Source organism: Capra hircus, chromosome 23, assembly GCF_001704415.2.
Source record: "Capra hircus breed San Clemente chromosome 23, ASM170441v1, whole genome shotgun sequence".
Lineage (NCBI taxonomy): Eukaryota > Metazoa > Chordata > Mammalia > Artiodactyla > Bovidae > Capra > Capra hircus.
In genome coordinates, this window is record NC_030830.1 from 40,398,995 (window position 1) to 40,681,775 (window position 282,781).

Genomic DNA, 282,781 nt, shown 5'->3' on the forward strand with positions numbered 1-282,781 from the left:
GCCTGGATCATTGCTGGAGTCTCCTCCTGCTGCCCTCGAGACACCTCGGCTCACTCTAGCCATTTCTTACATCCTGAGACGGAGGTATACTCACAACAATCTTGTTCTTAAAAGCTTCAGTGGCTCACCACTGCTTTTAGGATGAAGACCAAAACTGTTTCCCAGTGAGGCAGAGGCTCTTGCCCCTCCCATCCATTATTCTCTTCTTTAGCAAGACAGCTCGCTGTTTGTAGCTAGGCACTTAAATCCTGGTCAGTTAGATGCAGACAGGTGTTGTGTTGCCTTTTTACGTGGAGGTGGGGTGGAGCTTTCCTTGTCTTACCTCATTTCTGCTGACAAGAATGCAGACGTGACGGCTGACACTCAGGCAGCCATCTTGGGAGGCAGCCATCTTGGGCTATGAGGAGTAAGCCCCTGCAAAGTTCGGCAGAGCAATGAGACAGAATGGGCCTGATCACTGATGCACACGTCTGCTTGCCTTTGGGCTTTTCTTCTGGGAAACAGAAATAAACTGTGATCTAGTTTGTTGCTACTTCTGCATTTTCTCACAGTTAAACCAAATTCCACCCCAATCACATGACTCCTGCTGCCTCTGGAGTCTCTACTTGTGGTCCTTATCTGCGCTCATCCCACTGGAGCCGCAATATTACTGCTGAGTTGCTCTTACATCCCAGGCTCAGCCCTGACTCAGGGCCTTTTCATGTGCTCTGCTCTGCTTGGAGCACCTTTTTCCCGCCTTCCTACCTAGAGTATTTAATACCCAATGAAAACAGTTATTCTTAAAAAAAAATACTCCTCCTCTACACATTGCTTTCAATAATAATCATGGGTCACCATAGTAATAGTAACCAATACAATATACAGTGAAATTTTTAAATTGAATTTCATATATATAATCATTATGGTAAAAAATAAAAACAAATACTATGGTAAAAAAGAAGAAATGGGTGGAGCCAGGTCTTGGTGCCAGAATAGTGGCTTCAAGGAGAGCTCATGCCGCTGAATATTCCTCAGTTCCTCTGCCACTAGTGGCCTTGTCCCCACAGTGAGCCACAGCTGCCCGCCCCACCTCCTCAGGAGACCCTTCAAGATCAGCAGGTGCCACCGAATGAATGCGCCCAAGCCAGGCAACAGCTGAAGCACTGAATGCAGTTCACGGATTCACTGCAGAATAAATTCGAGAACTGCCCCCAAAATGTGGCCAAGACAGAACCATTCTAGAAGCTCAGACCACCATTAACCCAGATCCGATCAAACATTGCCATCTTCCCTAGCTACTACCAAATCCTCTCCATCTGCCCCAGGACCACTTCCAGAGCCAGTCAGGCCCAGTATCATTCTGTCAGCTACACCATGCTTTCCACGAGTGATTGCCTGCAAGCTGGAGAGAGAGAAACTGGTGGATCAAGGCTGTATTCGTTCATTCACATATATGCACCATCGTAAGACTCCTGAGAAAGAAGTATTAATTATTCCTAAAAATGTATATACATTTTTACCTTTAGATAACAAAAATATATTCAGATGGTAGACTACTAGAATTTTGGATTTTCCCTTTAAAATTATGACTTTGTAGAGCTTTGAGGGTTTTTGTTGAGTTGATGTTTACAATTTCCCTTATTGTTTTTCCTCTAGGATTCTTTGTATGTAAGTTAAGGATATCAGATATGTAAAAAATGTATAAATATGACTTACTAAGCAAAGGTATATCTTTAAATGTGAATGAATTTTTCTTTGTTTTTTTATTTCTAATATGCCTGGCTACTGCTGCTGCTAAGTCGCTTCAGTCGTGTCCGACTCTGTGCAACCCCAAAGACGACAGCCCACTAAGCTCCCTCATCCCTGGGATTCTCCAGGCAAGAACACTGGTGTGGGTTGCCATTTCCTTCTCCATCAAATATGCCTTATTGTGTAACAATTTTAAACATTTGATGAAGAGCATTTCTAGCAATCCAAGTAACTGGAAATTGCTATTTGTGATAATTTTAATACTGTTTAACAACTCAGGAAATGGTACTTTCTTAGAGTTTAATATCATTTTCTTTGCTGGAGAGGCAAACTTTGCAATTAGAAATATATCTTAGTTTGACTTGATTGTTTTGGTACTGAATATTTGTAAGACATTCTTCAAAAATGCAGCTGTTTTTGGCATATTTGAAGAAATAATCTAAAATATTTTGTGCAATTCACAGCCTTATGGTACTTTAACATGACAAATGTTGAAAAGTATATTTGTTAAAATGATTAACACAAAAAAAAGAAAGAAAAGAGTCAAAGATTAATACTTTAAAATTACATCACATACTTTTTTTGACAAAAGAGAAAAATGCACGCCTATATCGATGGCAGTAATGAATAACATTATACTTTCTGTTTTCCAGCCTTCTGCACATCTGTCAATGACTTTGTCAAAATTATCTTGCATATTCATGTTCGAGAAATATCTTAGGCAGATTTGTTAACTTATCTTTGATCATAACTGACCAATGAATATTTTTATTAGGAAATTTTTTTTCTCGAATGAAAAAACAGATGCACAAATAGTTAGGGAAAGCCTTAACCATAAGGATAAATTTGGCAAATTTTGAAAAAATCCATGTCACATTAAATGGGAACCATAGTCCAGTTGACATGTGTTTCTTCAGGACTGATTCTAGCAGCTTTCAAATATCTCCTCAATTGAAAAATTTTCGATAAATAAAAAGTCCAAATGATCACATAGAACTAGACTACCAATGTTTATTTCAAACCCACAGTTTAAATGAAGGACAGTACAACAGGTATTCCAGACACAACTTTCCTCTGAAGTGAACACAAACCATTCTGAGTCCACATGACCGCGGTTAGCTGGTTTCCGGTGTGCTGGGCGTGGTGCTGAGCAACTGGGAATTCTCTCAAGTAACTTCCAAATGGAATACAATGCCCCTTAAAGGATAAGTTATTAAAATGTGCTAATTTGAAACTTACATATGTATTATGAAAAGTCAACAGCAACTGAAGCAATGGTTGAGGTCTTAAACCACAAGAAGAATTTTGCGGGAGGGCGTCACTTAGAACTGCTGGTACACAGCGATAATAAAAAGCAGACGGACTTTTATTTTTTTTATTTTTTTTAATTTTAAAATCTTTAATTCTTACATGCGTTCCCAAACATGAACTCCCCTCCCACCTCCCTCCCCATAACATCTCTCTGGGTCATCTCCATGCACCAGCCCCAAGCATGCTGTATCCTGCATCAGACATAGACTGGCGATTCAATTCTTACATGACAGTATACATGTTAGAATGCCATTCTCCCAAATCATCCCACCCTCTCCCTCTGAGTCCAAAAGTCCGTTATATACATCTGTGTCTTTTTTCCTGTCTTGCATACAGGGTTGTCATTGCCATCTTTCTAAATTCCATATATATGTGTTAGTATACTGTATTGGTGTTTTTCTTTCTGGCTTACTTCACTCTGTATAATCGGCTCCAGTTTCATCCATCTCATCAGAACTGATTCAAATGAATTCTTTTTAACGGCTGAGTAATACTCCATTGTGTATATGTACCACAGCTTTCTTATCCATTCATCTGCTGATGGACATCTAGGTTGTTTCCATGTCCTGGCTATTATAAACAGTGCTGCGATGAACATTGGGGTACATGTGTCTCTTTCAATTCTGGTTTCCTCGGTGTGTATGCCCAGCAGTGGGATTGCTGGGTCATAAGGTAGTTCTATTTGCAATTTTTTAAGGAATCTCCACACTGTTCTCCATAGTGGCTGTACTAGTTTGCATTCCCACCAACAGTGTAGGAGGGTTCCCTTTTCTCCACACCCTCTCCAGCATTTATTGCTTGCAGATTTTTGGATCGCAGCCATTCTGACTGGTGTGAAGTGGTACCTCATTGTGGTTTTGATTTGCATTTCTCTAATAATGAGTAATGTTGAGCATCTTTTCATGTGTTTGTTAGCCATCCGTATGTCTTCTTTGGAGAAATGTCTATTTAGTTCTTTGGCCCATTTTTTGATTGGGTCGTTTATTTTTCTGGAATTGAGCTGCATAAGTTGCTTGTATATTTTTGAGATTAGTTGTCAGTTGCTTCATTTGCTATTATTTTCTCCCATTCAGAAGGCTGTCTTTTCACCTTGCTTATATTTTCCTTTGTTGTGCAGAAGCTTTTAATTTTAATTAGATCCCATTTGTTTATTTTTGCTTTTATTTCCAGAATTCTGGGAGGTGGATCATAGAGGATCCAAAGCAGACAGACTTTTAGTGGTTTCTGATTGTTTTAGTTTGTTACTGAGGATACCCCCTCTTGCCTACATCAGGGCGCACGCTCCTACCACCCCACCCTCAGCACACCCTCCTTGCTACCAACTCTGTGTGTGTCCCCATGCGGCTCTTACCTTGATGACGGGTGTATCTGTGTCGTGACTTCTTTGCTGTCTTTCCTCCAGTAACCTGTCTGCTCTGTGTGGTGGTCGCTGCTCTGCTCACGCTTTGCACCCCAGCTCCCAGCAGAGTACCCGGCACCTACTAGGTCCACAGTACGTATCTGTTGAATAAGTGCAGGTGAAAAACTTGGCACACAGTATGCACTCACTAAAGGAGCTGTCATCACTGTTATCTGCAGCATGTTCATAGTCTGATATGTAAGGAACATTGGAATGCCTCCACATTTAAATCGGCAAAATGCTGCCTAAATTTTGAAGCATGAATTTATATCTTTCCCAAAGATCATTCCTGAAGGTCGGCAGTCCTATCTCATTCATTTCTGGGGTCCCTTGAACCCCAGTAGAGGACCTGGCACAAAACAGGGGCCAGTAAATATTCAATAACCAGAGTTTACTGAGCATGTACCCATCAGGAGTACATGGTTCCTCCAGGGTGTGTATGAGCACATTCATTTTACAGATGAGGAAAGTGAAATCCAGAAAGACTCGATGACTTGCCCAAGATAGATCACAGAACCAGTCAGTGCAGACAGCTTTTTAGTTTTTTTTGGTCTGCCCCAGGGCATGGCATGTTACTGAGGATATCCCTCTTGGGATTTCAGTTCCCAAAGATAAGAGAGATAGAACCCAAGTCCCCTGCATTGAAATTGGGGAGTCTTAAACACTGGACCACCAGGGAAGCCCTCAGATGAGCTTTAATCCAGGTCTGCAGGGGTTCCAAAGCCCCTCAGATCTTTCCAGGACTCCAAGCTGCTCCCCCACGTTGGGTGTTGGGGAGATGACTCCAGTTCAGGGTGGGACTGGGTGAGGGTGGGGAGGCTGTCCTTGGGCCTGTTTCCTTAGGCTGGGGAACCTGGGCTTCGGGTTAGGCACGTGTCAGGCTCCTAGACTGATGCAGCGTGGTCAGCACCTGTGCACTTGCATGGGGTTGAAGCGCCCAGGTGTGGAGGGGAGGCCTGGGGTTGGGGGTGGCAGCCATGAGTTCCAGGGCAGGCAAGCTCCCACCACCAAGAGCCATTCAGCCTGCAAGGCAGGGAATGTCTCCAAGCGGTGAATGCCTGGTGAGGAGAGCATCCTCGTGGGGATGAGAACCAGTGACTCGGGCTGGCCCAGGGCTGGGCCCCGGCAAGCTGGGCACAGGAGGTGCTCTGCCAGCGGCAGCGTCTTCTATTCCACCCTCAAGTTCTCTTCCCAGCCACTCCCTCTTACAATCCAGGAGGAGCACGGTTCACTGCGGGGGGCCTTGCAGGGAGGGGGCGCTGCACACCCGACAGGGCACCTCCAGGACCCCGATGATGCTACCGCGGTCCAGCCTCCAGGTCGCGCTGGATGCAAGCGCTCCCGAGGCTCCTTGCAGAAGGATGTCCCGGCGGCCACACCGCTGCGCTGATCGCTCCCCGGGCAGCCGCCCTGTGAACGAGGCCCCCGCGCAGGCAGAGGCCTGAGCGGGAACGGGCCTGCGGCCGCGGGCGGCTGGAGAGAGGAGGACGGATCGGGGACCCGGGTGGTCTGGGTCTGGGTGTCTCGGGCGATGTCCCGGCGCCGCCACGTGGCTGTGCTTGGCCTTGCCGCGCCTGCTCCGAAAGGGGCGGCCGGCGAAGGCGCAGGGGCTTGCGCCTGGGCCAGTTTGGACCCCTGGGCTGTGAAGGTGTGACTAACCTCCCGCCCCTGTTCCTGTCTTTGGAGGGAAAACCAAGGCTTGAGGGACCCTGAGGCCTAGGGCAGCGGGAAAGGCGGGGAAGGACGTGCCGAGAGGGGCCAGTCCAGGGAGGTGGGGATGAGGGTGAGGACCTTTCCCGAAGCCCAGGAGGAGAAAACCCCTCCAGTCTCCACACCGCGGCTTTCTTTACGCCGCCTTTCCAGATGTTCACCCGTGGTCAGAAGTGCCGATAGCATCATCCCCTCTCTCCTGATTATCGAGGACAGATGACGCCAGCTGGCGGTCGGGGGGGACCTGGAACCTGAGTGCCCGTCGCAGAGAGGAGCTTCTCGGGCCAGACCTGCTCATCCTGGGGCCTCCGGCTTCCCCGCAGCTCACCCGTGAGCCGTGCAGTGTCTGTCTTTCGCCTTGAGACCCCTCCAGGCCCGGCAACCAAGTGCAGCAGACAGGGGCATGGGGAACTCTGGGCCCCTCGGGATTCCCCAGGAGGCCCCAGGACCCTCACCAGCAGTGTCCAAGGCCGCGCTGGTCCCTGTTGGAGGGAGAGGACTGTCTGGGCATGGCCCTGAGAGGGGTCACACAGCCAAGAGGTGGCAGAACTATCGCTGGAACACAGGTCTTCTGGATCTGAATACCACATCCCCAGATCCACCCTGGGTGATGGGAGGGGCGGCCATGGGGGATGTGGCTCCAATAAGAGTATGTGGAGGGCAGGGAGGGGGGAGGTGGCAAGGAGTAGGTCTCTCAGCAGGAACCCAGGAGCAGGTGACCTCCAGGGATCCAGGCCGTGCCAGCAAGGCCTCTGGGCGGGTGGGGGCGGGGCGTGGGGGTGGCGGCGGCCGAGGGACACTTCGCTGGGGAGGGGGGGAGGGGTGCATCAGGGAGAGGGAGGTCCAGGCAGGGATGCAGACAGTCACCTCCCAGCGCTGTCCCCCTCCCTGGCGTCACTGCACCCTCACAGCGCTCTCTGCTTTGCTTTAATTGCACTTAGCGCTTCCCCGGTGGCTCAGTCAGTAGAGTCTGCCTGCAGTGCAGGAGACCCAGGGTCAATTCCTGGGTCAGGAAGATCCCCTGGAAAAGGGCCTGGCAACCCGCTCCAGTATTCTTGCCTGGAGAACCCCGTGGACAGAGGAGCCCTGTGGGCTGCAGTCCAAAGCGTCGGAGCGGACGGAGAGACTAACACACACCTAACACACATACATTTAAAACTATTTGCAGCACACAGAAAAGTGCAGAAAATGATACAACAATTGCCTCTAACCCTCCAACAAGTTAATTTTGTTTGAAATATTTCATTTTTTTCAGAATATATATAATTTTTTTCACCCTTGGCCTCCCTCTTTCTCCCTTCCCTTAAGTCTTTTTTCACTACTGAACACACTTTAAAGTTTTTATCAAATAGCTATCTATCCATAAATAATAAGTGGTATTGTTTTGTGTTCTAAAATTCTACATAAATGGTATCATAACATTAAATATCATTTTGCAAATTGCTTTATCTCAACATTGTGCTTTTGAGGTCTATCAGGGCTGATCTATGCAGATCTAATCCACTCATTGAAACCGCTGCATGTCTTTTATCTGATGCCAACCACAATTTCGGAGAAGGCAGTGGCAACCCACTCCAGTACTCTTGCCTGGAAAATCCCATGGACGGGGGAGCCTGGTGGGCTGCAGTCCATGGGGTCACTAAGAGTTGGGGGCACGACTGAGTGACTTCATTTTCACTTTTCACTTTCTTGCATTGGAGAAGGAAATGGCAACCCACTCCATTGTTCTTACCTGGAGAATCGCGGGGATGGGGGAGCCTGGTGGGCTGTCGTCTATGGGGTCGCACAGAGTCAGACACGACTGGAGCGACTCAGCAGCAGCAGCAGCAGCAACCACAATTTATCTCCCCTCCTGCTAAAAATAATATTTCATGATTATGATCCATAGGCACACAGAACTTTCTTGAACATGTCTCCTTGGACATGCACAGAAGAGTTTCTCGGCAGTTGTCAGCCAGAAGTGGAAATTCTGGGTCATAATGTTTATACATCTTCAGCTAAGTACTGTCAAATCTTTCTCCAAAGTGGTAGCACCAATTCACAGTCCCACGAACAAACCACACATACAACTGAAGCTTCTTCAAGTGCTCCGCTGAGGCCTATTTCAATCTGTTGAGTGTGAAATAGTTTTCCATTCTTGTTTGAATTTGCATTTCCCTACTTGTGAGACTAAACAACTTCTCTTGGCCATGGGCGGCTGCTCTTCTTTAAAAGGTCAGTTTATCTTTTTCTTCCTGATTGTTGGTTGCACTGATTGCAAACAGTCACAGCCTTTGGCCGGCTGATCCGGGTCAGGGATTGAGGACTAGTGCTGGGATGGATTAGCGATGTCTGCCACAGGTGTCTGGGCAGCCCTAGGGCTTGCAATATTGAGGTTGCAGTAGGGAGGCCCAGTAATGAGACTGGGGCCAGTGAGGAAACTCCATCAGAGGCACAAAGTTCAGTAATGAGGCCACAGCAGGTCTAGGCAAGTCAGGTCAGCAGGTGAGGCCTGGTCCCCGAACTAGACCTCTTAAATTATTCTGAGAGATATCTGAGAAGCCCAGGGGGGTTTTGTCCCTGCTTGGATTTCTCTAGTTGAATTGTAGAATTATGTGTATCCCTAGTGAGGGACACTGCAGGAGACAGTCATTACAGGCTGTGCGTTCAGCACCCCTCTAGGCCCCTGCACATGGGCCCCTGGGACCTGTCGCACAAGAGGAAAAATGCAAACTCATGCGACTCACAGAGCTCCGAGTACTAAATTCTTCTGACAGAAGCTCTCGTCTCTTCTGCTGAAACCTATGAAATGGTGACCAGGTAGCTTGTTAGCTTTCAAGTAGGGCAAAACCTGGGACTCTTCACAGCCTTTCCCAGGGTCCTTATTAATACCATCTGTAGTGGCCCTTTGACATGTCTGGTGGCTGCTACAGTGCTAAAAATAGTTTGAAAATTGTGGCTAAAAGAAATCCATATTTTCTATGATAGGGTTTGTTTGAGTCTCCTCACATCTTCATCTTCCTCCAATTTAATTTGCTCGCTGTTTCTTCAGGCATTTCAGACTCCCCTTCTGTGATCATTTGCCTCCCTCCTGAAGTCCGTCTTCTAGTGCCGGACTGATAGTGGTATGCACCCCCAGCTTTGTTTTTATTTGCAACTTGTAAATAATTATAAACTTTTATAAATTATATAATTTTCTAAATTATAGAAAAGTGTGTAAGACACAAACAAATGGAATGAGGAACTTCCCTGGAGATGCAATAGTTAAGACTCTGACCTTTCAAGGCAGAGGGCGTGATCTCTGATCTGGGAACTAAGACCCTGCATGCCACGCTTCGTGGTCAAAAATTAAAAAGAAAAAAAAGGACAGTTATTATAAAATGGACGGTAGATGCCCAAACTGTTCCTTTCTCAATCATGCCTCAGGAACTATCCTTTTATGTTAATTACATCCTTGCTTGTTTTTAAATTCTACCCATATCTTTTTCAAACTCTTAATTTCCCCGTCAGTGCCATTTGCCAGGTAATTTGAATATAGCTTGAGCTCACTAATTTTCTCTTCTACTGTGTCTAATGTGCCTTCATCAGCCATATTTCTTGAATCATATTTTATTTATTTTTGGCTGTGTGGATGGTGGGAACTTAGTTCTCTGACCAGGGATCGAAACTGTGTCCTCTGCATTGAAAATGCAGAGTCCTAGCCACTGGGTGGCCAGGGAATTCTCTTGAATTCTATTTTTAAATCTATCTGTTCATTCTTAATAGTCTTTTGTTGAGTGATTTCTTTATGACTGCACCTTTTATTTAAGTATTTCATAAATAGGTGTTCTATATTTTGTATCTGAAACCCTCCAATCTTCTGTCCTTAGGGATTTACACCTGCAGTTCATTTTTTCTGCTGCCTCACAGACACAGGAGCTGCCTCCCATGTGCTGGTGGTCTCCGTGTGTTCACTGTTTAAAATCGGCAGGAGTCTTGAGGGCCTTGGGTGGGTCCTGGGGAAGCAGTCCTACAGGCAGCCTTTGCTTTTCCCCTTGTGCTCGTATCAGAAGCGCCACCGAGCTGCAGGAACTTCATCCCACCTTGAGTGAGGGGCCCCAAGACTGCCCTTGCCCCATTTGGACTGGCTTGAGCTTCAGTTTCCCACCTTGAGTGAGGGGCCCCAAGACTGCCCTTGCCCCATTTGGACTGGCTTGAGCTTCAGTTTCCCACCTTGAGTGAGGGGCCCCAAGACTGCCCTTGCCCCATTTGGACTGGCTTGAGCTTCAGTTTCCCACCTTGAGTGAGGGGCCCCAAGACTGCCCTTGCCCCATATGGACTGGCTTGAGCTTCAGTTTCCCAGTGCATGTGTGCGCGCTCAGTCGCTCAGTCGTGTCCGACTCTCTGTGACCCCACGGACTGTAGCCCGCCAGCCTCCTCTGTCCATGGGATTCTCCGGGCAAGAACACTGGTGTGGGTTGCCACGCCCTTCTCCAGGGGATCTTCCCAACCCAGGGATCGATCCCTCATCTCTTGTGGGACATTGGCAGGCAGGCTCTTCCCTAGCACCACCTGCGAAGCCCTCAGTTTCCCAGTAATGGAGGGGAATTTATCGGTTGCCTATTGCCCCAGCCCTGCCAGGCCCTGGCCCCTCTTCCAGGATGGGTTATCCTTGGGGACATCCCATATCTTTTATTAGATCAGCCACATCACAGGTAAATATGTTTTTCAGAGTTTGGCTGTTCTTCTCAGGCATGATGCCTTAATTCCTGAAGCAGAAGACCATTTATATTTTCTAATCATTTCCTTCCTACTTAAGCCATCGTGCTTGAGTTCAGTTGCTTGCAGTAAAGGCCAAATGTGAGGGTGGGGGTGTGTGTGGAAAGGAGGCCTGGGATTTCATTCCCTGGCTAGGCTGATCTCCCTGATGACCCCGGAAGCAGGGGAGAGAGGAGAGGAGGGCAGGCAGGGCAGGGGCAGCAGGGGGCTTAACTTGAGGGTTAATGGCAAATAGACAGGGAAACGATGTAGACAGTGACAGACTTTATTTTCTTGGGCTCCAAAATCACTGTGGATGGTGATTGCAGCCATGAAATTAAAAGACGCCTGCTCCTTGGAAGAAAAGCTATGACCAACCTAGATAGCATATTAAAAAGCAGAGACATTACTTTGCCAAAAAAAGTCTGTCTAGTCAAAGCTATGGTTTTTCCAGTAGTCATGTATGGATGTGAGAGTTGGACCATAAAGAAAGCTGAACGCCAAAGAATTGATGCTTTTGAACTGTGGTGTTGGAGAAGACTCTTAAGAGTCCCTTGGACTGCCAGGAGATCCAACCAGTCTATCCTAAAGATCAGTCCTGAATATTCGTTGGAAGGACTGATGCTAAAGCTGAAACTCGAATACTTTGGTCACCTGATGTGAACTGGCTCATTTCAAAAACCCCTGATGCTGGGGAAGATTGAAGGCAGGAGGAGAAGGGGATGACAGAGGATGAGATGGTTGGATAGCATCACCAACTCAATGGACATGAGTTTGAGCAAGCTCCAGGAGTTGATGACGGACAAGGACGCCTGGTGTGCTGCAGTCCATGGGGTTGCAAAGAGTCGGACATGACTGAGTGACTGAACTGAACTGAACTAGGGGTCCCTGGGGGAAGGGCTGGCTATTGGGCAAGGGACCCTCAGCAATAGCAAAGGTGGGGTGGACCCTGGGGAGGGCGCTGAGGGGTAGTGGGATGGGTGAAATCTCACAGTGTGCTGAACAGGCAGGGGACCCTGAGGGCCCACTGCCCACCCCGTGAGACATCATTCACAGCAGGGAGATGCTAACACCCCAGGGAGGTGATGTGGGCAGCTCCTCACCTCTGCCTCCCTCCTGCAGACTGCTTGGCAGGGACCATGACCCTACTGAGGAGGGAGTGACCACGGCGAGGTGGGTTTCAGTTGGCTCTGGGCCTGTTTGTGCCTGAACATCGCCAGAAAGCTGAGATGGCGGGAAGGAATGGCAGGAGAGGACAAAAGCTGGATTTGGGGAAGAGAAGCAGAGTGGCTTCTGATAGCGCCCCCTGAACTGAGCCGCCTTTGGGCCCAGGGACCAGTGCAGCCTCCTGGCGGGCACCCACTCGGTGCCCCAGTGGCCTGCTCGGGGGGCCCTCCCTGGGGGGCAGCACGAGGAGCCCCTGCAGTGAGTGGCCCTGCTCTTGCCACCCAGGAAGCCCCATCCCTGAGGCCGGTAGACTGAAGCCTCGCTCTCTAGGGAGCAAGCTCAGGCCAGGATCTGCTGACGGCAGAGGACCCTGGAGACCCAGGGGAGTGAAGCGCCTGGACGCTGGGCACAGGCTGAGACCCCGGCTGGGGCTGAGAGACAAGGCAGGACTCCTGGTGTCCCTGAGCCCAGGCCTGGCTGTGGGCTTGGTCAGGGGGCAGGGGTAGGTGGGCTGCCTTGGGCCCTGGTGCCCCAAGAGGACAAAGCTGGAAGGACCAGGACCATGCCTGTGCCTGGGACCAGCTGACAGCAGGCTAGAGTGAAGGGGGTCCCAGACCTGGTTTCCTCGTTTCCAGCTCTTTGGTTGGGGCGTTTCCCTTACCACTGAATTTCTATGGAAGGCCTTTAATTTAAGCCTCCAGTTTGCTGAGTGAATGATGGACCCAGGTGTGTCCACATGGTGGAAAATGCCTCCACACACAACTTTTGGGAGCCTCAGCTCCCTCGCCTGTAAAGGGGGTGATGCTGTTTACCTGGAGGGGTCATCGTGAGGGTCCGGGACTAGTGTGAAGGGCCCTGCCCAGGGCCTGGCCGCAGCAGGTGCTCGGTCAATGGCCGGTAAAGGGTATTCCGGCTCCCTTCCGCCTGCGCGGGGCCCCAGCGCGCTTAGGAAGGGGGAGCTGGTGCACAGGAGAAATGCACAAAAGGGGTGTCAGCGCGCCCTCTGCTGGCCAACATCGGCCAGCGGCCGAGCTGGAAACGAAGGCCAGAAGAGGGGCCGCGCCCCCCCCGGGGGAGAAGCTGACCCCAGTCCTCCAGGACCCCGCGTGGGGGCCGGCGGAGGACAGGGCTGCCCAGAGCGCTGTCCTGAGACACCCCACGGGGAGGAGGGGGCAGCTTCCGTCCCTGGAGTTGCCTGTGTGCATCTGCGTCGGCAGGGACACCCAGGCCCCAAAGCTGACCCTGAGGGTCTCCTGGCTGCCAACACTCACTGCACTGTGGCTGGAGGGAGGGGGCTCTGCGCAGGCCTGGTGCTCCCGGTCCCCCGTCTCAGGCCCACGGCTCCCTTCTCAGGTCGCTTCCTGCCCCGCGGGCCAGACGCTGCCCTCCCCGCGGGAGGAGCAGTTTACCCTCAGCCTCTCGCTCCATCCTTGGCAGCCAAGAGAGAGATTTTCGTTGCTGCCCAGTGGCCACTTTTCAGAGAGGTCAAGTGGCCGGGCCAAAGCCAGCTTTGTGGAGGAGTCCGGGGTCCCTGGTCCCGGTTCCAGCGTCACCTCTCACGGAGACCCGCCCCTCCGCCCATCAGCCGGCAGTCACCCTGGTCTTGAACCCTCCTGAGCCCTCCAGGTGCTCAGTTGGCTCTGCCCTCTTTGCTCTGCAAAGGTGAGGACCTAGGCTGGGAGGAAAAGAACTCCCTTCAGCGGGCACAAAGGGGCACAAAGGGCACCGAGGTGAGCAGCAGGGAGGGACCTGGCCAGGCTGCAGAAAGCGCAATCTTCTTCCTCCCCTCTGTCTATGGCTGGGGGGTTTTCTTTCTCACTCAGGCCAGGGGCAGTTTGTGATTTGCTTTAAAGAAAAATAAAAAAAGTGTTTTTTTTTTGCCATGGCACACAGCATGTGGGATCCTAGCTCCTCAACCAGGGGGTGAACCTGTACCCCCTGCACTGGAAACATGGAATTTTAACCACTGAACTGCCAGGGAAGCCCCCCAGTTTGTGATTTTCCATTCAGGCACATTTTCCATCCAGATGACAAAGAGAAATTGTCATCTCTCTTTTTTTCTTGTGCAAGATCCTGGGGGCTGGAAAACATTGGCCTCGTGAGCACCCAGTGCTGTGTGGGGCCGGGTAAGGTGAGATTCCCAAAGTGCCTGCCACAGTAGGTCTCTCTGAGATCGGGAAGGCCTTCCTTGCTGTCTGTCTGGGCAACTCCCCACTACCTCCAGCTCCCAGCTTCCCTGACTTACTGGGGTCAAGCCTGGTTCTTTTCCTCTAGATCCCCAGGGTATTCTGAGTCCACCCTGTGCAGTGGACAAGGTCTACTCAGAACCCCCTTCTCTAGGAATTCCCCCCATAATGTATATAGCAACCATATTATTGTATGGCCTCAGATCCTTGGCGGTGGCTGAAGGGATGAGGAGGAGTCATGTGATTGGGATGGGGCCAATTGTATTACCACAACCCTGGCCAGAGCCAACTGGATCAAGGAAAAGAGAATTAATCCCTTCCCTGCGGATTTTTTGAAACTGGGATCCAAGGAGTAGTGGTCAATCCTTTTCTCGCGTGTAAAGCAGCATGATTTCAAATTCAGACTCTGGAGGCCCTGGGGGTAGAACGTTTGTGCTTTTCCCCCTCATCCCAGAATGATAGCCTCCTGATTTTCTTTTGGGAAGCGCCCCCCTCCCTGTGGTCTGATAGGGTGGACAGACGAAGGGGTGGGCCCTTCACTGGTGGGCTGGACCAGTGAGATCCTCTCCTGGGGTTTGGACCTTGTAGAGAAATTCACAGGGAGGTGAGATGGTTGGGGCTCAGCCTCCACAAGTCCCTGAAGAGAGGGCTGCTGCAGCTCTGCTTCCTCTCTTGTCCTCCCTGAGACCTGGCTACTATTCCGTGTTAGTCTCTCAGTCGCACCCGACACTTTGCGACCTGGTTAGTCAGCTGTGTTTTTTCCCAGTTCCATAAGCTGGGCGTCTCAAGTAAACCCTGCCTCCCTCTGGTTTCCAGTGCCCCCACCCCCATGTGCACACTCGAAAGTTTAGAAAGCTGCAAGGTTGGGAGAATAGTGCAATGAAATTCTTATTCGCTTCACTTAGGTTCACATATTTTGCCATTTTGTTCACATACATCCTCAAACTCGTTTCTTTTTCCTTTCTTTTTGTCTGCACTGTGCAGCTTGTGGGGTCTCAGTTCTCTGACAAGGGATGGAACCTGTGGCCCCTGCAGTGGAAGTGTGGACCCCTAACCACTGGACTGCCAGGGAACTACCAAGCCCCATTTCTTGATTGGAGGAGTGTCTAGGAGTTTGGGGGAATATTTTAAAAACTAACACGCAAGCACACAAGCGACTTCCCTGGTTCTTTTCCTCTAGGTCTCCCTAGCGGTCCAGTGGTTAAGAATTTGCCTTCCAGCACTGGGGATGCAGGTTTGAATCCTGGTAAGGGGACTAAGATCCCACATGCCACAGGGCAATAATTACTGAGCGCTACAATTACTGAGCCCAAATCTCTAAAGTCCATGGGTCACAACTAGAGAGAAGTCTGCATGCCCCGACTAAGACCTGACATCAACTCGGTTCAGTTCAGTTCAGTCGCTCAGTCGTGTCCGACTCTTTGCGACCCCATGAATCGCAGCACGCCAGGCCTCCCTGTCTATCACCAGCTCCCAGGGTTCACTCAAACTCATGTCCATCAAGTTGGTGATGCCATCCAGCCATCTCATCCTCTGTCGTCCCCTGCTCCTCCTACCCCCAATCCCTCCCAGCATCAGGGTCTTTTCCAATGAGTCAACTCTTCGCATGAGGTGGCCAAAGTTTTGGAGTTTCAGCTTCAGCATCAGTCCTTCCAGTGAACAGCCAGGACTGATCTCCTTTAGGATGGACTGGTTGGATCTCCTTGCAGTCCAAGGGACTCTCGAGAGTCTTCTCCAACACCACAGTTCAAAAGCATTTCTTCTTTGGCGCTCAGCTTTCTTCACAGTCCAACTCTTACATCCATACATGACCACTGGAAAAACCATAGCCTTGACTAGATGGACCTTTGTTGGCAAAGTAATGTCTCTGCTTTTTAATATGCTATCTAGGTTGGTCATAACTTTCCTTCCAAGGAGTAAGCGTCTTTTAATTTCATGGCTGCAATCATCAGCTGCAGTGATTTTGGAGCCCCCCAAAATAAAGTCTACCACTGTTTCCCCATTTATTTCCCATGAAGTGATGGGACCAGATGCCATGATCTTAGTTTTCTGAGTGTTGAGCTTTAAGCTAACTTTTTCACTCTCCTCTAACCCCATGGAAAAGAAATGCAAAAAAGCAAAATGGCTGTCTGGGGAGGCCTTACAAATAGCTGTGAAAAGAAGAGAAGCGAAAAGCAAAGGAGAAAAGGAAAGATATAAGCATCTGAATGCAGAGTTCCAAAGAACAGCAAGGAGAGATAAGAAAGCCTTCCTCAGCAATCAATGCAAAGAAATAGAGGAAAACAACAGAATGGGAAAGACTAGAAATCTCTTCAAGAAAGTGAGAGATACCAAAGGAACATCTCAAGCAAAGATGGGCTCAATAAAGGACAGAAATGGTCTGGACCTAACAGAAGCAGAAGATATTAAGAAGAGGTGGCAAGAATACACAGAAGAGTTACCCAGAAAAGATCTTCACGATGGTGTGATCACTCACCTAGAGCCAGACATCCTGGAATGTGAAGTCAAGTGGGCCTTAGGAAGCATCACTATGAAATTCCAGTTGAGCTATTTCAAATCCTGAAAGATGATGCTGTGAAAGTGCTGCACTCAATATAGTAGCAAATTTGGAAAACTCAGCAGTGGGGGCCACAGGACTGGAAAAGGTCAGTTTTCATTCCAATCCCAAATAAATAAATTAATTAACAAACAGAAAAAGCTAACACACAACCCCATAAATTCAATGCTGACACAATGTTGTTCAGTCGCTTAGTTGTGTCCAACTCTTTGTGACCCCATGGACTGCAGCATGCCAGGCTTCCCTGTCCATCACCAACTCCTGGATCTTGTTCAAACTTATGTCCATCAGGTTGGTGATGCCAATCAACCATCTCATCCCTTTTCCTCCAACCTTCAATCTTGCCAGCATCAGGGTCTTTTCTAATGAGTCCATCCTTTGCATCCAGTGGCCACAGTACTGGAGCTTCAGCTTCAGCATCAGTCCCTCCAATGAATATTCAGGATTGATTTCCTTTAGGATTGACACAGACACAATAATATTATCTAAAACCCAGTCATCACTTAAACTTGTCCCAATGATGTCCTTGATACCTATTTAAACAAATCCAGGATTCAATCCAAGTTATACACTGCATTTAATTGTTGTGATTCTTTAGTATCCTAGAACAATCCCCCTGTATGTTGTCTTTCAGGACATTGCAATCTCTAATGCAGGCCAGTTGTCTTGCAGAATATCCTACGATTCATGTTTGCCTGGTGGTGTCTGCATGATTTGATTCAACATTTTTGGCAAGAATACTACTGAGATGGCATTGTATACTTTCTGCAGCATGTTTGGGCCACATATCATTAAATCAAAAGACATATAAACTCTCTCCCCAGAAAACATGTCATTCATTGATTTATTAAAAACTTCACTGCTCTACCAATAGAACAGGATGCTCTAGAACTAAGAACTCTAATAAAAGTCACCCAAACCTCTCATCCTATCCACAAACGTCTATTATTGCTGGTCAAGGGAAACAGACAATGTACAGTCAAAGAAAAAAGAAAGGAAGATGAGAATCAAAACACTTCAGCTGATGGAAATTCTCCTCCAGAAGAACTCTACCAGGCAGAGGAAAAGTGGAACACAACACTCCAAACTGCACTAAATATCCTTAAACTTTTGTAGATACCAAAAAAACCCCACTGTAAATCAGAAATTTTAAGATATACAGAAATGGACCTAAAAATGAGAAATGGGAAATGAGAGTTAGCAAAAATCAAGAAAGAAATAGAAGAAAAAGTCAACATCATCTCACAAGCAAAGATTAAATTGCAATGTACTCAACTGAAAATATCATGAGAGGCATTCACATCATAAAAGGAATGGAAAAAATCCAAGAGAACAAAAAAATCAATCTCAAAGTAAAAATGCATCAGAGAGAAAGAGATGGTTAAAGATAAGCAAAGAGGGACTTCCCTGGTGGTCCAGGGGCTAAGACTCTGCATTCCCAATGCAGGGGGCCCTGGGTTCAATCCCTGGTCAGAGAGCTAGATTCCACTTGTGGCAACTAAAGGTCTTGCACGCGGCAGTGAAGAGCAAATATCTCATGTGCTGCAACTTAAACCCAACACAGTCACATAAATAAATATTTTTTTAAAAGATAAGCAATGATCCAACATACCCATAATTGGAGTGCCCAAAGACCAGAAAACCAAAACAATAGAATAGAACTGAGATCACACAAAAGCGTAACTCCCCCCAGAAAAGACTTTCCAGGAAAAACAATATAAACATGAAGTACTATTAAGTACTTAGAAAAACTGTCCTGGAATGGTCAACTCTCAAAAGTTTTGGTAAACCTAGGAAAAAAAGAAGGGTGTCCTGGTCATGCTGATGGTGGGGGTGGGGGCGGGGGGCCATGGTACTGTTATTTACTCTCCCCACTGTTCTGAATGGCTTTGGGAGGATGTGTGGAGAGATTTGGATTTTGGCAGCTGCCATTATCTTGAGGCAACCTGGAACCCAGCTTGGGTCCTCTTGATGACCTGGCAGAGACCACTGGGAAGTTACATATGAATTGTCAATTCAGTTCCTGTTACTTAAAAAATTTTTTTGCTGAAGTTGGCCAGAGTCATCTTGTTGCTTGCAAGCAAAGGTTTCCAGCTGGAACATCATGTGTCCCGCCTTCTGGATGAGCTGGGTGGCAGAGAGAAGCAGATGTGGGCTGGAGAGAAAGGTGAAGGAGCTTTGGAGCCCTCATTTCAACCCGTTCAGAATTCCGTGAATTTATTGACATTTTTGCTGCAGAAAAACTGACTCTCACAGAAGGAACACAGCCATACTGTTAGCATCCAGATAAAAGGGGGAGCATACAAACCCGAGAGGCCTCTCACACTCCTTTAGGTCACTGCTCTCTCAAGGGCAGCCAATATTGACTTCTCTCACTGCAGGTTACTGTGACCTCTTCTTATACTTTGTGTGAATGGAATCACAGTCACCAAATATGTATATTTGGTCTGGTTTATTTTGCTCAGTATGACATCTGTGTGTTTCACCCATGTTGTTGTAGATTTAGGATCCATTTTGGAGGTGGAACAGACAGGACTTGCGGATTCATTTGTCCAGTGCCCTTGGACAAAGCATATCACCCCTTTGAACTCAGTTCTCTCATCTGTAAAACGGGACTGAAATGCTAACTCACAGCTGTTAGTGCTTTGCTTTCCTCACTGAGTGCCTTCAAAGGGTCTAGAATAAAGCAAAGGTCCCAGGAGCCTTCTCTCTCCTCTCGTCTGAAAGAGTGTGTGTGGCTGGGATGTCGGTGGGAAGGTCAGTTGGTGGAGCCACTGTGGAACATAGTCTCACAATTCCTCGGAAAACTAAATATAGAGTTACCATATGATCCAGCAATCCCACGCCTGCACATATATCCAGACAAAACTGTAGTTCAAAAAGATACACGCCCCCCTCTGTTTATAGCAGCACTACTCACACGAGCCGAAACATGGAAACACCCAAGATGCCCACGACAGAGGAGAATCAAGCAGATGTGGCACGTATATGCGATGGAATGCTGCTCAGCCAGAAGGGAAGGCAGTAATGCCACCCGCAGCGACACGGATGCAACTAGAGATGGCCAAACTAATGCATCAGAGAGAGACGCACAAACTTATACGCGGAATCCCAGCCATGACACAGATGAACTCGGCTACAAGACGGACACGGAATCAGGGCACAGAGACAGACTGGGGGTGTCCAAGGGGGAGGGATTTGGGGGAGGGCTGGGGCGGGGTGGGGTTGGCAGATGGAAGCTTTATATATAGAACCGGTAAACAGCAAGTCCTACTGTATAGCGCAAGGAACTGTATTCAGTATCCTGTGATAAACCACAATGGAAAAGAATATATATGAAAAGAATGTATATGTGTGTGTGTGTGTATAACTGAATCACTTCATTGTACAGCAGTAATTAACACAGCATTGTAAATCAACTATACTTCAATTAAGAAAAAAAGTCTAGCTGTGGCTGCCAGCACTGAGGCTTGGTGGGGTCCCAGTGGGCACTGCCCCCCCCCCCCACCGCTTCCCCCCACTGCACTTTCCAATTTGGAAAAAGCTCTTTCCCTGGGTTTCCTGCTTGTCTCGTCTCTCTGTCCTCAGTCCCCAGCCCCTGGGAGGACACGGCTGTACTCTCAGCAAACATGCCGGCCCAGTACTGATGCCTGTTGGGACTTTGAGTTGAGGAAGCCTCGGTTTGCACAGGCTTGTCTAGGGGGCTGGGTGCTTGTTCAGCTCCAGGAGTCTCTGTGATGAGCAGGCGGTCTCTGGACCTCTCAGGGCTGTGATGGGGGTGATAGGGCGACCCGGGACACAGCCCGCCGACCCTGGGCCTGTCAGGCCAGCCCCGCGTGATCTGACGCAGCTGCAAGTTGCGTCCTGGGGTGACCGCACCTGGCGGTCCCACAGATTCTAGTTTGACTGGTTTGAGGTGCAGACGCACATGGGGGGAGTTTTGAAAGCTCCCCAGGTGACTCTAATGCGCTATGAAGTTGGCGACCGGGGCCAGGCGCACAGTGGGAGCACAGAAATGTTGACCTGGGGAGAGAGGCCAGAGCTGGCTGGGAAGGCTAGAGGGGCGGCTTCAGCGGCCGGCGCCTCCTCGGTGCTGTCCCCCTACTCACTCTGCCTTCCTTGAGCCCGGGGAACCTAGGACAGCCCTCACCCGATGCCTCCTGGCCCGCTGCGCCTGGGGGGAGTGCCTCCCCCACCCCTCTCTGGCTTCAGCGCAGGTGAGCCCTGCAGGAATCCGTATCCAGGGAGGCGGTGGCCCAGCCAGGAGGGAGCCCCGAAATAGACCCCATCCCGCGCCGCCCCCGCCGCCTCCTCCCAGGATCTGCTCCAGTGAAAAACAGTCCTCTCGATCCGAGTGTTTCTCCAGGCGTCGGAGCGGGGAGGGCTCTGAGTCCTGGGGCAGCGAAGACCCGGGCCCGGTCCGGCTCAGACGCGCGGACCCTCTCGGGCCGGGCCGGCGCGCAGTGCTGGCGCTCGGCCACCCGGCGGCGCTGCTGGTCCGCGATGCGAGCCGCGTGGCGGCGGAGGCTCCGCGCGCGCTGGATCGGGAGGAGGCCCCTCAGGACCGTTCGCAGGCTGGGGGCGTCGGGATTCCTCATCCTGAGGAGGTCCGGGCAGGGTTGCTGGTGCTCCACGCTTCTGCCGGAGCCTGCCGGGACAGAAACCCGGCCACCAGCTCCGTTCTCTGCATTCTTTTTTTTTTTTTTGGTCTCCCATTGCCCACGTGCTTCCTGAGGACTGAATTTTGGGAGGACGGGCCCGGGGAGACCAGGACCGTCAGTCCATCTAACTAGTCATCCGCCTGTGTGTCCCTCTCGCTGTCTATCCCCAGACTCTGAACCAGCTTGTTGTTCAGTCGCTCAGTCGTGCCCGGCTCTTTGCGACCCCGTGCGCTGCAGCACGCCAGGCCTCCCTGTCTTTCACCATCTCCAGGCGTTTGCTCAAACTCATGTTCATCCAACCATCTCATCCTCTGTCGTTCCCCTTTCTTCCTGTCTTCAATCTTTCCCAGCATCAGGGTCTTTTCCAACGAGTCGGCTCTTCGCATTAGGTGGCCAAAGTATTGGAGCTTCAGCTTCAGTGTAATTCCTTCCAATGAATATTCAGAGTTGATTTCCTTTAGGGTTGACTGGTTTGATCTCCTTGCAGTCCAAGGGACTCTCAAGAATCTTCTCCAACACCACAGACTGAAGAAATAGGAGCTGGGTAGAAGGACCCCCCCCCCACACCCCCAGTCTGGGGAACTGGGTGTCCTGGAATTTTGGAACCGGAGTGACAGTTAGCTGGGGGTTTCTGGGAGAGAAGAGCAGGTAATTCAGCCACAGAGCTGAGAGGGACCTTGGAGGACGCAGGGTCTCTGACTGGAGGGAGCCAGGAGCTGCATACATGATCTCACCTGGCCATCCACTGGGACCACCCTGGTGGGTCACCCTGGTTGGGGTGGTCTCCTCCTGATCAGTGAGGAAATGGGGCTGCAGAGGTCAAGGGGTCGACCGTAGCCCCTCTGGTGGTGAGTGTTCAGTTGGGGATGAATGGAGGTGTATTAGGCTCAAGTGGAGAGGACTTGAGCCTAACACTGGACTTGAACCACAGAGCATATTAACCGGGTATACGGGCTGGGGCTGGGCTTCCCAGGTGGTGTCAGTGGGGAAGAACTCTACTGCCAATGCAGGAGACGCAAGAGACTCAGGTTTGATCCCTGGGTCAGGGAGATGCCCTGGAGGAGGACACGGCAACCCACTCCAGTGTACTTGCCTGGAGAATCCCATGGACAGAGGAGCCTGGCGGGCTATGGTCATAGGGTCCCAAAGGGCTGGACACGACTGAAGGGACCTGGCATGCACGCACGCACGCGCAGGCAGGTCAGCCCTGGTCAGCTCGCGGTCCTGAACACCCCGGCATGGCCTCCTGGGAACACAACGGGCCTCTCCTGCTCCCAGGTTCCACTCTGTGCCCTGGAGGTTTCACCTGCCCTGCTCTCCTCCCTACTTACCTCCTGCTCTTGGAGGGGTCTGTCTGCCATCAGCTGTGGCCTCTGCAGTTGTGGGCAAAGTCTTTGTCCCTGGGAAGGCATTCAGGCTCTGCCAGCAGGTTGGGGATGCGTGGTGGGGTGGAGCCAGTGCTTCAGGAGCCCCGCTCCTCCTGTGACCACCGTGCACTGGGGCCAGAGAAGCCGTGGGCCGAGCGGCTGTGGGCTCGGAGCTGGGCCGTCCAGAACGGGGCCGGGGCCAGGGGTCAGACTGAGCGCGGAAGTGATGGTGCTGTGTAACCCTGGCCCGTGGCTCCCCCAGCTGGGCCTCAGTTCCTCATCTGTACCCTCAAGGGTTGGTACAGGTCTCTGAGGTGGGGAGGGTGGGGGGAGGGGGCCCATGGCGGGTGGCCCAGGTCCTCTGGGCCGGATGGGGCCCATTCTCCACCTGGCTCTCTCCCACCTGCCTCCTGCTGGTCTCCCATGTCTCCCATGTTGTGCGGGGCCTCAGACCCCATTCCAGTGGGTTGGAGTTCTATTAATATTTCAGTTGGATGAATTAAAGATTCTCCCCTCCTCATTCTGATGTCCCGGGAGGGAATTAAAAGCACATCCAATCTAATCAAATGCCATTAAAATGCAGCCCACGGGGGTAGGAGATGGTGGGTGGGCGAGGGCTTTTCTTTCTTGGCACCGCTTTGTGCCTCTGGGGGGTCTAGGTGATGGTTGGTCTTCGTGGGTACAGGAGGTGAGGGCAAGCTGAGGTGGAGGAAGGCGAGGGGTGGTCAGCTAATTGCTGCTGCCTTAGAGGGAGCAGAGCCCCCGAGTGTATGGCTCAGCTTTCCTGGATAAGTGAGGGTGTGGGGATGGGCAGGGCAGTGGCCTGACCATGACCCCCCTCTGCCATGTGGTATTTCTGCGTGGGGGGTGCTGCGGGCAGCCAGCTGTGAGGATGAAAGCCTTGGAGACAGCAGGGGCTTGGGGATCCACACTCTTTCAGGCGCCACTAACATAGGGCCTGGGAGTCCTTTCCAGCTTTCCATCCTGCCCGCTGTCTGACTCCACCTTAGGGAGAAAATGCTGGGGCTTCCTTCCCCACTGTCCAGGCTGTCCCTAAGGAGGGCAGAGGCTGGGGGGGTGTGTGTGTGGAGTTGATGGAGGGGCCTGCGAGGGATGCCCAGCCCTGCTATCAGTCAGCCAGCTGAGCTTTCTGGCCTTTGCCCCAACCCAAGGACCTGGGGCCTGTTTGGAAGACAAGCTGAAGCTTTGATCATAGGGCTCCCTTAGACCTGAAAAGCTCTTCTCAGCCCCATCCTTTCCTTTTGTCCCAGAAGAGCCCCAAGTGGCTGCAGAATCATGGTCCATATTTGCCGGAGGAGGGAGCAGAGGCTCAAAGGAGAACAGCGTCATGGGACACATGCCCTCTAGCACAGGTGCTGGGGACAGTGTTTGAGGCGGGGCTGCTCTGCGTGTGCTTGATGGTCAAGGAGGTGCGGTGAGTGGTAGGCGGGTGGGCGGGTGGACAAGAGGGAAGGGATTGGGAGGATGTGGAGGAGGCAGGGTGGTGGGGGGGTGGGGGGGAGGTGGCGGCGGGGGGGGGGGGGGTGAGGTGGTGGGGTGGGGGAGGGGGGATGGGGGTTGGGGAGGTGGGGGGTGGTCGTGGGTGCAGCCAGGAGGAGAGGCGTCTCCCTTCCAGGTTGCCTGCCCCCACCTCCCCCTTCCCTCCCCCGCCTCCTGCCAGGCCTGCGGGGTAGCAGTTCCTCCTGCCCTGGCTCCTGGCTGCTCTCCTGACGCCCAGAGCCCTGCCATTGGCGGGAGGAGCAGGCCAGCCACGAGGCCCAGGGCGGGGCGGGAGGGGCTTTTCAACGTTAATTGTATTTTGACATCCTGGCTGTGACATTCATCCTAATGACACTGGGCTCACAGCTGACAGCCCCCCGGAGGATGTGCGGAAGGAGAGGGATGATAAGTAGTTTTAAATTGCAGCGTGGCAAAGAGGCCGGAAAATCCAGAGTCTTAAGAAAAAGGAGGCAGAGGGAGGAGGAGGAGACACTGAAAATCAAGGAGGAGGGAGCTTCCCCGGTGGTCCAGTGGCTAAGGCTCCACCTCCCTAAGCTGGGGGTTTGGTCCCTGGTCAGGAAGCTAGATCTCACAAGCTAAGAGTGAAGATCCTGCATGCCTCATCTAAGACCTGGCAATGCCAAATAAATAAAAAAAATAGATATTAAAAAATCTAGGAGGAGGCAGGGATCCTTCTGTCTGGGGCAGGGATCAATCATTCGTTTAACAAGTGAACATTTACTGGGCACCCACTGTATGCTTGGGACAGGCTCAGCCCATGGAGGGTCACGTGCCCAGTCAGGCTGTGTACCCCACTCCTCCACAACCTGGGTGCTCAGCCCTTCCAAAGCCTAATCCTCTTTCAGGGTCTAAGAGATGCTTCCTCTGGGGGCTCTGATCCCCAGGCCTCCCTTCCGGGGCACTGAAGATGCTGGGGTGGCTGCAGAGTGCCCCTTGCTCTTCCTCTTCCACGTCCCCTCTCTCTAGCAATCTGGGGCCGACTGTCCCCTCAATCCTTACCCACCTGGTTTGGCTCCTGCCAGGTCAGGTCCCAAGCGCTGGGGGTTAGTAGAATCCTGTTCAGAACCCGCTCTCTGCTCCCTCTGGTCTCTTTCCTCTCCCCATGTCAGGGGCGGGGGTGGTGGGTGGGAGGGTGTAGACAGAGCTGTGCTGCGGACCTTGGGGACTCTTTGGTCCAAATGGGATGTTGGGGGGCCGAGTGGTTTTGGAATTGAGAGAGATAACATGGCACAAATATGATGTAGTGTGCAACATCCCCAGGGGCCTGGGGGTAGGACCCCCAAAACAAATATGCTGGCCCGGGTTCCTGAGGTAAAGAGACTTCTCCCACCAAGGGAGCAAGACAGGGACAATGACTCCATTTCACATCTGGTTTTGCAGCTAAATGAGTATGCCGAAAATTTATGGACAAACTGCTTTACAGAGCCTGTGGGATTTTGGAACTGTGGAAAGGGTTAGCTTTAGCCAGCTCATTAGTCCAAGTCAAAGACCCGAGAAAGTTCCAGGCGATGTGGGAAGATTCCTGAGGTTGGAGCCATCCCAGCCTCCAAGGGGTGGCCACTCCTTGGCCTGTCTAAGAGCCTGGCCTGGGGGAATTTCCAGGTGCCCCATGCCCTTGAGACTTAGTGTCTCTGTGGGGCAGAGGGGGAGGGCTGGGCTGGCCTGGGAGGCGCAGCAGAGGTGACTTACCCCAAGAAGTGACCCAGGGCCTCACCTCTGACCCCAGCTGTCCTCAACCCCGTTGAGCCTGCAGGGTGACTCGGGATTCTCTGCAGAGCCTGGGGCTGGTAGTCAGCTCTTCATCCCGCAAATGACCTGCCGGGGCACAGAGACTGTCTAAACAACCCCCCGGCCCCCGCAGCCCAGCAGAGACACCTCCATCTCATGGCCTGGTTGAGGGGAAGGCAAAATTGAAGCCCTCAGACCCGGTGCAAAGGAGAAAGGGAAAGATAGAAGCATCTGAATGCAGAGTTCCAAAGAACAGCAAGGAGAGATAAGAAAGCCTTCCTCAGCGATCAATGCAAAGAAACAGAGGAGAACAACAGAATGGGAAAGACTAGAGACCTCTTCAAGAAAATTAGAGACACCAAGGGAACACTTCATGCAAAGATGGGCTCGAGAAAGGACAGAAATGGTCTGGACCTAACAGAAGCAGAAGATATTAAGAAGAGGTGGCAAAAATACACAGAAGAACTGTACAAAAAAGATCTTCACAACCCAGATAATCATGATGGTGTGATTACTCACCTAGAGCCAGACATCCTGGAATGTGAAGTCAAATGGGCCTTAGAAAGCATCATTACGAACAAAGCTAGTGGAGATGATGGAATTCCAGTTGAGCTATTTCAAATCCTGAAAGATGATGCTGTGAAAGTGCTGCACTCAATATGCCATCAAATTTGGAAAACTCGGCAGTGGCCACAGGACTGGAAAAGGTCAGTTTTCATTCCAATCCCAAAGAAAGCAATGCCAAAGAATGCTCAAACTACCGCACAATTGCACTCATCTCACATGCTAATAAAGTAATGCTCAAAATTCTCCAAGCCAGGCTTCAGCAATACACGAACCGTGAACTTCCAGATGTTCAAGCTGGTTTTAGAAAAGGCAGAGGAACCAGAGATCAAATTGCCAACATCCGCTGGATCATCAAAAAAGCAAGAGAGTTCCAAAAAAAAAAAAAGTCTGCTTTATTGACTATGCCAAAGCCTTTGACTGTGTGGATCACAATAAACTGTGGAAAATTCTGAGAGAGATGGGAATACCAGACCACCTGACCTGCCTCTTGAGAAACCTACATGCAGGTGAGGAAACAACAGTTAGAACTGAACATGGAACAACAGACTGGTTCCAAATAGGAAAAGGAGTAGGTCAAGGCTATATATTGTCACCCTGCTTATTTAACTTATATGCAAAGTACATCATGAGAAACGCTGGAATGGAAGAACCAGAAGCTGGAATCAAGATTGCCGGGAGAAATATCAATAACCTCAGATATGCAGATGACACCACCCTTATGGCAGAAAGTGAAGAGGAACTCAAAAGCCTCTTGGTGAAAGCGAAAGAGGAGAGTGAAAAAGTTAGCTTAAAGCTCAACATTCAGAAAACTAAGATCAAGGCATCTGGTCCCATCACTTCATGGGAAATAAATGGGGAAACAGTGGAAACAGTGGCAGACTTTATTTTCTGAGGCTCCAAAATCACTGCAGATGGTGACTGCAGCCATGAAATTAAAAGACACTTACTCCTTGGAAGGAAAGTTATGACCAACCTAGATAGCATATTAAAAAGCAGAGACATTACTTTGCCAACAAAGGTCCATCTAGTCGAGGCTATGGTTTTTCCAGTGGTCATGTATGGATGTGAGAGTTGGACTGTGAAGAAAGCTGAGCGCTGAAGAATTGATGCTTTTGAACTGTGGTGTTGGAGAAGACTCTTGGGACTGCAAGGAGATCCAACCAGTCCATCCTAAAGGAGATCAGTCCTGGGTGTTCATTGGAAGGAATGATGCTGAGACTGAAACTCCAAAACTTTGGCCACCTCATGCAAAGAGTTGACTCATTGGAAAAGACCCTGATGCTGGGAGGGATTGGGGGCAGGAGGAGAAGGGGACGACAGAGGATGAGATGGCTGGATGGCATCACTGACTCGATGGACATGGGTTTGTGTAGACTCTGGGAGTTGGTGATGGACAGGGAGGCCTGGCGTGCTGCGATTCATGGGGTCGTGAAGAGTCGGACACGACTGAGTGACTGAACTGAACTGAACTGAGACCCGGTGGGTGAGGTGTGGCTCAGCCCACTCCTCATGGCGATCATTTCTCAGGTGTTCCAGGCCTGCCAGCCTCTCCACAGGGCCCTGCACCCTCAAGCTCACTTTGATCTATTTCAACAAATTCTAAACTTCAGGATTTTCCAAGACAAGTGTCATCTTAAAAACATTTTTTTGGGGGGGACATTCTATACAGCATGTGGGATCTTAGTTGCCTGATCAGGGATCAAATGTGCACTCCCTGCATTGACAGTCAGAGTCTTAACCACCGATCACTGGGGAAGTCCCAAGATTCTTCTGAAATGGAGAGGCCCTAGGGCAGGTTGGTGAGTTTGAGTTGCCAACCCAGTGGGTGGGAAAAGGATGTCAAGGTGTTTTCCCTTGCCAGGGAGACCAGAGTGATAGCAGGAAGAACGAGTCTGCTGCAGCAGGAGGGAGTGAGGTCAGACCTTGGGAAGAACTTCCAGGTCCCACCATGCAGAACTTTATGTGATTGTTTCCTCTAGGACTACCTGCCCCTAGGGAGGCCTGTGTATGCAGGACTGGTGGATTAGAATGCCCCCCTCCCCCACTGAGGACCCCACTAGTGTCAGTCAGGTCAGCCTCCTTTAAAGCTTTCAGAAGACCCAACACCAAAACCTAGCATCTTAGAGAGACTGTAGCCCAGCGCGTCATGTCACTGATGGGGAAACCAGTGCTCAGAGAGGTTGGGCAGCTCCCCCAGGTCACACAGCCTTAGCACTGAGAACCTGGCCTCCTGCTTTTAGCCCTGTGCCTCCCTCCCAGTCAGAGCACAGCTTTGAGGAGTGGGATGACTCGCTGAAAAGCAGTTTGGAATTCAGGCCCTTGTAGCTAGCCCAGGCAGGGGCCTTGCTACGCAGTTCCTTCAGGTCACTTGTACTCACCCTTCTCCAGGCTCTGCTGTTCCCTTTTCTCCAGGAAAGGAGACCCCAAATGACATTCCTAGAGGTATGCGTGAGGGTTTCTGCATGTGTGTCTGAGTGCCTGTGTGTGTGTGTGTGTCTGGGAAGGTGTATCTGAATGTGTTACTTTGTCTGTGGCAGGGGTGTGTCTGTGTGTCTCTGTGTCTCTGTGTGTCTGTTGTTATGATAAGTCAAGTCAGCCATGAATCAGCATGAAGGAGGTTTCCCCCTGGACCAGGCTGGGGGTCCCAGGTGAGGGATGGGTGGCTGACCACACACAGTGAGGCTGGAGACCTGGAAGCCTGGGGCGGGCCAGGACGGCTGCCCAGAAGCACTAGGCCTCAGGCTGGGAAACTTCAAACTGGTCGAGTCCACAAACTCAGCCATCTGCCAGCCAACAGTGTTTCTTTTTTTAACCCCTGAAAAATATAGCCTGCCCAGACTTCTGCGACACAGCTGGTGGGGGGTTGGGGGTGGGATAATTATGACCAGAGTGCAGGCAACGCTGAGGGCCGGGGGTGGGGGCGGGGGTGGGGGTGGGGGGGTGGGGAGGGAGAGCGACTGAGTTCCTTTGATTCTCAATAAACCATGGCCCATTTATGTTCAGTTTCATTCATTCATTCATTCAACAAAAGGATATTGAGGACTATATTCTATGTTAACAATGGCAGTGGCTTCCATTTCTGGGCACCTAAATATAGGACCGGGTGCCCTGCATCTATTGGTTTACTCCTTCTTCATGACGGCCTTGCCAGTAGGGCCTGGGCACTGGCCTTTGTGGACCTTGAAAAGAATCAGAAAAAAGACTCTCCCCTTTTCAGCAGACTTAGGCTCAAGACAGGATGTGTCATGTGTCAAGCCCCAAGCAGGTTGAACCTGAACCTCCCAGCACCCCTCTCTGGGTGCATAGCATGCCTGCCGTTCTGCTGTGAGGCCAGCGTTGTGGTCCTTGTTGTGCAGGTAGGTCACTGAGGGGCCCTGGGCAGGGGATGCAGCTACGCCTGGGGCTCGGCTGGAACCCATGCAGGCTGTTCCCACGGCTATGGCCTCTCCTGGGGTGACTCGAGTTTTCCTCCAAGCCCAGAGCGGTGTACACTTGGCTGGGCGGAGCTGCTGGACAGCACAAGCTGTGGTGGCCTTAGCTCATTCATGCCTCTCTGAAATGCGTCGGGCCGAGGTGCATGTGGCCCTGGGTGCAGGCTTCAAGGGCAGGTTGCGGCGCTGCTTTCTGTGTATTTCTGGGACTGGGAATGGGGCGGGAGCTCCGTCAGTGCTGATTGCATTAAAAAAAAAAAGGCATGAATGAGTCCATGATCTCGGCCCTTCCATCAGAGACTTCAGTCTGAAGGGGTAAATGAGACATGTATTTGGGGCTATCACATGGGAGCTTTACAAAGCCAGCTCATGCTTTGCCAACATGTATTCATTCACCAGACATTCACTGAGCTTTGCCACAGGCCAGGCACAGTGCCAGGCCCTGGATGAACCGTGGTGAGCAAGATGTGGTTCTGGCCGGGTGGTGTCTGCAATTCTGGAGGAGGGGGTGCCTGAGTGGGTCTTTGGGAAGACACATGGGTATTGGATGGGGAACAGGGAGGGAGAAAGGGCAGACCCATAGGGCAGGGTCAGGCCTTGCTATTCCCAGGCCCTCCCAGACATTCCCCTGATCTAGAAGAAATCATCTGTGGAAATGAGGGGTGGGGCTGTGGGGGCACTGAGTCCCCCAGGCCTGGGCACACTGGAGCCCAGTGGCACTCTGCAGGTCAGCCAGGATGACTGATACCGGGGAGGGAGGAGGCTGGTCAGCCACTCCCCACTCTGCACTCCCCCCCACCCCCAGCTCCCTGGCACTGTACTTAGCACCCTCCCTGGGACAAGGACAGTCACACACGTCACAGCTCTAATTGAAGACGCTTCTGCAGTCTGGGACGAGATGCTCTTGCAATCCTAAGAGGCTGTAAGGCTCCCTCCCGCTCTTCCTCCCCTGCCTGTCTCTAAGGCCAGCCTTCTAGGGGGATTTTCTTGGGGGATTTTTCACAGCATCCCCCCACCTCCACCCTGGGGAGAGGAGAACTAGGGCTCCAGCTTCTCCCTGCCTGAGGGTTTCTTTCCCAGGCTCCCTCCTGCTTGCTGGCCGGGCCACCTGTTACGCTTTGCAGACCAATGCTGGACAGAGACCAGTGGGCAGTGGGCCACCGAGTGGGGTTCTCCTAGGCTGGTGGAGATCTGGGGCGGGGCCGGCCTCAGTAGGAAGGCGCCCTGAAGGCTGTGTGACCAGGGTCAAATGGAATCCCCGCCCCGTCCCATCCTGTGTCATTTGCTCAAACCAGGAGCAGTGGGGTGGGCGAATGAACATGCCACTTGGGGGCACACACCACGTGTGTGATGCAGATGCGTGAGAAGCTGGCCCAAGGTGGGGGGTCTCAGTGATGCTCGGGGAGGGTGGGAGTGGGGAGCAGGGTGACCCCGTGGCATCACTGTTTGTGCTACTTCTCCGGGAGTGCGTCAGGAGGCTCTGTTCCTTGATCCTCGACCTTTAGGGTCAGGAGGGGTCCCTGCCAGCTCCTCCGGGTCGAGGTACAGACATCCGCCCCCGGGGGGGGAGGCGGGAGAAGGGGGCTTCCAGGAGAGGGCGCCGGTGGGGCGCGGTGGGAGAGGGAGCAGAAGGCAGGGCGGGTGTGGAGGGGCGGCGGGGCGCGGGGTGAGCCCCAGCCTTGCGGCGGAGAGCTGCGGGGTCGGGGGTGGGCCCCAGGCAGCTCCCTCTTTAAAAGGCCGGCGGAAGCCGCGCGCTGGGCCCGCACCGCCGCGCAAACTTGGCGGGCCGGGCCCGCGCCTTCCCGAGCGCGGCCGCGGCCGTAGGCGCGGGGCTGAGCCGCCGCGGCTCCCTCGGCCCTCGTGCTCCCGGAGCCCGCCCCTCTCGCGTCTTCGCTGCTCTCCGGTCTCCCGCTCCCTCTCTCGCTCGCTCGCTCTCCGGCGCGCTCGCTCGCTCGCTCTCCTTTTTCTCCTGCTGCCGTGCGGCTGCCGCGGCGCCGCCGGGCGCCCGCATCTCTGCCGGCGGCGCTCGCGGCTCGGCTCCCGCTCCACTGCCTTCCCAGCGCGGAGCCCGCGGCCGGACGCCGCTCGCGGAGCCGCTCCCCCTCTCCCTCGCGCTCGGACGCCGGGCTCCGCGGCTGACGGAGCCGAGCCGCCCGCCGCTCCCTAGCTCGCCGGCTCGCTCTCGCCGGAGCAGCAGCCGCCCGCCGCGCGCTCGGAGGCAGCCCGGGCCGGGCGGCCGCCAGCTCCTCCCCGCTGCGTCCTGGACTCCGGGCGGCTCCTCGCCGGGCTCGGTCCGCAGCGTCAGAGCCGCCCGCCACGGCCCAGGCTCCGGCCACCGCGAGCCGCCAGCCTCCGGCCGCCGCCTCCCTGCGCCCCCGAGCGCTCGCCGGCGCGCGGTGAGTTGTGGCCCGCGGGTACGGGCGGAGGGGACGGCGCCCTCCGGCCTCGGGGGCGCGAGCTGCGGCGGGGACTCCGGGGCTCCGAGAGGTGGCCTCTGGCTGGCTCCCGCGCTCGGCGCTGCCCAGAGGAGGGCCGGTGGGCCGGAGCTCTCGGGGCTGGAGGACACGGGACCCGGGGTAGAGGGTCTCCCCTCGGGGCTGGGGCCGGGAGTGGGGCAGCGGCTCTTCTGCGGGTCCGGGGGAAAGTGTCCCTGTGCCTGGGGTTGTGTCGGGTTTCCCCGGCTGGGGGGTCGAGCCCGCGCTCAGGTGGGGACGGTGGCGTCAGCGCGCCCCCTCTGCGGAGAGGCAGGGCCGGCGGGGGCGCGGGCAGTTCTGTGCCCCGGTCCCCGCGGTCTCCGGGCGGGAGGGCAGCGCCAGCCGTGCGAGCTCCTTCCCGCGGGCCGGCCCCGCGTCCCGCTCCCGTGGCACCCCAGCGTCGCCTTGGTCTCCGGCCGGCCCCCGGCGCCCGCTGGCGCTCGGCGGAGGCGGGATGGGACGGCACCCCAGGGTCTGGGGTCTCCCCAGGGCCCTGGGACTTCGGGGTCAGGTGCTTCTCAGACACTCGGGACCGACCCTCTCTCGGACCCTGATGAACCTTTGCTTCTGCGCGAACGCCCGGCGGGCAGCCGGCTGAGTTGTGTGTGTGTGTGTGTGTGTGTGTGTGTGTGTGTGTGTGTGTGTGTGTGTGTGTGTGCGTGTGTGTGTGTGGGTTGGGGGGTCCCCTCCGGGGTCGGGCCGAGTGTGTATGTGTGTGTTGGGGGTTCCCCTCCGGGGTCGCGCCGAGTGTGTGTGTGTTGGGGGTTCCCCTCCGGGGTCGGGCCGAGTGTGTGTGTGTTGGGGGTCCCCTCCGGGGTCGGGCTTCCCGGTCGCCCTGGAGCTGGAGGCGTCCCCTCCCCGCGCGGGGGCGGGGCTGGAGGTGGAGGCCCGACTGCGCGAGGCGCCCCCGCACCGGGGCGGTCTGAGGCTGTTTGTGCTGAAATGGGGCGGCAGTGGCTGCGCAGGGAGTCCTGAGGCCGAACCTGGGAGCGCCCCTCCCCCGGGCCGCGAGCGACACCCCCGCCTTCAGACTTTCGGCCCTGGTTGGAGGAGGGTCCTTGTTTCTTCCCTCCTCCCCCGTCCCCCCCAACCCCCGCTCTGCTCACCCTCCTCGCCCTGGTGCGGGAGAGAGCTGCTCTGCGGGACTGCGCCCGGCTCGCCTAATGGGGTGCCCCGAGCCACGTGTCTCTTGGAGCCTTGGTGAGTCTGTCTGCTCCTCTATCAGTCTGGCAGAAAGCCCGATGTTGGTGGAGGGAGGATCGTGTGTGTGAGATCCTCATATTCCTCCCCACTCCGTTCTGGGGTGAGGGTGGAGGCTGCGGGCTGCCGGTGGGGGGGTGGTGGTGGGGCAGCTCTGTAAGAGTCTCCATACGGGGCACCCCGTCCCCACAGCCTCCCTTCGCTGGGCCAGCTCATGGTGGAAGTGAAGAATGTTCTAGTCCCCACCTCCCCTTCCCCAGGAGACTCCCTGGTCCCCACTTGCTCCCTGGCTCCACTCCGGGTCCTGGGCCTCGTGCACTGGATGGGCGCCTCTGCTCTTTGAAGGCTCAGAGCCTGAGGTGGTGGGAGAACTTCCATGAGAAGGTGAGGATTTGCAGGAGCTTTTTTAGGGCCTCTCCTGATGTTGCAGAGAAGTCCCACAGAACAGTCTGGAGGCCCCTGGGTGTGGTCACCCACCGGTCAGGGCAGGGGGCTGATTTCCTCTCCTGGGCAGGCCCTGGGGCTAGTGGCAAGGAGGCTACAGTGGGGGGTAGGGATCAGAGTCCTTGCCTCTCCCTGCGGCCCCCGGAGGACCACTTCCCGGAGGGCCTTCCCAGCACCTACAGTCCTGTCCTTGGGGTGGGTGGAACCTTTGGTGATGGTGCCTCTGAGCCTCTGCCCACACACCTGTGAATTTGGTGACCGCGGTCTTCATCTCCCCCCAACTTCTGCCATTCTAGCCCTCAATCTCCCCCTAGCTGTCGACATCTTCACCCCTGTCAGGGACAAAAACATCAAAAAGTTCTCTTCTGAGGTCTGAGTCACTTATAGGACTCCCCTCCCAGGGGCATTTGGTTTCGAGAGTCGGGGAGGAGGAAGGCAGTGCTTAACCCAGTGGAGTGTGCCACTGGTGGTGGATTTCTAGGAGAGCGGTGAATGGGATATTTGGTGGGGGGCATGCAGTACATCCCATAGAACAGGGCCTGAGCTGGCCGAGGGGGAGGAGGGCGCATGCTGGGGGTTGCGCTAGCCTGTTGGCCTCTCCTTCCACCTGCCTCCACCCCTCGCCTTCCTCTGTGTGGCTTCCTCCTCTCTGAGGCTGGGTGCCTGCAGGAGGGAGCGCCTGGCACAGTGGCAGGCAGGCGGCTGAGGTCGGTGAGGGAGCCTTGGCAAGCAAGCCTGTGAGAGAGCAGTGTTCTGGCCGGGAGGGTCAGGGGGCAGCCCCCACCTGCTTCCTGAGGGGTCCTCTGCCCAGCTTCCTGCCTGCTCGGACACACCCAAACCCGCCCCGCTGCAGGGGGACAGCTGGCACGAGATGGTGGGACCAGGACCAGCCTTTATAAAGGCTTCTGAGCTTTATAATTACAGCCCCTAGACATATCCTCTCCCCCAGATCAGCGTGGAGCCAGCAGCCCCTAATTACCACCCGCCCCAAGACATCTGCCCACCCCGGCTGTCCTCCTCTGCTCAGCCTAGTACCCCATTTTCCAGTGGGCAGGCCCCGCTGAGAGCCTGGGCAGCTGGGCCCGCCGGCCGCCGGCTGGAAGGTTATCTCACTCCTGCAGAGTGCGGCTGCCTGTGCCACCCGGAGGAGGCGTGGGGGTGCTGGCATCCGGGTACTGGCCCGGCTCGCTGGGGCTGGCGGAGCTGCTGACAGCCCAGGCTGACCTGAGGGAGGAGGCTGGGGGGGGCTTCCCCTGGTGGGCAGCGGCCCGAGCGGAGGGCACCAGCTTCCGGTGCCTCCTGCCACTGCCCCCGCCCCAACCCCCAGCCTGGTGCTGGCTCCTGGAAAGAGCAGGGAGGGCTTGTGTCTCGGTCCACTCTGCCCTAGTTAGCAGGGGACCATCAAAAATTAATTTCGGGATCTCACTGCCTTTGGCCCTTGCCGGCGTGTAGACTGCCTTGGCTCCTGGGCGCTCTGGTTCTTTCCTTGCTGTGCAGCTTCTGGCTTCCCTCCGTCCTCTGCCCAACCCCAGGCTGCAGCTCTGCCTTCCCAATGCACTTCCTTCTCCCCACCAGGCCTGGAGTCAGGCTCCGGGCTTCTGCCTCGTGCTCACCCTTCTCTTTTCCTGCCTGGCTCCTGAAAGGGAGGCTTAGGAACTTAGGGACTTGCTCAGGGAAGGATGCAGCCCGCCCCCCACCAGCCTCCAGCCCGCAGGCCTGTCCGAGTTTCTGTTGGCTCCTTGGGAAAAACCGAGCTCCACAAGGATAGTGAAAATAACCCCTTAAATTAAAGCTGATGACTCCCGTCGAAATGTTTTATTATCAGCCTCACCATTGAGCAATCTCCGGCAGCAGCGAGGCATAAATATATGTGTACACAAGTATATTAAATAAATTGGGGAATGTGGTGCATAATGACATTATCTGGACCCCATTCAATTAAGGCAGATATTATCTGTGGTAATTGGGAAATGCCAGCCTATGATGCCAGTTGGGCCATTCTGGGCCAAGCCTGGCTGATGGGCAGGCTGCGGTGTCCTCTGAGCCTCCCTCTTCTCCTGGAGAAAGCCCCAGCCACCTGGGGGCTCTGACAACACCCCCAGAGAACTCAGCTGGCTGCTCGTCTGAGGCTGGGTCACCCCCGAGGGGATCAGGAGGTTTGGGTCCTGCCCCACCCCCCACCCTCAACCCACTCAGCCACCACCGTGTCCCTCTGGGGGACAGAAACTAGCCCGTGGACCCGCGTCCTGGCTGGGCCGTGACTTCTAGTAAACACACCACATCACTACAGGGTTATTTTTAGATTTGGATATAGAAGTAAAGGCTGGGGACTTGACCTGGATTTTGAAGTTTCTGGTGGGTGATCACTGCTCAGATGTCACGTCCTCTTCTTCATGCTCGACCTCAGGGTGGCTTAGGGTGGGGAGTCTCCCCCACAACCGTGGTTCTGCTTGTGGCTATGCGAGGCAGGAGGAGTTGGACATGGACTCGCCAGCTCGTGGGCGCTAGCTTCCCAGCGCAGTGCCCCGGGGTTTGGGAGCGGGGACTGGAAGGAGGAGGAGAGAGAAGAAACAGCATTAGCGGGAAGCCCTCAATAGCAACAGCTGCAAACAAAGATACTTGCCCCTTTGGGCACTGGGCTAGAAAGCTGGGTGGTCCTGGCAAGAGGAGGTGGGGTGGGTTGAGGTGGGAAGGAGAGGTCTGAGGGTTTGCTTGGACGTGGGGTCTGCTGCAGCAGAAGACACCGAGCAAGCAGGAGCTGGTGGCTAGCCCCTCTGCCCTGGGAGAGGGGGACGGTCAAGGCTGGCCATTTTCTGGGGCTTTCCCTGGTGGTCCAGTGGTTAAGGCTCTGCATTTTTAAAGCAGGAGGTGCAGGTTTGATTCCTGGTCAGGAAACTAAGATCCCACATGCTGTGCAGCATGGCCAAAAATATTTTTTAAAAAAGGCTGGGCATTTTCTGGGCTGAACTGGTGGGCCCCAATGCCAATGAGATATGCTTGCTTAGCCTTCCAACTGATGCGAACTGCTGAGGCCTGAGCAGGTGGCTGGCGTGGAGCCTCTGGTTTCTCTTGTCCGGAGTCCCTGCCTGCTGTGCTCAAAGTGGGCCCTGCTTTCTGCATCCATACCATGGCCCACCAGGCCTTGCTTGGTTTGGTGCTTGGAGCCCCCCGACCTCCTTTCCTGCTTCTCTGCATTCCTACTGCCGTCCAGTCATCCTGACCTCCTTGCTGTTCCTTGAACAATGACTGCTAATTGTATGCTCACCGCAGGGCCTTTGCACTTGCTGTACTCTACCTGGGATGCTTTTCTCTCAGATACATGATGCATGCCCTTCCTGTTTTTAGTCTCTGCTTGAATGCCACCTCCTCTGAGAAGCCTTCCCTGACTGTCGTTTCCTTCACAAAGCCCCCGCCCCGCCATTTCCTTTCTTCTCGCCTGCCTCGTGTCTCTTCATAAGCCCTTGATCCCCATCTGTGTGTAGATGTATCTGTTGTCTCCCCTGCATCACCACCGGATGTGGGCTTCACAGGGCAGGTGTCAGTATCTGTTTTCACTCCCAGCATTTCCCCAGTGCCAAGAGCAGAGTCTAGCACACAGTAGGAGCTCAGTACACACTCGGTACACACTCGGATGGCACGTTGCATAACTGAAGGGTCAGGGATTATGTTTCACGCCTGATCATATAAGCGAGTTGCAAGAATTCAGTGCAAGGTCTGAGTTCCACTCTGTGGACCTGGAATGCTGCTGCCGACCCCCACCCCCAGCCCTGGGTCCCCACTGGTGAGGGTGGTGCTACGCTGGCTCGGGGCAGGGACCTGCCTTTAGTTGTTGATGGAGAATTGCCTGTGTTCTGAGCCTTGAGCCAGGGCCTGGGGATGCAGAAATGAAGGTGATGCTGTTCATGTGGCCCCAGACATGCTCCCAGGCTCATCAGTGCCAGATAACCACATTCTGAGAGAGGCTTTACGGCATTAACCGTGGAGGAAAAGGGCCCCCGCCCCCACTGTGGCCTCCTTCTTGCTCTTAGAACATGGCTCAGGCTGGGCGAGTGCCTGCGAGCAGGGCTGCCCTTTCTATTCATCTAGAAATAGATTACCTGGGAGAGGAGGGTGGGAAGGGCCCAGGGATCATCCGTTCACGTCCCCACACCCGGGTGGGGGACACCAGGCATGGTGCAGGCTGGGGTGCAGAGACATCAAGGTGAGGATGACATGGTCCCCCCAGATGTGGTCCAGGTGGGGAGAGGGTTGCGCTGCTGGGGTTTGAGGAAGCTAGCAGAGCATCCCCTCTCCCAGGGACTCAAACAGGTGGAGGTTTGTTGCTGCTGCTGCTGGGGTGGAACCGACTTCTGATGACCTGCTCCCAGGGTCTAGGCCTTGCCCATTTGAGAGGAGACTGTCTAGCAAACCTCACCTCTGCCCAGCCATTGCAGCTCCCCAGGGGGACAGGAGATAGGGGGGCCTCAGAAGTGGCCTGCAGTGATTTGGGCCACTCCCGTGGAGGTGGGGCGGCAGGTGGTGGAGGAAGGAGGGGGAGGCCTCAGGTTCTCTCTCATGGTTCCCTGTGAGGAGTGGAGCCCCAGCCCCTCCTTCCGTGGAAACATAAGATGTGGGCCACAAGGCATCTAAACAGCTCAGGGGGTTCAATCCCAATCTCATGTATCCATTCACAGTCCCCAAGTTCTCCAAGCACCTGGGTTGGGCCAGGCACTGCAGAGGTCAAAGTGAATCCAGCCCAGGCAGATGCTGGAGGGAACGGGGGCAAGCGGAGAGGGAGGGGCTGCCGCAGGTCCGGAGGCTCAGGAAGGTGGGGTGGGGGCGCTGGGGGCCCAGGGGAGCCTGCGGGACCCTCTTTGGGCCTGGCTCTCTACCCGCTCAACAACAGGGGCTGGTCTGCTGGCCTGCAGAGGAGCCGGAAGCCTGAGCACGTCGTCTGGGAGGAGCGGGGAGGGAAGAAGATGCTCCCCACCCCTGGGAGCTAAGTGCAGGGTCCTTCCCTGTGCCGCTGTCCTTTATTTCATGTTTGAAAGAAGTCTGTTTCTTTTGCTTCCGGAGAAGCAAAAGCAGCTCGGTGAAAACTAAATTGGAGTTTAGTAAATTGCAGCAGCTTTTCTGGTTGTTGGTTTGTGGTTTGTGGTTCTTTCTGGCCCAGGCCCTGGCTGGAGACGAAAGACTGAGGTTAGGCAGGAGAAAAGCCTGGAGTCCCGCTTGCTGAGGCCTGGAAGAGGTGGGGGTGGCCAGTTCCTCAGACGTCAGAGAGACCCTCGGGTTGTGGGGTGGCTGGGCTGGAGTGGGGTAGACTGCAACCATCTGCCGAGCACTCCACCTCCCACACTTTTCACTGAAGAGAATGTTCTGGAAAATGCCCACCGGCCAGTGAACTATTGCTTTACCCTGTGGCCCTCCTCCCTTCCTGCAGAATCTGGCTGGTGCCACAGAAGGAAGTGCCCCAGCGTCTGGGGAGTGGGGAGGAGGAGCGAGACTGAGCACCCAGAGGAGCCTCACCTGGGGGCGGGCGGGCACACCTGCCGCCATCCTGGGGATTTCACCTGGGCACCTAAGGAGGGACCCTTCCAGCTGCCCCAGAGTTGAGCTTTTCTGTCTGTTTTGGACCTGGTGGTGGGGTGGTCTGAGGGCTCCCCTCTCCCCTGCAGAGGGAAGCGCCCAGCCCTGGCGGGGAGGGCAGATCAGCCTGGCTCCCCACCCCTCCCTGCCCTCCCCCAGCTTCTGTTCTGCTGGCTCCTTTCACTCACAGGTATTTTTACTTTTCCCTGGTGCCTGTTATGCAGGATCAAAGGAAGGAGGGGAGGCTGACAGAGGTGGTGGTTTGCCCGGGTTTGGGAGGAGCTCAGAAAAGGCAGGCCTGGTGGGACCGAGGGCTGCAGAGGGCCTGCTGCAGGCGGCCGGGGACCCAGTCGGTGGAGGGCGGCCTGGGGTTTCTGACTGGCCTGGGGCCTCAATTCTCATCCCGCAAGTACTTGCCTTTCTCCTCAATGAGGCCTCCTTTCCACATATGCCTCCTTTCTCCTGCCTCTGTGTGTGTGTGTGTGTGTGTCTATTTGCTTATGTTTGGGCTCTGCTCAGCCCGGAGGTGCTTGGGCTTCAAGAAGAGTGCTGATCCCTCATGAAGGGTCTGGAAGCCTGAGCAGGCCCAGCCGGCAGGAGCTGCTGTGCACTGGGGCTTGCAGCCTGAACCGGGCTCGCTGCCTGTCCCTATGACCCAAATCCCTCTATTGAAATGAAAAAGAACCACCTCTGACTCCCAGGATGCCAGAGCTGGGCAGGGCCTGAGAGACCCTCTGGCAGGCCAGCATGGCGGGGCGGTCAGGGGTGGGGTGCTATGCCAGCTCTGTTCCTGGGCTGTCTCACCATGTGAGGCTTGGTACCTCAGCTTCATCATCTGTGCAATGGGGCTAAAAATCCCACCTGGCTCATAGGGAAGTGTTGCCTGCGACAGTGCGGGCAGAGTGCTGGTCCGGCGCCTGGCGCTCCGTGCTGTGTCGTCCTTCGCTGTTATTTCTCCGAGGGGCACTGTTGGCACTCGGACAAGGCCGTGTTTCATCGTGGACTGTCCTGCCCACGTCCCTGACCGGATGCAGGCTAGTAGGTGACTCCCTCCCTTCATGGTGATGACTGAAATGCCCCCGCAGGGCCAGGATGGCCTCCGGACTGCATCTTACTCCAGCCCATCCATTTTACAGATGTTGAAACTGAGGACTCCCTGGGGGACAAGCGTGGCCTCCAGCAGGGCAGCAGTGGAACTGCAGGGTGGTCCGGGACTCCTGCTCTTTCTTGTTGGAATTGCCTAGAACCGGCCTTGGCAGCCAGCACCCCACAGCACCCCTCACTCCCCAGAGCTACCTGGGAGAGGCCTCAGATAACTCTCACGGAGGTGTGAGTGCTCTTGAGGGGTCCACACAGGTGTAGCTGCCCCTCGCCTGTATTTTGACAGATCTTCAGCCCTCCCCAGAGCGCTGACCCCCAGCCCTAGGTCACTGGGTCCTGGCTTCCTGCCGGCCTCCCCAGGCGCTCTCGGTGTGACAGGTGCTGGATCTGAGCCCTCACCCGCCTTGAGTGGGGAGTCACCTGGTCCCTCTGGGAGACTGCTTCACCTGCAGAAGGCTGCTGAGGAGAATTACGAGCCCTCCTCTTGGCCTCTGAGGAGTTAATGGAGGGAGCAGCATTTGGATGAGGGGCAAGATGTGAGGTGAGCGTCCAGAAGGCGCTTGCTGGAGAAGCCCAGGAGCCAAGGCTGGATCCTGGGGGGCGGTCTCCCATGCTTCCCTGCCCTTTCCAGAGCCCTGGAAGCCTCCGGTGGGGATGGTGGCTCTGAACCCCCACTTGGTCTTCATGGAGGGACCAGGTCTCCAGAGAAGCCTCCCATCCCAAACACAGGCTCTTTCACACGGTTGGGGAGACCGAGGTACAGATCAGGCGAGCGGCTGCTGGTCTTCATTTGACGGATGCACAGGGAAGGGGGCCTTGAGGTTGCCCCCCACCCCGGACCCCGCCCTGACTCAGCTTTCAGCCTTTCTCCCCAGGCCTCCCAAGTCGAGGGGAGGGAAGTTGCTGGCACCGAGGGAAGGCTGGGCCCCGGGAAGGAAGCCCTGGGGAAATTAGCCCAGATTAGCAGTGAGAATGAGGAAGAGCTGGTGTTCTCTCCTCTCCCCTCGCAGATAAATATTTAATCACAACAACAATAATAATGACGGTCATCGTAATAATGTGCACTAGCTCAGGCCAGAACCTGAGCCTGCTCTTAGAGGGAGGAAGTGGCGAAGAGAAATGGAGAGGTATAAAGACCCCTGGGGTGGGCAGGGGGCCCAGCAAGAGAAAAAGAGCCTCCGCTGCGTTGACCCTCTGGCGGGATAGCGGGGCGCCTGGGGCGGAAATGGAGGGTCCACCCTCTCCAGCTCCACCAGCCCCAGCTTCTCTTGGCCTTCAGACTGAGCGGCTCTCAGCCTGACTTCTTCTGAGGCCCTGCTTTCTTTCCTCATCTCCGAGTCCTCAAGGAGCCTGTGTGTCTGGTTCCAGAACTGGGGGCTGGGCATTGGGTTTCAGGCAGTGTTCTGCTGTTCGCCCCCTGTGTAACTTGGGCCAAGTGTTCTGCTTCGGGCCTCAGTGTTCCCATCTCTGAAATGGGTTGTGTCCAGTGGGGCTGGTTTTTGCGTGCTTGCTCCTTCCTGTGGGTGCCTGTTGAGAGGAGTCCCCTCTTCTTCCTAGGTCTCCGGGGGTCCCCTGGGGGTATGTTCTCTGAGGCCTCTGGTCTGGCGGCAGTGGGCACCAGGAACCTTCAGACATGACCCAGTTTCTGCCTTAAGTTCTCTCATCTGCACCAAAGTCGAGCGGCAGTGGAGAGGAAGCCAAGTTCAGGAGGTCTGTGGTGTCTTTGACCACAACCTCCAGCATCTCCTGCTCCCAGGCTCCTGATGAAAGATGTGAATAGCTAATGTCTTCTCCGGCTTCTCTGATTCTCTCTCTCTTTCTCAGGTTGGTAAGAGGAGAGCTCTGGAGCTGTTTTCTCCCTGATGCCAAGATCTGCCCAGCTAGGAGCACTCTCCACCTTTCACGGTCATCCACTGAGAAGAGGCCTGCAGGACGTGGGGACCAAGACCAGAGCTTTGCTGCACCCCAGCTACTCCCTGCTGTCCGAGTGCAGCCTGTCCCACAACTGAGCATCGCCGGGGGCCGAGGTACACCAGCACGGCTCTGCCCGTTGGCCGCCCTCAGCCACCCTGCTGCTGAAGCTGCCCTGGAGAGACCAGTGGGGGCTGCTGTGCCCATGCTCGTCCAGGCCGTGGGGCCTGGGGCCCGCCAAGGCTAGGAGCGAGGCCTGCCATTCATGGGTCTCTAGGGATTTCCGAGATGCCTGGGAAGAGGGGCTGGGGCTGGTGGTGGGCCCAGCTGCCCCTTTGCCTGCTCCTCAGCCTTTCCGGGCCCTGGGTGCCCTCCTCCCTGGGGAAGCCCAAAGGCCACCCTCACATGAATTCCATCCGCATAGACGGGGACATCACTCTGGGAGGCCTGTTCCCAGTGCACGGCCGGGGCTCGGAGGGCAAGGCCTGTGGAGAACTCAAGAAGGAGAAGGGCATCCACCGGCTGGAGGCCATGCTGTTTGCTCTGGACCGCATCAACAATGACCCAGACCTGCTGCCCAACATCACGCTGGGCGCCCGCATTCTGGACACCTGCTCCAGGGACACCCATGCCCTGGAGCAGTCGCTGACCTTTGTGCAGGCGCTCATCGAGAAGGACGGCACGGAGGTCCGCTGTGGCAGTGGTGGCCCGCCCATCATCACCAAACCTGAGCGCGTGGTGGGCGTCATTGGTGCTTCCGGGAGTTCCGTCTCCATCATGGTGGCCAACATCCTTCGCCTCTTCAAGGTTAGTGCCTGCCCAGCTCCTTTCTCCTCTTCTCCTCCTGAATCCCAGGGAGAGAGTGTGTTGCTCCCCAATACCCACATTGGTGTGTGAGAATCTGGGGCTGACTTGCCTGTGGTCTGAGAGAAGGTCCCAGCTCAGTGGAGCTGACCGTGGTGCTGAAACAGCACCTGCTGCAGGCAGCCTTTTGATCAACTCTGCTCCTCTGCGGGGAATTCTGAACCAGGAGGGAAAGGAAGTGCTGCTGAACAACAGGAGGGAGGAGGAGACAGGCGGACAGAGATATAAAAAAAGCCTCAGACAGATGGATGGACAGAAATATAGGTAGGTAGAAAGGTACACAGGTTAAAAGATAGACATAGACTGGAAGTGTGAATGTTGGAGATTGCCAGGGAGAAAAAGCAAGACTTTTGTTTTGACATTGTTTTCCAATAATTGCAATTCCCAAGAAAGATCTGTTTTTTTTCCTCTGGGTAGTTGAGAAAGCCCCGTGTGGCCCTCCCGCTCCACCTCAGGATTATAGTTAGAAAATGTGTCCTGGTTTTTTGCAGGAGGCATTAGCTCTCAGCCCACAGTGACTGGAGCTGCCGACGAGAAAGGCCTGGAGGAACGGGTGGTCCCATCTCTGGTGCCCTGGGTCCCCAGCGGAGCTTCCCCGGCTCATTCCTTTCCTTCTGCCCCTCTTCCTTGCACACCTTTCTCCCTTCCGGAGTCCCTCCCTGCCCCCTCTCTGCCGCCCCCCTTCCTCTCTTCCAGGGGCAGGAGCTGCTGATTTGCAATTCAATTGGAGCCAAGTGCTTCGCTAAGCTGCTAAAACAACTGAAAGCTACCGGGTAGAGAGAAAAACATTACAAGCATTTTACCAATAATTATATGCCCGCTCCTCTCTGGGAGCCTCCTCATTTGCTGTGTGTGTGTGTGTGTGTGTGAGAGAGAGAGAGAGAGACAGAGAGAGACAGAGAGAGACAGAGACAGAGACAGAGAGAGAGGGAAAGAGAGGGAAAGAGAACAGGATGAGGGGGGAGGAAGGGAGGCGCAAAGGGAGCCTCTATGTCCCTCCTTCACCCTCATGTTAGATTCTTGGCCTCTGGAGTTGGCTCCTTGTCTCCTCAAAGTCCCCAGAGTTAGGGAGTGGACAGAGAGCCTTCTTGGCCTCATGCAGGGTGGGAAGTGCTGAGGCCGGAGCCCTCTCTCCTGGGCCTTTTCTGGAACCCATTTGCCCAGTCCCATGATGCAGTAGTACTTGGGGGCATTTCTGGGGAGGCTGGGGTAGAAGTGGGGTCAGTGGTGTGTGTCCCATGTTGGCTATCCTGTCTAGCGGAGAAGGGTTGGAACTTTGCCACAGGCTGGTCTGGGCCATGGGTGCTGTGCAGCCCTTGACTTGAGGCCTTCTTCCTGGAGTGCTGGTTTTGCTTAATGATCTGGATGAAAACACTATTTTAATTTTAAAAACAAATGCATCATGAAGGATGCAAAATCACGATGCAGAAGGAGTCTTGAAGGAAACTTTTGCCTTGGCAGTGGACAGTTTGAACAACCCCTGGGGAGCAGTGTTGCCTTTGGTCATTCTTTGGTGGGGTGGGGACTGGGAACCTGGTCCAGCCCCTCTGCCCGATTTTGTAGTGAGGAGGACAGACCCAGAGGGGAGAGGGAGCAGGGCTCAGTGGTCCCAGCCCTGGGCCTACTGAGGTTTGGGCCAGCTGAGTCATCGTTTCAGCCTGCCTGCCCGGGGGCTGGGAGGGGCGGTGACCTGGGCCAGCAGGTGTCATGGAGCAGAGGCCTGCCTATCTGAGTGGGCACAGCCCCCCAGCCTATGAGAAGGCCAGGCCACAGGTGGGGCTGCTGCGGTGACTCTGGGTGTTTTAGAATGTGTTTTATAAGGACTTCCCTGGTGGTTCAGTGGCTAAGACTCTGACCTCCCTATGCAGGAGGCCCCAGTTCCATCCCTGGCCAGGGAACTAGATCCCATATGCTACAACTAAGAGTTTGCAAGTTAAAACTAAAGATTCTGCATGCTGCAAAGACGATGGAAGGTTCCATGTGCCACAACCCAAACCTGGCACAACCAAATGAAATAAAACAGATACAAATAAATGTTAAAAAGCGTTTTGTAAAAATGTTAAAACAACTCGATCAGGCCCTTAGAGCTAGGACATCGGTGAGGGTCCCTCCCCACTGTCTCCCAGAGGAGAGCCAGTACCCACTTTATAGGGAGGTGGGAGAGATCAAAGGAGCTGAGGGGCGTCACTGGAGAAAGAGTCTAAGAAGGGCTGCCGTCAGCATCAGGCCTTGAAGCAGGTTCTGGGAGGTCCCTGCAGGAGTGGGCTGCGACTTCTGAGCTGATCCCCCCTAGGATGGAAAGGTCTCTGGTGAGGACGCCTGGGGCCAAAGGGCCTCACCTGCTGGGGGACCCTGGGTATTCCTTTTCCCCAGACCATCCGGTCACACGTGAGTGTGGCCATGGCCTCTGTTTTGTCTGCACCTCCTGAGATCACAGGGAGTGGGAGTCAGGAGACCCCCAGGCTCAGAGACTGAGACAGGACTGGGAGGGAGAGGCTTGGGGGAATGAAGGGGGGAACAGAGGGGCTCTTGGGAAAGGAAAGTGGGGGAATGGTGGGGGGGGATGGGGAGAGAGCCAGAAAGAGACAGCTGGCTGTGGTCCCAAGTCCCTGGGTCCCTTTTAACAGCGTTAATGTTCCAGGCTGGCGACAAGAGGGCTCCTCAATAATTAAACTGATAGAAATGAGAGGCTGGGCGAGAAACTGAAAAGCCGTTTACAGAGGCAAAAAGATTGAACTTTGGGGAGGGAGGTCAGGAGCAGAGCCTCGAGCAGGAGAGGGTGAGGGGGGCCTCTTGGGCCTGGGGAAGCTGCCGGGCCAGGGGTCTCTTTCAGAGGGCACCGCCGTGCCCAGCCCACTCCACCAAGGCCATTAGTGGGGCCTGCTGGGAACTCCCCCAGAGGCTGTGCTTACAGCTCTCTCCTTCCTCCACAAGGTAGATTTCTGGTGCACAGCTCAGAGAGGGTGATTTCTGGCTGGGAGAATGCTCATAGGGTTCCATCAGGGCCAGGGTATGAACAAAACTCACACCTGCCAGAGCTTGAAGGGGCAGCTTGCATCCCACAGCAGTGGACACTGAGCCCTGATTGAATGACAGGCCAGGGCTGGGGGCCGGGTCCCAGACTGCCTCTGCAGAGCCACAGGGCTGGACGTGGGCCTCGAACCTAGGCCTTCATTCGGGATCAGAAGCTCTGACTTTGGGGAGCTGTAGGTCTGACAGCTTGTATCCTTTACCCTTCTATTCCCAACCCCACTTTCATCTTCATTTTGGCTCCATTCTCCTAGGACAGGAAATATTGATGGAGGTAAGGAGTACATTTTGGAGGAGAGCCTAACCCAGAGAAAGTGGCTTGTGTGGCATGTTGTGGGGACAGGTTCTGAAAGCAGTCAGGTCTGGGTTTGAACCTCTGTGCCACCAGAGTCACCTCACCATGTCCACCACATCCAATCTCTGTATCAGTCATTTACACCATAGTATGAATGAGCCAATCCGATCTCTTCCTGAAAGCAATATTTCTGGGAGGAGAAAGAACATAGAAAGTGCCCTGGAAGAAAGCAGTTTTCAAATCCTTGACCCTATAAGAGCTCAGAAGGATCCAGAAATAATTGCATTGAGTTCCTCATTTTTGAAATGGAGGAAAAAACAACTGAGGCTTGAAGATGGGAATATGAGCTAGCATGGTGATTAAGAAATTGGACCCTGGAGGGACTTCCCCAGTGGTCCAGTGGCTAAGACTCTGCACCCCTCACGTGGGAGCCCAGGTTTGACCCCTGGCTGTGGCACTAGATCCCCAGTGCTGCAGCTAAGACCCAGCATAGCCGAATAAGTAAATAAATTAAAAAAAAAGAATTTGGACACTGGGGCCAGACAACTTTTGCCATCTTGGCAAATCGTTTAGCCTATTTGTGCTTCAGTTTCCTCCTTTGTGAAATGAGGGTGATAGTGGTCTCCTCAGCCAGGTGTAGGAGTTAAGGGTTGATGTCCAGAAAAGACTTGCCTGGTTGGTGCCTGGCACACAGTCAGCCCACAGGAAATGTCACTGCACAGCTTGCAGCCGGACTTTAAGTCAGCATGAGGAACTCCGTCGACGTGGAAGAGGCTGGACTGGGTGGGCAGGGACAGACGGTGACCTTTGAGGCTGATCCTGAAGGGGCCCCACCATCTGCCAGGCCCCGTGCAGTGTGGAGCCTGAGCGGCCAGCATAACTCGCCCATAATGAGGGTTTTCTGCTGTTGCCACAGCGGGGCCTGAGCACTAGGGAAGGGAGGGCAGGAAGGGGCCGGCAGGAGAGAGGGTGGAGGGGATGCCTGCCAGCAGGCGGGGGCAGGTGCCCCGCTTCCTAGGAGAGGCCAGGCCAGGATCATGGATGCAAGACGTTGGTCCTCTGTGTGCCATGCCAGCCTGAACCGCGAGGGCTTGTCCTTCCTGGGGATGGAAGCTCTGTGAGGGTTTGGGGTGCTTGGGCGTCCCAGGTGGTGCAGTGGTAAAGAATCCGCTCGCTGACGCAGAAGACGTGGGTTCAACCCCTGAGTTGGGAAGATCCCTTGGAGGAGGAAATGGCAACCCACTCCAGTATTCTTGCCTGGAAAATCCCATGGACCGAGGAGCCTGGTGGGCTACGTGCATGGGGTCACGAGAGGGTCAGACACGACTGAGACACAATAGGACAGTGTGTTAGAGAAAGCTGCCTGCCGGGTGCTTGGCTGACCCGGCCAGCCAAGGGGAGACATGGCTCAGCTGATACCGATGTTGCGTTGCACAAGCAGGAGTAACTTTGGAGAGGGTCCACCCCGTCTCCCGCGGCCTGCCTGTCTGCTGTGAAGACAGCTTCATCTTTCTAGGGCCCAGGCAGAAACCTTGATGGCGTTTTGACCTCCCTCTGTTTGCTGTCACACAGCCTGTGGGCTCTCCTTTTGAACGTGTCCTGGGGACTCCCCGCCACGGATGCTCTCTCACCTGGGCCCTGCTGAAACCTCTCTCTTCTCTCCCTGCTTCCAAACAGGTCTTTCCACAGCCAAACCTTTGCTCAGTGGCCAGAATGATCTTCCTCAAGGTCAAATCCAACAAGCTCACCCCCACTGAAACTTTTCCTTGGCTTTGTGTTGCTCTTTGATTAAAATGCAAGCCTCCACACTGCTGGCCAGTCTGAGAGACCCTGAGATACCTGGTGCCCTGACCGCATCTTTCAGCCTCTCCTGGGTGCACTCTGCACCCGTCCCACTGCTTTATGTTGCTTGAAAACACTGGCTGTTTTCCCATCACAGGGCCTTTGCACCTGCTTTCCCCTCTACAGCGGGACATTGTAATGGCCTCCTCCTACTCTGATGCTGATCCTTCTTATTCAACCTAAAGTTTAAATGGACTGTCTTCAGAGGAACACCCTCCACCCCCCAGTTATTCTGTCTTATTTTCACATCTTCCCCTTCACGACCCTCACCACAGTTTGTAGTCACGTCCGTGTTTCTTTGTTTCCCTGTTTCTCTTGGCTTCTCCTCTGGCCTGCTGCCTGTTTCTGTACGACCCATGAGCTGAGAACGGTTTCCGTGTTTCAGATGGTTGGAAAGAAAATAAAAGCAACAAGTCATGACACAGGAAAATTATGTGAAATTCAAATTTCAGTGTCCTTTAAGTTTTATGGACGCACAGCCATCCTGTTCATGTACACACTGTCTAGGACTGCTCTTGAGCTACGCCCTCGGAACTGAGTAGATGAGACAGACGCCGTCAACGGAGCCCTGCTGGCCTGTAAGCAGCACCTACAGGACCCCAGTGGAGGCCAGGCCCATGGGGGCCCTCGGGGAATCTCAGCTGGGTGGACTCATGGAGAGTAGGGCACATCCAGGTCTCCCCAGACTCTGCAATGACAGCAGGGTGGCCTGGTCTGCAGAGCCTGCGTGAGCCTCTGGCTGTGGGGGTGAGTGTGGCTGCGCTCGCCTTGCTGTGGGCTCCAGTCACTGCCCACCGTTGCCTCCCAGAGCCCAGCACTGTGGTGAGCCCTGGGCCACCTAGATGTGTCTGTTGTTGTTTAGGTACTAAGTCATGTTAGACTCTTCGCGACCCTATGGACTGTAGCGCACCAGGCTCCTCTGTCCATGGGATTCTCCAAGCAAGAATACTGGAATGGGTTGCCATTTCCTTCTCCAGGGGATCTTTTTGACCTAGGAATCGAACCCGCGTCTCCTGCGCTGCAGGCAGATTCTTTAACCTGAGCAGCCGGGGACACTGCACAGGACACCTGGTTGGGTTTCGTTGTTATTGTTCAGTCACTAGATCACGTCCAGCTCTGCAACTCCATGGACTGCAGCGCGCCAGGCCTCCCTGTCCTTCACCGTCTCCCGGAGCCTGCTCAAACTCATGTCCATTGAGTTGGTGATGCCATCCAACCATCCCATCCTCTGTCGTCCCCTTCTCCTCCTGCCTTCAGTCTTTTCCAGCATCAGGGGCTTCTCCACCCTCCAAATACCTCCAGCTCCTCTATGGAATGCCTTTCGCTTAAGGTTTTGTTCCCTGTTAAAACGTACCTCCATGTCCTGCTGTTGGCTGTTATTAGAGATTTGTCCCAAGAAATCTCGCTTCGCAAATGTGTGAGGAGTGAATGAGAGGTTCTCCTGAAGAGGTTGTTGGGATACAGTAATCCCAGCATTCACACAGCACACTTCCTGCGTCAGGGTCTGCCCCAGTCCTCACAGCACCTACCCAGGATAGGCGTGTGGTGTTTATCCTTGTTTTACAGATGCAGGAGTGAGGCACAGAGAAGCTAAGCGGCTTCCCCGAGGTCGCCGGCTAGTCAGTGGGGTGCTCGGGGAGGAGCCCCGGCGGCTGCATCTTTGTGCCGCTTGTTACCACGTCTACCTTGCTACTACTCTGCTCTCCTTCCTCTTGGCCATCACGTAGGCTTGGTGAGACCTGGCCCCATGCTCCCTGTGCAGCCCTTGCTGAGCCTCAGTTTCTGCATCTGTAAAGGAGTGTGCAGGTCCTCATCTGGCAGCAGGGATAATGTAGGCAAAGCCTTTAGCAGGTGCTTAGGCCGTGCTGGTGTTACCAGAGCAGGCTGGATGACACTGAGGGGTGAAGGCAGAGGAGGCGTGGGAAGTGACCTGAGGGTCACTTGCTGAGGGTGACGTCAGGGGCTGTTCCCCTGGGGGGAGGACCAGCCCTCCTTCTGTTACAGACTCTCCTTCCCCCAAATCCTAGGTGTCCCTTTGTGGTGGGATTCTTGGGAGGGGGCCTCAAGAGCCAGGGTCAGACCCAGGCCTGAACCGAGCGGGGGAGCTAGGTGAGGAGAGGGAAAACACAGCCCCGATGGGGGAGGGCGGGGAGGCGGCGCTGATGCCCGGGCTCCAGTTCTCTCTGCGCTCCCACTCCCTGTGGGTGGGGCGCTGCGGTATAGGGTGCATTGCCCCGGTAGCTCTCAAGCCTGGCGGCTCATCATAGTCACCTGGGAGCACTGGACTCCTGGGCCTCCAGCTGCTGAGGAGCCCTGGGGCCCGGTCTGCAGCTGCAAACCTGTAGGGAGGCTTGGCAGGCCGCTGGACAGACCTCTGAGCCCGCCTCTGTGTCTGGTGTTCTGTGCCGTCTGGCTTCTCCAGGGAGCGCTCCTGCTCACCCTGCAGCCCTCTAGAGCCCACTTCCTCCCCGGTGCACCCTCAGGTTGCAAGACCTGTCTGAATATGGGAAATTTGGGGGTAGAAGCGGGACGGCTTCAGCCCTGACCGCTGGACTGGCAAACAGGCTCATTATGAGGGATAGGAAGGAGTGAGCGGAGGCTTTTCAGGGCGTCCGGGTCGACTTGCTGGAGATGTGCTGGAGGAGGCGAGTGACGCTGTGGAGGGGCTGAACCTGGGGAAACTCAAGCTTGACTACTGGTTTCTGGCTCCCTGTCCCTGATCTGGACCTTGGTTGACCCATGTGGGAGAATCCATTCACTGCGGACTTCCCTCGTGGTCCGGTGTCTAAGACTCCTTGCTCCCAAGGCAGGGGGCCCGGGTTTGATCCCTGGGCAGGGAGCTAGATCCCATCTATATGCCACAACTAAAGATTCCTCATGCCGCAGCTGAAAAAAAAAAAAAAAGATCCTGCCTGCTACAACGAAGAGTGAAGATCCTGAGTGCTGCAGCTAGGACCTGGCGTGGCTAAATAAATAAATAATAATATGTATGTAAAAATCCATTCACTCCCTCATCCGCTCATTGATGCACTCACTGAATCTGTACTGAGCGTCTCCTCCGGGCCTCGCTCCGCTGGCACAGTGGTCTCCATCTGGCTGCACGTTGGCATCAGCTGGGGGGTGTAAAATACCCGGGGTATCCAAGCCTCATTGCACGAATTCAGGTTTAAATGCTATGAGATGAGGCCTGGGCTGATACTCAGGTGCAACCCAGGTGGAGAACCGCCACGCTTAGCAACTTTATCCACCAGGAAACAAAGCAGATAGGGGCCTGGCCCTTGAGGGTTTCCGTGGTTGAAGGGAAGGCAGGCAGTGAACAGGTGAAACGCGTCGATGTGTGATTGTCAGAGGGGAGCAGTTCCCTGCAGGACAAAGCCAGGAAGTGGCTGGAGAGCCGTGGTGGGCGGAGTGCCCATTGAGAAAGGGTGGCTGGAGGTGAACTTTTTTTTTTTCTTTAAACTTTTTACTTTGTATTGGGGTATAGCTGATTAACAATGTTGTGATAGTTTCAGATGAACAGCAAAGGGATTCAGCCATTCTCCCCAAACCCTCCCTCCCATCCAAGCTGCCACATATCATTAAGCAGAGTTCCATGTGCGATACAGTAGGCCCTTGTTGGTTATCCGTTTTAAATATAGCAGTGTGGACATGAGGAGGTGGACTTTTTGAAGAGGGAACATTTGTGCATAAACTTGAGTGAAGAGGGTTGTCCTATGGCTATCTGGAGAGAGAGTGGTACAGAGAACAGCAAGTGCAAGGGCCCTGGGGCAAGACTGCTTTGTTGACTCAGGAGCTCAAGCAGGAGGACCCGGTGAGCTGGGGGGCAGGGAGGGGAGGACCAAGGGGGCTCTAAAACCCATGTCCGGTTCCTTCTGTCTACGAAGGGTATTGTGGGAGGGGGGCACCAGGACTTTGGTGGCCTTGGTGAGTCACTGGTTCTCTCAGGAGTCCAGTTCCCTCACCTGTAAGACAGGAAGGTGCTTCCTGACCAGTCCCTGTGAAGCCGAAGAGGCGATGGGGAGCAGAGGTAAGGACAGAGCCCTCCCTGTGGGAGGCATGTGCTTCCCCTCGGCTCTCCCTTGCTGCCATTCGCTGCCAAGTGCCTGGTACCTCTTCCAACTCCTCCCCCTGCATTTCCCCGCTCTCCTCACCCACCCCTTGCTGGCTTGAGGACAGAGCTGGAGACTAGAGGGAGGCAGGTGGGGACCCTCAGGGGAAGTAGCAGTCAGTGGTTAAAGCCTGTGCCCTGGGCCAGGTGGCCGGGTTCACACTCCCGCCCTGCCATTCATTATGTGAGAGGCGCCTCTTTGTGCCTCAGTTTCCTCGTCTATAAGGTGGAGCCCCGTGTTGCCTCCACCTCATAGGGCCTCGTGAGGGTTACGTGAGGAGTACACAGAAAGTGCCCAGGGCGGGACCTGGCATGGAGACTCTGGATACTAGCTGAGTCCCTGGTCATGAGGGCCAGCCCACAGCAATGGCCTTAGAGGCAGCCACACAGTGGGCCCCTCAGATCCTGGCCCCCGGATCACTCAGCCTCTCTGGACCTCACCATCCATCTGTAAACTGGGCAGAGTCAGTACCTTTCAGGGTGCAGGTGTTGAGTGATAAGAACGGGCAGCTGAAAGCATGGTGGGCACGCAGTAGGGCCAATAGTTTTGTTCTCTTCTGCTGTCAGCATCCAAGGGGCCTCTGGGGGATGTGTGGGCTGAGCAGGTTCAGGGCTCTGTGGGGTGGAGGGGCAGGTCACTAGCTTTTGTCTGAGAAATGACTGGTGAGCGTACCCAGCTCTCCCTGTGAGACGGCCCTGGGGGCCTCCCGACTCTCACACTGTTAGGTGAGGGGGATGGTAGGGTGTCGTCAGCTCCCTCGGGGGAGGGCTGAGGGTCCCCTTACCAGAAGCCTTCCACACCTCAGGGGCCTGCGTCCTGGGCCTGGCTCTGCTGCTGACTCACTGTGTGACCTTAGGTGGTTGGCTGCCCTCTCTGTGAGCCAAGGGCCTGTGATTAAGTGGGCTCCGACCTGGTCCTTTACCTGGAGCCTTCCATGCAGGAGCACTCAGCTCACTCTCCAGGGTCCAGGCTGCCACCCTGGGCCTTCCTGGATCCTGGGCCAGGCTTTCCAAAGCCTACTTCCGTGACTATACCTTGACCAGGCCCTCCTCCTCGAATGCCCTTCTTGAGGTCTGATGGGCAAAGTCGGACTCCTCCAAGTCCTGACTCAACATCCAAAGGCTTTCCTGGCCCCCAAGGGCTGAAATCCTGGGGTACACTGGGGGTTTCCCTGAAGTTCACCAGCATGGCGAGGGCAGGATTAGGGTGGTTCTCTCCTGGTCATCCCCTCATCCCCAGTGCCTGGCCTGAAGACAGACAGACAAATCAGGGAGCCTGCCAGCCTTGGGACCAGGTGTTGGGGAACTGGCCCTGCCCGGGGCAGGGGCGGGGCTCTTGGGGCTGAGGGGTTGAATCCACCACACAGCCCCCTGCCCATCCTGGAGTGAGCTGTGTGCTTTTCAGTTCCCCCCCAATTTATTAAACTAGCATTTTTATGACTGAGAAAATGAAAAGAAGGCACATTCTACTTTATATTCCCATTGACCTTTACGCTTGCCCCTGGCTCGGAGGCGCTGGGCTGGGTGGGATGAGGAGATGCAGGCATGGCCTTCGGTTGCTGGGGGAGGGAGCAGGGACGCCCTTGGTCTGAGCCCTCTTTCTGCCCCTGTGTGTGGCTCTCTGCCTCACTGTGTCTGTTCTGTTTTCGTCCATGTCCTCCTCCTCTCCCTCCAGGTCCCTTCTGGACTCTCTCCGGCTCTCTCATCAGGTGACCTGGGGTGGCCTCCTTCTGGGCATGTGGTTCAGGCAGGAGCTGGAAGCGGCTGCCAAGCCCACCTGCTCCTGGCCACGCGCCCCTCAGCCTTGCGCCCACCCTGGACGCCCACCCACCTCATGCCCGACACACGCAGGCTCCCCTCCCCTGACGCAGGGCGCCCCCGACAGAGCTCCAGAAAGTTCCTTGGAAGTAGGCCTGGCCACGGTCAGGGCTCCACTTTGCCGGCCTGCGGGTGACTAGGGCTGCCTCTGCGTCCTTCCCAGGGGAGACCAGGCCAGGCATACGCGTGTGGGCCTGCTTCTGAAGGGGAATATCCCGGTTTGGCCACAGACTGCTCGGTGACCTTTGGCAGGGCACATAACCTCTCCGAGCCTAGTTTCCCGTCTCTGCGATGAGCTGGAAGGCTGTAGAGCGGCCAGCAGGAGAAGGCAATGGCAACCCACTCCAGTACTCTTGCCTGGAAAATCCCACGGACAGAGGAGCCTGGTAGGCTGCGCCGGTCAGAGTCGGACACAACTGAGCGACTTCACTTTCACTTTTCACTTTCATGCCTTGGAGAAGGAAATGGCAACCCACTCCAGTGTTCTTGCCTGGAGAATCCCAGGGATGGGGGAGCCTGGTGGGCTGCCGTCTATGGGGTCGCACAGAGTCGGACACGACTGAAGCGACTCAGCAGCAGCAGCAGCAGCAGAGCGGCCAGCACCGGGCCTTGTACCCAGAGGTGCTGGAGGGACCGGAGCCATGGTGGGGGGCGCCCTGTGCACATGCGTGAGGTGAGGCTGGTGGCTCTCCCTGCCCCTCCCCCTCCTTCCCTTCCCTCTTCCCCTCCTCCCCTCTCCCCCTCCCTGCTTCCTTCTTTCCCCTCCCACCTCCCTCCTCCCTGGGCCTCGCCTTCTCCCTGCAGTGCCAAGAAGGGCCCCAGGGTGCTCTGCTCAGCGCCGTCCCAGCGCCAGGGCAGTGATGGGGCCGCAGGGCCAGGACCCAGGGAGATGTAAGCCATCACAGCTGAGCTGTCTGGAGGGCCGGAGCCCTGTGAACCCCACCCCTGCCCGGGGCAGAGCGGGGAGGCCCCGTCGGCCCTCCATGCCCCCTGTCAGGGCTGCGCAGTCAAGAGAGGCGGCCTCGTCCTCGGTCCCCCTGGCCTGTGCCAGGACTGCTGGGCAGTAGGGGTGCCTGCGGTACCCCCCCAAACCCCTGGGCTGAGCAGCGTCCCCCCACGGGGGTCAGGTCCTGGAAGCTGCCAGAGTATCCAGGGTGGCCCCCCCTCAGAGGGGCAGGAAGACGGCGATGCTTAACCCTTAGGAGTGAATTCAAGGTGGGAGATTTGAGGTTTAGGCCTGGGTGGTGGGGCTCTGAGGGATGTGGCTTTCGGGGTTAGCTCAGTTCAGAGAGGAGACCAGCGGAAAGTGGGGTGCAGGGAAGTGGGGTGCCCCCAGCTCGCACAAAGAGCCCCATTTATTTCATTAAAGATGAATGGCACCCTTCATGTGGGTCTGACAAGAAGGGATTTCCCTCTCTCACCAGGCATCATATATTTTAATAATGTACTCTTTCAAGCATACGGGAAATTATAGAGAATAAGATAATGAACTGCCCCTGGCTTGGTCAAATATTGATATTTTACTCTAATTGTGTCAAAACTTTTCCTTTTAAGAAAGAAAACATTGCAAATATAATCCGAGGTCCCCGCTTACGCCTCCTCCCACTCCTCTTCCTTCCCCTCAGAGGTAGCCCCCGCCCTCTCCCGGCTGAGCTGCTTGTCATTCCTTTGGTTCCTGCACGCTTGAAAAAATAAATATATATATGTCTGCGTGCTTGGTCGCTCAGCCGTGTCCGGCTCTTTGCGACCCGTGGACTGTGGCCCACCAGGCTCCTTTGTCCATGGGGATTCTGCAGGCAAGAACACTGGAGTGGGTGGCCTTTCCCTTCCCCAGGGGATCTCCCCAACCCAGGGATTGAACCCAGGTCTTCCACATTGTGGGCGGATTCCTTACCATCTGAGCCACCAGGGCAGCCTAAGAATGCTGGAGTGGGTAGCCTAACCCTTCTCCAGCGGATCTTCCCACCCCAGGAACTGACCGTGGTCTCCTGCATTGCAGGCGGATTCTTGCCCAGTTGAGCTACCAGGGAAGCCCGCATATATGTATGTATCTCTCCATAAACGGTGCTTGGCTCTGTTTTGCATGTGGTAGGATGATGGATACAGGATCATACTGTGTGTGTTCTAGGGGCGAGTAATGTCACACTGCTCCACAGTTTGCCTGTTTTTAAAAATGTTTATTTCTTTGGCCGTGTTGGGTCTCAGTTGAATCACGCAGGCTCTTTTGTTGAGGCACACGGACTCTCTAGTTGTGGTTCAAGGGCTCTAGGGCACGCAGGCCCAGTTGCCCCATGACATGTAGGATCTTAGTTCTCTGACCAGGGATCGAACCTGCGTCCCCTGCGTTGGAAGACAGATTCTTAACCACCAGGCCACCAGGGAGGTCCCTCTGAGGTTTGCTTTGTTCTTCGCCGCATAGCTCTCTGCTCTGACAGTGCCCGCTGTCTGTTCCGTGTGGCCACCTAGGCAAGTTCCTGATGGCCTCTCTGTGTGACTCTCTTTGCCAGTGTCTCCTTGTGCTCTCGGAGTTTCTCGTGGGTCTCACCCAGGAGCGGAATTACAGACTCATGGGCAATATGCCGCTTTTACTCTTCCCAAGGCTGCCACATTGCCCCCCCACATTCTGTGCCAGGACACTGGTTTCCAAGCCTGCCTCACCTCTGGGATCCCCAGGGCCTTGTTAACACAGGTGTTGCCGGGGTGCCTGGGCCTGAGCCAGCCCTGTAAGGAGACACTCAGGCGGTGGAGTCTTATTTTATCAGTCCTTGGCGGCTTCCTGGACCTGCATTTAGAGCTGCCCCTCCTGGGTCTGCCGTGTTCTCACTGTGCGACTTTGGGCCAGGTGCTGGGTCTCTCTGAGCTGGGGTACCCTCGTGTATAAAACGGGGATGGCGGTGATGGTGAGGAATCAGTCAGGCTGGCCCTTCCCCCTAGGGTGTAGCTTGTGGTGTGTCCAGGGTGGCTGCAGCCCGGCTGGGCTCTGGCTTCTCCAGAGAAGTGTCCCCTCTGACGCCCCCTGTGACGTCATGCTTGGATTCCTTGTTTTGCCCAACAAACATCCGGGCCCCCTGCTTTCTGCAGACTGTGCCATGCTCTACAAACACGAAGTCTGGGCAGAGAACCCTGAGCTTGGGCATTAAATGGGCAGTGATTCAATGACAGACATGAGTGCTCTAATGGGGGCAGGCTAGGTGCCCTGAAGGTGGGTGAGAGGGGCCCCTTGACCTGCCGGGGGGGATCAGGGAAGGCTTCCTATAGGAGGACAACGAGCTGAGACGCACCAGCCAGGAGACAGTTAGCTAGGTTGGGGGCGTGCTGGTGGTCAGGGGAGGGCATTCCAGGCAGAGGGATCTGTGTCCAGAGACCTGGTGGTGAGAGTGAGAGGTGGGCGGGGGAGCCCGGCGTGCCTGCGGGGGGTGGCTGTGCTGCCCACCTGGGTGTGGGGCTGGGGCAGACCAGGCACCTGCCTTCCCTGCAGGGGCTGCTCTTGACTGCGGGGGCTGGGGGCGGGGGGAAGGCCCTTGGTCGCAGCTGGAAGGGGTTTATGGGAAGCCTGAAGTGTGAGGAAATGTTAAGTGCCTTCTGAGTACTTTGATTATTTTAAATTGCTTAAGTGGTTTCTAAGATGGTCCTAAGTACCCTAGTGACACAGACCCAAAATCAATTAGGAGAGCACACCACACTCACAGGGGGAGAGAGCCCATCCCCCACCTCCCCTCCCCCCTCCCCCTGGGCCTGGACCCAGACCCCCTCCTCTCTCCTCCCAGCACCAGACCGCGGGTCCCCCGCCCCCTGTGCTGGGCTCCCCTGATTTTGAGTCCTGGCCTCTTTCCCCAGCATCTCAGGTGGGGTGAGAGAGGAGAGAGGGATGGATGGGGGGAGAGGGGATGCTGGCGCGGCGGGCGGGGGGGGGCGGTTCCTGAGAGTCTCCTGTAATGATGCTTCTCTCTCCTGAATGAGCCTCTATTTGGCTGCAGGGCACCTGGAGCACCCTCGGGGTGGCCTCCTGGTCAGCGAGGGCATCACTGTGTGAGCACGGCCAGTCTCCCCTGGGGGCCCAAGGTGGACCCCAGCGCGCGGCCAGTCTCCCCTGGGGGCCCAAGGTGGACCCCAGCCCCGGCCTCCCCTGGGGCCCCACCCCTCCGTGTGTGCCTTCCAGAGAGCTCTCAGCCTGGCCGTGGCTGCCGTGTCAGCCTGTTCCAGGCACCATTCACCACCATGTGGGGTGTGTGTGCACATGCGTGTTCCCCACCTCCATTTTCACGCACTCGCAGCCCCCACTGGGTGAGCTCATGGCGTGTGGCTCCCAGGACTGCCTGCCTCCTTCCCGTCTCCTCAGGCCTGACCCTTGCTAGTACTTTTATAAAACAGCCTCGACGGGGGACTTCATGATCAGCCGCTTCACACATCTCTGTAGGGGATTCCTACTAACGATTGCTGGGCCAGAGGGCAAGTGTGTGTGTAACTTCTTGCGCTCTTGTCAGCGAGGGGTGAAGGCTGGACTCAGTGGTGCCCAGTGGCCAGGAGCGTGGCCCCAGAGGCGGCCCTGTGCCTGGTTCTGACTTGGCATCCATGCAGCCTCGGGCAGCAGGTTGTGGGAGGCAGGGCCGAGCTGGGCCCTGGCCCCCAGCTCAGGAGCTGCCTAGAGGAGCCAGTGGGCTTGCGTCACGTGGGCTTGTGTGGCTGGGGTGGGTGGGGCGTGAGGTTTCTGAGCCTCCTCCTCGGCCATGTCTGTGCACGTCCAGTGGACCCTCTTTACCAGGAGATGTGGTGGGGAAGGCTGGGGGCTGGGTGGTGGGAAGCAGGAGGTGGGAGGGCCCTACTTAGTTGGGGCGGTTATCCTGGGAGTGACAGGTGCGCAGGTGCTCTCTGGGGGGGCGGGTGGAAAGGTGGATGTGGCAGGTGGAGCGTAGGAGGCAGAACCAGGTGTCCATGGGATACTGTGGGCGCAGGACTCAGGGGTGGGGAGAGGTGCCCAGCTGACTGCAGGCCTGAGGCTGGGGGACTGTGGCTTTGCTTGATTCCTGCTCAGGATGAAAACCCCCAGAGCCCAGGAAATTCAGCTCTGGGGTTGCAGTCCAGTGTGGTGGCTGAGGGAGGGGGTGGGCAGGGGGCCAGGCCAGCAGGGAGGGGAGAGGACCTCACTGGCACCATTTGCTGTGGGCACGAGGGCTGCATGGGGAAGGAGGCAGGAGCCCTGGCCTCCCAGGGCGGCACTGCTTTGGCAGCCTGCCTTGCCCACCTTGACTCCAGCGCCTGCCCCTGCCAGTCTACTTCTCCTGGGTCCCTCCCCAACTCCCCCACCAGGTACAATCTGCTAGCCTCTGCTTCGGATGTTCCCTCAGCCCCTGAAGAATGCGCTGTCCATCTTTTCTTTACATTAAAAAAAAAATCGGGTATAACTTATACACAGCAAAGTACAAACTTCAAGACACTACTTGATGAGCTTCTATAAATGTATTAATGCATACCTGTATGGCATCAAGAAACAGAAAGATCCAGAACATTTTCAGTTCTCTAGAACATTCCTCTGAGCCCCTCCCAGTCCATATCCCTCTCTCCCCAAGGCTGATCGATAGCCTGATTGCTAACAGCATGGATTGGTCTTGCTTGGTTTTGGGCTTCACGGAGCCAGAATCACACAGTCAGTCTTTTGCCTGTGGCCTCTTCTTACACTCACATTATCTGTGAGATTCCCCCACATAGTTGGACGTTTTGGTGATTTTCTCTTCTTCATTACTCGGTACTAGTCCACTGTGTTAGGACTGCTGCAAACAATAGTTCGCTGTACAGTAGTTCAGCATTCATTTACCCATTCTGCTCCTGCTGGGTGTCTGGGCTGAAGCCAGTGTTTGGCTATTAGGAAAAAAACTCTCCTGAACATTTGTGTATATGTCTTTTAGTGGCCGCAAGTGTTTATTTATATCATATTTATAAATGTTGGTATATATGATTGCTGACTCTTTGGCTTCATGAATGATTAGATTTAGGAGGAACTGCCAAACATTTCCCCAAAGAAATGATACCTTCTGGCTACATTTTATTTTGCTTTGGAAATTCCACCTTTGCTTCGAAGGCCCGTCTCAAATGCCAGCGCTCCTGACATCCTGATGGATAACAGCACTGGTCACTTGGGTGTCAGCTCCAGAGACGCAGTTGTGTCCCTCTTCTCCTCTGTTCTATCTGTAGGGCCTGGAGCCTCATGGGTGCTTCGTAAAACAAATAGATGAATTTACATCCCTGGCCCTGTGTCTGGAGTTTCATGTAGGTTATCTGATGTAAGTCGCTGGCTGGGAAGTTGGTAGTCCTGGCCCTCTTCTACAGGTGAGGAAACAGGCTTGTCCGGAAAGCAGGGGAAACCCACAGCACTGTCTCTCCCCGAAGCCTCTGCTCATTCCACAGCTCTTGGCGGCATGTGTTTGGAATTTCTTGCTCTTTTTCAGCTCGCCCACTTTGATTTCACTCGGCCTCATATTCTAGTCCGGGGGTTGTTGAATTAAATCTCGTGGGTGACCTAGTTAGCTTGTGACCCAGCCAGCTCCTGAAGGATCTGTCAGCTTTTCCTTCATCCTGAGTCTGTGCCCTAGAATTGGGGCTTTCCAGGTTGGGATGGGGTGGGAAGGCCGAAGAAACCCACCCGTATGAAATTAAAGCCCTTTTCTGGCATGGCCAAGGTTTGTACCTTGTCAAAACCCCTTTCCATTGGGTGTGACAATCTCAGAGACCACAGGCTAGTCACCATCACTCGCATTTTCCAAGTGAAAACACTGGAGCCCAGGGCAGGTGATGTGGCCTGCCTAGAGCTGTCACGGAGCCTGGGGTGAGGGCCTTGGCCTTGAACTCCGGCCTTCTGGGCACGTGCTGTAGTGTTGTAGGGGTGGACTGAGAGCTGATGGAGAATGGGAGTTAGGCTGAGAATCCAGCGAGGGTTGTCGCAGGGCCGCTTTGGGGAGCTGGAAAGGCTCTTTCAGGTCATTGATTTACTAAGTGCTCTCTTAGAGCCCCGAAAGCTCTGCTGGGTGTTTCAGGGGCAGATCCCCAGAGCAGCCTGGAGGCCACTGTCCGTGGTCCTGAAATTGCACTTGGCTGTTGGGGAGCACAGGAGGGCGGTCGAGCTGGCCTTAGGGGCGCTGTGGTGTCCCAGGAGGTGTTATCCTGCCAGTTTTGGTGGGAGCTGGGCATGTGGCGGGGCAGACTGTGCGGGCGCCTTGATATTTTAATTGAAGCCTGGAGACACAGTTGCTCTCTCTGCTGTGCTAACAATGTACAGAATAAATAATTCAGTGGTGGCTGTGTTGTGCCTGCTGTTCCCACCCATGGGGGTGGCCACACATGTGCCCAACATGCAAGCTGCCGGGTGAGCCAGGAGCTGCTATTATGGGCTGGTGGCTGGGCCAGAGGTGGCATGTTGCCATTCCAACAGGGCCCTGGTCACCTCTCAACCCCTGAGAATCGGTTTCCTCCCAGGCAACTCCTGAGGAGAGGTGAGTGGAACGCGGGGCCAGCCGCTCCCATGTGCTGCAGTTAAGTGGCACTTAAAGGTCCGTTTGTCCTCAGAGCAGCCTGAAATGGCAGCAACCTGGAGGAAAAGCCCCTCTTAATGGGCATTCTCCCTGGGCTGTGTTTGAACGGGTTCCATTGGATTCAGCAAATATTTATGGAGCTCTAAGTTTATGCAAGATACCGGAGCAGGTGGTGGGGATGGGAAAGAGTGCCAGTGAATAAATCTGGGTCCTTCCTTCCTGGATGGGGCGGTAGGACATGCATCTGATTTGTCACAGCTCAAGTTGGAGGTGTGGGAGAGCTGTGGTGGAGGCGCAGGTGAGGGTGTGACGGGGCTCAGAGGAGGGAGAGGTCAGTTCTGACAGGGCATGCATAGGCAGCTGCCTGGAGGAGGTGTCCTGCAGGCAGAGAGGGAGCCATCATGGTGCTCCAGTGGAAAGGACAGGTATGACTGGAACTTCGGGTGCGTCTGGTATGGAGGCAGCAGGGCTTGTGACCTGGGAGAGGGTCACTGGAGAGGGAGTTGGGAAGGGTTAGGAGCCAAGGCCAAGAGTGTGGATTTGATCCAGTAGGATGGTGCCTTGGTCCGGTTTGGGGTTAAAACATTCCTTTGGATGTGGAGTGGAGGGTTGGTTGCAAGTTAAGACCTGAGGTGGAGAGAGTGGTTAGGAGACCAGTGGAACATTTCGGATTGGAGGTTATGGCGGCCGTAAATGTGATGTTGTTTGCTCACTCATTCCTTCCGTCCTTGGCCAATCCGTGAGTCGTATGTTAGACTAGGCTAGGAATAGAGCAGGGAGCCATCACATGCCCCCCTTGCCCACATGGAGCTGACCTTCCAGCAGGGGAGAAAGACAGTGAACACACCATAACTCATGTGGCGACAGGCGCCGTGGAGGAAAACTGCAGAGGGCCAGAGGTTTCGAGAGTGACGGAGGAGGTGAAGGGCTAGTCTACGGTGGTCGGGGAAGGGGCCTGTGACTATAGACCGAGGCAAGTGAGGAAAGGAGCCAGGTGCCTGGCTGGTGTAGGGGTGAAGGGCACGGCCGGGGTCAGGGCCCCAAAGCTGGAGCAGCCCTGGGCCATCTGAGGAATGAGGAGACTGCTCGGAGAGGAGGAGAGTGCTGCTGAGCTGGGTCCGCAGGAGGTCTGGGTCCCGGGACAGAGAGTGACTGTCCACTCCAGGGGCATGAGCGGCCTTTGGAGGGTCTTGAGCAGAAAGTGACGAGATCCGATTTATGGTCTCAGAGGCTGCCGTGTGTGGACTGAACATGTCGCCGTGTCCGAGGCAGGCATGGAGGAGTCTGTGTGTAACGGCCCTCCCTCCCTTGCTCCCCTCCTGCCAGGGACAATCAGCCCCTGGCCCCCCTCCCCAGAAGGCCCCCGAGGGGGCTTCCCGGAGGCCTGGCAATTCTGCAGAGCCCTGTTCTTCCTGCCCCCTGCCCCACACCCAGGGTCCCCAAACCTGAGCCGCCACAGCTGGGACCCCCAGCCTGCCTGGATGGGCCTGGTCCAGGGCCCTCTCTGAGCCCCGGGCACCATGCGTTGAGCATCATGGCAAATGTCTCCCTTACAGAGCTGGTGTGAGGTTTAAGTGGGAGAATGTCCGTGGAAGCTGTGGAGGGAAGGCCATGATAATTACAGATTTCAGAGCTGGGGGGCAGGGCAAATGAGACTGGTCCAGGGGGGGCCCAAGAGTAGTTATTTAGGAAGCTGTGACTCCAGCCCTGGCTGCAACATACATGGGTTCAAAGCCTGCAGGGAAGAGGTGTTTAGGGAAGCGGATGCTGGACAGACTGCTGAGGAGGTGGACGGTGCGGGGCGCACTCTGGTCCTGAGGGTGAGGCAGCGACAACCGATGCCTGTGCCCTAAGCTGGGGATTGAGTCCTGTCCTCGCAGGAGGGACCGTCTCAGTTTCCCCTGTACCCTGAGTGCCCTCCAGCCCCTTCCCACCAAGAGGTGGGAGCCAGGAGGGTGCTTCCTCCTGCAGCCTGCTGTGGGCATCAGGAGGGGCGGAGTGGTCCCTGCAGCAGTCAGGCCTGAGCTGACTGGTGACTGGGGGCTCCGCAGTTTCTCTGTGGGGTGGAAGATGGGGAGCATGAGCAATGCCCCCCTCCTCCCAAATGAAGACACTCTGATGCACACAGCAGGCTCTGTTCCTCCCTGGGACGGTGGTTGAGTTAACTGTCGCTTGTGTTTTTCGCCCCTGGAGGAGGGCATGGCAACCCACTCCAGTATCTTTGCCTGGAGAATGCCCAGGGACAGAGGAGCCTGGCGGGCTACAGTCCATGGGGTCGCAAAGAGTTGGACACAACTGAGCGACTGAATACCCAGCATGTGTTTTTGGTAGAGAGCTGGCAGTGAGGCCCAGACTAGGGGCGCATTCATCGAGGGGCAGCTTCTGGGGAAAGCCATCCGATTGCCGTGGGGAGCTGCGGGCCTGCTGAGGTCCTCCAGGCACCGCTGATAGAGCTGTGAGCAGGGAGACACTGCCTCCCTGGGGCAGGGGCGCGGGGGACTGAAAGAAAGGGCCCGTTTAATTTAATTCTGTGTTTTATTGCTTGTTGGATAAATAACCTTCATTAAGATGGAAGGTGGGGGATGGACCGGGAAGTTTGATTAATTTCGAGCTGGTTTCTCATTTGTTAATTTTCTCCCAGTTCAGCAGGATTATTAAAACAAATTATAGACACTGCTCTCTCCTCCCTGGGCTGGAGGGGAGCTTGGTTCACAGGGGGGACCCTGCCCCCCCTTTCTACTACAGTTATTTGGGTACAATTTGGGATGAGGGACAAGGCCTTCTCCATCTCAAGGTCTCTGGGCAAGGCCCTCGTTTCCTGTTGGGGGTCTTCACATCCCCCAGCCTCATGGAAGAGCTGGATACGGAGGGAATGGCAGGGGGTGCTGGTTAGCCAGGGCACCCCCCCCCCTCCAGCAGGGCCTCCTGGGGTGAGGGGCAGACTTGCCAAATCCAGCCGCCACCCCCACCCACGGTATTCAGGGTAGGAGGGCAGATGGGGGAGCATGGCGGTTAGACATACAGCCTCTGGGCGCCCCCTGCGGTGCCCAGTCCCTTGGTCCCCCTCCACCCCCCACTCACCCTGTCAAGGCCCATTAGCCCTCGCCCACCTTGAGCTCTGGCCCTGCCAGACTGGATCTCCCGTTGGCTGGACCGGCCCACAGAGAAACTGCCCCTTGCTGGGTGGTGACAGGTGACAGTGGTCAGCTCTTTCCTGCTCACTGTGGGCAGTTGTGAGTCCCAGCTGCCTGGTGGGTGGCTGGGCAGGTGGTGATGTATCGGGGGATGCTATGCACATTCCTTTGTGCTCCCCAAAATGTGCAGTGAGCGCTGCCCCTGCCAGTGCTGATTATACTGGAGCGTGCGTGTGTGTGACGTGAGCGGGCCCTTCGGTCTGGGTGGACTGACGGAGCCTCCCCGGCCTGGCAGGCCTGCAGGCGTGCTCGCGTCTGTGTGTGGTCCCTCCTTCCCCGCCCTGCTCCCATCGGCTGCTACTCTGCAGCGTGAGGCTGAATTATTTGGAGTGTTCACCTTGCCCCCGCCGCCCTGGGGGTGACCGTGGGGAGACCTGTCTCCACCTGCCTTCTTGGGGCCTGGGGACCACAAGAGTCCCCTGGAGAGTGGCTGCTCCCAGTTGTCTCCTGACCCTCCACTCCCTAAGTGCACCCTGGAGGACCACCCAGCAGTCTCATCTCCAGGCCTGAGCTGGAGGAAGGTGTGGGTGCAGGAGAGCTGCCAGGCAGGGCAGATGGCCCTCCAGCCGGGGCCAGGGCAGGGGGCCAACCTGACCTCTGACTCCTGAGCTGAGGAGCGGGCGAGATGCCTCTGTCCCTGTGACTCACAGGTGGTTGGGCTGCCAGTCCTGTGAGGCGCAGCTCATTTCAGACGCCTCCTCCAAGAGAGAGGAGTTATATTAAGATGGTGAGAAGGGCCGAGGGTCAGGGGACACGAGAGGGTGGGGCTGCTTCAGGTGAGCTATTCTGTGACAGCCTGTCTGAGAAGGTGATGTTTGATCAGAGACGTGAATGAGTGAAGGGGTGTGCCCTGTGTGTGAGGGGGATGGGAGCCAGCAGGACAGCAGGCACAGCAGGTGCAAAGGCCCTGAGGCCAGGCCACACTGGGGCTCAGGGACTGTTCGGGGAGGTCTGTGTGGCCGGAGAGAAGCGAGTCAGGGGAGGGGGTTGGTAAGAGCTGACGTTGGCAAGGCTGCAGGTGTGGGGGAGGTGCGTGGGGGAAGGCTGCGGGGGTGGGGAAGGAGCATGGGGGAAGGCCACGGGGGTGGGGGAGGAGCCTGGGGGAAGGCCGCAGGTGCGGGGGAGGAGCGTGGGGGAGGGCCGCAGGGGTGGGGGAAGGCCGCAGGGGTGGGGGAGGAGCGTGGGGGACTCTGTGAATTAGGTGCCTGCGGCCGCTGGCCCCTAGGAAAGGCCTGGATGCACTGGAGGTAAGATCCCTTGTCCGGCTCTGCTCCCGGCAGGACCTTCGGGGGCCTGGCTTCCTGGGCAGTAATTTGGGGACTTCCCTGGTGGCCCAGTGGCTAACACTCTGCACCCCCAGGGTTCGATCCTTGTTCAGGGAACTAGATTCTGTGTGTGGTAGTTGCTCAATCTTGTCTGACTCTTTGTGGCACCATGAACTGTAGCCCCACAGGCTCCTCTATCCATGGAATTCTCCAGGTAAGAATTTTTGAGTGGGTTGCCATTTCTTGCTCCAGGGGATCTTCCCAACCCAGGGATTGAACCCAGGTCTCCTGCCCTGCAGGCGGATTCTTTACCATCTGAGCCCCCAGGGAAGCCCCAGATTCTGCATGCCACAACTAAGAGTTCACGTGCCGCAGTGACGGTCAAAGCTCCCACGCACCCCAACCAAGGCCAGCGCAGCCAAATAAATAGATGAGTGAATTGATATTAGCAAAAAGTAGGCAGACCTTTGCCGCCTCTCTGGCTTTCACGGAGATTCTGGGACAGGGGCCCAGGTTGTGGACATGGTGGGAGGGACCAAGATCCACTCTGGGCTTCCCTCGGAGAGAAATGTCGGCTCAGATCACCAGTTGGTGGAGACTAGACACATGGGCTGGGACAGGGGGAGCCTGTGGGCATGTCCTGCCTGTCTCCTCATGGTCTGGACAGGCCCCAGACGTGCTGGTGGCTCTTGCTGTGGGCTCAGAGGGAGGCTGGGCAGCAGGGTGGAAGGATTCCCGCCTCTGGCACCGGTGGACCTGGGTTTTCATCAGTAGCTGAGGAATTGAGGCCAACGACTTCTTTCCCATCTGCAGGTCATTGCCTCTAAAATGCAGAGTAATGTCCACCTGGAAGGGGTGTTGTCAGGAGTAAAGGAATGAGCTTGAAAGGCACGGTCGCAGGTCAGAAGCCAGAGCAGACCTGGGATGAGCACGGTGGGCTGTTCTCCTGAGAGGCGCCCTCGGGATGGAGGAGAGGTTGGGAGGGAAGTGCTGGGGCCAGTGCCTCTGTGAGCTGGTCCCTTGCTGGTGGCCTGGGGCCTGCCCCCCGGGGCTGCTGGGGCATAGCCGAGAGCAGGTCCTCAGTTCTGGGCAGGGCCCTGCCGTCCCCACCCTGTCCCAGTACTGGGCACTCTGGGAGCAGGAGGACTGTGATTGCTGGGTGGAATCAGACGTTTGTAGGTTTCTGCAGTAGATGGAGGGTCTGGGGAGAGATCCCCCCACCAAATCACACCTGTTATCCTTGGGCCCTTCCAGGATGAGGCTGGATTTCTGGACGGAGCATCACAAAGGCAGCACCGCAGAGCTGAGGGTGTCAGAGGTGAACCGGTCCCTCCTTGTCTCCCCGGCGAGGTGTCAGAGCGCGGTGGCTGGGGGAGCCTGGCAGTGAGGGTTCAGAGGCAGGTCTTTGGGCAAGTGATTCAACTACTCTGGGCCTCAGTTCCCTCACCTGTACAGCAGGCTGAATGCTAGTACCCCGGTGACAGGTGTCTGGTGAGGAACATGAGAGCTGAGAGCAGAGCCTGGCACACAGGAGGCACTCACTCAGTGTTAGGTATTATTGTGATTGTTATTTCACGGTTATTAGGTGAGGAAACCGGGGCACAGGATGGAAGAGGGGCTGGTTTGAGAATACATGGTGACTTAGTGACAGGTAGAACTCAGGCTTTTTCATCGGGCAGCTTCCAGAGCTGCAGAGGGTGCTGGCAATAGGGCTGAGAGCGGGGTGGCCTCCCCTCTGCCCTGGGCTGAGTCCCTGGCCCCTCCCCACCCTGCTGTGCCACTGGGGCAGCTGCCGAACCCCCAGAACCCCCAGAGCACGGGCACCTTGAAGGAACGGGCTTGGCCCAGAGGACAAGCAGGCAGCTGGCCCTGGACAACTTGGGTGCCTGGGTCCCAGCTCCGGACTCTTCCTCTGGTCTTGGCTGGACTCAGAGTTTAGGGGAGGGCTCACTGAGAGTTTGTCACAGGAGAGAAACGCTTGGAGCTGGAGGGCTTTCGGGGGAAGTTTTTTTTTTGGGGGGGGAGTTTTATACGTCTCTCCGTCTCCATGCACCCCGGTAGGCCAGGCCACCCTTACCTCTTAACTGGACGAGGGCAGGAACCGTCCCTCTGCGCTTGGTGGTTCCATCTTAGCCTTGGATCTGCTTTGGGGCAGCTGTGTCTCGTGCTGTGTTCCCGCATCCTCTGTGTGTTTGCCTTTCCTTGAACCAGCCTTGGGCTCCTGGCCGCAGGGCCTTTGCACCTGCCTCATCTTCCATCTGGGCTGTCTTTCCTTCTTCATCTGGGTATTGCCTACCTGTTCTTCAGGTGTCAGCTCACGCCTCCTCAGGAGGGGTGCCCTAAGCGGATTCAGGGCCTTATTCCAGGTTCTCACGGGACCCAGACCTCTTGCCAGCACATCTCAGATGCTGGATGTGTTGCTATGTGTACCAGTTAGAGACCATGTCTCCCGCAGGACTCTGTTCCATGAGGACAGGGGCTGGTCTGCGTTTGCTCACTGTGGTCTCCCCGGTGTCTGCCGTGGCATGGGGCAGAGTGAGTGCTCGAGAGGCCTGTATCACCTCCGTCCTTGCCGGGGCCCAGGAGAGGTGGAGTGGAGCTGGAGAGGGGACTTCCACAGCAAACGTCCCCCTAGAGGGGCCCCTGGGGTGGCATGGCCTCCTTCCTGAGGGTGCTGGTGAGAGATGGGTCAGCGCCTGGTGCCCCCAGAGCCTGAGGACAGCGGGGCGGTGGGGAGCGGTGGGCGGCAGAAATGGGGGAGGTCCTTGGAGGTAGGTGGTGCCCTGCAGGCTGGGTTCTCAGCAGCTGGCTCTGCCCCAGGGCCGGTGGGAGGCAGCGCTGGGTCTGGGCTGCGGACAGACAGCAGGGAGCAGGGAGAGGTGATCCTCTGTGAGTGGCTGCCGCTAGCCTGCCTGTGGTCTTGGCTGAATGGCCGCACTTGGCCGCCCCTTCCCCGCTCTGCCTGTCACTCAGGCCCCCTTGCTCCAGTGGGACCTCCTCCCTGCCAGCCTGGCAGTGGCCGGGCTATGACATAAATTACCTGGAGTGATGGCGCTGTGTGACTTTTATCGGCTCATGTGTTCAATAATGTTCACATGTCCCATTATATCATATTATATTAATATAGAGCCCTCTATTCCACGCAGAGCAGCACATTAACCTGACTTGGTAGGACACTGGGCAGATGCCATGGTTGATCACACCCCCTCGGCCACGCCCCCATCACTGCCCACCAGATGGGTCCTTCCAGATGCTCCAGAGGCACCCTGTTCACAAGGTTGTCCCGGCCCTGCCCCCGACTCCCGCAGCTTGGGGGGTGGCTCAGCGGGTGCTGTGGACCAGGCTTCTGGATGTCACCCCCACATTATGGAGGCCCCGGCCTCTGCCCTTACCTTGCAAGCCCAGGGGGTTATTAAACCTCCGTGGAACAGATGTGGAAGCTGAGACTCAGAGATGGGAGGTGCTGGCATCTAGAGATGTGATGAGGAAAGGCCCAGAGCGAGGACTCTTGGCTGCTTCTCAGGGGGGTGGATGGTGTGGGCAGAGGGCAGGAGGTTGGCAACAAAAGCGGAGTGCATGCCAGGGGCGGGAGAACCCACATGCTAGAGTCAGACTCGCGTTCAGACCGCGCTTTGCCGCTTGCTGTGTGATTTTCTTCCATTTCTGGCTGCTCTGGGTCTTCATTGCAGCATGTGACTTCCTTGCTGCAGCACATGGGCTTTCTCTCGTTGCAGAGCACGGGCTTAGTCGCCCCCTGGCACGTGGGATCTTAGTTCCCTGACCAGGGATTGGACTCCATGTCCTCTGCATCAGAAGGCAGATTCTTAGCCACTGGACCCCAGGGAAGTCCTCTTGCTGTGTGATTTTGTTTCCATATTTTCTTGGGCCCCAGTGGTCTCATCTGGAAAATGGAGGTAATAATAGCCTGTGCTTTGTGGGGTTGTGGTATGCACATTAAATGAGAGAGTCCCCGTGGGGTGCTTGGAACGGGTGGAATGGGTGCTCCTGAGACGGCAGCCCCCAGGCCCATTCGGATTCCAGTCACACCTATGCAGCCTCTGCCCGCCGCCGCCCCTCCCGGCTTGCAGGACGCCCGGTCCTGGCCCAACTGTCCAGGTGTCGGGTACCTGCTGAGCCTCACCCTCAGTTTGGCCCCCTGGGGTACAGCAGCACCTTGGGCTGGTCCCGAGCCCCCGGCCCTTGGACATGTGGGCATGGCCTGGTGCCCAGTGCTGCCCAGCTCCCTGGCTCACAGGCAGCCTCATGGCACAGAGAGATCCCTGCGTGGCCGTCAGGTAGGCTGGGGTGGGATGTGACCCTGGGCACAGGCCTCAGCTCTGAGCCGCGGCCTCTCATGCCAGTCAGGGTGAATGTCTCCTCTCTCCGAGCGCAGGGAGAGCCAACAGGAATGTCTGTGTCAGTAGCTGCTGTGCGTCTGACTCAGATGCGTAACAACGGCTCCCGGCAGCTTGGATATTTGTGTCTCTTTCCAGGCTTTCATATCTGTTCACTCATGTGAGCCCCACAATGAGGGTGACAGAGGCCAAGTTCTCACCATTGTGCCCACTTGACAGATGAGGAGACTGAGGCTCACAGGGGCGGTGACTGGCCTGTGGTCATGCAGTGAGGCAGTGGGTAGAGGGTGAGGCGGCTTGCTTCTCGCCTCTGGAAACCTGGGCCTTGGACTGTTCGAGGCGAAGACAGTGTGGGTGCTGTGACCCCACAGGGCTCCCCGCTCAGTCCCCACCCCTCCTGCCCGGCCTCTGGGCTCCTCCGTCCCTCTGCCTCCCCCCACATGTGGCTCTTGACAAGGTTACGGAGTCAGCATGTAAGACCTGCAGAAGTGAGTGTAATTTATTGATCTACATTTCGCTTATGAAATAGGACAAGTGCTGATTTGAGGATCTTGTTTGCTCTCGCCCTTGTGCTGCCCGCTCTCCCGCCCGCCCCCTGGGCGCTCTTATCTGCGGTAATTCCTCCGAGCCTGCATCAGAACCCGCTTCTTTGTCAGACCTGCGAGGCTCTCCATTCCACACCCTCTATTCTTCTCCAGCCCCCATGCCTTATGAAGGGGGGGGCCCCTTTCCTGGGCTCCTAAGAAAACATATAATGTTTAAAAGGGTGAGACAAGGGACTGAATAAAGCGCTTTCTGGGGAAATATTTGTTCAAAGGCCTGTTGCCTGCATCTGTCTGGTTCTCTCCTGGAAAACATAATTCAGAGCAGGCCTGGAAATTAATCCAAGTGTCTGCTTGCTTTCCTGATAAGAGGCTGGGTGGGTCCTGGGGAGGGGAGACAGGTGGGTGGGGGATGGCCCCCCGCATGATTGCCTTCTCAGATATCAGTGTGAAATTAGGGGGACAGGGCACAGCAGGCCCCAGGAGAGGCCGGAGCTGAGCCCTGGGGTGGGAGGAGGGAGCCCTCAGCATCTGTGAGCAGGGTGCTGCCGTGGAGCGGCCCCTTTCTGCAGAGCAGTGCCCTGCAGTTGCCCAGATGAGGCACCAGACCACGTGAGAGTCAGAACTTGGCTGTATCTCTGTGACCTTGACAAGGCCCCGAGGCTCTGAGCCTCGGTTTCCTCACTCATCTGGGGTGCTCAGGGGTCTGCTGGGCTTGTCCTCAGCTTGGGGTGGAAGGAGTGAAGTGTTCCCTGCATTCACTGGGCCCGATGCTGTGCCAGGAGTCCGAGGACACAGTAGGGAATAAAGAGAGGCCCCTGGGTTCATGGAGCTGACTTTTTAGGGGGAGGTGGATAATAACTGAAATAAGGGACTTCCCTGGTGGCCCAGTGGCTAAGACTCCGTGCTCCCAATGCAGGGGACCTAGGGTCAATCCCTGGTCAGGGAACTAGCTCCCACATGCCACAATGAAGATCAAAGATCCCCCATGCTGCAACTAAGACCCGCGTGGCCAAATACATAAATAAAACACTTAAAAATAAATGAAGTAAGCAAGTAAGTATAGAGCGTGTTAGAGAGTGATCATCGTCTTGGGGGAATCCAAGCCAGGCTTCCCTAGTGGCTCAGATGGTAAAGAATCCGCCCGCAATGCAGGAGACCTGGGTTCACATCCCTGGCTTGGGAAGATCCCCTGGAGAAGGAAATGACAACCCACTCCAGTTTTCTTGCCTGGAGAAGTCCTTGGACAGCGGAGCCTGGCAGGGTAGCTGTAGTCCATGGGGTCACAAAGAATCAAACGTGACTTTCACTTTCTCAAGCAGGGGAGGTGGAGATAGGGTGCAGGAGAGGGGAAAGCCAGATTGGTGTTAAATAGGGGGTGTCTGAGAAGGTGAGGTCTGAATAGTCTTGAAGGGAAGGATGTGAGCGAGTGGGCCACATGCCTATCTGGGGGGATTGCGGTCAGGCGGTGGGAACGGCCAGTGCAAAGGCTCTGAAGCAGAGTGTGCCTGGCGTGTTCAAGGGAACAGCAAGGAGGCCGGTGTGGCTGTGGCTGTGTGAGCTGAGGCCGAGGTGGGAGGCCAGGATGGGGGCTGGAGATGAAGTCAGAGGTAATGTGTTGAAAATGCTTTGTTCAAATGCCAAGTGTTGTTGATCATTTTGACTGCTGGCCCTAGGCTGAGCTGTAAAGGGCATTTTATTAGCACCCGGCAGGGGCTCCCCGAAGAAGGCTGCTGTGTGAATTTCTCAGGAAGAAGGGAGGGCTGTGATGTCTTCTGTCTTCCAGCACCTTAAACATTTCAGTCCTTCCGGCTGCAAGATGATACGAGCTCTTTCCAAGCTATTTCGCTATTATGGCGCCTGCAGGAAAAAGAGACCCGTCGTGACTGTGGTGCCGTGCTGCAGGGGTGGGAGGTGGCTGAGGGGTCTGGTGAGGGGCCCTGACCTGGCCAGTGGGGTCCTGGTGACAGTGGAGGGACCTACACATGCTGACTGTGTCTGGGGTCTCAGGGAGGGGGGAGTCAGAGGCCATGAACCCACTCTTTGGCAGCCATGGGTGGGGTTGGTGATCCTAATTAAAAGCTTGGATCCAAAAGGCTTGATGAGGGAATTTCTAATTAAATAAATTTCATCTCATCTGGGAAACAGAGGTTTGCATATGATAAGCATGAAATTAATAATTACGTTTAGAAATTAGCTGTTGCGCGAAGCCAAGCCATTTACACAACCCTCGGGGGCTGGCCCTGACCCCTGCCCAATCCTTTGTAATGGAGACGGATGGACCGCTTCAGCCCGTGGCATGCAGCGTCGGTCAGGAGTGGAGGTGGTGGCTGAGCAGAGGGGAAGCGAGGCTGGCTCTCCCCTCTGTGGCCGCCGGCTGTGCGGGGAGCCCTCCGAGTCCCTGGAGGCTGTCAGTGTCTCTTTCAGATCCTGTGTGTGAGCAGATGTGTGTGTAGGCTCACTTGTGCCGCGGGGAGGCTGAGGTTTCACCTGAGAGTAAAATGAGCCCTGGAGCTCGTCCCTCTGGCTTTAAATCATGGCTGTGTGTCCTGGGCAAGTTCCTGGACCTTTCCGTACCCAAGTTTAGGGGAACTGAGGAGAAGAGCGCCTCCTTCATACGGTTGTCGTAAGGTTAAAGGTGTTAGTCCTATAAAACCACTGGGCACGGTTCTTGGCACACAGTAAACACTCAATCAATGCTCATCCTCAGGAAGATGATTATTACGTGTGTGCGTGTGTGTGTGTGAATTTAATTCAGCTCAGCCCAAGCCAGCCTGTGATGGGTGTGAACCTGACATATCCAGGCTTTTGAGGTGGAGAGACATAGAGGTCCCCCTTGCTCTCGGGGAGCGAGAGCTTGCGCCCCTGTGTCCATCAGCATCAGGAGGAGACGCTGCAAGAGCAAACAGCTCCCGCTCTCTGCGGCTTTAAACACATAAACTGAATATACTTGCCGTGTTGTGTGTCCACGTGGCTTGGCTGGGTGCTCTGCCCACCTCCTCAGGGACAGGCTGGCTGGGAACGCTACCAGTCATGGTGGCAGAGGGCACACATACACTGTAGGGTCTCACACTGGTGATGAGACGCCCTGACCCTGAATTGATGGCACTTCCTGCTCGCAGCTCAGGGGCCAGAACATGTCAGGTGGGGCATGAGGGCCGCGTCGTTGGGTTTGCCAGGCACCGGGGAGTGAGGGAGTGGACGTGTCTCTAAGGACCCTCACCCACGTTAGCCACGTGTGGGCTCACTGAGCATCGTCTCTCCCACTGGAATGTCAGCTCCGTGAAGGCAGGGGTTGGGCTCTGTGGGTTCGCCCCAGTGTCAAACATTTTGCAGACCACTTAGTAGGTGCTCAGGGAAGCACTGAGTCAGTTCCATCGCTCAGTCGTGTCCGACTCTTTGCGACCCCATGGACTGCAGCATACCAGGTCTCCCTGTCCATCACCAACTCCCTGATTTTACTCAAACTCATGTCCATTGAGTCAGTGATGCCATCCAACCATCTCATCCTCTGTCGTCCCCTTCTCCTCCTGCCTTCAGTCTCTCCCAGCATCAGGGTCTTTTCCACAGCCTTGTCTAACTGAATGAAACTACGACCCGTGCCGAGTAGGGCCACCCAAGATGGGCAGGTCATGGTGGAGAGTTCTGACTAATCGTGGTCCCCTGGAGAAGGGAATGGCATACCACCTCAGTATTCTTGCCTTGAGAGCCCCACGAACAGTATGAAAAAGCACTGAGTAAGTGAATTCACAGTGGAGTCAATAGAGTCCCTGGGGCTGGGCTGGGGTCCTCTGTGGGAGGGGAGGCTGGTGGTCACGGAGGAGCCCAGGCGAGGGACCACGTGGTGCTGTGGGCAGATCTTACTGTCTTTTTGGTTTTTGGCCGTGCCGTGTGGCCTAGTTCTCTGACCAGGGATTGAACCCTCGTCCCCTGCATTGGAAGCCTGGAATCTTGACCACTGGACTGGCAGGGAAGTCCCAGATTTTACTGTCTTTTAGCATAGCACTTGCTGCCTTGGAGACTGATGTCTGCTGCTGAGTCCAGGAGGGGAAAGGCTGCCAGCATGAGGGGCCTGTGTGATCCCAGCAGTGGTCTGTGTCCAGCCCTGGGGCGGGGGCAGAGAAGGGGCAGAAGGCCGAGTCCAGGAGCACCGGGGTGGTGAGCAGGTTGATGGATCACCTTGGGGCACAGGGCGGCGGGCCCCCAGTGACCCGACGCTCGGGGGTCCGGAGCCAGTGGCCGGGCTGTGTCCGCAGGGGAGTGAGATCTGGTTAATGAGGGCGCCCTGAAGTGAGTGCCCAGGCTGGCCTGGCCTGGATTCCCTCAGGGTCTGTGGAGCAGTGGCTGGTGGCCCCCAGCTGGCCCAGTGGCTGGGGGTGGGGGTGGCGGAAGGTGGTCTTTTACGGGGAAGGCCTGGGACAAGGCCCAGTGCAGGGGGCAGACCGTCCTTCCATCGGGGCCCACCCCAGCCCAGACGCCAGCCCAGCCTCCCCCCAGAGGTTCCCCCACTTCCCAGGCTCTGGAAGCCTGCTTTCTCTGCTCCTGAACCCTGGGGCCCCTCTCGGAGATGCCGGTCAGGACTGAAGGCAGGTGCTCGTCGGTGTGCCCCATGCACCCCTCTGCCGTACCCCGTTCCTCCCCCAACCGCCCTCCTCAGGCTCCTTGAACGCCCCCTGCTTCCCCTCTCTGTGTGCTCCGTTTCTCCTCCCCAATCTGTCTGCACCTTTTGCCCACCCTGCCAGCCTCCATGCTCTCCTCGAGGTTCACAGTCCCACTTTCCCCCCAGTGAATCCCTGTGGCCTCCGACCCAGCTGGCAGCTTCATCCTGGAGGCATCTCACTCTGGGGAGCTCCCTTCTGGCTACTCCGGCGGCTGGTGCTCTGAAGGTGGGTTATGTAAATCCATGTCGCCTGCGCCTGGCCAAGAGGAGATGGTGGCTGATCCGCAAGGGTGAGGGGGGTGCCTGCTGTGTGCCCAGCTCTCAGTGAGATGCCCTCTGCCCCCCCAGGCTCCGGGAAGTGGGGGAGGCAGACAAGGGCATCTCTGCTCCTCCCGGTGCCGGCTCTGCAGCAAAGGCCTCGGGGAGGGCGTGCGGCTCAGCTGGCGAGGGAGGTCGGAGTGGAAGCCGGGCCCTGAGCCTTTGGAAGCTGGCCTTCCCTCTCGCTGGCTCTCTGAACCACACTTTCCTGCCTGAGCAGCTTTCATGTACCCAGAAGCCTGGCTGCCTTTTTATCTGTGAAGGAAACAGCTGATGCTGAGAGCTGGGCAGTGGAGGCATCATGCAGCCAAGATCAGAAGGGCAAGGAGCAGGCGGCCACCCCGGGCTCTGACCGGCCTCACGCAGGGTCTCCCACATCCCAAGTGAGAGGCGCTGTGGCCAGGCAGGTGGGGGTCTCGAGGTCGACCTGGGTTCTGGCCTGGACTGTGCTGGCTGCCAGAGGGGACTGCAGCCCCCAGCGGTGGCTGCCCAGCCTGGCTTGTGGGTGGAATGGAAAGAGGAGAGTCAGCTGGGAGGGTGGGCAGGGCCCCAGGCCAGGAGCTGGGTATGGGGACTTCCTTGGTGGTCCAGTAGCTAAGACCTCAGAGGAGTCTTAGCGGTTGATGAGAGAGGCCTGGGTTCAGTCCTTGAGGAACTCGATGCCGCACGCCACATGGAGATCCCATGCGCAGCATGGAGATCCCACACGCCATGACGAACGCCCAGCGCAATCAAAAAAAAAAGAGCAGCTGGGTCTGCATCTTGTTTCTGACTCCTGATGGCTCTGCTGCTCATTGGGCACTGTTTCCTCTCTGAGCCTCAGTTTCCTCACCTGAAAAATGGGCACAATGGTCCGAGTCTTGCTTCCCTGTCTAATAATATCTAGCATTTGCCAAGGGCCCCACGCGCCAGGCAGTTTCCAGCCCTGTGTGTGTTCTCTCTAGCGCCATCCTCTCTGTTGTTATTTGGGCCACTTTTTAGGGGTGGGGAGGCTGCTTGCTTGTCTAAGGTGGCACAGCTGGGTGGCAAAGCCCTGGGCAGGTTGGCTCCAGAGAGAGAGGTCTGAGGCCAGGGTTAGGGAGGTGGCGGGGGCAGGGGCGCTGATGCACATGCACTCGGGAAGAGGGCTGGGGCTCCTGGCAGGTGGCCCTAGGTTCCCTGGTGACGGCCCCAGACATCCCACTGCGCGACTTGGGCTTTCCCAGGCCAGGGTGGGGCACTGACTGCTCTGAACAAAACGCTGGCCTTGACAGGGCCCTGGCCTTCAGAGGCCATGGGGTCTGGGTCCCTGATGGGCTCTGAGATGCTGGGCAGCCTGTTCTCCTCCTCGTCCTCCTCGGGATGGGAGGGGGCTATGGCGGGGACCTGCCACTCTCAGAGGGTCCTCAGGCTGTGCTGGTGTGGGAGCCAGTGGCCACGTCTGAGCTGTTGGCACCTGGGCACCACTCACATTCCAGCTGGAGTTGCCATGCCTGGGTGGGTGTGTGGGGCTGCTGGCTGGGCCTGTGGCGAGTTCCAAAGAGACTCAGGTTCCAGCACACAGACACGCGTGCCTGTACCTGGCCCCTCACACATGCACACAAATGCAGGCATGTCCCCTCTGCCTGAAAAGCCCCCTTCACTTACGTGGTCCCTTGTTCACCACCTTGGGGTCCTGACTCAGTGTCGCCTTCCAGAGGCGCCCCCCGGGCCTTCTCCCTCACACCCCTTGCGCGCCCTGCTTTCCTCTTCCTCCTGGCCCCCTGGCCCCGTCTGCCTGCTCTGCCTCATCTGACCCCGTCCACACGGGGGGCCCCATGGGGCAGTGTTTATCACCCGCCCCTGCTCTCTGAGCTGGGCCCCGCAGGCTGTTGGTGTTCAGCGACTCAGCAGGAGGGCTAAACCAGTGAGTGTGCGGCGTGCTCAGGGCATATGCTCCAGCGCAGGCTCACACGCGCACACGTCACACACACACACGCACGTGCTTGACATCCATCTTTATTGTTGCCCAAGCCTGGAAGCAGCTCCTGTCTCCCCACGTGGCAGAGCCTCCTCCTCACTCCCAGAAGCCAGAGAGGGGTGGTGAGGGGGCGCCTATTCAAGTGCTGCCCCTGCACCCCTTCAGCCCTGCTGTACTTCCATACAGGTGAGACTTGGCTGGGTGCCAGCTGCAGACACACTGTGTGCCACTCCTGGTTGTCCCACCTGCCTCCTCCCCTTGCAGGGTGACCCCCAGATGCAGTGAGTGTTGGGTTTGAGGGTGCGATGAGCCCAGTTCCCTTGGCATCTCCCCAGTGACCTTGCCCAGCACAATGGGGGGAGCCTCAGAATACTTGCTGAATTGTCGGTCAGGCATCCTAACACCCGGGAGGTTGTGCCCGGTGCCCCAGAGTAGCCCGAGTGCCCACAGGGCTCGGTGCTGTGGGAGGTCTGAGCGTGCTGTCTGGCTGATGAGGGCTCCTGGGGGGCTGCCTGGAGGAGGTGACACAAGCTGGGCCTTGACGCGCTAGGAAGATTTGGATGTGGGGAGATGAGGTCATGGGGTTTGTGGGCAGAGGAAGACAGGCAGAGAGGAGGGAGAAACAGGTGGACAAGTGGCCCCAGGGTAGGACGGCCGTAGTTGTCAGCTGCTGCTGAAATGTGGCTTCTTGCTGACTCTTGCCCCAGGAGGGTGAGACAGGAGGGTGTGGTGTCCCCAGTGCCTAGGACAGTGCTCAACACACAGTAGGTGCGCAGGGTGTTAGGTGAGAGGAGGAGGGGGCCAGGGAGAGGGAAGCCTGGTGGTGTGGTGGGCGTGGCCGTTGTGAGGGAGAGGAATGCGCTCAGCGGGGCTGCAGGGCAGGGCGCCCAGGTGGTGCTGGAGGGAACGGAACCGACTCGGGGTGCAGGAGGCTTGAGAAGCTGTGATCCCTGCATCAGGAAGATCCCCTGGAGAAGGGCGTGGAAATCCACTCCAGCATGCCTGCCTGGGGAATCCCATGGATAGAGGAGCCTGGTGGGCTACAGTCCACGGGGTCGCAAAGAGTTGGATGCAACTGAAGCGACTTTTGCACGCATTGGCTACAGGGCGATGAGAGCTGAGGAGACGCCAGAAGCCCACTGGGCCAAGTTGTCACAGGCCCCTGCCCATGGGGTGCTTCTTGCCTTTGCCACCCAACTCCAGGCTGGGGTGGGGGCGAGAGGAGAGGGCTTGGAGGGCTAGCCAGTCCCAGGAGGTCTCCCCACTGAGCACAGCCGTAACTGTGACTGAGAGAGAGTGAGAGAGAGATAGGGGTGGGGGGAGGCCCCGGGGACAGTCCGGGGGTGAGAAACAGTCCGAGAGGGTGCTGTCCCGAAGAAGGTGTTCAGTGCTGCCCTCATCAGCACTGACCCTTGAGTGCTGACTGCCCGCCAGGTGCTGCCTGAGTTTCTCCCACGAATTCCCACGTGTCCCTCACAACCTCAGGAGAAAGGGATTGGAATTATTTCCATTTTGCAGCTGAGGAACCTGAGGCCCAGAGAGGTGACGTTACCTGCACCCAGGTTTCCCACACCTGGGATTTGAACCTGAGCACTTTAGCTCCCAAATTGCTGCTTGAACCCATCCTCCTGGGAACTTCAGGAGGGTCTGCAGCCGAGGGAGGGAGTCTGCAGGGGCGGCAGGAGGAGCTGGCAGAGGGGATCACGTGTAAGAGGATGCTTATCCCCTGGCCCCTGGTTTGGATGCTGTCTCTACCCCATCTTCTCAGTGCTGGCTCCCTATTCCAGGCTCTCAGGAGACTCACGGGCAGATCAGGGGCCCTGAGCCCTCCTGCAGGCTGGCACACACACCCTGCGGGGACCCCACCCTTGGTCCTCCGCCCTTTATGGGAGGCGGTGTGTGTGCAGGGACAGGGCTGGGGCTGCCTGGGGGAGGCTCCGAGTCCTGGCACCTGGATAGCCGCCTGCCTGCCTGCCCGCTGTGCTGGCCCAGGCCGAGTGCCCAGCCCAGGGGAGAGGGGAAGGGGTTGGAAGCGGGGCTGAGCCTCCTGCGAGCCTCTCTGGCCCTCCTCTGGGCAGGCGCTATGACTCCAGCCCAGCCCGGCCCCGTGTTGGGAGAAAACATCAAAAGCAGGAGACAAGCTGCTTCTAATTAGGAGACAAGTGCGTTTCTGGGTGTGCGATCAGGGCTGGCAGAGGTGAGCTGGTGAACAAAGCTCCGTCCTCTCTCGGGGACCTGCTGTGCTAGCCCCGCGTCTCTGCTGTCAGCGCCAGATTCAGGGCGCATCTCTCCAGAGCGATGACCCTGGGGGTGACGTTTATTTTGTTCTGTTTTATTGTCCAAAAATTTTAAATGTGGCAATTTCAGACGCACACAAAAGTACAGCGAACAGGGCAATGCACCCCTGTCACACCCGCGTCGCCGGGCAGCTCCCGGCGCCAGCTCCCGGCCAGCGCCATTTTTCCTTCCACGCGTTCCTGCCTCGGTTCTTTTGAAGGAAATCCCAGGCTTCATCACATCACGTCATCCCTAAGTGTTTTAGTACATGCCCCTGAAACAGTGGGTCCCAACTGGGGACAGTTCTGCCCCCAGGGGACATTTGGCAAAGTCGCGAGACATTTCTGGTTGTTACTGGGGGAGGGCGAGCTACTGGCATCCGTGGGTAGGGGACAGGGGTGCTGCTCGACACCCTACGGTGCATGGGGCAGCCCCCCAACAAAGCATCGCGGCCCACTTCCCCCCACGAGCATTAATAGTGCTGAGGCCGGGAAACCGCGCTAAGAGCTAGGGACTCTTAAAAACCAACCAAACAACCACAGCCCTAACGCCATCGTCAGACCTTAAAAATGACGATACTTTCTGAATTAATCATCAAGTGTCCAGCCAGAGTCCGCCTTGTAGGGGCTGCTGCGTTCATGCTAAGTGTTCTCTAGGGACGCGAGGACTGGGCCAGTTTTCAGACTGCTGACTCAGGCAGGCAGCGGGACCCGTGTGCTCTGGACCGTTCCAGTGGGGTTTGCTTTCTAAACACGTGCTGAATTTGCATGGTTCCACACGGAAAATTGGAGTAGGAGATGGCAACCCATTTCAATACTCTTGCCTGGAAAATCCTGTGGACAGAGGAGCCTGGTGGGCTGCGGTGCACAGGGGTCACAAAGAGTTGGATACAACTGAGCGACCGACCAACAACACGGGAAAAAGGCAGAGCATGTAGGGTGGCGTGTCTCCTCCAACCCCGCCCCCGGCCCCTGTGCTCTCCAGGGAGGCAGCGTTGCCCTGCGGAGTTTCCGGGCAGTCTGAGGATGTTCTGCCGTGGAAGCTGGACCCCCACTGTCCCTGGGGATGGGCGCCCCTAGGCAGAGGCCAGGTGGGCAAACCCATGTGCAGGGGGCTCCCCGAGTCCTCCTGTTCTGGAATCTTTTCCCATCCCCAGTTGCCATGCGGACTACAGTTCTGGCGGTGAGGTTTTTCCAGCCAGGAATGAGTCTTAATGATTCCCTCGGGGATCAGTCTTGGACGTGACATCCGCCCAGCTCGGTATGCCCACGCTTTCACCCTGTCACTGTGGCCGGTTGAGAGCAGGGCAGAAGGGACACAGGAAGGGCGCACGCTGGTGTGGACCAAGCCGGGGGTGGACAGCAGGGCCACTGGCAGGCCCTGGGAGCTGGGGGCAGGCGAGGACCCTGCGAGGAGGGCACAGGGCAGTGAGCAGAGGTGGAGGGGGGCTCGGGAGAGTGCACGCAGCCCCTTCCAGTCCCTGTGGATGCTGGATGTCCGCCTCGGAGGAAGGGCGGCTTCGGGCCTCCGGGTCCCGCCTTTGCCTGTGGGGCCAGGTGGGAAGCCTGGGGGCAGGAAGGCGCCCTGTGACTGGGGGGAGCTGGGCGAGGACCATGAGGTCCGGAGTCTTCGGGAGTGGCTGTGGCCCCGGGCAGGCCCCGCCCCCAGGGGCTCTGGGTCCCAGGCTGTGGAGGGAGGCCCCACTCCCTCTGGCCTTCTGGGCTCTGTGCCCTCTGAGCTGGGCGGGAGGAAGGGGCCAGGGCCCAGAGAGAGCTGTGAGGATGTGGAAGGCTCCTGGGGGGCAGGGGCTGGACCGAAGGAGCCCTCGGGTCCCTCATCCCCGCTGCATCCCGGGCCAATGCTCACCTAGCTGGGACTGCTCCCCAGCCGGGATCTCCAGCTCTTTGTCAGCTGAGGCCCCCAGAGGCGCCCGTGGGATGTGTGTGTGTGTGTGCTGTCCACGATGGCTCTGGGCTGTGTATGTGTGGGTGATGGAGGGCCCGCCAGCCCCAGGACTTGGTTGAGGCAAATCGGGAGACTTTCTGGAGGAGGAGGGCTTGATGCTTGTTAGCCACTCCCTTCTCACCTGGTGCCATCCTCACTCCTGCTGGGAGTTGGGGAGTATCTGGGGGGATGCAGGATCGGAGCTGAGCGGGAGGGCGGGGGCAGGCATCGGGACCCTGAGCAGAGCTGGGGCAGGGCTGACCAACAGCTGGCTCAGTTCTCAGCCTCGGTTTCCTCCTCTGTTGAGGGGGACTGGGACCTGCTCATCCCACGTCAAGAGGCCTCCCCTGGGTTGAGAGGAGGCCGTGCCTGCGGGAAGGGCCAGGACGGTGCCCAGGTGGGAGGCCGGTTGGGGTGTAGGGGCTGACACTGGCTGGGCAGGGTGGGGTGCCAGCCGCCCCCATCAGTGGCCCCTCTCGCCCCCCAGATCCCCCAGATCAGCTACGCCTCCACAGCTCCCGACCTGAGTGACAACAGCCGCTATGACTTCTTCTCCCGCGTGGTCCCCTCGGACACGTACCAGGCCCAGGCCATGGTGGACATCGTGCGCGCCCTCAAGTGGAACTACGTGTCCACGCTGGCCTCGGAGGGCAGCTACGGCGAGAGCGGCGTGGAGGCCTTCATGCAGAAGTCCCGAGAGGACGGTGAGTCTGCCGCGGGCTCCCGCTCAGGGCCGGGGCGGGGCTGTCCCCGCAGGGGCCGCTCCCGGGACCTGCCGTGGGCTCGCCTCCTGCCCCAGGGCCCCCTTCATGGGCCTGAGCCTGTGGCCTCGTGGGCGGGCAGCTGGGTGGCTCCTGGAGGTGGGGGGTGGGCACGAATGGCTCCTCTGGACACGGCCAGGCAGATGGAGGAACCGTCCATATTCCGGGCACGGGAACCTGTTCTTGGGCAGAGAGGAGGGGAAGGAGATGGGCATGGAGGGGGCCTTGTTCACGGGAGTCTCAGGGACTCAGGAGCCAGGGCCATCCTGGGAGCAAGTGTTTGTTGGCAGGACTGAGAATTCAGACTCCTTACAACTGAGCCATCTGCTCGGGTGAGGGGCAGGGGCTGCGGGTGGGGCCGTGTGGCCTCAGTGGGTGGCATCTGGGGGGAGGATGGGACAGTGGCTTGTGTCCTCGGATCCTCCTCACTTTCCGCCTGCCCCCCTTCCCCCACAGAGCTCCCTGCGCTCCCAAATTGCTGTCCTCAAAGTGATAAAGGTTTTAGTTATCAGCGAGTAACGAGAGGCTAAGACAGGGTCAGCTCCGGCAGGCCCACACTTGGGCCTCTGAGCCGGCCTTTCCGATGGCCCTCCCGGGGAGGGCAGTCGTGTGGGACAGCGGTGGGAGGTGCGTCCAGGGCAGCAGATGGGCCCCTGGGTTGGGAGCTCCCGCTGGGTTGGCTGACTCAGGGCAATGGGCTAGAGGGACGGCTCCCCTAGTGCGTGGGGCATGGAGGAAAGCAGGAGGGGTCCCCTCCCCTTCTGGTAGACACCCTCCCCGCAGAGGGAGCCCCTCCGCCACCTCTGCCAAGGCCTGTCACTAAATAGCTCGCTGTGGAGCCCTCGACCTTGGGGATGGCGTCTATATATTTATACCTGGATAACCCGAGGACTCTAATTGCTTCTCCTAAGGACCGCAGAGTGTCCAGAGGCGGGCGTTGGTAACACCCTGCGGGTATAATCCTGCTATAAATCTCAGATAAGCCCCTTTAATTGTACAGCTGAAGCCCGCGGGTAGTTGTAACCTGGCGGAGGGCGGCAGGGTGGTGGAAGTGGGGCAGGGCTGATGGATGTCTGTGGCTCCGGGCCCCCCGCCCCCCTGCCCTCTGCTCCAGCAGCTGGGCCCCCGTGGAAGGAAGCCAGGGTGGACAGAGCCCACTCCCACCTGCCGACAGGCTGGGCAGCATCAGAGCCCAGTCCCCAGCCCCTCCCTCTGAGGGCCCACCAGTCCTTGGTTCCTTTGCTCAGACTTGGGCTCCTCTCCGCACTATCTCCATCCATCCTCCCCGGCAGGCTCCTCTCCTCCTTGACGGCTTAAATCCTTTCCCAAACAAGCCCACGGGCTGTTTCAGCTGCAGCCTTGGTCAGATTTGGAGACAGAGGTGCTGGTCGGGGGCGGGACAGAGGTCCAGAATCTTGGTGTCCAGAGGGACCAGGAAGACAGCCGCAGACTCACATGGCCCTCTCCATGCCCCTGCATGTGCTGAGCCCCCATTTATATCCAGTGTCCTGAGTCATCCGCCCTCGCTGGTGAAGTAGGCACCCCCATTGCACAGGGGAGGAAGCTGAGGCACAGAGAGACAGACACCACATAATAGCTGGCGACAGGTCACAGAGCAAGTTAGAGGTGGAGGAAGGATGTGAACCCAGGACAGCGGCTCAGGACTTACCGGTTTTAACTGTGTCGTATTTTTGTCACTCTGCCTTCTGCCCACTTCCCAGCCGCATAAACTGAGACCCGTGTGGACCAGCCCTGTGCAGGGGATGGGGGTGTGACAGTCACACACACACACACGCACACACACACACATCTTCGGCCTGGAGGGACACATGCTGTTGTAGGTGCGGCTTGCGATTAGGGTGAGGTCTGGGCATTGGGTTTTGGCTGAAGCTAAGGCTATTGTCTGAAGTTTCTGTGAGCATCTAATCAAGCATTGAGTATTTTCTAGAAAATAGAAAGTCTGCTTAAGATTTTGTAAAGGACTTGTAGAAAAATAAGAGCTCAGGGCCACAGCTGCGCCTTCACAGTGCCCCCTGCCCCCTGCACTCCATCCCGTCACCAAAGGTCTGGCTTCCCACCAGGCTGGACCTCCTGTGTCCACAGACCCCCGCAGCCCCAGTGGGTCTCCCTGCCCTGCCTGCCAAATGAAATTTGATTTGGAGAGCTGTCTTTAGAGAGTGAAAAGAAAAGGGGAGAGAAAGCCGCGCTTCAGCAGCCTAAATTGAAATCAGAATTGAGCGGCCAGCAGAAAGGGGCCGCTGTACCTTGTGGCCTAATCCCTGTGAGAGATTAGAGATATCTCTGTCCGTATATTGTATTGATTTGTCCTCTGAAGTATGAATCATCTTTGAATTGCTCAGAGGTGCGCCAGAGAGTGGGGTGGTGGCGCGGGCTGAGGGTGCTGGTCCGGTGACAGCTGGGCCAGCAATCTCTGGGCGCCGACCGTGTGCTGGGCTCTGTTCCTGCAGGGAGCATACTTATGCCCATTTCATAGGTGAGGAAACTGAGGCCAGAGACGGTAGGTGGCTTTGCCAAGACCACATAACCAGAATGTGGAGGAGCTGGGTTTGGAGCCAGCTCTGCCCTCTGGGTGGGGTGCTCCTGATGGGGCCTTTGGCAGAAGCCTTGGAGAAAGCCCTGATGCCATACTTCCTGGTCTCCATCAAAGTGCCCTCCTGCCCCCGCCACTGTGTCGCGTGGACTCTGCCCTGAGTCAGCCAGGGCCCTAGACTGAAGCCTGCCCTTTGGCAGGCACGCTCATTGCACGAATCCTGGTGACAACCTCGCGGGCCTGGTGTTTTGTCCTCTTTCACAGGTGAGGACGCCAAGGCTCAGAGGGGTGAGGTGCTTGCCTAGGCTCATACAGCGAGGGGCTGGAGCAATTGGGAGCCAGGCTATCAGAGCTGGTGCTCCCACCCCAGGCTATCTGCCTCCCCAACACGGCGGTAGCAGCGTGTGGATAGGAGAGCAGCCGTAACAGGCAGACCTGGGCTCCGACTAGGCCACTCACTGGCCACAGGATCCTCGGAAAGGCGCTCAGCAGCTCTTGGTTTTGATTTCCTCATCTGCAAAATGGGATAAAACTGATTGTTATCAGAATTAAATGTGCTCCTGGCCCATGGAGGTGGGCACTCGGGAGCTCACATCAGAGAGTTATCATTCCGGGGGAGGCCTGGGAGTGTTGGAAGGCCTGAGGGGCTGTGCTGGGCCCTGTGCGGGGCTGCAGGCCATGTCCAGGGACAGGACGAGGGACAAGACCTCGGGAGCCCAGGCCAGCCTGGTTCTTAAAGGAGAGCTGGTCTGGTGGCGAAAGGACCGCGGAGCGAGCCCCAGAGGCAGCCAGGGCAGGACGTGTGTGTGTGTGTGTGTGTGGGGCGGGGGGGGGCACTCCCCCTCTGTGTGCGGGGCGCTGCCTTCTGGCTGCAGGGCTCCCCCCTCTCTGCCATGTGGAGGCTGCCCAAGGGTGAGTTGAGTGGCAACAACCAGTCCTGGGATAAGGTATGCAGAGACCGTGTGAATCACCCTGGAGGGGGATGCAGGCTAGAGAGGATGGTGTGGGGCCCCGCCCTCAATGCCTCCCACCTCTGTCTCTGGTGCTCCTAGGGGCAGGGCTCTGGAGTGTGAACCTCTGTGCCCCCACAGCTTTTCTGTATCTGCAGGGGCCTGTGTGAGCCTGTTTACTTGTACTGGTGCTCCATTTCACAGATGAGGACAACTGAGGCTCAGGAAAGTCAAGGAGCCTGTCTAAGGTCACAGGGAAGTTGAGTGTCAGAGCCCAGGGCTTCTGTGTGGGTGACAGGTGAAGGGGTCGTTAGTAGGTAACATGTACAAAGCACCCCTGTGAACCAGACCCTGTTTTATGGGCTTCATAACTCATTTATCTTTCAGAACAACTCCATTATATGGAGGGCCATGCTGAGGCTCAGAGAGGTTAAGTAACTCTACTGAGGCTACGCAGCTGGCTGGTAGCAGGAGGGGAATGAATCCAGCTTGGCCTCCCCGTCTCTGGTGCGTGGGACTGAGAGGACACAGGTCAGCTCTCGGCAGGGGCCTCTCTGTGGGGTCCCCTGGGGGGTCTGGTACTCCGGCGAGTGATTCCAGCTCCCTGGGCACATCTAGGCCTGTGCTCCTACGGTGGGAAGGAGATGGCCTTCCTGAGTGTGGCAGGAGGAGGCGTGGGGGCCTTAGGAGGATGCCTTGTCCCTCGCACGGTGGAAAATTCTAAAGCCTCAGCTCCCTGCCGTGTCCCCGCGTCCCCCATTGGTATTCCAGAGACGCGGGTGCGTCAAGCTGTTGCTGCTCTGACCTCCAGCTCCAGCTCCCTGGGTGGAGCGTCGGACCTGCATTTAGATGGCCCCTGTCCGTGCGGCTGGCTGGCAGGGCTGGCAGCTGGAGTCCCAAGGCTGGGGCACCTCTTCCCTCTGGCTCTGCGGCATCTCTAGACTCAGCTTTTCGGGCTGTAAACGTAGGCTCTGAGGGGCTAAGGGAAGAGCTCGGCTACCTGGAAAGAGCTGTGCTGCCTGGGGGTGGGGGACCTGGTGCTGCTTATTTTTCTGGGAGAGCAGAGAGGAGGTTTGCCCCAGGCACCCCCAGGACCCAGAACCCCCAAAGGGGAGGCCACTGGACGTGCCTGCTCCCCTTTCTGCTGCCCACCACGCCACCCCCCACCCCAGAGCTTGTCTCCTGCCGCTCTGCTTCCAGTCTCTCCTGCAGCCACAGCAGCCTCCTCGCGGCCGCTCTGACACTCCAGGCACAAGCTGACCTCAGGGCCTTTGCACTGGCTGCTCCCTCGGCCTGGAAAGCTCTGTCCCTGGCAGTCTAGGTGGCCTCCTCCTCAGGGCATTTGGCTGCCTTCTCAGCTGTGTGCGCTTCAGAGGCGCCTCTCTGTGTCCCAGCGTGTCCCCAGCTCAAAACTCTCTATTCCCTCTTTCCTGCCCTGCTTTTGTTTTGTGCTTAAAGACTCATTTTTTGTCTTCCTTCTTTCTTTCTTTATTTGCCTGTGTTGGGTCTTAGTCCCGGCCCACAGGATCTTCACTGTGTCATGGGAGATCTTTAGTTGCGAAGCATGAACTCTGGTTTTGGCTCACGGGCTTAGTTGCCCTGCAGCATGTGGGATCCTGGTTCCCTGACCAGGGATTGAACCCACGTCCCCTGCGTTGCAAGCCAGACTCTCCACCACTGGACCACCAGCGAAGTCCTCTGTTTTTCTTTATAGCACTTAACAAGTACACTTTTGCTTGTTTATGGTCCGTGACAGCAGAGCTTGTTTTTTGCCTGTTTTGTTCTCTGGTGCCTCCCCAGCCTCTAGCACAGTCCCTGGCACAGCATTCAGTCAGTAAATGTTGGTGGGATGGGTGATTGATCACGAAATTTAGCCAACTACTCCCTTCATAAGCCCTTCTTCCTATCCAGGCCTGAAAGGTTGCTCTCACAGTCCACAGAAAGGCAGATTGAGGCTGACAGAACACGGGCTTCTGGGGTTAGGCTGCCCTGGGGATCCTCTCCTCCCCTCTGTGCTCCAGCTACCTCCAACCCTATCTTGACCCACCGAGGACAGAAATCCTTCCCACTGCAGCGCCTGCCTTGGGATGCTTCATCGTGGCGTGCTGCCTGCCCCAGAGGACAGGAATAGGAAGACTCAGCCTTCCAGACCCTGCTCGAGTCTCCCCGCTGGCCTGGACTTCACGGATCTATTTCACATCCGCTGGGTACTCAGCCCCCGTGTGAGGAGAGGAGCAAGGCTGTGGGCCCTGCCGGCTCCCAGCGGGCGTGGGAAGAGCAGTGCCCAGTCAGACCTGGCACCCTGCCCTCCTGCAGGAGGGGCCGGGGAGACTCTGGTTGAATAAGTGAATGAAGGGATGTGATGATGCGTGTGTGGTGAAGAGATAAATTCCAGGGCCGCAGGGGGCCCCGCCCAGCAGGGTCTGCAGGAGGGGCACGCTTGGATAAGTGGGGAGGAAGGAGGGGGCGTGCCAGGTTGGGGAACAGCATGAGCAGGGGCCTGGAGGAGGAGGGACAGGCAGATGGGACCCCAGTGAGGGGCCTGGCCTGGTCCTAGTGGCTGTGGAATGGGGGCCCACGCTAGGCGGAGCTGAGCGGTTTCTTTCAGGCCAACCTTGCCTTTAACAATTTTTTTGGCCCTTGGAATTGGTGTGTCCACTTGCCATGTCCAAATTCCTTAGGGCCCTGGGGAGTCTTCTCTGCCCATCGCAGCGGCTCTGAGCCAAGGCTCCCTGCAGACTTGTTGACCCACGCAGGCCTGTGATCTTCCCCTGGGGTTGGCCTCCTGGGAACCCCAGTCACCCCTGCCCCAGTGCCTGCTGAATTTCCCCTCTTCCTCTCCTACTTGGCTGGGCCCCTTGAGGCCGGGGAAGGGTAGGACCCCTCCCTCCTTGCCCCTTGCCCTCCCTCACACACGGCGGGGCCTCCGCAGATGTGTGTAGGATGAAGAGATGAGCAGCCCTGTGCTCTCAGGCGGGTCACTGCCCTTCTGCGCCTCCGTCTCTCATCTGTAACAGGAGCGGCGTGTCAGCTCACCTGCAGGGTTGGCTCTGACAGCCGACAGGCTGGGTGCCCCTAGTCCGAGGCCTCTGTCTCCAGGCACCCTTCTTGTAAGTGAAGCCTCATCATGGGGGCGCTTCGGGCTTGGTCTTTTGGTTCAGGGATGATTGGGGCCAATTGCACGGAGACAGAGCCTGGAGCATGTGACCTTTTCACACTCAGTCAGGTGAAACGTGGTTGAGATTAGTCGAGGTTGTGGGGAGCTGGAGGCAGGGAGGGGTCCTGCCACTGGCTTTTTGGGTTGGTGTATATGATGGCTGGTAGCATCTTCCTGGGGGTAGAACTCACCTCGCCGCCCAGGGACCTGCAGCTGGGGCCCAGCATCCCCTGCCCGCTGATCATGCATTTTCCAAGGATGTGGGAGGGGGGCGGGCCCTTCTTTGGAGCCAGTTCCCACCATTCTAGCTTATCAACCAGGTTGCCCCAAACCTGAGACCAATTGTGTCTTCTGCCCGTCACCATACTGTGGGTGGAAATTAAGTGGACTTGGCTTGGGCACCCTGCTCTGAGCCACGCGGCCTCCCATGGGCCAGCTGTGTCTCCTGGCCTCCTGGGAGATTGGCAAGGTGCTGGCGCCAACGTGACTGCTCTGTGATGGCCACGCCCGTCTCTGTCCTGCTATGAGGATGAACCCTGAGCTGCCTGGCCCGCCGTGGGGACTTCACCTGTCCACTTTAATTTCTCTGCCCTCTGGCCTTTGGTGCGAGGCTGGCACCTCTTTGTGATTTTGTGAGTCGTGTGGGTTGGGTGTCACCAAAGCACCTCTCCTCTCTCTGTGACTCATCTCTGATGTGTTTACCCTGACGTTATCATGACGGGGACATGCTCCCTTCCGAGTTCGCCTCTAACCTTGATGTGATTGGCAGGAGGAAGGAGATGGTAGACACCAAGCCCTTTTCGCTCTGACTTTGCACCCCTTCCCTCTTGGACAGTTCAGTTCAGTCGCTCAGTCGTGTCCGACTCTTTGTGACCCCATGGACTGCAGCATGCCAGGCCTCCCTGTCCCTTGACAGGAAGCAACTTTTTCTTTCACTGGCCTTTTCTGTGGAACGTTTGAAGATTTTTTCTGGGTCTAACGTTTCCCTTTGCTAGTTGCAGCCCCTTCGTGGCTTTGGCCTTCTTCATGCCGTCTTCCCCAGATGGTGCGGTAGGGTGGGGGGCCACCTTGAACAGTCACTTAGGGGCTCTGGGCCTCAGTTTCCACCTCATTCAATGGGAAAGTTAACAGCACTTCCCTTCTGGCCCTCCGGTGGGGCTCACTGAGTCACTCAGGGGCTCTGGGCCTCAGTGTCCACCTCATTCAATGGGAAAGTTAACAGCACTTCCCTTCTGGCTCTCCGGCGGGGTGCACTGAGCACGGAGGGGATTATTCAGCAGAGCAGGATACGGAGCATCCGGGTCCAGTCCTGGCCCTGCCTTTGGGTGGCTGTGTGTGACTCTGAGCCTCAGCTCCATCCCCGTGTGCAGGTGGTGCGGCAGAGGAGACCCCCGTGATTTGGGTCTCCGTGTGCCTCATCCACCTCTCGCTTTTCTGTCCTCACCACGCAGGGGTCCGGGTATCACCGGCTTGGCCTCTGGCTTCCGCTCTGCTTGTGTCCTTGGGCCCAGACCTGAGCCTACAGCGTAGCCACACATGCAGCACCTGTTTCCTCAGCTCGTTTGGCCTCTTTGGTTGTGTTACCTCTGAGCCTTTTGACGAATGAACCTCTCAGCCTGGTCTGAACCCCACTGTCTTTGAGTTCATTTCCTGCCCTTGTTTCTTCCTCCTCCCTTTCTCTGAGCCTCCGCACTGGGAGCACACTGGGTTCCGTCCTCCCGGGCTCCCATGTTTAGGGACCCTTTCTGACTTTTCCCCTTTGTTAACGAGCAGGCAGCAGAGGCGTTGACTCTTCCCTACCCCCACCCAGTTTGGGCCTTGACTTCCAGAAAACCCTCTTGACCTCCTTGCTGACTACTGAAGTTGAGCCTGTTTTCCTATCTGAGGTCCCAGTACTCCCAGCCCCCTACTCTCGGCTTCTCAGGGGTGTCATCAAAGCAAGCCCCAGCCCCCATTTCCCTGCAGCCCCGGGACACTGTGAGCTCGTGGCTTCCTTCCCTTCTGTCCCGAGGCTCCTTCTTCAGGAGCTGCTGAGTGTCCCAAGAGGGCTCTGGTTTCAGGGTCACCCCCTACTCCTGTGTGGCCTTAGACTAGTCACTGCCCCTCCCTGAGCTTTCCAGTTCTTCGTGAGACCAGGCAAGGGCTGTGCACCGTCTTCAGTGGGCGCGTGCACATCGTGGACACACGGAGGGATGTCTGCAGCCGTTTCTTCCCCTTGTTACCCTGTGTCGTCTGCCTAGCCCTCTTCCCAGAGCCTCTGAGCTGCAGGCTCTGCCTCCTGCGCTGGCCGCTTAGCCAGCACAGCCCAGCTGTGTGAGGCCTGAAGGACCTCCTTGTGTTTTAATGTGCAGTTTTCCAGGGAGCATTTCATTAACCACACCCACTGCAGCTGCCGGGCCCTGGCCCCAGCCCCTACACAGGTGCCCTGAAACTTGTCCCCCTTTTACTGAGGAAGTGGCCGTGGTCCAGGCTGCCTGTGGGCTGGCCTTCACAGCGTGTCAGAGGCAGAGCTTTGCATTCAGGTCTATGTGACTCCAGAGCCCGAGGGAAGGAAGGAGGGAGGGGCCTCCTTTCGATGATGTATGGGATGTCTCATCCAGCTTCTCCCGGGAAGCGCTGCGGGGTCAGTCAGATGGACGGACCTCGGAGGACGACCCCGCCCCCTCAACACACACAGGCCAGAGGTTCTCGCAGGACCAGGGAAGTGGGGCAGGCAGCTTCTGTGACGTGGAATGTGAGTGTGACGGGAGTTACTGAGTCACGTGTGGCTGTGGATGAGCCTGCGAGGGGCTCTGTCTAAAAGTGGGCGTCACAGGGCATGGAGGTCGGGAGGAACGCATCGTCTTTTTAGTGATGGCTTCCCTCGGGCTCCTGGGGTTTTTGAGGACTCAGAAGAAGAGAGTCCAGGCCTCCAGATCATAGAGCCTGCTCTGTGGGGATGTGGCTGGCGAGGAGGGCAGTGGGGGCACTTCTTCAGCCCTTTCACCCCTCACTTCTATGCAGTCATTTATTCATTTGCTGGAAAGATATTTATTGAGACCCTACTGTGTGCTAGGCATTTAGCCAGGACATGGGGGAGACAGCAGTGGACCAAAGAAATGAAGATCCCTGATCTTGTGAGCTCACGTTTGGGGAGAGGGATAGAAGCAACTTACTGTAAACCAGCGAAGGCTTCACCATATAATAGACTTTCAGGTAAAGGATTCACAGCAATGCAAATTGTTTATTTCTAGCAATCCTGATGGGCATTGCTAGAAAGAAGAAAAAAGCCAGATAAGTAGACAGAGGGGCAGGAAGGGGAGAGTGTCATACGGGTGGTCAAGGAAGGCTTTTCTGCAGAGGTGAACTTTGGGCAGAGCCCTAAATACAGTGAGGGAGTGAGCCATGCAGAGATGTGTGGGAAGAATGCCCCAGGGAGGGCTACTGACAGGCGCAAAGGCCCTGAGAGCCTTCCTGGTGCCTGGGGGATAGCCAAGCGGCAAGAGCACAGTGAGTGAGGGGCGGAGAAGTGGAAGAGGAGGGGAAGGTCGTGGGGGGCCTCCTGGCCTCTCTGAGGACTTTGGCTTTTGATTTGAGTGAGATGGGAGCCGTGGGAGGGTTGTGAACAGAGGAGAGATGTGGATGGCCTTGAGGCAAGGCCAGTGAGGAGGATACTGCTGTCCTCCAGGTGAGACGTGATGACCAAGAAGTGAGTGGCGTTGCTGAGAAGGGACAGGTCTGGGGATGTTGTGAAGCTCTAGCCCGCACGTCTTGCTCCCAGGTTGTGTGTGGGCAGAGGGAGGAGAATGGCCCAGGTGCCCCTGGATTCAGCACCACGGACAGCGCCAGCACCGCCCCCGGGGAAGCCCTGGTTGGCTCGGGTCCCCAAGAATGGCCAATCCCTGGATGCTGCTCGGAGCCTCATCTGTAAAGTGCTGGTCCCTTCCCCTCAGTTTTGTTATAAATTTATAACAAAATAAATTATAAATTTATAAATTCCTCTTTTAGCCAAATATGTTTATTTCTGGGCATTGCTGTGAATCCTTTCTGTGATGAGGCTGGTCTGAATGCAGCTATATAGCTGGGATGAGGTCTGGAAGCAATTGTTTTCGAAAATCTTTGCATCTGGCCAAATTGTTCTTGTACGGGGGTGGGAGGTGCAGAAAGGTAACTGTGGGAAGGGGAAGGGGAGCTTCCTTGAAGAGCGAATGGTAAGAGGAGAGCCTTGAAGAACCGTGGGCCTGTCCCAGAGGAGCAAGAGGGTGCTCTGGGTAGGGGAGCTGAGTGACTAAACTTGGTTTTTCATGATGCCTTCCTTCTGAGAGTGAGGAGGGGGGCTGCATTCCTTACAATAAGGGAGGTGGGCCGCCTCACGGCAGACAATGCTAACCCTCAGGCCTACCGTGGACTTGCCGTGTGTCTGAAGAAGCCACCATTCTTTGGCTCTCAGTCTCTCCATCTGTAAAATGGGGGCAATTGCATTCTTTACTGTGCTGGTTATTGTCTGACAAAAATGGGTGGATTAGCCATCAGAAAGGCCAAGAAAGGGCTGGAGGGGTGAGGAGCTGCCTCTGCGGCCTCAGACCCCACCGGTGAGCACTTGGCCTTTTCCTTGTTGGCCGCTTCCCCGCCCCTTGTGACCATCCTCCTCGTTCTCCCTGACTCGCATGGTGTGTTACATCTGTGCCCCATTTTGCTGTAGACAGAGTGATCATATGGATATTCTATGCAAATTCTCATTTTTAATGAGCCAGAAGGAAAGCTAACGACCATCTTGCAGACGTCTTGGGGCTCAAGGGAGGCCTTGGGACAGGGGAAGAAGCAGGACAAAGTGACAAGCGAGAGGAGAGAGGAGGGAGGGAAGGGAAGGGGCTAGAGCAAGTGGGCGGATGCAGTAGGGGCTGTGGGTGGGGTGAAGGGAGGGGAACAGGCTCTGTTTCCCATCTCTCAAAACTACTCTGCCTGCCCTATTTTAAGACGGGGAAACAGGCTCGGAGAGAGGTGCCAACTCGCCAGACACCCCAGAAACTGGGAGAGAGAGACACAAAGGCAGGGGAGAGGGAGCGGACGGGTTGGAGAAAGGGAAGGTGGTGGCATCCGGGACGAGGCTCTGGCTTATGGGGCTTGGTTTCCTCATCTGTATAATGTCAGTGCCTAAGTCGTGGGCTGATTGGGAGGGGCTGATGAGAGAACAGGTGCAGACACGCATGACTGAGGAGCGCTGCCAGCATGCGCGGGCCGTGGAGTCGCGTGTGTGTGTGTGGGGGGGGGCAGGGGATGGGTGGGGAGATGGAAAGGAGGGCAGAGGGGCAGGAGCTGGAGATGGGGTGCGAGGCCTTCTGCACAGTTGGCCAGCTCCTAGTTAGTCCGTTTGCCCATTTGTACATTCATCCACTCATTCTTCAGCAGCTGTGGTCTAATTCATAGACGGAAGTAAGCTTCCCAAGGGCAGGATTCTCATCTGTCCTACTCATGGCTGTCCCCACAGCATCCAGGGCAGCACCTGGCCCTGGGAGGACCTTAGTAGGTCATTGCCGGATCAGTGGATGCTCTGTGCTCAGCAGTGGGCCCAGCAGTGGCCGCTCCCTGGAGGCATCTAGTCCAAAACTTTCCCTTCCCTGTGGTACATGCAGTACCTGAGTTATTGGGATGGTTACGGGCACCCAGCAGAGAAGAAGCCTGGGGACACCTATGAAGACTTCCTGGAGGAGGAGACCTGAGCTGAATCTTCATGAGCTGACAGGAGCTGACTTGAAGGAGTCTTGGAAGGGGAACTGGGCATAAAGCAAAGGGGACAGTCTGGTGTTGGGAACTGCAGGTCCTGTTGGAGGCGGGGAGTGTGGAAGATGAGGCCGCAGGGCTTTGGGACCCGAGGGAGGTGAGGTGAGAACCAGTGAAGGTGGGAGGAAAGGGCATGCTGGGGTGGGATGGGCTTTGGTGGGGCAGTGGGTGATTGGGCTGGGTAGGCGGAGGTTGTCATGCTGGCGTGGGGCTCTGGTCTGGTCAGGTTGTGTCCACAGGAGTCAGGGATGGAGCATGGGGGATTAGAGCCTGAGAGGTCAGCTGGCTGAGAGGTGAGGCTGGACCTGTCCCCGGGGCATGGAGCCAGCCTGGAGAGGGGCCAGGATGGCATCTCTGTGACTGCCTTGAGCAGGTCACGAGCCTCTCTGGGCTTTGGTTTAGATTTTATAAAGGACCTCTCAACTGTAGGCAGTCCCACCCGGGCCAGAGTGCCTGGGGTGCATTTAAATGTCAGTGTAAATATCACAGTGACTCAAGTCCCCTCTCATACTTAGTGCCCAGAGTCCCAGGATGTCCTTTTGTATTGCAACACGGGACCATCTCTTACTCTGAAAAACGTCTAGCCCCAAAGGCCTATAGCGAAAAATCAGTAGACTGTCGGGTCCTCTGCCCCAGCTCTGGTGTTCCACAGAGAGGGCAAGATCAGCCGAGCACCCATCCCCACGTCCCCTCCCCAGGTGCCCTCCTGAGACCCCCTTAGGGCTGCTCTCGGGATCCAGGCTTGGAGTCCCCTTTCCATCCCTCCCTGGTCCCTGTCTCTCCACTCCCATATCTGGCCAAGCAGGCTCTCAGGCTACGGGGCTCCAAGCTGTCCCCCAACATCATCAGGAGAGCCTGGGACAGGTTTTGGGGGGTGGGGTGAGCATTTCTCCAGCTCAGGGCCACATCTGGGCCTCTGGCCCTGGCCTTTGTCCATCAGCTCTTGCTAACCCGAGTCATAGGCAGCCCAGAGCCTAAGGAGAGCCTCCGATGGTCCACAGGGCCGGCTGGGGTCTGCTCTGTCCTCGCCACACCCCTCCACCACGGCCAGTCTCGGGGGCACACTCACACCCACTGTCTGTCCTTCTTCCCAGTCGAGGGGTCAGCAGCCCCGTTTTTTGGCTGAGGAAGCTGGAGCCTCACCCCGGGTACGTCCAGAGCTGAGGCTGGGCTCAGCCCCCCATTCCTTCCATGTCCTGCTGTTCTGCCATCAGAAGGGTCGGCTTGAAGAGCCCGAGTCAGGCTCCTGTTGGGGAGGGGGCAAGGGCTGGTGTGGGAAGGTCCGGGAGGACTTCATTACCCAGTGCCTGCTTGGGGCACCTTGGGAGGGCCCGCCGCCGGCGGGGAGACATGCTTGGCCTGCCTGGGTAATTACATCTCAACATTTCATTTTGCTTGTCAGTTTCTACTTCCCGGGGATGTGGGCTCCTAAATATTTCATCCCAGTCTGCAGCCTCCTGTTCCTCTCCCGCCAAACCGCAGGCCCGGCTCCCGGGCTGGACCTGGCCAGAGGTCATCTTCTACATGCCCCTGCCTCTCAACAGGTGTCCCCACCACCAGCCCAGAGCCGGCTCCTCTTCCCAAGGGGTCTGGGGTAAAGAGGCCAGGCAGACAACATTTTGAGAAACTAGAGTCGGTTCAAACAACACTGAACACCTGCTGTGCTGGAAACCAGGGAGTGAGGAAAGAGAAAAACACCGACTGCCCTTGAACGGGTTTATGGGCTGATGGAGAAAATGATCAAGTGTTACACGAGCAAACGTTTGTTGAGTAGCTGTGTGCCGGGCACTGTTGCATATATTAATCCAGTTGTTCTTCATGCCTTACTAGGAGGAGACGAAGCTGAGAGAGGTGAGTAACTTGTCCAGAGTCACAGCTAAGAAGTAGCAGAGCAGGATCTGAACTCGGGCAGCCTGGCTCCAGCCCTCATGCCTTTAAGTGCAGGGGTTCCTAAACCAGCAGCCTAGGCAGAGGGTGGTAGGTTCCAGGGGAGAGGGGTGTGGTGAGAGCCTGGGTGGGCGGCGGCACATCCCCACCGTGGGAGCATCTCGGGTGTTTCGTGGGGGAGAGGTAGAGAAGCAGAGCCCCGAGGCGGGGCTGGGCAGGCAGGAAAGCAGAGAGGGGCTTTTCCTGCAGGGGAACCAGCCAAGGCTCCAGGGTAGGGACGTTCGAGTTGCCTTGGAGAAAGTGGTCTCGCTGTGGAGTGTGGAGTTGTGAGGCCAGGGAAGGGGCTGAAAAGCTGCTCTGTGACCTCACCCTCCAGGTATGTCGCTGGAGCTGAGGGTCTTGTTCTGAAAGGGGTTTTTTAGCAGATGACTCTTAACTAGTGCTCAGCAGTGCTGGGTCTGACTGCTGACCAGCCCAACTTGCCGTGTGAAGCTTGGGCAGACGCCTTTCCCTCTCTGAACCAACTCTGAGAAGTCGGTGGGATCCCCTCAGCTGAGGAATACTGGGGAATTCCTCAGTATTAGGAACTCAGAATAGCTGGGGATTTCCCTGGTGGTCCAGTGGCTACGACTCCATGCTCCCAAGGTGGGGGGCCCCGGGTTTGATCTCTGGTCGGGGAACTAGATCCTGTGTGCAGCAACTGAGACTTATCACCGCCAAATACAGAAATATTAAAAAATGGATTATTATTGTATATCAAACAAGAAGAATGCCCAGGATGGCTACTGAGAGTAGAGGAAGGTGGGCCCTAGAGGGCTGGGGTGGCCTGGAGCGGGTCGGCCGGAACCAGACACCTGCCCGTGCCTTCCACCGCAGCCCCCTCCCTCCATCTCCTGCCTCCAAACACCTTTGCTTCCTTCTCTCTCTCTCTTTTTTCTCCCAGCTTTTCTCGCTTCAAAGGTGTTTTGCCTAAATGGGTTTGTGTTAAGATATTAGGTCGATCACTCAGCAAATTTCCCTCTGCTCAGAGCGGCGCACCATGAATAATGCAACTCTGAGCAGCCCTCGCTGCCCAGCAGCCTCCCAGGGAGGGGGCGGCAGCGCTCAGCTCGAGGGGCTGAGCCCCACAGTGGCCCTGGCTGGTCCCCCCTGCAGCCTGCCTCTTCTGGTCCCCAAAATACGCCCCCAGGGGCCGGGCTGTCCATGGGTGATCCCTTTAATCCTCACAACACCCCTGATGTGTCTGGAGGGTGGTGAGCATGCCGTCCCATTTTACAGATTCAGAGGTTCAGAGAGGTTCGAAGAGGCTGGGCGGTTTGGCTCTCATCATCACGTAGGGGCCAGACGTGGGACGAGGGCCTGTCTGTGCCTGGCCTCAGCCCTGTCTGTGTCCAGCCTCGGCCCCCGTGTCACAGCAGGCTGGCTCTCTGATGGCGGTGTCCCTGCATCCGCAGGTCCAGCCCAGGTCTCCCCGGGGGCAGGTGGGCGTGAGTGGACGGCCTGGTTGCAGAGGGAAGATGCAGGTTTCTCCCAGAGCCAGGCACTGAGGTGGCCGGGTGGGTAGTTGCTGGGTGACAGAGGTGCTGTTCCCCTCCCCCAGGGGCCACCCTAGCCCCTGCCAGCACCCCCAGCCAGGCCCCCATGTTCCAGTAGCAAAGGTGAGGTGTTGATGCTGCTAAGGGTTGGCTGGTGGCCCCAAGGAGGTGTGGGCAGCTGACCTGTGTGTCTGGGTCTGCGGCTGTGTGTAGGGTGTGACTTGCAGGGGTTGGGTGTGGTGAGTGGCTGTGTGAGGCGGTGTGGTTACTGTGTGAGCTTGTGTTGCTGTGATCTTGTGTGGGTGGCAGTGATGTGTGGTTTGTGACTTTGTGAGGGTGTGTGTTACCACGTGTATGGGCGGGGTGGGGAGATGAACTGAGAGTGTTTGGGAAAGGAGGGATGTGTGTCCTGCCTTGGACAGTCCCTGGGCCTCTAGGCTCGGGCCGCGGGTTCTGCCCAGCAGGTTCTGTCCCTGGAGACGGTGCTCAGTGTCGCCTGTCTCTCTGGCCCCCAGAGCATCCTCACAGCCCTGGGTCCTGAAGTGACGTCCCGACGCGGCCCGTGCCCCTCTGCCTTTGCAGCCCCACGCCCACTAGGACTCGCTCACTCCCCAGAGGCTTTGGCTCCCGGAGGCTGACCCAGGCTTTCACAGATACCATTTGACCCTCACTCTGGCCCCACCAGGTGGAGTTTTTTTTTTTTCTTTTTAAGTCCTGCCCTATTTTACTGATGGTAAGCCTGATGCTCAGAGATGCTAAGTAACTTCTCCAAAGTCACACAGCCAAGGTCCTCCCTGGCGGTCCAGTGGCTAAGAATCTGCCCTCCAGTGCAGGGGACACAGGTTCGATTCCTGATTGGGAAACCAAGATCCCACATGCCTTGGGGTGACTGTGCCCACACACCGCAACTACTGAGCCTGTGCACCGCAATAAAGACCCAGCACAGCTGAAAAACGAGCAAACCCCCGAAAGAACAGTCGCACAGCCAGGAAGCAGCGGAGTGGACATTTCCCTTTGGTCTCACAATGGCGGCGAAGAGGAAGCTGAGAGCAGGTGTGAGAGCCACACTTTGTACAGACCTTTGGTGGGGTGCATCAGGGGGACTCTGCAGGTGGGAAAGCGGGGTGACTGTGTCCCCTGCATTGCCCCTTGGTACCTGGGCCTTCCTGGCTCCAGCCAGACCTCTCCTAGTGAGCCCACTGCGTCCTTTCGGGCTGGAGTCGCCCTGCCCGTGCCGGCCCTCGCTGCTGGCCCAGCTCTTTGGTCCTGGGCCTTTGGAGCCCTGCCAGTTTGCACAGCTGTCTGACACTTTCCCACTTGTTCTCCTGCACGTGCATTTCTCGAGCACGCATCACAAGGAATTTGCACCTAGCTGGGAAGGCAGGACTGAGGGAGAGGCCCCAGTGTGCATGACGCCCATGTGGGCTTGGAACTTGCCCGTGCGTGCTACAGGGCAGGCCCTGTGCCTGGATGGCCTTTGCAGCCCAGAGCCCGGCACAGAGTGGCTGCCGAGTGCTGGTAGACCCGTAGACATCCGGGCGCTCCGCGTGGCCAGGTGGTGCTCAGAGGGGAGGTCACCGTGGGCTGCAGGGGTCAGGGAGGTTCCTAGAGGAAGTGGGCAGGTTTGAGCAGGTGGCCACTTCAGATTCCTGCAGCGCCTCCACCCCGATGCCGGTGCCAGCAGCTCCTGCCCTGCTGGCCCTCCCATCCCTGCAGTCGGGTGCTCGGTGGCCCATTCATCTGGCAAGTGTGGGTCATGGCCTGTCGCGAGCAAGCGCAGCGTGTGTGCTGGGCACCATGAGGGCCGGAGCAGAGACAGACTGGGAGGAGATAAGATAAGCAAGGGAGGCAGACTGAGGGGGCGGCCTCTGCAGAGGAAGGCCTGATGTGGTCAGACAGCGGGTTTTGTGGGGACCAGACCTGAGGGGGAGATGTGAGCATTGCATGCCACTTGTACACATGCACACACACGCACTCATGCGCGCGCGCACACACACACACACACTGTGTGAGAGGAAGGAGGCTGGAGTGGACACTGGATGGTGGGGAGAAGGGCTGGGAGTGGGAGCAGAAAGGGGTGTGGCCATGAGCCAGGCTCACCCCGACCCCCCACCCCAGAGAGCCCTTGAGCCCTTGCTGGAGCCAGAGCCGCCCCTCGCTGCCCACCCCCAGCCCCAGCCCCCCTGGACAGCTGCAGGTTAGGGGGCTTCTCCAGGGCCTGGACGTCTCCCTGACCTCAGATGCCCTTTCAGCCACAGCTCTGCTTCCTGGAATCTGCTGCACGCCTCCGTTTCCTTAGACCAGGGCTTCGTTCCTGGTTGAAAGCAAAAGTAACACCATGTTGGTCACTGATGCCTCTGAATAGCTCCCTCTCCTGAGAGCAGGTGTGGGGAGAGGGCCTGACTTTGGAGAGGGCGGGGGAGAAGAGAGAAGGGGGGTAGGGGGTAAGAACTCCGTGTGTGTGTCTGTGTGTGTGTGTGACTGTGTGACCCCATAATGCCCAGGGCCTCCCCCAGCCTCCCTCCTGCCTTTCCCCTTTCCTCCCTTTCTGCCAGGAACCCAGGGAAGCTGAGGAGGGCCCCCTCCTTGAACAACCCCCGTTTTCTCTGTGTTGTAATTTGCTGCCTTCACACTTTGCCTTGATGTAGATTTTTTCCACTTGATTTCCTAGCGTTGGTCTCTCATTGTTTTTCTCCATTTTTAAATTTGAAAGGCCAGAAAAAGAAAAGGAGAGACAGACAGAGGAGAGGAGCCCAGTGTCCCTGGGCTCCTGTGCTGTTGGGCTGCAGGGAAGCTTCTCAACTCCCTGGAGGGGGTTTTTGCCCAGCCTAGTCTGGAGCCCAGAGCCTGGGGTGCTGTTTGGGATGAGGGAGCAGCCTGGCTTGTGGAATGGCACCCCCAGGCTCTGGGTGCCAGAGCAGGAGGGCACAGGTGCTGAGTGCCCCGGGATCTGTGGGCACGGTACATGTCTCGGTCACCTCGCTGCCCACTGCCTATGGGCTGGCTGTTTAGCTGCTTCCTGGCAGGGGCGGGCCTCCTGGTGAGTGAGATAAGGAAGGAAGAGGGGGCGGTGAGAGGATTCCCAAGCCTGGAGGATGTGACGGACTGTGCTGCAGAGGCACGGGGGAGCCCAAGTCCTCAGCTGCCCCGTACCTGGGTGAGCCTGGGCAGAAGCAGGCCACTCTGCAGGGAGGCCCCTTCTTTCTGCCTTCTCTGGGCCGAAAGAGAAGGGAGTCCACAAGTTGGCAGGCCCTGAAGGCAGGGGGTCTGGGGGCTGCTTGGAGCAGGTGGGAAGGACTTATTCAGGTAGGTGGAGTAGAGAGAGTCCCATCCCGTGGGGGGCAGGGAGGTGCCCAGAAAAGAAGGGAGCTGAGCCGGGTGAGTCAGACAGAGATCAGACTGTGTAACCCACGTCCACTGGGGCATTAGGAGTGCAGTGGGAGGCAGACACTAACACACATGTATCAGCTGGACCCAAAGAATACCACAAATAGAAAGGGCACAGAGACCATAAAATACAACAGGAAACCCGCATCAAGTCTCACTAGTGGAACTTCCATGTCTCGTTCAAGTCAGGGCAGGCGTGTGGAGCCTGGCAGAGGTGCAGGTTCCAGCGCCAGGGGAGGGCTGGCCAGGAGAGAGCCTGTCCTCAGGGGGAGGCGGGATTTCAGAACCAGGAGGCCGGCCATGGGAGGGCGGCCCCATGCGCCCGCCGCCCAGCGTCTCATGGAGGCCTCCGGCCCGGGAGTGGCCAGGTGGCCCGTGTCGTGCATGAACGGAGAGGCTCGGGGCGGTGCGTGTCGGGACTAGGATGCCTTCTCTGTCACTGTGTCTGCACGTTTGGTCTGGCCTGGGTCCCAAGGGGCACATTTACCGAGCATTGACATGTTGCCATATTCGCCTCTGATTATTTCCAAGAAATAAAACAGGGCTGATGCCTGGGAGCCCTCCTATGGAGCCCTCAGTCTTGTCCCATCCCTGCCTCCCTTGAGGTGCCCACAGCCTGCAGCGCCTGGGGTCCCTTCTTATCTTAGTCACTCGGCAAGCGTTTATGGAGAACTCGTGTGTGCCAGGCACTGGGGAGATCGCAGTGCGCGCAACGGAAAATCTCCTGCCTTCGTGGAGCTTTTGCTCATATCTGTGTGTGTCCGTATACAAGACATTGTACTATATGTGGCCTTTAATTTCCACATGAAAGGGACAGAGAGTGGTGCACCTTGCTTTATCACTTAACTTTGCATTTTCAGGGTTTTGTCATGAGGGCTGTTTTATGTATCTTCAGTTCAGTTCAGTTCAGTCGCTCAGTCGTGTCCGACTCTTATGATATTCCATTCTTCCTTTGAAAAGTATTCAGGTAGTTTCCATGTTTCCATTTCAGCACGTTTCAAACAGTGCTGCTGTGACCATCTTTGGGCATATCTCCTTGTGCCCGTGTGTGAGTTTCTCTGGGAAGAATGTGGAATGGACATGCTGCCTGGTAGGGTTCTAGACTCCCTGGTTCAGGCTGCCTTCAGTCTCCTTGCTCCCTGAGTGCTTGGCCCGGGAGCTCTCCAAGGTCCTGACTGCTCCCTTGCACTCAGAAGCTCCTGGCACGAGCTTGTGGCTTCCTGCCCCTGGCACTGCGCAGAGGCATTTGCTTGGCGGGGGATGGTGGAGCTTGCAGCTGGCACAGGGCAACCAGTGCCTGCCATGGGGCTGGGGCTGTGTGTGGGGTGAGGGGCTTGTCAAGGGTGACCCAGAAGGGCCTAAGTGGGCCATGGGGAGCACCAGCCTCCTCCATACCCCTCTTTTTATGATCCTGTTCCTGGAGCCTGGGAGAGGTGAAGTGTTACAGCCTCTGTGCAGAGACAGGACTTGGGCACGTTCCTTGCTGCTTGGGTTTAATTTTATTGCATTTGCTTTCAGTACGGACTCATGGGTTCTTATTTTATCCAAGGAGAGAGACCATGGGACGAAGGAATGGGGGTGCAAAAAATTGCCCCCACCGTGGTAGAAGGGTTTTGAAGAGGACTTCCCAGGGGTGTGCTAGCCATGGTCCCCACAGTGATGGGGCTTCAGAAGCAAGGGCTGGACACAGAAGGACTGATGTGGTTGGTGTAGGACTTGGGGTCTTCCCAGAAGTGGGGACGGGCTGCAGGGGATGGGGTTAACTGAGACCCAGCGACTGGAGCCTTTCCTTCCTCTGCCCAAGGGAGGCTCTTGACACAGACCTGGATTACAGACCCACCAGCTGGCTGTGTGACCTCCACTAGGCTACTTAGCACCTCTGAGCCTCAGTTTCTGCATCTGTAAGATGGGGCCATTAGCACCTGCCTCAGACACTCAATGAGTGCCAGGCATGCAGTGGGTGCTCAGTAAATGTGGGTCCCTCTTGGGCCACCGCAGTCCTCTCTGACTGTGGCAGGGGACAGGAGTGCTGGGGAGCCAGATACTGTGCCACTTACTCCTGGAAGCTTGTGTCACCCTGGGAGAGCCTTGGTCCTGTGCTGCGGTCCCCTGAGCAGCCAAACTGACAATCAGGCAGTGCCACCAAGGGGCCCAGAGGGTGCTTGGTTCCTCCTTGTGGGGCCAGTGACACCACTGGGTACTTACCCCAGGGCAGGCCCTGCACCCAGACATGTGCATGGGCCCTAGGTGCCCCCTGGCCTGGGTGTGGCCGGTCATGGCACACTGGACTGGGTGAAAGAGTGAGCCAGCTGGCCACACCGAAACCCTGGTCTGTGCCTGACTGTGTGACCAGGGAGCCACTCAGCCGCTCTGTGCCTCAGCGTCCTCAGCTCTAAACTGGAACTGTGTCGGCCTTCCCTCTCAGCCCAGTGGCCAAGACTCTGCGTTTCCAATACAGGGGGTACAGATTTGCTCCCTAATGGGGAAAATAAGATCTCATAGACCACATGGTGTGGCCAAAAATAAATAAATAAGCTGGAGTTTTGCTGATGATATTGACTTCAGATGGGTGAATCTATGCAAAATGTGCAGCGTAATATTCAAAGGCACTAGACACTATCAGCATTCACTGTTACTGAGCTCTGTTTGAAACCTCCCAGACTCCCCTCAAGTCCCCCCACTCTTGCAGTTGTAAGAACATTGCTTCCTGCTTAGACCCTCTCTCATCTTGAGTACCTTGTGACTTGCTGACTGGGCTGTGGTCACCTGAATCTTCTTTCGAAGAAGAAGCGAAACAAAGCCTGCAACATGTACCACGGGGTGGAACCTCTTAGGGGAGCATCACCCAGAAATACGACTGAACCTGAGAGTCTCTGCCTCTTTGAGAACAATTAACTCCCATTCTCTGCCTCCCTCCCCTCTGCCCTCTGGCACCCCTCCCTCCTGGAGCCAGGTGGCTCGTCCTAACCCCCTGTCCAGCCTCCTCCTCTTGTCCATCTGTCTCCCCAGATGGGGGAAGAAGTGTAGCGATTGGCCCACTTTCTAACTGGAAAGGAACCATATGGAGGGTTTAGCTGGAAGCTGAGTGTCTACCCAGCCACTGTTAGGGCAGGGCCAGCGCTGGGGGCAGGAGACTGGCTCCCGTCGGTTCTCTTTGTGAGCTGGGACTAGGGGGTCCCGGTCCTGCCCCCAGACCCCCTCCCTCCCTCCCCCAAGAGCCCCTCTAGCCATGCTCCTCTTCTGTGCTCGGCGCCTCTGTGGGCATCCTAGGAGGACCTGAGGTTCTTGTTCTACCTGGAAGGGGCAGAAAGTAAAGGAGGTGGGCGCTGGTCAGGGTGGGGCACAGAGGCCGTGGCTGCCTCACCTGCTCCACAGAACTGGGGTCCTATTTCCTGGCGACGTGAGAGTGAGCCTGCGTCATGTGGCTCCGGGCCTTGCGGGTGTCTGGCACAGAGCAGCCCCCTTCTCGATCGAGCACCTTGTTTCCTCAGCATGCCCCCTCCTCGCCCCTAGCTGCTCGGGCCTCCTGCCACTAAAACTCAGCCACTCAGCTCAGGGCCACCACCCTTGGGCAGCCTTCCCTGGTTGCCACCTACCCCCCTGAGTCGAGGGCCCTCCCTGGGCGGAGCTGGGTGCTGGCCCCTCTTCCTCTGGGTAAAACAGGTGGCTGGTGTCTCCCTACCCTGGGGACCCTTGCAGCCCATCCTCCTCACAGAGGTGCGTGGAGTCTGCTCAGAAGGCTCAGGTGACCCCGGCCTGGACTGAGGATGTACGGAGGCTCGGGGGTGCCCAAGTGTGGCAGCCAGGTGCCCGGCCAAGGTGGGTAGTTGCGCTGTGACCCAATAGGATCCCGTGTGAGATGGAGCTGGGCTGAGGCCCTTGAGTGGGACCCGGAGGAAGGCAATGGTCTCAGATAAAGGATCCACCTTCATCAAGAATACTCCTTCAGCCTTTTCCATCAACAGGGCCCTGACGCTGCCACCAGAGGCGCTGGACGTCTTATTCCCTGGGGGCCCCGCTCTGTATCCCAGTGGGGCAAGGGACTGTGTGGCTTTGGGCAAATCACTTCTCTTTTCCAAGCCTCAGTTTCCTCATCTGTCAAACACGGTTGATACCAGAAACGGGTCCACAAGTGCTTTTGAAGCAGGAGATGAGGGGAGGCCGAGGTAACACAAATGATGCCGGCCCCCCGCCAGCACTGGAGAGACACAGCTGAGGCCGGGGACTGCCCGGGTGAGGTGGAGAGTGCTCGCAGGGTTTCTGTGAGCCACGCGGCCTGGCTGTGAATCCCGGGGTGTGTTGACTGCTTCCTGGTGGAGCCTGCAGGCTGAGGGGCTTCTTGTGGGGGAATGAGCTTGAGAGGTAGGCAGGCCTTGGGTCCCCTTCCCCAGGATCCAGCCAGGTAGGTGGTGGCCAGAGAGAAAAGAATGACAGGAGGCCCCTAAAGACCTTCTGATCCCAGTCAGAGCTCCTCCAGCCCCTCCACCAAAGCAGTCCCTTAAGAATGGCCTTCCTGGGCTCTTCTAAGCTCCCTGCTGGGAATTTGGTTCTAAATAAGATGGAGGGAGGCTGGGTGTCATCGCACCCTGTTGGGTCAGGGAGGAAGCTGGAGAGCCTGCATACTGAGTGGCCTGTGAGTGCCCAGAGGGGAACTTAGGAACGCCCGCATATGGGCAGTAGCTGGGTTTACAGCATCACTGCCTGGGATGTGCAGGCGCAAGGCAGCAACCCTGCACGCTGCCCTTTCGAAGGAGCCTGATGGTGAACATGGGGCCCGGCGTCAAGAGCCCTGGTCGGTGTGTGTGGATGTGGGTACCAGAGGCACTAATGGCCCAAGGCGGGCAATTTGTTCTCATTCTCAGATTTGCGCCTCCAAAAAGTCTTATGAAGTCGTTACATCAAAAAAGAACCAATGTTTACTAAGCACTTACTGTGTGGCAGATGTTGCTATAAATGCATGAACTCCCTTAGCTTTATAACAACCTTATGAAATAGGTGGTATTATTATCTTTACAGATGATGCATTTGAGACAACAGAGAAGTTCAGTAACTAACCTGAGATCACACAGCAGTAAGCAGCAGAACTGAGATTTGAACCCAGGCAGTCTAGCTTTAAGCCCAACACTATACTGCTTCTTGCTAGCAACCTATTTATAAAGGGAGGCACGGAGAGCTTAAATGGCATGCCCATGGTCACTCAGCTTGGTGGAGCCAAAATTTGCACTGTGGCGGTTCTGACTGCACAGCCCATGCCGGATCGGGACCTGGGAGACAGTCAGGCCAGGGGACCATGAGGAGCCCCCAGGAGTGTGGGTCGCAGGGGAAGACCCTGTCTGCCCCAGGCCGACTGCTGCCCTTCCTGCAGGGGGCGTGTGCATCGCCCAGTCCGTCAAGATACCTCGGGAGCCCAAGCCTGGGGAATTCGACAAGATCATCCGGCGGCTCCTGGAGACGTCAAACGCCAGGGCGGTCATCATCTTCGCCAACGAGGATGACATCAGGTGAGGACAGGCAGCAGTGGGGCGGGGCTGGGGAGCCAGGGAGCCCTGCTGGAGACCTTCCTGGGCAAGCCTGACGCACCCTGGGGTCCAGAGAGGTGGGGTGAGCCAACGGGGCGGTGGGGGGAGACCCCTCTGGCTGGGGCGCAGGCTATGGCTCACGGACGCCCCTTCCTTCCCCCCTGCCCATTTCCTGCATCCATTCTACCAACTCAGGATGGTTAGCGGGTCCTTTTACAGAGGGGCTAAGGCCATGGGCTTGGGGTGAGAGCCCCTGGGTGGGAATCCTGCTCTCCCTCCAACTAGCTATGTGACCTCAGGCAAGTTTCTCAACCTCTCTGGGCTTCTTTTCTGCTTAAAAAAAAATGGAGCTAATGAAGCCTGCTTGATAGAGCTGCTGGAGCACTGGAGGCAGGACTGTGCACAAAGGGAGGAGCAGAGGCTGGCAGGAGGTAGGGGTGGCTGTCTCCCAGCCCCTCCGTCCTCCCTTCGGCGAGCTCAGGGGAGTGGGGAGAGGCCTGCGCTGCGGTTCTAGTCCTGATCTGGGCACACACTCATGGGGGCAGTATCCCCCCCTCCCTGGGCCTCAGTGTCCGCATTTGCAGAGCCGGGGCAGGTGGACTCCAGGTGCCAGAACCATGCGGTACAGACACCCTGGAGCAGTCCACCTCCCTGCACGCCTGCCCCCGCGTCGTGAGTCACAGGTCAGAGTCTCAGGTGCCCTTAAAAGATGACCCCTGAGCACCCTTCCTAATGCACTTCCCTTCTTCCTGCTCTTTGTCTCCCTTCCACCTCTTTAAGACTGGATGTCACGGCCAAGAAGGGCCGGCCTCCTTGATTCCCTAGACTGAGGGGGAGACACAGCTCCTGCTGAGAATCTGGTCAGGGAGTCATGCCCCGTGTTTGCAGAGGAGATCTGGTCTTCCCAGACCACCTCCCTCAGACAGGTGGCCCACCTGCCCACCTGCCCAGCTCAGCTGGCCTGGTCTACCCTGCGTCCATGCGGCCCTCTCCCCGTTGCTAACCAGCATCCACTCTGGGTCCACTCTTCTTTCCAACACTCTTTCCCACTTGGAAAGACCTCGTCCTGGACTCCTGAGTTGCAGCAAAACAGATTCTCTCCCAGGAGCTACTGCTGGGTGCCAGTGGGGATGGAGGGAAATGTTCTGGAAGGCCATTAAGCCTCCAAAGCCACAAGCACCAGCTCTAATGGGTGTTTCTCAGGCAGCAAAGGCCCAGGGTGTGGGAGTCCTCAGGGTCCACCTGGCACCCCTGAGCTGCTCCCGGTCCCCGCAAAGCTTTCAGGGACCCTAAACTCTGGCCCTGGGTGTCCCTGTTGCCACAGGTCAGCTGGTACCTGGAGCAGGAGGAGATCCTTCAGAGCTCTTTGCCTCCCTTCAGTCAGTCCCCGCCCCCGCCCCCACTCCCATGTCAAAGCCCAGCACTACTCGGGGCCCCCACCCCATCCAGGGACACACCCAACTTGCGGCCTCCTGAGCGACTCTGATGGACCCACATGTGGGGATGGGAGACGAGGGTGCCAGGCCAAGGGTCCCAGATAAGGGTCACCTGGGGGGGGAGGGGAAGGACCTTAGACTGACCCCCTGGGCAGCTGGGCAGGGTATGTGGGAAGAGGGGCGCCTTGCTGGAAATCCACATGCGTTTTCAGAAGCAAACAGAGGTAAAAATAAACCCGGGTGACTTTGCAGAGATGGAGCCTTGGGAGCTCTGGTCATCTCTGGCTGGCCAGATGCAGGCGGTATTAATAGGGCTGGGTGTGGGTTCTGAGAGCAGCCTCGCCTACAATTAGGGGGCTCTGTGGGGGCTGCAGGAGCCTTGGGGGCCTAGGAGAGTCAGGAGACGGTGAAGAGGGCAGGTGTGGGCCCTGGGGTGAGGAAACACGTTTCTGCCTGGCAGCCCGAGGCTTCCTGCCCCAGCTGGCTGCCTCCTGCACAGGTCCGGCAGTCGCCCCAAGCCCCACCGTCTGTCCTGGCCTTGTCTGTGGGACAGGCTGGCCAGTTTCTAGTATCCTGGCCTCTCACTTGCTGTGTGATCTTGGGCAAGCTGCTTGCCTCCTCTCGCTCGCATCTGTCCCCATGGGATGAGATACATGGGGGGGACTTCTGCCCAGTCCTTCCTGTTTTCCTCCTGGAAGATGTCTCTGAGGGGTCACTTAGTTCAAGCATCCATTAGCACGGACTGAGCGCCGTGTGGGCTGGACCCTGCGCGGGGCCGCAGGGCCCCTGACTTGACTAGAACCACTGTCACTGTGGCCTGGGTGGCGGTGGGGGCCCCTGGCTGCCCGCACCCTTCCCTCCATCTGTGAGGGCAGTGGGGAGCATCTTTGAAGCACCTGGACTTTTGGCACAGGAGGTGGGGTGCAGAGGGGGACAGGTGTTGGGGTGTGTGTGTGACAGTGGATATGAATGTGACAAAGGGCCGGGGGTGTGCGCCTGGGAGCCTCAAAGGACAGAGCTTGGGCAGATGTGTTTCTGGGGACCCGAGTCAGGCACGGGGCAGGTCCAACCAGAGGGAAACAGGCATGGTCTTGGCGGGGACAGAGGTAGCCCCCGGGGTAGGAATGGGTCTGGGAGACCACACTGGGCCAGAAGGCAGCTGTGGGCCCAGGACAAAGGCAGGTATAGGGGTGCAGTGTGGGTGAAGGGCAGCCGTGGGCCTGTAGGCAGGGGTGGGTCAGGGCAGCAGGGAGCTGGGGGCCGGGGAGTCCAGGCGTGGGTGCCGGGGTGGCTGTGGGCCCGGGCTCCTGTGGGTCAGGACGGGGGCTCCAGGCACAGGCTGCGAGGGGACAGGAACGAGCCTGGGGGAAGGGCAGGTGTGGCCAGGGCGGGGAGTCTGTGGGCAGACACGGCTGGGCTGGGCTGGTGCGTGTCCCCACAGGCGTGTGCTGGAGGCGGCACGGAAGGCCAACCAGACAGGCCACTTCTTCTGGATGGGCTCAGACAGCTGGGGCTCCAAGATCGCCCCTGTGCTGCACCTGGAGGAGGTGGCTGAGGGCGCCGTCACCATCCTCCCCAAGAGGATGTCCGTGCGAGGTAGGCCCGGCAGCCGCAACGGCGCGCCCACCACCCACCCCCGCTCCGTGCGCCCCGCTGTCAGCGTCACCCTGACGGGTCCTTCTTATCGTCCCCCCCGACACTGTCCCTCTCCAGCTCCTCGTCTTCCTGCACCCTGTCTCTCTTCTTCCTTGGCTCCCAGCTTCTTTGTGCTCAGATTCTGGACTGGGAGGCCTTCCTGGCCACAGTCGTCCTAGCGGGGTTAGAAGCCATGCTCAGGGTCCTTCTTTCTCCTGTTTCAGATATTCGTGGGTGTCGGGGGTGGTGGCAAGTACAGGAGGCTCATTTGTCAAGACTTCTCCTTCACCCCCATATACTCTCATCCCTTCTCCCATCTGGGACAGAAGAAGTGAGACCCCTGCGCCACTGGGAGCATGTCCTCTGCTAGAAGGGCCCTGGGAATTGCCAGCAGGCTCCCAGGATGGGGCAGGGGCCTCCCTGCAGAGTCCTGCTGGGCCCTGGGTGGGCTGGGGGTGGGGGTGGGCCTGACAGCCCTTACTCCTGGGACAGAACTCAGTCGCCCTGGGCAGGAACAGATTGCTCTGGCTGGAGCCTCACTGTGAGTGAGGCACGAAGTTCCTATTAAAGGCCCAGTTTGGCAGGGACCTCACTGTCCTCCCCGTGGTGGCGGCAGGCTCCCAGGGGCTCTTCCCCTGCTCTCGCTGAGGTCAACAGACATCAGGATTGATGGAGCTGGGAAGTCTGCAGACATCTACCTCCACCAAACTTTCCAAGAGACCGAGGTCTGAGTAGGGGAGGGACATGGCTATGTCCTCTATTCACCCCGAGGCAGAAGGAACACAGAGGTGCCAGAAGTTTCCATATCGCCCCTCTCAGCTTCAAGCCATAATAAACACACAAAAAAACAAAAACTATGGTTCTTGGTACCCACAAATGCCAGGCCCCACACAGACATTTCATTTAGTCTTTCTAGCAACCCCACATTTAGTAAGTGAGTATGTTAAGGCTCAGAGAGGTTAAGACATTTGGTGGCAGTAAGTCACACATGCTTGCTATTAAGTGGCAGAACTAGAATCTGAACCCAGGACTTGCCATACAAAGCCCTTTTCTCTCTGGGGCACCAGGGAAACCAGGAAAGCAGTGGCTCTCAGCAGGGGGAGATTTTGATCCCCAGGGACATTTGGCACTGTTTGGAGACACTTTTAGTTGTCATGATCAGGGAGAGGTGCTTCTAGTGGGTGGAGGCCAGGGATACTGCTCAACAGTCTGCAATGCCCAGGACAGCCTCGCCCCGCACCGGACCCCCACCACCAGCAGAGTGAACTGGCCCAGTGTCAACAGTGTAAAGGTTCAGAAAGTCAGCGTTCGACCAGTCCAGCACCTCCCTGACAGCTCCAACAGACAGCCACTGAGCCTCCACTGGGCCTTGCCACAGCAAGAACTCGTTGCTGGGTGAACTTTTACGCTTTCAGGTCTGTTCCCAGCAGCTTGGTCAGCTGTGAATATGACACGGAATGATCATGGGGCAGAAGGCAGGGGGAGGAGAGAAGGCCTTATTGACCCACCAGCCTGCCAGCCTGGGTCCGGGTTTTCTGGGCTTAGAGCAGAGTTGATAAGTCCTCTGGAGCATTCGGAGAAGGAGGCTGCCTCAGTGAGCCATGGGGAAGTTCTGGACTGGAAGGAGAACGATTCAGGCCCCTGTCTTGCTGTGTGACCTGGGCCAGTCCCTACACTCTCTGGTTCCCTCTCCTCTTCAGAACCAGAGAGCTCACGTACTCCCAGGGCTGGGGGCCGCCCCGCCCCCCGCCCCCCGCCCCCACCAGCCTCTCTGCTCCCATCTCAGGACCTCCATCCAGGTGGTTCCTTCTCCAGGAAGCCCCATATCAGCATTTTGGTAGTTAAGAACCAGCGCAAACACCCTCATCCTGTACTTCTTCCATAAAGGCAGCCGTTGTTTGATGACACAGGCTCCCCCTGGAACTTAACCCAGCTCTTTTCACCAGGAAGGAAATGAAACGTCTCACGTTTCCCCCTGGATCAGAGGATGCGCTCTTCCTCCCCTCCTCACCCGCCCGCACCTCGTCTAAGCGGCGGGAAGGGCGAAGGGCTGGGGGCGGGTGGAAAGAGGGGCGCCGGGTCCTGACATCCTGGTTCCCCGCCAGGCTTCGACCGCTACTTCTCCAGCCGCACGCTGGACAACAACCGGCGCAACATATGGTTTGCCGAGTTCTGGGAGGACAACTTCCACTGCAAGCTCAGCCGCCATGCGCTCAAGAAGGGTAGCCACGTCAAGAAGTGCACCAGTGAGCACGCGCGGGGGCGGGGCCAGGGGCGGGGCCGGGAGGTGCGGGGTTAGGAGGGCGGGGCCAGGGGTGGGGCAAGGAGGGGCGGGGTTGGGAGGAGCCTGGAGGGCGGGGCCTGGGGCGGGGCCAGGACTGATTCCAGGTCCAGTGGGTGGGCTCTCTCAGGCCACCAGCCATCGGTGACGCTGCTTATAAGGGAAGGGGCTCCTGGATCTGGGCAGAACCGCCCTCTGGCTGACCATCCGGACGTCCCTGTGGCGAGCCCACAGAACTGACTGACCCCAGCTACCCCGTGCACCCTGCCACTCACTGGTCTGAGCGTCTCTAACTCCTTGAGGGTCCCGCAGTCACTCTACAGACATCAGTTTGACTCCCAGGGCTTGGCCCTTTTCTAAGCATCGTGGATGTAGCAGGGAATGAAAGCCAAAAAGCTCTTGGCGTTTTTATTCTAATGGGGAGACAGACAATGAACAAGATAAAAAAAAGTAAACTATAGACTATTTCAGAAGGGAAATGTGCAGTAGAAACAAAGTAGGTAAGAGTCTGGCTTCCCCGCAAGGCACTGTTTCAGCAGAGCCCTGAACGGGCAGGGAATGAGCCGCGGGAGGACCGGACGGCAGGCCTCTCACAGATTGGAAACAGAGGCTCAGAGAAGGTAAGCAAAGGGACCTGAGTTCCCGCAGATGGAAGGCAGTAGAGCAAGATGTGGACCCAGAACTGAGCTCTCAATCCTCGGCCCCCTACTGTGGCTGCCTTGGCGTGTCCATGTTAAATACGGTTGGATGTGGGTCCTTGTGAGTCCTTGGTCTGCGTCACTCTGCAGCAGGACCTGGTGTCAGGGACCTTGGGAGGGCTCTGGGTACCCCTCAACCTGAGCCAACTGTGCCCTCTCGGGGCCTTGGCTTTCTCATCTGAAGGCCAGCCCAGAGGGTGTCTGGGGATGCAGGTGAGAAGGCTGATGGGAGGCACTTTGTAAGATGGTGGCTCTCAAGCCCGGCTGTGCATCAGCATCACCTGGAGCTTTTAAAACTCTCCCAGGTCAGAATGGCCATCACCAAAGGTCTACAGGCAGTAAATGCTGGAGAGGGTATGGAGAAAAGCGAACCCTCTTGCACTGTTGGTGGGAATATAAATTGATACAGCCACTATGGAGAACAGTATGGAGATTCCTTAAAAAAAAACAAAAAGGAATAAAACTACTATATGACCCAGCAATCCCCCTACTGGGCATATACCCTGAGAAAACCACAATTCAAAAAGACGCAGATAACCCAGTGTTCACTGCGGCGCTATTTACAATAGTCAGAACATAGAAGCAACCTAGATGTCCATCAACAGATGAATGGATAAAGAAGTTATGGTACATACACACAGTGGAATATTACTCAGCCATAAAAAAGAACAAATTTGAGTCAGTTCTAGTGAGGTGGATGAATCTAGAGCATGTTATACAGAGTAAAGTAAGTCAGAAAAACAAATATCATGCATTAACACATATATATGGGATATAAAAGAATGGTACTGATGAACCTATTTGTAGGGCAGAATAGAGATGCAGACAAGGAGAAAGGACTTGTGGGCACAGCAGGGGAAGGAGAGGGTGGGGCAAATTGAGAGAGAAGCCTGGAAACATGCACATTATCGTCTGTGAAACAGACAGCTAGTGGCGAGTTGTGTATGACACAGGGAGCTCAGCCCAGTGCTCCGGGACAACCTAGAGGGGTGGGTGCAGGGCTGGGGGGAGGTTCAAGAGGCAGGGGGTATTTGTATACTTACGGCGGAGAAGGCAATGGCACCCCACTCCAGTACTCTTGCCTGGAAAATCCCATGGGCGGAGGAGCCTGGTAGGCTGCAGTCCGTGAGGTCGCTACGAGTCAGACACGACTGAGTGACTTCACTTTCACTTTTCACTTTCCTGCACTGGAGAAGGAAATGGCAACCCACTCCAGTGTTCTTGCCTGGAGAACCCCAGGGGCGGGGGAGCCTGGTGGGCTGCCGTCTATGGGGTCGCACAGAGTTGGACATGACTGAAGCGACTTAGCAGCAGCAGCAGCAGCATGGCTGATTCACGTTGTATGGCAGAAACCAACACCAACATTGTAAAGCAATTATCTGCCAATTAAAAAACAACAACAACAACAACAGGCCTCTAACAGGGCCTCACCCCCAGACCCACAAAGCAGAACTTTGGGAGTGGATTGTTTTTCAAGCTCTCCCAGTGTGTATTTAGGGCTGGGATTATAGGGAAGAGCAGCTTTATTCACATCCAGTCACTTGGGGTTCTTTTCAAATGCTGATGCTTGGTTCCTAGCCCCAGACATTCTGATGGAATTGGTCCTGTGTGCCACCAGGGCATTAGGATTTTTTAAAAGGTGCCCCAGGTGGTTTCCTATGCAGCCAAGTATGGGAACCACTGGCTTGGAAGGAGAGGTGGCTATACGAAGGGGAATGTGGTGCACCCCAGGTGAGGGGAACGCTTGAGCAAAGCAGGAGAGCCTGGAGTGAACTCGGGGTGGCCAGGAAGGACTGAAGGACCGTGTGTTCCAGCTGACCTGGACCCTTCCTGCTGCCTCAGAAGCCCCAGCAGGGGCTGGTGAGGGTCCTTGTGTGGCCCCAGGCCAGGCACAGTGAACTCACCCATGTCTGGGTGATGTGAGGGGTGGGGGAGCTCTGGGGGAATGTTTGTGGAAGCTGAGAGCATCCTGGATGAGGGGAGGTAGCCCTGTCTTCCCGTGGCCCCGCCCAGGTTGGAGCTGAGCTGGTCCCTTGGAAGAACATCTTAGGCCAGGAGGGCCGGGGCGACACCCGCGGACTATGGGCTTGGGACTCGGCACCTGTCAGTGTGCCAGGCACTGGGTCTGACTCTGCTTCCTTCTGGCTCTGTGACCTGGGACAAGTAACCTGTCTGAGTCCCGGAGAGGGCAGGGAAGCCACCACTCCTCTCAACAGGTTGTTGGGAGGATAGGTGATGTGTTTGAAGGGTATGAAGAAGCTGGCTGAAAAATAATGCATATGGTAAGTGCTCATAAAATGGTGATTGCTGGGGACTTCCCTGGTGGTCCAGTGGTTAGGACTCTGCATTACCAATGCAGGGGGCGAGGATTTGGTCCCTGGTGTGGGAACTAAGACCCTCTATGCCTCAGGTGGAGCCAAAAAAATAAATAAAATAGCCTACTTCAAAACTCTCTTAAAAAAAAAAAATTGGTGGTAGTTGTTGATAGAGAGGAAAGGGGAAAGGTGGGATTCAGATGCAACTGGGTAATTTAACAGTTCAAGTCTGTCGTAAGGATTCTGGTAGCTGTAGGGTCCCCAGTGACGGAGGACAGCATCATAACTGTTGTGCCCATTTTACAGAAGAGGACACTGAGGTGACTGGTGAACACTGCAGAGCTAGAGAATGGGCAGGACTGGGTTGGTACCCAGGCGGTTTGGCTCTCCCGCCTGCCTCCCCTGCCGCCTTCCCTTCCATGGCCTGAGCCGCTCTTCTCGCTGGCCCTCAGCCAGCCCTGTGTTCTCCACCTGCCTCACTTTCTCCCAAGCCTAGCTTCCCACTCAGCTCTGCCAGGATGCTAGCTGTCCACGCTGGTAGCGTTGGGTGGGTCCCCTCTGGTCCCCTCGATGCTAGCAGTTTGGATAGTTGGCCTCTGCCTGTCTCAGTCCCATGGGCCCTGCTGCCCTGCCCACGATCTCACTGGGAGCTCCTGTGCTCCGCCAAGCCCACGCCTTCCCGGCCCAGGACGAGAACAGGCCTGGTGACCTTCCGAGAGGGCGGGAAGGACTGTCTCATGCTGGGGTCTTACACTTGGGAAGACCTGATTCATCCTTCAGAATCTGAAGGTGTTAAATTGAATTCCCCTCCAGACTAGGATTTGACGGCCAGTTGTTCTTTGGGAGGGGATCCCAGGAAACTTTGGTTGCGGAGGTAAGGCAGCCATCAAGGGTGTGATACCAAGCAGGTCACCCCCGCCAACAGCTGGAGCTTTACTCCCCTGGGGTCTCTGGGGACAGAATGAAGTGTGCCTGCCAGTCATCCCACTGGAGGTGTGAGGGAGTCGGGGTGTGTGTACGCCAACTCTCGTCAATCGTTTTTTTTAAAGTTGATCAATTTTAAATTGTTTTTTGGCTGCACCATGTGACTTGTGGGCTCTTAGTTCCCCAACCAGGGATTGAACCTGGGCCCTGGCAGTGAAAGTGCCAAGTCCTAACCACTGGACCTGCCAGGGTATTCCCTCCTGCAATCATTTAAAAAAATTGATTATTTAATATTTTTTTGGCTCCACTGTGTGGCTTGTGGGATCTTAATACTCCAACCAGGGATTGAACCTGGGCCCCAGCAAAGACAGTGCTGAGTCCTAACCTGGCAGGGGAGCCCCTCCTGTCAGTCATCGCTGGCTCTCCCTGGAGGATGTTAATTCTTCAATGCCTCGTCCAAATGGCAAAGAGGGCTTTTGTGGCCAGAGAGCCTCAGAAGAACAGCAGATACTGGCAGTTGGAGATTGGGCTGTGTGTGTATTAGACGCTTAGTCGTGTCCGACTCTTTGCGACCCCGTGGACTGTACCCCGCCAGGCTCCTCTAGTCCGTGGGGATTCTCCAGGCAAGAATACTGGAGTGGGTTGCTGTTTTCTTCTCCAGGAGATTGGGCTGGTGTGTCTCAAAATGGCAAGGGGCCGTGGGCACCCGTTCTTTCTCAAATGCACAGCTGTGAGAGTCCCCCTTAGGGGGGTGTGAATCCTGGTGCTGCCGCTTTCCTAGCCGTGTGACCTTGGGCAGGTCATCTCTTAAAGCCTCAGTTTCCTCATCTGTAAAATGGGAATCGTACTACCCACTCCCATCCCTCGATCCCCATCCTGAGCGCAGCTGCCTTGCTCACAGTTTCCTGGGGAAGGCGGGGGAAGTGGTCTGCGGGAAGCGCAGGAAGGTGGCCTGCGGCCTGCCCCCTACCTGAGCGAGACAGGGGTCACTGAGCGGGCGTCTCTGCAGCTGTCAAGGCCTGTGGGAGGGCAGCGCCTGCCTCCCTCCTCTTCTCCTGGCCCCTCCCTGGGAGCCTGAAGAACAGGGTTTGGGGATTAAAGCTGTAAACAAGGCAGATGTGGCATCTGTCTTCTTGACAGCTCTGCCAGCCAGGTGACGGCTGAGCGGAGGAAGGTCCGGTTTATGAGGAGACAGGAGAATTTACTGCCTGCTGCTCCTAGGGGCTGGGAGCTGTGAGAGGGAGGGGGGCCGTGTGGCCACTGGGGATGTGTGGGGAGATGCCAATCACCCAGCCTGTGTTAGCAGCAGCAACAATAGCAACAGCTGATATTTATATAGCATGTATTACATGTCAATTTCCGCTGTGATATTTTGCATTTACTCTTCACAGCAACCCATTTTACAGATGAGGAAAGTGAAAGTGTAGCCGCTCAGTCGTGTCTGCCTCTGTGACCCCATGGACTATAGCCCGCCAGGGTTCTCTTCCATGGAATTCTCTAGGCAAGAATGCTGGAGTAGATTGCCATTCCCTTCTCCAGGGGATCTTTCCAACCCAGCTGTCAAACCTGGGCCTCCCACATCGCAGACAGATTCTTCACCATTTTAGCCACAGTGGAAGCAAAGGAAACCTGAGGTGCAGAGAGGCTAAAGATTTTCCCAAGATCATTCAGGAGTAAATAGCAGAGCTGGGATTTGAACCCTGGCCATCTGGCTCCAGGGATGTCCTGCCTCAGGCCAGCTGATGTCCCATCCCCAGGGCCCTCCTGGCTATTCCAGCCTGGCTTTGACAGGTTTTTTCACCTCTACACTCCTAAGGGAACTGGGGAGAGGAAGGAAGACCCACATATGGGATTACCTACTATGCGCCAGGCTGTGCCACGCATTAGGGGAGCTCACATTTGCTCAAGCCATCAGCCGTGTGGTGGCCAGAGGGGTCCTGAGCCCTTCCCCTCTGTGCTGTTGCTCACTTGTTCAACTGGCGTTTTCTCAGGCTGGCTGTGTCCCCAGCCCTGTGCTGGGCTCTGGGAGGGAACGGACCTGCCCCATGGAGCTCCCCTTGCAGGTGGGAGACTGTATGGCCTTGCGGATAATGTACACGATAGTGTGGTCCCAGTAGTCAGAGCCGAGGGCCTTCGGAGGGCTTAATCCTGAGACAGGAGAAGACAGATCCAGGAGGAGGCCTGATCTCAGAGAGACTGAGAGTGCTGGGAGGCCAGGGATGTGGCATTTTTAAATCAGGAGGTCCGAAGTCCTCACTGAGAAGGTAACCGGGAAAGAACCTGCCAGGCAGAAAGTACCGCATGTGCAAAGGCCTTGAGGTAGGCTCAGGCCTGGCAGATTGAGGGAGCAGTGAGGAGGCCCACGTGGCTAACGCAGAGGGCAACAGGTAGCAGCCAAGGTCCGAGGGTAGGGTGGGGTGACGCTGTGTGTGTGCGGGGCCTGGTTGGCCATTAGTAAGGTTTTAGTCATTATTAACACAGAATGAGACAAAGCCACGGCAGGGTTTGGAAAAGGATTAGCGTGATAAGACTTATGTAATAATGGGCTCATTCTGGCTGCCTTCTGGAGCAGAGCCAGAGATGAGTTCGGGGCTGTAGGCTGGGGTGGGAGGTGGAGGGAACCTGGAGCAGGTGGTGGCGTGGGGATGGTGAGGAGTCTGATTCTTTATCAGTTTTGCAGTGTGGCTGCAGAGTTTGCTAAAGGATTTGCGGTGAGAGAAAGATGACAGAAAATCAAGGAGGACGCTGAGGTTCTTGGCTGTACTTTGAGTTGCGGGGGGAGCGTGGAGAGTCAGGCTGAGTCATGGGGAGATTCCTTGGAGAGGTGGGTGCAAAACCCAGGCTGAAGTTGGTCAGGAGGAAAACGGAGAAATTGATGACGAGTAAGTGAGTAAGGACCGCTCTTCTGGGAAGTTTTGTTGTAAACAGAGAGAGAGAGAGATGCTAGCTGGGGAAAAAGTGGGGTCAGGAGAGGGTTTTGTTTGTTTAAATGGGAGAAATTAGAGCATATTTGTATGTTTCCAGCAAAGATCCAGCAGAGGAAAATCTAGAAGCTGCTAGCGAGAGAGGGAGCATGGCTGTGTGATGAGGGAGAAGGGACATCCACGCAAGGGGCTGGCTGTGACTGCGGCCCCCTAGCTCTGGGGTGGGCTGGGGGTGGATGTTGGGGTCTCAGAACCAGTAAGGGGCAGAGAAGGGCCTTCCCTGGGAGCTGGCCTGTCCAGGTGCCAAGTGTGGACTCTGCTACACATGTCACTCTATTCTAAGGGTCCCTGGAGCTACCCTCATTTCAGACAAGCCAACTAAAGCCCAGAGATACTATGCAACTCAGCCCATAAGAGGCTGTATTGGGGTGGGGAGGGGGACAGTGTTTCAAGCTGCTCCCATCTGGCTGGACATCCACGTCCTGTTTCTTGAACTTGGGTCTTCTTTGTTTTGTTTGTTTGCTTTTAAAAAGTCATTTCTTTGGTGGTGCTGGGTCTTAGATGTGGTAGGTGAGGTCCTTTAGTTGCAGCACGTGGGATCCAGTTCCCTGACCCGGAATCGAACCTGGGTCCCCTTCACTGGGAGCTCGAAGTCTTAACCACTGGACCACTGGGGAAGACCCTGGGGATACATTCTTTGCTGTTTGCTTTTTAAAAATCATTTATTTGGTGACGCCAGGTCTTAGCTGCGGCGCATGGGGTCCTTTGGTTGCAGCATGTGGGTCTAGTTCCCTGACCTGGGATCGAACCTCCCTCCACTGGGAGCTCGGAGTCTTAGTCACTGGACCACCAGGGAAGACCCTGGGGATACATTCTTGAGGTCAGACTCTCAGGGACCCAGGAGTTCCTTGACGATTCCTGAACTTTGCATTTTCATTCAGTGGCCATCCAGAAGTGGTCTTTACTGATTGTGAAGACAGCTTCTCTGCTCCTGTGATAATTTGCAGTTGGAAGCCAGTGTCACCGCCAGGATTTCAGCTTCTGATGTGTTTTTACCCTGGGATCTTCCTGGAACAGAGCCATCTTCCCTCAGAAGGGGACTGGGGCTGGCTCAAGGTTGGGGAGCCCTGGGCTGCACCACCCATGAGAGCCCAAAGGGGAGCACCTGGGAGGGAGTCAGGAGCTCCCCCCTGCCTTTACCTCCCTGCCCCGAAAGTGCTGATCGTTAAGGGCCCGTGAGGCACTAGGGCTAGCTCAGGGTTCCCTGGGATGAGGGCTGACACAGAGCTGAGGCCAAGTTTGGGAGAACAGACTTGGGGTAGAGCGAACCACGCTGAGTTGTTTAGAGGTCGCCTAACCAGAAAGTCCCTTTGACAGCAAGGAGATCAAACCAGTCAATCTTAAGGGAGATCAGCCTTGAATATTCATTGGAAGGACTGATGCTAGAACTGAAATTCCAGTATTTTGGTCATCTGATCCCAATAGACAGCTCATTGGTAAAACCCCTGATGCTGGGAAAGATTGAGGACAGAAGGAGAGGAGGTTGTTGGGATGAGATGGCTGGACAGCATCACTGATGCACTGTACATGAACTTGGGCCTGGGAGACGGTGAGGGACAGGGAGGCCTTGCGTGCTGCAGTCCATGGGGTTGCAAAGAGTTGGACACGATTGGGCAACTGAACCACAGCAACAACCAGGAAAGCAGGTGGCTTGATGGAGGTTGAAAATTCAAGGGGAGCGGCTGGCAGACACGGTGGGGTGGGTGGGGCTGAAGAACAAGGGTGCTACCGCAGACGAGGACGGTGAGCCTGCTATGTGACTTGGGGGTGCCGAGCAGGCCCAGGCGATAGAACAGGACATGGGGGTAGGGCTTGGGGACCCTAAGGAAAACCTGCGTGTTCCTGGGAGGTAGAGTCAGGAAAGAGGGGGAGTGGCCAGAAAGGACGGGTGTCAGCTTCCTCCCCTACCCCTGTATCAGTGGACAAGCTGACCTGGGCCCTCTCCGCGGGGTGGGCACCCTAGGCTCGTCTCGTGAGGGGGCGGGGAGAATCAGCATATGCCAGGCTGCATGCAGAGAGGCAGCCGGGCTGGGTGGAGGCCTCGGGCAGTGGGGAGTTATCCCTTGGGGGAGTGTTAGTTAGGAGAGGAAAAGGGAAGCTTAGAGAACAATACATACATGATATGAGGTTGTGTGTCTTATTGATAGATCTGTGCCTCCTTGAATCCTATCAGTGGCCCCACAAAGTAAGCATGATTACCCTGGATTCTCATCTAGGGGTGTGAGTGTTGCTTAACCCAGTCATAGGGCTGGTCCAGGGCAGAGCCATGCACCAGCTCTCCCTGGGGGATCCTGGGACCCTCCTATCCTGCTCCCTGGAAGTTTACCTGATGGATAAAAACCGGTGTGGATGTTGGCCTGTCTGTACGTAGATGCCAGTGTACAGATCTGTAGATATGTGCGGTATGTCCACATACCTATGTCAGTTACCCATGTGGACTTGAATCTGGGGGTGTGGACCCTGAGGTGTCCCCCTGGCGGCCCCCTAGCACCACTTTGCCAGTGGGATGAGCGCCCCAGGAGCAGCCCTTGGCCTTGCCAGTGGGATGAGCACCCCAGGAGCAGCCCTTGGCCTTGCCAGTGGGATGAGCACCCCAGGAGCAGCCCTTGGCCTTGCCAGTGGGATGAGCACCCCAGGAGCAGCCCTTGGCCTTGCCAGTGGGATGAACGCCCCGGGAGCAGCCCTTGGCCTTCAGCTGACAGGGGTGGGGCTGTGTGTTCCCTCAGATGGGCCGCCCTGAGGCCTAGGCCCCGCCGTTCTCTGGAGCCTCCGTGGGCAAGCCTCACACCTGGCATTGGTGCCCTCCCTTCATGCCCTCATCTCACTTCCTTACCCCTGACTTGTGCTTTCAGCATCACCTCCAGATAAAATGCTTGTGCTCACATCCTTGTCAGGACCTGTTTGTGGGGCTTCTCTGCTGGCAGTGAAGCTGAATAACCACATACCTGCGGAGGTGCTATGCTAATCATGTAGCTGTGTCTATAGAGCATGTGTTTATGTGGCCGGTTCTGTTTCCGTACGTTTGGATGTGGATGTGTGTATAGAGATGTGTATAAATGCAGGCACGTTTGTGTTGTGACTCTACACGTGCAGATGTGAAAATGTGTGAGTGTATATGTGGTTGATTTGCCATACCTTTCTGTGAGGAAGTGTGTGTGTGTGTGTGTGTGTGTGTGTGTGTACACGTGAGCCTAGACCTCAGGAGGAATGTGGCTGGGTGGGGTGAGTTTTGAGGAGGTGAGGGGGGAGACCGGGAGGAGCTATGGTTATTTCAACCTTGAAAACTCATTTCAATTACAATTTACAACCTGCAGACAAAGGCTGCAGTCGCCGTAGTAACCGCAGCTGCGGGGGTTTTAACGCGGGGGAAAATCCTTTCGCTGACGGTTCTGGGGCTGGCTGTCACCCGTGGCCGAGCCAAACGCCTCTCTGGCTCACTGTGCCTCGGGACACAATTAGGACATCTTCAAACTGTCGCTGCTGCTATTGCTGCCGTGTGTCCGGAATTGATCTCCAGGAGCTCTCGGAAATCTGTCTTGCTTCCTCCCAGAGCTGCGATTCCCCCACCTTGGCCTGGGGGTCCCTCCCTCCCCACTGGCAAGAGGGGGTTCTCTGACCCCGGCTTCCCTCCACAGCCCCCTGCCTCCTCTAGCCCTGCAGACAGGGTTGCTTGGCTCCTGCTTAGGTCTGGTCAGACGCCCCAGAGAAGGGGAAGGAGGCCAATCAGGATGGATGGAGGGAGAAGAAGGAGGGGACAGTTCAGGGTGGCAGACACTCTTTGGAAGCCAGAGAGATCTAGGTTCCAGTCCCAGTCACTCACCGGCCAGGCCAGTCCCCAGGTGTGTAGGAACACCTGCTGGTGGTCAGGATTCTCACAAGCCTCGGTATTGCCCTCGACTACCTGCAAACCTCCTCCTCTGTGAGGACGGCCGGTCTGGCCTGCCTCTCAGAGGTTCAGGGCAAAGGAAGCATCAGGCACACTACAGGGTTATTTGCTGGAGTCAAGGGTGTACAGAGAGCCTCACTGGTTACGGGTGCAGCTTCCAACATTCAGGACAGCGCATCTTGACCTGGTTTAACTTGTGTTTGTGACCCCTGCCCCCTCCCCCAAAGGGAGCACACTTAGGGTCTGTCATTGTTGCTTCTTGTGGGGTTTCGGGGAGGAGCCTTGTGTGTGTGAGACGGAGTGTGTGTAGGGGGCAGACTCAAGGCCTGCCACTCCCGCACAAATAAAGACCCTTTGCAGGGCGTCTCACTGCCCTGTTATCTCCTTTGTCATTGGGGGCAGACTTGAGACAAAAGTCAGCCATGTGAAAGTGTGTTGGGGAATCTCCAGAAATTGATGGCTGGCCTTGTGGTAACTCTGGGGCTGGGGGGGGTGGATCCCGAGGGGCTGTGCTCCAGGGCCGCTGACAGCCCACAGGACCCCGGAGCCAGGCAGAGGTGGGCCCCCCTGGGGAGGGGCTCCTGTGAGGTCATCTGCACTCCATGTGTGACCCCAGTGAGATCATGTGGTCCCGGACCTGCATGGCCCAGGGATGCATGCTTCAGCTGGACCGCTAAGGGGACCCCTGGGAAGCTGGAAGTGGAGAGGCAGAGGGCAGCCCTGCCAGAGGGCAGCTCCACCAGGGTGCCTTACCCAGCGTGTCCTTGGCCTGGGGAGAGCCCTGCCCCCTCTCTGCGGCGGCCGCAGCCGCCCCCTCCATCCTGGTTAATAATTCAGTCTCTCATCCGTATGAAATGAGGGCTTGATGGGAGCTCTGGGGGCGTGGAACGGCGGGATGCAGACAGAGGACGGGACCCAGGGGCCGGGGGTGAGGGAAGGGCCCACAGCTGGGGCCTTCCGCACAACCCTATCCCAGCCTCTTCTGTCACCCTCTGGGAGCAAGATTGTCCCTTGAGCTTCTCTCCTGGCTACTGGAACCTGTGATCAGAAGCCTTGAACAAGAGGGCAGGCTGCTGAGGCTGGAGAACCTGCCTCTCCCATCCATTCACCTGTTGCTCCATGGCCGAGAGACAGCTTTGTCTGTTGGCACAGCTCTGCCTTCCCCGGAGCTCCGAGGCGGGCGGGGCTTAGACCCCTCTGTGCCCACGTGTTTAACGCGCTTCTGCAGCGCTTGGCAAGCACCTGGCCTCTGTATGACCTGTTGCGAACGTAGACCTGTTTATCCTCATGGGGGCCCTATCCCGACCCTATGAGCTAAGCACCATCAGCACCCTCATCTTGCAGTCTAGGAAACTGAAGCCCACCAGGTGAGGTGGCAGGTCCAAGGCCATAGCTAGACGATGTGTTCAAGCTGGGGTTCCTGCCCAGACAGTCTGGTGCAAATGTAGTGCAGCGGGTAGCCAAGGGCTCAGCCTTGAAGACCACCCTGTCTCCAGCCCACGCTGCAGAAGCTGTGGTATGTCTGGAGCCAGCAGTTCCCCCAGAGCCAGCCGGGAATCTTCCCCTGAACTGTCCGGTCTGGGTGCTGGGGGCCTCCGGTCTGTGACCCCGAGGTTAGGGCACTGGAGTCGGGCTCTGACCTTGGCCACAGTCTCTTGGTGGCCAACATAGGAACAGGAGACGTGCCACCAGCTCCACGGCAGCCCTGGGCAGCAGGGCTCAGTGAGCATGAATTAGCTAAAAGTAGAGGAACCTAGGGTGACCTGTGGATCCCTGAGGCCTCAACCTGGCTCCCACATGACACCCGTTGAAGTCCCAGGCCCGTGCCCCTTGGGGTGCCACTCACCCTGCTGGCTGCTGGGGAATTACCTCTGTAAGATGTGGTCCTGGCCCTCTAGCAGGGAGGCATGGGTGTGTGTCTGTGTGTGTTTAAGGGTTAATTTCATCGTCCTGGCGGTGAGGGAGGAGGCTGCCAGGCAGGCTGTGTGTGGGGCTGTGGGCTTGGGAGGGGAAGCTGGGGTCCCTAGCAGCCTGCCCATGCTCCCCCTTCCTCTCCTCTGCTGTCCCCCATCCTCAACTCAGAGCTCCTGCCCCTCCACCACTTTCCTGCCCTCCCCACTGTGATCTGCCTCTTACAGTCACTCAGGCGTACAGGCTGGGGGCCGGAGCACCTGGTCAAATCCACTCTGTGTGGTCCTGGGAACCGGGGAGCTTTTCTGTGCCGCAGTGTTTTCATCTCTGTAGAAATGAATGGGGATCATTACCTCATAGCATTGCTGTGATTATCTGATGACTTCCATACATAAAGAGCTTAAAACAGCGCCTGACGCAGAGTAGATGCTCCTTAGAAGGTAGCAGCCCGTATTCTCCATCCTCATTACGGCCCAGGCCTGGGGCTCCTCCTCCTCCAGAAAGTCTTGCTGGCCTGCTCTAGCCCCGCGGCCTCTGTAGCCCAGCTTAGAAGCCCTCTCTTCTGAGCACTTAAGCACCATAATAATGTGGCTTGGTCAGCTCCTCTGTGCCACGGGTTTTCTGTAACTCATCTCGTATACAGCACTTCTGTGGGGCAAGATGATGACCTTTTTACTGACAAGATATCGAGGCCTCAGGTAGCCAGAGAGTTTGTACAGGAGCTGGAGCAGAGTGCTTGGGTGTGTCCAGCACCCAGGGTGTGAGGACGGGAGGCCTGGTGCCCTAGGGAGCCACTGCTGTTTGCAGTGAGAAGGTGGTGCAGTGGGTTCCCCATTTTGCAAAGCTCACTCACCCTGGCTAAGGGGGGGGTGTCACTGACAGGGGGGAGGGGGAGGGGTGTCACTGACAAGGGGGAGGGGTGGGGGGGGTCACTGACAGTGGGGAGGGGTGGGTGGCAATGATGGTGATTTCTGACGTCTGGGGCATCTGGAAGCCACTGAGGGCATCAGGTGTCCTGAAGCCTGAGGGACCTGCGGCCAGCCCCTCACCCTCTCTGGACCTCAATTTCCCACCCCCCATACCCCGTGGTGGGGCAGCAGCCCCTGGCTGGTGGCCGCCCATGGCTGAGCTGCTGTAGCGCATCACTGCCCTCATCCACAGACGCAGTTTCTGCCCTGGTGACTTCCCAGCTCACATAGGGTCCAGCCATACAGTCATGAGGACAGTGGGCCCTCAGGACCATCCCCCAGGTACCCCCAGGAGACCATCCCCTGGGATGATGAAGCTAGCCCTGGGCCTAGGGCCAGAGACCCGGCTGTATCCTGGGGGGGGCCACCGTGGTTCCCGCCGTGCATCTGTGAGCGCTCATGGGCCTCGTGGGCACTCCTGCCCTGAACATTTTCGTTGCAGACCGGGAGCGCATCGGGCAGGACTCGGCGTATGAGCAGGAGGGGAAGGTGCAGTTTGTGATCGACGCTGTGTACGCCATGGGCCATGCGCTGCACGCCATGCACCGGGACCTGTGTCCAGGCCGCGTGGGGCTCTGCCCGCGCATGGACCCTGTGGACGGCACCCAGCTGCTCAAGTACATCCGCAATGTCAATTTCTCAGGTGGGGGCACCACTCAACCCTGGGGAAGGGGTCCCGGGGCCCCATGGGGTGGGAGTGGGGGAACCTCTTCGGATGCTTCCAGGGAGTAAAACCCCCCTGAGATGTTCCATGCAGAGGTGTTGCTGCCCAGGGCTCACGCTCCTCCCTGACTCTGGGCAAAGGCTCAGCAAAGAAACGGAGTGTGTGACCCCCATGGCCCCCCAGGCATTGCGGGGAACCCTGTGACTTTCAATGAGAACGGAGATGCACCTGGGCGCTATGACATCTACCAGTACCAGCTGCGTAACGGCTCTGCCGAGTACAAGGTCATCGGCTCCTGGACAGACCACCTGCACCTCCGGGTAAGTGCCCAGAGGGAGGGCAGGGTGTGTGGCAGGGGAGAGGGCACCTGGCCCCTGGAGGGGAGCCCTGATGCCTGGGTTTGGTGCTGCCGAGTTGGGGCTTCCTTCCGTCAGAGGGCCCTGAGGCCCCAAACTCCAGAACAGAAGAGCAGGGCACCTGGGCTCCCACCCTCCCTGCCCCTGTCCTTCCCCGTTGCCTGGGCCCTCCTGCCTGCTCCCCTCACAGGGCAAACCCTGCAGACAGATGAATTCACACTGGGGTGCAGGGGCTCAGAGTCTTGGGGTTGGGGGTGGGGATGGGGAGAAAGGTGAGGAGGGAGAGGGCTGTGTCTGAACAGAGGAGGATGAAAAGAGCACAGTCATGCAGTGGGGTTCTGCTGGAGGGTAGCTGTTTGAGAATGACTCCATCAAACCACACGAGAAGGCCATCATCTTTCTCGATGGCATGAAAGGGCTTCTCCTGGGTCCCCAGCCACGCTGTTCCGGGTCATGGCTGTCCCAGGGACTCGGGATCTCCCTCCTGCCCTCGATGTCCCCGGCTATGAATAATGCCATGTTTTGGGGATAAAAGGGACCTGTGATTGGTTCCCCAAGGTGGTGCCTGTGGACTGACTGGTCCCCTCTCTGGGTGGAGGGTGAGCCGCATGCGGGGTGGGCGCAGCGTGACGTCCAGGTGGACCGGACAGGCTCGGGAGGCCCAGATCTGGGAGAGTCATGTCACGTCCCTGCCTTCCGTTCCTGTAAGCATCTCTTTTGGCTGCAAGTCCTGGAGCTCTTCAGGGCACCCTCTGCCCATGATCTCATTTATCCCCAACGATCTTCCAAATCAGAAGGAATATCTGTGGAAACCCAGCCCTAGGGAGGTTCCAAAGGCCACACAGCGTGTTGGGGATAGAGCCCGTTCCTACAGTGATGCTCCTTGGGCTGCTGAGCGGAGACAGACGGACAGAACAGAGCGAGTGGGAGCAGTGTGGGCAGGGTGGGACCCCAGCCCAGACGGAGGCCTGTCTCGTTCAGATCCAACGTAGCAGGGAGGGGCAGGACCCCCATTCACTGACAGTGGCAGGCAGCTCGTCCTACGGAGCGCCCGCTGTGACGGCCCTTGTTCTTATCAAGTTACCTTACTGTAGAGATGCCAGCCCCGCGGGGCGGGCACTGTTTTCACCCCATTCTGCAGGCAAGGCAAGTGAAGGCAGGCCTGAGGGGTGGGAGTGACTCCTGGGTCCCCTCCCCAGGAATCCAAGCCCCTCCATCAGCCTGGAGCTGGTGGGAGGGAGGCGGTGATGCAGGACCAGTCCTCAACTGCCACGTCTTCCCCGTCCCTCCCGCGGGCTCTCGCTCGGGTGGCCAGACCTCACTGCTTCTTGGAGACTCCACCAGGATTCACTGGCCCCACCTTGGGCCAGCCCTGGGCTGGGGGCTGCAGACAGCAGGGAAGTAACTCAAAGGCCCTGTCCTCCTGGGGCTGATGCTCTGGAGAAGCAGACAGAAGTTCCAAGTGGAAGCCGCCGTAAGTCACAGAGGGCTCTGGTGGCCTTGCATCTGCTGTCTTTGGATCAGGCGGGACAACAAAGGCTCAGAGAGGCTGAGGTGTTTGCTCAAGGGCACACAGCCAGCTAGCGACAGAACTGTGATCCCAGCATTTGACTTCACTCACTGCTCTTTCCACTGGAGCCACAGTTTTCCGGAACACCCCCCATCCCCCTGGATCCCTGGGTCCCCCCTGCTGCATCACAGGTCTGGTGCCCAGAGATTGTCCTGCCCCCTTGTTCCTGCAGGATGGTAGTTGGCCCTGGTCACTGCTGTGCTCATTGGCTTTTAGGGGATGGTCATGCCCAGAGCCACAAGGTGAATTTCCTCGAGATTTTTGTCCCCATCTACCATGAAGCCATCTTTGGATTCTCCACCCTGCCTGCTCCAACCCACCTCACTCACCCTTTTTCTCAGCTCTAAAATCCTCCCTTCAGCCCCAAACCAACTGGAGTGAGCTCTCCCGGAGTGAGCTCCCAGAGCAAAGGGCCTGCTGTTCTCCAAGCGTGAAAGTGATAGTCGTTCAGTCGTGTCTGACTCTGTGACCCTCTGGACTGTAGCCCACCGGGCTCCTCTGTCCATGGGGATTCTCTAGGCAAGAACACTGGAGTGGGTTGCCGTGCCCTCCTCCAGGGGGTCTTCCCAACCCAGGGATTGAACCCAGGTCTCCTGCATTGCAGACACTTTACCTTCTGAGCCACAGGGAAAGTCCCAAAGCCATTCTCTAAGCATGACCCTTCCTAAGAGCTGATGCTTGGGATATGGCCCCCAAGTGTGGCCACGCTCCCTCTGCCCAGAGCCTGGAGCTCTTGGGGGCTCTCGCTTACTTTCCAGAACTTTGTGACCCGCTCAGTAGGGCATGCCAGCTTCTGTGGCTCCTTTGCCCGCAGCAGTTGTGTCTTCAGAGGCATGTAACAGAATGCACTCATTCAAAGTAAGGGGCAAAGAAACACCCCTGCGCACACGATGCAGGTTCTCTGATTGAACCTTTGTTCATTGTTCTCTGCCGAACCTGACTGCCTGTGCCACCCGGAGGCCCTGGGGGCTGAGCCACAGGGCAGTGCGTCTCCCCTTTGTGTGCGCACACCAGTCACCTGTGGGGTTTGGTTAAAACTCAGATTCTGGGACTTCCCTGGCGGTCCGGTGGTTAAGATTTCACTTTCCAATGCAGCGGATGAGGGTGCAGTCCCTGGTCAGGGAGCTAAAATCCTTCATGTCTCATGGCCAAAGAAATCCAGGACATGAAAGAACAGAAGCAATTGTAACAAATTCAATAAAGACTTTACAAATGGCCCACATTAAAAATATATATTAAAAGAAAAAAAAAAAAAACTTGGATTCTGAGTCAGTAGGTCTGGGGTGGCCAAACATTTACATTTCCAACCCGCTCCTGGGTGACGCTGATGCCGCCAGTCGCGGACCACCGTGAGTAGCGAGGCCTCACAGGGCTGGACGTCTGGGCTGCTGGCTGTCCACTCTCTGTCCTGTGACTCTAGGCTGTCACTGCTGGTCTCTGTACGACCCTTGGGGGTTTTGTGTTGGAGCAGGATCCCCTGCAGGTCATCTAGGTCTAAATCGTGCCCGGGAGCTTATTTAAATGCAGCTGTTGGATTCGGTTGATCCTGGCAGGGCCAGCTGGGCAGCTGGATTTTAGCCATCTGACTGAGCGATTCAGACACGAGGTTCCAGAGTGCCAGCTAGGGGGGCGGTCCAGGGCCCTGGGCAGCGTGTCCTGAGGCCGGCTCCCCTGCGCTGTCGTTGACAGATAGAGCGGATGCTCTGGCCGGGGAGCGGCCAGCAGCTGCCCCGCTCGGTCTGCAGCCTGCCCTGCCAGCCGGGCGAGCGGAAGAAGACGGTGAAGGGCATGCCGTGCTGCTGGCACTGCGAGCCCTGCACGGGGTACCAGTACCAGGTGGACCGCTACACCTGCAAGACCTGTCCCTACGACATGCGGCCCACGGAGAACCGCACGGGCTGCCGGCCCATCCCCATCATCAAGCTCGAGTGGGGCTCGCCCTGGGCCGTGCTGCCCCTCTTCCTGGCCGTGGCAGGCATCGCAGCCACGCTGTTCGTGGTGGTCACCTTCGTGCGCTACAACGACACGCCCATCGTCAAGGCCTCGGGCCGCGAGCTGAGCTACGTGCTGCTGGCCGGCATCTTCCTGTGCTACGCCACCACCTTCCTCATGATCGCCGAGCCCGACCTGGGCACCTGCTCTCTGCGCCGGGTCTTCCTGGGGCTCGGCATGAGCATCAGCTACGCGGCCCTGCTCACCAAGACCAACCGCATCTACCGCATCTTTGAGCAGGGCAAGCGGTCGGTCAGCGCCCCGCGCTTCATCAGCCCCGCCTCGCAGCTGGCCATCACCTTCAGCCTCATCTCCCTGCAGCTGCTGGGCATCTGCGTGTGGTTCGTGGTGGACCCGTCCCACTCGGTGGTGGACTTCCAGGACCAGCGGACACTGGACCCCCGCTTTGCCCGGGGGGTGCTCAAGTGCGACATCTCAGACCTGTCGCTCATCTGCCTGCTGGGCTACAGCATGCTGCTGATGGTCACGTGCACCGTGTACGCCATCAAGACGCGAGGCGTGCCCGAGACCTTCAACGAGGCCAAGCCCATCGGCTTCACCATGTACACCACCTGCATCGTCTGGCTCGCCTTCATCCCCATCTTCTTCGGCACCTCGCAGTCAGCCGACAAGGTGAGTCACGGGGGTAGGCGGGGGGGCAGGCGGGAGGCGAGCAGGGGGCAGCCTCCCAGGGCTGGCCAGCCCCTCTGGATGTGCCTGCCTTCTCCGGCTCAGGTTTCTCTCCAGCGTTTGCGTCTCTCTTGCCTCCCTCCCTTCTCTTCTCCTGTCCTCTTCCTTTCCTCTCTGCGCCCCCCACCCCATCTCCTCTCTGTCCTTCCTGCTCCTTCCCACCCTCTCTCCACCCTCCACCTTCCCCGAGTCTTCATCCTTGCCTCTCCCACCCCGTCCTTTCCTCCTCCCCGTCTCATTCCTGTCTCCCTCTCTCCTGTTTGCTCCTCTGGAATGCAGTGCACTCTTTCATTCTTCATCTTTCTTTTTTCTGGCCGTGCCATGTGACTTAACAGGATTTTAGCTCCCTGACCAGGGATTGAACCCAGGCCTTTGGCAGTGAGAGTGTGCAGTTCTGACCGTTGGACGCTCAGGGAGTTCACACTCTTTTTTAGGCTCTCCTTTGTGTCTTTCCCTGCTCAGCCCAGCTTCCTTTCTGTCCACTCCTATCTTCCTCCCCCTCTCTCCGCCCTCCTTGCTGCCCTTGAGGAGCCCCAGGGGTCCCCGGGGGCGCTGGCTCCCTCCCTTTCCAGCCCCAAAGCTGCCCCAACGTCCAGGATCGGATCGGGAGCTCTGGCAGCGTCAGCTCAGGGCCCTTGCTCCGCCTGCTGGAGCTGCCGAAGGGCCGCCATCTGCTGGCTCCGCCAGGCTTTTGGGTCAGACACACACACCCCAAGGGCCCTGTGGACTCTGCCCACGTCACAGCCCCAGTGCTGCCTGGGTTCTGGGGTTTTATCTTGGAGGACTGGGAGTCCCTGAAGTCAGAGGCCAGAGATGGGGCTGATCAGGGGGACTGAGGACCCTACCTCCGGGTCTGACTGTGGGATCCTGGGCAAGCCAACTGGCCTCCACCTCGGCATCTTCACTGTAGAGTGGGGCATGACCCCCCATCTGCAGTCCTCACAGGTGTTGTAATAATCAGGCGGCACGAGGGGTGTAGAAGACACTTGCCCACTGTAAGGACGCTGGGGCTGGGAAGTCGGGGGTAGGGTGGGGATAAGGTTCAGGGTGTGGGGGGTAGACGGCACAGCTGGCCTAAGAAACAGAGGCCCAAGGATGCTGGCTTTTCCTGGGAGTGAGAAGGGAGCCGCTGTGGGCTCTGAGCGGGAGGGCCGCGGTGGGGTGTAGGACCCCTCTGGGGTGAGCCCTGCGGAGGGTGAGCGGGGAGCAGGGCAGCAGGGCAGAGGCGGTGTGATGGTGTCTGCAGGAGGTGAGGAGTCGGGGGCTCCGGCCAGGTCCGGGGGTGCGGGGGCTGGGATTCTGGTGGAGTGCATGTGAGTGAGAAACAGAGGGGGTCCTCGGTTGACACCCCCGCCCCCAGTTGTTGGTGTGAGCAGTGGGAAGGGAGGAGCCTCCACACGTGGGGGCAGGGTTGGGGAGGCAGCGGAGGAGCCTATGGTGCAGAGATGGGGAACTCCTGCGGACAGGCTGAGTTTAGGAGGCTGCTGAGACGGCCCGGCGCAGCGGACTGGACCGCAGTTGACTCAGTGGTTGACTGTGTGAGTCTGGGGTTCAGGGACGAGGGCCAGGTTCGACCTGCACCCGGGGGAGTCACCATCCTGAGGACGGGGTTTAAAGGGCGAGCCTGTGTTTGAGCTCCGAGGGATACTGGGCCCCAGTGAGGCTGCGGTCAGAGCCCCACGGGGCTGCTTGTCACGTGCCAGGCACTTGGCCTGGTGGTCGGCAGGTGCCACATGACTGGCCAGAGTACATTCACCATCCGTGTTTACAGATGAGGCAGAGGGAGCTGGAGCGACCTGTCTAAGGTCACCAGCCAGATGACGGTACTCTAGCTCAGTAGCCTCTCCCCTCCACTCCTGCAGCTCCGGGGCAGCTCAAGCCTGGCCCTCCTCGGGATGTGCTCTCCTCTTTTCCAGCAGCTCCTCGAGGGCAGGAGCCTCTGCCCTGTGTCCCTTGGGCCTGGCGCAGGGACGCCTGTGGCCCTTATTCTAACGGTGGCCCTGGGGGTTCTGAGGGGCTGGGGGTTCTGAGACGCAGACCCTGAGGCTGGCAGTGAGCACCCTGAGGCCCGAGAGCAGGCCTGGCTCCTGGCCACCTGCACACTTGAGCCAAAGCCTCTGCCACTGGGGAGCAGCTTGCATTGCAGGTCGGGTCTGGATCTCCCCTCCTGGGGGCCTGCAGGAGGCCCCCCACCGTGGGCAGGTGCAGGCAGAGGCCCCCAGGCTTCACAGCGCCCAGTGAGCCCATGGAGCCAGCAGGGGAGGCCGCCCACACCCCAGGAAGCTGGCAGCTTGAGAAATTACTCTCAACAATCCCAGGAGGCCCCTTCCCTCACCTCCCTGGGGAGTAAGGCATGCAGCTGGGAGGCTGCCGGCAGGGTGGTCTGCGCCCTGACTCTGCCTTCCTGTAACTCCCCGGCTGGCACCCGGCGCATGGCTCCCCGCGTGTTCCTATCTTCCTGGCCCCAGCCCCTCCACCACCCAGCCCTCTCTCAGCACCCCAGGCCACCCTACCTGCCTCTGATTTCTCCCTTTGTAGGAGGCGCCCCTCAGTACTGATTGTGAAGAGGAGCCTCTGAAATGATCTCCTCTGAGGCCCAGAGAGGGACAGGGACCTGCCCCGGGTCACAGAGCAGGCTGGCCCACACCCATGTGTGGCTGTGACACCCAGGTCTGCCCCTGATGGCATCGACGTGGGATTCGCCCCTCCTTCTCTGGGCTTCTGCGTGAGGCGAGAGTGGGAACATGAGTGCTGAAGTCCCTCCAGCTCAGAACACCAGGCTTCTTAGAGGCTCAGGCAGCCTGGGTTTGGATCTGTGCTGTGTCACACCTGAGTTACAAATGGTCCCAGTGAAAGCTGCAGGCCCGGCTGCCGGCTGCCGGCTGCCGGGTGCGCGCGCGTGTGTGTATGTTTGTGTGTGTGCACGCACACATGTGTAGATGGGGTGGAGTGGAGTGAGGCTACTGTGGGGAGTTGTGTTACGGGCATACGGGTATAGAAGTGTGTGTGTGCAGTGTGTGTGTGTGTATGCACTTCTGTACCCGTGACATAGCTCCCCACGGTAGCCCCACCCCACTGCTCACCCTGCCTTTTTGTGCACACTGAGCAGTGGATGGCAGTGTGTGCATGTGTGTGTGTGTGTGTACGTTCACAGGTTGAGTGGGGATGGGCAGGTGTATGTACTGAGGGTTCGTGGCTGTATGAGTGTGTCTGAGTGTGCAGGTAAAGTGTGCGTGGTCAACAGTATGTGTGCAGGTGTGTGTTTAGGTGTGTGTACAGACTACGAGAGTGCATTGTATGTGTGCACAGGTGTGTACCCAGGTACATGAAGGGGTGTGTGTGTATGAGAGCCCAGGTGTATCTGAGTCAGGAATGTGAGTTCAGGTGTGCGAATGAATACGGCGTCGTTTGGGGACATGGGTGTGGATCTGTGAGCATGTGTATGTATCTAGTAGTGTGCACACTCACAGATGCTTGGCCGCACCCATCCCCCAGGCTACTGGTGTCACTGGTGAGCAGGCGGCCGGATTTCCAGGGCTCACCTCCACAGCCACGTGCCATCACCCTGAGCAGACTGGGGTGTGGTCTCTCCACCCAGTGGGATTACTGCTCCAGCAGGTCGAGGTGGGCCTCAGAGGCCAGCCAGGTTGTGGGGAAGTTCATTTGTCTGGTTCATAGATTCTGACGATCTCAGGACCCACCAGGGTCCAAAGTGGGAGGAACTCCTCAGAGCCTCCCACCAGGCTGAGGGCAAAACCGGGAAATTTGCCGTCCACCTCCACAGCAGCTCCTGTCCACGCCCTTTGCCCCAGGTGACCCCAGGTGATCTCTGTCCTCCCCCATCAAACCCGGCTCTGACAGCCTCGTTCACTCGGGGAGGGGGACCTGGGAGGCTGGTGCAGGGTTCCTTGCAGAGGATTGAGAGAAGCAAGGGCCTGACCAAAGTCGAAGAGGGGAGCAGGAAGGGGGGCAGCTCGGGCTGGGGGATGGGCGGAGGGGAGGGCAGGTGCCAGCGCGTCCTGGAAGCCTGCCTTGGAGACTTGCACCGGTGCCGGGCCCTAGCCCTGCCAGCTAGAGGGTCAGAGGACCGCTGTTTCTCTGATAGGGTTAACACGCTACCGCCTCCTGGTGACCATGTGTACCTTCACCTGGGGGCTCCCGACCGGTGCTGGAGCCAGTGGTGGGGTGCCAGCCCCACTTTTGTGCACAGGGCCGGCCACCCCTAGCCTGGGGATGGCTAGAGGAGCCCCCAGGAGAGGGACTCCAACAGATCGGGGGCAGTTTTGTTCAGGTTTGGTCTTTTTCTGCCCCTCCTTGTATTTTGTGTGCTGAAAGGCTCCTAGGCTGAAAACACTGAGGCTTGTTTGCAGGGCTGGCTCCGTAGTTCTCAGGGCCTGGTGCCAAGTGAGAATGAACACCCCTTATTCAAAAATTACTCAGAACTCAAGGCGTTAAACCGAGTGCGCGTGCCCATGGAGCAAGCTCCGCCTGTGTTGGTGGAGGGGGCCGGCCCTCAGTCGGTCAGGGCGGAGTGGAGTCTGGAACCCAGTCCCTGGACCCCGACACAGGACTGTATCAACTGCAGGCCTCACTCCGCCCAGAGAAGGGTCCTTGAGCCCCGTCCCACCAACCTCATTTTGGTCCAACAGTACCTCCCCCCATCACCAAGGTGGGGGCAAATGACCTAAGATGAATCTATTCTGGAAGTACACCCAAGAATCCCCAGTGTGAAAGAAGAGACACCCCTGCCCTCAGGGACCCCCAAATCTAATGGCAGAGGCATGCCTTGTCCCTAGGGAACCCCAGTCAATGGTGGAGACCAAGATAGCATGCCTGTCCTTGCTGAATTCAGACCTCCACTGTCTTCTCCAAGGGTCTGTTATGATACTCTGGAGCCTGGACCCTCCACCCCTTCCACCCTGGGGCCCCAATGGGGTGGGTGAGGTGGCTGGCACCCTCCACTGGGTTGCCATGACCTTTCCCGTCCGCATGCTGGGGGGTAGTGCTGTGCCTCTGGGTGAGAGTGTGGGTTATGTATGAGGACAGAGGTGTGTGTGCTCACTGGGGAACAGGCTCTTATTTTCCTGGGTCTGTGACATTTTCTGAATGGAGGCCTCTCCACACTCCTAGCCTCCTCCTCCACACCCCCTTTCAGTGCCCTTAAGTTTCATGTGACCTCATAGTCTGTGCTTGGGTATCCTTGTGGTTTGGGTGAGGTAGGTGCTATCATCCCATTGTGCTGATGAGAAAATTGAGGGCTGGAGAGGGGATGAGACTTCCCCAGTGTCACACAGCTCTCTCCTCTCAGACCCTCCAGCTTCTCCAGCCCCCTTCCAAAGGCAAGAACCCCCAGGGAAGGGTGGCTGAGATGAAGGCCTTCAGATTCAGGTCATGAGGTATTTATGGAGAGGGGCAGGGGATGGGGAGAATATGAGAACAGGAGGACCTGGCCCCTCCCTTCAGGAGACTTTCCAAGGAGGCCAGAGCCCCTGTGACCTCAGGACTCAAGTCTAGACCCGGGTCCCCCACTGCTGGGCTGGGTGCAAGGAGTGAAGCCTGTCTTGGGGGGTTGGCTAGGATCTGAGAGTCAGGGAGAGCTTCCTGGAGGAGGTGGTACATTAACCAGGCCCCAGGGGAGGGATCCCAGGCTCAGAAATGGCAGATCTAGGAGGCAGAGAGCATTTTCTGCTTTCCCATACCCAGACCCCGGGGCCACAGCCTGGGCTTCCCCTGGCCCCTCCCTGGCTGAGGATGCCGGAGAGGCAGCTGAGACCTGGAGGCCCAGGAGGGAAGGAGGAAGTGGGGAGGGGATCCCAGGCTGGGGCAGTGGGAATTGTCGGGCCCTGCCTGGAAGGCCCCACTATTGAAGAATGGATTACCCGACACCCAGATTAATGGGCTTTCATTTTGCTAAACATCTGTCACTGTTAGTGCTGGCGAGTGAGCGTGAAATGAGCTTTGACTGGGCTGCCATCAGTGGATCACGACGGGTGCCATGGCTCCTGTGCCAGCTGCCTGCTCTGTACAGAGTGGCAAGGGGGTGCAGTCACTGAATGGGGGTCCTGGCCACAGCGCGGTGCCATGGCCACTGGGAGCTACTACAAGGTACCTTCCGATGTTCACCTCACTCCCAGCCCTGTGCAGGGGGCTCCTTCAGGGGAGGGTCAGCTGTCCCCCGAGAGCCCTGCCCCTGGGCCTCTCCCAAATAGCATATAACAGTGGTGAACCCTTGTGTGCACCGACCCCATACCAGATATTTTACATGCCTTTGCCATTTATTAAGTCATTTCAAACTCACACACCCCTGTGAGGTAAGGACTAGAACTCTCATGCCCGAGGAAACAGGCCCAAAGGATGTGGCTTGTCCAAGATCACGTAGTGACTGGTGGAGCCAGGCTGAATCTAGGCTCAATACCATGGCTCCCTTCCGCCCGAAACCAGCAAGACACAGGGCGGGGTCCCCAGCGATGTCTGTCTGAGGGGTGGGCTTCGGACAGGGCCCCCGCGAGCCCGGGGCAGAGCTCGCTCTGACGCCGCCCCCGGCCCGCCCCCCAGCTGTACATCCAGACGACGACGCTGACGGTCTCGGTGAGTCTGAGCGCCTCGGTGTCCCTGGGGATGCTCTACATGCCCAAGGTCTACATCATCCTCTTCCACCCGGAGCAGAACGTGCCCAAGCGCAAGCGCAGTCTCAAAGCCGTTGTCACCGCCGCCACCATGTCCAACAAGTTCACGCAGAAAGGCAGCTTCCGGCCCAACGGCGAGGCCAAGTCTGAGCTCTGCGAGAACCTGGAAGCCCCCGGTGAGTGCCCAGCCCCGCCCCTCTCCCTCTGGACCAGCCCAGGCCCCGCCCCTCCCCCGCTGGACCAGGCCAGGCCCCGCCCCTCTCCCGCTGGACCAGGCCAGGCCCCGCCCTCTTCCTGGAGCCGATCCCGCTTCCCGCTCCCAACCAAGTCTGTTCCAATGGGGTCACAGGGAGAGCCCTGAGGCCAACGTGCGGGGTTCCCATCCAGAGGAGAGGCTTGAGGCACCAGCTTAGCCCACTCTGCCCCGCCCCGTCCTGGGAAGGGGACTCTTGCCTGTCCCTTCCAGGGAACTATGCCCACCTAGGAAGAGTGCGTAGGGGGCCTGGTTAGGCAGGGTGACCTGAGACGCTGGGATTTCTCCACCTTGGCCTCCACATCTGGGCCTGTGCCCTTTCAGTCTCCCTGGGGAGGGGGCACTGTCTGAAAGCAGTTGAAATCCCTCAGCTTGGCTTTGTCCAGCTGCCCCAAGGCAGGGTCCTGAGAGAGAGGGACTCAGGACACCAGTCCTGGGATGGGTAAGTGGGGCCTGGGGTGGGGAGCAGGGCCTGCAGAGTGGTTGGTAGGGGGATGTCCAAGGAGAGAGAGGTAGGGCCTGGGAGGGACAGGTTGGGTGACCATTTCTTGAACCCCGACTGTGGGCCACACCTGCCAGGAACCAGTTTTCATCTTCACAGCAACCTTGAAAGCAGTGGTTTTTAATTATTTGAGGCTACAGATGAGGAAGGGCTTCCCTGGGGGCTCAGATGGTAAAGAATTCGCCTACAATGCAGGAGACCCAGGTTTGATCCCTGAGTGGGGAAGATCCCCCGGAGAAGGAAATGGCAACCCACTCCAGTATTCTGGCCTGGGAAATCCCATGGAGAGAGGAGCCTGGAGGGCTACAGCCCATGAGATCACAAAAGAGCCAGACTCAACTGAACGATTAAACAAAAGATGAGAAAAAGAAGGCTCAGATAGGCGAGGGACTCCCTGGGGCCACATGGCAGCAGGTGATGTCTCACTGCCTCTAAGTAGAGACCGAAGGCCTCTGATCTGTGGGCTACAACTGTACGGGCCTCACTTCCGACTGCTCCCTGGTAGACAGGGTGAAGGGGAACTTGTGTTTCCACCGCAGACCTGGACTCCCTCCCTGGAACCCCTGTAAATGTCTGAATGGTTAAAATAGCAGTCCCTCCTGCCTCCCCACTTTCTGGGAGTCTTGGGGGCCTTCTGTTGGTGGCAGCAGAGATAAAGAGCCGCTTTCCCAGGAGAGTTTCAGATCTGGTGGCCCCTCAGGTCAACGCTCTGCTTCCTCCCTCTAGTCCTGGGGGAAAGGCCACAAGTGGACTCTGTTGGGAACAGCAGAAGGGAGATTGGCGAGCACAGGCTCCAGAGAAGGGCCCCTTTGTCACCCACCAAGAGATCAGGAGAAACAGAAGACCTCCCTAGCAGGTATTTGGGCTAGGATAGCCCCTCCTACAGCCTCCCTGCCTTGGGGCTCTGGCTGAAGCATCTTCCGTTATCAGTCATTCCCACCTGTAGAAAAAGTTAGCCATAGAAAGGAGGAAAGTCCCTCCCCACATCCAAACAGGACTTTTCACTTCCCAGAGATCTCTCCCATCTGAGTGGTCTTCACAGCAGTCCTGTGAGGCCTGGATTGGGCTGGGTCCCCAGCTGAGGCCCAGGGAGGGTGAGTGATTCTCCTGAGGTCACAGAGCAAGGTCATGACTAGCTGGCCACACTGTGTCTTTCTCTTGACTCTGACTCCGTCCGTTCTCCCTGTGTCTCTGTGCAGAGCTGAGTACCTGGCTTCCAGCACGCCCCTCCACCACTGATAACTCTTGGCCACACCCTCCACCAAATGACATTTTATTCTCTACGGTCGTTCTCCAGGGCACCAACTTGCCTGTGCCTACACACAGCCTGGGGCTCCCTTCAGATGCCACGTGGACCCTCCGCCTGTGATGGGAAGGGGCGGTGTCCTCATGGGCCTTCCTGCCTCTGGTCTTTCGTGTCCACTCAGATGTGCAGAAACCCCCGGGGCAGCCCCTAACTAGGTCCTTCTGTCCTGAGCAGGGACCCCTCGCTGCTTCCCACCCCACACTCCTGGCTTCCTTTTCTTCCTTCCCAGGGAGACTCACCCTTCTTGGGGCCCATCCCCGCAGGCCCCGCTTTGCTCCAGGGCTCATGAGAGCAAGTGGGTCTCAGCCCGCTCAGACCCCGGAGTCTAGCAGGAGAGAGCACCCTGACCCCGGAGGGTGGCGTGCATGTGCTGTGACGGGCCAGAGGGAACCCCAGGGGTGGGACTGATGGCACCTCGTTGACACTGTCGCCTCTGCTTCTGCTCAGACTGGCATCTGGGGACTGGGGACAAGGAGGGGTCCCCGTGCGGGCCTGGCAAGGGAGACTCAGCTTTCCCAGCCTCCTGCTTCCCTAGAGGGCAGGGTGAGAGCTGGTCCTCCCCACTGCCCACCGCACTGAGGACTGGAGGCCGGCTCCCTCGCCCCCACCTTCTCAGCTCGGGGACAACGGCAGCCATGGAGGCGCTGGGCAGGAGCCGGGTGATTAATTCTGGGAACAGCCAGATCGTGGGGGTGTGAGCCAGAGGAGTGGGGAGGTGTCATTCCGTGGAGCAGGGACATTTTTCACTCTGTCACTGGCAGGCCACGTATCTTTAAACAAACAACAGAATAAATAATTCAGGGGCCCGATTGCAAGCAGATTAGGGGAGAAAACATGGGGACGACAAATGGGGGCTGACAGCTCGTGCCGCCACTGCCCAGCTAATTGTTAGCTGAGGCAGCGGCACTGAAAGCCAGCAGCCAGGCATCATCAGTGAGGGATGGGCTGGGGCCCTTGGGCCACACCTCCGCCCCCTCCACCCTGCTGCTGGCCCTGGAGTGTCGCTGGCCCCATCCTGTCCTCATCGATATCTTAGTCTGGCCCCTTCACCTACCATTTTTCAGGGTTTAGGGAGTATTTCTATCTACTCGGTTTCTGAGAGCAGGTAAGGGCTTATGATCACCCCATTTTACAGATAAGGGAGTTGAGGTTCTGAGAGGTTCAATTTGTTAGAAAGTCCAAATGGCAGGGGCTGAGATCCCCTACACCGGTGAGGGCAGGGCTGGACCTCAAGTGTTCTGACTCATGGCCAGAGCTCTTCCTTTTGAGCCTCAGCTCCTGGGGGCCGTGGGCGGAATCATTGCTCCCATTGTCTAGACAGTCGGACTGAGGCTCCGTTGAAGGACTCTGGGGCTGCTGGCTTATAGTGGAGGGCTGAAGGTGCTTCCAGGTCCTGAAACCCACGGATTGGGTTTTCTAGAGGAGGCAGCTGTGGTCTTGGAGGGAGAGGAGGGGCCCAGCTGTCCCACCCCTCCCCACCACTTTCTCTGTCCCTGCCGCTCTCCCGCGCCCCCACCGCCCCCAGTTCAGGCTCCCAGGCCTCTGCAGTCAGCGGCGATCTTGCTGCTGAGGTTTTCCTTCCCCTCTGAGCCAGGAGCTGCCGATGGGTTTACAGGTTTGGAGATTCAGTTTTATCAGTTCACCCAAGGGGTGATGGAGCCCTGGGGAATTGATGCTCAGTAGCCTGGCCCGCGGACATGAGACTCACAGTCAGTGGCAGGCTCTTTTTCTGAGGTTGGGGGAGAGAGTGGGTGGGGAGGTGGGAGCAGCCGAAGGGAAGGAAGTCTCAGCAAAAAGGGCTGCTCTCCTCCTGCTGTAGGCCGGGAGACCTTGCAGGGCCGGGGAGGAACTGCCTGAGGTCACAGCCGTGCTCCTTGTCCACGCTTGGTCCTCCAGCCTCCCGGAGGGACGTAGGCTGTTTTAGAAATGACGGTGGGTGTCCTTTACACACTGTGCAGTGATGTGCTGGGTTCTCAATGCTGTCCTGGGTGTCGTGGACACCATTGCCTTCCAGTAGCACCTGTCCAGGTAGCACCTAAAACCTGAAATTCCATGCCCCTGCCCAGTGATGGTTAATCTGCTTGGATATTTCCGCTGACAGGGACTAGTTCAGCTCACCCGCCTCACAAAGCCACTCTCAGGTTGGGCCAGGAGAGAGTTCTTCCTTTAGCCTCCCCACTGGTCCCCTGGTGTCCTCCCTGCTCACCCCATCCTGGCAACCTTGCTTCTTTCCACATCCGGGGGACCCTCTGAGAGAGCGTCGCTGCAGTCCCGCCTGTATGAGTGAGCTTCCAGTCACACTGCTATGACAGAGAGGCCCCAGGACAGAGTGGCTCCAATCAGATTCGTTTCTCTCTGGTCTCTGAGTGCATGGCGGGTGGCAGCAGGGACCTGGGCTCCTTCTGCTTGTCTTTCCGCCGGGTCCTAGAGGGCTGTCCTCATCCTCATGCCTGGAGCCAGTCGACCTAGATGTCCCTTCTGGGCACAGAACGGAAAAGAGAGGAAGTAGGGAGGAAACGATCTATTTTTTTTTTCCCCAAAGAATGAGCTTGATCATTTTATGGTAACAAATAATTCTGCCAAATCTCAGTGATTTAAAACAATAAAGGTCCATTTCCCACTCCTTGCGCATGGGAACAGTCTATTTTCATCAAATGGTATGGACAGCCCTTGACACTTGTCATTAGCAGGAATGTGGTCACATGAGGCCACTCTGGGCTGCAAGGGAGTCTGGGAAATATGGTCCTTTATTTGGCAGTGAAAACTGGTAGATAGACGGCTGGGGGAGGTCAGGGTGCCGCCCACCATCCTGCCATCTTCCACGTCACCTTCTCCAGGCAGACGCCTCTGGCTGTGCCTGGTAGATGCTCCCCTCTGTTCTGAGCTGTTAGGGTCCTGACAGAGTCAAGGCAGTTTTATGACCGAGGGTGCCGCGATGTGCCCCGTCCAGTCTGCTCTCTCAGTAGAGAGAGCACAGGTCAGCCTCCCCAACTCCCCCCGAGCTGTCTGCAGGTCCTGGAGGGAGACCCTGAACCTTGGCAGGACAGGGAAAACCCCAGGAGTCAGGCTGGGCTCCTCACCCATCTGGCCTCAGCTCCTCAGTATTCCAAGACGGTGATGCTTACCTGGCCTCTTTCTGAGGCTGCTGTGAGGTGTGAACTCCAGCAGTGGAGGCACTCAGGACCCTGGGGGTGGGGTTGGGGGCTGACCGTGGCTGGGGGGAGACACCCTGAGAGGCAGCCCTGGCCCCCGTGGTGGGTGAGTGGAAGCCGGAGTGACGCATGCAGATAAGAGGGTCTCAGGGCTGGGGTGAGACAGACCTCCGGCGGGGGAGGGAGATGAGGCTGCGGGGCTCCAAGGACTTCCATCTCCCACCATCTCCCCGGGCATGGAAGTAGGGCCGAGTCAGGCACACACCCCAGTGCCCAGCCCCCTGAGGCCCCTCTGTGCTTCCCTTATCTCCCCTGTCCGCATTTCTGCTCATTCCCCCAAGGCGGTGTGTCTGTATATTCTTTACATGTGCGTTTCTAAAGTGTGTGTTACGTGTCTGAAAAACTCTCCCCTGGACACACTCGAAGACTGTATCATATCAGAAATAAACACGATCCTCTTAAAGCCTGGTGGGATCAGGAGGACGCAGGGACTGGGCATGGGGGGGCGACACTCACAGAGGGATGGCGTCAGCAGGGAGAGCTCTAAGGAGGGTCCGCCTAGGGGGACAAGGTGAAGACAGATGGGCCCGCCAGGCCGGCAGCCCAGGTGTGGGGGTGGGCGGGCGGGATGGGTCTGGGGGAAGTGCTCAGTGGGCGGGGTGGGTGCTGATGCTCCGGGCAGGGCCATGCCTGTGGAAGGGGTGTTGGATGAAGACAGCCCCTGACTCCTCGCTCCCCGGTCTCTCTCCTTCCAGCGCTGGCCACCAAACAGACCTACGTCACCTACACCAACCATGCCATCTAGCTCGGCCCCTGGAGCCGCCCAGGAGGAGGAGGAGGACGGAGACCCTTGTGGATGGTGCGTCGGGCCAGGGCCAGGGCCACGCCCAGGGGCCCAGCCGATGTCCTCCCCGCCTGTGGGCACCCGCAGACGTGGCTTGGTGCTGCTGACAGTGGGACCCCCGGAGGTCACTGCTGGGTGGCCTGGACAAGTCAGGCAGGGGCCAGGAGGAGGCTGGGGGGCGGGGAAGCCTCAGGCCACCTCGATTGCCTGCGTCCTGCACCACGGCCCCTCTGCAAACCACCGAGGCTCAGGTTGGGAGGCCTCTGCGGCACTGGCTTTTCCCCTCGTCTCTGCCTGTCCTATTGGCGACTCTCTCAGTCTCCATCTCTCGGTCACCTTTTCTTGCCATGTGTCTCTGTCTGTGTGCTCTCTGCTTTTTCTGTATCTCCTCTCTGCCTTTTCTCTGCCTTTCCAGCTCTCTCCCGTCTTTTCTCCTGTGCTCCGCCCATCTTTCCCCCGTGCGTTTTTGTTTCTGGTCCGCAGCCCCCTCCTCGCCATCTCATCGTTTCCCTCTCCCTGCCATCTCTTGCTGATTTGCCAAATCCTACATGTTGCTAAAGAGAAAAAAAGGAGAAAAAAAAATCAAAACACGAAAAAGCCGAAACAAAAGCAAATCTCAAGTGTGTTGCCAAGTGCTGCGTCCTCCTGGTGGCCTCTGTGTGCGTGCCTGTGGCCCGCAGCCTGCCCGCCTGCCCCCCGCCCGTCTGCCGTGTGTCCTGCCCGCCTGCCCGCCTGCCCCTCCAGCCGATGACACGGAGTTCAGTGCCTGGGTGTCTGGTGATGGTTATTGACGACAATGTGTAGCGCATGATTGTTTTTATACCAAGAACATTTCTAATAAAAATAAACACATGGTTTTGCACCCCGGCTCCACATCCACTAAGGGGCCTGCGGTTGGACCCCCGGCTCAGCCCGAAGCTGGAGGGCCTGCGGTTACGGGGAAGGGGGAACTGGGTGACAGGGACACAGGGCTGGAGGGCAGTGGAGGCTGCTTCTTGGGTTGGCCTCAGGTAGGGTCTTGGAGAGTCCCGGGGTAGGGAGGGGCCAACCATAACCTTAACCCCTCCTTCCCTCCCAGCCAGGAAATGCTCCTCTTGAGACGCTGGGTCCAGGGTTCCCAGCACCCAGAGCCCTCCCCTCCTGCCCATCCTGTCTCCTGGCCACAGGTGCTGGGATGATGTGTGGCTGTCCTGGAGATGAGTGTGTGGCGCGTGGCCAGGTAGGCCAGGTGCGTGGCGCAGGTGTATATGGGCGTCTCCCCCCAGCCCTATGCGTCTGTCTTGTCTGTGTGTGTGTGTGTGTGTGTGTGTGTGTGCACTCTTGTACCTCCACAGGCAAGCTTATTTGTCTTGTGGGAGTGTCTGTCTGCTTAGGCTCCAGGGGGTGTGAGTCCGCATCACACCCATGTCACAAGGATGCTGTCCCCGGCAAGTGGGAGCGTGTGTTCACAGCAGCTGGCGCCCGTGGCAGGTTGGGAGGTGGGGAGCGAGCTGCTCGGGGGCTGGGCCCTGCCAGGGGTAAATTACAGAGCCAGCCACACAGCGAGGCCCCAGGCGGCAGCTGCCGGAGCCGCCCCTTCCTGCCCGCCCCCCACCCCGTCCTGCTTCCTCTGATACCTGAAGGGGTGCTGGAGGGGCCCGGGTGGGGGTTGTCAGGGCCCAGGTGTGGAGCAGGTGTGGGCATGTGTGAGAGGTGAGGTGGGGCTTTCAATCACGTGTCAGGCCCCTCTATCCACCTGGGGGGCTACTCCTGGGGGCCAGGCTCGGGAGTCTGTTCTCCTGCAGGTCTGGTGAGACTGTGTATGTGTGTGCAGCACCTACTATGTGCTCAATAAATATGTGTGTAAGGGAGGGAGTGGGGAAGGAGGTCTCACACCCATCATCTTGCTTTCGCAGGGTGGTCCCTGAGGCTGCCACCCAGAATAGAGTCTACTCAGTGCCCAGTGTAGTGTAGGCAGGGGTGGAGTGAGGGAGCTGGATGTGGGGGGGTAGGCAGCTCTCTGACTGCACCCCCTGCCTGGGCACCTTGTTCCCTCCGTGGTCCGGGGCCCTCTACGGTGATTGCCAGGCTGGGTCTGGACAGAGGGCCTGGCCTGGAACCCAAGGGTGTGACACTCAGCCCGGGACTTCCCCAGGTGCCCCCCATATCTGTGGAGCCCCCTTCTAGGTTCCAGGGAGAGTCATGTTCCTTCCAAGGTGGTGCTGCCCCCTCTGTCCCCCTAGTACTCAGGAGAGGGCAGTTCAAGTCCTCCTAGAGGGAGGAGGAGACTGACGGTCAGAGCCACGCGGGGCTCTGCATGGGCCTTAGGCCGGCCTGCCTGGGGCCCTGGAAATGCTGACGACCCAAGGAAACAGGACAATGGGGGTGAGTGGGTAAGTGGGGAAGCCTTGGGTGGGGTGTGCGTTCCCAGCAGGGGTCTGATGTACAGAGGAGAGGTGAGTAGGCTCTGTGGTGCAGAGATGAGGAGGAAGGACCCGCTCCCAGCAGGACTTTTGGAAGGCAGGCCTGCTGCAGCTCTGTGGGATGGTGGGCACGATGGAGGCCTAGGCCTGTGAGGCTGGGGCTGGGGTCCCCCAGGTGCTTCAGATGAGGCGGGCCCTGACACACACAGTGGGGAGAACTTCCAGGGCCTGCTGGCTGCTCATCTTTGCTCTCCATCCCATATTATTAATTCCAGGCTCAAGGGACACCCATGAAATGTGGACAGATATTTGTATCTTCAGAATTTTCTATTTCAATAAGATGGGGGGGATTTGCAGTGTCCTTGACCTCCTGGAGACCTTTTCTCTGCTCTGTGCTCAGCCCTCCCCTAGGGCCTCAGCCTCTGAGAGGCCCCGGGGTGAGGTCAGAGGCAGCCCCTGCCCAGGGCAAGATAACAGGATTACCTAGTGGAGGTTCCACCCCCACCAGAACTTTAGACCATGGAGATGGTGGATGGTCATTTGGAAGGACTCAATCTGAGGTCCCGTGGGTGGGGCTGGCACAGGTCTGTTTTACAAGCTCCCCAGGGGATCAGGGACAGCTCAGTGGGCCAGGTAAATCAGTGTTCTGGCAGAAGAATCTTAAATCAACATCAGCATCCCTGAGAACTTGTTAGAAAATCAAATTATGGGGGACTTCCCTGCTGGGCCAGTGGCTAAGACTCTGTGCTCCCAAGGCAGGGGGCATGGGCTTGATCCCTGGTCGGGGAACTAAGACCCTGCCTGCTGCATGGCATGGCCGGCCATGGGCAAAGAAAAGGAGGAAATCGAATTGTGGGTTTCTTCCCACCCCAGGCTGGCTGGACCAGAAGCCCTGGGAGTAGGGTCCTTAAGTCCATTTACAGGCCCTGTAGTTCAGTCCAGTGCAAGACCAAGCTACCTAACACTAGCTGTGTGTTAAAAGGCTAACATGTGGGATTGAAATATGTTTATGTGGGGCAGATGGAGGGTGGACTTCAGACCTAGGGTTTCTGGGGTCTCAGGGAGTTCCTGCGCTGCTGGACTTTCAGTCCTAAAACCAAGAAAGTCTGGGAAAAACTAGACAAATCTGGTAAGAACACTTTCCTTATTCATTCAACAGATATTAAAGACCTACTATGTACTGTGTGGGCTGCCCTGGTGGCTCAGCAGTAAAGAATCTGCCTGCGATGGGAGAGACCAGGGTTCGATCCCTGGGTTGGGAAGATTCCCTGGAGGAGAGCATGGCAACCTATTCCAGTACTCTTGCTTGGAGAATCCCATGAACAGAGGATCCTGGTAGGCTACAGTCCATAGGCAGTAATAAAGAGTCGGGCATGACTGAAGTAACTGGGCATACACGCACTTATGCAGTAGTGAGCAAGCCAGGGCTGGTACCAGCACCTTGGGGTTTCTGTAGCCAGGGTGGGGGCAATGCCGCTAAAAAGCTTTTTGAGGCTCAAAACGAAGACTAAGCTGCTAACTGTCCAGAACAGGAGTCCACTGGGCTCCCAGGCTAGCTGGGCACATGGGCCACCTCTGTGGAATTCCCAGGACCCTGGGAGCTAAGCTTCAGGAGCAGTATCCAAGTTTGGATCCCTTCCAGCTCAGATGGGCTGGTTCTGGGTTCCAGTGTGCTGGGGTCTGTTTCTCCCATCCTGCCTTCTTGGTCCCTGGAAGCAGAGGTAGGGGGCCCAGAGAGTTGTCTCTTAGCCCCACTCCAGGAGCACCGCCCCACTTCAGCCTCCAGGCCCAGGGAAGGGTCCTTGGAAGCCCACAGGAAGATGCTTATCTTCTAGGGGGCTATGGGACCCCTCCCCAGTCAGAGATCAGACTATGGGCCCTTTTTTTAATTTAAAAAAAACAAACAGATTTTTTCTTTTTTTTGATGTGGACCATTTGGGGGCTTCCTGGGTGGCTCAGCAGTAAAGAATCCACCTGCAGGATCCACAGGAGATGTGGGTTCAATCCCTGGGTTAGGAAGATCCCCTGAAGGAGGACATGGGAACCCACTCCAGTATTCTTGCCTGGAGAATCTCATGGACAGAGGAGCCTGGAGGACCACAGTCCATGGGGTCGTAAAGAGTCGGACACGACTGAAGTGACTTAGCAGGCATGGACCAATAAAGACCAAAAAGTCTTTGGTCTTTGACCAACCTAGACAGCATATTAAAAAGCAGACATGTCTTTGCGGACAAAGGTCCATCTAGTCAAAGCTATGGTTTTTCCAGTAGTCATGTATGGATGTGAGAGTTACACTATAAAGAAAGCTGAGCACCAAAGAATTGATGCTTTTGAACTGTGGTGTTGGAGAAGACTCTTGAGAGTCCCTTGGACTTCAGGGAGATCCAATCAGTCCATCCTAAAGGAAATCAGTCCTGAATATTTATTGGAAGGACTGATGCTGAAGCTGAAATTCCAATACTTTGGCCACCTGATGCGAAGAGCTGACTCATTTGAAAAGACCCCGATGCTGGGAAAGATTGAAGGCAGGAGAAGGGGACAACAGAGGATAATATGGTTGGATGGCATCACCAACTCAATGGACATGAGTTTGAGCAAGCTCTGGAAGCTGGTGATGGACAGGGAAGCCTGGCTTGCTGCAGTCCATGGGGTTGCAGAGTCAGACATGACTGAGTGACTGAACTGAACTGAATTTGTTACAATATTGTTTGTGTTTTTCGGGGCCATGAGGCGTGTGAGATCTTAGTTCCCTGACCAGGGATCAAACCTGCACCCCCTGCATCAGAAAGCAAAATCTTAACCACTGACCACCAGGGAAGTCCTGTAGGCCCTTTTCTTTTTTGGGTGCCCTTCCCCCAGCCTGGAGTTTCCATCCAGCCACTGAGCATTGAGGGGAGACTGAGGGGCATGAGAGCCCCACCCCTGTCCCCTGTGCCTGCCCTGCCCTGCCCTGATGCCCCACAGGCCTTGGCCCTGGCACTCTGAGCTTCCCAGGGCTTGGACTTCTCTGCAGAAACCCCAGGGCTGAATGGTGCACGGTGCCAAAATCTCACTTCAGTTGGCAAAAGCAGCAATTAGCATCTAATGAGGCTTCTTGCTTTATTTTTAGGTAACCTCCAGGGCCCTGCCTATGTAATTCAGCCCGCCATTGCTTGGCAGATAATTAAAGCATGTCACCATAATTTGCCTTTTTTTTTTTTATAAAGCCCATAATTATGTTTTTATTGTGAGTGAGGGGGGAAAAGAGGAGGGAAAGAAAACAAAGAGATGAGGTTGGGGCAGGAAACGGGACTTGGCTCCCTCGGCCAGGACCCTCTGCTCCATCAGCTGGACTAGGAGCCCTATCCTCAGGACAGGTACCCCAGGGGCCCCCCTAACTTCATGGTCTGCCCTGACCACTCTGCCCAAGACTCCCCGCTTGTTGGCTGCCCCGCACCTCCGCTTCTGGAGTCCTCCTCTTTGAGGTTAGGTTTGGGGAAGGGGTGCTTCTGTTCTTCCAGTCCTTTCCTTATAAAACCAGTCCCAGTATTCCAGAAAAACCAGAGGTTTCCAGTGGGCAGAAAGGGCATGGAGCTGAAACCAGAGTGACCCTGAGTTGATAATTTTGGGGGGGCTGCTCTGGGTCTTCATTGCTGCACACGTGGGCTCTTTCTGTGATCAGTCGTGTCTGACTCTTTGCGACCCCATGGACTGTAGCCCACCAGGCTCCTCTGTCCATGGAATTTTCCAGGCAAGAATACTGGAGTGGGCTGCCATTTCCTACTCCAGGGGATCTTCCCAACCCAGGGATTGAACCTACGTCTCTTGTGTCTCCTGCATTGGCAGGCAGATTCTTTACCACAGCGCCACCTGGGAAGCCCCTTAATTCCCTAACCAGGTATCAAACCTGTGTGTCCCTTGCGTTGGAAAGCAGATTCTTAACCACTGGACCACCAGAGAAATCCCGAGTTGGTGATTCCTGAGCTGTGCTCAGGCATCTGAGAGTTCATGATACTATTCTCCTGCTACATATGTTTGAAAATGTCCTTAATAAATCAACAAAACTCCTTCCCCAGAAAGGGGTCTGCCAGCCAAGCTGGGCACCTGGTTCTCTCTCAGGAACTTGTGACTTGGTGTTCTCTCTAGCTTTGAGCTCTTTATCTCCCATTTACTGCAGTTTAGTCATTATTTTGGTGCCCGTGAGTGGTGGTGGGGTGATCCTTTCTAGGACTCTGGGAAATCAGACTCTGGAGCCTGCAGGCCGTGCTGGCAACAGGCTGCTCAGGTTGTTTCAGGGAGGCCCCTGCCCTCAAACGTCTTCCAGCCTGTCATCTGTGCTATCCCAAAGTCTACCACTAAAGCCTCAGACTCCTGGGTCAAAGCAGGTTCTCCCAAAACACGGCAATGTTTGGTCATCATATAGGAGTCATGTTTCAAGACATCAGCTGCTCTGAAGGTGTGGAATGGGGACAGGTAGGTTTTGAAAGGACTTTCCAGATTACCCTCAGTCAAGTAGCAAGCATTCCCCCCGCTGCTGTATCTCGGACATCATCCTAACATGCCTGTGGCCCGTTCCTTGTCTTCATCCTCCCGCCAGAAGGTCAGCCCCACCGGGGCAGGGATTTTTTGTTAGCTTGGTCACAAATCAAAATGCCAGTTTAAGCTGAATCTAGAACAGTCCCCAGCACACAGCATACAATGAGTATTGTTGAATGACTGGACTGGAGGGAGGGGGTTGGACTGGAGACCCAGAGGGACCTGGATAGCTGAATCGCCACCTCCACAGCCTCACCCCCACCTCCAGCGCTCAGTTCCAGCACCGAGTCTCTGCCCAAAGTCCAGTGGCCCCTTTCTTCATTGCGGCTTCTCGAGGTCTTCCCTGGAGGCCCGAGGGGAGCATGGATGTAGCATTCTGGTCATTGGATAGGGGACAGCCCCCATCTGCCCCATTACCTGCCCCCCCCCCCACCCCAGGATGATGGACAGCTTGGATTTGGAAGCAGGAGACCTGGGTTCTAAGCACAGGCTTGGCTACTAACACGGTGTGTACCATTGGGCAAGTTGCTTTCCCTCTCTGGGCCTGTTTCTTCATTCATTAACAGAAGTACTGAGCTCTGAGCCCCCAGAGCCTGGGTAGGCAGCCAGCATTCCAGCGGTACAGAAAGGGGAGGCAACTGCAAAGGAGAGTCTTTGGGGGCTGGTTGCTATGGCAACTGTGCACACACTAAGGGTGGGGGAGGGGCTTGAGTATGCAAATCAGGCCCTTGGTTGGCATCCCCAGCCCCGTGGGCCTGTGTGTGATTGGAGGAAGAGGTTTTATTGGTGGTGTGGGGCAGTGGAAGGGGATGGGGGTGGCTGGGGAGCCGGAGGCCAGTCCTGGGTGGGCCTGCCAGCCCTGCCCTCTGTCACGGGGTGGGAGATGGACTCACTGGTGAAGTAGGTATAGAACTGATGTCTAAGTGGGGCAGGACCCCAACAACCATCCTCTCTGCCCCCTCACGCATACAGTAGCCGAGGAGGAAACTGAGGCCTGGAGAGTCAAGAGGTTTGTCAAGATTTGAAAGATCCCAGAAAGACCCTCCCCACCACCATCGTGGTGAAGCTAGGAAGTTAGGGGAGGGGTGGTTTTCCGAGAGCCCTGTAAACCATCTCCCCGGTAAACACTGTTCCTTCTGAGCTTGTACTTGGGAACGTCGGGGCGGTGGAGGGGGGCTCTGAGCTTGGAGGGCAGGGGCAGTCTGCGCACACCATCCAGGGAGGTGGACAGCTGTGCCCAGCCCTGGCAGGGGCAGGGCTGAACACAGGCCTACTGAAGCGTCTGGAGCTAGAACCCCGGCCTCGGCTTCTGTGACGCGGGCGCCCAAGGCACTCATTTCTCCCAACTTTGGTGTCTGCACCTGGGAATGGAGAGAACGTCCCCTGAAGGTGGTTTCAGGACGACAGAAGCATCGGGAAAGCGCGGGCGGTCAGGAGGGCACACGGGCCCACCGTGGAGCCTTCACTGCCTCACCCTCCAGTACGACGCGCCTTCCTCTCCTCCTCTGCCCCCCGCCCACCCTCCTCTGGGGCTTCTTTCCTTCCACCCACTCCTCAAATGCTAGGGCCTCCTCTGGGGCTCCAGGCCGGGGTCCATTTGCTCTGTTCTTCTTCTTCCTCCTCAGCGCTTTCCCAACACGCCGTGTCCTCCCCGACACACCCCAGCCACCCTTGCAGTTGGGTTGAGGCCACGTGACCTGTTCTGGTCCATGAACTGTGGGCAGCAACTGTGCCTGTCGCTTCTGGAAGCTCACAGGTCTACCTCCTCCGTAGCCTTCCTTCTCTTGCTGTGGCAACTTCAGAAGTTGCGGGTTGAGATGGTGGCAGGTAAGATGGAGCTCACCTAGGTCTCTGAATCACTGGTTGGGGGAGAGCCTCTGCCGTCCCATGGTGAACTTTGTATGCACAGAAGATAAATATCCTTTTTTGCTAGGATGTTGGGCTATCAAGAGTGGTTTCTTTCCTTTTTTTCTTTTGGCCATGCCACATGTGAGATCTTAGTTCCCGGACTGGGGATTGAATCTGTGCCCCTGCATTGGAAGCATGGGTCTTAATCACTAGACTCCCAGAGAAGTCCCAAGATTATTCTTCAAGTTGTAGCTTTTCCTATCCTGCCTAATAGGTCATCAAACAAATGCCAACTTTCTCTCTCTTTTAGCTTCCAAACCTTCTGAGCACCCCACTGGCTGCAGCTCTGCAGGGCTCTCTCTTTGTGAGTGGTCCACAGTGGAACTCACAGTCTTCTCCTAAACGTGGTCTGCTTCCTTGCTCCTCATTTTGGTGAGCAGCAGCCGGCACCTTCCCCTAGACTTCCGCTTCCCACCTTTCCCCTGGGGCTGAGTTTCACCACCCTCTCTGCCCTCTCCTCACGCCCACCGCCGCCTCTGGACCTCACTTGCTCACCACCTGTCACCCCGGGGTGGCGAGCACAGTCTCCCAGCTCCTCTCCCAGCTTTCAGCCTTTATCTTGGTTCTTTAAAGATGTTGCTCCCTGTCTTCTGGTTCCTGCTGTTTTCAAGGAGAAATGTGCCATCACCCTTATCTTTGTCCCTTTGTGTGTAATGTCACTTTCCTCTTGCTGCTGTTACTTTTTCTCTTTATCCCTGGTTTTAAGCTGTTTCATTATGACGTGCCCCGATGTGGTTTTCTTTGCATTTCTTGCGCTTGCATTTTGTTGCGATTCTTGGATCTGCAGGTTAATAGTCTTTGTTTGTTCTTCTGAAAGATTTCGGTCATTATTTCTTCAGACCTGTTTCTGTCCTCCTTGGGAGGCTTCTATTACATGTATGTGAGACCTTGTTCCAATAACTCAGGGATGCTCTGTTCTTTTTTTTTCCGAATCTTTTTTCTCTTTGTGTTTCCTTTTGTATAGTTTCTATTTTTGTAACTTAAGATTATTTATTTAAGTAAAATTGACTTACAATATTTTTTAGTTTCAGGCATAGAACATAGTGAGTTGATATTTTTATACATTACAAAATGATCACCATGATATGTCTAGTTACCATCTGTCACCATACAAAGTTATGATTATTATTAACTATACTCTGTGTGGTGTATATTATATCCCTGCTGCTGCTGCTGCTGCGTCGCTTCAGTCGAGTCCAACTCTGTGCGACCCCATAGACGGCCACCCCTGTGGCTTATTCTGTAACTGGAAGTCTGTGCCTCTTAATCTTCCTGTTTCACTCATCTTTACCTATTTCACTCATCCCCGATCCCTCTCCAGTCTGGTATTCCCCAGTTTGTTCTCTGTGTCTGTGAGTGGGGCCCTACGATGTGCACTCGTTTGCTTTATATTTTTAGACTCCACATACACGTGAAATCACACAGTATTTGTCTTTCTGTCTGACTTATCTTATTTAGTTTAATGCACTCTAGGTCCATCCACATTGTCTCAGATGGCAAGAGTTCATTCCTTTTAATGGCTAAGTAATATTCCATTATTTTTGTACATATATATATATACACCCCACATCTTCTTTATCCATTCATCCCTTGATGGGCACTTCAGTTGCTTCTAAATCTTGGCTTTAGTACACAATATTGCAGTGATATATGGGTGCATATATATTTTCATATTAATGTTTTTGTTTTCTTTGGAAAAATACCCAGAAGTGGAATTACTAGATTGCATGGTAGCTCTACTTTTAATTTTTTGAGGAACCTCCACACTGTTTTCCATAGTGGCTGCACCAACTGGCATACACACCAAAAGTGTACAAGGGTTCCCTTTTCACTCTCTGCTTTTACAAGGTTTTTTTTTTTTTTTTTTTTTTTTTTTTTTTGCTGTTTTAATGATAATGTGTCTTGTAGACTTCTGAAGGCTAATCTTGTTGGGACTCTGTGATTCCTAGACCTGGATGTCTGTTTCCGTCTCCAGGCTAGGGAAGTTTTCAGCTATTATTTCTTCAAATAAATTCTTTGCCCCTTTCTTACTCTTTTCTCCTTCTAGGACCCCTACAATTCAAATATTAGTATACTTCACGTTGTTCCAGAGGTCTCCTAAGCTATCCTCATTGAAAAAAGTGTTAGTGAATCAGTTGTTTCCGACTCTTTGTGACCCCATGGGCTGTAGCCCACCAGGTTCCTGTGACCATGGGATTTCCCAGGCAAGAATACTGAAGTGGTTTGCCGTTCCCTTCTCTGGAAGATCTTCCCAACTCAGGGATCAAACCTGGGCCTCCTGCATTGCAGGCAGACTCTTTACCGTCTGAGCCATTCCTTCAAATGTATTTTTTATCTGTATTGTATACTTCACCTCTGCTTGGTTCTACTCTATGTTTTTTAACTCTTTGTTAAGTTTCTCATTGTATTCGTGCGTTCTTCTGCTGGGTTCTTTGAGCATCTTTATTTTATTTTTGTTTATTGCTGTGCTGTGTGGCATGTGGGATCTTAGTTCCCTGACCGGGGACCGAACCTGTGTCCCCTGCAGTGGGAGTGCCGAGTCCCAACCCCTGCACCACCTGGGAAGCCCCTTTTGAGCATCTTTGTGATAATTACCTTGAACTCTTTTTATCAGGTGAATTGCTTATCTCCACTTTGCTTAGTTCTTCCAGGATTTTGTCTTGAGTCTCCACTGGAACATATTCCTCTGTTTCCTCATTTTGCCTAGTGTTCTGTGTTTATGTATTGGGTAGGTCGGTTACACTTCCTAATCTTGGAAAAGTGGCTTTATGCAGGAAATGTCCAGGGAGGCCCAGCAGCACACCTCCCCTCTGGTCACCAGACCTATATGCTCAAGTGGTGCCCCCTGTGTGGACCTTCTCTTGTGGCAGAGCTGGTTATTGTGGGTGCACAAGTGGGCGGGGCCGATCCCTGGCCTGGTTGACTGCTGCCTGCTGGTGGGTGGGGCCAGGTCCTGGAGCTGGGGCCAGCCCATTAATGGGGTGGGGTGGGCAGGTCCCAGTGTGGCTGTCTCTTTGGTTCAGGGGGCCCTGGAACTAGCGATGGCCAGCTGGTTGGTAGGTAAGCTCCTGGCGCTAATAGACTAGATGAAAGACTCCAAAATGGTGCTTGCCAGCACCAGTGTCCTTGAGGTAGAACAAGCCCCCCCAAATGACTTGTGGAGTTATAAGAACTATTTGAATATCCTTGTCTACTAATTCTGTCATTGTGTCATTTTGTGTTGGTTTCAACTTGATTGATTTATTTTCTTATTATGCATCGCATTTTCCTCTGTCTTTGTATACCTGGTAATTTCTCATTGGATGCCAGATATTGTGAATTTTACTTCCTAGGGTGCTGGTAATTTTTGTATACATAGAAATATTCTTGAGGTTTGTCCAGAATGTGGTTAAGTTACTTGGAAACGGTTCAATCTTTTTGTCTTGCTTTTAGGCTTTGTTAAACGAGACCAGAGCAGCATTTAGTCAGAGACCCCAAGCAGAGATCATCCAGGACCTGGCAGCCTGCAGCCAGAGGTCCACTGGGAAGCTTTACGCAGGATGGGGCCCCAGCCAATGACCTCTGGATGTTTGTGTGTCCAGGGCTCGGGCCACAGACCCCCTTACTTCTCCGGCTGTACCCTCTCCCTAGAGCCTTCTGTGGTTTTGGCTCCCAGTCGTGCGTCTCCAGCTTTCTGCTCTTGCACCTGAACTTGACTTGTGTGGCCCCCTCCCCAGTCCCCAGTTTTGCCAGGAGAGGGAAGGGAAGTTTTCCGTGACCCTCTTAGGACCCTGACTGGGCCTGACAATTAAGCTGACAGATTCCCAGGAGAAAAGTATACACATTTAATTCACATAAGTTTTACATGATGACACAGGAGCCTTCATAAGGAACACAAAACTGAAGAGACAGTTAGACCTGAGTGTTTTTGCGCTAGGTTTGATGACGAGTAGCCAGTTGCACAGAAATGTGACAGGTTAGAGTGAAAGGTAAGTGTAATTAACTAGGGGAACTCGGCAAGGCCCGTTTCTTAGATTCCATCTTGTCATCATTTTGTCTTTGGAGATGAGGAAGCTCCTTTCCTCCGGGTGACCGTCCTGCTTCTGCTATTTTTAAACATGCTCAGCTTAAAATATTTACTATCCAAGGTGCCATATTTTGGGGTAGCACATTCTCAAACCCATCACCAGGCAGCTCCACCTTAGCATGTGCAGATCCAGACGTTTGACCACCCCCTAACCTGCCCCTCTCTCCTCTCAATAAGAGGCCCCACCAGCCTCAAGGTCAGAAACCATGGGATCAACTTTGATCCCTAATTGCCACCCTGCATCCAATGTGCCAGCCAGTCCTTGATGACTTGCCTGTAGGAGTTTCAAAATCCAACTGCTTCTTCCCACCTGGTGCAAACCACCATTATCCTTATGAACCTGCACAGCTCAGATAGGTCTCAAACCCAGCCAAAAACCAGACTTGAACTCATGGGCTGGGAGACGAACCTACAGTCTTTCAATTGAGATTGTACACCTGGTCTCAGGAGGTTAATGGTTAACTTAATGACGCTCAGGTTCTTTGTGTCTCAGCGCAGAAGGAATTCAGCGAGATGCAAAGAGATAGGTAAGCGGATTTATTTAGAGAGATACACCTCCCATAGGCAGAAAGCGTGAGAGCGGCTCTGGGAGAAAGACGCTCCAGAGACAGAATGTGGGCTATCTTAGAAGTCAGGAGGCCCTGAAACATGGTGTGGTTAGTTTTTATGGGCTGGGTAATTTCACAGGCTAATGAGTGGGAGGATTATTCCAACTATTTCAAGGAAGGGGTGGGAACTTCCAGGAACTGGGCCACTGCCTGCTTTTTGGCCTTTTATGGTCCGCCTTGGAACTGTCCTGGTGCTTGTGGGTGTGTCATTTAGCTAATCGTATTATAATCAGTGTATAATGAGCCTCAAGGTCTACTGGAAGGCGAATCTTCTGCCATCTTGGACCTCGTTGGTTCTAACCAGTTTATGTCATATCCGTGATGGCTGTGTCTTTCTTAAAGAGTTGTGCCCTGGCCCCTTCCCTCCTATTTCACTTAACCTGGGTTATTTAGAACCCGCCTCCTGTCCCTACTCCCTCATACAGGTCTGATGCTTCAGCCAGCGGGACCTTGTGAACATGTAAATTACAGTCTTTCAGGTCCCTGCTTTAAACCCTCCAGGGTTCCCGTCAGATCTCTAGCCAAGGCCTGTGAGACTCAGTGGGGCAGCCCTCTGATGTTTGTCCAGTCCCCTTTCCTTCCTTTCTTTCCCTTTCTCTTCCCAATCCTCCCTCCCCTCCCCCATTTCTGGCTCACTTACTTTCAATGAACAAAGTGGCCTTCCCAGAGAGGCATTTCCTGACCGCTCCTCAAACAGAAACCCCCATTCGCAACCCTGCATCACTCCAGCCACTGACTCACCTCATTCTCCTTCACAGATCTTACACCCCCTCCCCTTCCCATCCCAGAGTATATTGATTGTGTCTCTCCCAGGAGAACAAAAGTGCTGAGTGGGCAGGGACTTTATTTTCTACTAAATTTCAAAGCTTGAGACAGTGCGTATGGAGTTATCCTGCAAATATTTATTGAAACAAATGAATGGAGTGAATGACCTTGGAATTCCAGGGGCCGCTTGGGTCACAAAGACCTTGCCTTGCTCTTTCCAGGGTGAGGCCAGCTGGGGGTGGCAGCAGTTTGGGCTTCTGAAGGTGGAGAGCTAAGGCTTTGGAACACGCTGCCTTGGCTTCTCCTCCATCCCAGGCTGGGCCCTGTAGTTACAAACAAGCAAAAATCTGCCCTATTTGTTCTTGGAGGAACCTGTAAAGTCACTGCAAATTGGAGCACAGATGCCGCAGTTTGCAAGGTGAAGTGTGCTATTTAGTTATGGAGATCAGGAGCTCCTCTAGCCTGCCTGTGCCCTTGAAGCATTAGAGAAATGTTTTTCCTAAATGTGCATTTAGACCAAAGCTGTGGCTGTCCCAACATGCTGTCACTTTGAAGCTGAATAACCCAGAAGACAGGAAATATGCATACACTTGGTATGATTGCCTTGCCAGACCCGGAAGCAGGGTCTCATCCATTCATTCAACTAGTCAATACTGAGCACCTCCTGTAGGCCCAGCTCTGGATTCCAGAGTGGACAAGCCTGATGCAGACTCCAAGGGATGGGATGCATGTTCTTGCTGCAGGAATGGCTTGAGTCTTGGGTTGAAGGGAGGAGATGACATTCTTTCTGAGGTTGTGGGTGAGGGTGATGAGAGACCTGGAGATTTGAGCAGGGGGGAAGTCGTGGAGCAGTAACCATACCCTCTCAGGGCTCTTTCAGTTGTCTCCCAAACCTTTAGTAACATTCTTGGGGTTTCCAGGTGGGCACTGGCGCAGGGAGAAGGGGTGAAACAGAGAGGGTAAGAGGTGAGCGGGAGCCGCAAACAGTAGAGAGGTGGACGCAGGCGGGAGTGGGTATCCTGAGGCATCTCCCACCACAGAATACCCAGAGGTGCTCTATAAGAGACAATGATTTTTTAAGACACAACTATTTTTTAAATGCATGTCTGTTTTCAGAATGAATGAATGCAAGGAAAATCTTTAGGCTGTCATACAAAAAAGGGGTGCTGGAAGCCTGAGCGTTAGGGAGCCCTGAAGCTTTGGGGAGACCTCGGGTCCTTTGCACATACATTTCCATGACCGAGATCAGAGTTTCTCAGTAGCAGCACTGTTGACATTTTGGGCCAGATTATTTTGGGCTGAGGAGGGGCTGTCCTGTGCATTGTAGGGTATTTGGCAGCAACCTTGGCCTTTACTCACTAGATGCCAAAGCAACTCCCTTCCCCAGTTGCGACAACCAGAAATGTCTCCTGGAGGACACAGCTGTCCAGGCCCAGAAATAAAGGCCTAGAGGCTTGGGTGTTGAAGGCTTCATGAGGAAGAAAGAGAGAGGTTGTGAGCACTCATGGTAGGGAGTCATAACTGAGACCTTTATAAAAACAAAACGAAACATAAAACAAGGCTCTCAAAGCTACACCTCTTGTGAAAGGATAGAGAAAAAAATTCACCAGTGGCAAAGAGAAATGATAAGAACATTTGTCTATTTCAGCTTGTGTTCTAGGTAGAAAGAAAAGGCTTTAGGTTTATAACCACAGGCCTGCCCACACAGCGGTTTAGGGGAAACATTTGTACCTTCAAGGAAACTCCCAGTAGTGAAATTAACTCCAAGTGTGTTGGTAGCCCCTGAGGCACCTGGCTAAAGCAAAGGAAAAAGCAAATTCTCTTGAGAAGGACACACTCTCCCTCAACTCCTGCTGTGCAGGTTTTGTATGAGTAGAACCCAGCCAAGCTTGAATCTGCAATACAAAATTACAAAGTACATGAGGGAAAAAACTGCTCATGAGTGAGTCAGTAAAACAACAAATGGCCAAATTAGACCTTCAAGATTTAAGATACTGGAATGGTCAGATCCAGAATATTAAAAAAAAAAAAAAGAATTGTTTAAACTAGAGAAACAAAAATGTGGCCAGGAAAAACAGGCAAATATGAAAGTGAACACATAGAGTCAGAAATGAAAATGATAATGTTGCAACGTAAAACCTAATGGACAGGTTAAATAGCAGATTAAATACAATTGAAGAGATAGTTAGTGAACTGGAAAATAGATTTAAAGAAATCATTAGCCATAACACAGCACAGAGAGAAAAATATGAACAAGAGGAAAAAAAGACATGGGATATAGAATAAGGAATTTAGCAAATGCCTTTTAGGAATTCCAGAGGAGATAATTGAGGGGATTGAGTGAGGTAACAATAATGTTGATTAGGAATTTTCCAGAAATTGTAAAAAAGACAAATCCTGGGAAGGAAGCATGAAGAATTCAAGCAGAGTAACTAAAGAGAAACCCAGACACTGAAGCAGAACTGTAGAAATCCAGAGACCTTAAAAGAAACTGGAGAGAAAAAAAAATCATATTACAAATGACTCCAGGATAAAACTGTGAGACACGAACACTTGTCCTTGGGAACCCCAGATATCACCTAGGGAAAGGGTACCTCAGGAGAAATCCTGACTACTGCATGAGCAGGTTTGAGCCTCAGACTGTTACTGGCAAATTATTAAAAGAAATATGATCTTAGTGTTCTCTCAAGCCGAGTGGTGGTTTCACAGCCCAGTGTGTTGTGTAGGGGTGCAGTGGACGCACCCAGTACCCTCTGGACAGCCCACAGACGGTGAGAGGTTACTTTTTCCTGTAGTGGGCAGAGAGCCATCTTTGGAACACTTTCTGGACACCGTCTGGGGGGTGGGCAGTGAACATGAGGCAGTGTGAGAATTAGGGGGCCTCGAGTGGGCTCCGGGGGCAACAGAGATGGCCAGGGAACTATCTCTGGACCTCCCACCCTGTGTGCGGCCACTGCCTTCATCTGGAGGATGTGAGGGGCCACTTTTCCAGTTCACAAAGGCTTCCTGGAGGAGGTGATGGGCTGCAAAAGGAAGCTGAGAATGGTAGTTTGGGGAAGGAGAGGCGGGTCTGCCCGTGTGCAGAGGGGAGGGAGACAGAGGCGGGGAAGGCTGAGGGGACTCCTGGGAACTGCCTCTATTTCTGGCTAAGAGCACCATCTCCCACCCACTTCACACACCTCATACACACACATCCCCTTTTCCATTCTTGCTATGAATTTCTCACCAAATAAGCTTCATTAATCGTCTAATAACCAGATTAATTAAGGACGCTAAAAGTAAACATCAAGAAGGTAATTTGCTCCTGATTACTGCTGTAATTGCGGGAGGATGGGTTCATTTGCATATGCAAAGAAGCCTCCACACACGGCAAGGACAGGAAAGAAGTAATGGGGTGTCTGACCCGCACCCCTCCGTCCCTCCCTTTCACTTCCTGCCCCTGCCAGCCCCCTCCGCACCTCTCTTGAACGCTGGTGGAGAGGCCGGCTGTGTTCCCCACCCGCAGCCGGCAATCCCTGCTCCCCAAGGCCCTCGACCCAGGCCTGCTCCTGCAGCTCCTTTCCCTCTCCGAGATGTGGGTCTCACAAACAGGGATGGGGAATTCTAGCCCGCCTGAGCCCTTCCTGAGAGATACTGGCAACACACCTGCCCCTCATCGATTTTCTTAACTGTGAAATGGGTTAGCAATCTACTCTCCGTAGCCCTTAGGAGGACTCAAGTAAGGAAGAGCTAGCGAAGGAGCCTTTCATACATTCTAAAGCGCTGGGCCAAAGTTTGCTGGGCCTTTTTTTTCGCCTGAGCCTGGGATCTGCTGAAGGTGAATTTTCAAAGGCCCCTCAGAATTCTGCCTCATCCAGGAAGCCTTCCGGGATTGTGCCGTTCACGAACTAGCTTCTCTCCGGGGCCCGCAATTTGTTCTTTTCTATGGAAGAGCTGCCCCTTGTCTCCCGCTAGAACCCCTTACCTTGGGGGTTGGGGAGGGGTAACAGCCGCAGGGTACCTCCTCCCTTCCCCCTTGCCAAGACTTAAGCTCCCGCTTGAGGGGTGGGTATCTCGTTCTGGGGCGACCCCTGCACCCCAGGACCTCAGACGCCAAATTGTTTTCTGATGGCGGCCTCCGTCTCTCCTGAACTCAATTTGCGTTTTCAAAGCAGCTAATAGACGCATTAAAAAATCCATTTTCACTCGGGATTGAATCTGACTGAAGCGAGATCAATGCGCAGAGGCCGCTCTCCTCCCCCACTGTCTCCCCTCTTTCCCACCCTGCTCGCGTTGCCATGGCGACCGCGGAAGGCACCGCGCCCAACCCGACTCTGGCTGGCGGATCTGCGGGGCGCTGCGTGGCGGGGGGGCCCTCTGCTCCCCAACACCCTGCCAGCGCCTCCCCCACGCCCCATCCCGGCAGTCGCAGTCAGCTTGGCTACTTGGGTCTGAATCCTGTCGCCACCATTCAGTACTGTGTGGTCTTGGACAGGTTAGTTAACATCTGTGCCTCGGTTATCTCATCTAAAGTGGGGCTAGTAATTGTGCTGACCTCAGAGCGCGGTCCTGGGGATTAAATGATTCAAGCGTACGGGGGTGGCATGCAAGGAGCGGCACACAGGGCGTCCTCAAGAAGTGCCGGCTCTTCTGCCTCAAGCCTTCTGCCGCAGTCTTTATGGAGGGGGAGGCCTCCCAGGCCTGTCTCTCCTGTTCGCTCTGAGAGCAACCGCAGCCCAGGAGCTCCTGGTCCCTCCAGATCTCGCCAGAAGCAGGGGCACGACAAACCTCGCTCGTGTTTTCCTTCTGTGCTCCAGCCTTTGTGAAACAGGACACCGGTGTGGGCAGGGAGGTCACCTCTCATCACCATTCCCTGACCACTCTCTGGCCCCAACTGCCATCCTCTGGCCCCGGCGCCCCCTGGTTTTGCCCTCAAGCCCTCCGGCTGCCTCTGAAGCCTCTTGCCTTTGCTCTGGTCTCCAGAGAGATCCTTAGTGTACACAGGGTGGGGTGGGGAATAATTGGCCTGGCCTGGATTTTGGATGGAGCAGACTCTGGAGCTGGAGGGACCGGGGGCCCAGGCTACACCCCTCCTGGTAGCTCTTCATTAGCGTGCACCTTTGGTTCCGTGTGGCTCGGCCCAGCAACGTAACAGTGCAGTGTCCCTCTGCGGAAAAAATGGGCTTTGAAGTCGCAGGAAGCTGTTCAGTTCTCAGGGTTTCCCCAAGCTGGCCAGAGCTCCCAGGCCATCTCTCAACAGGAAGGTCAGCCTCTTACACACACACACACACACACACACACACACACACACACACACACACACAGCATAAGACCAGCCCCTGTCACCAAAAGCGGGGAGTCCCCTCCCGCCATTATCTTTCTCAGCCTCCTCCCCACCTCTGGTGCCCCACATGGGGCCAGGGTGGTTGGAGGCACAGAGAAAATCCTGTTTCCACTGAATAGCACTGGTGTCTTTGTCCTGAATCAATTGACCGTATATGGGTGGGTCTATTTTTGGGCTTTGTCTGTTCTCTTCTGTTGGTCTGTTTACCCTTAAACCATTATCACAGTGTCTTAATTGCTGTAGCTGTATGCTGCTGCTGCTGCTAAGTCGCTTCAGTCATGTCCAACTCTGTGTGACCGCATAGACGGCAGCCCACCAGGCTCCCCCATCCCTGGGATTCTCCAGGCAAGAACGCTGGAGTGGGTTGCCATTTCCTTCTCTAATGCATGAAAGTGAAAAGTGAAAGTGAAGTCGCTCAGTCATGTCCAACTCTTAGCGACCCCATGGACTGTAGCCTACCAGGCTCCTCCATCCATGGGATTTTCCAGGCAAGAGTACTGGAGTGGGGTGCCATCGCCTTCTCCGTAGCTGTATAGAAAATTTTAAAATCAGGTAGGTTAAGTCATCCATCTTTGTTCTTCATAATCTGCATGCATGCTCACACTCAGTCCTGTCCAACTCTTGGCGACCGAATGAACTGTAACCCTCCAGGCTCCTTTGTCCATGAAGTTTTTCAGGCAAGAATACTGGAGTAGGTTGCCATTTCCTTCTCTAGGGAATCTTCCCCATCCAGGGATCGAACCCACGTCTCTTGGGTCTCCTGCATTGGCAGGTGGATTCTTTTACCACTGTGCCACCTGGGAATCCATCTTGACTGTTTTGGGTTTTTTGCATTTTCATACACATTTTAGAATAGCCTCGTCAATTTCCACAAAAAACTTGCTGGAACTTTGACTGGGATTGTGCTGAATCTACAGATCATTTTGCGGAGAATTGACACTATCAATATTGAGTCATCTAGTCCAGGAACACGGTGTAGCTCTCCATTTATGAATGTCTTCCTTAATTTCTCTCGGCATCCTGCTTTCTGTTTTAAACCCCACTGCATTCTGGCACCTGGTGGAAATTAACTTCCATCCCTGTGACTGCTGTTGCTTGAAGGGAGTTTGTTGTCTTGTTGCAGCTCTTCAGAGAGAAACCCAGGGACAGACGAGGTCCTGGGAGAGGGAGAGGGGCGAGTAGAGAGATCTAAGGAGGGAAGGGGGCACCTGGGACCCCAGCCTCAGTCCTGACCCCTGAACACCCCTCTGCTCTGTGGGAAGTCTCCAAGCTCAGCAATGTCCCAAGCACTTCATTTCAGTTTTCCTATCTGTGAAATGGGAGTGTTGTCTCAGTGTGAGACAGCAGACGTGAGGAGTGAAGATTATGTATTGCAGGGCACTTATTAGGTGCTTGAGAAATCATATTGGTGTTTGTTTCTGTCCTCAAAGGAAGACCTATGCCACCAATGTGGACACAGAACTGGAAAGGACCAGGCTCATGACCACTTCCCTCCAGTAGTGCTTTTTTTTCCCTTTTAAGGACAAGCTGAGAGTGTGCCTTAGTAATCAAAGAGATGGAAAAAGAGAGATGATATGTGTGCAGAAAGTTTGACTAGTGTAGGAGGCCTGGTTCAAGTAGCTTGCAGACTTTTTGTTTATTTGGCTGTTAGCTGTGGTATGTGGGATCTCTGATCCTTTAGTGGGGGCTTAGGGCTTCTATTGAACCCAGGGCCCCTGTGTTGGGAGTGTGGCTTCTTAGTCACTGGATCACCAGGGAAGTCCTGATACTAACAGACTGTTTATTCTTTCAATTCACTTGCATTCTTTCCTTCCATCCATCCATCCATCCATCCAGTTTCTGGTATGCATGAAGGAGTCCTTGGGCCTAGAAAAGAAAACAACGGTCTCAAAGGCCCTTGCTGAGTCATCAAACTTCAGGGAAAACAAAGTTCAGTTAGTTCAGTCGCTCAGTTGCTCAGTCATGTCCGACTCTTTGTGACCCCATGAATCGCAGCACGCCAGGCCTCCCTGTCCATCACCAACTCCCAGAGTTCACTCAAACTAATGTCCATCAAGTTGGTGATGCCATCCAGCCATCTCATCCTCTGTCATCCCAGTCTCCTCCTGCCCCCAATCCCTCCCAGCGTCAGAGTCTTTTCCAATGAGTCAGCTCTTCGCATGAGGTGGCCAAAGGATTGGAGTTTCACCTTTAGCATCAGACCTTCCAATGAACACCCAGGACTGATCTCCTTTAGTATGGACTGGTTGGATCTCCTTGCAGTCCAAGGGACTCTCAAGAGTCTTCTCCAACACCACAGTTCTAAAGCATCAATTCTTCGGCGCTCAGCTTTCTTCACAGTCCAACTCTCACATCCATACGTGACCACTGGAAAAACCATAGCCTTGACTAGATGGACCTTTGTTGGCAAAGTAATATCTCTGTTTTTTAATATGCTATCTAGGTTGGTTATAACTTTCCTTCCAAAGAGTAAGCGTCTTTTAATTTCATGGCTGCAGTCACCATCTGCAGTGATTTTGGAGCCCAGAAAAATAAAGTCTGACACTATTTCCACTGTTTCCCCATCTATTTCCCATGAAGGGATGGGACCAGATGCCATGATCTTAGTTTTCTGAATGTTGAGCATTAGGCCAACTTTTTCAGTCTCCACTTTCACTTTCATCAGGAGGGTTTTTAGTTCCTCTTCACTTTCTGCCGTAAGGGTGGTGTCATCTGCATATCTGAGGTTATTGTTATTTCTCCTGGCAATCTTGATTCCAGCTTGTGCTTCTTCCAGCCCAGCATTTCTCATGATGTACTCGAAAGAGGAACTCCCCAGATCATTAGGTGCCCAATATGCTACTGGAGATCTGTGGAGAAATAACTCCAGAAAGAATGAAGGGATGGAACCAAAGCGAAAACAATACCCAGCTGTGGATGTGACTGGTGATAGAAGCAAGATCAAATGCTGTAAAGAGCAATATTGCATAGGAACCTGGAATGTCAGGTCCATGAATCAAGGCAAATTGGAAGTGGTCAAACAAGAGATGGCAAGGGTGAACATCGACATTCTAGGAATCAGTGAACTAAAATGGACTGGAATGGGTGAATTTAACTCAGATGACCATTATATCTACTACTGTGGGCAGGAATCCCTCAGAAGAAATGGAGTAGCCATGATGGTCAACAAAAGAGTCTGAAATGCAGTACTTGGATGCAATCTCAAAAACAACAGAATGATCTCTGTTTGTCTCCAAGGCAAACCATTCAATATCACAGTTATCCAAGTCTATGCCCCAACCAGTAACGCTGAAGAACCTGAAGTTGAACGGTTTTATGAAGACCTACAAGACCTTTTAGAACTAACACCCAAAAAAGATGTCCTTTTCATTATAGGGGACTGGAATGCAAAAGTAGGAAGTCAAGAAACACCTGGAGTGACAGGCAAATTTGGCCTTGGAATGCGGAAGGAAGCAAGGCAAAGACTATTAGAGTTTTGCCAAGAAAACACACTGGTCATAGCAAGCACCCTCTTCCAACAACACAAGAGAAGACTCTACACATGGACATCACCAGTTGGTCAACACCGAAATCAGATTGATTATATTCTTTGTAGCCAAAGATAATCTCTATACAGTCAACAAAAACAAGACCAGGAGCTGACTGTGGCTCAGATCATGAACTCCTTATTACCAAATTCAGACTTAAATTGAAGAAAGTAGGGAAAACCACTAGACCATTCAGGTATGACCTAAATCAAATCCCTTATGATTATACAGTGGAAGTGAGAAATAGATTAAAGGGCCTAGATCTGATAAATAGAGTGCCTGATGAACTATGGAATGAGGTTTGTGACATTGTACAGGAGACAGGGACCAAGACCATCCCCATGGAAAAGAAATGCAAAAAAGCAAAATGGCTGTCTGGGGAGGCCTTACAAATAGCTGTGAAAAGAAGAGAAGCAAAAAGCAAAGGAGAAAAGGAAAGATATAAGCATCTGAATGCAGAGTTCCAAAGAATAGCAAAAAGAGATAAGAAAGCCTTCTTCAGCAGTCAATGCAAAGAAATAGAGGAAAACAACAGAATGGGAAAGACTAGAGATCTCTTCAAGAAAATTAGAGATACCAAGGGAACACTTCATGCAAAGAAGGGCTTGATAAAGGACAGAAATGGTATGGACCTAACAGAAGCAGAAGATATTAAGAAGAGGTGGCAAAAATACACGGAAGAACTGTACAAAAAAGATCTTCATGACCCAGATAATCATGATGATGTGATCACTAATCTAGAGTCAGACATCATGGAATGTGAAGTCAAGTGGGCCTTAGAAAGCATCACTACCAACAAAGCTAGTGGAGGTGATGGAATTCCAGGGGAGCTGTTTCAAATCCTGAAAGATGATGCTGTGAAAGTGCTGCACTCAATATGCCAGCAAATTTGGAAAACTCAGCAATGGCCACAGGACTGGAAAAGGTCAGTTTTCATTCCAATTCCAAAGAAAGGCAATGCAAAAGAATGCTCAAACTACGGCACAGTTGCACTCATCTCACATGCTAGTGGAGAAGGCAATGGCACCCCACTCCAGTACTCTTGCCTGGAAAATCCCATGGGCGGAGGAGCCTGGTAGGCTGCAGTCCATGGGGTCGCTAAGAGTCGGATATGACTGAGCGACTTCACTTTCACTTTTCACTTTCATGCATTAGAGAAGGAAATGGCAACCCACTCCAGTGTTCTTGCCTGGAGAATCCCAGGGACGGGGAGTCTGGTGGACTACCGTCTATGGGGTCACACAGAGTCGGACACGACTGAAGCGACTTAGCAGCAGCAGCAGCACATGCTAGAAAAGTCATGCTCAACATTCTCCAAGCCAGGCTTCAGCAATACGTGAACCGTGAACTCCCTGATGTTCAAGCTGGTTTTAGAAAAGGCAGAGGAACCAGAGATCAAATTGCCAACATCTGCTGGATCATCGAAAAAGCAAGAGAGTTCCAGAAAAACATCTATTTCTGCTTTATTGACTATGCCAAAGTCTTTGACTGTGTGGATCACAATCAACTGTGGAAAATTGTGAAAGAGATGGGAATACCAGACCACCTCACCTGCCTCTTGAGAAATCTGTATGCAGGTCAGGAAGCAACAGTTAGAACTGGACATGGAACAACAGACTGGTTCCAAATAGGAAAAGGAGTGAGTCAAGGCTGTATATTGTCACCCTGCTTATTTAACTTCTATGCAGAGTACATCATGAGAAACGCTGGACTGGAAGAAACACAAGCTGGAATCAAGACTGCTGGGAGAACTATCAATAACCTCAGATATGCAGATGACACCACCCTTATGGCAGAAAGTGAAGAGGAACTCAAAAGCCTCTTGATGAAAGTGAAGGAGGAGAGCGAAAAAGTTGGCTTAAAGCTCAACATTCAGAAAACTAAGATCATGGCATCTGGTCCCATCACTTCATGGGAAATAGATGGGGAAACGGTGGAAACAGTGTCAGACTTTATTTTTCTGGGCTCCAAAATCACTGCAGATGGTGACTGCAGCCATGAAATTAAAAGACGCTTACTCCTTGGAAGAAAAGTTATGACCAACCTAGATAGTATATTCAAATGCAGAGCCATTACTTTGCCGACTAAGGTCTGTCTAGTCAAGGCTATGGTTTTTCCTGTGGTCACGTATGGATGTGAGAGTTGGACTGTGAAGAAAGCTGAGCACTGAAGAATTGATGCTTTTGAACTGTGGTGTTGGAGAAGACTCTTGAGAGTCCCTTGGACTGCAAGGAGATCCAACCAGTCCATTCTGAAGGAGATCAACCCTGGGATTTCTTTGGAAGGAATGATGCTAAAGCTGAAGCTCCAGTACTTTGGCCACCTCATGCGAAGAGCTGACTCATTGGAAAAGATTCTGATGCTGGGAGGAATTGGGGGCAGGAGGAGAAGGGGACGACAGAGGATGAGATGGCTGGATGCCATCACGGACTCGATGGACGTGAGTCTGAGTGAACTCCGGGAGATGGTGATGGACAGGGAGGCCTGGCGTGCTACGATTCATGGGGTCGCAAAGAGTCGGACACGACTGAGCGATTGAACTGAACTGACTCTGCATATACAGCCTTGACGTTCTCCTTTTCCTATTTGGAATCAGCCTGTTGTTCCATGTCCAGTTCTAACTGTTGCTTCCTGACCTGCATATAGGTTTCTCAAGAGGCAGGTCAGGTGGTCTGGTATTCCCATCTCTTTCAGAATTTTCCACAGCTGATTGTGATCCACACAGTCAAAGACTTTGGCATAGTCAATAAAGCAGAAATAGATGTTTTTCTGGAACTCTCTTGCTTTTTCGATGATCCAGCAGATGTTGGCAATTTGATCTCTGGTTCCTCTGCCTTTTCTAAAACCAGCTTGAACATCAGGGAGTTCACGGTTCACGTATTGCTGAAGCCTGACTTGGAGAATTTTGAGCATTACTTTACTAGTGTGTGAGATGAGTGCAATTGTGTGGTAGTTTGGGCATTCTTTGGCATTGCCTTTCTTTGGGAGTGGAATGAAAACTGACCTTTTCCAGTCCTGTGGCCACTGCTGAGTTTTCCTAATTTGCTGGCATATTGAGAGCAGCACTTTCACAGCATCATCTTTCAGGATTTGAAACAGCTCCACTGGAATTCCATCACCTCCACTAGCTTTGTTGGTAGTGATGCTTTCTAAGGCCCACTTGACTTCACACCCCAGGATGTCTGGCTCTAGGTGAGTGAGCACACCATCGTGATTATCTTGGTCGTGAAGCTCTTTTTTGTACAGTTCTTCCGTGTATTCTTGCCACCTCTTCTTAATATCTTCTGCTTCTGTTAGGTCCATACCATTTCTGTCCTTTATGGAGCCCATCTTTGCATGAAGTGTTCCCTTGGTATCTCTAATTTTCTTGAGAAGATCTCTAGTCTTTCCCATTGTGTTGTTTTCCCATTCAGTTTTGTTGGGGAAAGCAAAACTGAACTTTAAGTCCTGCCCTGATGCTCCCAGCTGGTTGCATCACCCTCTGGGACTTATCACCCTCTGCCCAGAAACCTCCCACCCCCTACATCTGCCCTCGATTTATCACCCCCTGCCCAAAACCTCCCCCTCATCAACCCCCCCCTTCAACTACAAATGCCATCTCAACTAAAGATTACCTGAAACATCCCACCTGACTAACATTTCCCTTATCACTTCCACAAACTTCCCTTTAAATATGAAGCCTCCCTGATCCCTCTTGGCGCTCAGCCTGGTCGTAGGCCGACTGTCGCCCCTCCTTGCCTGAATAAAGGTAACCTACCTCCGTTGAGGTCGTCTCTCCTTTTCTGCCTGGGCCCCGAACTACACTTTGTATTGTTGGTGCCGAGGCAGGGACGGGGTGAGGCCTTCGCCTCTGTCTCTCTCGCTCTCCCTCCCTCTCATCGTTCCCCTTTCCCGGACTCTGGGAGCGTGAACATCCGCGGAGCTCACTTTTCTGTTAGTGCCTTCCTGAGCGATGCAAGCCTTGTCCTCAGGCTTCATTGGTGCTTTGCGTACCCCCAGGCCACAGCTCTACCCGTTCTCTCTCTCTCTGACGACCTCCGGAACAGGGAACTCTTGCCATTCAACCGCTCTACATACAACCCTGCACTCAAGCCGGCCCCTAGATTAAGGTAAGATCCGGACGGTGTTAGAGGCGCCCTAGAACCCAGTCCGCTCCGGGCCCCGGGGACCCCCAGCCCAGGGCCACTCTGTAGGCGATGGTGGGGGATGCTCCACCTCGACACAGAGCCCTCTTCTCATAACTCCTGTTGCGACTACGGGTGACGACTCGAACTCCCAATAGGAGTTTGCCTTTCAATTATGGGGTCTGGCCAATCTGTCCCAAAAGATTCCCCCCTGGCCTGTGTTCTCAAAAATTTCAAACCGCTCTTACTTACTGAACTCAAAGCTAACCGCTTAAAACAACTTTGTATACAGATCTGGCCTCAATACCAATTGGACAGACAAAACTGCTGGCCTGAATTTGGCACATTTGACTTTAACATTCTTCAAAATCTCACCAACTTCCTTGAACAGAATGGCAAGTGGTCGGAGGTCCCATATGCCCAAGCCTTTTGGGCCCTTCGAAGCAGGCCCTCCCTATGCAAGGCCTGCTCCACCCACGAGGTCCTTCTCTGTACCTTGCCTCCCAAGCAAAAGGGCTCTTCTTCTTTGACTAACCACCGATGGCAACCTTCCGCACCCCCAGAGTTTGACCCCGCGGACGAGCCCCCTCCCTACCCGCCACCCCGCCAACCCTCTCCTTCCCCCTCATTCAACTCACCTACTGACCCCGAAACCTCTAACTTGCCCTTGACCCTGCCACCTCATCTCCCCAACTCCCCTTCCCCCATTCTCTCTCCCCCCCTCCCCCGCGACGCAATCACATCCCCAACACATTTCCCCTAAGAGAGATGGTGGGGCCAGAGGGCCCCACCTGAGTCCATGTACCTTTTTCATTGTCAGCCATGAGCCAGGCAGAAGAAAAGTTAGGATCATTTTCTGAAAATCCTACCAGATACAGAAGAGAATTCCTGATACTCTCCCAGGCCTCTAACCTCACATCTGTATTATATCGTAAATGCCACTCTCACCCCAGATGAAAAGGACCATATCTGGCAAGCAGCGAAAGCCCATGCCGATCCCTTAGATAACCAAGACCGGGATAGCCCAGTTGCGGATGAGGCGGTGCCTCAGTTAGATCCCCATTGGACGTACCAGCCCGGTGACCCAGGTATCAGGAGACTCAGTCATATGATTACCTGCATTCTAGAAGGAATGCAGAAAAATGCTCATATCCGTGTCAATTATGATAAAGTCAGGGAAATCACCCAAGGGGCAGACGGAAATCCAGCCTTATTCTTGGCACGCCTCACAGAGGCAGACCAGAAGTATACCAACCTAGACATCACCACCCCTGCTGGGTTACTCTAGTTCCACGTTCAGTTCATCAGCCAGCGCACCTCTGACATTAGACGCAAGCTTCGACAACTAGAGAAGGGCCCTGAGACCCCCCAAAGAGACCTTCTAGAAGTAGCCTTCAAGGTGTTCAATAATAGAGAAGAGGAGGCTAAGAGAGAAACAGACCGTGAGAGAAAAGCTAAATATGCCTTTTTGGCGGCAGCAATTAAGGGACGAGATCAGCCCGGCCCAAGCCATCCCAGACCAGGGCTTAGGAACCCCCCTGGACCCCGCTTCCGATGCAACCAGTAGGGACGCTGGGCAAAGGCATGCCCGAAACGACGGCCCCCCACCAAAGCGTGCCCGACCTGTGGTCAGTGGGGACACTGGAAGATGGACTGTCCCCAGGGACGCCCTGGCACCCCTGGGGAGGTCCCCACCTCCCAGGCCTGGAGAGTGGACTGTCCCCAGGGACGCCCTGGCACCCCTGGAGAGATCTCCACTTCTCCCCAGAACCCCAGCCCAACCCTACGAGAGTTGCTCCAATGACGGGGCCCAGGTTGGAGCCCACTAGCCTGGGTCCTGGACACGAGCTCGGAACTTAGGGTAGATGGGGTAGTGGCTGGGAAAAAGACCTCCTTTATAGTTGATGCTGGAGCCACTTTCTCTCTCTTAACTTCCTATTCTGGCCCAACTCAAGACTCAGAGCTCACAATCAAGGGGGTCTCTGGAGTTGCCCTAAGGCCAAAAATCAGCCCTCCAGTACTCTGTCAATTTGGAAAATCGACCCTCATACACTCATTCCTCATAATGCCTCAGTGCCCGATGGCACTCCTAGGGAGAGTTGTTATCCAGATTGGGGGTCTTTATTACCATACCCCCCTCAATACAGTCTCTGTATTCTGCATGCAGACAGCACCTGGACCGCCCTATCCCTCACCCCTGACCTTCCCTTGGATCTACCCACCTGAGACCCCCGAGTCTGGGACACTGGTCACCCATCCATAGCCAAACATCACCCCCCAGTCCACATTACCCTAAAAGACCCCTCGACTATAGTCACCCAACAGCAGTACTCTCTCCCCGGAGGCCCACAAGGGACTTAAGCCTATCATAGACCATCTTCCTCAAGCCTCCATCTTAATTCCTACCCATTCACCACACAACCCCCCTAATCTGGCAGTAAGGAAGGGACCAAACTCTTGGAGACTGGTTCAGGATCTGCCAAAAATCGATGAGGCTGTCACGCCAACATTCCCAGCAGTCCCTAACCCTTACACCCTTCTGTCACCATACCCCCGACTGCAACCCGCTTCATGGTATTAGATCTCAAAGACGCCTTTTTCACCATCCCCCTCCACCTCCTCTCCCAACCCCTTTTCGCCTTCACCTGGCAAGACCCCGAGACTCACGTTTCCCAACAGCTAACATGGACAGTTTTCCCCCAGGGGTTCAGAGACAGCCCCCACTTTTGGGGGCAGGCTTTACAAAAGGACCTACAGACACTCGACCTAGCCCCGAGTCATCTCCTCCAATATGTAGATGACCTCCTCCTTTGTAGCCCAACCGAAAGCTCTGCCTCCAACATACTGCCAAACTCCTTGGGGCCCTGGGATCCTGGGGTTATTGGGTGTCCCGATCCAAGGCCCAAGTAGTACAGACAAACGTCACCTACTGGGGCTCTCCATATTCCACCAACAGAGAACTATTCCCCCAGATAGAATCCAGGCCTTAATTAACTGTCCACTTCCAAAAGCAAAAAGGGAGCTCCTGTCTATCCTCGGCCTCCTCAACTTTTTCTGTATCTGGATCCCTAACTTCGCCCTCATTGCAAAGCCGTTCTGTGAGGCAACTAAAGGATGTCTGGATGAGCCCCTCTTTAACCCCTCCTCGCTGGCCAATCCTATTCGCCAGCTCACCCAGAACCTCCTCTGAGTGCCAACTCTCCACCTGCCAGACCACACCAGACTATTCTTTCTCTTTGCCCATTCCAACCAAGGACAGGCCCTGGGACTTCTGTGCCAGCGGGCCGGAGACACCTGGGCTCCCATAGCCTATCTGTCAAAGCAGCTGGACATGGTGACCAAGAGGTGGCCTCCCTGCATCCAGGCCATGGCTGCTATTGCAGCCCTCGTACCCGAAGCAAATAAACTCTCCAGACATGCCCCTTTAACAGTCTGTTCTCCACACGCCGTCCGAGACCTACTACCACATCGGGCTTTCCTCTCCCGTCCCTCTTCCAGGGTACAGGTCCTACCTGCCTTTCTCCTCGACCCTCGGCTCTCATTCTCCCCCTGCTCTCCCCTTAACCCCGCCAGCTTATTACCCATGCCCTCTACAAGAGACCCCCTCCTGCACAGCTGCAGCCTAACGGTAGATCTTACCCAAAACCCCTTCCAACATTTGACAGATCAGCCCGTCCTAGACCCAGACACCCCACACTGGTTTATTGATGGCAGTTCTCAAAAATCTCCACCCTTTGCGGCAGGATGTGCCATCATCCAGGGGGACCTTCATCACAATCATGGGACCCAGAGAACTGAGGCTTCGCCTCTGCCACCTCACACCACCTCTCAACAGGCAGAACTGATAGCTCTCACCAGAGCTTTGACTCTGGCTAAAACTCTAAGGGTTAACATCCACGCAGACTCCAAACATGCCTATAACATACTTCACTCAAACATCCTAATATGGAGAGAAAGAGGTTTCCTAACCCAAAAGGGATCCCCCATCATTAATTCAGACCTGATCCACAAATGTCTAGAGGCAGCACTCTTACCAAACAAAGCTGCCATCCTCCACTGTAGGGGACATCAAGAGGGAAGTCTCATATCAGCCTGCAACATGGTGCAGACCAGAAGGCAAAGGAGACAGCCCTGTCCCACCCCTCCCTCCAGCCCCCTGTCATCTTAGCCCTGACTCCCCCCGACCCTCCCACCACCAGAGAAATCCTCTCTTATCTGCACTCACACCTTCATCCCTTGTCCAAGACACCCCAACAGTTCCTCCGTAACCACTTCCCCATATCCACTGCTGACCAACAATATTTAGATAATCTTACCCGCTGTCAGACATGTCAACGTACTAATCCCAGCTCCAACCTTAAACCTACGTCCTTTCCAACCCATCAAATGAGAGGCAGCCTCCCAGCACAGGACTGGCAGATAGATTTTACTCATATGCCCCCGAATGGGAGAGTCAGACACCTCCTGGTCCTTGTGGACACCTTTTCACAGCAGTAGAAGCATTTCCCACTACAAACAAAAGAGGCCACACCGTGGCCCAAGTCCTCTTCACAGAAATTGTCCCCAGGTTTGGCCTGCCTTCATCCCTACAGTCTGATAATGGCCTGGAATTTACATCCAAGATCACCCAACAACTTGTCCCAATTCTTACTGATACCCTGGAAATTTCACATTCCATGTAGTCCCCAGTCCTCAGGAAAGGTAGAAAGGATAAATAGAATAATCAAAGAAACTCCTACCAAACTACCCCTCAAACTACTACATCTGGATTGGACTAAACTTTTGCCGATTGTTATCCTCAAAGTGTGGGCTTTGCCCAGAAAGCCCCTGTGGGGTGATGTATGGAAGGCCCATGCTCCCTCCTGAACCACCTCCCATACCAAGCTTCCTACACTCTCATCTGCTGGTGGAATTCCGCAATGCCCTCTGGAAATATGCCAACCACAACTTGCCCACCCCACCCCCCAAGCCCCCTTGCACCCTTCACAAATTGGGGACATGGTCTACCTGTCTGATAATCCCCAGGGTGACCTAACCCCAAAGTGGCAGGGACCATTCAAAATCATCCTCCTTACTCCGACCGCAGCTAAACCCAAGCAGGTCACCTCCTGAATACACCTCTCTCGCCTAAAATGGGTCACCTCTGATCCTGTGCTGCCCTCCTTAACTGACCCCTCTCAGGTCTCCCCTTCAGGGCCCACCTCCTTAAAATTCACCTGGTGGCAACCTCTGGTGACCAACCAAGAAGACAATGGATGACCTGGACTCTCTTCAGCCGGCAGCTGTTCCCGACCCGACTACCACCAGACCTCTGGACCAGTGCCCTGACAGGAACCTCCTTCGAAGACCTGACCACCCGGTGTCTCAACTGTGGCTTCAGGGAACCTTCTACAACCTGACTCCAGACGAAATTGATTTCTTTACTCTCATTCTCTACATCATTCTACATCCTTATAAACATGCTTCCTTTTCAGATTCAAGCTACCACAAAACTCGGGGCCTTCCTCCCCTCGCCCCGCCTGGCCTCTCCCCGTCTAACCATAACTGCTCTCTTAATCTTAGTCCTTGCCATGGGCCTAGTAACTGTCTCCCCTCAGGACTGGCCACCTGTCCTTCGTCTCTTCCTCGGTATCGCCTACGTGGTTAGCTGTGTTCTGCTCCTAGGGTGCTATATCCTCCACACTGCCTAACTGACAGCCCCAAGACTCAGACACTTATTCCTATGTTCAATCCTCAGGTCACAATACAGCTCCAAGACCATGCACCATGAACCTCGCCGGGGGAAGTCCAACCCCCTACTCACTGTTGAAGTACAGAAGAGAGGCGGTTTCATGAGCACCGCCCATAAGCCAAATGGAAGAAACATATGTTTCTCTCCCGTTACCCACTGGCGGTACTCAGATGAGGGCAGGTACTAGATCAATATCGGGAAAAGAAACAAGAACAAGTCATAAAGAACGTGATTTCCCGGTTACAGGTGACCCCTGAGCCTTATAAACGCCTAGACCTCCTTTCCCAATTACAGCCTGTCCTAAAACCTCCCTCTGGCAACCAACATCTTACCCGCCTTTCTCAACTCTCCCTTCCAGCTTTTCCAGTGCACACAGCCCACATCCCAGTGCTGGACATGCCCGCCACTGTCTCCCTCACCGCACACAGCAATGCCCTTGCCCTCAGCCTGGCTGTCACAGGGCAGCTATACCTCCCCTCCCCAGCAGAAAACTACACAACTCATTGGGCCAGTCTCTGACAGTGTCCTTCTCTCAGCCTCTTCAAACCTAACCTGTATCAGCTACTCTAGCCCCAACTACACTGGTCTGACGAACTCTGCTCCCTCCTTCTGCTCCACTTGGGTTCTCTGGAACAGCACAAACCATGGCACCAATCCGGGAATCTTCATTCTCTGCGGGACCTACGCATATTCGTGTCTCCGCCTGGACCCCCCTGGACCTTGCATCTTGGTCCTCCTGACCCCAGGTCTAACATTCCTCAAAGAAGAAGAGGCAGAACAAATAGTCTACTCCCAGGGGCACCTTTCCCACAGGAAAAGACGAGCTGTCGTAGCCCGCCTCCTGATCGGGACTGGCATAGCAGCAGCCCTAGGCACCGGGATAGGGGGCATCTCGACCATGCCCATTTCTACTGCAAGCTGTCCCAAGAGCTTAATGAGGATACGGAGCAGGTAGTGGAGTCCTTCGTTTCTGTCCAAAGACAAATTAACTCATTAGCTTCTGTGGCCCTACAAAATAGGCGCGCCCTGGACCTTCTCACCGCGGAAAAGGGAGGCACCTGCCTTTTCCTAGGAGAGGACTGCTGCTACTTTGTTCATGAAACGGGCATCGTCCAGGGCAGAGTCAAAGAACTCAGAGACAGACTTGAACTCCGCAGAAAAGAGTTACAGAACCTTTACACTCCCCGAAAGCCGATCCAGCTGGCCTTCCCTTGGCTGCTCCCTCTCTTGGGACCACTGGTACTTGTCATTTTATTCCTCTCATGTGGACCCTGTCTCTTCAATCTCTTTCAAAGGTTTCTCCAAGAACGGATTTGGGCCATCTCTTGGGACCAGGTCAAGACCATTCTTCTCGAGAGCCTCACCCCGACCCCAAGAAAAGGAGACCCTGGGCCCTAGGACAATCTTCTGTTCCAGACCCAGAACCGTCGCCCCTATGCAGCAGGAAGTAGCCAGAGAGATACGGCACCCTTTTCCCCATTTTTTATGACTTCAGGGTCTGGAATGAAGGTGTCTTTGGGCCTAGAAAAGAAAACAATGGTCTCAAAGGCCCTTGCTGCATCATCTAACTTCAGGGAAAACAAAACTGAACTCTAAGTCCTGCCCTGATGCTCTGGGTTGGTTGCATCTACCTGGGACTTATCACCCTCTGCCCAGAAACCTCCCATCCCCTGTTCAACTACAAATGCCATCTCAACTAAAGATTCCCCAAAACGTCCCGCCTGACTAACATTTCGCTTATCGCTTCCACAAACCTCCCTCTAAATGTGAAGCCTCCCCGATCCCTTGCGCTCTCAGCCTGGTCATTAGTTAGGCTGACCATTGCCCCTCCTTGCCTGAATAAAAGTAACCTACCTGTGATGAGGTGGTCTCTCCTCCTTTTCTGCCTCGGCCCAAACTATACCTTACTCATGTCCTTCTACCTTGAACTTCCTTGGCTGTTGAGGGTCAGATGCCTACAGGCTGAGCCCTGGGCTCTGCCCATTCAACTCAGCTTGTCTGCCGAGGCTGGGAGGGGGCCTGGTGCTCCCAAACCAGGGTGTGCTGGCCGCTGCCAGGCTGGTCTCCACTCCCACCTGTGCAGGCCTCTGGGTTTGGCCTTAAGTGCTAAAAGGAACTAATTAAACCATTGGCAACTCTTCCTTTGTTTCTTAATCACTGGCTTTGTGCTGACAGAAGCAGTTTATTCCAGCTTATTCTTAAAGGGGGCAAACCCTTTTCCTACTGAACATTTTAAATAAAATTACATGGAAGAGAGTGATTTTAAAATACACTTCACTAAGCACTTCCCTTTTTACTTAAAAAACACTTTGATAGCACTTGTTATGGGCTAAGAATTTTACAGATATGATCTCATTTAGACCTCACACTCACCCTGTTGTTATCACCATTTTTTAGTGAGAGGTGCCCAAGGGCAATCAACCTGCTGGCAGGCAGCTAGTGGGGGTCAGAGCCAGGATTCAAGCCCAGCGCACCTGGCTCCACAGCCTTGGGGTTCAACCCTAGCACCAGTGGCCTCCTTGGAAACATTGCCCTTGGGCAGCTGGCCTCAGGGTGGAGCCCTTGGGGGCTTGCCACCCTGTGACTCTCTGCTGCTGCTATGTCACTTCAGTCATTTCCGACTCTGTGTGACCACATAGATGGCAGCCCACCAGGCTCCCCTGTCCCTGGGATTCTCCAGGCAAGAACACCGGAGTGGGTTGCCATTTCCTTCTCCAATGCATGAAAGTGAAAAGTGAAAGTGAAGTCGCTCAGTCGTATCCGACTCTTACTGGACCTTTAGTCACAAGCTCCAAGCCCTCTGCAGGAACAAGCCTTGCCCCAGTCTGGTTTCTGGCCCACCAGATCCAAGCTGAGGAGCCCATAACAGGCAGTTAGGTATTATGGCATTTGGCTTTAAGTAAAAAAATTCAGGGGACTTGGCAGGCAAAGAAGACAATGCTCTTGATTCCTGGCACAAAGCAGTTTATGTGCCTACCTAATAACTAGGGCTGGCAGAGGGTCCAGGGCCGTGGGGTGGGGGGCACTCAGTCGGAGGAGGCCCCAGGGCAGCCTGCTTGATTCACTTCCTTTGAACCTAGTTCAGCATTGTCCTTCTCCTGAGCTGCTAGAGAGGGTAAGAAAGAGTGAGAGAACCAGGTGGACTCAGGATGGACACCGGGTGCTAACTAGACTCCCACCTCACGGCCTTTGCACTTGCTGTCCCTTCTGCCTGGACCACCCTTGCCCCAGATACCCATATGGCTCCCCCTTTCACTCCCTTCTAGTCTCTGCTAAATGTCATCTCCTCAGAGAGGAACTGCCCTAGCCACAGCATTTAAAATAAGACACACGCCCCGGGCCTCTAGCCTCTGGTGGTGCTTTTTCTTCATAAATGCTATGAAAATATTATATGCTTCGGTTGCTTATTTGTTAATTGTCTGTCTCTTTCCCTCTAGACTATAAGCTCTGTGAGGGCAGGGACTTTCAGCCCCTCTTCATCACTGTATCCTCGGTGAACACGTCTGATGTAGTGCGCGCTCAGTGAACGCTTGTGGCTGATTGCTGAGTGCCGGGAGGCGGCTGCGCTGCCCCGTGTCTCTGTGCCCACATACCCTCGACTGTGTGAGGGGAGGTGGTGGCTGTTCTCCTATCTGACGGGGATGTGTGTGTAGTTGTCAGGATAGGCTGGGTTACGCTGCAGTAACAGACAAGCCCAGAACCTCGGTGCTGAGCTCTGATTTTCCTGGGTCTTGCCACTGTCTCAGCTTTCATGATGTTTCAGGGGTCTTTCACCTCTCATTATAATAAGGAAATGCTGAGAGAGGCTAATGGGGTAGCGACATGCCATTGGTCTTTTCAGTGAGTCCCATCAGATCTAATCTCCTCCCTCCACAAAGTGCACCATCTTCTTAGAAACTTCTTGCCACCTCTGGGCTTTATGGATCCCAGCTGGTTCCTTCCCAGTAACTCTCTCTGTAGGTTGTGAGTTCTTGAATTTGCCCCTGATGGTCCCATCCTCCCAAATCTGACTTCTAGAAACTGAATCCAACCATTTGTTCTACTTGAGTCTTTACACCTGGGCTTCTGACAGCTGTGTTCTCTTTTAGAGGAAGCACAGACATTTTCACCAACAGGTGCAAATGCATGTTGATGCTGAATACTTATCAGTGAACTTAGGGCCTGATTTCACTTTTACTTTTCACTTTCATGCATTGGAGAAGGAAATGGCAACCCACTCCAGCGTTCTTGCCTGGAGAATCCTAGGGACGGTGGAGCCTGGTGGGCTGCCGTCTACAGGGTCGCACAGAGTCAGACACGACTGAAGCGACTTAGCAGCAGCTGCAGCAGCAGCAGGGCCTGATTGGAAAGATAGGCAAAAAACAGCAGGAAGGCCACTTCCCCTCCCCCACCCCCCAACACACACACACACACACACACACACACACACACACACACACACACAAGAGCTGCAGCACACAGAGATAGGTTGGGGTGGAGCAGAGTGGGAGTACAGAGAAGACGCTTCTCACTCTGGGGCAGGGGTTCAGGTAGGGCTTCCTGGAGGAGGTGGTCCCTGGGCTGAAGCTCAAAGGTTGCAGCCTGCTGAAGGGCAGGAAGCTGGGGAAGGAGGGAGAGGCAGAGAGACTGGGGCTTGGAGCTGTGGCCCTGGCGACCCGAGGATTGAGCGAGGCTTCTCTGCAAAGCTGCTGGGGGAAAATCAATACCTAGTCGGGTTCCCCAGACTCTGCGTCTGAGCACCATGTTCAGAAACTCCGGAACAAAGCAGGCTTCTCAAACCTCACTGAGGGAGCAGGAGGCTGCCATGACCCCCGAGGAGGGGAATTAGCAATTCCTTTCAAAATTAAAAATGGCTTTCCCTCCAATCTCGCATGCCACAGTTCCCTGCAGGCTGGGTGGCTCTGCCCTCTTCAGCCTCAGATGGGGTGGACGCCCTCCCCAGTAACTACCCTCCTTGCCTACCTGCTGCCTGGTGTCCAGGTCCCGGCCCCCCTCCCTCTGTGGCCTCCTGCCCATCTGCTGCTTCCCCCGCACCCTGTGGCCACCCTGCAACCCCCATTTCCTGACAGCGCCTCTCTCTCCCACCCCCAGCCTTGACCCGGACCATCCATTCCCCACCTGCCAGAGCCCTGCTCCCCATTCAGGCCCCCCCAAGACACTTCCCCCCTGCAGCCTCTGTCAGAGCCTCGCCTCTGAAAGGTCACCAGGAGAGCAAGGAAGCGCACGGGCTAAGAACCTAGAAGAGGGAACTGCCCTGGTGCTCCAGTGGCTAAGACGCCACACTCCCAGTGCAGGGCGCCCGGGTTCGATCCCTGATCAGAGAACTGTTAACAGATTCCACATGCAGCAACTAACTAAATAAAGAACCTGAAAGAAAGGTCTGGACCAAGAGGACCAAGGGACTGAGGAGAGCACAGGGGGTACCTCCCAGCCCCATCTATCCTCATGTTTGGGGGAGCAGGGGAAGGGTTGAAGGAGAGGGGCTGGAGTTACTGGGAAGGAACCGGCTGGGCTCCATAAGGCCCGGAGGTGGCAGGAAGGTTCTAAGAAGATGGCACGCTATGTGGAGGGAGGAGGTTAGATCTGATGGGACTCACTGAGCAGGTGGGGTGTGGATCAGAGCAGCGGGGGAGCTAGGGGGATGTTGAGGTGATGAGGGGAGGTCCGTAGAGCGGACTTCTTTTGATTGCCGGGGCCAGCTCCAGGAGGCAGTGACTCTCAGGGGTGGGGATTTTGATCAAGGGATTTCTCCCCATCAGGGAGCAGGCAGCACAGAGGGCAGGTTAGCACTGTGTATGCGGCTTATTCACACTCAGATTGCTGCCGGGCTCCCCAGGTGGCTCAGTGGTAAAGAACCCGCCCGCCAGTGCAGGAGAGCTAGGAGACCTGGGTTCGATCCCTGGGTGGGGAAGGTCCCCTGGAGGAGGGCATGGCAACCCACTCCAGCATTCTTGCCTGGAGAATCCCATGGACAGAGGAGCCTGGTGGGCTACGGTCCATAGGGTCACACAGAGTCCGACACGGCTGAGTGACAGCACACAGGCGTAGACCACCGTCAGTGGCTACACAGAAGCTGCTAGGAGGATTGGGTGGCTAGAGGATGGGATGGAGGCCGAGGAGACTTTTTCTGGGCCATGTTGCACAGCTTGGGTTGCAGGATCTTAATTCCCCAACCAGGGATTGAACCCATGCCGCCTGCAGTGAAAGCACGGAATCCTAACCACTGGACCCCCAGAGAATTCCCCCAAGGAGCCATCTTAACAAACACTTTATTATAAAGCTTTTCAAGCGTACGGAAAGGGTGAAAGAATTCGACGGAGAATGCCCATCTATCCACCACCTAAATTCTGCCATTAACATCTCCCTGGGTTGACTTTATCTCGCATCTTTCTGCTTACCCAACCATCTTGTTTTTAGCTGCATTTCTGAGTTGCAAACTTCAGTATATTTCACCCTTAACACTGGTGCTTGAGCGTCGTTAACAAGAGCTCAGTATTTGTTTATAGTTCTTTTTTGTGTTTGTTAGCAATGTTTAGAGATAATATTTACATAAAGTGAAATTCATAAATCTTACGTAGATCATTTCTTGAGCTCTGAAAACTGTATGCACCTGTGTAATCCAGTCTCTATCAAGATAAAAAACATTACATCACCCTAGAAAGTTCCCTTGTGTCTGCCCCAGAGAATCTCTTCCAGAGACTCTTCACTGTACATCTTGTGTATGACTGATGCTCATTGTTCTCTGTTTTTCCTTGGGGCACGTGGCTGCCCAGGAGAAGGCTATGTTCCCCAATCTTCCTTGTAAATTGGTGGTTATGTGATGAAGTTCTGGTCTATGGAGTGTGAACAGAAACATCACGAGGCAGCTTCTAAAAGCCTTCCTTAGGGGACTTTCCTGGTAGTCCAGTGGCAAAGACTCTGTGCCCCCAACGCAGGGGGCTGGGGTTTGATCCCTGGTCAGGGAACTAGATTCCACATGCTGCAGCTAAGACCCAGCACAGCTAAATAAATAAATAGTCTTTTAAAAAGTAAATCAGATTACAAGACTAAGCAGAAAATATTAAACAGAGGTTGTGCTGTGACCTGTCCCTCTCACCCCGGCAGAGGGGTGATGAAGCTGCGGCTGGCTCTATTAGTTGCTACCGAGAATGGATGCCGCAGCAGAGGCCCAAATTAAAAGGGGCTTAAAAAGATAGAAGTGTATTTCTCTGTGTGTGAAATCCGAACCAAGCCAACACCGTGCGTTTGTGGCCAGCTCCCCCTCGCCGCGTATTCCACGTCACGCAGGATGGCACAGGGCTTTGCACCTGAGGTGGCCACAGGGTGCTGGAGCCTTCTAGGAGGCATAGGTCCCCCTCTGGTCCACATCCTGGGACGCCCTCTGGGCAGGGGCCTCTCCCGCCCGAGGCAGACCCTTCTGCATGCGGGCACCTCCAGCACCCCACCTCTCAGGACCAGCTCCCCTGCTTGGGCTTGTGGGCTGGCTCCAGGCTGCCTCCTCCAACCCGACAACTCTCTCAGGCCCCCAGGGCCCTTGTCCTAGGGCTGCGGGGATGTGGGGGGAGTCTCCTTATCTGGTCCCCCAGCAGGCTGTCGACTGGGCTCCTGCCCCTTGTTGCCATTCGGTGATGCTGACACTTAGAACCTTAATCTTCTCAGGCCAGCCGCACTCGGAGCTGTCAGATGCCGTGGACGCGGCCCCTGCAGACGTCCCTGCGGACCCCAGCTGTCACCGTTCCCCTGCCCCTCACCCCCGACCTAGCTGCAGCAGCCTGAGCCTCGGCTAATGGCTCTCGTGCTGGGGCCAGGAGAGGGGCTGTTTGTCTGGCAAAACCACCCCTTAAATCACTCTTGGGGGACTTTCCTGGCGGTCCAGTGGCTAAGGCTTCATGCTTCCAGGGCAGGGGGCCTGGGTTCGGCCCCTGGTCGGGGAACTAGATCCCATATGCCACAACTAGGAGTTCACACGCCACAGCTAAGGACCCTGCAGGCCACAAGGAAGACCGAATATCCTGCGTGCTGCGTCTACGACCCTGTGCGGCCAAATAAATACATATTTCAAAGCATTGCTCTTGGAGCTGGGGACTGTCAGACTGGCAACAAGATTTTTAGTAATAGTATTATCAGAGTCATTGGGATATTGTCATTATCATTATTATTAGAGCTGTGCTGTGTGTGGTCAATCACTCAGTTGTGTCCGACTCTTTGTGACCCCCTGACTGCACCCCGCCAGGCTCCTCTGTCCATGGGATTCTCCAGGCAAGAGTACTGGAGCGGGTTGCCATGCCCTCCTCCAGGGGATCTTCCTGACCCTGGGATTATACCCACGGCTCCTGAGTTGGCAGGTGGGTTCTTTACCACTAGCCCCACCTGGGAAGCCCCATCGTTAGAGCGACTGCCTCTAAAATACCTGCGAGATGAAGATGCCTCTCCGAGGGCAGGGGCTATTTGCTCCTCTTTTACAGATGAAGAAACTGAGGCTCAGAGGTGTTAACAGATGCTCCCAAGGGTTGGAATCCAGGTCCAAAGCTGCTCTGCAGCTGAGTCTTACCGAAGTCAGGAAACAGGCCTGGAGTCCAGGCCAGCTTGGGCACGCCCCGCTTGTGTGACCGGGCACGCTCTGGGCCTTGTCAGCCTGGGTTTCCGCAAGTGTAACATGGGAGTGAGGATGGCTGGGACGCAGCGACATGAGGGAGCCCTCTCTGCCGCTGTGACCCTCCTGTCCGTCTGCTGTTCAGGGCAGGGCCTCCCCAGGGCCTGCGTGCTAACAGACATACACACTTTAGAGGGACCCAAGCAGGGAAGGGGGGCGTCATGGGGGCTCCTTAGGGTGGGGTGGGGAGGAGGGTCAGGGGGTGAGAACAGGGAAGATGTGGCTGTGGGAGATGGACGGGACAGAGCTCTGAAGAAGCTGGAGTGGCAAGAAATTGGGGCAGAGAAGGGGGCAGTTTCTGAGCAGGGCGGAGGGCCCCGGCAGCCTTGAGGGGGTGGCCCTGGGTGGCATGCCACACTGCCGCAGGGGCCACAACCCCGGCATTTGGCTCCTGTGTGAGCCTCTGTTTAGCAGGGGTTCTCGGTCCTGGTTGGCAGCCCATGCCCTCACTTGCCTTCTCCACCATGCCAGGCTCCTCTTGCCCCTCCGCCCTGATGGCACGCAGGGTGGGGTGGGGGTGGGCAGTGGGCGATGGGACCCAGGACTGTGAATTACAGATGAACCTGTCCCCCCAACCCCCCGACACCACGCAGCCTTCGGGGTGGGGGCGGGGGCAATTCGGAGAGCAAACTCTAGGCTGTTTACCCAGCGGAGCAGCTCCGGGAGCTTATTTACTTTTCTGCAATTCCAGGAGGGGGACAAAATGAGCAGGGGGCCTCGAGGGGCCTCAGCAAACAGCGGAGAGGCGCATGTGTGTTAACCGATTCTGTCAGCTGGCTCAGCGCCTCCCGGAAGCTGTTGGCATGCAGGGCAGGTCTGGGGAGCCTGGGAGGCACCAGAGGGAAACGCAGAGGAAAGGAGGCTGGGCCACTGTCCCCCAGCCCACTGTCTGCAGGAGACTGCGGTCCAGAGAAGGGCGGTCACTCCTCTGAGGTCACACAGCACAACCAGAGCTGTACCTGTCTATGTGGCTCAGGTCCCAGGATGGGGAGGAGAGGTGTGGGGATGAGGCATTTCTGGGTGAGGGGCCAGGACTGCTTAGCCTCTGGGCACCCCGGGCCAGGCTGGGCACTGCGGCCGGAGCCCTGGGCCCTCCTCCTGCTGCTGTGCTAGGACCTGGTGTCCAGGACCCTGGCAGCCGTGGGCTCAAGCCCCGGACAGGCCCCTAAATTCTCCCATCTCTGTTTCTCTGACTGCTGCAGAAGGATGACAGGATTTGTGCACCGTCTTGAGGGGAGCCTGCGAGGTTCCCGTGGCCGGATGGGGTTTTGTAGAATTCCAAGAGCCAACAGAAACGCAGAGTATAATCATTTCCCAGCCTGTTTTGGGGGTGGACATGATTCTCTTCTGAACAGAGAGATCGAGCTGTGCCTCAGTCCCCTCACCTCTGAAATGGGTATGACGCGAAAAGTACTCACCCCAAAGGCTGCTGTGAGGGTGATAAGTCAGCCCTGGGAAGGTTCCCAGAGAGTGCTCAGCACTGCTGACTATGACTGCACCATCTCTGTGCTGAGGAACCAGGGACAAGGTGATACAGCTTCTACCTTCAGGGGCTCAGACCTCAAGGTGTGATCCCAAGACCCTTTCGGGGGGCTGAGAGGTCCAAACTGTTTTCGTAGTAGTATGAAGACATGTTCACCGTTTTCACTGCGTTGATATTTGCAACTGATGGTACAAAAGCTATAGTGCCTAAAAACGTTGGTGCCTCCACACAGACCTGGGTGGTGGTATCAGAGCACGCCAGCATCAGGGTGTCCTTCCCCAGTAAGCACGGCCGGAAGGAAGAAGCTAAAGCCAGTTTCACTGAGTGTCCTTGATGAGCAAATAAAAATCATTAGCTTTATTAAACCGGTGTCCCTGAGTATACACCTTTTCGACATTCTGTGTGAAGATGGGAAGCACATAGGAAGCGTTGCTGCCGTGCCCTGAAGTACAGCAGCCCCCAGTGGATGCCTGAAACCACGGAGAGCCCTGAACCCTGTATGCGCATAGAATGTCTCTTTCCTTCTGTTTTAAAAAAGGTATTTATTTATTTGGCTGTGTCTGGTCTTAGTTGTGGTGTACAAGCTTAGCGGCCCTGTGGCATGTGGAATCTTCCCCATATCAGGGATCGAACCCTCATCCCCTGCATTGCGAGGCAGATTCTTTACCACTTGGCCACCAGGGAAGTCCCTTGTTCTCCATTTTTTTAAGTTATGAAAGAATGATGACACTTTAGAGGAGACTTGGCAAATACAGGACAAAGTCACATACAGTTCCACTGTATATTACAGTGAGTTTTTTAAATAGATAAATTAAAAAATTTAGCTGGAGTCTCAATATCAAACGCTTGCTAATTAATAGGATGGGGACTTCTCTGGTGGTCCAGTGGCTAAGACTGTGTGCTCCCAATACACAGGGCCTGGGTTTGATCCAGGGGAACCAGGAGCCCACATGTCTCAACCTGAGTTTGCACGCTGCAGCTAAGATGCAGCACAGCCAAATAAATGAAATTATATATTTTTAAAAATTAATAGAATGAATAGGCAGAAAAGTAGAAGGCTCTAGTAGACCTGAAAAGCACTATGCAGCAATTCAACATAATTAAGATTTATACAATTTTCACACAGCAGCAAGATACAAATTCTATTCAAATTCCCATAGACTCTAAACTGGGAGACTCTAGAACATATCCAGGGACATAAAACAAGGTGCAAAAATTTCATGGTCTAAAGATATTGAAATCATTCAAAGTTTGTCCTCTTACTGTGGAATTCGTTAGAAATTTAAAGATATTTGAAAATAATCCACATATTTTCAATGTGACATTTGCCAAGAGAGATCTTTGACTTGGCCCCTGAAAACCTCAATAGAGTTTTAAAGACTGAAAAAACATAGTACATTTTTTCCTGAACATACATACATATGATGAAGTTTATAAATTAGGTGCAGTAAGAGGTGAGCAATAATAATAACACACAGCAATTACAACAATGTGCGGTCGTGCAAGTTACGTGCAGCGGCCTCTCTGTCTCTTTCAGAGTGTCTCAGGGTTCCGTCTCAACAGCACTGTGGCTGTAACTCATACAGTTGGAGGTGTGACAGCAAGCCCAGCTCGAGGTTCTTTTTCCTTCATCACAACTTCACAGATAGAAGATTCGTTCTCACTGTGGATCTTAGCAACCTCAGCATGTGATTTTTTTCTTTCCTGATCCAGTTGAGAGCTTTCACCTTCTCGCTTTTCAAAAAATACTATTTTTATTTATTTGGCTGCACCGGATCTTGTGGCAAGTAGGATCTTTAGTTCCCCAACCAGGGATTGAACCCAGGCCCCCTGCGTTGGGAACCTGGAATTAGCCACTGGACCACCAGGGAAGCCCCTTGCCTTTTCGCTTTAAGGAAGCACTTCTTTTTGATGTACCGAGTTGTCAGCATCACTGCCCTTGTGCTTTGGGGTCATTATTAAGTAAAATAAGCGTGACTTGAACATAAGTTCAAGGTGACTGATACCTTGACAGTCAATCTGATAACTGAGAGGGCTACTAGGTGACTAACGGCACGGTATGCTGGACAAAGGGATGATTTATGACCCAGCTGGAGGGAGTGGGATGGTGAGAGATTTCACCACACTGCTCAAAATGGTGAGCGATTTAAACTTACGAATTGTTATGTCTGTAATTTTCCATTTAATACTCTTTGGACCACTGTTGACTGTGGATAACTGAAATCCAGAAAAGCGAAACTGCGGATAAGGCAGGACTATTGTATGGTAATTGTCTCAGAGAATAGCGCTTACCTGATTGAGCAGTAAGCTGATTCAGCCATCTTTTTCAAGGAGCACCAATTTTAAGAAAAAGAAAAATCTTGCTGTCGACAAACAGTAGTTTTTTAGTCTCTGGCGTTCGACACACATGTACTTGAAAATGAATGAAGGGAAGCTGTCACTTCAAGGAAAACAACTGACAGTATTTTTTTGCCAGTGATAAAGTTCAGACTTTCAAGCAAAAATTTTGGATTTTGGACAAATTTTATCTCCTACTATGAGTTTCCCAATGCTTCAAGACTTTTTAAATTTTCATATGCATTTCAAGCGACAAATCTATGATGTTACAAAATCATCTGTGGGCCACAGATTCATTCAAAGTGCAAGGTAGACCAATGGATTCAAATACAAGAGAATTAGCCGACAGAGAAGTTTCAGATTCCAGAATTTACCACATGTCAAGGTTTGGTGTAGTATCAGAGAAGAATGCCCGCAACAATGGGAAAGGCTACTAGAATTCTTGCCTTTTCCACTCCACGTCTAGAGGAGGCCAGATTTTCTTTATCTACTTCAACCAAAACAACATATTGCAGCAGGCTGAACGCGGAAGACGATATGAGGGGACCCAGCTGTCATCTATTAAGCCAGACATTTAAGAAGATCTGCAAAAGTGTAAAGCACGGCCGCTCTTATTTTGTCTTTCGCAAAAATGTATTTCTTTGATTAGCGTGTGCTGAGTTTATGGGGGGAAACCCATGTATTGGAATGAGTGTTAGAATTATAATTTGGCACAGAATAAACAGTGGGTGGGCAACTCGCTCTGATGAGCACAGACAACTTCTCTTGGAGAACTCATCTTCTCCTGCAGGCTCCTCCATGCCAATGCCTCCTACACTGGTCTGAACCACCAGCGTCTGTCCTGATCGGTCATTCCAACTGCCTGGTCTGGTTTCACCTTTGGACCACAGGTCCCAAGCCCAACCAATCAAGACAAGCTTCTCTTTCTTAAAAAAATATTTATTTTTCTTTATTTATTTGGCTGTGCTGAGTCACAGCATGTGGGATCTTTAGTTGCAACACGTGAACACTGTTACAGCACATGGGATCTAGTTCCCCAACCAGGGATTGAACCAGAGCCCCCTGTGTTGGGAGCACGGAGCCTTAGCCACTGGACCACCAGGGAAGTCTTGACACGCTTCTGTTTGTAGTTCAACAATCCCGCGGTTCCCTCGGTCCTGCAGACTGGAAATAGCGGGCCCTATCTCTGTCCACCACACCCAATGCCATCGATGTCCTCCCAGGGCAGCCAGCTCTGGCCCTGACTCTTCTGCTGCCCCATCTGAGCTCCTGTAGCCTCCCTCCACTCTGCCCAGGACCAGATTGGTCTAGGATACCCGCCTATCTTCTTGTGGTGCTTCCTGATGCTCTGGGCTCCTGTGACCCGGCACAGCCCACTCTTTTGGCCTCTCATCCATTCTGTATCCTGACCTTCCACATCATCACATCGCCCAGGAACACAGGCGCACATCTGTTCATGCACCTGCGCACACACATATATACGCATGCGCCCCCAGTTACCCTACTCTGCTCTCGCACGGGCAGACTACTCTCCATCCCCATTCCGGGAACACCTCCTGTACCTTCCTTGCCTTTGTGTCTTTACCCATGTTGTGCCCACCACCAGCATGCCCTTCCTGCTCAAGTCTTAGTTCATTTCCAAATGTTAAAAAGAAACAATAGGTTTCAAATGGAATCACTTATGCTAAGTTCCATTAAGACAACAATAAAACCAACTTGATTGTGGTTACAGCCTCTCCCAGGAGTAGAATTTTAAGCCAATTTGTCTGGAATTTCCTGATCAACACTAGTGAGGTAATCTGTTTGATAAGCCCCATCCCCCTACCCCCCCTGCTCCAACCTCTGCCTTCCCCATGTTGCCTTTGCTCAGGGCACCGAGTGTATCCCACCAGCTCCACACCTCCCCTTCGCTCATCCTCAGTACTTGCTGCTCTGCGGGAGCTGAGTTTTCAAGCCCTGCTTGTTCCACCCGATCCTCTTACAGGGGAGGCCGAGACCCAGAGATCTCAGCCAAGGTCTGCTGCCTCACTCATGGAGGCCTGGCCTGGGACCCCTGACCCTCAGTGGAGACCTGCCAGCTCCCTGCTCTCCTTTCCCTCCCACCTCTGGATGGCTGGGGCTCTCTGCCTCGGGAATGTGGCCCCCTTCCCCTCTTCCCAGCCGACTCAGGACAGAATCTAGTAAATAACATGCTGCCCATCGATCGGAGGTCGCTCGGGCCAGGGCCGATCGATGGCCACAGACAGCTGGGCAGGCGGGTAATGAAGTGCCCGCTCCTCGGTGGGGGCGAGGCTGGCCCTGGGCTTTAATCCCCTCGCCTCCTTGACAAGGCTCCAGCCCTGTGACAGGAGGGAAGACAGATGAGGCTCTGAGACTGGTGTGGGGGTGTGGGGCCCTGGGATGGGTGGGGGTGGGGCACATGAACTTGGTGAAGCTCCCAGCGAGCTTGGGCCCTCTTCCCTCCTCTTCAGCGGCCCCCTGCCCAGGCACACTTCCCTTGGGGAAGTCAAAGAAGAATGCCTACTCCCCAGCCCCACCCCTGCCTACCCTGCAAGGCATATTCCACACCATGGACCTGACCTGTGGGTGTGAGGCTGTCTGCATCTCTAAAATGAAGGCGGGGGATTTCCTTGGTAGTCCAGTGGTAAAGAATCCACCTTGCAATGCAGGGGATGCAAGTTCAATCCCTGATTGGGGAACTCAGATCCCATGCGCCACGAGGCAACTAAGCCTGGATAGCACAACTAGACAGCCCATGTGCTGCAACTGCTGAGCCCGAGGACCACATCAGTCTGTGTGAAGCAGTGAGAGAGCCTGCGGGCTGCAACTAAGACCTGTCACGACCAAATAAAGAAATGTTTAAAAAAATAAAACGAGTGTGCGTTGAAGGCTGGGAAGGACACGGGAGACAGCACATGCCCGCTCAGTGTCAACTTACTCAGTCTTCCCAGCAGTCAGTCTTGATAAATATTATGCCCATTCTACAGATAAGGAAGCAGGCTCAGAGAGGAAGAGATGTTTAATAATTAGAGCTGCTCCATCATGGACCAGACTGGACCAGGCAGCCTCATCATGGGGAGAGCTCTCCATCACTTCAGGCACTCAAGCAGAGACTGGAGGACTAGCTGTTGGGCCCCTGCAGAGGAATGACTGCAGGTGGACTTTGGGCCCCATACCCCTGGGGTCCTTCCCAGCTCTGAGCCCGTCTGACTCGTTGGGAATCAAGGAATGCGCTGGATTCTGGGGGGCAGCCCCAAGAAGAGGGATCGCTAAGTGAGATGTGGTCGTAAAGGCAGTGCCTTCCACACCACATCTGCAGACCCCTGGGGTACTCTGGAGGCACTGAAGACTCCACAAATGTTAGACTCAAATCCATTTTCAATACCATTTTTATGATAAGACAGTAATTCAAAACAAATATAGGCTGGCAATTATGTTACCCAACTTTTAACCCATGCAAAATCACCAGAAAAGTTGCTTCGAGTGGACCTGGGACCTTAAGATGCTCCTGCGTCTGTATTTACCTGAAAAGCATTGCAAGGAGGGGTAATCAAGAAACCAAACCCTCTTTAACCTGCAACTACTTACCTGTACGAATGAGTAATAATGCACCACAGAAAGAAAATGTGGAAACAGGTTGGAGGCTGAGGATAGAAACCATCACTGATAATCCCTTATTTTTATCTTATGTTCAACCAAAGAGCCTTATTCTCATCTCATCTAATCTTACTGTAATTGTTCCCTGCCACTACAATCAGAATATGGCATCCACGTGAGCATATCAAATGCATCTGTATTAACAAAATAAGACTTTTATGTGTTTTGCACATGATGACTGGACTTAGATTTCCTTTGAGAAAAGAACTGTGCTTTGAAAATAGCAGGGTGTCACCATAGCAAAGTGACCAGTGCCACCCTCGCCAAGCAAGGTGGGATGAGGGTTTATAGCCCCTGATTCTCCTGACACACGGGCCACAGCCTCGGTGAGCCTGGCCCTTTGGCACTCTCAGTGGACACCTGACTCTAAGCCCCAAGCCCATGGCCAGTGGCTGGGGAGGAGCCTGACCCGTCCACCGGGGAGGCAGGGAGGCATGGGGACAGGGTGCTGCTTGATATACGACCTTTCCTGGGAGGGAGGGCCAGGACAGAGGCAGTGGTGGAGGTGGAGAAAGCTCCGTCACCCACAGAGAAAGCTGCGTGCAGCTCCCTGCCATAGTGGGCAGGTGTGAGCAGTAAAGATGCGCTGAGCGGAAGCCACAGGAGGGTTTTTGAATGGTCATGAGAGTTTGAGTTGGTGAAGGCAGAACAGACCAGCAACTTAAGAGATGACGTGAGTGAAGGCGAAGCTGTCGGGCTGAGCGGGCAGCATCAGGGTAGGGTGTCTAGGCCGACGCACTGGCTGGGAGGAAGCCTGCAGGGTTGGGGTCAGGACAGAGAAGCAGGAAGCCAGCAGGTTCCAGGGAGCCACTGCTTTGCCAGGTGATGGGGACGTTGGGTGGGGGGAGCTCAGGCCAGGGTGGCGTGGGAGCTGTGGGGCGCCAGGGCCCAGAGGGACTGACAGCCATGTGTTTCCTATGCCCGCCTCACCTCCTCCAACACAGCCATCGTTTCATCCGGGCTCACTCCGCCCACCTCGACACTTCTAATCTCGTTTAGCATGGCAATTAAATTTTAAAGGCCCATCAGCACAGTCCCTTGCAGGCCAGGTTCTTCCCAGATAGAATTATTTAATAGACTGGATGGGAACTCTGCAGGCTCCGGCAGGGACTGCAGACCCACCGAGGCAGAAAATTAATACACATGGCTGCCGCCCCCGCCGCCCTCTGGTGGTTGGGTCTGGCTTGCCTCTGCTCACTCTCCCCTGCCATGGAGGGGCCAGCAGGGAAGTTATCCTGGGCAGGGGACTGCAGGGTTTGTGGGAGGAGGGATGGGAAAGCCTCAGGAACTTGGCAGATCATCTCTGGGTACTGGAGCCGTTCTGGAAGCCCCATCTGCCACTTATTAGCTGAGCAGCGTGGGACAGGTTACTTAACCCTCCTGGCCTCTGTCCACTCATCTGTGTAATAGGGTCATGGCAGAGCTCATGGAGTGATGTATGTAAAACATCCGGCATGATAACCAGCCTAAAGCTTCTTCCCTTTCCCTCAAATAATCACTGTTGCTCTGCTGAGGTCTAGTCATCTGGCTAGGTGTAGGGAGTGAATGTGAAGCAATGACCACACTAGTAACCAGGTGGCTCTTCACTTAAGGTAAGGGCTCACAGGTCTGTGGACAGACTGGAATTTGGTCCAGTGGCATCAGGAAATGAGGCCCCCGTATCCAACACCATGCATGGGGATGTCACTCATTGTGTATCCTTGGACAGGTCACTTAAGCCTCTTTGGGCCTCAATTTCCTCACCTGTAAAATGGGCACAAGCACCAACTTCGTGGAGTATTGTTGTAGGACTTGGTGAGCTGACAAGGCTGAGCACCTGGCACAGCAGCAGGTACCCTGGTGATTCTGTTTGTCCCACCTACAAGGTGCCAGGTGGCCCCATATGGGGAACCCCCAGGGGTGAAGGGGGACTGGGAGACTGGGAGGCACATTGCTGAGGAAATGTGGAGTGTGCTTCTGGAGGACAAGGGCCTGAGCTGAATCCCAAGCTTGCGTCTAGGGACAGTGGCTCACCCTCTGGTTGCCTCCCCATTTTATTCTACATCCAACTTCCCTCCTTGGTGGGTGGTGGGTGAGGCGTGAAGATGAGGAGGGTGGGAGGGAGCCGACTTGTATGTGGGGGAGTCCTGATCCAGGGTCCTCATATTCATCTAACAATTATGGATTGAGCACCTCCTGTGGTTCAGACACTGCTCTGCATGCTGCGGACACAGCAGCGTTCGCACGCAGGTCCTCAAGGAACTGAGGTTGAATAAAGACTTTGATGAGGATCAGCACCATGGACAGCAACTGGGGGGGGGTGGCAGTGGATGACGTTAAATGTGCAGGAGGGGTTGCTGCTTTTCATGTGGGGCCCTTCCAGACGGCATCTCTGGGAAGATGCCGAGCCCTGAAGGAGGTGAGGGAGCCTTGTGGAGATCTAGGGGAAGGGCATCCAGCAGCGGGGACAGCCAGAGCCAAGGCCTGAGGTTGGTCTGTCTGAGCAGGAAAAAGGCTGAGAAAGCGGAAGTGCAGTGCTCAGGGAGATGGGGGTGGAGACGACAGAAGTCTGGGAGGGGCACTCACTGGGGAGGACAGGGCAGCAGGGGAGGGGTCTGAGTAGGAGAGGCGCAGGCTCTGGCACGGTTCTGCCAGGTTTCTGTAGCTTCTGAGGGCAGTGGAGAGGGCAGGCCAAGAGGCCAGGGACCAGTGAGGAGGCCACGTGGAGTGCCCTGATGGGGACTGTGGCGGTGAGAGCGGGGCTGGGATTCTGGGTGTACACACACACACACACACACACACACACACACACACACACACACATATTTGGATTGAGATACAGTTGATGTACAACTGGATGTGTTTTGAGAGTAGAACTGACCGGAAGCACAGACCCAGGGTTGAGTTGGGGGTGGGTTGGGAGGTGGGGCAGAGTGTCTGTGTCCCTGTTGCCTCTCGCCCCAGGCCTCCCCTCCCTTCCTTGGTGCCTTGACTCTCTGCCCCCTCCAGGAACTTTCTAGGGCCTTCTGGAACCAGCCTGTGATCTGGGAGACTCTCCTACTGGGGTCTTTCCCTTCTTCATTGCCCACCCCAGACCACCCCCCTACCCCCCCCCGCCCCGCCCCGCGCCCCCACTGCACACCCAGGTCTCTGAAGCCTTGGAGGGGCGGGAGGAAGGCTCGGGTGTCGGAGGCTGTTTAAGGCTGGGCGGGGGGCATAATGGCGGAGGTGCAGCCCCCCTGCGGGGGCCTCACAGTCTCCTGACCCCCAACCTTCAGTGGGGTGCCCCATCCTGACTGTCCACAACCTGACGCGGCCCCCGGCCGTGCGTCCCCAGCCTGGCTCCCGGCCGTGCGTCCCCAGCCTGGCTCCCGGACCAGCCCCCGACCTCAGGCTGGGAGGGAGGTGGGCCTGCGGCAGCCGCGAAATCCGGCCCATCGCCTCTGCGCTCCAGCTGCCGTTTCTGGGCTCTCCCGCGCCCTGGACAGTTATGTGGAGAGAAATCAGCCTTGTTTTCCTTCTTCCTCACACAGAAGAAATGAAAAGGTTTCCAAATTGCTTTCAAACAGAGGGCTTCTAGAGCCCACGAGGGGGCCTTTCAGAGGCCGCCCCCTCTCCCCGGCCACGTGGGCCCCCACCCGGAGGGGAGAGGGAGGTGGGGCAGCGCCCCCACGAGGTCCCAGGACCACTAGAGGCCTTCCACCCCTCCCCTGCCCCCAGCCTCCTGGGTTACATGCTCGGTATCTGCCTTCATCAGCATCTCCCCTACCCCAACCCTGCTGTGTTTGAAGATCACTGGTGAGGGGTGTGTTCTGAGGTTTACTTCACAATCTGCATTTTAAACTCACGGTCCTTGGGGTCCTTGACAAGTTCAGGGGGGAAGTGGAGAAAGGAGGAGGGGGTGAGTCAGGTAGACTGGGGAGGAGCCATCCACCAGTTTGGGGGTGCTTGGGAAGAGGTTGGAGTTGCCTCTCCACACCCTCCCTTCCTGCAACTCACAACTGCTGGCTGCAGAGAAGCAGAAGGAAGCCTCTAGGCAAGGGTACACAGATGGGCAAAGGCCCTGAGGCAGGAGGCATCTTCAAAGAACTGGGGAAGGGCTGGCGTGCGGGGGAGGGGGAGGATGCAGAGTGAAGGGTCGCTGGTGGGAGAGGAGGCTGGCAGATGGGCTGCAGACCCTGTCTATGAGGAGTCTGGTTTTTGTCCAAGACCACTGGAAAGCCAAGAAAGATTTTCAGCAGATTAATGACAGGGTCAAATTAAAACATTGAAAAGAAGATTAATGTACCATATAGAATGGACTTTGGGGGGGGGAGTGTACTGTTCTATGAGTTTTCATACATATTACACTTCTGTAACCACCACCACATTCAGGATTCTGAACAATTCCATCAGTCCCTAAAGTCCCTTGTGTTGACCCTTTGTCATCACCCATCTTCTGTTCCTAGCCCCTGCAACCACTGATCGGTTCTCCATTGCCCTTTTCAGAATATCATAGAAATGGAATCTACATATGTAACCTTTTGAGGTTGGCTTCTGCCACTTGGCAAAATGCTTTTGAGGTTACCCAAGTTGTTGAATCAAGAGTTTCTCTCTTTTCTTAAAAAAAAAAAATTATGTGTTATTTTATTTTTGGTTATGTTGGGTCTTTGCTGCTGCACAAGAGCTTTCTCCGGTTCTGTCAAGTGGGAGCCATCCTTCGTTTCAGTGCACGGGATCCAGGCGCGTGGCCCTGAGTAGTTGCAGCAGGCGGGCTCACTGGCTGTGGCACATGGTTTTCGTTGCTCTGTGATGTATGGGATCTTCCCGGACTGGGGATCAAACCCGTGTCCCCTGAATTGGTAGGCGGGTTCTTATTCACTGTACCACCAGGAAAGTCCTCAATAGTCTCTTCTTATTGCTGAGTAGTATTCAGTTGGATAGTAGTGAAGGAAATCAGCCCTGGGATTTCTTTGGAAGGAATGATGCTAAAGCTGAAACTCCAGTACTTTGGCCACCTCATGCGAAGAGTTGACTCATTGGAAAAGACTCTGATGCTGGGAGGGATTGGGGGCAGAAGGAGAAGGGGACGACAGAGGATGAGATGGCTGGCTGGCATCACCGACTCGATGGACGTGAGTCTAAGTGAACTCCGGGAGTTGGTGATGGACAGGGAGGCCTGGCGTGCTGGGATTCATGGGGTCGCAAAGAGTCGGACAGGACTGAGCAACTGAACTGAACTGAACTCAATCTCTAGTGTTTAGAGATTTACCAGTTAACTTTTTCATTATTAACTTTTAATTTATTCCCATTATGATCAGGGAACACACTTTGTATAACTTCAATTTTTAAAATGTTAAGGTCTGTTTTGTGACCCAGGATATGGTCTGTATTGGTGAATGTTCTATATGCTCTTGAAAAGAATGTGTATTCTGTTGTCAACAGGTAGAGTGTTGTACAGACGTTAATTAGATTCATTTTTTCAGGGTAGTGTTCAGTTCTATATCCTTACTTATCTACTTTTTCTATCAATTGCTGAAAGAAGAGTGTTGGAATTTCCGACTATAATTGTAGATCTTGTCTATTTCTCTGTTCACTTCTATCAGTTTTGCTTCATGCATTTCGAAGCTCTGCTGCTAGGTGTACACACTTTTAGATGTATAAAATGTCCCCCTTTATTCTTGGTAATTTTACTTACTCTGAAACCTACCTTGTCTGTTAATAAGATAGCCACTCTAGCTTTCTTTGATTACTGTTTGCAAGGTATATCTTTTCCCAACTTTTACTATTACATTGTAAAGGGGATTTCTTTGTAGGCAAAAAATTATTGTCTTGTTAGTTTTTATATTCATTCCAATAATTCTGATTTTTTAATTAGTAAGTCTATATCATTTTATGTAATTACTGATATGCTTGGATTAGAACTTCCATTTTGTGATTCAATTTCCATTTGTAACTTCTGTTATCAGTTTCACTTCTGTTTCCTCCTTTCTGCTTTTTTGGGGGTGGGTTATTTGACTATTTTTCTGTATTATGTTTTTTAATTTGTATTTTTTCAGGTATAAAGTATAGCTGAATTATGTGTTGCTTGTTTTACTTTAGGAAGTCTGAGTAGATTCTAAACTATGAAGTTTTCAATAGCGTCTTGAGACAATACAAACTGCCTCCTTGGTCTATCAGAGAATCTGTCTAGATTCTCATTTTTTAGACATCTCAGAGAAGCGCAAGCTACCACAGGAAAATATGCTGTTTTATTTTACTCTCTGCATGCTATTGAGGAACTGGATTTCCCAGCGCTGGGAGAGAGGTGCGCTCCATAAAAGCTATGTGAACTTCCTCCAGACTTTGGTATCCATTTTGCAGATCTTGACTTCAGCACATCATGAAGATTTTCCACAGGGACCTTTGCCCCGGGAATCAGGGCTTTCGTGCCTGCTCTGTCCTTGGATTTCTGAAAGTGAAAATGAAAGTCGCTCAGTCGTGTCTGACTCTCTGAGACCCCTTGGACTATACAGTCCGTGGAATTCTCCAGGCCACAATACTGGAGTGGGCTATTCCCTTCTCCAGGGGATCTTCCCAACCCAGGGATCAAACCCATGTCTCCCACATTGCAGGCAGATTCTTTACCAGCTGAGCCACAAGAGAAGCCCAAGAATACTGGAGTGGGTAGCCTCTTCCATCTCCAGTGGATCTTCCCGACCCGGGAATCAGATCGGGGGGTCTCCTGCACTGCAGGTGGAATCTTTACCAACTGAGCTATCAGGGAAGCCCTTTGGATTTCTGGGGGCTCTGTAAAAATTTCTTAATCCATTTCCATCCTTACAGAATCATATTGCATTGACCACATTTTCCCTGCCCCAATGATGATGAATCTTCTCCTCTCAGAGATATGAAGTTAAGAACTTTTTCATTTTTATAGAAGTACAGTAAAAACCAGTATATTCAGCATTCTCGCAACAGAAGCACCATTAGCCAGCATTTCTTCAATCTATCACACTCTCAGTTAATTGAATCAGAGCCAAAAGAGCCCTTAGAGAGCGTTCATTCAGTCTTGCTCCTCGCTTTATAGACGAGGAAACTGCAGTGGAGGGAAGTCAAGCGCTTTGCCCCAATCCGACAACAAGGCACGGGTGAGGCTGGACCAGATCTCCGTGTCCCCGGCACGCAGCCCTGCGTCCTGTCCGGATCCTGGGTTAATGTTTACGTGCCCCTCAGATGCGTTATGGGGTGACTCTGAAGCATCCTATCTTTACAAAATGCTGAATTCAGTCTTAGTCCTGCTTATATTGTCATATTATAATCCTTGCCAGCAGTGATGCCAAATGTGATGTATATTACCTACGATAACTTGGCTCATTGGAATGTTTGGTTAAATGTAACATTTCATTTTCTAGGCATGCCTGGTATACAGTAGGCATTTAATACAATATTAGCAGATTTAAGTTGGTGCTAGTAACTGAATTTTCTGTGCTTTTAATTGTTTTTTGAGCTGAGAAGTGTTTTCCCCTGGTGTTTTCTTTTCTTTTCTTTCATTGAAGTATAGTTGATTTATAGTGTTGTGTTAATTTCTGCTGTAGAGCAAACTGATTCAGTTACATATACATTCTTTTTAATAGTCTTTCTACTATAGTTTATCACAAGATATTGACTATAGCTCCTGTGCTACCCAGTAGGACCTTGTTGTTTATCCACTGTATACATAGTAATTTGTACCTGCTTATCCCAAACTCCTACAACATCCCTCTCTTTACTTTCAACTTTTTAACATTTATTTTTTTTTATTTATAAAAAACTGAGCTAGGGACTTCCCTGGTGGTCCAGTGGCTAAGACTCTGTGCTCCTCCGGCTTTGATCCCTAATCTAGGGATCTAGTTCCCACATGTGGCAACTACAGATTGAGCACTCTGTATGCCACAGACAAGACCTGGCACAGCCAAATTAAAAAAAAAAAACAACTGAGCTATAATTAACGTATAACATCATATTCGTTTCAGGTATACAGCATATTAATTTGAAATTTGTTATCTATTACAAAATGGTCACCTAATACACCTAGGTAACACCCATCATTTATACATAGCTCCAAACTGTTTTTTTCTTGTGATGAGAACTTTTATGATCTTCTCTCTTGGCAGCTTTCAAACATACTATGTAGTGTTATTAACTGTAGTCACCATGCTGTACATTACATGCACTTTTCAAAAAAGAGGTGAATCTGGTAATTACGGTGTACACACTTGGCTTCACTGGCAACTTAGCAAAGTGTGTTTGAATGAGATCATCAGGCCACAGTGTGGGAATTCGGGGAGATCAATTAGGATTAGGATCGCCAGTTTTTGCAAATAACAATACAAGATGATCCTCGAAAGCACTTTGAAACGTTTAAAAGATTTCATGAAATGTTAACATTTTAACTAGAAAAGGATATTTTTTAAACATGCAGGTTGGAGAACTCCCTGGCAGTCCGATCATTAGGATTCAGTATGTTCACCACTGTGGCGCAGGTTTGACCCCTAGTTGGGGAACTGAGATCCTGAAAGCTTCTGCTGCTGCTGCTGCTGCTAAGTCACTTCAGTCGTGTCCGACTCTGTGCGACCCCATAGACGGCAGCCCACCAGGCTCCCCCGTCCCTGGGATTCTCCAGGCAAGAACACTGGAGTGGGTTGCCATTTCCTTCTCCAGTGCAGGAAAGTGAAAAGTGAAAGTGAAAGCGAAGTCGCTCAGTCTTGTCTGACTCTGTGCGACCCCATGGACTGTAGCCCACCAGGCTCCTCCATCCATGGGATTTTCCAGGCAAGAGTACTGGAGTGGGGTGCCATTGCCTTCTCCGCCTGAAAGCTACATGGTGTAGCAAATGTGCACACACACACACACACACACACACACACACACACACACAGCAATAAACAAGCACTATACCTTCCCCACCAAACAGACTGTCAAGTTACACTTGAATCTCAAATAAATGATGAATAATTGTTTAGTATATCTCATGCAGTATTTGGGATATGCTTATATTTTTAAAAAATCATTGTTTACCTGAAACTCAAATTTAATTGGACATTCTGTGTTTGATCTAGTAACCCTAGTTTGATGACAATTTCGAGTGCCCAGGACTAGCTTAGTGGTGATGAAATGGGTACAAGCAGACAATTCAGAAAAGGTTTAAGAGGCAATATCTAGAGGATTTGTGGTAGTTTGGACATGGGGGAAGGGAGAGAGGAACAAGGCTGATCCCAGGCTGGTGTGGGACCTGTGCCCTTGTTGGATGGAGACTGGTAACTGTGCTGAGATGGGGAACCCAGGAGAAGGAGTGGGTAGAGGCTGTGGTGGGATGTTTGGATGTACTGATTTCCCATGTCTTTGACACATCCAAGCGCAGGTGAAAGACAGTGGTTGGCTATCTGGTGTGCGCTTGGGGGAGAGGTCTGGGTTGGACACACACAGATGCAGATATCTGGGGGCCCTGGCAGGCCCCCAGGAAGAGAGCATGCCGTGTGAGGACTGGAGGACACAGGGTCCCTCCTGAGGAGCTCCTGCACCTGGAGGAGGACTTAGGTGGGGTGGGAGGTGGGGATCCTGAGAAGAAGCATCCAGGGAGGGAAGAGGGAAACCAGAGAGTGTGTCTCACGGTGTCGGGAGTGGTGCCAGACACACCAGCACCAGCGAGGTGGAGCCAGGATAACTCTGGAGGCCACAGCAAAGTGGGGTTGAAGGACGTTTCTACCTTCTTTCTGCTGGGAGGGACCTGAGCCTGTTTAGATGTAAATGATCCAGAAAATGATCCATAGTTTGGGCTCAGGTCAAACAACAGGTCAAACACAGCCCCGCCCATCAACAGAAAATTGAATTAAAGATTTACTGAGCATGGCCCAGCCCATCAGAACAAGACCCAGTTTCCTCCTCAGTCAGTCTGTCCTATCAGGAAGCTTCCATAAGCCCCTTATTCTTATCCATCAGAGGACAGACAGAAGGAAAACCACAATCACAGAAAACTAACCCAACTGATCACATGGACGACGGCCTTGTCTAACTCGATGGAATATTGAATCATACATTGTAGGGCCACCCAGGACAGACGGTCATGGTGGAGAGTTCTGACAAAACATGGTCCACTGGAGAAGGGAATGGCAAACCACTTCAGTATTCTTGCCTTGAGAACCCCATGAACAGTATGAAAAGGCAAAAAGATAGGACACTGAAAGATGAACTCCCAGGTTGGTAGGTGCCCAATATGCTACTGGAGATCAGTGGAGAAATAACTCCAGAAAGAATGAAGAGACGGAGCCAAAGCAAAAACAACACCCAATTATGGATGTGACTGGTGATGGAAGTAAAGTCCGATGCAGTAAAGAACAATACTGGATAGGAACCTGAAATGTTGGGTCCATGAATCAAGATAAATTGTAAGTGGTCAAACAGGAGATGGCAAGAGTGAACAACATTTTAGGAATCAGTGAACCATAAAATGGACTGAAATGGGTGAATTTAACTCAGATGACCATGATATCTCCTAATTGTGGGCAGAATCCCTTAAAAGAAATACAGTAGCCATCATAGTCAACAAAAGAGGCCGAAAGGCAGTACTTGGATGAAATCTCAAAAATGACAGAATGATCTCTGTTGTTTCCAAGGCAAATCATTCAATATCATGGTAATCCAAGTCTATGCCCCGACCAGTAATGGCGAAGAAGCTGAAGTTGAACCGGTCTATGAAGAACTACAAGACCTTCTAGAACTGGCACCCAAAAAAGTTGTCCTCTTCATTATAGGGGACTGGAATGCAAAAGTAGGAAGGCAAGAAACACCTGGAGTAACAGGCAAATCTGGCCTTGGAGTGCAAAACAAAGCAGGTCAAAGGCTAACAGAGTTTTGCCAAGTGAACTCACTGGTCATAGCAGACACCCTCTTCCAACAACACAAGAGAAGACTCTACACATGGACATCACCAGATGGTCAACACCGAAATCAGATTGTTTATATTCTTTGCAGCCAAAGATGGAGAAGCTCTATACAGTCAGCAAAAACAAGACCTGACTGGCAGACCATGAGCTCCTTATTGCCAAACTCAGACTTAAATTGAAGAAAGTAGGGAAAACCACTAGACCATTCAGGTATGACCTAAATCAAATCCCTTATGATTACAGAGTGAAAGTGACACATAGATTCAGGGAATTAGATCTGATGGACAGAGGCCTGAAGAACTATAGATGGAGGTTCATGGCACTGCACAGGAGGCAGTGATCAAGACCATCTCCAAGGAAAAGAAATGCAAAAAGGTCAAATGGCTGTCTGAGGAGGCCTTACAAACAGCTGAGAAAAGAAGAGAAGCTAAAGGCAAAGGAGAAAAGGAAAGGTATACCCATTTGAATGCAGAGTTCCAAAGAATAGCAAGGAGAAATAAGAAAGCCTGCCTCAGTGATCAATGCAAAGAAATAGAGGAGAACAATAGAATGGGAAAGACTAGAAACCTCTTCAAGAAAATTAGAGATACCAAGGGAACATTTCATGCAAAGATGGGCTTGATAAAGGACAGAAATGGTCTGGACCTAACAGAAGCAGAAGATATTAAGAAGAGGTGGCAATAATATACAGAAGAACTATACAAAAAAGATCTTAATGGCCCAGATAACCACGATGGTGTGATCACTCACCAAGAGCCAGACATCCTGGAATGCTAAGTCAAGCGGGCCTTAGGAAGCATCACTATGAACAAAGCTAGTGGAGGTGATGAAATTCCAGTTGAGCTATTTCAAATCCTAAAGATGATGCTGTGAAGGTGCTGCACTCAATATGCCAGCAAATTTAGAAAACTCAGCAGTGGCCACAGGACTGGAAAAGGTCAGTTTTCATCCACTCCCAAAGAAAGGCAATGCCAGAGAATGCTTAAACTACCACACAATTGCACTCACCTCACACGCTAGTAAAGTAATGCTCAAAATTCTCCAAGCCAGGCTTCGTCAGTACATGAACCATGAACTTCCAGATCTCCAAGCTGGATTTAGAAAAGGCAGAGGAACCAGAGATCAAATTGCCAACATCCACTGGATCATTGAAAAAGGAAAAGAGTTCCAGAAAAGCATCTACTTCTGCTTTATTGACTATGCCAGAGCCTTTGACTGTGCCGATCACAACAAACTATGGAAAATTCTTAAAGAGATGGGAATACCAGACCACCTTACTTGCCTCCTGAGAAATCTGTATGCAGGTCAAGAAGCAACAGTTAGAACTGGACATGGAACAACAGACTAGTTCCAAATTGGGAAAAGAGTATGTCAAGACTGTATATTGTCACCCTGCTTATTTAACTTATATGCAGAGTACATCATGAGAAACACTGGGCTGGATGAAGCACAAGCTGGAATCAAGATTGCTGGGAGAAATATCAATAACCTCAATGCAGATGACACCACCCTTATGGCAGAAAGTGAAGAGGAAATAAAGAGCCTCTTGATGAAGGTGAAAGAGGAGAGTGAAAAAGTTGGCTTAAAACTCAACATTCAGAAAACTAAGATCATGGCAGCCAGTCCATCACTTCATGGCAAATAGATGGGGAAACAGTGGAAACAGTGACAGACTTTATTTTTGCGGCTCCCAAATCACTGCAGATTCTGTCTGCAGCCATGAGATTAAAAGACACTTGCTCCTTGGAAGAAAATAGACAGCATATTAAAAAGTAGAGAAGTTACTTTGCCAAAAAAGGTCTGTCTAGTCAAAGCTATGGTTTTTCCAGTAGTCATGTATAGATGTAAGAGTTGGACTGTCAAGAAAGCTGAGCACTGAAGAATTGATGCCTTTGAACTGTGGTGTTGGAGAAGACTCTTGAGAGCCCCTTGGACTGTGAGGAGATCCAACCAGTCCATCCTAAAAGAAAACAGTCCTGATTATTCATCAGAAGGACTGATGCTGAAGCTGAAACTTTGGCCACCTGCTGCGAAGAACTGACTCATTTGAAAAGACCCTGATGCTGGGAAAGATTGAAGGCGGGAGGAGAAGGAGACGACAGAGGATGAGATGGTTGGACGGCACCACCGAGTTGATGGACACGAGTTTGAGTAAGCTCCAGGAGTTGGTGACGGACAGGGAAGCCTTGCATGCTGCAGTCCCTGGGGTTGCAAAGCGTCGGACACGACTGGACGACTGAACTGAACTGAACTGATCCAGAAAAGAGGGAATACATCAGGTTGCGCAGAGAGCAGAGGCTGGATTGGGGAAGATTCTCCGGGAGGTGGGGGTTGAGGGACAGGTGTGACTTGGAGGGCTGGGAGGAGGGACCCCTCCTGCATTATGTAATGACAGCGACTGGTTTAAGTTGGGTTCCCTGAAAGCAGAGCCTGAGAATTAAGAGTTGGTGCAAGTTAAACTCCACATTTAACTTGAGACAAGTTCATTTGGGAAGCACCTCAGAAAAATATGACTGAGGGAGTGGAGGGAATGAGAGAGAGAAGGAGGAAAAGCTAACATGGGGCCAGTGGCACTGAGCCAGCCGCTGCTCCAGGCAGCTGGAGGTCAGTTCTGTGCTTGGGTCTCAGCACTGTCCATCAGAAGGACGTTTATCTGCCTGCTCCCACCTTCTGTGAGGAGGCTGCCCTTGGGGGTGTTGACCCCAGTCCTTCAGTCTCCTGGGCTGCCAGCTACCTGAGTCTCACCCTTGCCGCTCCCCACCCCAGCACAGAGAGTAGGTGAGCCCCGAGCCGGGACGCTCAGTGTGGAACGGTATGTACATAGCTGGAATCCCAGGAGGACTGACGGGATGTGGCGAGGGGCATTCAGAGCGCTAGTCTGGGGGTGGGGGAGGGAGGAGGGCAGGCAGGGGTGGGGGGGTCCCTGGGTGTTCCCTTCTATTGGCTTCTCTGGCTTGGGGGTAGGAGGAAGGAGGTGCAATGCTGAGGGCTGAAGGAGGTGGTGGGGAGATCAAGGGGCAGAAGGCAGAGGTCATGGAAGGACGGACCTGTTCATTGCAGGGGTAGGAGGAGCCAGAGCGGGTGGTTTCGGGGATTCCTCGAGGCTGGGCGGGGCTTTCACTTCGGTCTGTAAGGATTTGGCCCGCTTCCTTCCTGACCTTCATCTTCTTTCATCCGCCCCTTCACCCACCCTGTCCCGGCCTCGCTGGCGTCCTCACTGTCCCTGGGACCCGTGAAGCATTCCTGCCTTTCCCCTGCCCTGTTTCTTCTATCTGGAACTTCATCCCGCCCCCACCCCCGCACGGCTCCCTCCTCACGTCCTCTAGACCTCTGCCCAGTGGTCCCCTGAGCAGAGGGGACCTCCTGATGACCCCACCTGAGATCTAAGGCAGCAGCGTCGCCGTCACTCTCTTTCCTTGCCCTGCTCCTCCATCGGACGTTATCACATGTTCTCATCAGTCCCCATGCTTGTCATCCCCTCCTGCCCATCGCACTCCCCAAGGCCAGGGTTTGTGTCTGGTTGGTCCTGGGTGCATCGCAGATGCCTGCTCAGTGCCCAGCACGTGCGCTGAATGAATGAGCCAGCAGGCCAAGGTCCAGAGAAGGAAGTGCCCTTGGTGCCCCCAGGGTCAGCACACACCACCCTGCTGCCCCAGCAGGCTTTGTGCTGGATGCCGAGGAGACCAGGAGGAGGCAGACAAGTGGGCAGTCAGAGCCACCACTCTGGGAGAGGCCCTCGGGGCTGCAGGGCACGGGGGAAGGCTTCCTGGAGGAGGTGGCACCTGAGTTCTAAAGATGACAGGGCTTAACTAGATGAAGAATGGGGGATAGGGCACTCCAGAGGCATAAACATTGTGTGCAGAGACACAGAGCATGAAACAGGCTCTTTCTGGAAATTAAAAGAAACGGTGGTGGGGAGGAGGGACCGTGAGGCACGGCTCGGCATGATCTCTAGACACAGGCAGGGGCTGGATCAGGAAGCGCTCTGTGCACTGGGCCACAGAAGCTTGGAATTTATAAGTTAAGCTGCAGGGAGCCCCTGAAGTGTTATAAGCAGGTGAGGGACATGATCAGATTTGTAATTTAGAAAGAGCTCGGTGGCAGCCACGCAGAGGGGAGTGGAGGTTAGGAGCTATTAAGTCAGTCATGCAGGCTGAGATGGGAATCTGAGACTAGGAGGTGGTCGCGGGAAGAGGCGCTTGGGAGGCTCCGTGGCGGGCTGGTTGGGGGAGGCGTCCAGGGGTCCAAGTCTGAGGGCGGCGCCTGCCGGAACCGGGGGAGGGCCGTGCGTGCCCTCGAGTCTGCGAGTCTGCGGCGGCAAGAGCAGGAGCCTCGGCTCAGGCAGCCTGGGTGAAGAGTGGTCCTGGCTGCATAGTCAGCGGACCCAGTGTTGGTTGGGCCCTTTGATTTTTCAAGTCAGGGGTCCCTTGTTGAAAAATCATTAAGAATTTCAAGAAGGCAAGGGCAGAGCGGTAAATGAAGCATGGGGCCCTGCGTGACATGTACAGGGAACACACTCGTGAAGCCAGCTGGGCAGGGGGAGCTTTGGCTCACAGAATCCAGCAGAAGACTCAAAGTCCAGGAGGTCCGGGGTTCTACCTGGCCTGGAGATGGCCGGCATTGAGAAATGGAGCCGCTTATGGGACCCAAGCCACCAGGTTTTTTTCACCAGAGAGAAAGGTATGAAACTTCACAGCAGAAATAGGGGAGGGCCTGTCTGGCTAGGGTGGCTCTTGGACGGTTTGGAGCTGAGATTGATATGCACAGAGCCTGGTCTTATGCCGCCCTGGGCACCTGAAAGGTCATTGCACTGGCAGCCCATTCGTGCTTAGATCCCCTCTGCAGCAGGCATGGGTTGGGCACTGTGCTGAAGGAGGAGGTGGATGTCTCCCCCCACCCCACCCCACCCCACCCCACCCCACCCCACCCCACCCCGCGATCCTGACCATGCAGACGGCAGCCCCTCCCCCTCCCCCAGCTGGTGTGCCAGAGGCCGGTGTGGCACCCCATCCTCCCAGAGGCTCCAGGTCCTCCCAAACTTTCACATTCACCCCAGCCCCATCCAGGCTCCTCTGTGCTGCTTTTCAGCCCTGCCCTTCTGCTGACGGAGCTCCCTCTTTACCATCCGAGTGTCAGAAAAGCCAACTCAAAGGGGCTTAGCCAATATGAGTTTTATTATTTCTAGTTATTAAACACCAATATTTCCAGGCATATGTGCAGGCATATTTTTAAGAAGATTACAAATAATAACTCACTTTAATCCTCATAACAACCCTATGAGGCAAGTAGTATTATATTGCAAATGAGGAAGCTGAAGCAGTTTGCTTAAGGTCACAAGTTTGCTTAACAAAATGTCAAGAGGCTGGGTAGATACAGAGTAGGTGCAATGGCTTAGTACATTATCCTTACTTCATTTTTGTTCATCATTCCACTCAGTTATTCTCAGAGTATCTGCCAAGTTTCCCCTCATGGTCACAAAGTGGCTGCCACATCACATACTCATACCACAGTAACTAAAACCAGGCAAAAAGGGCTCCTATCCTAGGATACGGCTCTCTGTTTTTGTCAGGGAGTAAAATCTTCTTCAGAGTCTTTCCTGAAAACTTCTTTTTATAACTTATTGGCCAAAACTGGGCCACATGCCCACCTTTAAACCAATCACTGGCTAAAGAGACGAAACGGGCTTGCTATGATTGGCTTTGGCAATCGTGGGTGGTCCTGGGGGAGGAGCTTCCTTCCTTGAGTCCCCACACAGGAAGATGGGGGCATGTCTGTTGGGCGGGTGTTTATCACAGCCCAGCTTCTCAAAGGGTTAAACCCTTTTATTTCCTACATTTCGGAAGCCATTAGGGAACTCAAACAAGTGTTTAACAGAGTCTAAAATGGTTTCTTCCAAGGCATGAATGACTATGGCGTATCTTGGGGGAGATTAAATCAGAGCAGTTAGCTGCCCCAGCAGGTTTCTCAGTGAGGAAAGAGCAGACAAATAGTTAGGAAGGGAGGCTGCGGGAGATTAGGGAGGACTCATCCTGGGAGCCCAAGGAACCTGGGGCTCTGTTCTGGGCAACCGGGAGCCATGAGTGATTCGGAGTGCGGGAGGGTGGGGTGTGGTGTCTGCAGTCTGAGCAGTGGGAATGGAGGCAAGGGGTCCATCTCCCCCTTTCAGGCCCCCTTTTCTGGTTACAGCCGTGCTCTCATCTGCCCTTCCCACCCAAAGGAGATTACCTCCCCAGCTCCACCTCCTGTTCCCACCTCCTTCCCCTGCAGACCTGGAAAGAGCTCCCCCCTGTACTTCCTTGACCCCCATCCACTCCGCACTCCCGCATGGTGTGGCTTCTGAGCCCACCTTGTCCCAGGGGTCTCAGGAAGCCCACCGAGGAGCTCATGGTGTAGGGGAGCCCTTGAGGAAATCAAGATGAAGATAAAACTCCATTTCTGCAGAATGTGGGGACGCAGCGGGCTGCCGGGAGCCTCCTAGACGGACGGGAAGGTTTGTCTCAGGGCACCTGGTGCCCAGGAACCCCTGACTCCCTCCTACCCCATCTGACCCCGCTCTCTCCAGGACTCCGCTGCCATCCCTGAGTGTGCGTCTCTCTGCCCCTGTCCCCTCCTGCTTCTCACGCCCCTGCTTGGGCTGCTTTTCCTCTGCCTGCCCCTTAAATGTCAGGGTTCCCCAGAGTTCACTCTGGTGCCCCCTTCTCCGCTCCGTCCACACCTTCCCACCCGTGTCTCTCGTGTCCTCCGTGGCCGGAATTCCCAGCTCTGGACCAGCGTGTCCCAGGCTTCCTCCTGTGCTTCGGACTCCAGTCTGCACCTGCCTCTGGGCACCTCCACCTGGAGGTCCCTCCCCAAGTCCTCACCCAACAGACCGACTTAGAATCATCACCTCCCTCCTTGTTCCTGCTCTTCCGCCAGTGGCTTGTTTCTTCAACCAGCCATGCTGGTCAGGAGATTTGGGGTCAGCTTTTGATTCCTCCCCCATCTACACCTAAACAGACTTTTTTTTTTAGAGCTAAGCCTTGCAGCATTCAGGATCTTAGTTCCCTGATCGGGGACTGAACCTGTGCCTCCTGCAGTGAAGTGTGGAGTTTTAACCACTGGACTGCGGGGGAGGTCCCTACACCGAAACAGACTGATGAGCCTAGTGAACTACTCAGGATTGTCTTTCAAATCTATTTGCAATACCACAGCCTGCAGCCACCGCCCTGCTTCAAGCCTTTAATCGTCTCTTGCTTAGACCACTCCTAAAGCCTCCCTGCTAGCCTATATTTACAGCCCTCCAGGTGTTAATCTAGTCCTCCTAGATTAATCTAGTTAACTAGTTAATCTAGTCCTCGGAAGGGCCTTCAAGAACGATGCCCGTGCCAACTGCAGAACTGGCCCGCCAGGGGAGCTGTAACCTCTGCTCCATCACGACAGCGAGGGATCCCCAGGTCACCGTTAGAACCGTGAGTTAAGCTGGGATAAGGATGGTCCTCTCTCCATTGCAGCGGTCCCTCCAGGAAATGGTTCACTGGCTGCTGGATAACTGATGCAGAGCTATTCAGTGTCTTCTCCCCCTGCTTGCCAGCGGAGGACAGGCAAGGGGGAAGATGGCACACCTCACTGTGCTCTCCAGATGGTGGCAACTGCTTTCACCTGGCAGAACCAAATTCCTATTCCAAAGCTCAGCCGTGAGTGGGTCTGGAAATGGAGTGTCAGCCTGCCAGGCCCCACAATACTTGGTGGGCACACCAGACAGGAGAGAAAGGATGCTGAGGGCCAGTCTGTAGCCCTGTTCTAATCTACCCTGCCTTTTGCACCCAAGGAAGGTTCTGAAATTCAGGTCAGGTAACGTCACTTCCTATGCTAGCCTAACCCCTCCAGAGACTCCCACTGTGCCCGGAAGGAAATCTCCTCTTTCTGTCCCGAGAGCGTGACCATAGCTCCTCGTGGATCTGGTGGTGCCCACGTTGCCTCCTTACCAAGGCCCTGCATAGCTGGGGGCTGGAATCTCGTCTCTGACTGGTCAACTGTCCCCATTCCTGGAGACTCAGCCCCACGCCCTCCACGCCCCAGATCTGCACTTCCTCTAGCCTATCCCACGGCACCAAGAGTGTACCTCAGGTGTAGCACCTTCTAAATGAGAGTAGGTGGGTTATAAGTCTCTACCACCCTCTGTGGGGTCCTCACACATGGCGACTGTGTCTGATTGGTCATCATATTCATAGATCTAGTGTGGGCACACAGTAATCACGGCTCCAAGCGTTAAGGGTTTTGTGTGTAGCAACTCATTTGATCTTCCGAACAACCCTCTGAGAGCACGTGGCAGGGACTGCACTGGCCCATCAAGATCCCCTCGCTCCTCCCTGGGCACATGATCTGACCTCATCTCCTGGCCTCCCTTGCGGCCACGTGTGTCTGTGTAACCCCTTCCCACCCATGTGCACTGAGTGGGCATCAGGGCTCTCGAGAAGGCAGCCTTTCTCTCCCCACGCTTCTGCCCAGTGGGACACCGGGCATGGGGACCCAGCCGGCAGCACCAGGGCAATGGCAGAGACCCCTGGGGCAGCTGGGCAACAAGAGGGAAAGAGCCTGGGCCTTTGGAGTCTCTGTACTGCAGGGACCAACCTGCTGGCGAATGAGAAGTACACCATTGCTGAGTCTGAGCCATTGCACTTTGGGTCCGCCAGGGCAGGTTAGCCCATCCTGACTGAGGCAGTGGAGGCGATGATTATGGCCCACGTGGCGGTCCCCATTCTAAAAGTGGGGAAACCACAGCCTGGAGCGTTGGGTAACTGAGCCAGGGTCATGCTGCTGGTATGTGGAATGGCGGGGTGAAACCAGGTTCTGATGGAGCTGGAAGCAGAGAGAGGGAGCAGTTGGGAGGCTGGTAGCCAAGCGGTTTGGGGGAGAGGCTGGGAGAACGGAGTGGTCAGAACTGGAAGTCGGACCTGAGCTCTCAGTATCACCTACAGGAAACAGCAGGAGCAAGAAACGGGGCCTGAGAAGGAGGCGCTGGGATGGTTGGCAGTGGGCAGGGCGGCTGCTGGCATGTGTGGTTTATAAAGAGAATGGTGTGGAGCCCAGGAGGACCTTGGGTGCAGCAGTTAGTGTGGCAGGGGGGTCAGTGCAGGTCTGAGTGTCACTTACAGACCCCTTGCCAAGGTGTAGGACTCCAAGGAACCTTGGCATCATCTGGCCCACCCGCTTCGGAAGAGGAGGCCAGTTGGGAGGGGTTGAGCGGCTTGCTCAAAAATCAGTGTTTTTTTTAACTGCAGAAGATGGCTTGTGTGGCACATGCTTAGCTCCAGACTCACATCTGGAGCCCAGGAGAGCCAGGGCGCCCCCGCCTGCCCCCGGCTCATCCTGGCGTCACTGTGCTATTATTTTAACTATCGCGCTCATAGAGAAATACTGCCAGCATGTTAAAGACTGCGTTAATTAATTAACCAGGCACTTCATTGAGAGTCAATGGTGTAATTGTTGTTCGTGGTGGATAAATACTAATTGAATATTAAGAACATATTTGTGCAGAAGGAGCTGCTTTCGATGAGCCGTGCCCTTTGCCAGCCAGATGTTTGGACTCATTTTGGAGGCTGAGTCATCAGCTGGGAGGCCCTGGCATTTGGGCTCTGCTGCTCTGTGTCTGGGAAGGAAGGCAGGCAGCCCGAGGAGGACTGGCTCCCAGGTAGTAAAAGGCGGGTGCAGCGGGGGACCTCCACAGACAGACTCGGAAAATAATAGTGTATTAAGCAGATGACAAATATATATCAAGCTTTTTTAAAAATTGAAGTATAATTGATTTATAATGTTAGTTTCAGGTGTACAGCAAAGTGATTCCGTTATATATATATATATTTTTTTTTAGATTCTTTTTTCCTTATAGGTTATGACGAAATATTGATTATAGTTTCCCATGCTATACAGTAGGTCCTTGCTGGTCATCTGTTTTATATATAGCAATGTGCATATGTTAGTTCCCCAATTCCTAATTTATCCCTCCCACCTATTGAGCTTTAACTGAAGCAATTCTAGGTGTGATTTTAGGCATTGGAGAATAACTCCCTCCCTTTCAAATCCTTCAAACAGATGCTTTAATCCCTGCCAGTGAGGCAGATAGGGTGGGGCCTGTGAGCTCCATTTTACAGGTGGGAAAATTGAGCTTCTGTGAGGCAAGGTGACTTCCTTGGGATCATGATGAGACAGAATCCTGGTCTCTGCCCTTCTAGCTACTCCGTATCGCCCCTGTGGCAGGTGCCTCAGGCCTCCAGACCCCTGAGGAGCCGAGGGGAGGTGACTGTCTTCCCTTGGTTCTCGGGGTCCCCAAGTCTCAAGACTGCTTGGCCCCAGCAGTCCGGGCCCTCAGCAGACTTCCAGCTCTCGTGACTGGCTCGGCCCTGACGAGGCTGCATGAGGAGTGTGGGCTCTGAAGCCAGAATTCTTGGCTCCAGAGCTCGGCTCCAAATCTTGGGCACATCTTGAACAAATTTCTTAAACTCTCTGTGTCTCAGTCTGCAAATGATAAGATGGAGATAAAATGGGCCTCTCTCCTAAGCCATGACTGGCCGTAGTGTGCGCTTCCATAGATTAAGAAGAGCTTGCCTCTCCCCTCCAAGGGCCATAGGTATATGCCAGGTATGCTGCTTGGGGAGATCACCGTCTGCCCTCTTGGCCAGATGCCCTTGTTCAGTGAACAACCTTCCCAACTGTACATGGCAACCCTGCCTACAGCGTTGTCATGAGAATAAACGAGACATCACACAGTAAGCGCCTAATGGTGTTAGAATCTTCTAGTTTTCTGACCCCCCCTCCTTGAGAACTGGGCCTGACTTTGCTGCCACCTGTGCCCTCTTGGCAGCCTTCTTTGGAAAGACAGACGAGAGGATGTTGACACATGAACCAAGAACCGGAGAGGAGACAGCTCCTGTCACCGCACTGAAGGCAGCAGAGGGTCTGCAGAGCCTGATGCGAGAGCGTCTCCCCAAAGCTCTGGCCCCGGGGCCCTTGGAGCAGCTGTGCGAGGACCCCTCCCTCCACCCCGGTTCTTGCATTAGTCCCTGGACTTGGGGATTGCCGCCCACAGCTGTGCAGAGCTCAGAGGCAGCCCAGAGACAAAGATTCTAACCCAACTGCACGCAAGTTGAACTGGGAGGTGATCCCTGGATGCGCTGGGAGGGAGGTGGGGAGGGAGACAGGGCTGCAATGTGGGGCACGGGGGCTCTGGGGACCCCTGGGAGAGACCAGAGCTCCGCACGAGGTGAGGCTGCCATAAGGCTGCTGCTGGGGGGCGGTGCTGATGCCAGTCATCACTCCTGGGCCGGGAGGGCCCCTTCCTGTGACAGAATTCCTAGTAGACCCGGGGGGCCTTGGTCCTCAGGACAGCCCTTGCTGTGCGCCAGGCACTGTTGTATTAGGTCACCCCCCTGTTGCAGGGGGACGTGAGGCTCAGAGAGGTGGGGTGACTTTCCTAACATCACAGAGTTAGTGAGCAACAGAGTTAGTCACAGGCTCGCTGTTCTGTGTGAGCTGCACTGCTGGAAACCCACCAGGCACGAAGGGGTCTACAGGGAGAAGCCCCCACCTTGTCCCACGGCCTCCCAGCGCCCCCCTCTGAGCACATCTGAGTCCATCTCCCCAGGGGTAGGGAGGTTGCCCATCACACTGACTGAGCTCCTGGGCTGTGGGAGGGAGGTTCCAGCCTTGGGCAGTGGCCCAGGGCCCTCCCGTGCCTCCTGTTCAAACCTCAGCCCTGCCGCTGCGTCTGAGGCCATTCTTATCATTCAGGATCTGTGAGAACCCTGGCAGCTCCCATTACCACCCCCCCGCCTCCCCAGGGGCTGTCCGGGCCAGACCAGGGGGATGCCCTTCATAGCATGGGAACTCCAGGCTGCCTGGAGCTGCCTGCCCTTAAGGACCATCCCTTCCTGCCCCCCTCCTAACTCTGATGGGCAGAGCAGTGCTTCTGCGAGCGCCCAGTCTGACTGGGGAGACGTAGCCCCAGGCCTGGTGGCAGCTCTGTCTCCTCTGCCTTCTTGACAGGGCAGCAGGGTCTGAAGAAGCCCATGTGGACACTCAGAGACGCCAGCAGAAGCTGGGAACGTGGGTGGGTGCCGGGGTGGGCTCAAGAGGAAGTCTTTGCGCTCTCCCTTTCTGGCGGGGACGCAGCCGAGTCCTGGAGGCCCAGGCAGAGCCTGGCTGGGAGAGTGAGGCCAGCGTGGCGAGAGCCAGGGGCCGCCAGTGTCTCTTCCCAACATCTTTCTCACTGCTGGTGCTCGGGCCCCTCCAGGAGTGGGCGGGATCTAAAGGAGGTTACCATCTCGTCAGGACGCCCAGGGTGGCCCCCAGGACTAGTAAGCGCTCGGTTGGGTGGGATAAACTGATAGATCTGGGGGTGATGTCAGGGAAAGGTGCCTTTGTAAGTGTCTTCGAGGTGCACAAGCCATCGCCTGACGGCCTGGGGTGCGGGTCCGCGAACAGCCAGGGAGATGCCTGGGGAAGGCCAGAACTGCCAAGGTGCTGGCCCCCAGATGTGTTGCGCTACACCCCCAGCACCGCTGCCTCCCCGTCTGGGACCCTGTCATCGGCCCCGCCTCACCCCAGCAAGACTCCCCTGGGAAGCTGATGACATCAGAAGTGCCCCAGGAAGCCGCCCGCCCCCAGGGCGACAGACGGGACTATTTATACGGAGGAAATGCAGCCCTGTCACCCTCTGCTCCACGTTGCCTTCTGCTTCCCCTGCTTTCCCTGCTCGCGCCTGGGCTGCTGTGCCTATATTAGGAGCTCGGCAGATGGAAGGTGGGGGGACCTTCCCCGTCGCCCCGGGCTGGGCTGTCTGCACGTGCAGCTCGGCCCTGAGCCATCAGGGACCTGGCCCACCCTCCTCGGGCTATCTGAACCTCCCTGGGACCCTAGGGGGAAAGGACTCCATGTAGACTGATTCTAGGGGGCAAACTGGACGGACCCACAGAGAGGGTAGGATAGCAGATAGATGAGAGGAGGAGACAGACTGCTGAGACAGGGGCGGAGACCAAGGAGCAGGGAGGAGGGGTAAGATCTGAAAGGAGGGTGTAGGGCAGGAGAAAGAGGGGTCTGGGGTCTGAGGGGCCCCCAGCCTCTATAGTGACTGTGTGAAAATCAGGAAAAGGCGCCCTCTGCGGGTTAATGAATTAGGAAAAGGTGTAAACCAAATATGTCTGTGCTTGGAAAAAAGATCCCCTTCCTCCCAGAGGATTGGGCCCCCGGGCCAAGTCACCCAGCTTGGGGAGTAGGGTGTGGGCCTCGCGGGAGCGCCCCCGTGATCTGCACAGCTGTACCTGGCAGCCTTCTCCTGGAGTCGGAGCTGAGGGCTGCTTTGGGGATGCCCCAATGCTCTGCTCTCAGCAGCCGCATTCTGCCCACCCAAGAGGTAATCTGTTTTACCACGTTGGCAAGTAGATGAAGAGTTCTTACGTCTCCCAACTGAGGGCTCCAGGCTCACCAGGGAGCCCAGGCTCATTAGGAAACCACAGAGCGCGAGCCAGCAGGTGTCCCACGGCAAGCTCCAGCCGGGTCTCCCATGGGGTGACAGCCCAGACCTCCAGCCCCACCTCTGCTATCAGCGGCTGCTCCCCTCTCCCAGAAGCCCTGGAGACCAGCATCTGGCTCAGCATCCCAAGCTCACCTGGGTCCACTTCTCTGCCCTCAGCTTCTTTGTACACCAGCAAGTGGGGCCTCTCACCAGCTGGGTGACTGGGGGAGGGGGCGGTCCTGCAGCTTTGATCCCCATTGTGTTCTGTGGCTTCCGCACTGGGGAGGTGTCAGACACTGAGGTGCAATTTACATTTTAATAAAGAAAGTTGTATTTCAGTTATTTGCATTTAAATAAGGGGCTGCTTCCTCCCTCCCTTCCTCCTCTGCTGGTGGTGGCACCTTTGGGAGAAGAAGGCTCCCCAGGCCTCTGGTTTCTGGCACCTCCTCCCTAGCCAGCTTGTGGGGGTGGGTGATGGGAACAGCAGGGATCCTCCCCCATGCCCTCACTCAGGCACGCTCTCTGCAGAGAGAGAGTGCATATACACGTGTGTACATACCTCATGCCGCCGGACGCATGCATGAACACCCAAGTTTACGTGCACACACATATGTGCATGCCACAAGCACATGCAGACACATACGTGCTGGCCCGTGCATGAAGACATGCATGCACCATACCCTTACTGTACACACACACACACGCGCACGCGCACAAGCTCTCACAAACACTTACCACTGAAAATGCCGAGATGTCCTCGTGCCTTGCTCTCTAACCCCAGGTACCCAACCTGGTAAGCCAGCCCTCAGAAACCTGTCCAGCAAGACCCATGAGCCCATCCCATCTGAAGAAGGTTCCTGGTCCTAACTCTGAACCCTGGAAAGCAGGAGGGGCTGAGAGGCCTGGTGGCCACCCCTGGCAGGGGAGGGTTGGCGAGTGGGGGCCTCCTGGCCCAGCTTCACCCCAGGGTCCCTAGGAGCCCCCTCCTCACCCCAGCTTTGCCGCGAGCATCTCTGGCTCTGAGGGCGCAGCTGTGCTGACAGCTCCTTCTCTCACCGGCTCAGTGTGTGCCTCCCAGGGAGGTCGCCAGCTCGCTTTTCCTGGCTGGCGCTCTGTCTCCTGCAGCAGCCACAGCCCTTGCGTCCCCTCCAACGTCCCAGTCCCCAAACTCACAGTTACTTCAGGACATGCATTCTCTTTCTTCCCATGTGAGCAGTCCTCTGGTCCCCACCTCCCGGCAGTGCTGCAGGACAGGTACAGATTTTCTCATCTCCAGGACCAGCCTTGAGTCCTGGCGTGGGCTCTGCTTCCTCATTCCGGTGGGGACAGCTGCACCTTCCTGGACTTTCGAGGTCAGACAAGTCCCAGAGTCAGATGCTCAGCGTGCGGTCGGGGTTCCATTAATGAAGGCTGGCATCACTGCAGACCCCTGTGAATGCACACAGTCCCCCTCTCTGGGCACAGTGATGGGGCCCTGGGACAACCTCAGAACTCACATGAGTCTAAACAAATGCCCCCTCATTCAGTCCAGTACAAGAGCTGTGGGAAGAAACACACAACCCCACGCAGTGGCAAAAACTTGGGCTCTATGTCACCTTGTCCCTCAAAGCCTCAAACTCCCTACCGGTAAAACGGGCATAATGACATGGCCCACTTCCCTTAAAGGACATAAAGGGGTGCAATGAGCAAAAGTGTGCTTTCACGCTAGGGAAGGATTTGATTTAGATCATACCCGACTGGTCTAGTGTTTTTCCCTACTTTCTTCAATTTAAGTCTGAATTTTGCAATAAGGAATTCATGATCTGAGCCACAGTCAGCTCCCGGTCTTGTTTTTGCTGACTGTATAGAGCTTCTCCATCTTTGGCTCCAAAGAATACAATCAATCTGATTTCAGCATTGACCATTTGGCGATGTCCATGTGTGAAGTGGTCTCTTGTGTTGTTGGAAGAGGGTGTTTGCTGTGACCAGTGCGTTCTCTTGGCAAAACTCTGTTAGTCTTTGCTCTACTTCATTTTGTACTCCAAGGCCAAACTTGCCTGTTACTCCAGGTATCTCTTGACTTCCTGCTTTTGCATTCCAGTCCCCTATAATGGAAAGGACATCTTTTTGGGGTGTTAGTTCTAGAAGGCCTTGTAGGTCATCATACAACCATTCAACTTCGGCTTCTTTGGCATTACTGGTCAGGGCATAGCCTTGGACTACTGTGATATTGAATGATTTGCCTTGGAAGCAAACAGAGATCATTCTGTCATTTTTGAGATTGCACCCAAGTACTCTTGGGACTTGTTGACTGTGAGGGCTACTCCATTTCTTCTAAGGGATTCTTGCCCACAGGAGTAGATGTAATGGTCATCTGAATTAAATTCCTCCTTTCCAGTCCATTTTCGTTCACTGCTTCCTAAAATGGCGACATTCACTCTTGCCATCTCCTTGGTCCTTCAGGGGACCAAATTTACTTCCAATTTGCCTTGATTCATGGGCCTAACATTCCAGGTTCCTATGCAATATTGCTCTTTACAGCATCGGACTTCACTTCCATCACCAGTCACATCCACAGCTGGGTGGTGTTTTGCTTTGGCTCCGTCTCTTCATTCTTTCTGGAGTTATTTCTCCACTGATCTCCAGTAGCATATTGGGCACCTACTGACTTGGGGAGTTCATCTTGCAGTGTCCTATCTTTTTTCCTTTTCATACTGTTTACGGGGTTCTCAGGCTAGAATACCGAGGTGGTCTGCCATTCCCTTCTCCAGTGGACCACGTTTGGTCAGAACTCTCACCAGGATGCGTCCATCTTGGGTGGCCCCGCACAGCATGGTTCATTGAGTTAGACAAGGCTGTGGTCCATGTGATCAGTTTGGTTAGTTTTCTGTGTTTGTGGTTTTCATTCTGTCTGCCCCCTGATGGATAAGGATTAAAGGCTTGTGGAAGTTTTTGGATGGGACTGACCGTGGGGGAATCTTGTTCTGATGGGCAGGCCCATGCTCAGTAAATCTTTAATCCAATTTTCTGTTGATGGGCAGGGCTGAGGCCAAACTATGGTTGGGTGATGGTAATGGTGAGCTCCTTCAAAAGAACTTATGGAGCTCTGCTGTGGTCAGTGCCCCCAGCCCTGCCGCAGGCCACTGTGGACCGCTGCCACCACTGCCGGAGACGCCCAGACACTCACAGGCAAGTCTGGCTCACTCTCTTTTGGGGTCACTGCTCCTTTCTCCTGGGTCCTGGTGCGCACAAGGTTTGGTTGTGCCCTCCAAGAGTCTATTTCCCCAGACCTACGGAAGTTGTGTAATCAAATCTCAAAGTTAAATTCCCTGGGGTTTGTCAGTTCCTTTGCCGGATTCCCAGGTTGGGAAATCTGTCGTGGGTCCTAGAATTTCTGTAACAGTGCGAGACCTTCTTTGGCATAATTGCTTTTCAGTTTGTGGGTCGTCTGTTCGGTGGCTCTATGGTGGGGCTAATGGCGACTTCCTCCAAGAAGACTTATGCCACCCGCCATCCTGGTGCATGCAAGGTTTTGTTTGAGCCTTCTGAGTGTCTCTGGCGGGTATGGGGTTTGATTCTAAACACGATTTCACCCCTCCTGCCATCCTGTTGGGGCTTCTCCTTTGCCCTTGGATGTGGGGTATCTTTTAGGTGGGATCCAACATTCTCCTATTATTCAGCAGCGAGTTGCAATTTTGGAGTTCTCACAGGAGAAGATGAGCGCACGTCCTCCTCCACCATCTTATGGATACACTGGACCATTCAGGTATGATCTAAATCAAATCCCTTAGGATTATGCAGTGGAAGTGACCCATAGATTCAAGGGGTTAGATCTGATAGTGCCTGAAGAACTGTGGACAGAGGTTCGTACAGGAGGCAGTGATCAAAACTATCCTGAAGAAAAAGAAATGCCAAAAGGCAAAAGGGTTGTCTGAGGAGGCCTTACAAATAGCTGAGAAAAGAAGAGAAGCTAAAGGCAAAGGAGAAAAGGAAAGATATACCCATTTGAATGCAGAGTTCCAAAGAATAGCAAGGAGAGATAAGAAAGCCTTCCTCAGTGATCAATGCAAAGAAATAGAGGAAAACAATAGAATGGGAAAGACCAGAGATCTCTTCAAGAAAATCAGAGATACCAAGGGAACTTTTCCCTCATAGCTTCCCTCATAGCTCAGTTGGTAAAGAATCTGCCTGCAATGTAGGAGACCCGGGTTTGATTCCTGGATCGGGAAGATTCCCCGGAGAAGAAAATGGCAATTCACTCCAGTATTCTTGCCTGGAAAATCCCATGGACAGAGGAGTCTGGCAGACTACAGTCCATGGGGTTGCAAGAGTCGGACACGACTTAGCGACTAAACCACCGCTAAACCAGGGAGCATTTCATGCAAAGATGGGCACAATAAAAGACAGAAATGTTCTGGACCTAACAGAAGCAGAAGATATTAAGAAAAGGTGGCAAGAATACACAGAAGAACTATACAAAAAAATCTTCATGACCCAGATAACCATGATGGTGTGATCACTCACCTAGAGCCAGACATCCTGGAATGTGAAGTCAAGTGGGCCTAGGAAGCATCACTACAAACAAAGCTAGTGGAGGTGATGGAATTCCAGTGGAGCTATTTCAAATCCTAAAAGATGCTGCTGTGAAAGTGCTGCACTCAACATGCCAGCAAATCTGGAATACTCAGCAGTGGCCACAGGACTGGAAAAGGTCTGTCTTCATTCCAATCCCAAAGAGAGGCAATGCCAGAGAATGCCCAGACTGCCAGGAGCAGGCTCCTGCTCCACCCAGGGGTACCCAGCCACCATAGGGGCCCTCACGGCCAACCCCAGGAAGCCAATGGGACCATCCCATTTACAGATGAACCACGCCGAAGCCAGATGTTCCCACCACCTTAGACCTCTGGCAGGTCCTGGCAGCGGCTGGGACTTGAGCCGAGAGGGAGGGCGTGATGGTGACGGATCACGTGGCCGTCTGGGTGGAGAGCAGAGGGCCTGGCCGGGACAAGGTCCTGAGGCAGGGGCGCAGCCTGTGAAGGGCCAGGGCAGCTGCTGTCAGGGGCAGCTCCGTCCTCTGGCTGCTTGTGAGGCTGGCTGCCTCCAGCTCCTTCTTCCTTGTTCACAGTGTGCCGTGACAAAGTCTGTCGTTTTCCGTGTGTGTGGTGATGGGCAAGAGGTCGGGACGCAGGGCATCAGGCAAGAGGCCAGCCTGGGCTCCCTGAGCGGGCAGGACGAGGGTGTTGACCCTGGGGAGGCCGGCTTCAGGCAGGTGGACGGGGAAATTCAGGCCGTGGGGCACAGGGGCCACGTTTGTCCCAGGTCCTCAGGACCCCCTTCCTAACAGTTTGTCCCAGATGCCTTCCTGGCACTGCCACCCTTACAAATGCCCTCAGCCTCACAAGTTAGGGTCTTGGTAGATTGCCCATATAGGGGCATGATTCAGACTCCTTCCCGCCCCCCCTCCCCCGACACAAGCGTGTCTGCACAGCATCCCTGCTGCAATGGACAGGATACCCTCTGTCCAGTCCCAGCCAGTGGCCCAGCCCTGCTAGCCTGTCAGGTGGGGCACTGCATCTCCTTAGAATGCCCGGGGCCCCTGAGAGGGGAGAGGTCAGTGGGATGCCTTCACCTTCCTGGCTGGGGAGCCAGATCCTTGGGCAAAAGCCCAGAACTGGGGAAGGAACGGCACTGACCAAAACATGCCATGATTTATGGAGCATTCACCATGTACCAGGCCAGGCACCAAGCACACAATTTTATCTTCACAGCTATATAAGGAGGTATGATTGACCCCATCGTACAGATGAGGAAACTGGGGCTCTGCCTGTTTCCGTGATACACCCAAGGCTCCACATTGAGCACATCATGGAACTGTGTTCACCCAGGGCAGTTTGATTCAGGTTCAGTCTCACCACTAAGCCTTATTCACTTCTGTGCTGGCTCTTTCCCTCCCCCGCTTCCCCCACCCTCCTCCACACCCTCGTCTCTTCCACCTTTATTTTGTCCTACTTCGTGTCAGGCCCTCTCTGCACAGAGCTTCCATGTAGAACAGAGGCTCCTCACTGATGTGATTCCGTGGACCTCTCTGGGGTCTGGGAAGGGCAATAGACCCCTTCTCGGAATATCATTTGTAAATCCATGCAATGAAATTTCTAAGATTCAAAGGAAACCAATTACATTAAAATGCAGTTATCAAAATATTAAGAAAAAATTGCGGTGGAGTAATACATGTGCTCCTTTATTAATGCACTAAATAATAAGATCGAGCAGTGGGTCTAATAAAACCACCATCATCTTGAAGTAAGGTTGAGCATAAATGATATTTCAAGATTTCTGCCGCAATTATAAGACAATTTGAAATGATCTGCACTTTCCACGTGTGACAGAGCCACAGGGCCCCAGATGACTACTGTGGTTCGCTGCTGACATGCACACGGGAAGAAGGTGGTCAATTTTAACTGAAGATGAGTGAAAATAAAGATGTGATTTTTTTCCCCCATCCACGTGGACAGACCCCCAGCATTCTATACGGGGGTCCTTGGGGATCTGTAGAGAGTAGGCCTCTCCCAGTAGCAGGAAACACACTGGAAATAGATAAAATAGCCAGAGGAGTGAAATGCAGGGAAGACAAATGAGGAGGAGCCTAATCACTGGGGACCACCTGCAGGAAGTGAGGGAGGGAACCTGGGGCTATCCGGGGGAAGACGGACGGCAGGAAATGGGGAGCCAGTCCTGGGTGTGGAGCGGAGCGGGTATGCCTCAGTGGGGTGAGCATGGTGACCACGGGGTTGAGAGTTTCCAGCCACGCTGCAAATTTGGGTGCATTCTCGGGAAGGCAGGGCATGGGACCACGGAAACCAGAGAGGGTGACTCTAGTTGCGTGTGGAGGACCTGATGTGGGGCAGGGGGACCCAGGAGAGGCCGACTGCACTCTTCCAGGCTCATGCTGAATGGCAGTGGGGGTGGGAAAAGTGGCTGGATTTGGGCCACACTTTCAAGGTAAACCAGTAGGATTTCTGAGTTGACGGTATGAAAGCGAAACTGAAAGTCGCTCAGTTGTGTCCAACTCTGCGACCCCATGGACTGTATAGTCCATGGAATTCTCCAGGCCAGAATACTGGAGTGGGTCACCTTTCCCTTCTCCAAGGGATCTTCCCAACCCAGGAATCAAACCCAGATCGAACCCAGGCCTCCCACATTGCAGGCAGATTCTTTACCTGCTGAGCCATGAGGGAAGCCCAAGAACAGTGGAGTGGGTAGCCTATCCCTTCTCCAGGGCATCTTCCCGACCCAGGAATCAAACCGAGGTCTCCTGCATTGCAGGCGGATTCTTTACCAACTGGATGAGAAGAGAGGTGCTCAGGACACCACCCAGCACCCTGGTGCCCCCATCAGTGGCTCTGGGCCTTGGCCCTGCTGCTCCAGACATGATGGTGGAGCTCTGGTTCTGCTACCTGTCCGCAGCCTGAGAAGGTTCCGTGAGGAAGCTGTGGCAGGGACCACCGGTGGTCAAAGTCACTTCTCGGTTTTTCAAAGCTGATGCTCTCTCCTTCCCATCAATCAATATTGCCTTTTACGTGAAACCTTTGGGGACACCTTCCTGCTGCTTCTACATGGGACTGGCTTTGCTAAATTACTTGCTTTGCCAACAGCCGGGATTTCCTCAAGAGACTCCTTACCTGCTCCGTCAACACGAATGTCCTCTGTTTGTTCTCACTCCCCAGGCAGCACAGGAACGTCCTTGGCAACCCCAACGCAACACTTCCCCTCCCCCAGGGTCATTTCCAAAGACAGCTGCAAGGCTGGGAGGCTTTGTCTCACGCTGAAAACCAAGCCACCCTTAGTGGATGTGGGGGGAAGAATTGTTGACTGCATGAATAAGGTGGTGAGAAGAGAAAGAGGACTTCTCAGCTCCCTCTGGGTCTGTTCTTTCTCATTTACCTTGAAGTCTCAGAAGGTCAGATGCACCGGTGGTCCCATCTGAGGGCAGGAGTCGGTTCCAGGTCCAGATGCTGAGGCCCGGCCACAGTTTTGGATTGTCCATGCCCCCACACAAGTCGAGCAGCGGGAGACTGGCTACATTACTCCATGTCAATATCTGTCCGTCTGTGCACACACCCTGCCTTTCAGCCTCTTTCTGTCCCTCATGGGCCATCTTTTGGGGCCATTTGATTCTCTGGTGGAACCAGGTCTGGGCCCAATTATTTTGCCTTCTAGCCTCCACCAGCAAGGCCACGTGGTGGCAGTTCATATTCCCGGCTCCCTCCAAGGGGTCGTACCCCGGGGAATTTCTCTTTGGGATGCCCAGGGGGGGTCCCAAAGATTCCTGAAGCTTCGATCTGGGGTTGTCAAACTCTGGCCTGAGGGCCACATCTGTCCTGCGGGCCACATCTGTCCTGCCACTGGTTTCTAGGTGGTCTCAGAGCTAGAAGTGGTTTTTATGGTGTTTTAAGTGACTGCAAAAGAACCAAGAGAAGAAAATTTTGTGACGTGTGAAAAATGACTTGAAATTAACATTTTATTGTCTGTAAAGAAAGTTTTATTGGCACGAGGCCTCAATCAGTGGCTTACGTACAGTCTATGCTGTTTTGCACCATGTCAGCAGTGTCGAGCAGTCATGACCCAGACAGTATGGGGCCTTGTTTTTGTTCAGTTGCTCAGTCGTGTCCAACTCTTTGCAACCCCATGGACTGCAAGCAGCACACCAGGCTTCTCTGTCCTTCACCATCTCCTGGAGCTTGCTCAAACTCATGTCCATCAAGTTGGTGATGCCATCCAACCATCTCATCTTCTGTTGTCCCCTTCTCCTCCCACCTTCAGTCTTTCCCAGCATCAGGGTCTTTTCCAATGAGTCAGTTCTTTGCATCTGGTGGGCAAAATATTGGAGCTACAGCTTCAGCTTCAGCATCAGTCCTTCCAATGAATCTTCAGGGTTGATTTCCTTTAGGATGGACTGATTTGATCTCCTTGCAGTCCAAGGGACTCTCAAGTGTCTTCTGCCACATTGGAGTTTGAAAGCATCAGTTCTTCAGTGCTCAGCCTTCTTTGTGGTCCAACTCTCACATCCATACATGACTACTGGAAAAACCATGCTTGGACTACAGGAACCTTTGTTGGCAAAGTAATGTCTCTGCTTTTTAATATGCTGTCTAGGTTTGTCATAGCTTCTCTTCCAAGGAGCAAGCATCTTTTAATTTCATGGCTGCAGTCACTGTCCGCAGTGATTTTGGAGCCCCAAAAATATAAAGAGCAAAACTCAAATGTTTACTAGTGGCCCTTTTTTGAAAACTTGCCCCTGCCCCTGGCCTGTGAGTTTGGCCCTGGAGTCCAGCCCCTGACTGGCTGAGAGGGATGAGGTTACACAAGCATGTTCCTTCGCCCCTCCCTCCAGGTGTGTCTTCCCTCCTTTAACTCTAACTTCCTGCTATGGTTGGTTGGAAGATGGCCCAGGAGCAGCTTGGGTGGCATCTGGCCGTTGTGGGCCCTGATGCCAGCATCTTTCGGAGGGGTCCACACAGTGAACCCCTATGGCCCTCAGGAAGCAAGGCCACTCCTGGCACATGTGGCAGGTTTTACCCCAGAGAAAATGAGCTTTGGGGACGGCGGTGGGGCAGAGTCACACCGGCCTCTCTTAGAGGCTCCTTGGTCTTGGCTCCAAGAGAAGACCCGTCAGGTTTGGCCACTGCCTGGTCAAGCGGGCGGAGGCAGGGGAAGAAAGGTGTGGGTTGGGGGGCCCTGCGCAGGTGGTCCCTGGGGCTTTGGGCAGCACCCCCCACCCTCCTTTCCCAGATTGTGGTCTGTCGGATCACAGGGATGGACTTGCAGCCCCATCCCCACCCAGGAGCTGGCGGAGCTGGTTCCTGCTGGGGCATCGAATCCTCCCTGCTCACCAGCCACAGTGGCTTTATTAATTGTTTATATTGGAGTCTGTTAATTGGCAATAACCAGCGTGCTGAAGTGTCTTTTAATCACCCCCCTCTCAGGGCCCTAAGGCTGTGAAGGATTGGAGGATTCAATAAAGTGAAGAAATTAGCACCCCATCCTCTTCATTAGCACAGTTAGATAAGCTGCCAACACCTGTCTCACAAATCAAGCTGGAAAGAGAAGTGGCCCCTCAGGAACTGCCGTGGCTGAGGTGAGACGCCGGCCGGACCATGCTGGGTGTGGCACACCCACCCCCACCTCCATGCATGCAGACACACAGAGGCATGCCCAGGTGTGTACAGACTCCCAGGCTCACCTCCTGTGCTGGCCTAGAGCACACCCATTTATTCACTAGGCATTTATTCAGCACCTACTATATGCCAGCTGCAGGATTGCCTGGCATGCGACAATAAACTGTCACAGCCTTTGAGGAAACTGCAGTTCAGCAGGAAGACCGCCCAGAACAGGCCTCCCTCTGGACTCTGGGACTACACACTCTATCCAGCTGCCCACTGGCCATATCTGCTTGGGGAGTGCGTCTGCACCCCGCCTGCCGCACATCCTATGAATGCATCTCTCCCCACCACCAACCATAGTCTGCTAGCCCCTCCACCACCTTCCACCCCTCCTCCTCTCCCCCACCCCACCCTCCAAGCCCCACCTTGGCAGGCCCACCGTATTCTTGCTTCCCTTTACCTCCACCTTCCCAGGGCACCCCTGCAGCACTTAACGTGTTAGAACCCTCACCCTCTCCCCCAGCCTCCAGGCTCCCCTCTCCCCACCCAACCGTGGCCCAGCTGTTGGGAGCTCCTTCGAAACACGTGTTTGTTTAGGACAGACTCTCTCTTTGGTCTCTAATTCTCAGGGAGGGTGCTGTGGTCTGGTGGGACTGCTCTGAATGCCTGGGGGTAGGTGTCACAAACAGGAGAGCCCGTGGCTCCAGCCTCCTGCAGAGGGAGATGGAAAGCTTTCCCCATCTTGGAGATGCCTTCAGGGGTGCACGTCCTGAGAGAACACGTCGTCTTGCCCACCAAAGTTCGATTCAGCTGAACCTTGTTGGGCCCCAGGAGACAGGAGGGGTGGAATGACTGACAGATACCCTTCTGTGAGGGGAAAATGTAAGGGCTGCCCGGAAGAGCACAATGGGGACAGCACCTGCCCTCCCAAGAGGCTTTTTCAGCCAAGGTGGCGATCCTTGTTACATGCAGAGATATATGCAGGAGGGTAAATGCGCCTATCCCTCACTCCATGACTTTAATTTCTGGAAAGCCCGCTCCTGGATGAAAAACCATAAAATGAAAAAATATTTTCATCAATTTTAATGAAAAAAAAGAACGGTATATTCAACCCCTTGCCAAGACAATTTCTCACAGATAGAAAGCCACTGAATGAGGAAAACAGGTTTATGTAAGGAGTAAGCAATGACTTGGAATTAAATACTGTGGCTCCTGACTAAAATGTAGTGTGGTAACGATTTCTCTGTCCCCTTTGGGAAACAAGCAGTGTTTTGGGATGGGGTTGGGAGGGGCTCATAGAGTTACAGCAGAGAAAAAACACTTCTGGGCAAAGTGAAGGCTTTCCAGAGAACACTTTCCAACAGATGGAGACGGCTTCACAGACAACAAGAAATGGCCCCCTTACCCCACACTGCCTGGCGCATGACATTGGCCCGGGACTTAGATGTGTCCCCCCAGGACCATCTCTGCTTGAGATGAAATGAGATGGCAGAGTCCAGTAAACAAGCTGAATATGACTTTATTGAAAGCTGTAATGCAGAAATATAACTTTGAAAAGTGTGTTTCGTTAGTCGGCTTTGGGGTGAAATGTTTTTTTATAACAGAAAGGCGGGGGTGTTGTCGTGAAAAGTGGTCTAACTTCCAAGGCAGGGCAAAAAGTCTTCAAGCGTGGAACCTAAACCCAGGGCCTGTGGTGCCCAGGTTCCCAGACATGTTGGTGGATATTCATGAGAAATAATAGCTGAAGTTGAAGCTCTGAGGTTTTCTGCGCTGTCCTCCACCAGGGGCTATGGTTCTCTTCCCCTCCTCGCAGATAGCAGAGGCCCCAGAGAAGGAAAAACCCCAGGGACATCAACTCTGGGAGTTTATAAGATTCAAGCCAAAATATGATTCTACAATCAAAACTGATTCCCCTCCCCTGCCCTGTGTCCGGTATGAAGCCTGCTGCTTACAGGGCTCAGCATCCATTCCCCCCAATTTTACGTTAGTGAAGACCCAGTTTCCTTTGGAGCGCCACTCCATGCCCCCAGCTCTTGGTCATGTTGCTTGGATAGGATTAGCTTCTTTCAGCCCTTGGATGTCTGCAGCCACCCAGTGAAGCTCCCCAGACATGGGCATTGGTGCGCAGATGGGCACGTGACCTGGTTCAGGCCAATCAGACACAGGCTGCTGGAGGATTCTGGGAAAGGAGCTCCTCTGCTTTCCCACAAGGGGCCAGCAGAGCTGTGCTCACTGCCGCTGGACTTGAAAGAGGAAGCGGAGAAGCACCAGGAATGCTGACAGCCTTCCCGAGGGAGCCAGGCTCCTCTGTCCATGGGATTTTCCAGGCAAGAATACTGGAGTGGGTTGCCATTTCCTTCTCCAGGAGATCTTCCCGACCCAGGGATTGAACCCTGGTCTCCTGCATTGTAGGCAGACACTTTACCATCTGAGCCACCAGGGAAGTCCACCAGGATAAGATTCAGTTCAGTTCAGTTGCTCAGTCGTGTCTAACTCTGCGACCCCATGAATCGCAGCATGCCAGGCCTCCCTGTCCATCACCAACTCCTGGAGTCTACCCAAACCCATGTCCATTGAGTCAGTGATGCCATCCAACTATCTCATCCTCTGTCGTCCCCTTCTCCTCCTGCCTTCAATCTTTACCAGCATCATGGTCTTTTCAAATGAGTTAGCTCTCTGCATCAGGTGGCCACAGTATTGGAGTTTCAGCTTCAACATCAGTCCTTCCAATGAACACCCAGGACCGATCTCCTTTAGGATGGACTGGTTGGATCTCATTGCAGTCCAAGGGACTCTCAAGAGTCTTCTCCAACACCACAGTTCAGAAGCATCAATTCTTCTGGGCTCAGCTTTCTTTATCGTCCAACCATACATAACTACTGGAAAAACCATAGCCTTGGCTAGACAGACATTTGTTGGCAAAGTAATGTCTCTGCTTTTTAATATGCTGTCGAGGTTGGTCATAACTTTCCTTCCAAGGGACCAAGCGTCTTTTAGTTTCATGGCTGCAATCACCACCCACAGTGATTTTGGAGCCCAGAAAAATAAAGTCTGCCACTATTTTCACTGTTTCCACATCTATTTGCCATGAAGTGATGGGACCGGATGCCATGATCTTAGTTTTCTGAATGTTGAGCTTTAAGCCAACTTTTTCAGTCTCTTTCACTTTCATCAAGAGGCTCTTTAGTTCTTCTTCACTTTCTGCCATAAGGGTGGTGTCATCTGCATATCTGAGGTTATTGATATTTCTCCCAGTAATCTTGATTCCAGCTTGTGCTTCCTCCAGCCCAGCATTTCTCATGATGTACTCTGCATAGAAGTTAAATAAGCAGGGTGGCAATATACAGCTTTGACGTACTCCCTTTTCCTATTTGGAACCAGTCTATTGTTCCATGTCAATTTCTAACTGTTGCTTCCTAATCTGTATACCGGTTTCTCAAGAGGCAGGTCAGGTGGTCTGGTATTCCCATCTGTTTAAGAATTTTCCACAGTTTATTGTGATCTGCACAGTCAAAGGCTTTGACATAGTTCAACTGGAATTCCATCACCTCCACTAGCTTTGTTTGTAGTATTTGCTATACCGGAGAGACTACATCTGGAACAACAGCTGTAAACCAAGCCACCATCCGCTTGAGTTTACAATGCGCCGCTGTTGCTGGCAAAGAGCTGGCCGTTTTTCCCACTAGCTGGTCTGTGTGATAGCACCGGGGGTGTGGCTGGGCCATCACAGCGCCACCTTTCTGGTGTCAGATGGGGACGCCCAGCTTTGTGGGCGCCTCGGGCTTGCAGTGTTGCTTGGGTTCCCTCTATTTGTAGGCAGGAAGAGCATAAATGGCTTCCTCTTGGCCTTTCCTTTTGTAACTGGTCCTCATCTTCTGGTCAGGAAGCTGAGGTGGGCTTTCTGTCATACACAAGGGCCTTGATTTCCTTTCAGGAACTTGAGAAGTAACTCCTGGAGGGGGCTGATGTCTCACTGACCTGGTGTGTGGTGAATTCAGGTGAGAACTGCCTTCTTCCTGAGCTGATGCAGGACCACTCTGACCTCCAGGCCATGTGGCTTGCCTGTCCCCAGGAGTCAGAGTGAGCCAGACACTCAGCTGCTCGTCCCCTCCACTTCTCCTGTGCTCAGCAACCCAGGTAAAGAGCAGCGGCTTTCTTTGGGGGAAGTTCGGTGGAAGACGCATTGTGTCTTCTGTGCTGTGGCAACAGTTCCTTGTTCAAAAGTACCGCCCACCCCTTTATTTGAGGGTCTCTGGGTCCAAACCAGCCCTGGGCTGAGATCTCTGTCCCAGTTACAGGTGATGGGGGGAGCCCACAGTGCAGAAGATTTGGGTTGTAGACTCAGGTGAGCCCTCAGTGGGCTGCTCTCTCATTTCACCCCGGGAGACCCTTCATCAATTTCCCCAAGTCCAGGGATCCAGAACCCTGTATGGAACAGCTGACTTGTTCAAGACTACGAAAGGAACACGACAGGGCTGTCTGCTGTCACGTGTCTGGTTAGTCTTTACACTGAGCTCATCACAAGAAATGCCAGGGGGGATGAGTCACAAGCTGGAATCAAGACAGGCAGGAGAAATGTCAACAATCGCAGACATGTGGGTGATGCCACTCTAATGGCAGAAAGCAGAGAGGAACTAAAGAGTCTCTAGATGAGGGTGGAGGAGGAGAGTGAAGGATCCGGCTTAAAACTAAAGATTGAAAAAATGAAGATCATGGCATCTGACCCCATCACTTTCTGGCAAACATCTAGGGGGGAGTAGGGGGAAGTAGGCAGATTTCCTCTTCTTGGGCTCTGAAATCACTGTGGATGATGACTGAGGCATGAAATCAGAAGACATTTGCTTCTTGACAGGAAAGCCACGACCAACCTAGACAGTGTGTTGAAAAGCAGAGACATTACTCTGCTGACAAAGGTCCGTAGAGTCAAGGCTGTGGTCTTCCCAGTGGTCACCAATGGTTGTGAGTGGAAGTCACTCAGTCATGTCCGACTCTTTGTGACCTCATGGACTATACATTCCATGGAATTCTCCTGGCCAGAATACTGGAGTGGGTAGCCGTTCCCTTCTGCAGGGGATCTTCTCAACCCAGGGATCGAACCCACGTCTCCCACATTGCAGGCAGATTCTTTACCAGCTGAGCCTTAAGGGAAGCCCAAGAAAACTGGGGTGGGTAGCCTATCCCTTCTCCAGTGGATCTTCCTGACCCAGAAATTAAACCAGAGTCTCCTGCACTGCAGGTGGATTTTTTATCAACTGAGCTATCAGTGGGATGGTTGTGAGAGCTGGACCGTAAAAAAGGCAGAGTGCTGAAGAATTGATGCCTTTGAACTGGTGCTGGAGAAGACTCCTGAGAGTCCCTTGGACTGCAAGGAGATCAAACCAGTCAATCTGAAGGGAAATCAACCCTGAATACTCGTTGGAAGGACTGATGCTGAAGTTGAAACTTCAGTGTTTTGGTCATCTGATGTGAACAGCTGACTCATTGGAAAAGTCCCTGATGCCGGGAAAGATTGAGGGCAGAAGGAGAAGAGGGTGTCAGAGGATGAGATGACTGGACTGCATCGTTGATGCAACGGACATGAACTTGGGCAAACTTTGGGAGATGGTGAGGGACAGGGAGGCCTGGCGTGGGGTCACAAAGAGTCGCACATGACGGTGATTCACGCTTCCCAGGCTGCACCCGTCCCAGCTGGGCATGGTGGGGATACCAGGCAACCACCCCCCTCCCCACCTCAGTCCTATCGAGGGGGACTTTGGCTCCAGAACTTCCTGGTAGCCTTCCTGAAACTTTCTCAGAACAGCGCGGCTGTCTGGGACTCTTCCCTCTGTCCTGTGGGGTCAGACTGCATAGTGATCTGATGACCCTTCCTCCTACTCTGCCTCCCCGATACTATCCTTTGCAGGCATTTTAAAATCCCATCTTGGTGTCTGCTTCCTGGAGGACTCAAGCTCCCACTTTCCGTATCTTAGGTTGCATAAGAGGTTTCTGGATGTTCCTTGTGTTTGTTTCGTATCTCTGAAATATGTTACTAATTTTTTGATTATAAAAGACAAGATCATGACTTTTTCTCACTGACAGCATCCACAAGGGAAGTAGGAAGAGGGAGTAACCTGGAGTTTGTGGCCATTGATAGATCCCTTCGGTGTTCGCGGCTGGTTTTGCCTTCCTACCCCTACTTATGCCAGGGATTTTTTGGTCCTCTTTAGCCAATTAGTGCGGATCATCATTTGGTTCAGATTCATATCTGTGATTTCGGCAAATGTCAGAACGTCTGCCAGCTGTCTGCAAAAGCGCCTTGAATGCAAGATTTCTGGTGACAGCGCCCATATCAGTCCGGCCCCCACCTATATCCCTCCCACTTGATCCAGGCACTCTCAAGATCCTCCCCACACATCTTCCTCATACCTTAGAAATAGAAATTAGTGCATTCCTGCAGTCCTTTCTGAGTATAACTCTTCTCGTTCCCTGATTCTTCATCATCTCATCTGGACCACGAGGAGTCTGGACTCTTGACTATTCAGGGAGGAAACGTGAGAGGTGGGCCAGGAGGGAATTCAAGGGTGAGGCAGTGAGCTGCTCAGGCTTAGGGTCCTGGCAATCCCCCCAGGTACCGCCATTCCCGTAGGACACTCATGCTTCCTGACCACTGACCTCCCACTCACAGAAGGGACCAAGTGAGGTTGTGAATTCTACTGACACTGTAATTCAGTAACTTCAAAATCAATCTCGAAGTTCGGTCTTCAGCAGTTTCAAACTCTGTAGCAATATGCAATAAAAGATTCTTTCATATAATGGCCCTGAATTTTATTCTGTGCCTTGAGGTGAACATTTTGGTTTGAGCCTGTCATTTTCTTGCTTTAAATTATCCAATGTTAGGAACAGCCATCCAGCTGAAGGTCCCAGCTTTCCTCATCCTTTATAAATTGGCCCACAGCAGCTGCTGGAATCTCTCATATTCAGTTGGCACTTGGTCCCAGGTGACCGGAATGTGTGGTATGATTGCCTGCCCACCATCGCATACCATTGGTAACCTCTTTTCCGTCAAATAATGTGAACCAGAGTCCTCCCGATTATGGCCCCATGGAGCTAAGAAAACCAATTTCAGGTAGCTCACATATCCCTAAGGTTTAATGTCATAAATTCCACTCGTGGTACTAATTTCTGAAATCAGGATTCTTCAGTTGCAAGTACCAAAAATTGACTCTGATGAAAGAGTGAAACGAGAACAGGGGATTTACTGAAGAAACAGTGAAGCAGGGCACTGAATAGAAGGAAAAGCTAGACCCTGAGGCTCAGGAGGGACAGGACCCCTGCAGCTCTGGGCATCCGGGCAATGTGGACACTCCTCCTGGGCACTGCTACAGGGTGCCTCAGCCCTTACCACCTTCCACCCCCTTGTGTCTCCATTAGAGATGCAGACTCTTGAGGGAGGCTCTGATCGGGCCAGATTGGGCCGTGGACCTAACTGTGTGGTGAGGGATGTGGGGGTGGTGATTGGCCATCTCCCAGAAGCAATAAGGGCCCAGGGAAACTGAGGCCACCCTCCTGAAGGGAAAGATACCAGGCAGAGGAAACCAGCGCGTGGATCCCACACACCACTCCCTTTCAGTTCTGAGCCTTTTCACTTTCCCTTCTCCCTGGAGGGCTCTACTCTCCTAAGGCCTTGGCATAGATGTCATTTCTTCTCGGGAGTTGCTGGGAGCTTCCCTGCCTGGGATAAGTGCCCCTCCTAAGTGATTCCACAGCCCTTATCTCCCTGTTTTGTAATTGTCTGTTTATTTGTTTTTCTTTCTCATGGGATTGTGATCTCAGTGATAGGAGTGTTTGCCTTGCTTACAGTTCAGTTCAGTTCAGTCAGTTCAGTCACTCAGTCGTGTCCGACTCTTTGTGACCCTATGAATCGCAGCACGCCAGGCCTCCCTGTCCATTACCAACTCCCGGAGTTCACTCAAACTCATGTCCATCGAGTCGGTGATGCCATCCAGCCATCTCATCCTCTGTCATCCCCTTCTCCTCCAGCCCCCAATCCCTCCCAGCATCAGGGTCTTTTCCAGTGAGTCAGCTCTTTGCCTGAGGTGGCCAAAGTACTGGAGTTTCAGCTTTAGCATCATTCCTTCCAATGAACAGCCAGGACTGATCTCCTTTAGGATGGACTGGTTGGATCTCCTTGCATTCCAAGGGACTCTCAAGAGTCTTCTCCAACACCACACTTCAAAAGCATCAATTCTTTGGCACTCAGCTTTCTTCACAGTCCAACTCTCACATCCATACCTGACCACTGGAAAAACCATAGCCTTGACTAGACGGACCTTTGTTGGCAAAGTAATATCTCTGCTTTTGAATATGCTATCTAGGTTGGTCATAACTTTCCTTCCAAAGAGTAAGCGTCTTTTAATTTCATGGCTGCAATCACCATCTGCAGTGATTTTGGAGCCCAAAGAAATAAAGTCTGACACTGTTTTTATTAACCCTCAAAGGCACACAATTCATGGCACACAGTAGGTCTTCAATAGCTATTTGCTACATTAGTAATGGATGAAGACCTTCCTCTCTCACTAACTTTCTATGACCTCAGGGAAGCCCCTTCCCTCTGGGCTTTCATTTCTTATTCTTAAAATGCAGAGTAGCAGCAGGTCTTGTTCAAGGATGGTTTGAGGGCAAGAGATCAAAATTCACTTAAGCAAGCTCAACAAAGAGTCATATTATGAGGGATCAAGAATGTCTGGCAGAACCCAAGGGCTTCAGCAGGAGCTGGAAAATGTCAGGAATCAGCAGGGTTTCATCTGCTGCCTCGCTGGGGCCAGGTACCTAGCTCTCTCTGGGCTCCAGGCTCTCGCTTCCATCTGTTTGTGGATGACGTAGTCTTGTTAGCCCTTGTGTCTCAGGCCCTTGTAGTTCTTGCATCATGGGGTTGGCTTCCCTGGGGGGCAGCTCTGAGATGGAGTTTATCCTGGAATATGTTCAGTTCAGAAGGTTTTCAAGATCAACTCCTGTGGAAGGAAAGGAAGGATTCAGGGGTGGAAAGAGGGAAAGGTCAGGTTGGGACAGCATCCTCCAAATGTCCTCAGCAGATCCCACAGAAAGCTCTGGACCCAGATGGTGAGAGGACTGGACTTTTAACACACCTCACCCACCCACCTCCAACTAGTCACTGGAGTGGGCTGCCTAGGAAAGAGGGTGTGAGCTCTGACAGGGCTCTCTTCCGCTGAGGCTGTCCTTGAAGGGGAGGCAGCTGGGAGATGTCTCCCGTCAGCGGCACTTCCAGCAGCTGAGAAACGCACCCTCCGCTCCTAAAGAGGGATGCGGGTGGAGCATCACAGTGTTCTCTGCCTGAGACTGAGCCCCAGGCTGGGTTCAGGTACTTGAGTGGGAATCTGATTGCCTCAGCTCTTGGTCAGGTGTCCACTCTACAGCCAATGAGCTGTGCTCAGGCAGCTGCCAAGTGACATGGCATAAATGGCCCTTCAGTTTGGGGGGGAGGGGACCCCCAAAGAGTGTATACCGTGAAGAGCCTCCAAAATGTCCTCTGCAGGTAGGACAAGAGTGCTAAGTTCCGGGGCTCTGGAGCCAAACTGTTGTGTTTGAATCTTATTAGCTAGGAGTACTTTCAGCACTGGGTAACAGAAAATGATGGTAGAGGGGCTTAAACAAAGGAGGGGTTTCTTTGGCTCATCCAAGAGCTGGGAGAAGGTAGTCCTGAGCTGGTACAGTAACTCAAGGATGGCACTGGGACGTGGCACTCTTTGATTTTCCATCCATCACATTTAGCAAGTGAGTTTCTCACGCTCACAAGGTGACTGCTGTGCCTCTGGCCATGTCTGTGTCCCCCTTAAATAACCAGAAGGAAAGGGGCCCCCAGAGAGGAGTGGGGAAAAGCGGGCGAAGGATTCTCCTTTAGCTGGGCTTTTTCTTTGAAAATAGGTGCTCCAAAGACTTTTGCCTCTTGTTCATTGACTGAAATGATGTCATGGGACTACTCCTCACAGCCAGGGAGGCTGGGAAGGTGAGCATTTCAGCTCTCCAGTCATAAAGGAAGGAAGAGAAAGGGGGCTTGATGGTAGCTTTCGGATGGTGCATCCGCTGTGTGAGCCACAACCACGTGCTGCCTGTGTGGCCTTGGGGAAGCCACTTCGCCTCTCCAGCCTCAGTGTCTCCACTGAGAAAAGGGAGCAAATTGTAGTATCTACATCATTAGATGAGTTCATGGAACCAGCACCTGATGCGTGGGGAGCTCCCAGTGGATGTTAGCCAGTGTTGTCATTGCTGTGATCACCTAGGATTCCGATGGCAGAGTCTGAGGCACAGTGGTGGAAGGGACAGTTAAGTGCCCCATCCTGTGGGGTTCTGCCTTGGAAAGCGCAGCTCACTGGACTGTGTGTGATGTGACATCTTCTGGAGTGGCGAGCGGAGTGAGGATCTGGTTTCAGTTAGAAATGTTTGGGGTCAGGGAGAGGGGCCCCACGGGTCAGGACGCAGCTGGGGTGAGAGTGTCTCCATCTCCTGTGGCCTTCAGACAGCCTTCAGATTGGGGGTTGAGACAGCTCAGTGGAGGGCAAGGCAGGCGGCATGTGACAGGCTGGCTGGGCCCCCTCTGGCTGGCACGGGTTCATTTGAATGAGTGAAATCTGGCTCCGGGGCCCCAATGCCTCATTTCTCTTCTTCAGTGTTGGGGAATCAAATCAAACTGATTGCGAGCAACTCTAATAAATTGATTCAACCTGGTGAACAAAAAAGGCAAAAGGTAAATTGATTCAACCTGGTGAACAAAAAAGCCAAAGGGTGGGCAGGGGAAGGTAAAATACATATTGCTTCCAGTCATGAGGCCAGTGGTTAATCTCGGCTTCATAAGCCTGTGCTGGCGGTGGCTTAAGTAATTAAGTGGAGTGAGTGCTGGCTAGCTGATGCCTCCTCCCCATGTTGGCTTATTCATGGGGGAACCGATGGAGGGGGGCCTGTGGAGACAAAGCGCTGCTTTCCTTCCCCTGGGGCCTGGAGTGGCGTGTGCGCCAGGCATCCGGTGGGCTCCGGGCAGGCGTGCACCCCCCAACACCTGCAGAGCTGCACACCTGACACCATGGGGCACACGTACACCAGTCAAGGAGGAAGCCCTTGAGCAGTGCACTTTCTCACATGCGGGCGCACCCCAAGCCCTACCCGAGCCAGCTTGAGAAGTTGGTCTGGCCCCTTTCCCCCCACCGCCAGCCTTGGTTTCCCCATTAGCAATATGGGCTTTGGAACAGGCCTTGGAGGGCCTCAAGGTGACTGGTGGAAAGGGAGCTCTTTGAACTGCGGAGGTCTTGCTCAGGCTTGCGTGGGCTTGCTTTCCATGCCCTACGCCCTCTGACCCCACCTCTCCCTGGCACCCAACTCGGGCCTGTCGCATCTGTTCCCAGAAAAAGGCCGGGCTGCTGGTGACCTGGCTGTAATGTCCTCTTGTCTCCTCCCAGAGGACCTGCCTCTCGAGCCTTTCTCTTCATTAGGTCCCTTTTGTAGGCTCCAGACAGAGTGGGTCAGAGCCCAGCTTCGGGGCCCCACTACCTGTTTGTGTGACCTTGGGCAAGTTACTTAACTTCTCTGTTCCTCAGTTTCCCCATATATACTGGAACATAACAGAGGTCCCTGGGTGGTTGTGAGGAGCCAGTGAGTGTGTCAAGCACACAGAACTGCACCTGACCTACAGTGAGCACGGGTAAGTGTCAGCATTCTCTGAGGCAGCAGCGGGGTGCTGGTAGAGCTGAGGGGCTCCCCTAGGTCAGGCTGGGCGTCTCATCTGGGAGGAATACTGATACCACATTAACAGCCACACCAAGGCCTGCTCCTGACTACTGAAATAAGGATCTCCGGTGTGAATAGGCCATCAGAATCGCTAAAAGTCCCCGTGCGTGCTAAGTCCCTTCAATCTTGCCCGACTCTGTGTGACCCCATGGACTGCAGCCTGCCAGGCTTCTCTCTCCATGGGACTCTTCAGGCAAAAATACTGGAGTGGGTTGCCATTTCCTCCTCCAGGCGATCTTCTTGACCCAGGAATCGAGCCCACGTTTCCTGTGTCTCCTGCATTGGCAGGCAGGTTCTTTACCACTAGCACCGCCTGGGAAGCCCCAAAGTCTCCAGGTGATTTTATGTAGTGTGTGGCAAGCCTGGGACCCACCAGGCTGGACAGTTACAGGGAGGGCAGTCCATCCGGTGACAAGCACAGTCCAAATGAATGGAGGTGGTCTCGGAGAACCAGTCAAGCATGACTGCTGGAAGGCTTCCTGGAGGAGGAGGCAGGAGAGGGGAGGGGAAGGGGGTGGGAGGGGCTCTGAGGCCCAGGGGCAATGGGGCGCCCCTCCACTGGCTGCTGCACCCTCAGGGCTCCCTGCTTGCCTCTACTCTCCCCCCTTTTGTCTCCTGGGGCCCCTGAACTCCCGCTGGCGCCCGCCTCCTTAATAAAGGCAGACTGCTGCTCCGCTTGTTCCCAGTACTCCTGATGGGGCCATTAATATTCCAGGGAAGATTAACTCCCCCTCTGCTTCCTCCCCTGCAGCCGCTGGGCTCCTCTGACTGATGAGGGCCTGGGGCTCAGACAGAGATGTTGCTGGAACTCAGGCAGGGGGCTGCCTGAGATGACGTCTGGAACTTAGGTGCTGTCCTGCCTCTGCAGCCCCTTCCAGGTTTCAGCTGAGACGTGGGGGAGAGAGGGTATGGGAGAGGCTGTGTGGAGCTGCCTGCAGTTCCGGGGCTCTGGATGGAAACTTGGGGCTCTCGTTCAGTCATTTTATTTGGCTCAGAGTATGCACGTGATGTGCCCACAGTTCCATGGCAGGAGCAGAACCCAGAACTCCTGACTTTCGGCTGAGTGACCTTGGCATATATCAGACCACGGGCCTGGGTGGGTGGACAGCACCCCTTCACCGTCCTCAGAGGCCTTTGGTGACAAGAATGATGTCCTCTGGGGGCTGCTGGCAGGGCAGGGCCTCACGAGCCTTGCCTGCCTCACTGGGCGGCCTCCGCCTGGGCCAGCTGAGGGGTGAGGGGGCACATGGGCTCCCTGACAGCGGCCCGGTGACTCTGAAGGTGGCGGAGGCGCTCCAGGGAGAGAGTGGGAGGCAGCAGAAAAGGGAACCCAATCCCCCAAAGCTAATGTAAAAACACACGCTTCCTTCAAATCCCAGTTATTCTCTGCCAGCCTCCAGCTCCCACCCAGGTACAGGCACACAGACCCACTTCACACACTGCGCCTACCGCACAGCACACACCACATACACCCACATACGCACACACCGCGTGCACGCTCCGGAGCGCACATTCCCTGGCTGTTGGTCAGCACGCACATGCTGCAGCTGGTGCCCAAGCCGTGTCTCTGGCCCAGCCTCCCTCCAAGCTCCAGACTCCCACCTCTGTGGCACCGCACCTCCCGGTATTTGCACCCTGGGTAGTCCCTTGCCCTTGAACTTGGTCTGGCCCCAGCCACATGGCAGAAGTGACGCCATATGGCTTTCAAAGCTGGAGCATGAGAAGACTCATGTCTCCTGCCTAGTATCCTGGGGTGCTCACTCCTGGGACACTCCTTGGAATCCCACCTCCATGCTGGGTGAGGCCCCGGCGGAAGCCTCGATTCAGCTCCCAGACTTCACTGCCTGCCCGCTGTATGAGGGAGGCACTTTGGACGCCCAGCCCTGTCGCAATTTCAGATGACTCCTTGCCCCAGCCACCATCTGACTGCAGCCCCCTGGGGGTTAGCAATGCCTGGTGAGCCCAGAAAAACTGTGGGAGGTCAATTGAAGTTTGAAGCTACTAAGTCTTAGATGGTTAGCCATAGATCGTCAAACACAGGATAAGCCCAAGAGAGACTTAAGTCAGACTTTGGTGGACTTTGGGGGAATCCTGGCTATGCCACTTCTGTGGGTTGTCTTGTGGGGTCACCATCAAGGGTAAAGTGGGGCTTCTCCTGAAAGGAATCAATAATCGCTTATCCTGGGCACAAATGGATTTGGGCAGAGGAAAGGAGGACATGGGCTAAGTTTTAGACCTGGGATCTTATGGGTAGATCCAGCTGCAGGTAACAGAAAATCCTCAAATAGCAGTTGCTCACGGAGTAGTTTGTTTCTCTCTTATTTTCATGATGATCAGAGGTAGACGGTTGAGGCTGATTCGGCACTCTAGAATCAGTGGCCCAGGCTCCGGGGTGTTGCTTTGCAAATTTGGGGGATATCTTTCTTATTGTATTGTGTATTCGATATTCTATTTACCATAGTATACAACATAAAGGGTGCTCCTTGAAGTTGGGCAATGTAGATAGTCCCAAACTTTCTTCTTTCTTGTTGTTAACTGTGTGTGATCTCCAGTCCCAAGTTCTCTACAATATCGTGATCCAAAGTTGCTGCTGGAGTGCCAGACATTGCACCTGCATTCCAACTGTTGGGAAGGAAGAATGATGGCAGTCACACTTTTTCACTATAGACACTTGGGAATGATACTACCCACTTATATCCCCATTAGCAGGACTCAGTCATATGACTAAGCATACATCCAACAGCAAGTAAGGTTGGGAAACATCATTGTGGATGGGCACATACCGTGCTGCACACCCCAGTTCCCAGTCCTCTCCCACGTGTTCAGCTCAACTAGACATCTGGAGACATGCTGGACTCCTCCGTCTCACCCCCAGCCACCCTAATCCCATCACCTAGGCATTCCTCCACCTGCTTAGCATTCTCTACCTCTGCCTCCATTAGCCTTTTGTAATCTCTCTGGCAGTCACCTTGAATGACTTGTCCCCTCCTGCCTTCCCCGTCTCTGCATTGCCACCAGAGCCTCCCACCCTGGCCAGCTTTGGAGTCCTCCAGCTGTTTCTCACTGCCTCCTAGGTAGATAAGAGTTGCAGCCGTCTTCATCACTTCAGCTGCGCTGAACTGTTGGGAAGATTCCCCCCGCTACACACCTGCTGCCCATCTGGCCCCTTCCAGCAGGTCCTCGACACATGTTTTTGCTAGCGCTCAGAACCTCCTGTGACAGGGTGAAGCTTCTGCAGAGGAGTCTGAGGCTCGGGGAGGCTAGGACACATGCCCAACATCCCAGAAGCTGAGCTGGATTTGAACAAAGTTGGCCTTGCTCCAGAGTTGGTGCCATCTCCTCCAGCTGTGCCCTAAGTGGCTGACCTCCAGCATGTCACGTACAGTCCTATTCTCTTGTGTTCACCGCACACTCAGCATACACACCACCCTACCCTTCGGGCCTCGTTCTAAGACAAGCATTTTCATATTCTCAAAGGTAGCTTAACATAAAGAACCTTACCCGCTTCCCTAAGGGAACCGGCTGCTCTGCCCAGGTAAGTTTTTTCCTCCCCTGCCTTCACATATGCTGCCGGGCCCTGTCTGCACTGCAGCTGTATGCTCCCTCCTCCTTGCAAGGCCAGCTCCGTCTCACCTACGAGGTCTCAGCTTCAACGTCACTTCCCTACAGACTGTAAAATGGTGAGATTTTGGAAAACAGTGTGGCAGTTTTTGAAAAGGTTACATGTGCCACGTGGTCCAGCAGTTCCACTCCTAGGAAGCTATAAGAAATGGAAATACACGTCCACATGAAGACTAGCTGTGAAGTGTTTATAGCTGCTTCATTCATAATAGCCCCCATTTGGGAGCAACTGAAGTATCCATCACCTGTGGAATGAATGAACACTGTAGGGTCTGTCCATACAGTTGAGTACTATGCACAATAAAAACTACTGCCACATGCTACAACGTGGACCTTCAAAACACGCCGAGTGAAAGAAGCCAGACGTATGAGATCATATATCGTGATTCCACTTATACAAGATTTCCAGAAAAGGCGAATCTAAAGGAACAGAAAGTTGATTAGTGGTTAGTCCAGCCAGTGGAACAGGACTAACTGTATATAGGATTAAAGAATCTTATCAGGTGGATGAAACTGTTTCAAAGCTGGATTATAGTGATGGTTGCATGACACTGTAAATTTACTAAATCTCATTGACTTGCACGTTTGAATTTAATATATAACTCAGTAAAGCAGTGGACTTCCCTGGTGGCTCAGATGGTAAAGCGTCTGTCTACAATGCGGGAGACCCGGGTTCAATCCCTGGGTTGGGAAGATCCCCTGGAGAAGGAAATGGCAATCCACTCCAGGACTATTGCCTGGAAAATCCCACGGACAGAGGAGTCTGGTAGGCTACAGTCCATGGGGTCACAAAGAGTTGGACATGACTGAACAACTTCACATCAGTAAAGCTGTAAAATAAGATATTTTAAAAAGTCACTTCCCCAGAGCAGCCTTCGCTAACACCAGTTCCCCAGTCGTCTTTGCCGTGTCTCATGGCCCAGGCTGTGTCTCCCTTGTGGGCCTGTGTCACGTGGGAACTCTCCGTCTGTGGGGCGCTGTGCTTTCTGCAGACTTTCTTCTCTGGCATGGAGCCTGCATAGGGAAGGGCTGAGTCCATTTTGTTTTAAAATAATTGAGATATAATTTATACACCATAAACCTACTCAGAGTTTATTGAATTAGTATATTCACAGATAAGTTCGACCATCACCAGTTTTTAAATTTGGCCATGCGGCATGTGGGGTCTTAGTTCCCTGGCCGGGAACTGAACCTACGCCCCTTGTATTGGAAGTGCAGTCTTAACCGCTGGATCACCAGCGAAGTCCCCTACAACAGGTCAATTTATAACACCTCACAAAGCCCCATACCCTTCAGTTACCACCTCCTAACCCTCTACTCAGCCCTCTCCCCTCCAAGTGACTAATCTTTGTCTTTATAGGTTTCCCTACTCTGGACATTTCATACAGATGACTCACAGTCTGCGGTATTTTGTGCTCGACTTCCCTCACTGAACATGGTGTTTTTAAGGTTCATCCACGCTGTAGCATGCAACAGTGCTTCAGTCCTTACGGCTGAATGTGATTCCACTGCATGGACACTACATTTTGTTTATCCATTCATCAGACATTTTCCCCCCACCTTTTGGCTGGCGTGAATAATGCTGCTATAAATATTCATACACAAGTTTTTATGTGGACATATGTTTTCATTTCTCTTATACACCTGGGAGTGGAAGTGCTGGGTCACATGGTGACTATGTTTAGCTCTTTATGCTCGACTGCTTTCCAAAGTGGCTGTACCATTTTACGTTCCCAGAACGAATGTCTGAGCGTTTAGTCTCTCCACATCCTCACCAACCCTTGTTATCTGATTTTTAGATGATAACTCTCCTAGTGGGTGTGACGTAATATCTTACTGTAGTTTAGATTTGCATTTCCTGATGACTAAGGATGTCAAGTGTCTTTTTATATGTGTTTATTAGCTATTATATTGGAGAAGGCAATGGCAACCCACTCCAGTGTTCTTGCCTGGAGAATCCCAGGGACGGGGGAGCCTGGTGGGCTGCCATCTATGGGGTCGCACAGAGTCGGACACGACTGAAGTGACTTAGCAGCAGCAGCAGCTATTACATATCTTCCTTGGAAAAATTTCTATTCAGATCTTTTATCCATTTTTAAATTGGTTTGTCTCTTTTAATTAACGTGTTGTAAGAGGTTTTAAACAATTGTTGCTGTACCGAGTCTTCCTTGCTGTGCACGGGTTCTGTCTGACTCTGGCGAGCAGGGGTTACCCTCTAGTTGCCGTGTGTGAGCTTCTCATTGCAGTGGCTTCTCTTGCTGTGGAGCACCGGCTCAGTTGTTCCAAGGCATTAGGGTCCTCCCGGGCCAGCAATTGAACCCACATCCCCCGCATTGGCAGGCAGACTCCTAACCACTGGCCCGCCAGGGAAATCCTGTAAGAGTTCTTTCAGATACAAGTCCTCTCTGGAGATCTGATTTGCAAATACTTCGCCCTGTTCTAGCGCTTGTCTTCCCTCCTTCTTGACAGCGTCTTCTGAAGCACACAAGTTTTACCCTTCTCATGAAGTCCGGTTTATTTTTTCTTTTGTTACTTGAGCTTTTGCTGTCGAAGCTAAGAATCCATTGTCAAATCTGACATTATGAAGATCTATTCCCGGGTTCCCTTCCGAGAGTTTTATAGTTTTAGCTTTTATGTTTAGTTCTTTGTTCCATTTCACGTTACTGACGTTACTTAATGATGCTGGGTAAGGGCCCAACTTCGTTTTCTGCATGTGGCTTCTCCAGTTGTCCCATCATCGTTTGCTGAAAATACTATTCATTCCCCCCATTGAATGGTCCTTTTACCCTTGTTGAAACCACTTGACCATGGGCACGATTTTACTTCCGGACTCTCAGTTCTTCTCCACTGATCACATGTGTATCCTTAAGTCACACTGTTTCAGGGTCTGTTGCTTTTCTTCACTACATTGCCTGGAATACGGTGGGTCAAATATCTGTGGGATGTTCAAAGCCCAGCAATCAAATGCCACCAGGAACTCGCCTGTAATAAAACATTTAGGCTTTAGTTTGCTGCAGCAAAAGAGAACATACCTACCAAAGATTCCCCAGAGTGTCTGGAAAGAAGAGTTCTGAGATTGGTGTCTTAGAGGTTGGTGCTGAGTGATTTGGAGGAGAAGCTGGGGAAGCAGAGGCTAATCTGGGGCTGGCACTGCCTGGAAGGGAGGCTATTCATGGCTGGGGGCTTAGTTTTTACCAGGGAGGTGGGAGAGTTGAAACAGGGAGCCAGCTGGCCCTCTAAGAGGCTGGCCCCACAGCCTTGTCTGGGTGCTCCCCGATCGTGGTCTTGGTTCCTTTGGGAACTTCTTGTCTGATGGCCAGCAGGGCTGTTTTTGACTTTCCGGAGGTAAACAAATGGTCCCTGCTAAGGAAGAACTAGGTGGCAGGCCAAGACCGACCCTGCCTATCCTATGACACCCACTCTGATGTTTGCTTTAGGGGCCAACCCAGGAATAAGGTGCATGTGGGGACAGCAGGAGGTACCCTCAGCATATGATGGCCAGAGCCTGGGCCACTGACTCACCATGTTGCTTGGCCAGTTATTCCGCCTCCTTGGGCCTCAGTTTCCTCATCTGTGATATAAGGAGATCGGACGAGACAGTGCCTGGGACACCTCCTAGTTTCTTATCCAAGGTCTAGTTGTAGTCCTGGGCTATTTCAGAGAGAGGGAAATCTCTGCTGATAAACCTCCCTGTTTCACCAGTGCCCCCACATGAGTGCATGTGCGTGCATGCACACGCACCCACACACACGCACACATGCACACATGCACACACACACGCATGCACACACACATGCACACACACACACGCACGCACACACACACACACATTCTGACTCATCTGGCCCCAAGCCCCTAATCCAGTCTTTTAGCTCAGCATCTCCCAGACATTTAGATTTGATACCCTGGCAAAATTTTCCAAAAACACCTATTTTGAGGATCCACATATGGTTGCCAATATTTTATTCTGTCAAATAGGACGTTAAAAATCACAAGTACTACCACCTGTTGCAAGCCCTGTGTCATAAAAGAAAGAATAATAAAAGATAAATTAAAATATAGGATGATACTCTCAAATTGCTCACGTTCTCATTCTTGGGATGACAGAGAAAACTGATGGAATGAACAATTCTGATCCTTATCTGGGTTTGGGAGTGGCTGCTTTATCTTATAATGGCTTTAGCTTTCATTAAAATACAAATACTGTGGGAGAGCCAGCCTCAATAGTCCATAAAGCAGTGATGGGTTCTAGGATGGGGGTGGGAGGTTGGCAGGTGAAAGTGGGGCTGCGAAGTACTCAGATGGGGCTTTGAACACCAGGTCTCTGGCAGCTCCAGTGACCTGAGAGGGAAGGACCAGCACCCATGTTCCTGGGCACATCTCAAAGGCCTCTCTAAATGTGAGGCTGGAAATACTATCCTGGGAGAAGGAATTGGGAACTGGTGCTAATCAAATCAAAGCAGAACCAGACAGTCTCCTTCACCATGAAGCTGAGGCTTCTTAATGCCTCCTCAGTTGCCACCTACTACTTCCAGTCATTTCCACCTCCAGCGTTTGCCCAAAGCCTGTGTGTGTGTGTGTGTGTGAGAGAGAGAGAGAGAGATTTCAACAATTGGCATAAGTGTTTTTTGTGGAAGGCTGTGGGAAGTGGAGAGTAAATAGTCCACCCCCAGAACAGTGTTGTGCTACTTTTTTTTAAACTCTTGTATCACAGGATAATACACGGTACCCATGGGTTCACTTTGGACTGTGAGGGACTGCATCCAACGAGGGGATTCCTCCTACCCCAGGTCCATTCTCCCAGCACCAAATGTGCACTGTGTTACTGTTCCTTTAAAAAGTACACCCACGTTGCCAGAGGGAACCAATTAGCAGGTGGGGGAGGAGCTACTTGGGGGCCTCACGGCAAGTCACAGCGATTAAGAGCCTGGGGGAAGCCCCAAGAGTGACAGCCTCCTGAGGGAGGCTGACCAAACCTGCTTAAAGGGACAGTGTCCCAGATGGGTTGCTTGGGTGCTATCAAACTCCAGAGTCCCTGAACTGACCAATGCATTCTCAGAGTGACTGCTGTCCCCACCCTCCCACAAGATGATAATTTGCTGGGAAAGACGAGTGATTTATCTGTCTAATTGGGCTTTTATTTGCATTTTAAATCGTGCTCTTTTGCTAAACTAATGGACCCCCTATTTATAGATGACTCCAACACAAAGTGACTACTAATTACTACAATTAATATCACGTTAAGGGCTTGCCAGCCAACTTCACAGCAACTTGTATCGCCTACTCATTTTCAATTAAGGCACATTGACAGGGAGAATACGTGGTTATTAAGAGTGGGCCCTGGGGTGTAATTACTGCTCACAAGGTCATTAAGCGACTCCCCTGCAGAGCTGGCGCCTTGGGGCCCTGGGCCTGGGGGCCTAGATCCGTGTCCCACCAGGGCCCAGGGAAGCCTCGGTGCCTCCAGGTCGCTGGCAGATGGGGGCTGGCTCTGAGCTGTCTGGAGGTGGAGTAGCTGATGTCTGGATGTCTTGGGGCTGGGATGGCAGAGCCAGGCAGGGAGGCTGGAGGGGATGATCCGCCTTCTCTTGAAGACAGCAGTTTGTGGCAGCCCCCAGAGAGCCGACAGAACCGCGGTCCTCCTGGAGCAGCTTCTAGCAAGTGTCTGTGAAAGCATCGCTAGGGACAGGCAGGGAGTCGGCAGCAGGGCTGCAGGGGTGAGGGGAGGTGAGGCCAGGACAGTTGCCCCGCGCTGTGCGGGGGCGGGCCAGGGAGCCTGGAAGGGCGAGTGAGCTCTGTGCCCCATATGCTGGGGAAGAGTCCCTTCTGACTGTGAGGAGGTGAGGGAATGCTGTGGCCAAACAGGAAACAGATTGGCAGGGGTGGGTGGCGGTGGCAGAAGCCAGGGGGAGTGGGCACCTCAAGGGGGTGCTCTGTCGCTGACTGTCCCACAATTCCTCTCTACGCAGCGGCCATGGCTGACCTGCCAGGGTTAAGGTACAGTGGGAAGGCTCAGGGGCCCGGTCTCTACTTTCCCAGGGGCCAAACCCAGGCCAAGCAACCTGTGCACTCAGGGCCAAGGGCTGTGGCTGGACTGGGGACCTGCGACAGGAAGCCCTGGCAGGGGTGTGCTGGAGTCACCCCTGAGAGCCAGCGGGGCTGGGGGGCCTCGCCCCAATCAGCTTTCAGGGACTTATTCAAGGTTTAGCATTGACATGGTGGGGGATTAGACCAGGGAAATCTGCAGACCCTACAGCTTGGAGAACCGGTTGTTAGATACTTACCTGCTAAGCCAACTGAGCCTACTGGGGGGCTGTGCCCTGGGCGCTGCAGTGCAAGGCGTTCTCCGATTACGTCCTCAGCACTCGGCCCCGTGTGCACGTAGTGCGCACAGCATCGCCCTGTCCTCAGCACTCGGCCCCGTGTACGCGTAGTGCGCACGGCATCGCCCTGTGTTTCCTCAGCACTCGGCCCCGTGTACGCGTAGTGCGCACGGCATCGCCCTGTGTTTCCTCAGCACTCGGCCCCGTGTACACGTAGTGCGCACGGCATCGCCCTGTGTGTTTCCTCAGCACTCGGCCCCGTGTACACGTAGTGCGCACGGCATCGCCCTGTGTGTTTCCTCAGCACTCGGCCCCATGTGCACGTAGTGTGCACGGCATCGCCCCGTCCTCAGCACTCGGCCCCGTGTACACGTAGTGCGCACGGCATCGCCCTGTGTTTCCTCAGCACTCGGCCCCGTGTACGCGTAGTGTGCACAGCATCGCCCTGTGTGTTTCCTCAGCTGAGCTCAGCAGGGTCCCGCTGCACTGACAAACCCTCCCCAGGCTCCGCCCTCCTTGCCCGGTCCACCCCTGCTGCCTCTCTCCTGGGCACCACTGCCCTTTCTAAATCGTCTCTCACAGCTTCCCGTCCTGCCCCTGCTCTCTTCAGTGACAGTGTTGGTGCAGGGAAGGGAGGCAGGTAGGGGCCATGTCAGGATCAGGTTGGCCTGCACAGAAACGGTGCTGGCTTACATGAAAGAGGCATGCTCCCTCTCACCTTCATGTGGCCTGGTGGTCCCGGCCTGGTTCTGGGTGGCGGCGTGGCGTCTGGAGCCAGTCGCACAGTGTGCCTTCTGCCCAGTGGGCAGAGGCAGCAGCCGTGGCTTGTGTGCCTTCAGGCAGGGCAGGGGCACGCTCATCCCTTTGAGGCACTTCCTGGAACCCAGGCCTGGCAGCTGTCCCAGGGTGGCTGAGGGACAGCATGCGTCAGGACGATGGACGTTGGTGAGGAGGGCAAGGGCTCCTGGCCATAGCTGCTGCCAGCCCATGCGCCACCGTTGCTGCTGCGGGGGAGGCGCACAGAAGTGGCTCAGAATCTGGGAGCCTGGGGAGCCCGGACCGGCCGCCAAGCCTCTCCCTGCTTCCAGGCCTGGGACTCAGCATTCTCACCTTGGAGCTGGGCAGCCTCCTCCAACAGCACAGGGGTGCATGGCTGAGATGTGGCAGGAGCCGGCTGCGCAGCCCCCAGGGCGCTCCCGTGGTGGGGCGGGGAGGAGATCAGGAAGGAGCCATGGGCCTTAGATGGAGAAACCGAGCGTGGGAGGGTGGCATGCGGCAAGGTCAGGGACGATATCAAGGACATTTCAGACTGACTAGCAGCAGAGGTCACAGAGGGCCGGGGGTGTCTGGAGTGAGGCTGGCAGTTAGGCAGGACCAGAAGCGTGGGCTGGGCGGGGAGCCAGGTGGACCAGAGACGTTAGGGAGCCCACAGGAAGGTTCGGAGTTCCAAGAGCACCTATTTTGTGTCAAGCATTTTGCTTGGAATTGGAAATGCCCAGCCATGTTTTTTCCCTCACCTAGACTGGTTCCAAATAGGAAAAGGAGTACATCAAGGCTGTATATTGTCACCCTGCTTATTTAACTTCTATGCAGAGTACATCATGAGAAACGCTGGGCTGGAAGAAGCACAAGCTGGAATCAAGATTGCCGGGAGAAATATCAATAACCTCAGATATGCAGATGACACCACCCTTATGGCAGAAAGTGAAGAGGAGCTAAAAAGTCTCTTGATGAAAGTGAAAGAGGAGAGCGAAAAAGTTGGCTTAAAGCTCAACATTCAGAAAACGAAGATCATGGCATCTGGTCCCATCACTTCATGGGAAATAAATAGGAAAACAGTGGAAACAGTGTCAGACTTTATTTTGGGGGGCTCCAAAATCACTGCAGATGGTGATTGCAGCCATGAAATTAAAAGACGCTTACTCTTTGGAAGGAAAGTTATGACCAACCTAGATAGCATATTCAAAAGCAGAGATATTACTTTGCCAACAAAGGTCCGTCTAGTCAAGGCTATGGTTTTTCCAGCGGTCATGTATGGATGTGAGAGTTGGACTGTGAAGAAGGCTGAGCGCCGAAGAATTGATGCTTTTGAACTGTGGTGTTGGAGAAGACTCTTGAGGGTCCCTTGGACTGCAAGGAGATCCAACCAGTCCATTCTGACGGAGATCAGTCCTGGGTGTTCTTTGGAAGGATTGATGCTAAAGCTGAAGCTCCAGTACTTTGGCCACCTCATGCAAAGAGTTGACTCATTGGAAAAGACTCTGATGCTGGGGGGGATGGATGGGGGCAGGAGGAGAAAGGGACGACAGAGGATGAGATGGCTGGATGTGATCACCAACTCGATGGACATGGGTTTGGGTGGACTCCGGGAGTTAATGATGGACAGGGAGGCCTGACGTGCTGCAATTCATGGGGTTGCAAAGAGTCAGACACGACTGAGTGACTGAACTGAACTGAACTGAGCTCCTCTGAGAGGAATTTTCTCCCCATTTCACAGTGGAGGCTAGCGAGGCCCTGAGGGAAGGGCCCTGTTAGGAAGAGCTGCCAAGCCGGGGTTGGAGGTGGGGGCGGGGGGCCTGCCACTTATTCACTGCGAAGAAGTCACCTTTGTGCTGGGCTCAGGGCCTGGGAAGTACTGAGAGGGCCATAGAGGGCCCAGAGGGCTGTCCTTAGCCCTGGGAGTCCCAGCCTTGCAGAGTCCGGAAAGGTCCAGCCCATCCCCACGCACTCAGGCTCCACCCTTCAGCCGCTGCCCCCCACCCCCTGCCTTCTGTGTAACTGTGGGGAGGCTCCCTGGGGCACCCACTGCCCTTTGGCCTCCCCCAACCTCCAGCAGGTAAAACCTGTGCCTCCGAGTACCACCTCCTCCCACCTTCTGGCTCAACTCAGGGTTCAGAAGGCTGTCAGAAGGGGAGGCTGCCAGCGCTGCACCTCCACCCCTGGGTCCAGTCCTGTGCTCCTTGGAGTGGTCTAGAACTGGGAGGGGGGTGATTGGGGAACAGGATGCCGCCTCCCACCAGTGGGGAGAGAGCATACAGTATACACTAAATTAATGCTAGTCAATGCTCTTCCCCATCAAAACACAAAGAGCTTTGAGAGAATTTCTGGTCATTCATAAAACTCTGTGAATATCTTCTTTTATGAGAGTTTAAGCAAATGAAAGATTAATTTCCCCCCAACTTTCATACGCTAGTGAAGCTGAATATGCTTAGATACGCGGCCCAAACAGAGGTCTTGACTGCCATGCTGGAGCAGGTGCAGGTGCCTGTGGCTTGGAAGGGAGGAGATGGTGTGGGTCACCTCTTCCCGGGCTGGGCATGGTGGTCCACCCCCTGCCAAGTCCACCTGGCCTCTCCCACTTGCTGATTCTGCTCCACCAGAAAGTGGCCCACGTCCACTCCACCCCCGGGTCCTTCCTCTTCCCTCGATCAGGGCTCCTGATCTCACTCTGGTCCTCTCTGCCTCTGGCTGCTGGGCCTGCCTCATGGCCCATTGTCTTGGCCAAACCCTCACATCCACCAAGTCAGTTCATCAGCATCTGTTCTGCCAGGCCCTGCCCCCTGAGCAGCTGGGCACTGCTGAGACCAACCACATGTACCAACAGATCAGGCAGCCTCCTAGTTAGCCTCCAGCTAGCAACTAGGCAGCATCTAGATAGTCCCCTCTGATCCCCAGAGCCTTCCCACTTCACAGATGAATGAGCAGCAGAGGAGAGGACTCTGAACTCCCTTCCACATTGCCCCCTGTACTCTCTCCTTCCTGAGGCCTCGCCTTCCCAATGGGAATACCTCCCTCTCTCCTGTGAAGACCTTAGACACAGGGGCCATGCTGGGGCCTGACTGTTGACCTCCCGGGGACCCTGCAGCAGCTGAGGGATGCTCCCTGTTTCCTTTGCCCAGACTTCTCCCGACCCCCGCACCCCACATGGCCCCCTCCTCCTCAAGGGCAGGGGAGGCTCTGACCCCAGGAGGAGCTGCTGTCTGCCGCCTCTGCTCTTCTGTGCTTTGATTTTGGTTCTTTTGATGCACACATAGCCGTCAGACGTAACGACAGCTTACGGTGGATGGTGCCAGTGTGTGTGGCCTCCAAAGGAGAAAATTTCACTCCAGCATCCAAAAGACATGGGTCTCAGTTGCTCAGAGCTTTGTGTAACAAAGCTTAAAGAAAACGATAGAGAAAGCGTCAGCAAAAGGCACTGGAAGTGGGTAGGAGAGTACCCACCCTCACGAGTCTAAGCAGGCCTTGACTTCTCAACTGGCTGCTGAGGATTAGATGAAAGAATACCTCAAGGTTGGGAGAGCTCCATCAGACCCTTTCCCAAGGCATAAACCCTAAGATAAATAACTTCAGCGCAAGGTGAGCCAGGGAGTACAGGTTCTCGGCAACGACTCGGCTGGATATACTGTTGCTGTGCAACTAGGGGTACAAGTCTGGAGAAACAAGTTCCCAGGCAGGATATGTTACAATTATAACCATTAACATAGTAAGACATTGTCTCCCTGCGTAATTATCAGCTCTGGACCTAAAGCAAGGCCCCAAGATACATTGTTGTATGAGGAAAGCATGAGCAATGTTCACCTCCTCCTTCAAGGGACCTGGGCTCGCTGCCTAAGTTGCTTCTCTCAATAATATTCACTTTGTCCCTGACCCTCCCAGCTGGACCCTCAGGTCTAGGCAGGTAGGGGCTTGCCTGTCTTATTCACAAATGGGTCCTTGAATGCGGCCCATAAATATTTGTTCAGTGAATGAATAGGAGAGAATGTTTCCCATCACTGTTCATACCAGTGAGGAACCTAAAGCAGCTCATCCCCTCCCCAGCTCCTCAAGTCTCCCGGCTTCGGCCCTGGGCACCCCGTTTTCCATCCTGGGCTCCTCTTCTGTCTCCATCTGTGTTTGGCCCGAGAGGTCCTTGTCTCTCCTGGTTCACTTCATCCCATGGAGCCCATCGTCTGTCGTGGGGCAGCTGTGTGTCCTCCTTCCCACACTTGCACTCATGTGCAGGGTTCTTAACAAGCCCCTCAGGCTGGTTCCAGAGGAAAGGGGACTGCCCGCTGGCATACATGCTCTCAAGCCTGGGCAGCAAGGATGTCTCAGGACAGGCGCTCCCAGCGGCAGCACTCAGCTTCACCTTGCCATCTGTTGACCAACCTCACCCCCTCTCCCCTCTCGGCATCTGAGTCATTGAGACTGGACTTAACGGGCTCTACCTGCCAAGCCTTACAAAGAGTCAAAGGCCCCTCATTTTCTGGAAGATGGAACTTGCTGCGCAGACTCACAGCAGTGCCCCAGGATGGACCCCACAGATCACCACCTCCACCTGGCTCTAAGGGAGCTAGGGGTAGGAATTTTCTGGAGTCCCCCTGATGGTTAGGTCACAGCGTGGAAAGCTATCCTTGCCTCCCCAACCAGAGTGAGTGTGTCTGTGATGAGTCAGAGCTTTGGTGGGTGTGACCTCCTGCAAAAAGCCCACTTCAGGGGGGGCGGGGCACAGGCTTCCAGAGACGGGTGGGAGTGGCTCACCCTCTACAAATCACTTGATCAACCAAGAGGCTGCTGTTCCCCTCCCCACCCCACTTCCCACCCCACCTCACTACCCTCAAATCCTCTCAACCAGTTTCCCCACGTGGAGCCAGGAGCCAGAAGGCCATATGGACCAAGTTTGGGGTGGGAGCAGGGAGGGTGAGCCGAGGAGACCTCCTGGATGCCCAGACCCAGTGCCGGGCCTAAAAGGTGGCCCAGAGGAAAGCAAAGACTGCTTTTCACACCTTGCTCTTCCTTCTTCTGTTTCCTGGTGTCCAGCGACACAGTACTTTTGTCCCTGGAGACAGCCTCTTGCTAGGCGGGTGCCTGGAGGGCTGCACAGCACAGGCCGGAACTCTGCCAAGCTCTGGGACCGGATGCCCATCCCTCTCGTCTCTCTCTTGGCATGCTTGCACCCAGTCTTCTCCACCAGACATGGCCTTTCCCGCCTCAGATGGGCTCCGCCCTGCGTCCCCTCCCACGCTGAAGGCCGGCTCCCTGAGCAGCCATGTTCCTGGGCTAGCAGCCACCTGCAAGTCCCACGTGCCCCCTCCTCACTCCAAGCCCGAGGGCTCTGTCTCCGGGAGTCTCGCTCCCTCCCCGCCGGTCCCGAGCTCATGCCTCTGTCACCCCTGCCTTTCTAACAGCAGTCGTCTGCTCTTTGCCCCCAGCCCAGCTGGCGCCCCTGCAGGCCCAGGGCTCTTCTGCAGCCCACCTCTGCCCCGGGACCCCTGGTCTGGCCCGGCCTCCTCTCCAGCTGAATTCCCTCAGGTTTCTTGGCCGTGTCCTCTCCACCCTCACTTGCTCCTGTCCATCTTGAGATCTTAGCTCGGACACCTCTGCCTCCTGGAAGCTCTCCCTGCACGTTGCCTCTCCACACTGGGCTTTCCATTTGGGCTTCTATTTGCTTCGCAACCCCCCCAGGCTGCCCTGGCCTGCACCTCACTGCACCACGCTGCCCTCTCCATGCTGGCAGAGGCCACATCCATCTTGCTTTCTGCCAATCAACACTTTAGGGGCCAGCGGGAAAGCTGGTGAAGCCACGATCCTGCCCTCAATGTGAGGACCCGTGTGAGATGGAGGATGAGACAGGGAGGCAGCTATGCCAGGGCACAGCTGGCTGGGATGCTAGCCTGCACCCCAAGGCCCTACCTACCTCAGTGACAGAAAAGAGCGATGTCTCATGATCTGATTCCAGCTGATGAGCTATAAGCTGAAGGCACTAGGCCTAAAAGGGCCCGGTCTGCCCATCGGGCCTTTTGTCCCTCCCCTCTGGGCATGGTACCTAGAGGAGCACCAGCATCTTGTAACCATGAGGATGGAGGTGACCCGCAGAGGCTGGCAGAAAGGTGGACAACATCCCAATGGCCCGGGCCCCAAGCCTGCCAGTGTCCACAATTCCTCTCCCAGTGGACAGGGGGGCTGTCCTTGGGGAGACGCCTCTGCCCCTCTCAATGTCCTGGCTGCCCACTGGGGTCAGACCTGTAGGCACCTCTTCTCCCTGTCACTGCGCCATCCCCTAGCACAGGAGACCCCACTCCAGGCATGCTTCTGGGCTGAGTGCCCAGTTGGGGTAGTCCCAGGCTCTTATAGACTTTTAAAATTTTGCGCTTTAATCCTCCGTCCGAGCTGAGATTGCCCTGGTCCTGCTAGCCCCTGGAGGAGGTGGGTGATATGCGACCTGATCTCCAACTCTGGTCCATCTGGCTCCCCTGCCCACTGGGGTTTCAGCTGCTAGAAACCATTACTTGTCCTGCTACCCCTGGGGGTTCACTAGGAGGCCCTGAGGAGGTATTTCGCTGACCCAACCCCTGGGGATTATCTGGACATTGAGGCTGGGTCTGGGGAGGAGCCGTCTGGCCCACCTTTCTGACCCAAGGCCCAGATGGGCAGGTTTGGCGTACCCACTGTGGACCTGGGGCCCAGGACGGTCTTGCAAGACCTGGGGCTCTCAGCCCACAGCCATTTGTGGGCCCAGTCAGTATCAGCACTTCACCCTCTGTTTCTCAACACTAGCCAGCATGCAAATGTCTTGAAAAGCACTGGGGATGCTGGCAGCCACCGCGGTCTCTTGGAGTAGAAGGACCACTTCGCTGATGACCTTGGCTGATGAGGCAGAGCCACCTCTTGTCACCAACACAGGGGAAACGAAATGTCTGTATTTGGTCTATAGCTTTAAAAAAAACTGTGCAAATGCCCGATCGGACAAAGTTCAGTCCCGTTCAACACAGGAGAGTCTCCAGGCCCAGATGTGGCTTCTCTGTCCCCAGGAAACGGGTCTTTGCTTTCCTTGGTGCAGGCTTGTGGCTCCTCCTGGCCATCGGAGTCAACTGTAGCCTCCACGTGGTCCAGCCCACCATCCACGCTGGAGCAACTCCCGCCCTGGGTACCTCTGCAGCCAAACAGCTTCTGGGTTCTGCCTATCGCATGTGTGGACCAGGGCAGATCAAGAAAACAAGGCTCAGCAACCCCCTTGGCCTGCAGGAAAGATGGCCCAGGGGCAGGGCTGTGCCCAGGTGACCACGGGGCTGCCCGCCTTTGCTTTCGGCTTCTTCAGCTGGTAACGTGCGCCCTGCTCTGGGGCTGAGCCCTGCAGAGGGCCTTCCCCCTCCTTTCCCCTCCTTTCCCGAAGGGCCCTGGGCAGGCAGCGCTGGCTTTGCGCCTTCCCCCCCCCTTTCCCGGAGGGCCCTGGGCAGGCAGCGCTGGCCTTGCGCCTTCCCCCCCCCCCTTTCCCGGAGGGCCCTGGGCAGGCAGCGCTGGCTTTGCGCCTTCCCCCCCCCTTTCCCGGAGGGCCCTGGGCAGGCAGCGCTGGCCTTGCGCCTTCCCCCCCCCCCTTTCCCGGAGGGCCCTGGGCAGGCAGCGCTGGCCTTGCGCCTCCCCCCCCCCCTTTCCCCGAGGGCCCTGGGCAGGCAGCGCTGGCCTTGCGCCTTCCCTTTTCCACCTGGACCTCACTTAAGCGGAAACCCCTAGCCCAGCTCAACAGGCTGGCCCTCAGCATGCTACTGAGGGCGATTACGGAAGCTAGACACCCTTCCTTCAGGATCCAGACCAGAAGGACGGCTTATACACTGCTCAGAACCAGGAGCTGGTGATTACTTCCCTGGCCTCTTTCACTGTTTCTGGGACAAATTAGAACAGGAAAAAGTGGAACACTCCCACATTTCATCCTTGCTGCAGTGTTGGTCCACCCCTCTATCTGAGTTTTACTCTTGGATTTGCTCCGTGGATCCTGGGTGGATTTTTATTTTTATTTTTTAACATGAAAACTGGCTAGTCCACCACAGTAGCTGATATCCCCCTAGTCCCATAAGACCTCAAAGCCCCATTCTACTATGAAACCACCCTCATCCCAGTTCTTGTGTATATTTTTTCCCCCAAGAAGTTGAGGCTGCTGCTGCTGCTAAGTTGCTTCAGTCGTGTCCGACTCTGTGTGACCCCATAGACGGCAGCCCGCCAGGCTCCCCTGTCCCTGGGATTTTCCAGGCAAGAGTACTGGAGTGGGGTGCCAGTGCCTTCTCCAAAGTTGAGGCTAGTGGGATGCAAGTTCTCTGTAGAGGCCAAAGCGTCTCTGGCCATACAGGTCAAGTTCAGGGCCAGGCCACCATCTGGAGGAGCCTGGCTCCGTGGACTTCACCTGATGCAGGGCCCTGCCATCAGCTCCTCTCCGCCCCTCCAAGCTGCTCATCCAGGGACAGGGCTTCCATCCCCTTCCTGACTCCGCCGTGCTCTCTGCCAGCAGAGGGGCCCGGAGGTGCCACTGTCGCTCCTGCGCTTCCCCGTCAGGATCCCGGGCGCTGCAGACAAGTTTCTGCTGTGGCAGCTCTTTGGGGCTAACTGCCAGCCCTCCATCCCCTTGGCTTTACTTACTCAAACTTCCTCAGCATACGTATCCTCAGAAGCAAGAACCGCAATGATGTAAACCTTGGAATCTCTAATAACTGATCCTTACAAAATGGCATTTCTCCAAACCTTGGCAACCAGATACCCCAACTTGGATTTAATTACCCCTCACTTGTGAGCCAGACTACCAGGCAGGATCAGTCCCCAAGGGGGTGCCCTCATTTGAAGGCCTTCCGTGTGGACATTCCTGCCTGGAAATTCCCCTCCCCTAGACCATGCATGGAGGGTTGCTTGAGACCCTTTACTAGGTCTTCTCTGATCAGTGGGGGTCCGGGGGCTGCCAGGGAGGCTCGGAAACGGATACACAGACCTGCGTGGCTCAGGCGGGCTCAGGCGGTGTGCCACCATCTGGGAGAGGGGTCCTCTTCCTGTACTGCTCCCACCGGCTGACTTTGGCCCCCCGACTTCCTGCCACCTGTGAATTCACAAGCCATGTCCGGAACGAACTAGATCTCAGCTGACCTTAAGGAGACCAGAAAATCCTAAGATGTAGGAAGATGAAGACAGAGCCTGGAACTCCAGGGAACACAAGAGAGGGTGGGGCTTTCCCAGCCACTGACATTTCTGCTGGTCAGGGACACCCTCGATGATCGTTTCTGAGATTTCTCAGACACCTTCTGTTGTTTGTTGCCCCACTGTCGTTGGCAGAGAGACGTTTGAAATGGACTTGTTGAGACTTCCCTGGTGGTCCAGGGGCTGGGACTCTGCATTCCTGAGGCAGGGGGCCCGGGTTTGATCCCTGATCGGGAAGTTGGATCCCACGTAGCACAACCAAGAGTTCACATGCCGCAACAAAAGACCCCACGTGCCGCAACTAGGACCCAGTGTAGTCAAATATTAATAAACATTTTTGTAAAAATAGAAAACAGATTTGTTGCCTTCCATGCTTGACTGGAGGTGACGAGGAAGCAGGGAGCTGGAGCACCCATGGGTGGCCACTGGCAAGGCACGGAGAGGAGCCTCAGAAGGTAGGGTAGGTGGTTGCAGCTGTGAAGGGAAGAGGGGGCCACACCAAGACCCTGAGGCCCAGGCAAGACAGGGACCCCCAGGGATTAGACACAAGATCAGGAAGCAAGTTGGGGCTTAATCGGCAAGAGCCCCGTTACAAACATAGGGGTCAGGGACAATGAGTGGGAAGTGAGCAAGGTGGGGAAGTTGAAGGTGACATGAGGAAGGAAGTAGGTTTGGAGGGCAGTGGGTCCACAGGGAGGAGATGCCCAGCGGGCACCTTGCTCTGTAGGGACAGTGGTGTGGAGGCCCCAGAAGCTCATCAGATAAGATGCCCGAGGGAAGAGGCTGGAGCACAAAGCCTCATCCTCCACCACCTATGCTCAGACGCCGAACCCCAGAGGTTCCTCCAAGGTTCAGAGTCCTGAGTGTTCTTTGGTGACACACTGGGAAGCTCACAGACCTTCCATTAAGGGTGAGGGGGTCAGGCAAGGCCAGATAGACCAAGAGGACACAGAGGAAGAGAAGGGCACCCCTGCCCTGCTCTTCACACAGCAGACACGCTTATATGAACCATGCTCCAAATATCCCCATCCAGACCAGTATTCAGTTTGTGGTTCCGCTTTCCAAATGCAGATGTTGTCTCTCTTAAAAGACTGGAACTCCCTAGCCAGTATAGAAAGAGGGAAGGAACCCCTTAGAAGAGAGGAAAAAGGCATCATCAACCTATTCTAGAACCTACCTTCAGTGAAGTTCTTGAGTCCCTCTCTGAGCTTCTCTGCCCCATCCCTGCCTCCGCTGATACTTCCTGAACTTTAAGGGGCCCCAGGGGCCTTAAAGGAGGAAACCTCAAGGTATCTTCTCTTCCTTCAGCTTCTCATTGTGTTGGCCAGGCTAGGGGCTCAGAAACAGCACAGACAGTGTGGCCAGCTGGAGAAGAGAGCAGGACTGGCACTGTGTGCTAAGGCTCGAAGAGGCCCTGGGCAAAGCCTCCGTCCGGCTCACCCAGCAGGCTGGGGCGGGGCGGGGTGTAGCAGTGAGGCAGTCCTGCCCTTCCTGTGCCCAGCACCAGGCCCTCCCCTCTGCCTGCTGTGGGACTGGCCAGTGTCACCTAAGGCCTGCTGCACCCAGTACCACCCCTGTCCGTCAGATGGCCTGGGGTGGGGGCTCACTTCTTCCGCATCCTCAGAGACCCTTCAAGACTGTTGGATCCCATGCCTGAGCAGGGGGAGTGGAACTACATATTTCTGGCTCTTCCCTTCCCAGAGTCCAGGCTCAAGTGAAACTGGAATTGCATTCCAGTCCACAAGTTTCTCAGCATGCCGTCTGTCTGTCAACGCCGGCTGGCCCTGGCCCAGAGCACGCTCTCTACCAGCACCCGGCAGGCCCCTCTCTGGCTGGGTCAGCTCCCCTGGATTGTGTGCCGGACTAAGAGTCAGGGAGCTTTGCTCTGACCCCTGTCCCACTCTAGACCTGTGTCTGTCCCCCTGTTGTCATCCACCCATTCATCCATTCAACAAATACTCATTGAGTTCCCATCGGTATCAGGCCCCATTCTAGAAGCTGAAGGTATGGCTGCAGCCAAGAATGACCAGACCCTGCCTGCCTGGAGTGTAGCTCTCTCCAGGGAGGAGAGACAGACAACCAACAAGGAAACAGAGATGGACGAGATAAATCCAGATAATGATAAGTGCTATGAGGAAAACAGGACCAGCAGGGTGACAAGGATGGCCTTGTGGGGAGGAAGCCGGTGGAGCTGTAGGGCATCAGAGAGGACTTTCCTGTGGGGGGTAGCTAAGGGGATTTGGAGGGGTCAGTACCCCTTTTGTTCAGTTCAATTCAGCCTGTATTTGGTGGCCACCCTGTGCACCCCGGGGCTATGCCCTGTGTCATGTCACAGGTTCGGCTGTGGACCTGGGAGGGACCTTACTCCTTTCCCTCCCTGTGCCCCAGACCCTATCGTATCACTGCCCTTCACAGCCCGAGCTCTGAGCTGACCTGGCTGGGAGAGGACTAAGTGCCCCCACGTCCCGTACGCAGAGCAGCAGTTCCCAAGCCCAGCCCTCCAGCTCAGACAACGTCTGGCTTAGAAGCCCTGGCGTCTGTCCCCTCAGCCCAGTTCTCGAGTCTGCTTCCTCCCCAAGCAGTCGTTGCCTTTTTATCCCCTTGCCTTCTGCCTCACCCCCATCTGCGGGTCATCTGAACCTCTCCTACATTCCCTGGGTCCCGAGAGGGCCCCAAGCAGCAGGTCCAGCTTCTTCATTGCCCTTGGAGAACCCCTCTTTTCCACCCCCCGCTGAGACGCCATCAGTTGTTGGAGCGAGTGTCATTGTACATCCAGCTAGCGCCCAGGCAGACCCAGCACCCTTGAGCGCTGAGTTATCAGCGCCCCTACACGCAGGGCAAGCAAGCACACAGGCCAGCTTCCCTCAAAATTCTTTACCCCCCATGGTGAGGGGCGAAGGGCTTTAAAAGAAATGCAGGGTCAGGCCTCCCCTCAAGGAGTTTATTATCTTTCTAGATAGAAGAATGCCCAAGAAACTCTTAGAGATTAAAACAGCTGAAACATTAATGGAGCATAATGAAGCACCAAGCAAAATAAGAGAGGCAGACAATAAAAGCCTCTGCAGTCAGCGGACTGGAGGATAGAGATAAGCTGGGATGGACCAGGAAATCTTCCTGGAGGAGAAGGGCCCCAGGCAGACTCGGGGGCAGAGTGATGAAGTGAGGGGCGGGGTGGGAAGCTGTTGGTATCTAGATACCGAAAAAAATCAAGAAAGCCAAACCCAAACAAAAAAACCACCTCACTCTTTAGCCGCACTACAGAATGAGTCCTGGGGCTGGGACAGAGGCACCCCTTTGGAGGGCTGGTTCCTTGTTGCTTTTCTGAAGCCATGTGGAGGATGCGCTGGAGAGGCCCAAGCTGCCCTCCACTCTTTGTGCCCCAGAGGACACAGCCGCTGAGGGCTGGGCCAAATTCTGGAGAGTCAGCTTGCGGGAGATGAGGGAGCAGGCGGGGATAGCCCCTGGCAGGGAGGGGCTTCCATCATTTGGCTTTGAGGTTGTGCAGGGTGGGGAGAGGCAGGCCACGTGGCGCTGGGCCACCTCCATGCCCGAGGAAGAGGCTGAACCGGGACTCCGTCATGGGCCCAGGTGGAGGGGTAGGGAAGGCAGGAGGAGCAGGAGCCACCGGCAGAGACAAGCCCTCCAAAGGAGCTGCGAGGCTACCCTGCCCCGAGCGCACCCGTGCGTGCGGCTGCCCCAGAGCTCTTTCCATCAGCTCGCCGACCACTGGCTGGTGTGTGGGCCACCACGTCCCAGACTCCCTTCTCTGCTCCCAGGGCCGGGAACGCCCGTCCTCCCAAGCCACTTCTTGTCCACGGAACGTCTCACCCCGGCGTGAACCTTCATGCCTCTTCTTCTCTCTCCATAGGTTGGGGTCTTCTCCTGCTGCCTCTCTCTAATTCATCCTGTCTCCTCAGCCCCTTAATTAACTTGCCCCTGAATTCTAGAACCTTCCAGCTCTAGATCAATCCGCACACGGCAAGTGCTCACCACCGCCCCTCTGACCGGGTAACTTATTCCGGGCCGGATTCACCATCTCATCCTTCCCCCACCCCCCCAAGCCAGCTCGACTCACTTTCAATACCAGCTTCCCCGGCCTAGCATTTTCCTGTTCAAGTCCTCTGACACAGGACACGAGACACGGCAGGCCTTCTGAGCCTGAATGGATGGGTTGAATGAATGGTTCTAAGATGCTGGCAGTGAGATTCAAATGCAATCAGGGTAGTTTTTCAACTGAAATGGAGCAAATGTCAATCGGCATCAACCGATTCTGAGATTCTGACTGGTACCAACACTGTGACAGGCAGGGATCGGGAGGGAATGTGAAGAGATTTGAAGAAAATCGGGGCAACAAAGAAACGTGCCCATGTAATCTGACAAGCGACAGGCCCGGGAAGTGGCAGAAAAGTACAGACAAACTATGCGATTGTTTCTACGCTCTCCTCATGAGTGGGGACACAGGATGGGCAGGCAGCCTTGACCGAGTCGGGTGGAAGAGGCCAGGAGGAAGCTGACCCACGGCCCTGGCTCTGAATGACGGAAACGGAGGTTCTACAGGATGCAGGAAGATAGGAGCCGCTCCCCGGGGCTGGCCCATCAGCCCACCCGACAGTACCTGGGTAAGCCAACAGTCGTGAGGGAGCTGCAATGAATGGGTTTTCAATAACTAAATCTCATTTCACTAATTGCCCTGAGGTGTCCCCAAAGCTTTCTAGAACTTTCTCTCTTCCAGTTGCACCGTTTTTTGGATGATGAGTTGGTTCCATGTGTTCCCATCAGTCAGTCGCCGTTTCACTACTCAAGATAGATTTCCCCTCTGTTGGTTCCAGCTGCTGATTTCTCTTCAGGACGAAACACTGAGGTGAGGCTCACTCGGTTAAGACAGATGCCTCCCGCGACCAGAGTTTCCTCATCCCATAGAAAGAGGAAGTAGGCTGGGTTTGTTCTCCAAGGCGACAGACCCTGGCACAGGAGGGGTCCCTGGGTCACTGCTGTCTCTTCACAACACCTGATAGCGTTTAAGGCGGTGTAGCAGCAGACAGAAAGGAAGCCCAGATACGCCCCCGCACGTCCTCTGTTTAAGGAAGAACTTTGATCAAATGTGGCTAACAGTAAGGTAAAAAGAGCAAACCCCACCAGAAGCCTTGGAGAATGCTAGAAAACAGGAAAAAACTCAAACACCAATTCCCCCATCACCACCCCGCCACAAGTCTTGCAGAACAGAAAGTCCAGGCCCATCCATGACCAGATGCCACCGGCAACCGAACGCAAGGCCGCCATGAGCAGAGAGAGGGTCTGGGAGCCGGCAGCCCCTGACAAGGACCCTCACAAACCTCAAAAGCAGGAACTAACGAGTAAGAGGGGCTGCAGGTGGAGCCCATCAGCAAAAGCATGATGGCGGGGTGCATAGCAGCACGAACACACAGACCGCTAGCGACAGACATCTGCCCAGTCTGCCAAGGACACGCAGAGAGGAAAGAGAAGGGCTCTGCGGCCACGAAGCCCTCTCATGGCCTCACAGGGGCCACAGCCAGGAGGGACACTTCTGTCCTTCCTGCCAGAACCTGGGCAAAGCCCTGGTCGCAGATTGTCCACACGAGGGCCGTGAAAAAGCAAAAGATCGTGAAGAAGCAGCGCCGTGCACGCGCGCGGCCGCCATTGTTAGCGCGGTGCTGCGGCACCACCCTCACACCCCCTTTCTCTGGACCAGCCAGCCTCAGACCTACAGAGTCTTTGCCCAGCAACTCCAGCAGCGGTGTTGAGACTCTCTTGGGCACCTTTGGGCAAATTAGAAAAAGGCACCCCCTCTGGGTGGGTCCAGGGCAGCTGGGCCCCGCGTGGCCTGCTGAGAGGTCTGGTCCCATCTGTCGGGCCATACCTGAGGGCGCTGCCACAGGGGGCATGACCCCAAGGCCTGGAAGATGCCAGAGGGGAAACAGCCTCTAGTACCCATGATGCGGTGAGTCATCTGGAACATCTTTCACCACCGCCGGGCAGGGGGAGCAGACAGAGGCAGCCAGGTCTTCAGCTGGCACGGCACCAGCATGGGAAGAATGGCTGCTGTGCTGACTCTGTGGTTTCCAGCCCGAAGGAGGCCCAACATTTGCTGGAGGTGACCTCAGAAGTGACTGGTCTTGTAGCCCAAAGACACGGCTCCACGTAGTCTCTCTTGCTCTCTTTTTTTAAAGTAAACTGTTTATTGAAGTAGAACACATACACAGAAAAATGTCCACGTCATTAATGTCTAGGCTGATGCTCTTCAACGAAATCAACTCATAAAGCAGTAACAGTCACTTATTCCCCACGAGAAACCACTCTCCCCAAGGGAAACCACTTTCCTGAAGTCTGTCCCCACTGGTTACTTTCACCTGTTTCTTGAGCTTTACGGAAGTGACTGCAAATAGTCCCTAGTCTTCTATGTCTGACCTCTTTTGCTCAACAGGTATACGTTTGGGGGATGTCTCCACGCTGTTACATGGAACTGTACAGCGTCCCATTGTAGAAATATACCACAATTTATTTATCCATTATACTGTTGATGGGCATTTGGGCCACTTTTCTTTTTAATCACTTTTTTTCCTTATTGCAAAGATAAACAAATGGTATAAAAATATCCCCATTTTCAATCTCGTAGAGAGGCCCCAGGTCCTGGTGTCCCCTGGGGGTCCATGCATCTGGGTTTCACTCCCTTCCTTCGATGAGTAGACCCTCTCTCACCAACATTCACACCTCTGGGCTCTTGCCCACCTGTCTCAGCCTCCTTTCAGTCCCCCAACCTGGAAACAGTCCCCAGCACACCCGCTTCCCTCCCAAGTTCTCCAGCAGTGGAAGTGGTGGTGGGGGATGGGAGGTGGAGCCTCACTAGCACCCAAGACCCCCTCCCTGGCCCACCCAGGACTCACACCTTCAGTCTTCTCCCTCCATACGGAAACTCGGCCTCTCCCTCTCTGAGGGTGTCTTCCTCCCAGCTGCTAACTGGCAGCCCCTTCCTTCCCCGCACCCAATGCACAAGCAGCTTCAGTGAGGTTGGTCCACAGGACCTGGCACGGCCCTTCAAAAGGCAACCTCCGATGGCGATGGCGATGGAGTTTGATACAGTCTCCTGCGCTCCCTCTGCTGACACGCTTCCCTTGACTTCCTGGTTCTCTCTCCATCCCCACCTCTGCCCTTTCCTAACCCTCCCCACTGTTCTCTCCCTGGGCCTGCCCCTGAAGTGTCAACTTTCCCCTAAGTTCTGGGTTCATTTCCTTTGCTGGACCTCTCCTCTCAGCAACCCCAACTATGGGACCACCTCCCATCTCTGGTGCCCCCTCTTCCCTCACCACCCCAACCGCCGAGTTCAGGCTTCTAGCCCAGCCATTCCATCTGGAGTTCCCACAAGGGCCTCAGCATCTCAGGGAGATGCCTTTTGAATAAAAATACATGTTTGAGTTCAGCTTTTACATTTGGAGATGAAGCCATCCACTGTTTTCACAAGCTAACGAGGCCGATTATTTTCACAGCCCTAACCGTGCAGAGCCCAGCAACACCGGGTGGGTGGGCTGCCGAGTGGCACCCGTGGCGCCCCGTCGTGTGGAGTGGGAGGCCCCTCCCTACCCAAGAGGGGCACCAGAAAGCCTGGCTGCACGGTGGGCTTGTGTTCACGGAAAGGGAACATGGGTTTAAGAAGCTGAGAAGACACAGTGGAGAGAGGGACCACCTGGTCGGGGAGCTTGAGCAGAGAGCTCAACCATCCTGCTCTCTACCATGACAACTGGGGGGATTTGGGACATGCTTCATGGAGAAATAGAAGACCTAAAAGCAGGGGCGCACGCAGCTCTGCTGGGGAGGGCAGCTGGGCCAGCGCGATGGCCTCCCCCTGAGGGACCAGCCAGTGCCCACTCTCTGCAAACTTCATTCCCTCCTGATGGTGGCACCTTCCCCTGGACCGCAGCACTGGGAGGCCGTAGTCCGTTCACCCCGCCTCCTGTGATGAGGCCCAGGAGCCTCAGGGGGACTGGAGCGTGGCTCTGGAGAAGACCATGAGGAGGAGGAGCGGGGTGATGGTGCATCGCCTTCACTGAGTTACAAAATGAGGACGGCGGCCACCACTGACACTGCCATCAAGACCAGGAAGCAGAACCAGGAGGACCCAGAGACATCTGCCATCGAGGCCAGGAAGCAGAACCAGGAGGACCCAGAGACATCTGCCATCGAGGCCAGGAAGCAGAACCAGGAGGACCCAGCGACACTCCCGGAGCCACCTCACCTCCTCCTTACCCATCCTGTCTAGTCCGTAACAGTCACCCATCACTCACTTCCTCAAGAGGACCTGTGCGCCAATGTGGGGAGAGTCAGGGCAAGGCTGGGGTAGCCAGATCGCCATTCCCCTCTCTCTGGGATAAAATGGATGGGCCCAAGAGAGAAGGCCAGGAGGTCCAGAGAGGCAGGTGGGAAAAGATGAAACAGGCAGGCCCTTGGGGGTTGGGTTTGAGGAAGAAATCTGAGACAGAAAGAAGACGAATCAATACTTGCACAGGTAAGAGGAGCTTTGGTGGGGCCCATCTTCCGCAAGAGGTGGGGGTGGGGGGATGGAGAAGAAAAAGAGAATAATCAAATTCCCAGCTGCAGGAGGGGGAGGGGCTGCGGAGTCACAGCTCAGGGGCAGGGGAGTGAGGGGCAGACCTGAACTTCAAGGCGGACAGAATTCTGGCCTCCAGGGTGGCCTTGAGATAAGGACAAGGGTCTGGGTGTCCGAGTATACTACCCTGGTTTGAATGTGGAAAGCAGAATAGAACCTCATCCGAACCCAACACAAAGCAAGCGGCTCCCACACGACCTCAAACAACAGATTACGCCTTTTCTAAGAGAAGGGTGCCAGGAAGCTCAAGGGGCTCAAGAAAGAGGGCTTAACTAGGCTGTGCATGGTGTCTTCTAATCTCTAAGGCTATGTCTCAGCAGGACTGTGAATCAGTTTCCAAATCCTAGAAAACTGATTAAGACCGGGACCCCCCTTGGGGCTGGAAGAACACGTTTAGCAAAGCAGGTACTTTCAGGTAGAGTTTACTAAGCTGAAAAGAAACTTAAAGTCGGATTTAGATACATTGAGAGCAGGAAAGAGCTTCATAAAAGTTATGGGGAGGGCTCAGGGAGACCCGCTCTGGGGCCACCAGTCAGTCTTGGCAGGGGGCGGCTGGGTGTGGCAGGCGTTCCGGGCCTCTGCGGAGTGACCATGGCATTGTCGCCTAGGAGCTGTTCCTGGGTGTGGGGAGGCAAAGGCAGGGAAAGAGCTTTGGTCTATCAGAAACCCGAGTGGTTTCCCAGCAGCCGCTGGCCTGATGGTCAAGCAGATACGGCGGGGCGGGGCTGGGTGGTCCAGCAGCAGAGTGAGGGACACCTCCACTCTTCCTTGTGCCCAGTTCTGGTCCAGGCTTGAGGCCCCAAGGGGAGACCCGATGCCAGCTGGAGGCTATTCTGAGCACTGTGATGGCGCAGCACCCGCCTGTGCACGCGTGGAGCTGCAGTGCCGAGAGGAGGAGAGAGGTGCCTGGAGGGGTCGCTTCCCAGCAACGTGCGCCAGCAACGGGCCCTCCGACAGGTTTAACTGCAGGTGGAGATGAGTCTGTGTCCTTGTCCTACGCCACCAACCCCGGGAGCAGATCAGTTTCCAGCACCTCTTTCCATGCTTCTATCTGGGACCCTCTTCCAAGCAGCTCCAAGCTTTTTTGGCCTTTCCTGTCCTTCTCCCCTAGCTGCTGCACACATGTGGTCATCTGCAGACGGAAAGGCAGGCCAAGCCATTTGCCCATCCCTCTTTACCCTAGGCCAGCAAGTGTCCCTGCCCTGGGGCTCTGGCTTCCGGTCCTCACTTCTGCTGCCTTCTCTTCTCCCTTCCTGCCCATCTCAGCTGTTGCGGTTTTCCTTCCCCAGAAGCTGCAGTTGCTGAGACAAGAACCAGGGAAGGAAGAGTGGCCTGACCACCTGCTGGTGGACGGATGAGGCCCTAGGCCTCGCTGGCATCCCAAAGACTTGGAGGGCCAAAGGAGGAGAAAAAGACTTCTGTCCACCTGGAGTTCAGCTTCCCTCCCACCTTCAGTTGGCAACTCCAGCTCTTCTGGAGCGGCCCTCCTCCGAGAGCAGAGCCTTTCTGGCCTGCAAGGGAAGCCGAAGTCCCTGTCATCCTGCGAGGAATCTTCATCTGGAGCCTTAAAAAGCCCAGCTTGATCGTGTCATGCAGACGGGTAGGTCACCAGTGCCTGGGGGGAGCCCCATACCCACTCCCCAGGAGGGGGGATGAAGACCAGGATGTTCCAGTCAAATGACAAGGTCAGTAGTATAGGGAGTGGGACAGAGTAACAGCAGGTGATCCTAGAAAGTGGCGCTCGACCTGGAAGGTGACATAGAGGGAGCGCACCAGGGTATTCAGGTGGAAGGAAAGGCGCCCTTCTCGAGATCCCTGCAAGGACCCTAGGTCATCACCACCCACCTCCCTCCAGGCCTTTCTGCACCCCTGGCCCCACCACTGCCCCTAGACCTTTCTCCCATCCCCCTGCCCCCTGTGGCTTCAAGGTGGCCCAAAGGACAGGAAAAAGCCATCAGAGGGAGCTTTGGAAACCCTCAAGACATGGTTGAACCAGACATGCCTGGTGTCACCCCGCCCATGTGAGTGTCCCCAGCTGCTTCTCTCAGGAGCATCTGGGCTGTCCCTCCATGGCCCTTCGCTTCCACACAATGGCTAAGGGCCAGGATCCGGAGCTGAAGCAACAGGGAAGAGTGTCACCGTCCCGGATGTGGAGGAAGATCTTGCCTGTTCCCACATGTCAGCCCCCAGGTGCCCTCTGTGAGGCCCAAGGCCTGGGGAAAGGTGGCTGCAATGGGGTTGTGTGGGGGCGGTGTGCAATGAGGAAGCCGTGAAACACACAGGCTCTCACCACCCCCTCATCTGGAGCCTGCTGGTCCCTGACAGCGCTCCTCTTCCAACTCTTCTAGAAGACCAAGGCTGCTCTTCTTCCTGTCCATCCCAAGTCCACCAGTGAGCCCCGCCCGCCCCCACCGGCTCCTTGCCCCATCTTCCTGGCCATTCTAAGTCCGTCCTTGGTGATGCTTCCTCTTCCTCTTGGAAACCCCACCCTCACCATCACATCCCACCCCACCACCACCTGACCTTCTTCCTCCCATCTTCATCTATCAGCAGTCCCAGGGCCTCCTGAGTCTACCCTCACCCCACCCTGAGGCTTGAAAGGGTGCCTGGCACATAGTAGGTGCTCAATAAATATTTGTTGAATGAATGAATTGAAGCTCTGGCCTCAAGTTTTATCTTTGCCCCTATACTGCCCCCCAGATTCCCTGACAGCTCAGTTGGTAAAGAATCCGTCTGCAATGCAGGAGACCCCAGTTCGATTCCTGAGTTGGAAAGATCCGCTGGAGAAGGGAAAGCCTACCTACTTCAGTATTCTTGGGCTTCCCTGGTGGCTCAGCTGGTAAAGAATCTGCCTGCAAAGTGGGAGACCTGGGTTCAACCTCTGGGTTGGGAAAATTCCCTGGAGAAGGGAACAGCTATCCACTCCAGGGTTCTCACCTATATTATATAGACTATATATATAGCCCAATGGGGTTGCAAACAGTTGGACACGACTGAGCAACTTTCGCTTTCATGCTGCCCCTGCCTCGACGATTTTAACAACTCCTGAGGGACTTGGTCCTCACTCATATCCACTTGGGCAAGCCTTCCCCACCGCCACACCTTGAGCCCAGACATCCCTTAAGGGGCCATCCCGGGTTGTAGAGAAGCCCTTCTCTCCAGGGCTCATCTCTGCAGCTGCTCTTCCCAGCTCCCTGGTCTCCAGTTCTGTTCTCATTGTTTCTCTACCTTGTGGTCAGTCCATCGAAAGCCCTCCCCTCCCTTCCCTGTGGGCCAGTCCCTGGCCTGGGAACCATGTGAAATTTCATTTCTCTAGTCTTGCACTTGGGTTCCAACGAGAGAAAAACACAGAACTGCCAGGTTGTCCCATCACAGAGGTGTAATCCACCAGGCAGCTGGGCCCCCCTCCACCACCAGTGAGCAGTCCATTCAGGAACGCTTTTTCCCAGACCTTTGCCCTTAGAGCGTTGTCCACAGCCCCAGCCGTGTCCCTTTCCATGGCATAGCCACTCAGTTCCCTGATGAGAACCAGGGTTACCAACTCTGAACTCCCTTCCCTGGCCCTGCCACCTCAGTTTATCCACCCCAAACCCCTCCCTCACCCCCAGAACACTTCTCACCCTTTTAGGATAACTCCTCTGCTTGGGCTCTTGTGTTCACCTCCAGCTGAGTCTCCCTCTCCCCAGTGTCCCAAGAAACTATTTCTGATCTTGCCTCCCTCCCTTCTTGCCACCAACTTGCCACCACCCCTCAGTTAGCTCTAAGAGCTTCGCTCCACCACACCTCTTAGCTAGCATCCTCTTTCAAAAAGGCCACTCTGCAGAAAACTTCTGGAGAGATCTTTGCAGTCCACAGAGGTCTTGCCTACCCATCCCCACCCTGTCGCCCCCACTCAGGCCATTGGCCCTGGCTCCCTAGAGGCGAACGACTCTGAGCTCCCATCGTGCAACATCCCCTCAGCCTTCCATATCCCACCACCTTTCCGCTTCCTTTTTATCACAGAACACATATGTATTCAAATCATGCCCCAGAAAGCCAAATACATCACTCCCCTCTGAGCCCACCACCCTGAATCCCATTCTCCAGAGGAAAGTGCTACAGGGCGTGTGGGTCCTTCCAGACTTTTTTCTAAGCACAAACACATGTAGTTTCATGTACACAAATGGAAGTTTGTTGTAAAAACAGAAATGGGATCCAGGTGCACACACTGAACGAACAGAACAGAGCACACAGATTCAATGAACGGACCACAGATTTCCTAGTTGGTGATGCACCTCCATCGCTCTCGGTGAAGCTGCCTTGTATCTTATCCTACGGAGGTACTGTGGACTTAATGACGTTTTTAACATTGCAGCAGCTGTCCCTGCATGTAGATCCTCACGAAGTTATTCAAGCATTTCTGTTGGAGAGAGTCCCCACAGTGGAACTGCTTTTTATGCTTCAAACGGCCCAGCGAGGTTGTACAAGCTTCCCTGCCCAACCACCTGCAGCACAGGGGGTGGGGTTGGGGGGCTGGCTTTTGCAGCAAAGGCCCTGCCCCCGACTTCCAACTTCGAAGTCTGTGGTTGGATTACTTCTTACCTCCTCCTTCTCAAGCCTCCTCTACCACTTCACACTGGGCCATCCTCCTCTGCCAACCTCTTGAAAGTTGTTTCCTGACTTTTCCCTGTGTTTTCCGAGTGGCTTCTTATATCATCTTTATGCTAATGGGCCTCAGATGGGTCTTTTTAAAAACCCCTCCCTGCAACCTCCAGACCTACTTCTTTCCAGGTGCCCCCAGGAACTGCACAGCCAAGACATTCAAGTGAGCTGCCCAATAAACAAGGGTTGCATGGGTGAGTGTGAGGAAGAGGAGAGCCCAGACGGCCCCTTCCATTCATGCATTCTACAAATATTTATTGAGTACCTAATTAAGTGCCAGGGAGTGGCAAAAGAGGCAGGGGGCAATGGTAAGCCCAGCTGGGCTAGGCCAGTCTTGGAGCAGAGAGAGACATTAGTCAAATAATCACACAAATGAGTGTGTAATTCCAAGTGTGCTGCACGCCCCAGGGGAGTGGCTTGTGGAGATGTCCCTGACAGCTGCCGGGTCCAGGGGCCTGGAAAGATGCCCCTCAGGGAGGACACTGGGACTGAGATCTGAATGATGGGCAGGCTTTGAGCACATGAGGCAGGTGGTGGACGAGCTCTCCATACTGGAACAGAAGGCCTGGCCAGAGGGGAGTAGGACCCACTCCAGGGAACTCAAGAAGAGAGGACAGTCTGATAAATTTACCTGAGGGCATGGGAAGCCTTGTGGGGCAGAGAAGCAGGCAGTGGGCTAAATCAGATGTGAGTTTTGTGAGATTCCTACTCTTCGACCTTGCCTGCATTTCTAGCCACAGGAAATAACAGTAAAACCCTTGTTCCCCCTGCTTTGCCCTCTCAGATCACGGGAGCTTGGATTCAGGATGCACTGATAGGGGAGCAGCAGGAAGCAGGGTCTTCGCCCTACCTTTCAGCGGTTATTGTGATTCCAGCCCTATACTCTGCCTTTGCAGAAGCCACTCGTCCCTTGACTGGATGCTCTAAATCCTCCCACAAGTCACCGGGGACAAAGGGTTAGCATCTGGGCCGCAGCGAGTGTGGGCAGGCTGGGCTGGCTTTCGACCAGTCAATCTACTCTTCTGTTCTGCCAAGCCCAGCTATGGCCGCCAGAACGTGCTCCTCTCATCTCTGGGGATCTGTGCCAGGCACTGCTCTCTCCCTGGTGTATATTTTTCATTCTCTGGTATATATTCTGCTCTTGGAATCTGAGCACCTCTCAGTAGAGGCTAAGAAATGCTGATCCCTGCAGAGTAAAGAAAGTCACTTAACTTGGCCATGGGTCGGTCCCATTATCCATCTAACTTAAATCTCTCCAAATGGTGGTCTGACCACAGGCCACTTGGGGCCTTCCAGGGGCACCATCCTAAACAACAGAATGGGGGCATGGGTCTGGAGCTCCCCGCCCCAGCCACCTCTTGGCCTCTTGGCCTTTTTGTCCAAGAACCATCCGTTATCTACCCCGAGAGGCCAAGAGACGCCTTCCTTGTCTCCATAGGCCTCTGCCCTTGAGAGGTCATTCCTCCTCCCCGACACCACCACTGAATTTTGAAATACATCAGGGCTGTTCTCCCTTTCACAGCACCTGGGCAATCCTGTATTTGATGCCTCAGCCCCCCTCGACTAGCATAAGAAATGCCAAGCCCAGCCAAGCCCTCCTCCCTGGCCATCTCATCGCCTTGTCTGTGACCCTCTCAGGCCCATGGTGTGAGGACTGAGAGGTTCTTTGAGAAGCAGGCCCCCTAATCCACAGCAGCCCTGCACGCCTTGGTCAGCCTCCTGCGACGCATCACTTGAGTCCACCCTCAAGCTGCCCACGCTGACTACCAGCCACTAACCCATGCCTTCAGAGTCGAAGGCAGCTGCTGAGAGCTGGGTCTCTAACTTTGACCTGAGGGTAAAGAGGGGCATCCCCGAGAGGAATGCAACTGTCTGGGAGACAACCCTCCTTTTCTGGATTTTGGTTCTGAAACTGCAGAAATAAGAGCCGGTTCCATTCCATTTCAAAGACCTCCAATGAGAAGGCAAATGCTTCCTGCAATAACAGTACTCAGAAACTGAGGGACAGACATGGAGCTGAGAGCCCTTGAGGAGACCGAAGCTTTCAGGAATTAAACACTCGGTTAATTCACAGAGCAAAAAGATGTGTGGGTGATTTCTGGAGGCCTTGCACTTGGGCAGCCACGTGGCTCTCACCTGAATTCTCCCACCTGCACTTTGGGCCCCCAGCCAGGAGTTGCTGCTTCCTGGGTCAAAGGGCTGAAGAGCTAGTGGTGACAAGCTCTCACGGACCTCGCCTCACCTGCAGAACCTTGCTAATACTCTTTTCCCACCAGGGTAGCACCTGCTGATGCGTGCAGGGCCCAGGCCACCTCCAGCAGCTCCTGTAGTCCAGACTTCAAGAAACACTTCCAATATTTGATGGAGAGTAGACATCAAAGGGTGGAAGTATTTTTCCTGGACATCTTGTCCATTCCCAACTGTTCTCAGTGAGCTGTACACTACTCAGAGAAGGTAGGATGGACTTGCTTCCTCCCACTCACTGACTAGGACTGGTGGGAGCAACACCCCCTCCTACTCCACGGAAACAGGAGCTGGGCTGCCCAGCCCAGAGAAGTCAGCCACCCACCTCTGGCCAGGAATGCAAATACAAGGTCTCTGATGGGCTCCCCAGAAGCCCTGCTCCTTCCAAAGTTGAAAGCAATGATGATCTGCAAAAGAAATTGTTGAGAAACTGCTGAGAAAGTTTCTCCAAAGGAAACTGAGAAAGTTTCTCCAAAGGACACTGCTAAGAAAAGGAGCCAAAGGACTTAGAAAGCCAGGAAAACCAAGTGGAAAGGGAGGGTCTTTTGCGGGGCTGGTCTCAGATCTTCCAATCACTGACCCCTGACTTTTGCCCATTATTGAAGGTGTGTGAGTGACTGAGGGCCCAGGTAAGGAATTCTTGGGCCTCCAGGCTGCATTCGGGACATGATATTTTCCGGGCCCCAGTGAGTGCCTGAGCAAACGGCTGTGTGCTCCCCGGCAGGGTCAGGCGCTTGTGGGAGGGGGTGGGTGGGGCCAGGGGCTGCCTCCCACAACTTACAGTTCTCGGACTTCACAGACACCCTAATCGTGGCTGTGGGCAGCCGCCAGCTGGGCTGGGGCAGCTATCCCCAGGGGCTTTTCTGTGCTACAGGTGCCCAGGCAGCGTCAAGGAGGCAGACAGGGTCAAGCCGCCTGCCTGCTAGGGGCGGGGGGGTGCCCGCGCCTTGTGCCTGAGGGAAGGAGAAGGGACGCAGTGCCTTCACAGCACTTTGTCCTCCACGTCGCGGTGTGGGTTTTAGCATGCATTTCTGGGCAAAAAGTTACCGCAAGTGTGCTTTTTAAGCTGCCACCCGCTCTTTACAAGCCTTCTAATTAATGTCTACTATGTGAATTATTTATTGGGAACAGATGTTAGTGGTTTAGAGTGTTGTGTGAAGACCAACAAATCAATTGATCAATAAGATCAACTGCTAATCAATTTATTTGAACAGGTTTACGAACTTACTACAAACCAAACTAGAGATTTCCATGGCCCCGGAAGCCCATGCTCCCACCAACCTGCTCTGTATTTCTAGCTCACCACCTCCGCCCCCTCTAACCTCCTGTCTGATCATTCACTTTCCCCATCCCCGCCAAGGAGTCTACTCTTACTGGAATTCTAATTTGATCTGAAGAAAGAATTGTCTTTCTCCAACCAGAAAAGATGAAACTCAGGCTAGGCCGTTAAAATGTGCAGCACGTAGTAGCCTGAAAACCTAAACGAACAGGGCTGCAGAGTTACAGAACCCCATGTGCACCTCCCCAAAGGACTCTTCTCACACGGGCAGTCGGGGGAAGCTGGGGTGCGCTTGCCCCTCCAGCCCTAAATCCACAGCAAACTTAGGGGTGCACTGGCTAAGTGCTGGGGAAGCTTAAAGCATTTGGGGGTCAGGGTATGGGTGATAAACGATCCAAACAGGCAAAGGCCCCATTCTCCCCCCAAAACGGACAGCCCAGGAGGTGGTCAAGTCTGCACCTCAGGTTTTCCTGCCCAATCAGGGTGAAAGGACAGGAAGGCAAGTTCTCTCCAGCGACCTGCTCCTCCCTGACTGCCTGCCCCCAGTTCCGGGGCCGACCCTGGATCTGGAATCCCTCCTGGCAGGTGAGAGACTGAGGTTTTATGAAAGTTCACAGAGATTCCCAGGTCTACTACAGCCCCATTGCATCCGCCAGCAGCTGCCCTCTGGCCTCAGTGGCTCTGCAGCAGCAGAGAAACAGTCTAAAAAGCAGATGCAGGGGGCAGGAGCAGGTAAATCCTGGCCGGATGAGCCCCTCGGCCCCGTGACTAATCTTTCCTGTCTCCCCAGCACCAATCCCACCTAGAGCCATGGTCCAGAACTCTCTGATGGGCCCAAAGTTTGTGGTTTTGTAGTCTCAGCGTGAGAGCATCTCCTCCTGTGAGTCCACCTGTACTTGAGAGGCCTGAGCGAGGAGGGGCCCCAGAGAAGGGGAGCTTTACTTCTATCCAGACCCCCAGGGGTAATCACTGTCTCGGGACTGCGTTTTGAGCTGAGTTTCTCACTATCTCGTATTTGTGGCTAATGTTTATCTGTGGGCCCCACTGTAAATATTAGAGACACGCATCCAGGGAAGGAGGGGGACTCTGCAGTAACAGGAGAGGTGGGGGCCAAGGGAGGGAGGGATGGATGTCTTGGGCACAGAGGACATACAAGGACCACAAAAACAAAAGTCATCATTTCAAATAGCTGACACCCAGGTTCCATTTGACCTCATGCACAGGTAAGGAGCCTTTCTGGCTTCCCCAAAAGGGTATTTGTGATCCTGGAGCTGAGGAGAGAAGTGATCATCCCCACTGCTTCCCAGGCAGAGCTGTGAGGGGCGAGGGGGCTGGGGGCTCTGCCCCTGGCTGAAGTCCAGAAGGGATCACGACTAGGACCCCGGATGTGGCCGCCTCCCTTGGCCTTGTCTAGCGTTTGACTCGTTATCACTCTCACCACTTGCCGGGGGGGGGGGGGGGGGGTTGGGGGGTGGGGGGGGGGCGGCGGTCCCTGCGAGATGAGCTCCTGCTCCCAGCCTCCAACATAGATCCCGACAGGGACCACTGTCCGGAATTCTCTGATAATTCTCAGTTTTGGGGGGGTGGTCTAATCTTGCTTCTTATCTGCCTTTGGAAAACCACTGTCCCTGTGGGATGGGGCTACACTGAGCCAAGAGAACCCTCTTCGGTCCCCACATCCACACGGTGAACTCTGCAGAGCAGGTGAGGTAGTTTGCCTCAGAAGAAGATCTAGAAAGCACACAGGTTAACATGATCTCTATATAAGGCTTGTCATGACATTGGGGCTTGCAGCTATGAGCCACGTCCAAGAAGCTCCCACTTCATAGCTTTTAAAGCCCTCACAGTACACATGAGTCCCTATGTTCCTGGAGCAGCAAGCTGTCTCAGGACATTTTGGGGATGGTCTTGTGGGGGCTGCGTTCCCTGGACTTTGGGAGGCCAAAGGTTCTGCCACGCCAGTGAAAACAAGACAAAGCAGAGAAGAGAACAGCATCCAGGGGAGAATGGCCTGCCGCTCCTGGAGAGGGGACAACTCCAGAGAGCACAATGGAGTGGACACGGAAGCTGGAGGTTCAAGTCACCAGCAAGAGTACAGGGCCTTCACTTCCTTTCCAGCTCTGAGATTCCGCCCAATGTCAGGACCATCTGTCACCCCTCTCAAAGACATTTCCGTTTCAATCCTGATTTCTTTGGGCTGGTTAGGCAGGCCCAGGGCTTCCTTGCCTCCTGTCTACAGGAAGCTAGCCCAGGCTGATTGGGCAGACAACAATCTGTAATCTCTATGCAATTTTTAGGGACTAGGAAGGTACCTTGGGGCAAGGGGGATTTACTGCCAAGGCTCGTAGATAACCCAGTGTCCACCCAGAAATCCTTCACAGTCCAGCAGGAAGGGAACTTCCTACTGGCTGTTACATTCCTGAAGGGCACACCCAAGTTATCTACAAGTGTGAGCGAATGAGGCCCACTCAGGCTCCTTCTCCAGTAGTTAAATCTCGTGCTGAGCCAACTCCTTGGATACATCACGTGATTTCAATCAGCTCCCCAGTGCCTCCCCATCCGGCTGCTGACGCGGATCTTATACACGGGCCTACGGTTTGGGCCTTTAAGATACTGTAAGGATGCATTTCCAATACCAATCAGGTGCCAGCTTAGTGCTGGGGCTGCAGGGGCCCAGAGGTGAATGAGGCCATCAGGAAATCTCTCTCAAGTTGGAAAATCAGGTATGGACTATAAGGGGACAGGGTCACCTCGGTGACCTTGTATATTTCCACAGAAGCCACACAGGCAAAGTCTTGAACCACAGCTAAGCTGAGTCCTAGCCTGATGCCTTGTGATCCTCCCAGAACCAGAGGATGAAAGCCTACTTCAAAAGGCCACCCCCACGCCCCTCACTTTCTCCCCAGGGAGGCTGTCATGAGGCAGTTTCTTATCACCTCTGGGTTCTAGCCAAAAGAGAAAATATTGGGGTGAAAAGAGCTCCTTTCCGGAGGCTTGTGATGAAAAAACTAAGATGCAAACACTCATGTCTGGGTCAGACTCAAAGGTTTTCCTGCTCACTAGCTTACTCTGTAAAGACCATGAGTATTTCTCTGAGGCACTTAATAGGGAAACAACTAAGGCCCAAACTTTCCCTCTTTCTCCATTTCGCTGACAAACAAGATTCCATGGTCAGAAAATGTTCTCTGAAAGGATAGCTGAGGACTCTTAGCAAAAAGCTGAGAAGATAGCTGGTGCTGGGTGACCTGGAGCACTGCCCCACCCTCTTCCCTTCAAGCCCTCCCCCAAGCCTTCTACACCACAACACCCTCCCTGGTCCTCATGTAATATAACCTTGGAGTTTGCCCGTGTTGTTAGCTGATTGAAGTTCATCGCATTTCCACCCTTTCCACCCCCGGGACCCCTCTGTTGGAGCTGCCACTGACTTCTGCTCTGTAAGCGCTCTCTCCAGCCCATTCCCTCAAAATGGGCTCCTCCCTGCCTCTTCCTCAAGCCCTCCCTGCCAGCATTTCTTCAAGATGCCCACAGTTGCCCCAGCAGAGCAAGCTCACTTCACAGGAATCAAGTGGTAGGCTGGGTCATATAGACACTTAAGAGCAATTTAAAAAGTGATATAGAGTTGGCAGGTCCCAGCCCCTGAGCTCTTGTACAATGTTACAACCACTGCTTGCCTTTGAGCCCCAGATCCTGCACCCCTGTGGCGGGCAGCCTCTACCCCAACAACATACTCCATCTAACTTGATGCCTACCCTCCACTCAGAAGCCCACCAGCCCCGGCTTTAGTCCCGGCATGCCCTTCGCTCCTGCTTTGGGACCAGGCAGTACTCTTGCCTGGAAAGTCCCATGGACGGAGAAGCCTGGAAGGCTGCAGTCCATGGGGTCGCTGAGGGTCAGACAGGACTGAGCGACTTCACTTTGACTTTTCACTTTCATGCGTTGCAGAAGGAAATGGCAACCAGCTCCAGTGTTCTGGCCTGGAGAACCCCAGGGACCGGGGAGCCTGGTGGGCTGCTGTCTATGGGGTCGCACAGAGTCGGACACGACTGAAGTGACTTAGCAGCAGCAGCAGTGACCAAGAACAGAGGTTCCCGGCAGCAGCAGGTCTGACAGCCCACGAATCGCCGAGGACACAGCCGATGGGTGGGGTGGCCCTCTACCTTTGTGGGGACCGCGAGCCAAGAAGCGTGGGCGCCTCTCCTCCCACCGCCAGCCTTCAAGGAAGACCCCGCGCCCCACTCCCACTTCCTCCCGCTTCCCGTCCTCGGACCCGTCTGCTAGAAAGGACCCGCTTTCGCCCCCTGGGAGCTCTGCGTGGCTCTGCGGTGCGGCGGGACTGAGGGAGAAGTTGAGGGTGACAGTTACTCCGGGGCGGGGTGAGGAGGCGGCGAACCTCGACGCCCCGCCCCTGCCCGCCTCCAACGGCCAGCACCGCCCAGAGCCACCCCGCCCGGGTGTGGAGCCGGCAGCACCCACCCCCCCAGCCCCGCCCAGTGCCGCACTCCCCGGCCTGCCCCGCGCCGCGCCCCCCACGCCCCGCCCCTGCCCGCCTCCAACGGCCAGCACCGCCCAGAGCCACCCCGCCCGGGTGTGGAGCCGGCAGCACCCACCCCCCCAGCCCCGCCCAGTGCCGCACTCCCCGGCCTGCCCCGCGCCGCGCCCCCCACGCCCCGCCCCTGCCCGCCTCCAACGGCCAGCACCGCCCAGAGCCACCCCGCCCGGGTGTGGAGCCGGCAGCACCCACCCCCCCAGCCCCGCCCAGTGCCGCACTCCCCGGCCTGCCCCGCGCCCCGCCCCTCACCCCGCCACGCCCCCGCGCCGCGCCACGCCCAGAGGCCCCCTCCCCGCGCCTGCCCCACCACCAGACGCTGGCTGCGATTCCCCTATTTCCCACTGCTGGGTCTGTACGGACCTCTGCCTATCAGGACTCCTGGGCCCGGGGCTGAGGACCAACTGAGAGGGTTTCCCAAGACATCCCTGATTTCAAATATCCTGTCCCGTCGTCAGAGTCAGCTGTTCTCCCTGCGCTTTGGACAACGGCGCCTTTCATGCACTTTCTAAAGGACTTCAGATTAAGCTCTATAGTTGAGCATCGCTGCGGAAGGTCCCAGCTAATCCAGATATCTTGATGCACCAGATTTGTCCCTGGGTCAGAAACGTCTGGGGCAGGGGGGAAGGGGACAGACAGTAGAGGCCGGCCCAAGTCTTTGGCCTTGAGAAGGAATGGACAGAGCCAAGGCCGAGGCCGTGGAGTGAGCAGGAGAGAAGAGGGGGTCTACCCCAGCCCTGCTATTTGCACCTCGCCTAGTTAGACTGAGAACCCTGCCCAGAAATTTGGGGCACCGTCCAGCCCCGCTCCTCTCTGAACCATCTCGTTTCTCTCCATCCACCTTGAACTCAGAGATCTCCTTAGCTCCCTCGAGGAAAAAAAAGACGCGGACCTTCGGGTTTCTCCACCAGCCTCGGGGGCAGGCAGACTGCGTTTCCCTCCATGTTCTGTTACAGACAGAGCCTCGGATAGTGCGCTGCCCACCCACCCAG

At 54.8% G+C, this 282,781-nt stretch overlaps 1 protein-coding gene and 1 non-coding gene across 6 annotated transcripts; one reads left to right on the plus strand and one right to left on the minus strand.

Moving 5' to 3' along the window:
* On the plus strand, positions 30,913–146,080 carry GRM4 (glutamate metabotropic receptor 4). Of its 5 annotated transcripts, XM_018039145.1 has the most exons (12): positions 32,252–32,445; positions 42,658–43,551; positions 83,206–83,422; positions 108,072–108,207; positions 111,103–111,257; positions 113,402–113,542; positions 127,706–127,906; positions 128,111–128,247; positions 131,543–132,478; positions 139,091–139,123; positions 139,202–139,337; positions 145,130–146,080. In XM_018039145.1, the coding sequence occupies exons 2-12, from the start codon at positions 43,033–43,035 to the stop codon at positions 145,177–145,179; spliced, it is 2,661 nt and encodes an 886-aa protein (XP_017894634.1). In that variant the 5' UTR covers positions 32,252–32,445; positions 42,658–43,032; the 3' UTR covers positions 145,180–146,080. The 5 variants fall into 5 exon arrangements, with proteins under 5 accessions (XP_017894631.1, XP_017894633.1, XP_017894634.1 ...); XM_018039142.1 differs by lacking the exon at positions 32,252–32,445 and adding an exon at positions 30,913–30,971 and having other exon boundaries at positions 139,091–139,337; XM_018039144.1 differs by lacking the exon at positions 32,252–32,445 and adding an exon at positions 30,999–31,427 and having other exon boundaries at positions 139,091–139,337.
* TRNAE-UUC lies at positions 117,695–117,765 on the minus strand. The gene has a single exon. It is a non-coding gene; the product is annotated as a tRNA-Glu (tRNA).

Bases quoted from the DNA above. Each gene is read 5' to 3' on its own strand.
- GRM4 (XM_018039142.1), top strand. From the start codon at position 43,033: ATGCCTGGGAAGAGGGGCTGGGGCTGGTGGTGGGCCCAGCTGCCCCTT. The intron at 108,208-111,102 runs GTGAGGACAGGC...GTGTCCCCACAG, and splicing joins GCCAACGAGGATGACATCAG to GCGTGTGCTGGAGGCGGCAC. The intron at 113,543-127,705 runs GTGAGCACGCGC...TTTTCGTTGCAG, and splicing joins CCACGTCAAGAAGTGCACCA to ACCGGGAGCGCATCGGGCAG.